The sequence below is a fragment of the Chiloscyllium plagiosum genome, unplaced genomic scaffold, assembly GCF_037043375.1.
Source record: "Chiloscyllium plagiosum isolate Xiang-an unplaced genomic scaffold, Cpla_swu_hap1 HiC_scaffold_27, whole genome shotgun sequence".
NCBI lineage: Eukaryota > Metazoa > Chordata > Chondrichthyes > Orectolobiformes > Hemiscylliidae > Chiloscyllium > Chiloscyllium plagiosum.
The window spans coordinates 78028142-78316499 of record NW_028270165.1 but is presented as its reverse complement, the minus strand read 5'-3'; the positions used below and the strand labels follow the sequence as shown (position 1 = coordinate 78316499).

Below are 288358 nucleotides of genomic sequence, written 5' to 3'. Positions count from 1 at the left end.
TATCCATGCCCCTCATGATTTTACAAACATCTATAAGGTCACCCCTCAGCTTCTGGTGCCCTTGGGAAAACAGCTCCTGCCTATTCAGCTCAAACTCTCAAACCCTGGCAACATCCTTGTAAATATTTTCAGAACTCTTCAGGTTTCCCGACATCCTTCCGATTGGAGCAAGACTAGAATTACACACAATATTCCAAAAGTGACCTAACCAATGTCCTGTGCAGCCACAACATAACCTCCTAACTCTTATACTCAACTAGAGGAAAGTTTTCAAAACCTCCACAAAAAAACAAAGGAAAGAATGGAGGGTCAAACCAAACTTTTGAGGGTCAGCTTGGAAGAATCAACGCCTCAGGGTATAGATCCTTTTGTTACATAATGATCGTTCAATTTTGTGACCAAAATAATGTATTGTTTCAGACAGTACATTTACGTGATGCGATACAATTCCCTGTTCTCAACTTTACCAGGATGTTGCCAGGAATGGTTTGAGTTATAAGGAGAGTCTGGATAGGCTGGGACGTTTTTCCACTGGAGCCAAGGAAATTGAGAGGTGACTTTATAGAGGTTTATAAAATCATAGGGGTATAAATAAGGTGTCTTTTCCCTAAGGTTGACAGGCAGAAGGCTCATAGAATCCTAACAGTGTGGAAACAGGCCCTTCGGCCCAACAAGTCCACACCGACCCACCGAAGAGTAACCTACGCAGACCCATTTCCCAACATTTATCCCTCATTAATTCACGTAACCTACACATCTATGAGCAACTGAGCATTGCGAATTCATCCAATCTGCACATCTTTGGATTGTGGGAAACCAGAGCACCTGGAGGAAAACTACACAGACACGTTGGGCGATGGGGGTGTGGAGAATGTGTAAACTCGACACAGTCACCCACCCCGAGGCTGGAATCGAAGCTGAGCCCCAGGCGCTGAGGCAGCACTGCTAACCACTGAGCCACAGTGCCACCATAGACTGAACCTCTACTATTCTATATCCAACGTAGAATTCCCCCAGCTCAAATAGTTTTTCAGTTTCATATCCGGTATATAAAATAATCGGAAGTTTGCAAAACTCTGCTCCTCTCACCTCCAGTCGGAGAACTCACTCGCTGTTCGAAATTCGCGCCCTGTTTCGGGCCGCTCGAGGCCCCGCCCCCACGCTGTGTCCATCTTCAGGCCACGCCCCACAGTGCCGCGGCAATTAATCCCCGCCCCCGGGCTGCTGTGGACTACAGGTCCCGCCCCCACACCTCCGCAGCCTCAAGGCCCGCCCCGCGGAGCCTCTGCGACGTCTCCCCGCCCCCACGCGGGCCGCTGCCTCCAGGCCCCGCCTCCACGTCGCCACTGCGACGTCTCCCCGCCCCCACGCGGGCCGCTGCCTCCAGGCCCCGCCTCCACGTCGCCACTGCGACGTCTCCCCGCCCCCACGCGGCCGCTGCCTCCAGGCCCCGCCTCCACGTCGCCTCTGCAACGTCTCCCCGCCTCCACGCGGCCGCTGCCTCCAGGCCCCGCCTCCACGGTGCCTCCGCCTTCATGTGGGATGGGACAGAGGGTTTCTCTTTGTTTCGTTACTAGACTCTTAATTTATATTGCATTCAGATTCCACCATCTGCCATGGCAGGTTTTGAACCCAGGTCCCAAGACCATTACCTGGGTGAATAGTCTGGTGACAATATCCCCTGAGCATATTAGCGTATTGTGTTGAGAGGTAGCAAAGGAAGAGCAAGGGACTTCAGCAGCTGCTGAGCTGTTGATATTACACAAGGGAACATCAGCACTCTCAGTAATGGCACATACTGAAGCCAGGGCCTCACATCAGAGGTAAGGCCATGGGGAGTCACAAGGAATAGGAACAGGAGTATGCCATTCGGCCCCTTGAGCCTGCTCCTCCATTCAATAGGATCATGCCTGATCTGACATTCCTCACGGGGTAAAAACAATGACTGCAGATGCTGGAAACCAGATTCTGGATCAGTGGCGCTGGAAGAGCACAGCAGTTCAGGCAGCATCCAACGAGCAGCGAAATCGACGTTTCGGGCAAAAGCCCTTCATCAGGAATAAAGGCAGAGAGCCACGTCCACTTTCCTGCCTTTTCCTTGTAACCGCTGATCCCCGACTGATCATGAATCGATAGTTCCTAGTTTTAAATGCTAATTTTCTAAAACCTGATCGTTTGGTCATTAAGAACTTGAGGGTATTGCCGAAAAAATATATTTGAGGGTGTGCCTGGGGGGCGTATATTTGAGGGGAGGAGTATTTTTGAGGGAGTATCTGGGGTGATATTTGATGGTGGAGTGCATGTGAGGGGGTATGGGAGGGGGGTGATAATTGTGTGACTGTCTTGGAATCAGGTGCAGGGCCCTAGTCTTCAACAAAGTAGCTGAGCAGAAAGTAGATTAGATTACTTACAGTGTGGAAACAGTCCCTTCGGCCCAACAAGTCCACACCGACCCGCAGAAGCGCAACCCACCCATACCCCTACATTTACACCTTTAACCTAACACTTAGGCAATTTAGCATGACCAATTCACCTGACCCGCACATCTTTGTGACTGTGGGAGGAAACCGGAGCACCCGGAGGTAAACCCACGCAGACACGGGGAGAATGTGCAAACTCCACACAGTCAGTTGCCTGAGTCGGGAATTGAACCCGGGTCTCTGGCGCTGTGAGGCAGCAGTGCTAACCACTGTGCCACCGTGCTTTCCAAAGTATCTGCACTCAATTGTTGTGTGGATAAAAGTTTGGTACTGTCTATTGCTGGAATGGGTGGAATTGCTGCTAATTGTACAAAAGTGATATTGGAAATAAAGTATTTAACAACTTGGGTAGTCACAGTATTCTAGGAGAAAGTGAGGACTGCAGATGCTGGAGATCAGAGCTGAAAATGTGTTGCTGGAAAAGCGCAGCAGGTCAGGCAGCATCCAAGGAGCAGGATAATCTCTTCTCATGCCCGAAACGTCGATTCTCCTGCTCCTTGGATGATGCCTGACCTGCTGCGCTTTTCCAGCAACACATTTTCAGCTCTAGTCACAGTATTCATTCCGTCACAATGATCTGTACTTGTACATCTCCATCACATCACCATCCTCAGCCCTAATCTTGGTTGATCTGCTGAAACCAACATCCGTGTCTTGATATCTCCCACCCCAGCAATCTCCTTGCTGTCCTGGCTCACCTTCTATCTCCCATTCTCCATAAATGTAAGGTTCAAACCTCTGCTGCCCTTTGACCTGATTCACTCCAACACGCAGAGGGCGGTGCATGTATGGAATGAGCTGTGAGAGGAAGTGGTGGAAGCTGGTACAATTACAACATTTAAAAGGCATCTGGATGGATACATAAATAGGAAAAGTTTAGAGGGATATAGGCCAAATGCTAGCAAATGGGACGAGGTTATTTTAGGATATCTGGTTGGCATGGACAAGCTGAATTGAAGGTGCTGTTTCCATACTGTACAGCTCTCAGACTCTAATTACCATCCACTCCTCACCCCTGTGCCTGCTGATCCACTTTGCCTCCTGATCTGGTTAGTCTCCATTATAAAATTCATACTTAGTTTAAATATGACCATCCTCCCTAACTACGTGAGCTTGAACTGCCTCACAACCCTGTGGGCAATTCTGATTTCTTTCGCTCCTCAATCTATGGATTTCCACCAACCCCCAACACCACCACCACCATGACAACCACCACTCCCCCACTGAAGGCTGTCCACATTTACTTCCCTCTTGTGTTAAAAAAATTCTGCACTTTGACAAAGTTTTTGGTCACACGCTTTTGAGCATCTTCAGGTTTACTGAACTGATACACTGTAGTCACCAGAGCAGATCAAAGACTAGGAATCCTGCAGCTCACCACCTCACTCCCCAAAGCCTGTCCACATAGTACACGTCAGGAGTGTGATGGATTAATTCCCAACTTGCCTGGATGGGTGCAGCTCCAGCAATACTGAAAAATACTTGAAACCATCCAGAACAAAACAACCCTGCTTGATTGGCACCACATTCACAAGCATTCATTCCCTCCACAACCAATGCTCAATAACAGCTGTGTTTCCCTCCACGCTACTCACCATCATGAGTTTGAAATATATCACAGTTTCTTCACTATCGCTGGGTTAAAATCCTGGAATTCCTTCCATGGAGCATTGTGAATCAACTTACAGCACACATGGACTGTAGAGGTTCAAGAAGACAGCTCACCACAACCGTCTCAAGGACTGCTAGGGATGGTCAATATATATTGGCCCATGAATGAATGTAAAAAGTTCCGATATCATCCTGGAATAAAAAGCAAAATGCTAAGAATACTCTGCAGGTCAGGCAGTATCATTGGAAAGTGAAAACCTGTTGACACTTCAGGTTAATGGGTTTTGGTTAGATTCCCAAATATCTGCAGGATGCTTTTGCTGTTCTAGTATCTACTCGAGTGGCTCATGATATCTCATGAGAGAGTTTATGATATTAACACAGCCATATAAATTGTTGTGGGTCACAATGTGCCCAAGTGAGAAAGAACAAACTACCATCCTTAAATATTCATTTTTAAACCATGGAAATAGAATTAATGTTTGGAAAACACACAACTTGCCATGTATTAAGAAGATCAGAATTAGGAATGGGAGTAGGTAATTAATCGTTGAGATGCTCTGTCTTTCATCACCATCCATGGCTGATCATTTATCTAAATTCTCTCTCCTGCACATTTTTTTTCATGACTTCACCTGATGAAAGGGTTACGTTTCAAGAGCTTGTGATTTCAAGCAAACCTGATTTTTAGATGCCAGTGTTGAACTGGGGTGTACAAAGATAAAAATCACACAACACCAGGCTATAGTTTAATTGGAAGCAGTAGCTTTCGGAGCACTGCACCTTCATCAGGTCGTTGTCAAGTATAAGATCGCAGGACACATAATTTATAGAAAAAATTTACAGTGTGATGTAACTGAAATTATGTATTGAAAAAGACCCCAGATTGTTTAAGTTTCTCATCTTTTAGAATGGGCATGTTGATTTCAGTTCTTTCATATGTAAATCCCAGAACTTCCTTAAAGTTACATTCTCAAGTGGGCTTTAACAATAGGTGCCATGTTGGCCCAGATAGTGCATTGAAGGTGCACTGTGTGATGCTGTCTGTGCCCCAATGTTCAGACAGATTCTAATCCAAAAAAGGATTTACAGAATCTTACATGGATTCATGCAGTTTTTGAACAAAATAGAATGTAATTCTGCAACTACAAATTCACCCCACAAACTTATATGTGAGTGTTTGTGAGGAGGGGGGGAATGTTCTGAGAGAGTGTGAGTGTAAACGGATATAAGTCTGTGAGAGGTTGCGTGTGAATGTGGAAGTGGATGTGTGAGTGTATGACAAAGGGTCTGCATGAGTGTATGGGTCTGTAGCTGTGTCTGTGTGTGCAGTGCAGTGGGGTCACCTGTAGTGTGACATGACAGATTCACCTGCACCTCCACCCACATCATCTACTGCATCCGCTGCAGCCGGTGTGGCCTCCTCTATATTGGGGAGACAGGCCGCCTACTTGCGGAGCGATTCAGAGAGCACCTCTGGGCCACCTGGACGAACCAACCCAACCACCCTGTAGCACAGCATTTCAACTCCCCCTCCCACTCCACCGAGGATATGCAGGTCATTGGACTCATCCACCGCCAAACCACAACAACGCGACGGTCGGAGGAGGAGCGTCTTATCTTCCGACTGGGAACCCTCCAACCACAGGGGTTGAACTTGGACTTCACCAGTTTCTTCATCCCCCTTCCCCCCACCTTGTCTCAGCCGAATCCCTCCAGCCCGGCACCGCCTTCCTGACCTGCAGTCTTCTTCTTGACGTCTCCGCCTCCATCCTACTCCGACCTATCACCCTCACCTTGACCTCTTTCCACCTATCACATTTCCAACGCCCCTCCTCCAAGTCCCTTCTCCCTACCTTTTATCTTCTCCTGCTGAACACTCTCTGCTCATTCCTGAAGAAGGGCCTGTGCCCGAAACGTCGAATCTCCTGTTCCCTGGATGCTGCCTGACCTGCTGCGCTGTTCCAGCAATAAAGTTTCAACTGTGACATGAACCCAAGGTACCGGTTGAGGCCATTCCCATGGATACCGAACTTGGCTTATCAGCCTCTGCTCGCCTACTTTGCATTGTTGCCTGTCCTGATGTCCGCTTGGAGGATCATCACCTGGAGGTCGAGGTCGAATGCCCCGGACCGCTCAAGTGTTCTCGGACTGGGTCTTTTTAAATTTATAATTTCAGTTAAATCACACGGTAACCTTTTGCTATAAATTCCATGTCCTATGATCTTATACTCCACGATCACCTGATGAAGGAGTAGCGCTGAAAAAGCTAGTGCTTCCAAATAATCCTGTCAAATAAACATGTTAGACTGTAATTTCGTGTCGTGTAATTTCTGACTTAAAAACATGACTAAGGATGTTAATACACATCGCTAGAGCAGTCGAATTTGAATCTGGGCTTCAGGGCTCAGAGTTCGAGGGACACTACGACTTTGGCACAAAAACCACTGGAGCAAATAGGTCATTTTCTGTTGAATTATTGGGAATACCTCCCTCCCCAACAGAGGACACTACCATTGTACCCTCAGAGCCCATTATAGTAAATTAAGCCAGCTCCTTTTGAATGAGTGATGTGGAGATGCCGGTGTTGGATTGGGATGGACAAAGTTAAAAATCACACCTTCCTCCTCAACATGGGACTCTACCACGGAACCACTAGAGTCCAGTGTAGTAAATTGAGTCCTCTCCTGTTGAATGGATGAATTTTTTTTAATTTCAAAAATATACTTTATTCATAAAATAATTTGATGGTCTGTACAATTGGTCATGCCATACATATGTAAACATGTACATACAGAGATCAGAATTTATCATTTTTATACAGGTCTGTACATTTTTCAATCATATGCCCATATGATTAGCTGAGGCGTCAGCAGAGCCCAAATGACTGCATGGGTCCCCTGTTCCTGTTGAATGGATGAATGGGAACGGAAAGGGGCGGAGACACTGACGTTTACGTGTACCTCTCCGCCATCTGCGGTCGGTGCGGATTAATCGGAGTGCGACATTCTGGTGCGTGTGTCAACTAATGCCCGTAAAGGCTGGCCGCCATTGGTCAGGTGGAGTAAGGTGCGCTCTGATTGGAGGAGATGCGGATGACGCGCGTCACTGAAGGTGCAGCCGGAAAGAAGAAAAACAAAGATGGCGGCGCGAGGCTGCGGTTTTCTCATCGACTCAGCGGGCGGTTTCTGACGGAGGGAGGGGGGCAGACAGGCACCGTTTACCTCAGAAAATACCTTTAAAATACATTTCAAATTAAAGTCGGAACATTTCAAGCAAAAGTTGTGAAGTAAAGGAGACAGTCCCCGGTGGGGTTTATTGTTTATTTGTGTATAATTCCCGGGGCCCGGGAAGGGGGAGGTGACGGTTACCGGGTGAACGAGAAAACAAATTAAAAATGTCGGCGGTGGAGGAGAGAGAGCCGGCGCCCGCGGCGTCTTCGGCGGCGGCCGGAGCCCAGGAGCTCAACAACCCCCCGGAGCTGGAGGAAGGTCCGAGCTCCAAGAAGCGGGGGGTCCGGCTGGAGGCTGGATTTGCTCAAGGCTTGTATCTATTAACTTATTTAAATGGTACCTACTGTATGGGGCTATGGTTTACATTAAAACCGGAGGGTCCTGTCAGAGTGTTTGTTTATATTGAGCAGTTGTAGTTGGTAAAATACACTCCCTGGAGGAGCACCTTCTATGATGCTGCATTTCTTGCCTTCTGCTCTTCCCCATTTGATTTTATATTCTTTTTGGTCAAATTTAATTTCACATTAATCAGACTTGGTATTCACTGTGTGTTATTAATTAATGTGTTGGGTTATTGTAAAATAAAATTAATGATGTATTTTCATTTCTGATGTCGGAGTTTGACATTGAATGTGCTGGTGTGAATACCAGTCAGTTTTGAAACTAAGTCAAGAACTTGTCCTTTTTAACAAAATGCGTTCACTGATATTGATGGCATTGCCTCCTTTGAGAAGGATGATTCAAGTCCGACCAACAAACCATTTCATGCAGTCACCCAGTTTAATTAAAGTCTTTTAGAAAGTAATTCTGGCTGACTAAGGTTTATACACCCCAAAATACAGTTGGTAACCATGTGTATTCTTACCTTTGTCACTTTGTACTTTTCTCGTGAACCTCTGACAGATGTCAGTAATTTTGTTCACTTTAAAAATAATTAAAGCAATGTTTTTTTTTCTAAATTGCACTTGGTTGGACAAAGTAATGGAAAATGTTCACAAAGGAATCATTACAACTTGGGTTTATATGTAGTCGTTCATGCAGTAAGTCATTTCAAGGCAACACATGGGGATATTATCAAGCAGAGTTTGACACGCAGAGATATTAGGGCAAGAGATGAATGTTTTGAGGAGAGAGGTTTTTGGTCAGAACTTGGGGCCCAGATAGCTGATGGCAGATTACTTCCAACTGTGGAGCTTTGAAAACCAGTGAAAGACATGAGATCAGATTAGAAGATCAGAGAAATCTGAGAGATGTGGGGATGAAGGATGTTGGCGATGAGGTAAGGGCAAGCCTACACAATGATCAGATAATAGTGGTGCGTGTTTTTAAATTATGACCCAAATCAAGACAGCGATGAAGCAACATCCTCAACAGATAAGAAATAACTCCTAATTCAGATTTCCTCCCCTATTCTCTTTCCCAGTTCTTTCAGAAATAAGAAATGTATTTTCCTTTGATGAGAAAATGGTCTGACAGTTTGTGGTGTCTGGAGTGTTATGCCATACACCTTTTAAGAATCCTTTAAATGTGTTTTTCTGATAATGGTGGAGGTGACCAAAAGCAATCATTTCACTCCTGTTCATTGCCCCATTTCTCCTGCTATAAACCATTTTGTCATGTTGTCTGTTACAAGCACTTGGTTTTCTCAATGAAATTTGGCCACTGTAGTGAACAGGATAAATCTTTATCGATGGCAAGCTGTGTTTGCACTAACTGTAATTATCCACCAATATGCTGCCTTTTGTTCCACCAAAAATGGAAACAATGATCTGTGTTTATATTGCATTTAGAATGTACAAAATCATCCCAAAGATCTTCACAATATTATAGTTGACTGAAGCCGTAACAGGAGGCATTGCGTGGCAGTTTGAAGCTAAAGACCTGGCTGGAAAGAATGTGGATTGATGAGGAAAATCAAAACGGCAGAGTCTCTGGCTACATCTAACAATCTGGCTTGATTGCATGAGTAGAAAGTGAGGTCTGCAGATGCTGGATGTATATGAATTACTTGGATAAGTAAAATGAATGTACTATTGCCAAGTTTGCTGAAGAGACATTGATGGGAAGGCAGGTGATGCTGGAGGTCCTGAAGAAGGGCTTATGCCCGAAACGTCGATTCTCCTGTTCCCTGGATGCTGCCTGACCTGCTGCGCTTTATCAGCAACACATTTCCAGCTCTTGATTGCATGAGTGGTGGTTCTTCAAAAGCACCTTCCAAGCCATGACCTCAACCACCAAGAACAGACAAGTATGAACACAGGATTCCGACTGCGGAATATATCGTATTGCTTTTTTGGTATTGACCAAAATGCTGGAACTTGCTCCTCAACATTGTTGCAGACCATATCATATTTGTGAAGCAATTTAAGAGGCAGCTCAGCACCACTTTTTCAAGGACAGTTTGGGAAGAGTTGTTGGCACAGCCAATGATATTCACATTTCATGAAATAGTAAGCAAAGAGCCCAGGGTGTTGGGAGGCTGTATGTTAGCATGGATAGAGGATTGGCTAACCAATGACACGGTTGTGATAAGGGGCATGTTCAGTATGGTAACTAGTGGTGTGCCACAGGGATCAGTGCTGGGGCCAAACTTATTTGCAATATGTATATGAATTACTTGGATAAGTAAAATGAATGTACTATTGCCAAGTTTGCTGAAGAGACATTGATGGGAAGGCAGGTGATGAGAATGACATGAAATATCTGCAGAGGGAAATACACAGGTTAAGCAAATGCGCAAAAGCTTGGCAGATGGGAAAATGAGATAATGCAGTTTGTCAGGAGGTGAAGAGCTGAATATTAAATGGAGAAAGTTGCAGAATAGAGGGATTTGGAAGCCCGCATCTATAAATCCCTTCATCTAATTTGTGAGTAATAGGGAGGCAAATGAGTGGTTGGCCTTTTCAATAGAGTATAAAAGTAGGGAGATTATAGTGAACTATGTAAGGCACTAGTCAGGCCACAACTGAACACTGTGAACAGTTTTGGGCCCTTTACCTAAGAAAACAGAGACTGGCATTTGAGGCATTCCAAAGAAGGTTGCCCAGGATGATATTGGGTATGGGAAGAATGTCTAATGAGGAGAACTGAATAGGTTAGGCCTGTGCTTATTAGACATTAGAAGAATTAGAGATAACCTTGTCGTCACATACAAGGTTCTGAAGAGACTTGACAGACTAGATGTGGAAAAGTGGGTGAGTCTTGAACCAGAGGAAATAACCTCCAGATAAGGCATTGCATGTTTAAGACAGATAGGAATTTCTCCTGAAGGCAGTAAATCTGTGGACTTGTTACTACAGAGGGCTGTTGAGCCTGGGTTGTTCAGTGCATTCAAGGCTGAGAGTTTTTCTAAAATCAGTAAGCAAAGTGAAGATTATGGGGAAATGGTAGGAAAGTGGATTTGATGTTTACCAGAATAATCATGATCTGAGTAAATGGCAGAGTTGATTCAACGGGCTGAATTGAATAGTAAATAGTAATGAGGAAAAGGATACAACTGGCAACTACAGGCCAGTCAGTGTTGGGAAACTTAGAGATTGTAGGGAGTTGGTGGCATTTTGGCATTGTTACTGGATTTAACATTTGGAGTTTGAAAGTGATGCTGCTATGCCCCGAGGCAATTTGAAATCAATGAATTTACAGAGGACCCTCGATTATCTGAATACCAATTATCCGAAAATGGGATTATCCGAAGGAAATCTCGAGGTCCCGATAGAAACATTACATCAAAGCCGTGTTTCCGGCAGTGATCGTGTCTTTTATTTACAGTGATTAAACAGGCACCATCTCCAAATGACTGACCTCCCGCCCTTTCTCTGTATATTCCCACAATTTCCCTGCACGTTTACAGAGGGGTGTACCCTAAATCCTGCCATCCTCCCCAGATATTCTCTCCAATATTGTCCTGTACAGGGCAGACGTGAAAGCTGTCAAAAAGTTGTGTGTAGCTGTGGCTGTGTGCGCGTGCTGTTTGGAGACTTAAGACAGATAGGAATTTCTCCTGAAGGCAGTAAATCTGTGGACTTGTTACTACAGAGGGCTGTTGAGCCTGGGTTGTTCAGTGCATTCAAGGCTGAGACTTACAAGGGCAGCAGTAGCAGTCATGTTGATTTCTAGTCCAGCTGCCGCAGAGAGGGGTTGAGGGAGGATGGGGAGGATGGGGGCGCACGGCAGGTGCAGTGTTGGACTGGTTTGGAGATGGTGTTGGGGGTCTAGGGGCGGTGGTGGGAGGGTGGGTGCAGTGTTGGACGGGTCGCGGGCGGAGTTGGATGGGATTGGGGGCAGTGTTGGTCGGGGGGGGCGTGGTGTTGGTTGGGGATTGGTGTTGGGGCAGGCGCGGTGTTGGGCGGAATGGGGGGCAGTGGGGGGGGGGGGGGGTGGGGGCAGGGGCAGGGAGTGGTTTTGGGTGGGACGGGGCCGGGAAGGGTGATGTTGGGCAGGGGCAGTGCTGGGCGGGGGCAGGGGGCAGTGTTAGATGGGTTTGGGGGCAGGGCCTTGAGCACTGCGTGGTGCTGCAGTCCCCTGAATAGGGAGCAGACTTTAAATACCCAGTGGAAAAGCATTTAATCAATTAACCGAATAATTGATTATCCAAACAAAGCAGTGCCTGCCCATCACGTTCGGATAATCGAGGTTCCCCTGTATCTGGATTATAAAGCTTATCACTGCTTCGGTGATCTTATCAATTGCCATAAGCACCTATCTTGTTCACTGATAACCTTTTTTAAGGAAATAAATCTTTAGTCCTTGCCCAGTTTGGTGAATGTATCACTCTCTTGATCCAAAGTCATGTGGTTGACTCTTAACTGCCCTCTGAAATGGCACTTGGTCTTTTGGGAGACAAAGTGCCACATTCCATGAACGAATAAAGGAAAATATTCAGGAGAAAATTGTCAGTAAAGGGAATACTGAGAGCTAGTGATACTGGTTGAGTAACCCAGAGATCTAGGACTTCTGAGAACAAAAATTCATCTCCCATCATGGCTGCTAGTGGAATTTATGTTCAACTAATAAAAAGATCTGGAAGTGAGAGTTTGTCTCAGTACTGGCAATCCGAAAACCATTATTGCTTAAAACAATGAATCACAGATGTTTGAGCTCAGAAACAAAAGTCACAATTGCTGGGGAAACACAGAAGATCTGGCAGTATCTGTGGAGAGAAAACAGCTAATGTTTTGAATCCAGCCAAGTTTTGAAGGGCCACTGCACTAAAAACAGTAACACTGTCGTCTCTTCATAGATGCTGCCAGAACTGTTCTCCAACCATTATTGATTGTTGTGAAAGTGTCCTTCTCGGGAGGGAAATTTACCATTCAGAACCCTACATGCGTGTGTGCGTGCACACATAACTCCAGACCTACTACAATGTATTTGACACTCAGCTGCCTTCTAGCATGTAGCCAATTGCTCGGTCCAAGGGCCATGAGGGATGGTGAGCAAATGTTGGACGTGTTGGCAACAATCACATCCCACAAAATATTTTCTCATAACTGAAAAAGCTCAGGTTAATGAAGGACAGCCAAACCAAACTACTATGGGAAAGTCATGCCCAACTAACTTGATTAGTTATAAATATTGTTTTAAAATCCTCTTCAGAGAGGTCATTGGTTCCATCACTGCTGGAATACTGCATGCAATTCTGGGTTCTCTACTGCAGGAAGGATGTTGTGAAACTTGAAAGGGTTCACAAAAGATTTACAAGGATGCTGCCAGGGATAGAGGGTTTGAACTACAGGAAGAGGCTGAATAGACTGGGGCCGTTTTCCCTGGAGCTTTGGAGGCTGAGGGGTGACTTTATAGATGTTTATAAAATCATGAGGGGCAAGGATAGGGTAAATAGACAAGATTATGGGTAGACAAGGCAATGAAGAAGGCTTTCGGCAGGCTTGCTTTCATCTGTCAGAACATTGAGTACAGGAGTCGGGATGAATTGTTGCAGCTGTCACAAATTCCACACAACATTACAAGGCGTGACCCTGCCCCCTCTGACTGACCGTCCCTTTGAATATCAGGGGGAAGACACCTCTTTTATTGTGATGATCAGGAAACATGCCATCCTTCAAAAAAGGGCTGTGCTCACGAATATTTGGACAGAGGAAACAAGTTATCATTTGGGTGAAATCAATCTTCTTTCAGAGAGAGGAGGAGCAGGTTTCAGAAGTTCATGGTCCAACTTCTGAAAAGACCTTGTCTGGTTTGCAGTTGTTTCTGGGCTTGTAATATCATACTACAGCGTATTGTATATCTTCAGTAAGAGCGTCTCTACTGCACGATAGAGGTCCATTCAGCAACTTGAGTCCATGTAAACTCTTTGTGGAGGTATGCAGTCTGCCCCATAATCCTGCTGGTTTACAGTTACATATAGATTTATACATATAGATCTTTGGAGATTAAGAGAGGAAAGAATGTTCCACAGAAAGTAGAATTGTGTTCAGATTTTCTATCATGGACTGACTGTGATGACTTTTGCAATCTCTTTTCACAGGAATATTATAAGAGAAGAATTTGGAGGCAGAAATCTCAGACCAAACATCACGTCAAAGTCTGACAGTCACTTGATTCACCAGGATGTGGATATTGATGGCTTTGAAAACAAACGAGAGAAGGTCTACCTGTTTCATTAGGTTCTAAACGTTAGTGTGACTGGAAACTCAGGGTCTCACATATCCACACACTAGAGTAGTGACTGGATAAAGCTTTACAGACTGAATGAAAGTGTTCCAATTATCAGAGGGTTCACCACTAACACGAGACACATGCTGTAAGCATGAGCGAATTTTCTGGTCCAACTGGTTTTGGTTTTCTGAATATTGAACTCAGAGAGACGAGGGTGCCTGCACCATGGAGAAACCATGGAAATGTGGGGAGTGTGGGAACGGTTTCCCTTCCCCCATCTGCACTGGACATTCATCGGCATTTGCACACCAGGCAGCGGCCGTTCACCTGCACTCAGTGCGGGTAAGGCTTCACTCAGTCACACCACCTCCTGGTCCACCAGTGGGTCCACACTGGCGAGAAACCGTTCATCTGCCCCGTGTGTGGGCAGGGCTTCACTCAGTTGCACCACCTGCTGTTGCACCAGCGAATCCACACCAGGGAGAAGCCATTCGACTGCACTGTGTGCGGGATGGGCTTCACCCAGTCGTACCACCTGCTGCTCCACTTCCGCGTCCACACTGGGGAGAAGGCATTCACCTGCTCAGTGTGCGGCAATGGCTTCTGTGATTCTTCCATCCTGCGCAAACACGAGCGCATCCACACCAAGGAGCAGCCGTTCACCTGCTCCATGTGCAGAAAGGACTTCACCCAGTCGTGCAACATGTGGAGACACCAGCAACTTCATAAGTGAGATGGCACTGGGGGAGGGGTTGGATTCTGCTGTTACTGCTGCTGAGAGTCACAACCTGAACTCTGTTTAGTGGGTGAAGTGGGAGCGGTAAGGGGTTCTTTTACGCTGGATTGGCCACGCTCACACCCACTTTACTTTCAGTGGGGGCTGATGCTCTCTGAGCCTGAGAATGCACCTTATCTCTGGAAATGATCTGCAGAAGCAGATGAAGGACATTTTTTATCCTGGATGGAGCATAATGTTTGTCCAACCATTGCAGGTAGATTTGAAATAGACACATTTGTCTCTGTCCCATTGAGTTTCCAGCACAGGGCTAGGCCGGTCAGCTCTGTCAGTGTTTTTGCTCCACCTGAGCCTCCACCTGTCTTCATTGCCCCCCCATTAGCATACGGGTGTTCCCTGCTTTTTGAAAGTCTGCTTTACAACACTTCCTCAGTGGTTAGCACTGCTGTCTCACAGCACTAAGGTCCCAGTTTCGATTCCAGCCTCCAGCGACTGTCTTTATGGAGTTTGCACATTCTCCCCGTGTCTGCGTGGGTTTCCTCCGGGTGCTCCGGTTTCCTCCCACAGTCAAAAGGTGTGCAGGTCAGGTGAATTGGCCATGCTAAATTGCCCGTAGTGCTCGGCGCATTAGTCAGAAGGAAATGGGTCTGGTTGGGTTACTCTTCAGAGGTCAGTGTGCACTGGTTGGGCCAAAGGGCCTGTTTCCACACTGTAGGGAATCTAATATAATCTAAACTTCCCTTTTACAAAAAACCTGCATTAGTACTTATTTTCACTAACCGAAAAAAATCCAAAGAGGATTTTCGCTTTTGAGAAAATGCTTAATATTAATTAATTAATGGTCCTTACTACTTCGCTTTATGCCATTTTGGCTTACGAAACGTTTCATAGGAATGCTGTATTTTTGGATAGTGGGAGAAACCTGCATCAATACAATACAGCACAGTCACAGTCCCTTCTTATTTAGTTTAGGCACCACCCCCAAGCCAATTCTTAATCTTGACTTTGACCCACTATTTATTGCCCATGCGTGGTTTCTATCCCTCTGTTAGCCTCCTGTTCATGTTTCTGTCAAGATGCACCTTAAATAAGACCATTAGTCATAGGAGCGGAAATAAGGCCATTCGGCCCATCGAGTCCACTCTGCCATTCAATCATGGCTGATGGGCATTTCAACTCCACTTACCCGCATTCTCTCCATAGCCCTTAATTCCTTGTGATATCAAGAATTTATCAATTTCTGCCTTGAAGACATTTAGCATCCCAGCCTCCACTGCACTCTGTGGCAATGAATTCCACAGGCCCACCACTCTCTGGCTGAAGAAATGTCTCCGCATTTCTGTTCTGAATTTACCCCCTCTAATTCTAAGCCTGTGTCCACGGGTCCTAGTCTCCTCGCCTAACGGAAACAATTTCCTCGCGTCCACCCTTTCCAAGCCATGTATTATCTTGCAAAGGTGCCTGTTTCTACCACTTGCATTGGCAGTGCGTTCCAGGCACCCAACACCCCCTGTGTGAAAACCCTTCCCCTCCACGTCTCCCCTAGGCTCACCCCCTCTGGCCTTGAATCTGTGACCTCTTGTAGCCTCTGACTATCGTAGAACCCCATTCGGCCTAACAAGTCAACACCAACCCTCTGAAGAGTAACACACACAGACCCATTCCCCTACCCCATTACTCTACATTTACCCCTGACTAATGCACATAACTTACACATTCCTGAACACAATGGGTTAATTTAGCATGGCCAATCCACCCTAACCTGCACATCTTTGTGACTGTGGGAGGTAACCAGAGCACCCGGAGGAAACCCAGACACTGGGTGGAAATATATGCAAACTCCATTTAGACAGTTGCCTTGAGGCTGGAATCGAATCCAGGTCCCTGGCGCTGTGAGGCAGTGATGCTAACCACTGAGCCACCATGCTGCCCCTATCCAGCCAATCTGTGTCTCTCATCAGTTTGTCAAGGTCGCCCTCAGCTTCTGTCTTTTTAGTGAAAACAATCCAAATTTATCCCACCTCTCCTCATTATGAGAGCCCTCCTGACCAGGCAATGTCCTGGTGAATCTTCTCAGCACATTCTCCCAGAGCATCCACATGCTTCCAGTAGTGTGGTGACTGGAACTGCACACAATATTCTGAATGTGGCTGGAAAAAATAGCAATACCATAACATGCCAACGTTTACAGCACGCTTGCCTTCATTGAGTGTGTGCCTTCTTGATCACCGTACCTGCCTGCGTTGCTACTGTCAGGGTTCTGTATGTCCAGATCCCTCAGTATGCCAGTCTACTAAGAGTTCTGCCATTTATCATATAATTTTTGCATTTCCTCCTCTTCTTTTTGCCCTCGTGTCTGTATCCAGCTTCCCCTTAATTGTATTTCCCTCTTTATATTTATTTCCTCCTCCTCAGCCCTCCATGCATCAGAACATGGGAGCTGAAATTAGGCCGTTCAGCCCATTGAGTCTGGTCCACCATTCAATCATGGCTGATAACGCTTTTCAAACCCATCGTACACTTAATCCTTGATTCTCTTGATACTCAAAAAACCTACCTGTCTCTGTCTTAAATATACTGAATGACCTGGCCTCCCTAGCCTTCTGTGGCAGTGAATTCCATAGATTCACCACTCTCTGGCTGAAGAAGTTTCTCCTTACCAAAAGGTCTTCCCTTTATTCTAAGGCTGTGCCCCTTGGCCCTCGTCTCTCCTACCAATGGAAATATCTTCCCACCATCCACTCTGTCCAGGCCGTTCAGTATACTGTAGATTTCAATTAGATACCCCCTCATCCTTCTAAACTCCAAGTATAGACCCACAGTCCTCAAACATTCCTCGTATGTGAAGCTTTTCATTCCTGGGACCATTCTCATAACCCTCTGAACATGCTTCAGGACCAGTAAATCCTTCCTGAAGTATGGGGCCCAAAACCGTGCACAAAACTCCAAATGTGGCCTGACCAGAGCCTCAGAAGTACCATCCCTGCTCAAAGTACATCCATCCTCTCAAAATAGATGCCATTGTTGCATTTGCCTTCCTAACTACTGACTCAGCCTGTAGGTTTACCTTGAGAGAATCCTGGACTAGAACTCCCAAGTCACTTTGCATTTCGATTTTCTGAATTTTCTCCTGATAATTCTTCTGTTCCAAGAGTGACTGTCTGGTGTCAGGGCAGCACCAGAGATTTCCCAACCCATGGATTGTATTAGGGGATACCAAGCGACGTCAGGAACTGCCAGTATCGTAAGAGGAATAGTTATTCCTGGAGGAGTCAGAATGGAATGTGGTGTGATCCTGTAAACTCCAGAACTTTCCTAACTTCATGGGTCAGCAATAACTCTTTCTGGATCAAGAAAGGAAAGGGCCAACGAGAAACTGCGACAAGGCAGTCAAACAAACACCGCGCTAGTTAACCATCCCTGGGAAGGAGGTAAAACAAGCAGTTTCCTGGTACAGACAAGATAACAGTGTTTAATAATGGCGTGACAAAAGGACAATTAAGTCAGTCTGTAGAAGGAAGGCCCGTATGTAAAGGGATTAATTGTAAGACAAGCTCTTTCAAAAAGACAGCTAACCCTCAAGGATAAGAAGGTAAGCTATAGACCCTCCAGAAGTGAGGAGAGGTGGTGTTAGAATCCAAAGACACCTCACACCACAAATTTGAAAACAAGAAACCTCTACCAGAATTTAACTCCAGAACGATGCAGCAGCAGCAGCAGTACTTGGAAGAACACTGCATCGAACTCTAGTCACTTCCAGAGACAGGTACTGTCAGCAGAAACAGAGCTAAATCCCACCATCAATCGGGTGATAGCTAAGGTGGGGATAGGGGGTGAGGCTGAACTTGCTTACTTGAGAGGTTTTAGTTTTGGTTGCTACGTGCAATAACATGTAAATTATTGTTTCAGCAGTTGATTCTCTGTCCTGTTTCTGAGACAGTAGTCAAATTAAGATGATTCACCAGAGCGAGAGGCTGGGATTAATATTGACTCCATTGCATTCAGCAGAACGTCGTCAATACTGTTATAAAGTGAAGGCTGAACCCCTCTCTTCCCCCACCCTAAGATCTCAAACCGAAACACTCAAAGAGGAATGTGTCACCCTATAATCTGTAAAATTAGTGTGAAAAGTGGTGTAACCTGCACTGGTGATAGAAATAAACATAAACATAAAACACTGATTTGAAAAAGCAATTTATTTATCCAAGTGTAACGGTGGAAAACTGAATTGAATGATCATTAAATCGAATAAATCCCTCCTAACCACTGACTATTCTGGAATAAAACAAGATACTTGTAGTATGCCCTAATAAATGAGTCCCACCCACTGAAAAAAAATAGAAATTAGTCTCATGGAATTCAGCCAGGTTATATGTCTTCTGGAATATTCTGTACCACCTGTTGAATATTTTGTCAAAAATGCCATTGTTTTTTTTTTAAATGATGCTTTCTCTTTTCAAAGGTGACTGAGAGAGCCAATTTCTCTTTCTCAAGTTGAGGACTCAATTCTCGCAATGGGAAGTTAGCTCTGTCCAACTGCTCCCTTTTATACCCTTGATGACCTATCATTTTCTTTAACAATCGGATTGGTCCTCCATTGTCAAAACCATCAGATTTAAATTTGGTAGGCAAAGGTTTAAATTGATTGACTAAATTGAAAACTTGTCTTGGCTTGCTAATTGTACGGCCTTTTGATACAAATGTTTCCGTTCAGGTACTTTCTGTTGTTAACAGATACTGGCTAAGGCAACAATCACGGGAAAGGATTTGAGATTTTCTTTCAAACACTTGTACAATGAAAGTGCAGTTCTCCCATATTTTCCCCTGTTTTAGTTTGGGTTTTAGCAAGCAGTCTGTGTAAAGCTGCTGGGGGAAGAAAGGTTCCCCGATTCAACAGACGTTTCTGGCAGACTCTCTCTCTAATATCTCTCCTGTAAGAACTTCTGTTTGAACTGACCGTTTTTTTGCCAAATGGGTGTGTTTATGGGAATGTTGCAAGAAATTGGGTTTTTGTATGGCTGCTATTTTAAATTTTTTTTGCTTGTGTTTCATTCGACCGTTTTCCTGGAAGTCAAGTGGTTTGACCAGTTGCATTGTCCCTGGGATACCTCTACCTAAAACAACTAATGAAGTTAGGGTCTGGGCTACCGCCTTAGAATGTTTTGAGGGGGTCTGGCCTGTTCCATAACACTATACGCCTACAAATTATGCCTCCAGGAAGGTTCAGAAAAGATTCACAAGGACGTTGCCAGGATTGGAGGGTTTGAACTTGCGGCAGAGGCTGAATGAATTGCAGGTATTCTCACTGGAGTGTCAGAGGCTGAGGGGTGACCCTATTGAGGTTTACAAAATTATGCAAGGGGCACGGATAGATTATATAATCAAAATCTTTTCCCCCGGTGGAGGAATCCAAAACCAGAGGTTTCTACTGAGAGGGGAAAAAATTAAAAGGGTGTCTTGTTTTAAAGCCTCCACCACTTCCTTTGGCAGTTCATTCCATACATGCACCACCCTCTGGGTGAAAAAGTTGCCCCTTAGAGGTCCTTTTTAAACTTTGCTCCCTCTAAACCTATGCCCTCTAGGTCTAGACTCCCCTGCCTTAGGGAAAGTCCTTGTCTATTTACCCTATGGACTTTATAAACCTATATAAGGTCAGCCCTCCGTCTCTGACACTCCAGGTAGAATAGCCTTAGTCCATTACAGCCCCCCCCCAATAGCTCAAACCCTCCAATCCTGGCAGCATCCTTGTAAATCTTTTCAGAGCCCTTTCAAATTTCACAACTTGTTACAAACACGTCAACTTTGCTCGTCTGAGGTGGAAGAATTTTCTGCTTGAAGCATTCTGTCCGGAAGAGCCCTCCCCTATGCTGTGACAGAGCCATGGTGACTCTCAAAATCCTGACAAACTCTGTTACCAAAGATTCATTCGGCGAAGCCTCTCAATCGTATCTGTAAATGGACAAAGTGTCTTTAAATAATGAGTCAGGAATAAAGGCTGCATTCATCTTTTATTGTGCAGTTTTACTCCTACATCTCAAATCAGAGCTTATGAGCCCAGTCAGGAGCAGTCTACGGGAGTAAGATTAGATTACTTACAGGCCCTTCGGCCCAACAAGTCCACACGGACCCGCCACACGAACCCACCCAGACCCAATCCCCTACAAAATCATTGCAGCCGGCTTAATACTGCGATGAGGAATATTGCATGTACTGTACTTGTACCTGTGGCATTCATTTGTGGATATCATGTGCATTTTAAAATTAAAAACAGAAAAGTTATCCACACCTCCCCCTTCCCAATCCTTCCTGGATTCACTCCAGTTGCTACAAGTGAATAGATTAGATTAGATTAGATTAGATTACTTAGTGTGGAAACAGGCCCTTTGGCCCAAAAGTGCACACCGACCCTCAGAAAAGCAACCCACCGCGACCCATTCCCCTACACTATGGGGCAATTTGACATGGCCAATTCACCTGACCTGCACATTTTTGGGCTGTGGGAGGAAACCGGAGCACCCGAAGGAAACCCACGTAGACACGGGGAGAATGTGCAAACTCCACACAGACAGTCGCATGAGGCGGGAAATGAACCCGGGTCTCTGACACTGTGAGGCAGCAGTGCTAACCACTGTGCCGCCCCATATCTGGTGTATTGTGTTGGTTGGAGGTGCTGGTGTTGAATCGGTGTGGGACAAGGTCAGAAGTCACACGACACCAGGTTAGAGTCCAACAGCTTTCGGAGTGCTGCTCCTTCGTCAGATGAAGTGATGAAGGAGCAATGCTCCTCAAGTTTGGGATTTCAAATACACCTGTTGGACTGTCACCTGGTGTCATGTGACTTCTGATTTCAATTCTGGGTTCATGTTGAACTTGTCCAACTCTGCTTTTAAACGGTATTGCTTGGAGGGATTCATTTGAAACCTTTCAGGATGTTATTGCAACAAGATTGAACTATTCAAAGTTACTTGGACTGAATTTTAAAACTTACATCAGGATCACTAGTCACGGAGATGTACAGCACAGAAACAGACCCTTTGGTCAAATTCATCCATGCTGGCCAGATATCCTAAATGTAGGGGATTGGTTCTGGGTGGGCAGCACAGTGGCACAGTGGTTAGCACTGCTGCCTCACAGCGCCAGAGACCCGGGTTCAATTCCCGCCTCAGGTGACTGACTGTGTGGAGTTTGCACATTCTCCCCGTGTCTGCGTGGGTTTCCTCCGGGTGCTCCGGTTTCCTCCCACAGTCCAAAAATGTGCAGGTCAGGTGAATTGGCCATGCTAAGTTGCCCGTAGTGTTAGGTAAGGGGTAAATGTAGGGGTATGGGTGGGTTACGCTTCGGCGGGTCGGTGTGGACATGTTGGGCCGAAGGGCCTGTTTCCACATGTAATGTAAGCTAAAAAAAAAATCTAATCTAATAATCTAGTCCCATTTGCCAGCATGTGGCCCATATCTCTCTAAAACCTTCCTATTCATGTCCACCTCCAGATGCCTTTTAAACGTAATTGCACCAGCCTCCACCACTTCCTCTGGCAACTCATTCCATGGACACACCACCCTCCGTGTGAAAACAATACCCATTAGGTTCCTTTTAAATCTTGTCCCCCTCACCCTAAACCTATGCCTTCAAATTCTGGTCTCCCCCAGAGGGAGAAGACCGTGTCCATTTACCCTAACTATGCCCCTCACGATTTTATAAGCCTCAGACAGTCCAGGGAAAACTGCCCCAACTTATTCAGCCTCTCCATGAGGTCAAACCCTCCAAACCCCAGTGGATAGCACTGCTGCCTCAGCTCCAGGGACCCAGGTTCGATTCCAGCCTTGGACGACTATATGTGGAGTTTGTACAAACTCCCCATGTTTGCGTGGGTTTCCTTTGGGTGCTCCAGTTTGGCCATGCTAAATTGACCATACTATATTAGTTAGGGGTAAATATAGGGTCTGGATGGATATTGTTCGGAGGGTTGGCGTAAACTTGCTGGGCTGAAGGGCTATTTCCATACTTTAAGGATTCTAATTCTAACATCCTTGTAAATCTTCTTCAGTCCTGAAGAAGTGTTAATACCTGAAACGCTGACTTCTCCACCTCCTGGTGCTGCCTGGTTTGCTGTGTTCTCCCAGCCTCCTGCTTGCTTACTTTGGATTCCAGCATCTGCAGTTTTTTTTTGTTTCTAATGAGTGGCCTACCTTCTGCTCTTACAGTTTTAGGTTTGTGCAGATCATTTCATTGGGAATGTGCAGTCATGGGCTCAATGAGCAGCAGCACCCACTAGAAGCAAAGTTCAAAGAATCACAGAAACCCTAATGTGGAAACAGGCCCTTCAGCCCAACAAGTCCACATCGACCCTCCTAAGAGTAACCCACCCAGACCAGTTTTCCTGACCTATTCTACATTTATCCCTGACTAATGCACCATACCTACATGTCTCTGAATACTACGGGACAATTTAGATGGGACAATCCACCCAACCGACACGTCTTTGGATTGTCGGAGAAAACTGGAGTATCAGGAGGACACCCATGCAGCCACAATGAGAGAAGATGCAAACTCCACACAATCGCCCTGAGGATGGAATTGAAGTCGGGTCCCTGTCGCCGTGAGGTAGCAGTGCTAATCACTCAGCCACCATGTCACCCCTGAGCCACTGTGGGGTTGAGGGGGTTGTGGGGAGAGTGCAGTCCAGCAGAAGACAACAAAGAGAAAGCCCAACTCTCCCACCACACCCAATGTCAAAACAGGCAGGTGGTTCAGTCCTGGGAGTGACCCACTGCAGCGTCACCGATGGAATCCGAATGTTTAGACCGCTGGTGCCTCCGCACGTTGCTGGACAACATGAACCTCCACCCACACTCAGGACAGGCGAACGCTTCTCCCCGCTGTGGACCTGCTGGTGGGCCAACAGGTTGGAGAAGTGGGTAAAGCCCTTCCTGCACTTTTGGCAGACGAATGGCCTCTCTCTGGTGTGCACCTGCCGATAGGCCATAAGGGAGCAGCCTGAGTAAAGCCTTTCCCACATTCAGGGCAGGAGAAAGGCCTCTCACCAGTGTGGATCTGCCGGTGCACGTGGAGGTGGGTGGAGAGAGCAAAGCACTTCCCGCACTAGGGACAGGAGAACAGTGTGGAACTGCTGTTGCCTCAGCAGGTTGGAGAAGAGAGTAAAGCCCTTTCCACACTCAGGATAGCTGAAGGGCCTGTCCCGTGTGGACCCGCCGATTGGCCAGCACATGAGAGGCCCAGGTGAAGCTCTTCCCGCACTCAGGGTAGGTGAAGGGCCTCTCACCCATGTAGATCTGCTGGTGCCTCAGCAGGTCAGAAGAATTATTGAAGGCCTTCCTGCGCTTGGGGCAGGTGTGCAGTCTCTCCCCCATGTGGACCCGCCGGTGGGCCAGCAGGTGGGAGCAGCAGGTAAATCCCTTCCTGCACTCAGGACAGGAGAACGGCCTCCTCCTGCTGTGACTACGCCGATGAATCTCCAGGTCAGACGGGGTATGGAAGCCTTTCCCACAGTCGCCACACTTCCATGGTTTCTCCACGGGGCAGGATTCCTCAGGTTTCTCCATGGCTGAACCTTCAGCTGCACGCAAATAAGTGTACAGCCCCTCCCTGCCGTGAATTAGTCTTTCCAGGCCGTATAACTGTTTCTGCAACAGTAGGGTCTCTCATCCAGTCCCACTGATGCTGAAAACATACTGAAACAGGAACCAAAAAGCTTTGCTCCTTCTCACAGAATCATAGTTGAAAATCGTTGTGGTCCCGCTGGACTGAGTGTCAGACATCGATGTGAAAATGAGGACTGCAGAGTCAGAGTCAAAGTGCAGCACTGGAAAAGCACAGCAGGTCAGGCAGCATCCGAGGAGCAGGAGAGTTGATGTTTCGATCATAAGCCCTTCACCTGTTGATTTTGAAAAATAAGTCTTCAGATCTTCAAACACTCTAAAGAGATTACAAAAGTCATCACTGTCAGTAGAAATTCAGAACAAGCAATTCTACTTTGTGGGACATTTATTTCTTTTGTTAATCCACAAGATTGAAAGCACCATCCCACATACCCTCTCTGTTCTCACTCCGCTCGAACTAATTCTCCTGAAGGTACTGATTCAGGATCTTACAGGGATAGAAAAGTAAAATACGTCAAGACTGACATCTCTTTGAATTTTGGATAACTCCACCTGAAAGTTAAGACCATAAGAGAATAGGAGTGGAACTAAGGCCATTCGACCAATCGAGTCCTCTTGCCATTCAACCATGGCTGATGGGCATTTCCCCGTGCTCTCCCTGTATCCCTTAATTCCTTGTGAGATTAAGAATTTATTGATTTCTCCCTTGAAGACATTTAATATCCCAGCCTGCACTGCACTCCCTGGCAATGAATTCCACAGGTCCACCACTCTCTGGCTGAAGAAATGTCTCCTCATTTCCATTTTAAATTGAGCCCCTCTAATTCTAAGGCTGTGCCCACTGGTCATCGTATCCCCACCTAACAGAAACAACTTTCCAGCATCCATCCTTTCCAAGCTATGCATTATCTTGTAAGTTTCTATCAGATCTCCCCTCAACCTTCTAAACTTTAATAAATACAATCCTAGGATCCTCAGCCGTTCATTGTATGTTAGGCCTACCATCCGTGTGAATCTCCACTGGACATGCTCCAGTGCCAGTATGTCCTTCCTGAGGTATGGTCCAAATCTGGACACAGTATTCTAAATGGGGCCCAACCAGAGCTTTATAAAATCTCGGAAGCATGCCACTGCTTTTACATTCCAACCCTCTTGAGATAAATGACAACATTATATTTGCTTTCTTAGCCATGGACTCAACCTGCAAGTCAACCTTTAGAGAATCATGTACTAGCTCTCAGAGATCCCTTTGCATTTTGGCTTTATGAATTTTCTCACCATTTAGAGAACAGTCCATGCCAGTGTTCTTTTTTCCAAAGTGCAAGACCTCGCATTTGCTCACATTGAATTTCATCAGCCATTTCTTGGACCACTCTCCTAAATGTCTAAATCTTTCTGTAGCCTCCCCACCTCCTCAGAACTACGTGTCTGTCCACCTAACTTCTTATCATCGGCAAACTTCACCAGAATGGCCCCAGTCCCTTCGTCCAGAATATCCTTCATGACATTGGGATACTGCCGAGAGTCAGCAGGTCTGATGTTGGGAAGCAAAAAAAGTGTGTAAATCCAGGATGAAGCTGCAATGCAGCTTCTTGCGAAACAACCAGTCACAAAATTGTTAACGTGCCTGGGAGTATATCTGGTGATGGGAATGAAACCTCAAGACATTGTCACCAACAACCAGAGAGAAACTCATCATACAGAGGTGGGAAACATTAATGGCAAGCCAGAGTCATAAAAATATACAGCACAGAAAAAGACCCTATGGTCCAATTCGTCCATACTGACCAGATTAGATTAGATTACATTACAGCGTGGAAACAGGCCCTTCGGCCCAACAAGTCCACACTGACCCGCCGAAGCGCAACCCACCCATACCCCTACATTTACCCCTTAGCTAACACTATGGGCAATTTAGCATGGCCAATTCACCTGACCTGCACATCTTTGGACTGTGGGAGGAAACCGGAGCACCCGAAGGAAACCCACGCAGACACGGGGAGAACGTGCAAACTCCACTCCTGAGGGCGGGAATTGAACCCAGGTCTCAGGCGCTGTGAGGCAGCAGTGCTAACCACTGTGCCGCCCACGATATTCTAACCTAATCTAGTCCCATTTGCAGCACTCGACCCATATCCCTCTTAACCCTTCATATTCATATACCCAGCCTTTTAAATGTCATAATTGTATCAGCCTCCACCACTTCATCTGGCAACTCATTCCTTGCACACACCACCCTATGCATGAAAATGTTGTCCTTTAGGTTCCTTTTTAATCATCTCCCCCCGACCCTAAACTATCACCCTCTAATTCTGGTCTACCTTATCCTAGCAAAAATACCTTGTCTATTTACCCTATCCATTCCATTTATGATTTTATAAATGCCTATAAGGTCAGCCCTCGGCCTCGGCATGCTAGGGAAAGCAGCCACAGCCGATGCAGCTCAAACCCTGAAAACATCCTTTTAAATCTTTTCTGAACCCTTTCAGGTTTCACAACATCCTTCCGATTGAATGGAACCCAGAAATGCACACAATATTCCAAAAGTGGCCTAACCAATATCCTGTACAACATTACCTCCCAACTCCAACACTCAGAGGATTGGGAAAGTTTTCAAAACCCACAAGAGACAACTGGGAAAAACGGAGGAACAAACCGATATGTTGAGGGTCAGAATGGAAGCATCAACACCTCGGGTTGGGGGGGTGGGGATGGGGGAAGGAAGCCGAATCTTGGAGCCAATGGGGAGGAAGAAGAGGATGCAAAATCATTGCAGCCGGCTTAATACTGCGATGAGGAATATTGCATGTGCTGTGGCATTCATTTGTGGAAATCAGGTGCATTTTAAAATTAAAAACAGAAAAGTTATCCACACCTCCCCCTTCCCAATCTCAATCCTTCTTGGATTCACTCCAGTTGCTACAAGTGAACAGATTAGATTAGATTACTTACCGTGTGGAAACAGGCCCTTTGGCCCAACAAGTCCACACCAACCCACCGAGACCCATTCTCCTACACTTACCCCTTCACCTAACACTACGGGCAATTTAGCATGGCCAATTCACCTAACCTGCACATTTTTGGACTGTGGGAGGAAACTGGAGCACCCGAAGGAAACCCACGCAGACACGGGGAGAATGTGCAAACTCCACACAGATAGTTGCCTGACGTGGGAATTGAACCCAGGTCTCTGGCACTGTGAGGCAGCAGTGCTAACCACTGTGCCACCGTGCTGCCCGGCATGGACCAGTTTGGGCCGATGGGCCTGTCTCCGTGCTGTAGCACTCTGACTCGTGTCTCTTTGTCGCTCCAACAGTTTGAGTTTTCAGATGTGCATCTCACTTTACCACACTGAATAAAATCCAATCTCATTATTTCACTCTGATGTGGAAGTGCTGGTGTTGGATTGGGCTGGACAAGGTCAGAAGTCAAATGGCACCAGGTTAGAGTCCAACAGGTTTCTTTGAACTCACGAGATTTCGGAGCACTGCTCCTTTGTCAGTGAAGTGACGAAGGAGCAGCATTGAAGAAGGAGCAATGCTTCTAAAGCTTGTGATTTCAAATAAACCTGTTGGTCTGTAAGCTGGTGTTGTGTGACTTCTGATGTCTTCAGCTGGGGTTTGCGTCAAACGTAATGGGATATTTTGTCCAACTCGGCATTTTTAAACAGTATCACTTGGAGGGATTCATTTGAAACCTTTCAAGAGGGGAGTTCAACAAGACTGAACTATTCAAAGTTACTTGGACTCCATTTTAAAACTTACATCAGGGCAGGTAGACATAGAGATGTACAGCACGGAAACACGGAAACAGACCCTTTGGTCCAACTCATCGATGCTGACAAGACATCCTAAATTAATTTGGTCCCATTTGTCAGTATCATCCTTCTAAACCTTCCTGTTCATGTCCGAAACCAGATGCCTTCTAAATGGTAGAGTTGTACCAGTCTCCACTTTCTCTGGGAGCTCATTCCATGCACGCACTACCCTCTGCGTGAAAACATTGCCCCTCTCACCCAGCCAAATAGCCTCTCCCTGCAGCTCAAACCCTCCAACCCCCGGCGACATCCTGGTAAATTGTTTCTGATACAGAAGTCAATGTTTCGGGAAGAATCCTTCTTCAGTCCTGAAGAAGGGTTAATACCTGAAACGCTAACTTCACCTCCTAATGCTACCTGGCTTGCTGCGTTCTCCCAGCCTCCTGCTTGCCTACTTTGGATTCCAGCAACCGCAATTTGTTTTGTTTCTAACAGACGCAATGGGTTGAATGGCCTAATGTCTGCTCCAGTTGTCTTGTGGTCTTAGATTTCTGTGGATTGTTTCAGTGGGAACGTGCAGTCCCAGACTCCGAGTAGCATCGCCCACTGATTAGATTAGATTAGATTACTTACAGTGTGGAAACAGGCCCTTCGGCCCAACAAGTCCACACCGCCCCGCCGAAGCGCAACCCACCCATACCCCTACCCCTACATTTACCCCTAACCTAACACTACGGGCAATTTAGCATGGCCAATTCACCTGACCTGCACATCTTTTGGATTGTGGGAGGAAACCGGAGCACCCGGAGGAAACCCACGCAGACACGGGGAGAACGTGCAAACTCCACACAGTCAGTCGCCTGAGGCGGGAATTGAACCTGGGTCTCTGGCGCTGTGAGGCAGCAGTGCTAACCACTGTGCCACCGTGCCACCCCTGGAAGCAAAGTTCATGGAATCACAGAACCCCTACAGAATGTAAACAGGCCCTTTGGCCCAACAAGGCAACACCAACCCTCCGTAGAGTTACCCACCCAGACCCATTCTCTTAACCCTATTACTCTACATTTATTTGGAGAAAGTGAGGACTGCAGATGCTGGAGATCAGAGTCGAGAGTGCGGTGCTGGAAAAGCACAGCAGATCAGGCAGTTTCCGAGGAGCAGGAGAATCAATGTTTCAGGCATCATTCCTGATGAAGGACTTATGCCCAAAACATCGATTCTCCTGCTCCTCAGATGCTGCCTGACCTGCTATGCTTTTCCAGCACCACACTCTCGACCAGTCTACATTTACCCCTGACAACTGCACCACACCTACACATCCCTGAACACTATGGACAATTTAGCTAGGCTAACTCACCATAACATGTACATCTTTGTATTGTGGGAGCAAACTGGAACACCCGGAGGAAACCCACACAGACATGGCAGGAGAACATGCAAACTCCACACAGACAGTCACCCCAAGAGTAGAATCAAACCCGGGTCCATGGCTCTATGAGGCAGCTGTGCTAACCACTGAGCCACCATGCCGCCCTGAGCCACTGTGGGGTTGCAGTTGGGGGTGCGAGGCGGTGTGCAGTCCAGAAAACTTTTTAAAAAGCCCACCAACTTTCCCACTGCACCCATTGTCAGAGTGGGGCAGAAGGTTTGGTCCACAGTAGCATCACTGGCAGAATCCGATTGTTGGGAGCACTGGTGCCCCCGCTGGGGTCTTCGCAAGTTGCTGGAAAATGTGAAGCTTTTGTTGCTTTCAGGGCAGTAGAACGGCCACTCCCCAGTGTGGACCTGCCGGCGGGTCAGTAGGTAGGAGGAGCAGTTAAAGCGTTTCTCGCACTCTGGGCAGGAGAACGGCTTCTCCCTAGTGTGGACCCACTGGTGCCTCAGCACGTGGGAGGAATTGCTGAAGGCCTTCCCGCACTCGGGACAGCTGAAGGGCCTCTCCCCCGTGTGGACCCACTGATGGGCCACGAGGTTGGAGGAGACCGCAAAGCCCTTTCTGCACACTGAGCAGGAGAATGGCTTCTCCCCGGTGTGGACCCGCCGGTGGGTCAGCAGTTGGGAGGGCTGGGTAAAGCCCTTCCCACACTCAGGGCAGGCAAACGGCCTCTCCCCAGTGTAGACCCACTGGTGTGTCAGCAGGGAGGAGGAACTGCTGAAGCCCTTCCCACATTCAGGGCAGGGGAACGGCTTCTTGCCTGTGTGGACCCACTGGTGCCTCAGCAGGGCAGAGGAATCGCTTCCCATACTCGGGCCAACTGAATGGCCTCTCCCCGGTGTGGACACGCTGGTGCTTCAGCGGGTCGGAGGATTTGCTGAAGGCCTTCCCACAATCAGAGCAGGGGAAGGGCCTCTCCCCGGTGTGGACACGCTGGTGCGCCAGCAAGTGGGAGGAGTGGGTGAAGCTGTTCCCGCACTCGGGGCAGGTGAATGATCTCTCCCCAGTGTGGACCCGCAGTGGTCCAGTAGGTGGGAAGAGCGGATAAAGCCTTTCCCACACTCTGGGCAGGAGAACAGCCTCTCCCTGGTGTGACTGCGCTGATGAATTTCCATGGTAGACGGGACAATGAAGCCTTTCCTGCAGTCGCAACACTTCCACGGTTTCTCCATGGGGCGAGATTCCTCTGGTTTCTCCATGGCCAAAGCTTCAGCTGTTCACAAATGCATGTACAGCCCCTCCCTGCCGTGAATTCCTCTTTCCAGGCCGTATAATTGTTACAGGCTCCACACTCAATGCGCTGCCACAGTAGCGTCTCTCATCCAGCTCCACTGATGCTGAAAATGTACCAAAGAATTTTGCTCCTTCTCACAGAATCGTAGTCAAAAATCGTTACAGTCCCAATGGATTGATTGACTGTCTGTCATTGACATGAAAATGAGGACTGCAGACGCTGGAGAGTCAGTCAAAATGTGTGGTGCTGGAAATACACAGCAGGTCAGGCAGCATCCAAGGAGCAGGAGAGTTGCTGTTTCGGGCATAAGCCCTTCATCTGTTGATTTTGAAACTTGAGTCTACAGATCTTCAAATGCACTGGAAAAAAAGATTATGAAAGTCATCAATGTCAGTCAGGGTAGAAATTCAGAACAAGCAATTCTACTTTATGTGGTACAGTCTTTTCTTTTGTAATTCCATGAACTTGAAAGCACCATTACCCTACTCTGACTGCTCTACATTTACACCTGATTAATGCATCTAACCTACACATCCTGGACACTATGGACAATTTAACATGGCTAATTCACCCAAACCTGCACATCTTTGGATAGTGGGAAGAAACAGGTGCACTGGAAGAAATCCGCCGCAAACACCAGACGGAGAATGTGCAATGTCCACACAGACAACGGCCCCGAGGCTGGAATCGTACCTGGCTCCCTGGTGCCGTGAGGCAGCAGCACTAACCACTGAGACACCGTACCTTCCTTTTCCAGTCCACCACCAAGTCACTCAGCTTGAGCTCAAGCAAAGCACTAAGTTTAATTTTCGCTTCACGCTCACTGAGCTTTCGTCCCGTCCCCACTTCCTCTACAGGAAATGCAAAAAGCTGGGGGATGCCACATAGAATCCCTACAGTGCGGAAAGAGGCCATTTGGCTCAACAAGTACAAGCCAACACTCCGAAGAGCAACCTATCCACACCCATTTCCCTACTCCTATAACTCTCCATTTACCTCCCACTAATATATCTAACCCACACATCTCTGAACACTATGGGGCAATTTAGCATGGCCAATTCACCCTAACCTGCACATCTTTGGACTGTGGGAGGAAACCGGAGCACCTGGATGAAACCCATGCAGCCACGGGGGCAGTGGGGGAAACAATATGCAAACTCCACACAGACAGACAGTCACCTGAAGCTGGATTCAAATCCTTGTCCCTGGTGCTGTGAGGCAGCACTGAGCCACCGTGCAGCCCCTGTGTGCTGAAAGAGATGCAATGTGGAACTTTATTGACTGTACCGCACGGTGGATTGTTGAGTAAGGTCGAGTCTCGAAGGATCTGCAAAGAGGTAGCCAACATTTCGGAGCGCATTGCGACAGATGCTGGAATCCGTCCTGAAAACAACAAATGCTGGAGATCACAGCTGGTCAGGCAGCGTCCACATAGAGAGAGCAAGCTAACATTTCAGGTTCAGGTGACTCTTGGAGATTTATAAAATCTTCCTGGATACAGAGAAGATGAATGTCAGGAGTCGTTTCCCTGGAATGAGGGATTTCAAGACGAGCGGACATATTTTTAAGGTGAGAATAGAAAGATTTAAAAACTAAATAAGGGGCAACATTTTTACACAGAGTGCTTCACGTGTGGAATGAATTTCCAGAGGAAGTGGTAGATGTGCTTACAGTCACAACATTTAAATGACATTTGGATAAGTACATGAATAAAAAATGTTTAGAGGATATTAGGCCAAGCACATGTAGGTGGGACTAGTTTAGTTTGGGATTATGGGAGACATGGACTGGTTGGACCGAAGGATCTGTTTCCGTGCTGTGTGACTGTGACTGGATACAGTGGATGTGGGGAAGATGTTTCCACCAGTAGGAGAAACGAGGACCAGAGGACACAGGCTCAGGGTGAAGGAATGCCCTTCAGAACTGAGATGAGGAGGAATTTCTGCAGCCAGAGGATGGTGACTCTGTGGATCTCATTGCTGTAGAGCGCTGTGGAGGCCAAGTCATTGAGGGCGTTTAAGATAGGGATAGATAGGTCCTTGATTAGTAAGGGAATCAAGGGTTACGAGGAGAAGGCAACAGAATGGGGTTGAGAAACATATTGGCCATGATCGACTGGTGGAGCAGACTCAATGGGCCAAATGGCCTCATTCTGCTCCTGTATATTGTAGTCTTAAAACTGGGCAGATTACTGAAGTGGTTTTCATGAACAATTTCAGAGTCCTGAAGTAAAGCCGTAGAGGTGTACAGCATGGAAACAGACCCTTTAGTCCAACTCGTCCATGCCGACCAGTTATCCTAACCTAATCTCGTCCCATTTGCCAGGACTTGGCCAATATCGCTCTAAACCCTTCCTATTCATATACCCATCCAGATGCCTTTTAAATGCCGTAATTGTACCGTCCTCCATCACTTCCTCTGACACTCGTTCCATACATGCACCACCCTCTGCATGAAACACTTGTCCCTGAGGTCCCTTTTAAAATCTTTCCCCTCTCACTCTAAACCTATGCCCTCTAGTTCTGGACTCCACAACCCAGGGAAAAGACCTTGTCTGTTTATAAAATCATGAGGATTATGGATAGAATAAACGTCTGGAAGGACACAGTCAAGTTCGTGAGACATGATTTCTCACGCACAAAGCCATGCTGACTATCCCTAATCAGTCCTTGCCTTTCCAAATACATGTAAATCCTGTCCCTCAGGATTACCTCCAACAACTTGCCCACTGGCAATGTCAGGCTCACTGGTTGATAGTTCCCTAGCTTTTCCTTACAACCTTTCTTAAATACTGGTACCACATTAGACAACCTCCAGTCTTTCATCACCTCATGTGTTACTATCGATGGTACAAATACCTCAGCAAGGGACCCAGCAATCACTTCTCTAGCTTCCCACAGAGTTCTAGGGTACAACTGATCAGATCCTGGGGATTTATCCACTTGCATGCATTTCAAGACACCCAGCACCACCACCTTTGTAGTATGGACATTTTTACATCTGTCAAGATATCATCATCTGTTTCCACACATTCTATTTCTTTCATGTCCTTCTCTACAGTAAACACTGATACAAAATACTTGTTTATTATCTCCCCCAACTCCTGCGGCTCCACACATAGGCCGTCTTGCTGATCTTTGAGGGGCCCTGTTCTCTCCCTAGTTACCCTTTTCTCAATGTATTTAAAAAACCCTTGGATTGTCCTTAACTCTACTTGTCGAAGCTATCTCATGTTCCCTTTTTGCCCTCCTGAGTTTACTCTTAAGTATACTCCAACTGCCTTTGTACTGTCAGGATTCACTCGATCTCTCCTGTCTTTACTTGTCATATGCTTCCTTCTTTTTCTGAACCAAAAGCTCAATTCCTCGAGTCATTCAGCATTCACTACACCTACCAGCCTCCCCTTTCACCCTAGGTTCTAGATTAGAGTGGTGCTGGAAAAACACAGCAGTTCAGGCAGCATCCGAGGAGCAGGAAAATCGAGTAAAAGCCCTTCATCTAATCTAGAATCTGGTTTCCAGCATCTGCAGTCCTTGTTTTTACCTAGTTTTTCTCCTTTCATCCTAACAGGAATATACTGTCTCTGGACTCTCAGTTTCTCCCATTTTCCAGCCATCCTTTGCCTGCGAACATCTTTCCCAGTTAGCTTTTGAAAGATTTTGCCTTTGAAAGATTTTGCCTAATACCATCAAAGTTAGTCATCCTCCAATTTAGATCTTGTATATACTTTATCATCTCTCTTTTATAGTTCATAGAATTATGGTCACTGGCCCCAAAGTGCTCCACTGACAGCTCAGTCACCTGCCCTGCCTTATTTCCCAAGAGTAGGTCAAGTTTTGCACCTTCACTAGTTAGAACATCCACTTACTGAATCAGAAACTTTTCTTGTACACATTTAAATTCCTCTTCATCTAAATCCTTAACATTATGGCAGTCCCAGTCTATGTTTGGAAAGTTAAAATCCCTGACCACAACCACCCTATTATTATTACAGATAACTGAAATCTCCTTACAAATTTGTTTCTCAATGTCCCTCTGACTATTAGGGGGTCTATAATAAAATCCCAATAAGGTGATTATCCCTTTCTTATTTCTCAGTTCCACCCAAAGAAGCTTCCTGCATGTATTCCCAGGAATATCCTCCCTAAGCACAGTAATATATCCCTTATCAAAAAAGCCACTCTCCCTCCTCTCCTGCCCCCCTTTCTATCCTTCCCTTAGCATGTGTGTTCTGGAACACTAAGCTGTTAGTCCTGTTCATCCTCGAGCCATGTTTCTGTAACTGCCATGATATCTCAGTCCCAAGTTCCTAACCATCATCTACTTTCCCTGTTCGGCCTCTTCTAATTGAAATAAATGCAGTTTAATTTACCAGTCCTACCTTGTTCTCTGCTTTGTTCCTTCCTGCTCTGATTGTTTGACTCAGTCCCATTCCCAACTGGACCAGTCACAGATTGATCTCTTTCCTCACTATTTCTCTGGGTCCCGGCAACCCCTGCTCCCCACCCACCCCCACCTTACTAGTTTAAATCCTCCCAGCAGTTCTCGCAAATCTCCCAGCAATATATTAGTCCCCTTCCAATTCAGGTGCAATCCATCCTTCTTGTACAGGTCTTTTCTACCCCAGAAGAGATTCCAATATTCACATTTTTTGGATCCTTTCTCCCGTGCACCAGTTCCTCAGCCACGCATTCATCTGCCCTGTCCACCTATTCTCACCCTCACTAGGAACATTCCCCATTAACTGGTTAAGTCCTGGATTGCTTTTCTAAAATGCAACACCTCACGTTCGTCTAAATTAAACTCCATCTGCCAATCCTCGGTCCATCAGCCCATTCGATCGATTATAATTTATAGCAAACTCTCTTTCCTCCCTTATTCCCTAAAAGCTGAAAATCTCCATCCCACACACTCTCCTTTCATTCTCATTTTACTGAACCTAATCCCTGCTCTGCCTCATCCTGAAAAGTCTGGTTCATGCTGATTAACAGGCCTACACTCAGGGGGGATTTAATTGAAACATAAGAATGCTGAATGGCTTGAACAGAGTGCATGTTGGGGGAGATGTTTCCACTGGTAGGAGAGATGGGGACTCGGGGTCACAGCCTTCGAGTAAACGGAAGATGTTTTCAAACAAACAGAGATAAGGAGAAACTTCTTCAGCCAGACAGTGGCGAATCTATGAAATTCACTGCCACAGAAAGCTGCAGTAGCCAAGTCACTGAGTATATTTAAGACTGAAACAGATAGGTTCTTGAGTATCAAGCTGGAGAATGGGGTTGAGAAACTTATCAGCCATGATTGAATGGTGGAGCAGACCCACTGGGCGAATTGGCCTAATTTCTGCTCCTGTGTCTTATGGTCTCTTGCTGTCCTGGACACAGAAAATTGGGAGCAAGAGTAGGCCATTTGATCTTTCGAGCCTTCACCAGCATTCAACAGATCATGACTGGATATTAATCTAGGTGGATAAATTGGGGTTTTTGTTTTCACTGGAGCATGGAATGTTGAGAGGTGACCTTACAGAGGATTATAAAATCACGAAAGATAGCGATGTCCTTTCCCTCAGATGTGAGTTTCAAGATTAGGGAGAAAACTTTTAAGGCGAGGGGAGAAAGATTTTAAAAAGACATCAGAAGCACCCTTTTTTAAGAGAGTAGTTTGTGTGTGGAATGAATGTCCAGAGAAAGCCCAGAGGTCAGGTCAGTTTTCCTTTGTGTGAATCCAAGGAAAGCAATGGGACCAGACATTGGACCAGGCCGTGCACTCAGGGCATGTGCAGATCAACTGGCAGAGGTCTTCTCAGACATCTTCAACCTCTCCCTGCAGCAGGCCATTGTCCCTGCCTGTTTCAAGAGGGCCAACATCATCCCTGTGCCTCAGAAGACTCATGTAGTACATCTCAACAACTACCGCCCAGTTGCCCTAACTTCGGTAGTCATGGATTGCTTTGAAAGGCTGGTCATGGCAGTAATCAACTCCAGTCTCCCCACTACTCTTGCTCCAGTCCAATTTGCCTATTTAACAGATACGTAAGAATCCTACTTATTGACTATAGTTCAGGCTTCAACACTATTATCCCCTCGAGACTGATTACCAAATGTAGTGATCTCGGACTAAGCCCCACTCTCTGCAACTGGATCCTCAGTTTCCTGACCCACAGGCCACAATCAGTGAAGACTGGGGACACCATTTGATCCTCACTAACACTTAACACTGGAGCCCTCCAGGGGTGCATACTCAGCTCCCTACTGTACTCACTGTATACCCATGACTACGTCACCAAATACCAGACTAATGCCATTTACATATTCACTGGCACCACCATTGTCGGTCGAATCTCAGATGACAATGAAACAGACTACAGACGGGAGGTGGAAAATCTGGAAAAATGATGTACTGAAAACAAACTAGATCTCAATGCTAGCAAAACCAAGAAACTCGTTATTGACTTTTGGCGGGATGTTACTCATGCCCCCATACACATTAACAGCACAGAGGTGGAATGAGAGGAGAGTGTCAAGCTCCTGGGAGTGGTCATCCACAACAAGCTGTCTTGGATGTATCACTACCTGGTATGGCAACTGTACCATTCAAGATTCGAGACGGTTACAGAGAGTGGTGAACTCAGCCCGGACAATCACAAAGGCCAACATCCCATCTATAGAATCCATCTACCAAGCCTGCTGTCAAGGGAAGGCTGCCAGCATTCTTAAAGATCCATCCCACTCTGGCAATGTTTTTCTACAACCTCTACCATCGGGGAGAATGTACAGAAGCCTGAACACCAGCCAGTTTTGTAACAGTTCCTACCCTACTATTGTTAGAACAATGAATGGACTCTCAAACTCTCAGCATTCACCTGAACCTGTGTTTTTGTTTTTGCCGCTGTTTATCTATTATTTGCTATCTATGCTACTTAACTATGTGATCTGCCTTTTTGATCGCAAGACAACACTTTTCACTGTGCCTCAGTACATGTGACAATAAATAAATTCAAGTCAGTTCAAGTGGTGGATGTATGTCCAGTTAAAAGGCATTTGGATCAGCACATGAATAGGAATGGTTCAGAGGGATATGGGCCAAACACTGGCAGGTGCAACTAGTTTAGTTTGACAACATAGTCAGCATGGACTAGTTAGTGCAGAAACAGACTGTTCTGTCCGTCTGACTGTCTAACTGTTCTATACTGGTCTTAAATCCATTTTCTTGCCTCCCCCCCATAACCATCCACTTCCTTGTTGTCAAAAATTCAAATGAACTCAGCCTTGAATATATTCAATGACCACCTAACTGCAGGAAGGCATCTCCACTTCTGAACTCAATTCCTCTTGCTAATGTACCGCTTGCCTTGCTCATTGCTTGCTGGTATAGAAGGACGCTGAGGCCTGTTTGTACATCAACACATCATTCCTGATGAAGGGCTCGTGCCTGAAACGTCGAACCTCCTGCTTCTCAGATGCTGCCTGAACCTGCTGTGCTTTTCCAGCTCTACACTTTTCGACTCTGATCTCCAGCATGTGCAGTCCTCACTTTCTTCACATCCCAATATATCACCATTTAAGGAATGCGTCTCCTTTCTGCTTTTTTTAAAAACAGCAAACACATTGTGGTACTACATTTGCCAAGTGTTTGCTAATTGAGACACAATCTTGGACCAACTTTTCCAGAGTCTCTCCCCTCGCCGGGATTCACTCCCTTTCCTTTCAATTGCTGCAAAACAAAAATTGAATCCCAGAATGAAAAAAAATGGAAAAGGGGGTGAGAAAAGAAAGTGCCGTACTCACAGATGTTGGACAGAGGAAAGAAGTTGCAGTCTAGGGTGAAGCTCAGTCTTCATTCAGAGAGGAACAACAGCAGTAGCAGCTTCAGAAGCTCATGGTCAAACTTCCGTATTCAGACAATAGCAAGGCTCTGATTGACAAAGGAACCAGGCTCCTTCCGGTCATCCCGAGCTCCCCATTGGCCCATCAAAAGAAGATCGCGGTCCATAATTGCGGACAGCATGGGGCATGCGCAGTTCTTGTTGACACCCGCTGAACATGCGTAATATTTACTGACACCGAGGAGTATGCGCAGTGTGGTCTGTGGAGATGCCGGTGTTGCTGACAAGATTTTGTACCCGAACGTCAATAGTTTAAAAAAAAAGCTGAAGCCATATTTCTTTTTTTAACCTGTAGCTCGACATTTTATTGCGTTTGCATTTTGTGAGACTACTCAACTTTTGTATGTCTTTTCACCAGGGTAGGGGGAGTCCAAAGCTTAGATTTAGGTTGAGATGGGGAAAGATTTAAAAGGGACCTCAGGATCAGAAAAAAAACAGCGTGAAAGTTAATTCGCCTCAACAAATGCCCCCTCTTATGCCCTGAACAAGATAGATTGTTCACAGCCTATTAATCATGAGTAGCAATGATGGCGGGAAACTTGGAAGGGTTCAAAAACGATTTATAAATATGATTTGGAGATGCGGTGTTGGACTGGGGTGTACAAAGTTAAAAATCACACAACGCCAGGTTATAGTCCAACAGGTTTAATTGGAAGCACACTAGCTTTCGGAGCGACACTCCTTCATCCGGTGATCACCGGATGAAGGAGCGTCGCTCCGAAAGCTAGTGTGCTTCCAATTAAACCTGTTGGACTATAACCTGGTGTTGTGTGATTTTTATATTTATAAATATGTTGCAAGGGTTGGAGGGGTTCAGCTGCAGGGAGAAGCTGAATAGGCTGGGGCTGTTTTCCATGTAGCATTGGATGCTGAGGGTTTATAAAACCTTATAGAGATTTATAAAATCATGAGGGGCATTGATAGGTTAAATACACAAGGTCTTTTCGCTGGGGCGGGGGAGTCCAGAACTAGAGGGCATTCATTTTGGGAGAGAGGGAAAAAGATATAAAAAGGACCTAAGGGGCAAATTTTTCACGTAAAGGGTGGTGCATGTATTGAATTAGCTGCCAGAAGAAGTGGTGGAGGCTGGTACAATTACAAAATTTAAAAGGCATTTGGTTGGGTATATGGGCCAAGATTAATTTAATATACCTGGTCAGCATGGACCGACAGGTTTGTTTCCATACTTTACAACTCTATGGTTCTATTTCTGCATAGTCAGAATCAATTTCACAAGACGAGGAATAGGTCATACACAACTTACAGCCCGTCCTCAACTGTGCAAGTTTCAGAAAGATGTCTGCAGCTTTTCTATAAAGTTGAACATGCTTTCATGATGCTTCTGAATATATCATTTTAGCTATTCTCAATTTTAAAGACGAGACTCTGCAAAGGTGCTCAGATGCTCTCTGTCCCTCAAATGTATTTTCACTTTTTTCCTTAATTTGACACATTCATTTAAATACAATTTGCACCCATTAATTGTGTACATGAGGAAAGATTGCTTCTTTCCTCATGTACCCAATTAAAAGAGTAGCATGGAATTGAGCAGCATTTAAGGGATTAGCACATTGATATAAAAAGTACATATATGTTGCTTTATTTTTGTGTATATCTAATATTATTTGCTGTTGTAAAAGTTTAATGGCTAATATGTTTCACCTTCTAATAACATTCTATACTTCTTGTCATCTTTTTCATTAATAGGATAGAAGGAAGTCATTCAGCAACTTAAATGGCTTTCTTTTCTCAAGCGGCCTTGATATTTCATTTTCATGTCCTTGATTCAGCTCCATTTGCAGCATCTTTGACAGCATCTTGTTCCAGGTCATCGTGTATGGAGGAAAGCTTCACTGAAGTGATTCTTAAGGCTGGCTGCATGACAGTTTTCAGGTTTTGGTGCCCTGGATAACATGTGATCAGCAGGCATCTGGCAGTTTGCAGGAATTTGGTGCCTATGCTATGGTCATTTAACAGTACTTATTTTGTTAATTTTTCTGCAGGATATCAAGAGGAAGACATGCAAAAAGAAATCTGAAACCAAGTGTAATATCAACTTCTGACAGAGCCACTTGACTTATTGGAACTTGAACATCAGCAGCCATTTAAATCAAGAAGCAATGTTTGTTTCTGTGTGCTCCAGAGATTTTGGACACTGGTGTGACAGGAAGAACATTGCGGAATAGATACCCAAGTAAGGGAGATTCAGGGCACTGACTGAAAAGCACTTGACCGAATTACTCAGCTTGGGGGATCAAAATCACACCACCAGAAACTGTGAACCTGCTCTGTTTGCAATTGCAGCTGGCCGGCAAACCCAGAGCAACACCAGGAGAACCCAAGCTCAAAAATGAAAAAAACAACTATGGAAACGTGGGGACACTAGGAAAAGATTCCCTTCGCTTTCGGCACTTAAAACCCACAGACGCTTTCACAACGGGGAGAGGCTGTTCATCTGCTCTGTGTGCGTGTAGAGATTCATTGATTCTTCCGCCCAACTGACGCACCAGGGGGTTCATACCAGAGAGAGGCTGTTCACTTGCCCCGAGTGCGGGAAAGGCTTCAGTCAGATGTGCAACCTGTGAATACTCCAGCGGGTCCACTCGGGGAAAGAGGGCATTCACAGCCCTGCATACGGGAAATGGTTTGCTCAGTTAGCTGCCCTGCTGATCCACCAACAGGTCCAAACTAAGGACTGACCATTCACTTGCTTTCAATGTGGGAAAGGATTCATTGACTCCTCCTACCTGCGCAAGCACTGGTGAGTTCATGTGCCATCACAGAGGGATTGAAGTAGCGACAGTCTCGTGCTATTATTGACTGGACGATTAACCCAGTTCTGGGCACTCCCAGGTTCGAATCCCCGCCGTGGCAGCTGGTGAAATTTTAATCCAGTCAGAGGGCTGAAGCTTAGAATCTAACCATGAAATCATTTTCGGGGGAAGACCATCCGATTCACTAATGTCTTTTATAGGGAAGGTAAATGTCATCCTTTACCTGGTCTGCCCCACATATTTGAGCTTCAGATTGATATGACAGGTCGGCACAACACCGAGGGCCGAAGGCCCTGTACTGCGCTGTAATAGACAATAGGTGCAGGAGTAGGCCATTCTGCCCTTCGAGCCAGCACCACCATTCATTTTGATCATGGCTGTTTCTGCCTTATCCCCATAACCCCTGATTCCACTATCCTTAAGAGCGCTATCCAACTCTTTCTTGCAAGTATCCACAGCCTTCTGGGGCAGAGCATTCCATACACCCACCACTCTCTGGGTGAAGATGTTTCTCCTCAACTCTGTTCTAAGTGGCCTACCCTTTATTTTTAAACTGTGTTCTCTGGTTCAGGACTCACCCATCAGCAGAAACATCCGTCCACTCACCGAGCCTGTCCAGGTCACTCTGTATTCTCCTAACATCCTCCTCACATTTCACCCTGCCACCAGCTTTGTGTCATCAGCAAATTTGCTAATATTACTTTTAATACCCTCATCCAAACCATTAATGTACATTGTAAAAAGCTGCGGTCCCAGCACTGATCCCTGCTGCACACCACTTGTCACCACCTGCCATTCGAAAAGGGAGCTGTTTGTCACTACTCTTTGTTTCCTGTCAGCCAACCAATTTTCAATCCATGTCAGTATTTTGCCCTTAATACCATGTGCTCTAATTTTGCTCACTAACCTCCTACGTGGGACTTTATCAAAGGCTTTCTGAAAGTCCAGGTATACTACATCCACTGGATCTCCCTTGTCCATCTTCAGAGTTACATCCTCAAAAAAGTCCAGATTAGTCAAGCATGATTTCCCCTTCATAAATGCATGCTGACTCTGACCTATCCTGTTACTACTATCCAGATGTGTTGTCATTTCGTCCTTTATAATGGACTCCAGCATTTTTCCCCACCACTGAGGTCAGACTAACTGGTCTATAATTCTCTGTTTTCTCTCTCCCTCCTTTCTTAAAAAGTGGGACAACATTAGCCACTCTCCAATCCGCAGGAACTGATCCTGAATCTATAGAACATTGGTAAATGATCACCAATGCATCCACAATTTCTAGAGCCACCTCCTTCAGTACCCTGGGATGTAGACCATCAGGTCCTGTGGACTTATCAGCCTTCAGACCCAACAGTCTCTCCAACACCATTTCCTGCCTAATATAAATTCCCTTCGGTTCAGGTCCTTCAGCCACTATTACATCTGGGAGATTGCTTGTGAACTCCCCAGTGAAAACAGATCTAAAGTCCCAACTCAACTCTTCTGCCATTTCTTTGTTCCTTGTAATAAATTCACCCGTTTCAGTTTTCAAGGGCCCAATTTTAGTCTTAACCATTTTTTTTCTTTTCACATACCTAAAAAAGCCTTTGCTATCCTCCTTTATATTTTTGGCCAGTTTACCTTCGTACCTTATTTTTTCTTTGCGTATTTCCTTTTTTGTTATCCTCTGTTGTTCTTTAAATGCTTCCCAATCCGCCGATTTCCCACTCATCTTTGCTATGTGATACGTTTTCCCTTTTGTCTTTATATGGTCTTTAACTTCCCTCATCAGCCACAGCCACCCCTGCCTCCCCTTAGGATCTTTCTTCCTTTTTGGAATGAACTGATCCTGCATTTTCTCCATTATACCCAGAAATACCTGCCATTGTTGCCATCCCTGCTAGGATATCGCACCATTGAACTTTGGCCAGCTCCTCCCTCGTAGCTCCATAGTTCCCCTTATTCAACTGAAATATTGTCACTTCCAATTCTACCCTCTCCCTTTCAAACTGCAGATTAAAGCTTATTGTATTGTGGTCACTACCTCCTAATGGCTCCTTTACTTTGAGGTCCCTGATCAAATCCAGTTCGTTGCACAACACCAGATCCAGAATTGCTTTCTCCCTGGTAGGCTCCAGCACCAGCTGTTTTAAGAATCCATCTCGGAGGCACTCCACAAACTCCTTTTCTTCGGGTTCTGTACCATCCTGATTCTCCCAGTCTACCTGCATGTTGAAATCCCCCACAACTACTGTAGTAATATCTTTGCAACAGGCCAATTTCAGCTCCTTATTCAACTTACACACTACATCCAGGCTACTGTTTAGCAGCCTGTAGATAACTCCCATTAGGGTCTTTCTACCCTTAGAATTTCTCAGCTCTATCCATATTGACTCTACGTCCCCTGATTCTAGGTCCCCCTGCACAAGGGACTGAATATCATTCCTTACCAACAGGGCCACACCACTCCCTCTGCCAGTCAGTCTGTCCTTACGATAGCACGTATAGCCTTGAATACTCATTTCCCAGGATAACCCCACAACATCGTAACTGCCAATTTCCAAATGAGCTTCAAGCTCATCCACCTTATTTCTAATGCTTCGTGCATTCATATGCAATATTTTTAATTTGTTACTCCCCTCACCCTTCCTATCAATCCCTATTTCACTTGACCTTACGGCATGATCCTTTTTTGAGTTTTCTGCTCCACTGATTCCTTTGTCTTTCTTGACTTTTCTTGTTCTACCTTCCCCTTAACTTCGTTCTTAAACTTCCAGCTTGTCCCCTCCCCCGCTATTTAGTTTAAACGCAGCTGGGTTGCGGTGTCAAACCTACCTGAAGGTAGGCAGAATAGACCTACTTAAATAACCTTCCCAACAGCCTCTGCGCTCCGACGTCACTTCCGCCCAGCTCCCGCCGCTCTCTGCTGCGAGGTAAATATCGCTCACCCACCTTCCCAACAGCCTCTGCGCTCCGACGTCACTTCCGCCCAGCTCCCGCCGCTCTCTGCTGCAAGGTAAATATCGCTCACCCACCTTCCCAACAGCCTCTGCGCCCCGACGTCACGTCCGCCCAGCTCCCGCCGCTCTCTGCTGCGAGGTAAATATCGCTCACCCACCTTCCCAACAGCCTCTGCGCCCCGACGTCACTTCCGCCCAGCTCCCGCCGCTCTCTGCTGCTGTCATGTTCTGTGACTCCAGACCGCGGCGGTGAGTTTGACTCTTGACAGTCCCCTCTCCCGCCGGGCAATAAATGCTGCTCTAACCAGTGACGCCCTAATCCCACAGAGTCATGGGGTTGTACAGCACTGAAACAGATCCTTCGGTCCAACTCGTCCGTACTGACCAGAACTCCTAACCCAATTAGCTAAGATTTGGCCGCGTAAAATCTCCAAGGGGCTTACTACGCATGCTCCTCGGTGTCAGCAAGCACTGCGCATGTTCATTAGTGTTGGCAACTTAGTGCGCATGCGTATCGCTCGACGCGAAAGCGCCGCGCGACTTTCTTTTGATGGACCAATGGAGAATCCTGGAGGACCGGAAGGAGTCTGGTCCTCCTGCCAATTAGAGCCCCGCTATTGTCTAAATGCGGAAGTTGGACCATGAGGTTCTGCACTTGTTACTGTTGTACCTCTCTCTCCGAATGAAGATTGAGCTTTACCCCAGACTGCAACTTCCTTCCTCTATCCAACAACTGTGAGTACAGCACTCTCTTTTCTCACCCCTTTTTCATTCTGGGCTTTAGTTGTTTATTTGCAGCAACTGCATGGAAAGGTAGTGAATCCAGGGAGGGGACAGACTCTGGAAAATTTGGTACAGGTCAGTGTCTCAATCGGCAAACACGTGCCAAATGCAGCACCACAATGAGATGGTTTGTGTGAATGAATACCCTTTGCTGTGGAAAAAAAAGCAGAAAGGCACACTATTTAAATAGTGTTATATTGTCATGTGGAGAAAGTGGGAACTGCAAATACTGGAGATCAGAGCAGAAAAATGTGACGCTGCATTGCACAGTTGGTCAGGCAGCATCCGAGGAGCAGGAGAAACGACATTTCAGGCATAAGCAAGCCCTTCTTCATTCCAGGATATAAATGCTATAGGAAGGATAGAAAGTGAAGGAAGAGAGGAGGGGGAATTGCATTTTTGATAAGGTATAGTATTCCTGCTGTACTCTGGAAAGATATTCCTGAGTACATTCAGGAAGGTGATTTGTGTGGAACTGAGAGATAAGAAAGGGATGATCACCTTATTGAGATTGTATTATAGACCATGTAATAGTCAGCAGGAACTGACGAACAAATTTGTAAAGAGATTTCAGTTATCTGCAAGAATTATAGGGTGGCTATGGTAGGGGATTTTAACTCTTTAAACATAGACTGGGAGTGCCATTGTGTAAAGGGTTTAGGTGGAGAGGGTATTGTTACAAAGGGACTTAAGGGGCAACTTTTTCATGCAGAAGGTGGTGCATGCACGGAAAGAGATGGCAGAGGAAGTGGTGGATGCTGATCCAATTATGACATTTAAAAGACATCTGGATGGATCTGTGAATAGGAAGGGTGATAGGGATGTGGGCCCAATGCTGACCAAATGGGATTAGATTAGGTTAGATATCTGGGCGGCATGGACAAGTAGGACCGAAGGGGCTGTTTCTGTGCTGTATACTCTATAACTCTGGCTAGCCACTAACATTTGCCATGTGTGTTTATATTTAGTTTCTCTCTGGTTGTCGGTGTCAATATTTTGAGGTCTCATTTCAACTATCCCTCCCCATCCCCGGTCCAACCTCCCTATCCCAGATTGACAGCTATGACTTTTGTAATCTCTTTTTAGAGTATTTGAACATCTGAAGACGGAAGTTTCAAAATAAACAGATGAAGGGCTTATGCCTGAAACGTTGACTCTCATGCTCCTTGGATGCTGCGTGACCCGCTGAGCTTTTCCAGTGCCACACTCTCGAATCTGACTCTCCAGCATCTGCAGTCCTCGCTTTCACATCAATGTCTGACAGTCACTCAATGCATCGGGATTGCAACAAGTTTCGACTGTGATTCTGTGAGAAGGAGCAAAGCTTTTTTTTTTCTTTTTTCAGTCCATTTTTGGCATTTATGGGACTGGATGAGAGACCCTCCTGTTGCAGCGCACTGAGTGTGGAGTCTGAAACAGTTATACGGCTTGGGAAGAGGAATCACAGTGGTGAAGGGGCTGTACACATTTGTGTACAGCTGAAGCTTTGGCCATGGAGAAACGTGAGAAATCCCGCCCCGTGGAGAAACCGTGGAAGTGTGGCGACTGCGGGAAAGGCTTCCGTGTCCCGTCTGCCCTGGAGACTCATCGGCGCAGTCACACTGGAGAGAGACCCTTCAGCTGCGCGGAGTGCGGGAATGGCTTCACCCGCTTCTGCAACCTACTGGTCCACTGGCGGGTCCACACTGGGGAGAGGCCATTCAGCTGCCCTGAGTGTGGGAAGAGGTTCACTAGCTCCTCCCACCTGCTGGCCCACCAGCGGATCCACACAGGTGAGAGGCCCTTCCCCTGCCCCGAGTGCGGGAAGGCCTTCAGCGAATCCTCCACCCTCATAAAGCACCGGCGGGTCCACACAGGGGAGAGGCCCTTCAGCTGCCCTGAGTGTGAGAAGGCCTTCAGCTATTCCTCTGACCTGCTGGCCCACCGGCGGATTCACACGGGCGAGAGGCCCTTCAGCTGCCCCGAGTGCGGGAAAGGCTTTACCCAGTCCTCTGCCCTGCTGGGACACCGGCGTGTCCACACTGGGGAGAGGCCGTTCGCCTGCCTTGAGTGCGGGCGGAGGTTCACGGTGTCCTGCAACTTGCGGAAGCACCAGCGGGGGCACCAGCGTTCTCAACAATTGGATTCTGCTGGTGACGCTGCTGTGGATCACCCCCAGGACTGAACCTCCTGCCTGCTCTGACAGTGGGCGCCGTGGTAAAGTTGGTGGGCTTTTTCTTTGTGCTGGACTGCACAAAGGGTGGTGCATGTATAGAATGAGCTGCCAGAGGAAGTGGTGAAGGTTGGTAAAATTACAATATTTAAAAGGCATCTGGGTGGGGACATGAATGGAAAGGGTTTAGAGGGTATGGGCTGAATGCTAGAAAATTAGTATAGATTAATTTAGGATATCTGGTTAGCATGGATGGGTTGGACCGTTGAGTCCAAGTAACTTTGAAAAGTTCAATCTTGTTGAGCTCACATCCTGAAAGATTTCAAATGCTTCCCTCCAAGTGATACTGTTTAAATATGCTGAGTTAAACAAAGTATCTCATCAAGTTCGACACAAACCCAGAGTTGAAGATGTCAGAAGTCACATGCCACCAGGTTACAGTCCACAGTTTAGTTGAAATCCCAAGCTTAAGGAGCATTGTTCCTTCATCACTTCACCTGAGGAAGGAGCAGCACTCTGAAAGCTAGTGAATTCAAATAGACCTGTTGGACTCTCACCTGGTGCCGTGTGACTTCTGACCTTCGATCCAACACCAACACCTCTGCGTCAGAGTTATAGAGTCATAGAGATGTACAGCATGGAAACAGACCCTTTGGTCCAACCCGTCCATGCCGACCAGACATCCCAACCCAATCTAGTCCCACCTGCCAGCACCCGGCCGATATCCCTCCAAACCCTTCCTATTCATATACCCATCCAAATGCCTCTTAAATGTTGCAATTGTACCAGCCTCCTCCACATCCTCTGGCAGCTCATTCCATACACGTACCATCCTCTGCGTGAAAAAGTTGCCCCTTAGGTCTCTTTTGTATCTTTCCCCTCTCACACTAAACCTATGCCCTCTAGTTCTGGACTCCCTGACTTTGCCCATTTATCCTATCCATGCCCCTCATAATTTTGTAAACCTCTATAAGGTCACCCCTCAGCCTCCGACACTCCAGGGAAAACAGCCCCAGCCTGTTCAGCCTCTCCCTGTAGCTCAAATCCTCCAACCCTGGCAACATCCTTGTAAATCTTTTCTGAACCCTTTCAAGTTTCACAACATCTTTCCGATAGGAAGTAGACTAGAATTGCACGCAATATTCCAACAGTGGTCTAACCAATGTCCTGTACAGCTGCAAAATGACCTCTCAACTCTTGTACTTAGTACTCTGACCAATAAAGGAAAATATATGGATATTTTTCAGCATGATTTAGTGAGATGCTCACCTGGAAACTCAAAACTGTCGGAGCAACAAAGAGACCCGGGTCATAGAGTCCTACGGTGTGGAGACAGGCCCTTTGACCCAAACCGGTCCATGCCGACCAAAACATCCATCAACACTAACCCCATTTCCCTGCACTTGGCCCGTATCCTACTAAACCTTTCCTCTCCATGTATTTGTCCAAAAGCCTTTTAAATGTGGTTAATGTACCTGCCTCAATGTACTGGCAGCTCATTCCATACGAATACCACACACGGTGTTTAAAAAAAGTTACCCCTCATGTTCCCTGTTATTCTTTCCCCTCTAACCTTAAACTGATGTCCTCTCGTCCTCAATTCCCCAACTCCAGGAAAAAGACTGAGTGCACACACACTATCCATGCCTCTCATGATCTTGGATACTTCTGTAAGGTCCCCCTCAGTCTCGTATGCTCTAAAGAAAAGTCCTAACTTGTCGGACCTCTCCCTATAACTCAGACCCTTGAGTCCTGGCAATATGCTTGTAAATTTCTTCTGCACTCTTTCCAATTTAATACCATCCCTGTTATAGCAAGGTGACCCAAACTGAACACAATACTCCACGTGTGGCCTCACCAACGTCCTTGAAACTGCAATGTAACTTCCCGACTGTTATACTCAGTGCCCTGACTGATGAAGCTGAAAATGTGTTGCTGGAACAGCGCAGCAGGTCAGGCAGCATTAAGGGAACAGGAGAATCGACGTTTCGGGCATAAGCCCTTCTTCAGGATTCCTGAAGAAGGGCTTATGCCCGAAACGTCGATTCTCCTGTTCTCTGGATGCTGCCTGACCTGCTGCACTGTTCCAGCAACACATTTTCAGCTCTGATCTCCAGCATCTGCAGACCTCACTTTCTCCCCACCCTGACTGATGAAGGCCAGTGTGCCAAAAGCTGCCTTCACTGTCCTGTCTACCTATGTTGTCAGAAATATAGGACTTACTCCAAACTGGATCCACAATCCAGCTGATGGGACAGGAAACTGCTTCCTTTCTCGAGATTAGTCTCCCAGAGAGAGTTTGCTGGCTGACTGATGTACTGAACCTCACAGTCCCCACTGTCCTTAGTTATCTGGAAGGGGTTGTTTTAAAAAATTCTCAAGGTCAGGTTCGTAGGAGAGTAGTCTGACACAGAACAAACGACCAAGAGGCGAGTCTGCTAGAATATGAGCATTTTATTCCCCGCAGCGTCGCCACAACCAGGTCTCATACTTACAACGGGTCTGGCTTATACTCACTCTACATGTTACCGGAACTGGGAGCCGTCAGTTCTCGTAGAGCGGTTGCCAACAACCCACGCTCGGCGGTTAAACGCAACCCCGGAGCAGACTCACCGAACTGGAGACTTTTCCAGCTGATATACTCTTTTCCAGATGTAAACATTCATGTGAACAGCAGAGCAAGGCTAAAAAACACATTCCATTCTGGTTACATACAGATAAGAAGATTCACACGGGGAGGTGTGTAATAAGATTCACACGGGACTAAGCAACACCTCCATTCCGGTTAGATTCACACATGTATTGGGACATAATTTTTAACCGTTTCACCACAGGGGTCCACACACATGTGCCTAAGGTGGAAGCCTTTATCATCTCTTTGGGATTGATCCCCATTCATTTGATGCTATTGAGTCATACAGCCCGGAAACAGACTCTTCGGTCCAACCAGTCCATGATGCCCCACTAAACTAGTGCCTTCTGCATACTCCAGTATCCAGTAGTCTGTATCCAGTAGGAATAGTCATAGAGATGCACAGCACAGAAACAGACCCTTCAATCCAACTTGTCCATGCTGACCAGATATCCCCACCTCATCTCATCCCATTTGCCAGCACTTGGCTCATATCCTCTTTCTATACTTACATACATGAAGATGCCATTTACATGTTGACATTGTACCAGCCTCCACTGCTTTTGCTGGCAGCTCATTCCATACACACACCACCCTCTGCATGAAAAGATTGCTCCTCAGGTCCCTTTTAAAACTTTCTCCTCTCACTTCAAACCTATTCCCTCTCGTTCTGGACTCTTCTTTTTTTTCCCCCCACCTAAAGTCCTTGACTATTTACCCTATCTATACCCCTCATGGTTTTATAGACTTCTATAAGGCAACTGACACCCCAGGGTAAACAACCCCAGCCTATTCAGTCTCTCCCTTTCCCTCCAAACCTTCCCTATTCATGTACTTATCCAAATGTCTTTTAAATGTTGTAATTGTATCCGTGTCCACCACTTCCTCTTGAAGTTCATTCCACACACGAACCACTCTCTGCATAAAAGATTTGATCCACATGTCTGTTTTTCAATCTCTCTCATCTCACTGTAAAAACGTGTCCCCTGGTCTTGAAATCCCCCATCCTCGGGAAGAGACAACTACCATTAACCCTATCTACACCCCTCATGGTTTTATAAACATCGCCTCTCAATCTCCTCTGCTGTAGTGGGAAGGCATCCCAGCCTTCATTCCAATTTGATAATAGTGTCACAGTGAGGATTTTGGCTCTGTGTGTCAAGGATCTCTCAATTCTAAGCCAACACCGTGCTTCTTAAGTTCACCTGATCTTAAAATGAAAGGCACCCTATTCATTTAAAATGTCTGTTTTCTGTGCAAAGTCAGTCCTGGTCGGCAAATTGCCAGTGGTGTCTTATATTCCCATAGGCTACTTGTGACTGGGTCATATGCTCTGTTTTGAGATCTATGAGTAAAAATTCACAATAAAAGATGAATGGAGCCTTTATTCGTGACTCATTATTGAACACACTCTCCATTTACAGATGTGATTGAGAGGCTTCTCCGAATAAATATTTGACTGATAATGGAGTTTGTCAGGATTTTGAGAGTCACTGTGGCTCTGTCACAGCACAGGGGCGGGCTCTTTCAGACAGAATACTTCAAGCAGAAAATTCTCCCACATCAGCCAAGCAAACTCAATGTGTTTGTAACAAATTGTGAAACTTGAAAGGGTTCAAAAAACATTTACAATGATGGTGGAGGGTTAGAGGGAGACGCTGAATAGGCTGGAACTATTTTCCCTGGAACGTTGGTGGCTGAGGGCTAACCTCGAGGTTTATAAAATCCAGAGGGGCTTTGATAGCGTAAATAGGCAATTCTCCTCAAGGTGGGAGAATTTTGAATTAGAAGGCGCAGTTTTAGGGTGAGAGGGGAAAAGTTTAAGAGGGATCTCAAAGTGGTAAGTTTCTCACAGAGGGTAGTGTGTGTACAGGATGTGTCCAGAGGAAGTGTTGGAAGCTGGTACAATTACAACATTAAGATTAGATTAGATTACTTACAGTGTGGAAACAGGCCCTTCGGCCCAACAAGCCCACGCCGAAGCGCAACCCACCCAGACCCATTCTCCTTCATTTACCCCTACACCTAATACTACGGGCAATTTAGCATAGCCAACTCACCTAACCTGCACATTTTTTGGATTGTGCGAGGAAACCGGAGCACCCGGAGGAAACCCACGCAGACACTGGGAGAATGTGCAAACTCCACACAGAACCTGGGTCTCTGGCGCTCTGAGGCAACAGTGCTAACCACTGTGCTGCCTTTGATGCTGTGCATCTCTCCGCACACAAAGAAACTGTCAGTGACATTGCCTCAACCTAACTCTGAGACTGAATGTGGTAATTTTTGTACCGCAAGAAGACAGACCCTCAGAGGAAAGGGGCAGAGACACCTCTCCACCAATCACCAAACCTGCTGTCGGTGTGGCCTAATTGGAGAGCTAAAAATCACACAACACCAGGTTATAATCCAACAGGTTTAATTGGAAGCACACTAGCTTTCGGAGCAACGCTCCTTCATCAGGTGATTGTGGAGGGCTCGATCGTAACCAGGCATGGTACATTGGGGAAACCGAGCAAAGGCTACGACAACGGATGAATGGGCACCGCACAACAATCAACAGACAGCAGGGTTCCCTCCCAGTTGGGGAACACTTCAGTGGTCCAGGACATTTGACCTCGAACCTTCGGGTGACCATCCTCCAAGGTGGACTTCGGGACAGGCAGCAGAGGAAAGTGGCCGAGCAGAGGCTGATAGCTAAGTTCGGTACCCATAGGGAGGGCCTCAACTGGGACCTTGGGTTCATGTCACATTACAGGTGATCACCATTGCACTACACTCACATACACACGGACACAGGTACACACAGCTGCACACACACACCCACACACACCCTTATAGACATACACAATCCCACACATGCACCCCCTCACAGACTTAAGACACTCTGCACTCACTACACACACACACACACATTCTCACACTCACAACCCCCACCCCAGACAGACACAACACACACACACAGACAAAGACTCACATGCACACATATATTTTGTGTGATGAATTTGTACTTGCAGAGTTACATTGCACTTTGCTCAAAAACTGCATACATTCATGTAGAACTCTGAGCTCAAAAACTGCATGAATTTATGTAAAACTCTGTTATCTCACTTTTTAATTAGAATCAATCTAAACATCAGGTCATAGACATAGAACACAGGGGGCTAACACCTTCAACATATTGTCTAGCTATCACATTGTTAACAGCTAACCCGAGAATGCAACTTTAAAAAAAGGGTTTTGTGATTTACACATGAAAGAAGTGAAACTATCACTGTATTCTAACAGATGAAAGGCTTAACAGACAATCAATTCTTCAATGTATAATTTCAGTTACATCACACTAAATTTTTGCTATAAATTCTGTGTTACGATCGAGCCCCCCGCTATCACCTGATGCAGTTGCGTCACTCCGAAAGCTAGTGTGCTTCCAATTAAACCTGTTGGACTATAACCTGGCGTTGTGTGATTTTTAACTTTGTTCACCCCAGTCCAACAGCGGCATCTCTGAATCATAATTGGAGAGCGACATCCACAGGGCGTGTCTATGAACGCCAGCTGCCATTGGTCAGGCGGAGTAAGGTGCGCTCTGATTGGAGGGGGCGCGGATGACGCGCGTCACTGAAGGAGGAGACGGAAAGAAGAAGAAAAACAAAGATGGCGGCGCGAGGCTGCGGTTTTCTCATCGACTCAGCGGGCGGTTTCTGACGGAGGGAGGGGGCAGACAGGCATCGTTTACCTCAGAAAATACCTTTAAAATACATTTCAAATTAAAGTCGGAACTTTTCAAACAAAAGTTGTGAAGAAAAGGAGACAGTCCCCGGTGGGGTTTATTGTTTATTTGTGTATAATTCCCGGGGCCCGGGAAGGGGGAGGTGACGGTTACCGGGTGAACGAGAAAACAAATTAAAAATGTCGGCGGTGGAGGAGAGAGAGCCGGCGCCCGCGGCTTCTTCGGCGGCGGCCGGAGCCCAGGAGCTCAACAACCCCCCGGAGCTGGAGGAAGGTCCGAGCTCCAAGAAGCGGGGGGTCCGGCTCGAGGCTGGATTTGCTCAAGGCTTGTATCTATTAACTTATTTAAATGGTACCTCCTGTATGGGGCTATGGTTTACATTAAAACCGGAGGGTCATGTCAGAGTGTTTGTTTATATTGAGCAGTTGTAGTTGGTAAAATACACTCCGTGGAGGAGCACCTTCTGTGATGCTGCATTTCTTGCCTTCTGCCCTTCCCCTATTTGTTATCTCCCAAATTTAATTTCATATTAATGAGACTTGGTATTCACTGAGTGCTATTAATTTGTTTGTTGGATTATTGTAAGACAAAAATAATGGTGTAATTTCATTTCTGATGTCAGAGTTTGACATTGAATGTGCAGGTGTGAATACCAGTTAGGTTGTGAAAATAAATCAGCAACTTGTAGTTTTTAATAAAAAGAGCAGTTCACCACTATCAATGGCATTGTCTCATTTGAAGGTGATGAGTTAAGCCTGACCAACAAACTGTTTCATGCAGTCACCCAATTTAATTAAAATTTTCTTTAACTTATTTAAAGAAAATAACTCTGGCAGGTGAAGATTTATACAATTTGTTTATAAGATTTATTTATATGTTCACTGCTCTCTATGTGGTCTCTGCCACATTGGGGAGACTGGATACCATCTTGCAGAACAGTTCAGGGAACAGCTCTGGGACACCAAAACTAAACAACCCCACTGCCCTGTGACTGAACACTTTAACTCCCACTCTGTCAAGGACATGCAAGTCCTGGGCCGCCTCCCCCTCCAACTCTAGCTATCTGACGCTTGTAGGAAGAACACTTCATCTTCCACCTTGGGACCAACCAACTTCATGGGATCAATGTAGATTTCACCAGTTTCCTTATTTCCTCCCACTCCCACACCACACACCTTGTCCCAGATCCAACCTTCTAATTCTGCATCGGCCTCTTGAGCTGTCCTACCTGTCCATCTTGCTTACCTATCCATCTTGCTTCCCACCTATTCGCTCCACCCTCCTGTCTTACCTATCATGATCAAGTCCCACCTCCATCTACCTATTTCATTCACACCTGTCCCCCCATCCCCATCCCCAATTATCTCTCAGCCCCCTTGGACCACCCCTCATTTCTGATGAAGAACTTATGCTCTAAACCAAGACTGTGATGAAGCAACGTCCTCAACAAATAAGAAAGAGCTCCCAATTCAGATTTATTTCCCCATACTTTTAGAAATAAGAAATGTGTTTTTCTTCCACTTTGTGCTGTCTGAAGTGTTATGCCACACCACTTCTTTGCCCACCTTTTAAGAATCCTTTCAACTTGTTTTTCTGACAATGGTGGTGGTGACCAATAGCAATCGTTTCACTCCTCCTCAATGCCCCATTTCTCCTCTTATGAACCACTTTGACATGTTGTCTGAGTGTACTTGGTTTTCAAAATGCAGTTTGGCCATTGAAGTGAACAGGATTAATCTTTATCGATCGCTAGCTGTGTTTACACAAACTGTAATTATCCACCGATTTGCTGTCTTTTATTCCACCAAAGCTGGAAACAATGATCTGTATTTATATTGCACTCAGGTGTAGAAAATCATCCCAAGGATTATCACATTATTATAGTTGACTGAAGCCATAACAGGAGGCATTGCGTGGCAATTTGAGGCTAAAAACTTGGCTGGAAAGAATGTAGATTGATGAGAGAAGTCAAAAGACAGAATCTCTGGCCACAGTCTATCAGTCTGGCTTGATTAAGTGGTGGATCTTCAAAAGCATCTTCCAAGCCATCACCTCAACCACCAAGAGCAGGTAAGTGTGAACATTGCATTCCTTTGCTTCTTTGCGTGGGTTTCCTCCGGGTGCTCCGGTTTCCTCCCACAGTCCAAAAATGTGCAGGTTAGGTGAATTGGCCAAGTTAAATTGCCCGTAGTGCTAGGTGAAGGGGTAAATGTAGGGGAATGGGTCTGGGTGGGTTGCACTTCGGCAGGTCGGTGTGGACTTGTTGGACCGAAGGGCCTGTTTCCATACTGTAAGTAATCTAATCTAATCTAAAAGTCCTGGAATTTGCTACTGAACATTATTGTAGACCGCATCATATTTGTGTAGCAATTTGAGGCAGCTCAGCACCACTTTTTCAAGGACTGTTAGGGAAGAGTTGTTAGCAGAGCCATTGATATTCACATTTCATGAAATAATAAGCAAAGAGGATTGGCTAACCAATGATACAATTGGGATAAGTGGCATGTTTAGGATGGCAAATTGTAACTAGTAGTGTGCCACAAGGATCAGTGCTGGGGCCAAAATTATTTACAAAATATATATGAATTCCTTGGATAAGTAAAGTGAATATACTATTGCCAAGATTGCAGAAGAGATGGTTGATGGGAAGGCAGGTGGTGAAGATGACGTGAAATATCTGCTGAGGGAAATAAACAGATTAAGCAAATGAACAAAGCCCTGGCAGATGGAACAGAATGTGGGGAAATGAGGTTGTGCACTTTGGCAGGAGGAAAAGTGTTGAATGTTAAATGGAGAAAGCTGTTGAATAGAGGGATTTGGAAGCTCACCTCAGCCATGATTGAATGGCGGAGTGGACTTGATGGGCCGAATGGCCTTACTTCCACTCCTATGTCTTATGGTCTTATGCATCTCTTCATCCAAGTTCAGTGAGTAATAGGGAAGGTAAATGGGAGGTTTTACTTAAATAGAGTATAAAAGTAGGGAGGTTATAGTGAACCTATGTCAGGCACCAGTCAGGCCACAACTGAACACTGGGAACAGTTTAGGGCCCTTTAAGGAAAGATATACTGGCATTGGAGGCAGTCCAGAGAAGGTTTACCAGGATGATATCAGGGATGGAAAGAATATCATATGAAGAGAAGTGAATAGGTTGGGCCTGTACTTATTAGAAGTTAGAAGATTTAGAGGTAACCTTATTTTCACATAAAAGATTCTGAGGAGGCTTGACGGGCGTGATGTGGAAAAGTTTACCTTTGTGGGTGAGTCTAGCACCAGAGGGAATAACTTGCAAATGAGGGATTGCATGTTGAAGACAGATAGGAATTTTTACTGAGGGCAGTTAGTCTGTGGAACATGTTACTACAGAGTGATGTTGAACCTGGGTTGTTAAGTGCATTCAAGGCTGACAGATTTTTTTTCAACCAGTGAGGGAATTGAGGATTATGGGACAATGGCAGGGAAGTGGAGTTGATGTTTACCAGAGCAAGTGTGATCTGAATAAATGGCAGAGTTGATTCAATGGGCTGAATTGAATATTGAATAGTAAATAATAAAGGGGAAAAGGACACAACAGGCAACTACAGGCAGTGTTGGAAAGTTGGAGATTGTACAGAGTTGGTGGCGTTTTGGCATTGTTACGGGATTTTAAAATCAATTAATATATCTGGAATATAAAGCTTATCACTGCTTTGGTGATCTTAGCAATTGATATAAGGACCTTTCTTGAAAAATGTTGTGCTGGAAAAACACAGCTGACCAGGCAGCATCAGAGGAGCAGGAGAATCAACATTTTGGGTATAAGCCCTTCTTCAGGAATCTTTTAACGGGTGGTGCGGGGTTGTGGGACTATGAGGTTGGAGGCGGTGGATGGGAGATCCCCTGAGGTGATGAGGTTATGGATGGTCTGGGAGATGATGGTTTGGTGGGAGGTGGGGTCATGGTCAAGGGGGCAGTAGGAGGAGGTGTCCGCGAGTTGGCCTCTAGCTTCAGCAGTGTAAAGATCGGTGCGCCAAACTACCACTGCACCTCCTTGTCTGCCAGTTTGATGGTGAGGTTGGGGTTGGAGCAGAGGGAGTGGAGGGCTGCGTGTTGTGAGGGTGAGAGTTTGGAGTGGGTGAGAGGGGTGCACAGGTTGAGGCGGTCAATGTCGCGGCGACAGTTGAATATGAAGAGATTGAGGGTGGGTAAGAGGCCAGCACGGGGCGTCCAGGTGGATGGGGTGTGTTGGAGGCGGGAGAAGGGGTCGTCAGAGGGTGGGCAGGAGTCCTGGTTGAAGAAATAGGCGTGGAGGTGAAGGCAGCGGAAGAAATGCTCTGTCTAGCCACGTGTCGAACTCATTGATCTGGGAGCATAGGGGGATGAAGGTGAGGCCTCTGCTGAGGACTGATCATTCATCCTTAGAGAGGGGGAGGTCTGGAGGGATGGTGAAAACACGGCAGGGCTGGGAGTTAGTCGTGGGGGCGGCGTGGCGTACAGCGTGGTCCTTGAGCAGGTGAGTGACGTCACTGGGGGCGGAAGTTGCTGCGGCAACAGCAACTCCGGGGGCAGAAGTGGCGCATCGGGCAGAAACGGCGCTGGTCCCGGTGGCCGTGTATCTGTTGGCAATGGTCTTCCTGGCGATCGTGGAGGCGGTTGTCTGGGCATCGATCGCGGAGGCTACATGGTTGGTGGTGGCTGTTGTCTGTGCGGCACTGGGGGCGGAAGTGACGTCACCGTTTGCCGCGGCGATGGTGGCTGCAACGGCCAAGTGGGCAATGGCGCCTGAGCGGCTCCGGAGGTCGCGAGAAGGTTCAGGAACGGTCGAGGAATTCGGAGTGTGGGGGTGAGTACGTGAAAGTGTTTTGTACTTACTTTCTTTGATGTTCGATATGGCTCGGAAAAAGCATTTGTTCAGTGTATGAATTCTTCTGAGGTTGAAGAACAGCAGAGGTCCTTTGCAGGTCTGGGAGGCTGTTGTCCTGAGCTTGGGCAGGGCTGACTGCAGGGAGTGTAGGTGGCGGCGCATGGCTGTGAGCGTGGAACGGAGGATCCGGAGGGAGGTCTGTTGCTGGAGGCTTCGGGTTTGTTGCAGGTACTGGTTGTCCTGGTTGAGTCCAAATTGTGTTGGACTCAAATCTGAACGTAGTCCGGAGTCCATGCGGGGTCAGTCGGTTCCGTGGGCAGGTGCTGAGGAAAGAGATCTGGCTGTAGTAGCAAGTTTGTTTCAGGATGTGTCTGAAAGAGCTTCAGGGCAGAGGAGATGGGGGGTGCAGTGAGAGAGGGACTCACTGAGATCCTTGTAGAGGGATGAGGAGAGCTTCTTCAAGGAAGGCATCCTTGCAAGAGGATTCGCAGTAGGTTAAAATCAACTAGGAGAAAGTGAGGATTGCAGATGCTGGAGACCAGAGTTGACAATGCGCAACAGAACCAGAACTTTATTGGGATCAAAGACATTTAAATGACAGGAGACATTGTCCCTGAAACGATCTGAATGTGAGCTGAAAAATTTTCACACTCGAATCGGTTTCTCTGGGGATGCAGTGTCTGCCTCACTGCAGCCTGGTCAGTTCCTCTGCTCCCGTTCAGAGCTGAGTTGTGGGTGACCACATGCTTACCTGGGGTCAAGATGTAAGAGGGTAACGGTGAACTTGGATTGAGGGCATCCTGTGTCATGTCAGTGAGGTCAAGGGTCGCTGCTTTACTCAACTTATAATCGGGGTCAAGGGAATATTGGGCTGGGCTTGTATCAGTTTGAGCTTCAAAGAATTAAATGATCTGATGGAGATGTATGACATTCTGAGAGGACTTAACAATGTGAATGTATGAATCCCTTTGTGCCAGAGACTAGAAATGAGTGGACACAGTTAATAAATAAGTGGCCTCTCATTTAAGATGGGAAAGTTTTGCTTTTCTCTCAAAGGTTCCCGAGTCTTTGAAATTCACTCCCTCATAGAGCAGCACAGGGTGGTGACTCAATGGTTAGCACTGCTGCCTCACAGCATCAGGGACCCAGGTTTGATTCCACCCTCAGCCAATTGTTTGCGAGGTGTTTGCACACTCTCCCCATGTCTGTGTGGGTTTCCTCCTACAGTCCAAATGATGTGCGGATTAGGGTGGATTGGCCATGGGAAATGCAGGGTTACAAGGATAGGGTAGCTGGATGGGATAGTTAGTGTCAACTTGATGGGCTGAATGGCCTACTTGCATGCTGTAGGGATTCTAGAACTGCCTGGAGGCTGTAACTTACCAGATGATACGTGGACACTTTTCGTACACTGCTTTTATTCAAGCCTGCAGAGCCACTTCGGCAATAAACCCCCCCAAATGATCAAGGTCATCTGTTTGATATACCGTTTTTTTATTTTAAGAGCAGCTTATCTATACCAATCAACAGTGTACACTTGTCTTTGGGATATCGACATCCAATTATGATTAGTAGTTCTGGTTATTTTATTTGTCTTACCTAATTGTATTTAACCAACTACAGCATAGTCATAGAGATGTACAGCATGGAAACAGACCCTTCGGTCCAACCCGTCCATGCCGACCAGATATCCCAACCCAATCTCGTCCCACCTGCCAGTGCCTGGCCCATATCCCTCCAACCCCCTTCCTATTCATATACCCATCCAAATGCCTCTTAAATGTTGCAATTGTACCAGCCTCCACCACTTCCTCTGGCAGTTCACTCCATACACATACCACCCTCTGTGTGAAAAAGTTGCCCCTGAGGTCTCTTTTATATCTTTTCCCTCTCACCCTAAACCTATGCCCTCTCGTTCTGGACTCCCCAACCCCAGGAAAAAGACTTTGCCTCTTTACCCTATCCATGCCCCTCATCGTTGCCTAATTACAATTTCTAATGTCTATACAGTACATTTTTTTTGTCATGACTGTTATCTTGAACACTGACTTGTGATCTCTGCATTGTTCTCAAAGTTCCTTATTTGTCCCTACATTGTCAAAGTTTTACTTTGCCGAATGTCTTCCTGGCTTTTTGCAGTTAGCATCCTATATTCTGCTCTTGTCAACATTTTCCCTTCCAAGTCTGTACTGAGAAACTTCAAGAGTGTGGTGAGACTGTGGAACTCACTACCATAGTGAGTGGTTGGGGTGAAAGCAAAGGTAAGCAAGCCAATACAAACGATTGTCATTCTCACCAGATTCACAGCACAATGAAATTAAAACACGCAATGTCCCTCAGAATTTCTCAACTCTTCCTAGTCAGACTTGAAGAACAGATCTTGCACACCAAAAATTATAATTTAAACAAAAATTAACAATTATAAATGCTGCAACTTTACTCAGGCAAAATTAAACAAGATAATCTAATTAATAGCAATGATTTAAGCTCTTTGATCATGCCCCCACCATCTCACAGACAGAGACTTAAGGGGCAAATTAAAAAAGAAAATAAAGAAATGACCAATTCAACCAGTTTCCAACAATCGATTTCCAAGCTTTTGTGCAATTCTTGGACGATGAGTCATTCACATGCACATAACCATTTTTCTAATTTCAGTCACTGCCGAATGCGAATGGTTGTCCCGATGCGTTCAGCTACTTCTTACAGACTGCGACTCATTCCCAGAAAAAGCCAACAGTTCTTTAACTGGACAGAAAAAACTAGAGAGTAGCAGCTTCTGGGCTCAACATGCTGCAGCTCCCACTGGAAGCAAAGTTGGATGGAGGGAAGTCCAGCAGAAAACAAAAATAGCTCACCGACTGTCCCACTGCACCCACTGCCAGAACGGGCGGGAGTTTCAGTCCTGGGGGTGACCCACAACAGCATCACCGGTGTAATCTGATTGTTGGGAGCACTGGTGCCCCCGCAAGTTGCAGGTCAACAAAAACCTTCACCCGCACTAGGGGCTGGCAAATGGCCTCTCAACAGTGTGGATCCGCCAGTGCCTCAGGAGATGGGAAGAATTGCTGAAGGCCTTCCTGCACTTGGGGCAGGTGAACGGTCTCTCACTAGTGTGAACCCGCTGGTGCCTCTGCAGTACATAGGAATTGCTGAAGTTCTTCCCACACTCAGGGCAGGAAAACGGCCTCTCACCGGTGTGACTGCGCCGATGAGTCTCCAGGTTAGGCGGGGCATGGAAGCGGGATTCCTCGGGTTTCTCCATGGCCGAAGCTTCAGCTGCACACAAATGTGTGTGCAGCCGCTGCCGTGAATTCCTCTTTCCAGGCCGTATAACTGTTAAAGGCTTCACACTCAGGGCGCTGCAAAGATAAGGTGTCATCTTGTCCCACTGATGCTGAAAATGTACTGAAACAGGGACCAAAAAGCTTGGCTCCTTCACACAGAATCATAGTCGAAAATTGTTGTGGTCCAGATGGGTTGATTGACCGTCAGACATTGACATGAAAGTGAGGACTGCAGACGCTGGAGAGTCAGAGTCAAAAGGTGCGACGCTGGAAAAGCACAGTGGGTCAGGCAGCATCCGAGGAGCAGGAGAGTCTAAGTTTTGGGCATTAGCCCTTCATCTGTTGATTTTGAAACTTCTGTCTTCAGATCTTCAAATACTCTGTACAAAGAGATTACAAAAGTCATCAGGTTCAGTCTAGGGCAGAAATTCTATTTTCTGCAGAACTTTTTTTTTTGCTTTTGCACAAAAGAAAGCACCATCCTACACTCCCCTGACTGTGATACTTCAGGATCTTCCAGGAACAGAAAAGCCAAACGTCAAGACTGACATCTCTTTGAATTTTGGATAATTCCACCTGAGAGTTAATATCTTTCACGACATTGGAATAATGCTGAGAGTGAGCAGGTCTGATTTTGTGAAGCAAAAACAAAGTGTGTTAGTTCAGGATGAACCTACAATGCAGCTTCTTGAGAAATAACCAGACACAAAATGGTTAATGTCTGGGGTGCAGGATGTGTGTGGTGGAGATGAGACATAAAGGCATTGACACCAATACCAGAGAGAAACGGAATATACAGATATAGCAAGTTGGAGACATAGAGATATACAGCATGGAAACACACCCTTCGCTCCAACTTGTCCATACCGACCACATATCCTAACCGAATCAAGTCCCATTTGCCAGCACTTGGCTGATATCCTTCTATACCCTTCCTATTCATATAACCATCCAGATGCCTTTTAAATGTTGGAATTGTACCAGCCTCCATCACTTCCAGGGGCATCTCATTTCTTATACGCACCACACTCTGAATGCACCTTCGGTCCCTTTTAAATCCCCCTGCCTCCTCACCCCTAACCTTTTCCCCGCTGGGGCAGCACAGTGGCTCAGTGGTTAGCACTGTTGCCTCTCAGCAGCAGGGACCCGGGTTCAATTCCTGCCTTGGGCGACTGTCAGTGTGGAATTTGGACATTTTCCCTGTGTCTGCGTGGGTTTCCTCCAGGTGCTCTGGTTTCCTCTCACAATCCAAAAATGTGCAGGTTCGTTGAATTGGCCATGCTAAATTGCCCGTAGTAAACCTCCACCCACACCACCTCCCTCACCTCCATCCAAGGCTCCAAAGGAGCCTTCCACATCCATCAAAGTTTTACCTGCACATCCACCAATGTCATTTATTATATCCGTTGCTCCCGATGCGGTCTCCTCTACATTGTGGAACTGGATGCCTCCTAGCAGAGCGCTTTAGGGAACATCTCTGGGACACCCGCACCAATCAGTCACACCGCTCTGTGGCCCAACATTTCAACTCCCCCTCCCACTCAGTCGAGGACATGGAGATCCTGGGCCGCCTCCACTGCCGCTCCCTCACCACCTGAAGCCTGGATGAAGAAGGCCTCATCTTCCGCATTGGAACACTTCAACCCCAGGGCGTCAATATGGACTTTACCAGTTTCCTGACTTCCCCACCTCACCCCAGTTCCAAACTTCCAGCTCACCACTATCCCCATGACTTGTCCTACCTGCCTATCTTCCTTTCCACCTATCCATTCCACCCTCCTCTCTGACCTATCAACTTCATCCCCACCTCCATTCACCTATTGTACTCTATGCTACTTTCTCCCCACCCCCACCCTCCTCTCATTTATCTCTCCACCCTGCAGGCACTCTGCCTCTATTCCTGATGAAGGGCTTTTGCCCAAAACATCGAATTTCCTACTCCTCAGGTGCTGCCTGAACTGCTGTGCTTTTCTAGGACTACTCTAATCCAGAATCTGGTTTCCAGCATCTGCAGTCATTGTTTTTACCTAAATTGCCCATAGTATCCAGGGATGTGGAAGTTACGTGCATTAGTCTGGGATAAATGTAGAGTCGTGGAGGAATCGGTCTGGATGGGTTACTCATCAGAGGGTCAGTGTGGACTGTTGGGCCAAAGGGCCTGTTTCCACACTCTAGGGACTCTAAGTAGTTTTGGACTCCCCTATCCCAGGGAATATACCTTGCCTATCATACCCTATCCCCATGCCCTTCATGATATTATAAACATCTGTAAGGTCACCCCTCAGCCTCCAGTGCCCAAGGGAAAACAGCCCCTCCCTACTCAGCTCAAACTCTCCAACCCTGGCAACATCTTTGTAAATATTTTTTGAACCCTTTCAGGTTTCGCAACATCCTTCTGATCGGAGGGAAACCAGAATTACAAACAATATTTCAAAAGTGGCCTAATCAATGTCCTATGCCACCACAACATAACCAACTAACTCCAATACTCAGTTGAAGGATTGGGCAAGTTTTCAAACCCCACAAAAAGCAACCACGAAAGAATGGAAAGACAAATGGAACTTTTGAGGGTCAGCTTAGAAGCATCAATGCCTCGAGGCATAGATCCTTTTGTTACACAATGATTGTTCAATTCTGTGACCAAAATAATTGGATTCGTAATTATACCAGATATTCTCATTATCTCATGCAAGAACCCAGCCAAATTGTTTCAGACAGTACATTTACGTGATTTTATACAATTCCCTATTCCCAGGATGTTGCCAGGAATGGAGGGTTTGAGTTATAAGGAGCCTGGATAGGCTGAGACGATCTTCTATTGGAACTGAGGAAATTGACAGATGACTTTACAGAGGTTTATAAAATCATGGGGGTATAGATAAGGTCTTTTTTCCTTTGGTTGATAGACAGGATGCTCATAGAATCCCTACACTGTGGAAACAGGCCCTTTAGCCTAACAAGTCCACACCGACCCTCCGAAGAGTAACCCACGCAGACCCATTCCCCTGTATTCACCCCTGATTAATTAACCTAACCTACACATCTATGGGCAACTGAGCATGGCAAATTCATCTAATCTGCACATCTTTGGATTGTGGGAGGAAACCAGAGGGTTTTGTTTTGTTTGGTCTCGTTATTAGACTGTTAATTCCAGATTTATATTGAATTCAGATTCCATCATCTGCCGTGGCAGGTTTTGAACCCAGGTCCCCAGACCATTACCTGGGTGAATAGTCTGGCGACAATTCAAGTCGGCCATCGCCTCCACAGAACACATTGGCATATTATGTTTAGAGGTAACAAAGGAGCAAGGGACTTCAGCAGCTGCTGAGCTGTTGATATTACACAAGGGAAAATCAGCATTCTCAGTAATGGCACCTTCTGAAGCCAGGGCCTCACATCAGAGGTAAGGCCATGGGAGTCATCAGGAAAAGGAACAGCAGTCAGCCATTCGACCCCTTGAGCCTGGTCCTCCATTCAATAGGATCATGCCTGACCTGACATCCATGTCCACTTTCTGGCCCTTTCCCTGTATCCGTGGACCCCTGACTGATCGTGAATCTATAGTTCCCAGTTTTAAATGCTAATTTTCTAAAACCTGATCATTTGGTTATGCAGAAATTTGAAGGGCTTATATTGAGGGGAGTATATTTGAGGGGACGTGGGATGAGTATATTTGAAAGGATGAGCAAGGAAGTACATTTGAGAGGGTGCAGGGGGAGTATATTTGAGGGGATGTGGGGAAGTATATTTGAGGAAGCGTCTGCTCTCATTCAGATGGTGGCCTGGGGTCTAGAGAGCAAAGGTCAACATTGGATTGAGAGCTTCCTATGTCATGCCAGTGAGGTAAAGGGTCGCTGATTTACTCAACTTATAAATTGGGGAGAAGGGGATGTTGCGATGGGCTTGTATTAGTTAGAGCTTAGAAGAATTAGATGAGGTGTATGACATCCCGAGAGGACTTAACAATGTGAATGTAATGTCCACACATTTCTAGCTAGAGGCCAGAAATGAGTGGACACAGTTAACAAATAGGTGGCCTCTCATTTAAGAAATGAGAGTTTTGTTTTTCTCTCAAGGGTTCCTGAGTCTTTGAAATTTACTCCTTTAGAGAGTAGCATGGGGTGGTGGCACAGTGGTTAGTAATGCTGCCTGACAGCATCAGGGACAAAGGTTTGATTTCTCCCTTGGCCGACTGTGCAGACTCCACACACACATTCTCCCCGTGTGTGTGGGGGGGTTTCTTCTGGGTGCTCTGGCTTCCTCCCACTGTCCAAAAAATGTGTGTGCTGGGGTGGATTGGCCATGGCAAATGCACAGTTACAGGGATAGGGTAGCAGAGTGGGTCTTGGTGGGACAGTCAGTGTCGACGTCATGGGCTGAATGGCCTGCTTGCATGCTGTAGTGATTCTAGAACTGCCTGGAGCCTGTAATTGACCAGATGACATGTGGACACTTTTCTTACACTGCTTTTATTCAAGGCTGCAGAGCCATTTCCACAAGGCGGCAACAAACTCTCCAATTAAAAGAAAACATCAGTTTTATATACTGTTGTGCTATTTTAAGAGCAGTTTACATATATGGATCAATAGTATACACTTGTTTTATGGTTATCGATATTTGATTATAATTAGTGGTTCTGGTTATTTCGTCTGTCTTACCTTATCATATTCAACCAACTACAGCATCTAGACATTTGCCTAATTACAATATCCAATATCTGCAGAGTACATTTTCTTTTTGTCATGATGGTTATCTTGAACACTGACTTGTGACCTTGTTGCTGTCAGAATGAGCCAAAAATTGATTAACTGGACAAAAAAAACTATAGAGAGTAGCTCCTGGGCTGAACGCAGCAGTGCCCACTGGAAGCAAGGTTGGGGGGGGTGGAGGCAGTCCAGCATAAAATACACTAAGCCCACTGACTCTCCCACTGTCAGGATGGGCAGGAGGTGACCCAAGGCAGCCTATACTCCTATTTGGTTTCATTTTTGTTTTCTCTAAATACATTGATTTCCTTGAATTGGCTTTTGAATGGTAGGTATTCGGGATCCTCACATTTCACCCATCGTTAAAGGTTACAATTTGGGATTAACCTTTCAAAAATCTATATTCTTTATAGTATATTGTAAATCGTATATCTGCATATACTTTCTGTCAACAGAATCTGACTGACCTTTGCTAGGGGAGGAGAGTGCAGCACTTCTACAGTGCCTTGCAAGCTGGTGAGTGGTCCGCACATTTTAGTGGGAACATTGGTTTGGGGGCAATTCTATTGATATGCATCTATTCATAAGAAAAGCAGTGAGTGACAAAGTAGCAGCAGTATTTTTGCATTCAACTTAAAATATATCAGGAAGATAAATAGTGCCATAGAGCAAATGAGATGGACAGTTAATGTGATTCCTATATTTGGAAAGAGAATTGGAACAAATCTATGGAACTATTGATTAATTAACTGAATATTGATGGTGGCAGTAAAGATAATGAAACCTTTACTTAAAAAATGTAATTCATAAACGTCTAGAAACGAAATAGATAATAGGAGTTACCAGCACAGATTTCCAAAAAGAAAGTTGTGCTTGATCAATCGTGTTGTATACTGTGAAGAAGTAACAAACATTAGACAAGAATAATGCAATAGATAGAATATATTTGGATTATTAAAAGGTCAATGTTGAAATATTCATGAATAATATATACAGCATGCAAAGTTGGAAAGAAACAGCAGAATGGACAGCAAGCTCACAACAAAATACATGAAATGAACTCATTAAGATTTGTTGATCTTTAATCTTAAATCCACTTTCCTGCCTTAATGCTGTATTTATTAATTCCTGTACTGTCTCTGTATCCTTTGTTTCACAACACATTTTTTTTCTGACAAAAAGGAATTAAGAAACCATCTGCTTTAGGTTAAGGAAATGCAGAGTTATAAATAATGTAGCCAATGCTAAACTTTTACACTACATTTACATGTGCAGAATTAGAAGGTACAAATATAAAATTAACATGTTTTAAGGATTCTACTTTTGAAAATATTTATTTGCATTGAGGGTTTCAGGGGAAGTGATGCTAATAAAACCTCCTCCAAGTATTATTTTAAATTTGCTACTGTTCTCCTCTAGATCTATCTGAAGTTAATAGGCACATGTGTGCGTAGGTTGCCCCATCCACACAGTAACAATTCCATACACTAAGACCAAAGGCCACTATTGCTACTATGCTGCGCCTGTGCAAATTTAAATACGTATCCAAATGGAAGCGTGGAACTAACTCCACATGAAATCAGCAGATCATGGGTCAGTGAAGGTGAGTGTTCACTGTATTGAAGCCATGTTATCTTTGTTTAGTGAATCAAAACTCAAAATTGCTGGAGAAACTCAACAGGTATGGAACATCTATGGAGATACTCCACAGCCAGAGTTTGTTTTTGTTTCAGATTTCCAGTATCTACAGTTATTCATTTTATTTTTATGTTGATTGAATGCTTTCCACAACTCAAAAACAATGACTCTAAATCAAAGCAATAAAGATGAAAGTGCCTTAAAGGTCTTTCCTCTTACAAATTATGGGAGTTTGTGAAATACAGCTGCAACGAAAGTAGTTAATTGACCCATGTTTGAGGTGAAATCATCTCATGGTATATGATATCAGTTAGTACTTGTCTAGTACCTGCAACACAAATGTTATTGTGGTGCAACTTGCTGAAAGTATGAGTTGACAACACATTGGGAGGCCAATTGAAACCTCAGTGAGTAGTGAACCAACTACTCAATGGAATTTGTGACTGGGAAAAGAACAGGACAACTGAGAAGGAAAATAAGTTGTAATCAGATTATGCACAGAGAGAAATTAAGAAGGGAAGTAAATATTGAATTAAGGGGGAGAAAAAGAGACAGAATGAAAAGAAAAACATTAAAACATTTTAATTTTTTAAAAAATCATGTATTTTTCCAGTCGAATAAATGAAACTTCATTGTTTCTGTTATTAGTTTTAAAGGAATAAGCACTGTTAGTATGAGAATTGACTTTCCGTTGTGAAGTTAATAGGCAATTAATATGCACAAGCCATTTCCAAAATGGCATAACCAGATTCCCAAAATTCTCAACAGCGTATCTAATTACTTAAATTTGCTCACAATGGTGTATGTTGTTTATAGAGCATTATTTTTTCCAGCAAAGTTTAGCTTAAAAAGCCTTACTTTTATATTGTTGAAAAATCATAATCATTTAACACGCTTCTGGAGCAGATGTGGCTTGAATCCGGGTCTCTTGCTCAGAGGGAGGGACACTACCACTGTGCCACAAGACCCCCTTTCAGACACACTGTGGGAGCAGGTGGGACTTAACCATTGCACCTCAAGAGCTCTTAACGTCACATTATAGATTTTTTCATCAACCTGTTTCAAAATGTTATTGCATACCTCTACAATGGGCGAGACTTGAACCCAAACCTCCTAGCTCAAAAGTAGGTACACTACAACAGTGCCTCAAGCACCTTTAAATTTTTCTTTTAAAAGCCATATAAAAACATGATTAGATACAGGACCAAAGTCATGAGCAGTTGTTAATTTGGGCAAGGGAAATTAAGAGTCATAATTAAATAAAAAATCACGGAAGTAATGTATAGAAATCATGTATGTTACTTTGATGTCAGAACATATTTCTTGAAAGAAAAGTCTAATGTTGGCGTCTGTGTAAAGGGTGAATTGAGGGAAGATTAGTCTGGCTCAGTCTAAAACTAAATGTTCATATTTTATATAACTATCTCTAAATGTTTTTCACTGATTAAAGCAATGTTGTTTGATAGAGAGAAAATTGACACAGCTGGTTCAAGAATTAAAGCATTCAGTGATTTGTTCACGAACAAACCTCTTTCAATTAACTTCTACTGTGGGCTATAGTGCCTGATGGCCAACAAAATAAGGGCACCTGGTAAAAAGAGTCACATTTTTTCATCAATATTAAAAGCAAATCACAATTACAAACATTAACTTCATGCGAATTTATTTGCTGTTTTCTTTAATCCAAGACTCCTTAATAATTATCTCCCATGCCCACCATGTTTTCTGAAGATACACTACCTAAACACCATGACTTACACTGCTTTGTGATGGATGAGGAAAATATTTGTAGAAATTTTTGCCATTGGCAAACTCAAGTTGAGTAATGAAGTATGAAAGTCATGGAAATTCATTGTTACATAACCTGACAGCTGGCTTTTTTTAAAAAAATAAGAACACCTATACATAGACATTTACTTCTAATTACTTTTCGCCTATAGTTTTTTCACTGGCATAATGGGAGTGTGTTGACTAATATGCAAGAGATAAATGTTTCAAAAACAAGTTTTGACTCCTCCTGTGAAATGCCTCAAGAAGTAATCCGATATTAAAGCCCTCTTATCAGTGTAGATCATGAAAGGGTTTTAAAATGCCAATCAAAACCTCCATGAGTCCTACAGGTATTCTGTCATTTTCAGTACCACTATTGTAGGAGTGAGTCATGTTTTTATACTGACATTTTTTTAAACATTAAGATTCAAGTCTTAGAATCATAAAGGCAAGTGATGAAAGTTAAAATGTTCTTCACATGCTTAACCTTATGTTGAGTGACTAAAATATTATTCGGTGACGCAGATGACTTCAAATATCCTTGGCTGTTCTTTGAATGTATTTAGATCTTACTAAGTAAAAATACCAGAAAATATCTGAATGTGTGTATTTCCTTCTTGTCTATATCCTTCTACTTCCATCTTCTACTCTCCCTGACTGACCACATTGGAAATAATCTGCTAAAATATTTGGTGGACATGTTCTCTTGTTGGAATATAGCTCCTCTGGCCTAGCAAATGCTACCAAACACTGCCCAATGAAGATACTCCTAAAGGATAGGGACCTAGTATACTCATAGTTAAGAAACCATTGATTAGGAGTTATCGCCCATAGCAAACCACTCTTACCTCTCTTACAACATGATGGCAAAGGCAACAGTGAAATCAGTTGAAAAGACAGACTGCCATGTCAATAGCACTTGACCTCATACCTTTGAAATATTTCAAAATCAACTACAAACAAATTGACTTAAAAATGCAGTAATATTGTTTGGTAGGTGATCAAGAATTACCAAAGTATGGCTCCAGCTATGGATTCTTGACCAACTGAATTCAAAGGATGATGGTGAAAATTTGGAAAAAGAACACAACAAAAGCAAGGATGAGACAAGCTCTAGGCCTGGTCTTCCAAAAAAGTCCCCTCCATTACAGACACTAAATGTAATCATTCATCTTCTTAGCAAAAATTCTACAAATTTCTCATTGACTTAAAGGATAGGGACCTAGTACACTCATAGTTTAGATGCTGCCTGACCTGCTGTGCTTTTTCCAGCGCCACACTTCATCGACTCTGACTTCTCTAGCATCTGCAGTCCTCACTGTCTCCATTGACTTAAAATGAAAATTAGATGATGATAATACAGGAATTCATGTCTGTATGAGTAGCCTGAAAGGTTAGATCACTTTGACTGCCACTAGTACTAATGCATTTTTAATCGACTGGTCTGTGGATGGAATAACGCATCTTTGGAGCAGGTAGGGCTCGAACTCTGGCCTCCCAGCTCAGATGTAGGGACACTACCAGTGCTTCACAAGAGCCCTCTGTCACTAGTACTAATTGCAAACCTCATTGCAACAAACAGTGGTGGTTTGCCACTCCAGGGCTAGTGATACAGAACTCACACAAGCAATTATAGAAATGGCAGATAAGCATGTATTGGTATTTAGTCTCCTTTGATCTGTTTTAACTTATATGAAAATCTACAATGAAACACTCAGATTCTATCATGTCTACCTTGTTGACCTTGTTGCAATCAATACAGATTTGTTTTTTGAGTGTTTTTTGAGTTCCCTGAATGGACCAGATTAACAGCCCCAATCAGGGAGCCTTGGCTGGCAGATATAAATAGGCATGCCAGATATTCTGCTCACTCTGAGAGCTGGCTCTGAGGGAGCTAGATCAGTGTCAAGGACTCTGTGTGTAAATAAAGAGTGACTTGGTGATGAGATACCAGCCCCTGTGGAGTTATTTCAAAGTCCTTACAGTTTGCAAAGATATTTTAAAAGAATGCTAAAATGTCCTTCCTGGCTAGAAGCATATTGATTTTTAATGGGCAGATTTAATGTCAGTTAGTACACTACACAAAAATGCAGAAAATTATAATATTGCTTTAATTGCACAACTTCTCCATTTACAGTGGCAGAGCCTGCGAATTCAGAGAAAGAGGAAATTGATTGGAAGATTTCACGTGGTCCATATCAAAATAAAAAGCCTATGAGTTCAAGAACTCATGATTATCAGGAACCCACCCACACATTTCTATTTTGACTTTTAATGGAAAGAATGTCTATATTAGTTATCCTCAGCCATAAGAAATCTTACAATCATCATGACTATTGGTATAGAAGGTAATGGCTAATTAATGGCAACATATTAGAGGTTGATATTGATAGTTTTGATCCTTATATTTATGACTATTTCTGATACAGAATAAAATTGTCTTTATTCAATAACTTGCACAAAGCCATCAATGCCTTTTGTTCCTTCCAGAAGATGTTTCAATTCTAGGATCTAGGAACAATGTCCCGATTTGAATGGATGCAATTATATATGAATATAAAAGATAAGAATGCGTCATCAGATATGTTTCCATTACACTCCGAAACATTTTTGTGATCCATAGAGCAGAATTTTCCCATCCACACAGTGATGTGGACAACGATGAGTCAGTTGAGAAAATATGATTGGATCAGCAGAAATTAGATTCTCAATGTCGAAGAAACAAGGTCTGTTTCTGCAGCCACATTCTGAACAGTAAGACAAGAATCGCATTAATGAGTGCCAGAAAGCCTATTTACATGCGTTTGCATGCTGTTAGTAGAGCTGGGAAATTATTAAGGAATTAACTAAGAAGCACCAGAGACAAGTAAAAGTCAGAGAATAAAAGAAGGTGACTAAAGTATTGATGTTGACACTCTTCCCCCTTTAGGATGCCTTGCAGCTGCTCAGTGACCCTGACCCTGGCATCAGGGAGGCAACACACCATTCTGCAGTCACATCTGCAGCCACAGAAATGCATGTCTGATTCCTAACAAATGAATCTCCAATCAGCATCACTTCTGCTTTCTTCTTCCTTCCCTCCTGTACAGTCAGGTAACTTGTGGTATCAGAAGATTGGTTCTCTCTGCACTTCCTTGAGGAATCAATGTCCTCATCAGTTTCTAAATGTGGAAAACTGATTTGTGAGCGGCACCCCAGGGGAGTCCTGCACTACCTGCCTGATTCTCTTTGACTGCCTGGTGGTCATCCATTCCATTGTTTCCTCCAGTCCCTTCAGCTGTGGTGTGATCACTTCTTCAAATGTGCTAACCATATACTAAAGTATCAGCACTCTAAGACTACGTTAATGATTGATCACATGTATAATCTTCTCAAATCACGAGAAGGGGAGTAGGGATAACCCTAGTAACTATAGGCCAGTGAGTCTCACTTCTGTTGTGGGCAAAGTCTTAGAGAGAATTGTAAGGGATAGGATTTATGCACATCTGGATAGGAATAATGTGATCAAGGATAGTCAGCATGGTTTTGTGAAGGGCAGGTCGTGCCTCACAAACCTTATTGAATTCTTTGAGAAGGTGACTAAGGAGGCAGACGAGGGTAAAGCAGTAGATGTGTATGTGGATTTTAGTAAGGTGTTTGATAAGGTTCCCCATGGTAGGCTACTGCAAAACATATGGAGGTATGGCACTGAGGGTGAGTTGGAGGTTTGGATTAGGAATTGGTTGGCTGGAAGAAGACAGATGATAGTAGTTGATGGTAAAGGTTCATCTTGGAGTGCAGTTACTAGCGGTGTTCCGCAAGGATCTGTTTTGGGACCATTGCTGTTTGTCATTTTTATAAATGACCTGGAGGAGGGGTTAGAAGGTTGGGTGAGCAAGTTTGCGGATGATACGAAAGTCGGTGGAGTTGTTGACAGTGAGGAAGGATGTGTCAGGTTACAGTGGGATATAGATAAGTTGCAGAGCTGGGCAGAAAGGTGGCAAATGGAGTTCAATGTAGCTAAGTGTGAGGTGATTCACTTTGGTAAGAGTAACAAAAAGATGGGGTACTGGGCTAATGGTCGGATACTTGGTAGTGTGGATGAGCAGAGGGATCCTCGTGTCCATGTACACAGATCTTTGAAAGTTGCCACCCAGGTAAATAGTGCGGTGAAGAAAGCATATGGTGTACTGGCTTTTATTGGTAGAGGAATTGAGTTCCGGAGTACTGAGGTCATGTTGCAGTTGTATAAGACTCTGGTGTGGCCGCATCTGGAGTATTGTGTGCAGTTTTGGTCGCCCTACTATAGGAAGGATGTGGAGGCACTGGAACGGGTGCAGAGGAGGTTTACCAGGATGTTGCCTGGTATGGTAGGAAGATCGTATGAGGAAAGGCTGAGGCACTTGGGCTGTTTTCATTGGAGAAAAGAAGGTTTAGGGGTGATTTGATAGAGGTGTACAAGATGATTAGGGGTTTAGATAGGGTTGACCATGAGAACCTTTTTCCACGTATGGAGTCAGCTATTACGAGGGGGCATAGCTTTAAATTAAGGGGTGGTAGGTATAGGACAGATGTTAGGGGTAGATTCTTTACTCAGCGAGTCATGAGTTCATGGAATGCCCTGCCAGTAGCAGTGGTGGACTCTCCCTCTTTATGGGCATTTAAACGGGCATTGGATAGGCATATGGAGGATAGTGGGCTAGTGTAGGTTAGGTGGGCTTGGATCGGCGCAACATTGAGGGCCAAAGGGCCTGTACTGCGCTGTATTTTTCTATGTTCTATGTTCTAAGGCAGCATCACTGGGGAAATCGGATTGTTGGGAGCACTGGTGCCCCTGCTGGTGTTTCTGCAAGTTGCAGGACGACAAGAACTTCTGCCCACACTCAGGGCAGATGAACGGCCTCTCCCCAATGTGGACCTCCAGTGCCTCAGCAAGACGGATGAGTCAACGAAGCCCTTCCTGCGCTCGGAGCAGGCAAACGGCCGCCTGTCTGTGTGGACCTGCTGGTGGACAATGAGATGGGATGCTTGGGTAAAGCCCTTTCCACATTCGGAGCAGCTGAAGGGCCTCTCCGTGGTATGGAGCCACTGGTGCCTCAGCAGGGCGGAGGAATTGCTGAAAGCTTTCCCACACTCGGGGCAGCTGAAAGGCTGCTCGCCAGAGTGGGCCAGCAGGTGGGAAGAATGGCTGAAGGCCTTTCTGCACTCAGGGCAGGTGAATGGCCTCTTGCCCGTGTGAACCCACTGGTGCCTCTGCAGTGCATTGGAATTGCTGAAAGCCTTCCTGCACTCCTGGGCAGGAGAAGGGCCGCTCGCCTGTATGCACATGCCGATGAGTCAGCAGGATGGAGGCATCGCTGAATGCTTTCCCGCACTCAGAGCAGGAGAATGGCCTCTCTCCCGTATGGACCCACAGGTGGGTCAGCAGGTTGGAAGAATTGCTGAAGGCCTTCCCGCACTCTGGGCAGGAGAACAGCCTCTCCCCGGTGTGACTGCGCCGATGAGTCTCCAGGGCAGGCGGGAAACGGAAGCCTTTCCCACAGTCACCACACTTCCACGGTTTCTCCATGGCCAAAGCTTCAGCCGCACACAAACGTGTGCAACTCCTCTCCACTGTGAATTCCTCTTTCCAGGCTGTGTAACTGTTTCAGGCTCCACACTCAGTGCACTGCAACAGTAGGGCTTCTCATCCAGTCCCACTGATGCTGAAAACATACTCAAACAGGAACCAAAAAGCTTTGCTCCTTCTCGCACAGACATAGTTAAACGTCATTGCCATTCCGATGGACTGAGTGACTGTCAGACATTAACATGAAAGTGAGGACTGCAGATGCTGACAGGGCTACTTCTGCATCGTGATGTCAAAAATGGGAAGAAGGTTCGCGGCGAGTCTGACAGTGGAGTCTGCGCTGTTCCTGCTCTGGACAGTCAGCTGCCTGGCCCATACTGTACCTTCGCTATCCTGAAGCAAAGGGCAGGAGAGTTGCAAATATCTCTTCCCTTCATAGAGTCCTTACCGTGTGGAAGCAGGCCACTCAGCACAACAAGTCCAACCCAACCCTCCGAACGGCAACACACCCAGACCCATTCCCCTACTCCCATTGCTCTACATTTACCCGTGACTAATGCACCTAACATAAACATCCCTGGGCACTATGGGACAATTTAGCATCGCCAAGACACCCCAACCTGCACATTCCTGGACACTATGGGTAATTAGGCACAGCCATTCCACCCTAACCTGCACATCCCTGGACACTATGGTTAATTTAGCATGGCCAACATACGAATAACCAGAACATCCTTGGGCATTGAGTAATTTAGCATGACCTGCGCATCGCTGGACAGTATGGGTAATTTAGCTCGGCTAAGGCCGAGGCTGCCACAAGGTTGGAATTCTCTCCCAGAAATGACAGTTAATGGTGCCCTCACAAAGATGGCCGCCCACCCCAAGACAACATGCGCCTTACCCTCATAAAGATGGCGGCCGGTTGCCGGGCAACCCGAGAGGTCCTTCCCCAGTGAAGTAAACACTGGGGCTGTGGAGCTTTTATTTCTCCCCCTAGGAGTTTATAAACTCCCCAGTCTCTCTCCCTCCCGCGGTTTTCAATCCTACCCTGTCTCACTGTCTCCTCCCCCCAGGGTAGGAGCGAGGTCATAGAATCATAGAGATGTACAGTAGGAAAACAGACCCTTCGGTCCAACCCGTCCATGCCGCCCAGATATCCCAACCCAATCTAGTCCCACCTGCCAGCACCCAGCCCATATCCCTCCAAACCCTTCCTATTCATATACCCATCCAAATGCCTCTTAAATGTTGCAATTGTACCAGCCTCCACGACATCCTCTGGCAGCTCATTCCGTACACGTACCACCCTCTGCGTGAAAAAGTTGCCCCTTCGGTCTCTTTTATATCTTTCCCCTCTTACCCTAAACCTATGCCCTCCAGTTCTGGACTCCCCGACCCCAGAGAAAAGACTTTGCCTATTTATCCAATCCATGCCCCTCATAATTTTGTAAACCTCTATAAGGTCACCCCTCAGCCTCTGACGCTCCAGGGAAAGCAGCTCCAGCCTGTTCAGCCTCTCCCTATAGCTTAGGTCCTCCAACCCTGGCAACATCCTTGTAAATCTTTTCTGAACCCTTTCAAGTTTCACAACATCTTTCTGATAGGAAGGAGACCAGAATTGCACACAATATTCCAACAGTGGCCTAACCCATGTCCTGTTCCGCCACAACATGACCTCCCAACTCCTGTACTCAATACTCTGACCAATAAAGGAAAGCATACCAAACGCCTTCTTCACCATCCTATCTACTTGCGACTACACTTTCAAGGAGCTATGAACTTGCACTCCAAAGTCTCTTTGTTCAGCAACACTCCCTAGGACCTTACCATTCAGTGTATAAGTCATGCTAAGATTTGCTTTCCCAAAATGCAGCACCTCGCATTTATCTGAATTAAACTCCATCTGCCACTTCTCAGCCCATTGGCCCATCTGGTCCAGATCCTGTTGTAATCTGAGGTAACCCTCTTTGCTGTCCACTACACCTCCAATTTTGGTGTCATCTGCAAACTTACTAACTGTACCTCTTATGCTCGCATTCAAATCATTTATGTAAATCACAAAAAGTAGAGGGCCCAGCACCAATCCTTGTGGCACTCCACTGGTCACAGGCCTCCAGTCTGTAAAACAACCCTCCAACACCACCCTCTGTCTTCTACATATGAGCCAGTTCTGTATCCAAATGGCTAGTTCTCCCTGTATTCCATGAGATCTAACCTTGCTAATCAGTCTCCCATGGGGAACCTTGTCGAATGCCTTACTGAAGTCCATATAGATCACATCTACTGCTCTGCCCTCATCAATCTTGTTTGTTACTTCATCAAAAAACTCAATCAAGTTTGTGAGACATGATTTCCCACGCACAAAGCCACGTTGACTATCCGGAATCAGTCCTTGCCTTTCCAAATACATGTACATCCTGTCCCTCAGGATTCCCTCCAACAACTTGCCCACCACCGAGGTCAGGCTCACTGGTCTATAGTTCCCTGGCTTGTCCTTACCACCCTTCTTAAACAGTGGCACCACGTTAGCCAACCTCCAGTCTTCCGGCACTCCACCTGTAACTATCGATGATACAAATATCTCAGCAAGAGGCCCAGCAATCACTTCTCTAGCTTCCCATCTCGGGTACACCTGATCAGGTCCTGGGGATTTATCCACCTTTAACTGTTTCAAGACATCCAGCACTTCCTCCTCTGTAATCTGGTCATTTTTCAAGATGTCACCATCTATTTCCCTACAGTCTATATCTTCCATATCCTTTTCCACAGTAAATACTGATGCAAAATATTCATTTAGTATCTCCCCCATTTTCTGTGGCTTCACACAAAGGCCGCCTTGCTGATCTTTGAGAGGCCCTATTCTCCCTAGTTACCCTTTTGTCCTTAATATATTTGTAAAACCCCTTTGGATTCTCCTTAATTCTATTTGCCAAAGCTATCTCATGTCCCCATTTTGCCCTCCTGATTTCCCTCTTAGGTATACTCCTACTTTCTTTATACTCTTCTAAGGATTCACTCGATCTATCCTATCTGTACCTGACATATGCTTCCTTCTTTTTCTTAACCAAACCCTCAATTTCTTTAGTCATCCAGCATTCCCTATAGCTACCAGCCTTCCCTTTCACCCTGACAGGAATATACTTTCTCTGGATTCTTGCTATCTCATTTCTGAAGGCTTCCCATTTTCCAGCCGTCCCTTTACCTGCGAACATCTGCCTCCAATCAGTTTTTGAAAGTTCTTGCCTAATACCGTCAAAATTGGCCTTTCTCCAATTTAGAATTCAACTTTTAGATCTGATCTATCCTTTTCCATCACTATTTTAAAACGAATAGAATTATGGTCGCTGGCCCCAAAGTGCTCCCCCACTGACACCTCAGTCACCTGCCTTGCCTTATTTCCCAAGAGTAGGTTAAGTTTCACCTTCTCCAGTAGGTACATCCACATAATGAATCAGAAAATTGTCTTGTACACACTTAAGAAATTCCTCTCCATCTAAACCAGTAACACTATGGCAGTCCCTGTCGATGTTTGGAAAGTTAAAATCCCCTCCCATATTATTCTTACAGATAGCTGAGATCTCCTTACAAGTTTGTTTCTCAATTTCCCTCTGACTATTGGGGGGTCTATAATACAATCCCAATAAGGTGATCATCCCTTTCTTATTTCTCAGTTTCACCCAAATAACTTCCCTCGATCTATTTCCAGGAATATCCTCCCTTAGCACAGCTGTAATGCTATCCCTTATCAAAAATGCCACTCCCCCTCCTCTTTTGCCTCACTTTCTTTTCCTTCCTGTAGCACTTGTATCCTGGAGCATTCAGCTGCCGGTCCTGCCCATCCCTGAGCCACGTTTCCGTAATTGCTATGATATCTCAGTCCCATGTTCCTAACCATGCCCTGAGTTCATCTGCCTTCCCTGTTAGGCCCCTTACATTGAAATAAATGCAGTTTAATTTATTAGTCCTGCTTTGTCCCTGCCTGCCTTGTCTGTTTGACTCACATCTGTTCTCAGCTGTACCCGTTTCAGATCGATCTCTTTCCTCACTATCTCCCTGGGTCCCACCCCCATCCCACCTTACTAGTTTAAATCCTCCCGAGCAGTTCTAGCAAATTTCCATGCCAGTATATTAGTCCTCTTCCAATTTAGGTGCAATCCATCCTTCTTGTACAGTCACTTCTACCCCAAAAGAGATTCCAATGATCCAAAAATGTGAATCCTTCTCCCATATACCAGCTCCTCAGCCGTGCATTCATCTGCTGCATCCTCCTAATCCTGCCCTCACTAGCTCGTAGCACTGGGAGTAATCCAGATATTACTACCCTTGAGGTCCTCCTTTTTAAATTTCTACCTAACTCTCTGTAATCTCCCTTCAGAGTCTCAACCTTTTCCCTTCCTATATCGTTGGTTCCAATGTGGACAATGACCTCTTGCTGGTCCCTCTCCCCCTTGAGAACATTCTGCACCCTCTCTGAGACATCCTTGATCCTGGCACCAGGGAAACAACACACCATTCTGCTTTTTCTCTGCTGGCCACAGAAACATCTGTCTGTACCTCTGACTTCAGAATCCCCTAACACAATTGATCTCTTGGAAGCCGACATACTCCGCGTTGCATTAGAGCCAGTCTCAATACCAGAAACTTGGCTGTTCGTGCTACGTTCCCCTGAGAATCCATCACCCCCTACATTTTCCAAAACAGCATTCCTGTCTTGGTCTTGGCACTCGAGCCTGGCAACCTCCCCGGGATGTTTCTGAAACCTCTTTCTGTTCTGAAGAAGGATCACCAGACCTGAAATGTTTTCTCAGATTTCTCTCTTCACGTGCTGCCAAACCTGCTCAGCTTTTCCAGTCGTTTCTGTTTCTGTTCCTTCAGCCGCCGGCACCATTCCTCTCCCACACTCAGTAACATTGCCTCTGTCCCGCTGCGGGACCTGCACTGCACATGTGCCAGCTCACAAGGAGCGATGTCCTGGTGTCTGACATCATTGCAGATGAGGGGGCGCGGATGGGAGGACCTCCAAACAATCGCTGACGATGGGGGCGGGGCGATCGTTTTGCCAGCCCCCAGCCTCCTGAAAGGTGTCTTTAAAAATGTTTCAACGTAATTTTTAAAAAACTTTTCAGCCTGTTGAGAAATGTTATTCTAGACCTCTAGAAGGAGAAAACATGAGGTAACTCTCAAACATAAACAAAGGAATACTAAAAAAAACTTAATAAAAATAGGTAAGGTAACTTACAAAAAAAACCTCACACTAAATATCAAAAAGGATCGAAAAAGGTTCTGTTGTTTATGCTAATTGGGACATAGTCGCTAAGCTAAGTGTGGTACGTTGGAAGATGAAAACTGAGAGTTCATGGGGGAACACTGAAATGGCAGAGATGATCTGAGTTTTTACGTTGGCGGACAACAGAACTATTCCTGTTAGAACGGGCAAGTGAGAGGCTATAGAAAGGGTAGAACTGAAACAATCACCATCGATAGGGAAAAGGTACACAGCAAACTATTAGGATTGAGGACAGACAAGTCCACTGGGCCCGATGGCCTACATCCTCGGGTCCTGAAGGAAGTGGCAGTGGAGGTGATGGATTAATTAGTTACAATATTCCAAAAATCTCCAAACATGCGAAAGGTTAATTGAGTTTATTTAAGACTGAGATATATATGTTCTTGATTGTCAAGGGGATCAAAGGTTACAAGGAGAAAGCTGGAGAATGGAGTTGAGAAACTTATCAGCCATAAGTGAATGGTGGAGCAGACTCGATGGGCTGAGTGGCCTAATTACTGCTCCTGTGTCGTATGATCTCATGGTTCCATTGGATTGGAAAAATGCTAATGTAACACCTGTATTGAAAATGGGAGGGAGGCCATATGTTGGAAATTGCAGTCCAGTTCGTTTAATATTTGTTATAGAGTCATAGAGATATGCAGCACGGAAACAGACCCTTCGGTCCAACTTGTCCACGCCGAGCAGATATCCTAACCTAATCTCGACCCTTTTGCCAACACTTGACACATATCCCTCTAAACCCTTCTTATTCATCTATCCATCCAGATGCCCTTGAAATGCTGTAATTTTACCAGCCTCCACCACTTTCTCTGGCAGCTCATTCCATACAAGCACACTCTCTGCATGAAAAAGTTGCCCCTTAGGTCCCTTTGATATCTTTCCCCTGTCACCCTAAACCTATGCCCTTTAGGTCTGGACTCTCTCACCCATTGAAAAGACCTTGTCTGTTCATCCTAGCCATGCCCCTCATTGTTTTATAAATCTCCAAAAGGTCAACCCTCACCCTCTGAAGCTCCAGGGAAAACAGCCCCAGCCTATTAAGCCTCTCCCAAATCCTCCAGCTCTGAAAACATCAGTGTAAATCTTTTCTGAACCCTTTCACAGGTTATGGGAAGAAGGCAGGAAAATGGGGGTGATGAGCAGTCTTGATCGAATGGCAGAGCAGACTTGATGGGCTGAATGACCTAATTTTGCACCTCTCTTTGTGAACCTTTGAACTCTGGAGCAGGCAGGACTTGAACCCGATCCAGGGTTAGGGTCACTACCTCTGTGCTACAAGCCATCCGTAAAAATATCAAATCCTCCCCGTCAGGGAATTGCACCTCGGTCTCCCGAGTCATAGGTGGGGATACTAACCACTATACTACTGAGGATGCTGGACAGTTGCAAGAAGCTGGCAATAGGGGTGGAGAATGGGTGGGTGTTTCAGGAACTATTATCGACATGAAAGTGTGAATGGCCTCCTTAAGTACTGTAACATTCTAAACCAGTCAATGATCTGACCTGTGCCACGCAAGCACAATCCCTCTGGGAAGTTACCAGAGGTATGCAGGGGCTGTAGGAAGATATCCAATTCCCTGTTTGACCTGGAATGTAATGCCCTCATGCACACCAGGGAGCGGTGATCCACTTCTCCAATGTGGGAAAGGATTCACTGAGTCATTCAAACCCAAATACATCATTGACTTCCTACTGGATAGAAAGGATTAAACTTCTCAGCAACAACCGCTTTAAAAAAAATGTTCCAAATTTGTAGTCATAGCGAGAATCACAGTTTTCCAAACTGTGGGCCAGTACTAGTGATGTTGAGAGACCACGTTTTGAATACATGACTGTCCAGGTAACAATGGTTGCTGTGGGCTCACAGTGATGACTGAAGGGCCGCCCCTTTAGATGCTCAGTTGTTTCTGTTGTTGATGGGATTGACCTCATGGACTGCTCTCTGAAGCCGGATTTAAAAGAAGTTTTGAAATTCATGAGGAAAACCACACCCAGAAAAGTCAGTGAAAAACTCTTCACCATGGTAAAAGCATTGAGAATAAGAACACAAATTTCAAATCCATTACAAGAAAGAAAATGTGATGTGAGAAAGAAATTTCACACAGTGAGTAAATAGATCTGGAAGACATTGCATGGAACAATGGTTGAAGCAGGTTCAGTTAAGGGCATTGGATAATTATTTGATGACAAGCAATGTACCAGTTTCCAAGGAAACGTCAGGAAAATGGCACAAGGTCAGAAAGCTCATTTAGAGAACTGCATGGACACAATGGGCTGAATGGCCTGCTTCTGTGCTTTAATAATTCAGTGGTTCATAATTGCTCATCGGATCTCAGTCAGTTATGAACATCAGGCTAACATCTGCTATTTTGTACGGTCAGTCAGGGAGGATCCGTCAGATCGATGTTGTATAATGATTCATGATTGGGGAACTGCAGGGATTGGGACTAGGACCCCAGGTATTCACAGTATATGTCAATGATTTAGATGAGAAAACTAATTGGAATATGTCACAAATTGCAGATGACACAAAGCTGGGTGAAAGGGTGAGCTGTGAGGAGGATGCAATGTTATTTGGACAGGCTGAGTGAGTGGGTAAATGTATGGCAGGTTCAGGTTAGTGTGGATAAGTGTGACGTTATCCACTTTGGTAGTAAAAATAGAAAAGCAGATTATTTGAATAACTGTAACCTGGGAGATGGGAATGTTCACCAAGAACTAATCCAAGATGGAGGACGGGAAAATGTGTGTCTAAGAGCTGCTCCTTTTTGGAGGTATTTTCAGTGTTGGAGGCGATTTGTTTGAATTCCAGGAGCAGCAATTACTGTTTTATATACTGTTGCATTGTTTTGGAACTTCGGAGTAAAAAAATCAAGTCAATAGTACTTTTGAAAGGGAGAAAGACAGCCGTAGGCAGCGAGCACATGGTCTGAAAGAGAGAGAGAGAAACCTACACTGCTAGCTGACACAGCAGTGAATCTATGTAGTTACTGCCTTTGCTGTTTGAAATCATGTATCTCTGGACATTGGAGTGCGTCTAGGAAAAAATTAACAAACAGCAAAATTCACAACTGGTCTTGGAGGAATCTGTGTGGGAGAGCTCACAGCACAGGGACAGATAAGTGCATAGTTTTTAATGTGTAACCTTGCTGTAAGTCTGCAGTAGTGAATAGAGTGGATTCTTTCCCAATTATATGTTTTGAGATTTTAGAAGCTCACCAGCGGGTCCACAACAGGGAGCGGCCAATCACCTGCTGTCAGTGTGGGAAGGGCATTACCCCCTCCTCCCACCTGTGGAGGCCATTGCAGGGTGATTGAAGGAACGACAGCTGAGTGCCATTATTGACTGGACTATCAACCCAGTTCTGGGGACTCCTCGGGACTCCTGGGTTCGAATCACACTGTGGCAGACGGCAGAATTGGAATTCAGTCAGAAATCTGGAGTTCAGAATCGAATGATAAAACTATTTTCTAGGGAAGAAATACCCCATCAGATTCACTCATGTTAGAGTCTGTCTGTATCCCAATCTTGAGTCAGACGGGTTCTATTTCCATTGTAGAATTTATAACATATTATGTGGATAGACTGCCTGAAGATTTGTGCGTTTTTTGAGCAAAATAGAATGTACTTGCAAATAAAATCCTACAATTGCAAATTCACACCATAGACTGATATATGTGTGTGTGTGCATGAGAGAGTGTGTGTTTCCGTATATGCATACTTGGTAAAGTGTGTGAGTATAAACCTGTGAGAGGCTGTGGGCATATGTCTGAGAGCGAGCATGAGTGTGTGAGTATGTACGAGTGTGTGAGAGAGAGTGTATAATGTCATCTGTAGTGTAACATGAACCCAATGTCCCAGTTGAGGCCACCCTCATGAGGTTCCAAATTTGGCTATCAGCCTCTGCTCAGCCCTAGAAACGTTTTAAGCAGTTACACAACACACATTGGAGAGAGCAGAGTGGGGCTTGTCTTTTGATTTGCAGAAGGTGGGAGGCTCTGGATGCTGTGATCCAGGGCAAACACAGGCTGGAGGACCTTCGGCTCAGAAAGATGCAGCTGGAAGCCGGACTGCAGACACGTTGGGGGAAAAGGGGAAAGTTAACTGGACATTTTATTCTGGGAGATGGTCATTCCTCTCCAGACAGAGCCTTCTGACTGGGTCAGTGAACAGGGTCAGGAGCATGTCATCACAGATCAGACAGATAAAGGGGATCGGAGAGAGGTCTACATGAGCGAGGAGCTAACTGACTGCGTGGTGGAAATAAGAACAATGTTGGGGAGAGACAGTGGTGGTCAGGGACAGAATAATGACAGGGATTGTTACTGTTCTCTGCAGTTGGCAGCAGAAGACCAGATTGCATCAGTGTCTGCCTGGCGCCAGGATTTGGGAACCAGTGTGCTCAGGGCTGCAGAAACAGGAAAAGGGAAGTTGCAGTGGGTATGGTCCAACAATGTCAGGAGGAGAGAGCCTCTGCAGAGGGCTCATGAGAAGTTAGAAGCTACAAAGACACAGCAGAACTTCAAAGCTCTGGTTGGAATGGTGGCTCAGTGGTTAGCACCACTGCTCACAGTGCCAGGGACTTGGGTTCAATTCCACTCTCATGCGGCTCTCTGTGTGGATTTTGGCATGTTCTCACCCTTGTGTCTGCGTGGGTGAACTCTGGGTGCTACAGTTTCCTCCCACATTCTAACCATCTGAAGTTTAGGGTGGATCGGCCATGCTGAAGTATCCAGGGATGTGCAACCTAGGGTGGGTTTACTGTGGGGAACTGCAGGGAAAGTGGGTGGGATGCTGTTTGGAAGATCAGTCTTAAATTTATGGGCTGAATAGCCCGTAGGGATTATATGAATCTACTGTCTTAGCCACGTGTCTATTGAGAAATGATTGCCCCCAAGTCTGCTGTGGATGGAGTGGGTTCCAGTTTATGGGACACTGACACCATTCCTGGGTAAGGTGGGATTTGTGCTGTCACTCCCCCAACCCAGGTCCCCCTCCATTCTCTCTCTCTCCTCACTGTCTGCACTCACCAATCTCTCTGCCCAGCCATTCCCTCTCCCACTCATTTTCTGCCCCCCATTCTCTGGCCCCAAGTCTTTCTCTTCCCCTCCACCCTCTGTCCCCTGTCCATTTTCTCTCTCTTCTCTCCCCTCCTCCACCCTCTGCTCCCCTGTCCATTCTCTCTCTCTCCCCTCTCACCCTCTGCTCCCCTGTCTATTCTGTCTCTCTCCCCCCCCCTACCCTCTGCGCCTCTGTCCATTCTCTCTCTTCCACCCCCCACCCTCTGCTCCCCTGTCCATTCTCTCTCCCTTCTGCCTTCTCCCCATCCTTTCTCGTACCTCGAGCCCTCTTTGATTGCTGTATATAGCCCTTCTCAGGGAAGACATGGGGGTAGAGAAAAAGGGAATGGTGTGGAGTGCAGAGTGTGGGGAGAAAGAGAATGGATGACTCAACCTGGAAGACAGTGGTGCACAAGAAATGGCTGATCTTTAAATTTGAGAACAGCTAAAATGATATATTCGGAAACATTGTTAATGTCTAAAAGCATAATCATTTTTTATAAAAGCTGCAAGTTTCAGGAAGATTTCTGCAGCACTTTTAAAAAAATTGAATGTGCTTTCAGACTTCAGTGATGTTTCTGAATATACCATTTTAGCTATTCTCAATTTTAAAGATCAGCCATTTGTCACCCCTCCTGACTCGCAGGTAGAGTCATCATCATCCATTCTATCTCTCTCTCTCCCTATTCTGAGAAGGACTTGATACAGCGATCAAAGAGGACTTGAGGCTCAAGAAAGGATAAGGGGTGCTGGGGAGAAAAGAGAGAATGGATGGTGGAGGGCAGAGGGTGCCGTGTAGAGGATGGAGGGGCAAAGAGAGAGAATGGGGGCAGAGAATGGGACACCAGAGAATGGTGGAGGGGGGCGAGAGAGAATGGGATGCAGAGCATTGGGGGTAGAGAAAAAGGGAATGGTGTGGAGTGCAGAGTGTGGGGAGAAAGAGAATGGATAAGAGGCAGTGGGCAGGGGGGAAGAGAGAATGGACGGGAGTCAGTGGATGGCAGGAGAATGGACAGAGGGCAGAACGTGGGTGGAGAAAGAGAATAGATGGGGAACAGAGGGATGGAGAGCAGAGGATATGGGGAGAGAGAAAATGCATGGGGAGGCAGAGGACGGGAAGAGGGACTGGACAGTGTGTAGAGGATGGGGGACAGTGTGTAGAGGATGGGGGACAGAGAGAGAGAGGATGGAGGGCCGTGGGTGGTGGGGGAATGGACAGGGGGCACTGTGGGTGGCATGGGGGAATGGACAGGGAGTGCGGTGGGAGGTGGGTGTTAAGGCCAGGGACCACTGTGGTGGTGGGGGAATGGACAGGGGTGCTGTGGGGATCTGTGTGTCTTGGAGGGAGGGGCTGGTGGTGAAAGCAGCCCAGCCACTCCCAGCATCCCCTTCTGTTGGAGACAAATGTTGGAGAGAAAGGAAACTGCCAAGATCAAAAAGGTTGATCAAAGTCAACATTTATCAGATTGTTTTTAGAACAGAGAAATTTTCACTGGAGACACCCATAAGAGTGTCAATTAGTTTTGAAATATTGTTTGTGTGTCTTAATTATTAAGTCATACCTAGCACATGGAAAGATGGCAATGGTCGTTGGAGTTCAGTCATCTCAGCTCCAGGACATCTCTGCAGGAGTTCATAGGGTAGTGTCCGAGGCCCAACCATCTTCATCAATGACCTTCCTCCATCACAAGTTCAGAAGTGTAGGTGTTCGCCACTAATTGCACAATGTTCAGCACGATTCACATATCCTCACAAACTGAACAGTTCAGTTTGAAATGCGACAAAGTCTTAACCATTTCAATGGGCTGATGAGGAGCAAGTAACATGTATGCTACACAAAATGCCAAGCAGTGACTCATCTGCAAAAGAGATAATCTGACCATCAACCTGTGATATCAACAATGTTACTGTCACTAAATAGCCCACAATCAACATCCTTGGGGTTTATGATTGAGCAGAAACTCAACTTGACGAACACAGTGATGAACAAGAGCAGGTCAGAAGCCAGGAATACTGTACTGAGTAACTCACCTCCTGACTCCCCAAAACGTGTTCCATCTTCTACAAGGCACAAGTCAGCAGTGTAATGGAATACTCTTCCATCAGCTTGGATGGGTGCAGCCTCAACAGCATTCCTTTTTCCATCCCGGACAAAGTAGCCTGCTTGATTGGCACCATCTTCACATACATCCACTCCCTCTGCTCCACTGTTCAGAAGCAGTCGTGCGTACTATTTACAAGACGCATTGCAGAAATTCACCAAAGATACTGAGAAAAAACCTTCCAAACCAACAACCACTTACATCTAGAAGGACCAGGATAACAGATACTTGGGAACACAACCTCTTGCAAGTACCCCTCCAAGCCACTCACCATCTTGACTTGGAAATATATTACTGTTCCTTCAGTGTTGCTGGGTCTAATCCTGGAATTCCCTCCCTAAGGACATTGTGGGATATCGTACAGCATGTTGACTGCAATGGTTCAAAAAGGCAGCTCACCACCACCTTCTCAAGGGGAACTAAATGCTGGCCAGCAAGCGACACCATGTATCATGTGTAACTTTTAATAAATTATCGAAAAAGAGTGTTGCAATCTGGATCCCGATCTTTTACTTCACCAATTAGGAGTTGCTGTTTGACAGCTCACATAATTATAGAATCCCTACAGTGTGGGAGCAGGCCATTTGTCCCATCAAATCCACATTGACCCTCCAAACAGCATCCCTTCCAGACTCACAAAAATGTGCACTGCATGTGTGCAGAGAAGGGGATGCTGGGAGTGAGTGGGATGCTTTCACCACCGCCCCCTCCCTCCAAGACCCAAACATCCCCACAGTGCCTCTGTCCATTCCCCACGACCACAGTGGCCCCTGGCCTTAACACCCACCTCCCACCGTGTCCCCTGACTATTCCCCCCTGCCACCCACAGCGCTCCCTGTCCATTCCCCATCCTTTCTCTCTTGCTCTCTCTCTCTCTCGTTCTCTCTCTCTGACCCCCATCCTCTGCACCCCTGTCCAGTCCCTCTTCCCATCCTCTGCCTCCCCATGCATTTTCTCTCTCCCCCACACCCTCTGCTCTCCATCCCTCTGTTCCCCATTTATTCTCTTTTTCCACCCACATTCTGCCCTCTGTCTATTCTCCTGCCATCCACTGATCCCCGTCCATTTTCTCTTTCTCCCTGCCACTGCCCCATCCATTCTCTCTTCCCCCCCATCCACTGCCCCCTATCCATTCTCTCTCCCACACTCTTTCTCTACCCCACAATGCTCTGTCCCCCATTCTTTCTTAGCCCCCTCCACAATTCTCTGCTGCCCCCCATGCTGCCCTGCATGGCTTTCTCTCCCCCCCCCACCCTCTGTCCCCCCAGTCTTTCTCTAACTCACCCTCTGCACCCTGTCCATTTTCTGCTTCTCGACACACCACCTTCTGCCCCACATCTATTCTCTCTCCTTTCTCCCCATCACCCTCACTTCCTTTCTCATGCCTCGAACCTTCTTTGATCACCGTATCAAGCTCTTCTCAGAAGAGAGCGAGAGAGAGAATGGATGGTGTTGACTCAGCTGGGAGTCGGGAGGGGTGACAAATAGCTGATCTTTAAAATTGAGAATAGCTAAAATGATATATTCAGCAACATCATTGAAGTCTGAAAGCACGTTCAATTTTTAAGAACTGCTGAAATCTTCCTGAATCTTGCACTGAAATGTGCGCAGTTAGGCCACAGCTCAGGACAGGCTATATGGGGTGAATAGTCTCTTCGTAGTCTCATGAAATTGGTTCTGACTCTGTTGAAATAATGTCATAGATTTGTAGAGCACAGAAACAAACCCATCGGTCCATGCCAACTAGCTATCCTAAGTTAATCTAGTGACCCATTTGCCAGCATTTGGCCCATATCGCTCTGAATCCTTCCTATTCATATCTCTATCCAGATGTATTTTAAATATTCTAATTGTACCAGCCTCCACCACTTCCTCTGACAGACCATTCTTTACACATACCACCCTCTGTGCGAAACCATGGCCTCTTAGGACCCTCAGAAATCTTGTCCCTCTCACCCTAAACCTGTGCCCTTCAGTTCTGGACTCCACTATCGCCCCCCACATTCATCCGCCAATAGGGGAAAAGACACACGGGTTGAGCAGCCAGACAAAATGCAATAAAATGTCGAGCCACAGGGGAAAAAAAAACTTGTGGCTCTACCCTTTTTTTTTCTCCTATTGGCATTTGGACACTAAATATCTGTCAGTAACACGACCATTCTATGTACGTTTGCAGGTGCCAGCAACGCAGTGCGCATGTCTGCCGGTGTCAGCAAAACACTGGGCATGCTCACCGCTATCCACACAAAAAAACGGAATGATACCTTCTTTTGACGAACCAATAGAGAGCCCTGGAGGACCGGAAGGAGATCGGTCCTCCTGCCAATCAGAGCCACCCCATTGACTGAATGCGGCGGTCTGACCAGGAGCTTCTGAAGCCGCGACTCCTGCACCTCTCTCTCTGAATGAAGATTGTACTTCACCCAGACCGTAAATTCCTTCCTCTGTCTAAGATCTGTGAGTATGGCACTGTATTTTCTCGCCCCCCCCCCCCCCACTTTCCATTTCTTTTTCATTCTGGGGTTCAATTGTTGACTTGCAGAAACTGAGAGCTTAAAAATGTGTTGCTGGAAAAGCGCAGCAAGTCAGACAGCAGCAAAGGAGCAGGAGAATCGACGTTTCGGGCATAAGCCCATTCTCCTGCTACTTTGATGCTGCCTGACCTGCTGCGCTTTTCCAGCAACACAGTTTTAAGCTCTGATCTCCAGCATCTGCAGTCCTCACTTTCTCCTTGCAGAAACTGAGAGGAGAGGGAGTGAATCCGGGAGTGGACAGACTCTGGAAACATTGGTCCAGGTCTGTGTCGCAATGGGCAAAATAGACAGGCAGGAGGCTGGTAGAACACTTCAAGCCAGGCAGCATCAGGAGGAGAAGTCGACGTTTCGGTTTCTTCATGACGGGGGTGTGGGTTTGGGGAGCGATGCAGATAAAGGGTGTGCTGGGGGCAGGGTGGTGAAGTGGGGATAGGTGAAGACAGGTGGGGATAGGTGAAGACAACCTGGTTGTCAGTGGGAGGAATGAATCTGGTTGGTGGCAGGGAGGAGGGCAGGGCTGGGAATGGAGTCAGGGGATGGGAGATTTTGTTTTGAAATTGGAGCACTCAATGTTGAGTCCTCCGGGCTGTAGGCTGTCCAGGTGGAAGATGAAGAATTTGCGGTTTAGTTCATTGTGGCAATGGAGGAGACCTATGATGGTCATGTCAGAAAGGGAGTGAAAAGGGGAATTAAATTGGATGGTGACTGGGAGGTCTGTTTGGCCTCTGTGGACTCAGCTGCGATGCTCAGTGAACCGTTCCCTAAGTTTATACTCTGTCTCCCTGACGTAGAGAAGACCACAATTTGCAAACAGGTGTCAAATGCAGTACCACAATGAGAAGTTATAGCTTTTGCTGTAAAAAAAAAAGCAGGAGGTGTATTGTTTAAATGTTGACATATTGGGATGTGGCGATGCTGGAGATCAGAGTCAAAAGTGTGGTACTGGAAAAGCACAGCATGTCAGGCAGCATCCAAGGAGCAGGAGAGTTGATGTTTCGGGCACAAGCCTTTCATCAGGAATGATGTGTGGATGTACAAAGAGGCCTCAACGTCCTTTGAAACCAGTCAATACCAGTTGTCAGACGATGCAGCAAGCAATCAGCAAGGCAAGTGGTATATTAGCAAGAGAAATTGAATTCAGAAGTGGGGATGTCTTCCTGCAGTTATTAGATTAGATTTTGAATTAGATTACTTACAGTGTGGAAACAGGCCCTTCGGCCCAACAAGTCCACACCGACCCGCCGAAGCGCAACCCACCTATACCCCTACATTTACCCCTTACCTAACACTAAGGGCAATTTAGCATGGCCAATTCACCTGACCTGCACATCTTTGGACTGTGGGAGGAAACCGGAGCACCCGGAGGAAACCCACGCAGACACGGGGAGAACGTGCAAACTCCACACAGTCAGTCGCCTGAGGTCTGCCTCACAGGTCTCTGGCGCTGTGAGGCAGCAGTGCTAACCACTGTGCCACCGTGCCGCCCACAATGGGGACATTGAATATATTCAAGGCTGACTTCATCTGATTTTTGAACAACAAAGAAGTGGATGTTTATGGGGAAAGGCAAGAAAATGGTTTTAAGACCGGTACAGAACAGTTACAGAGTCTTACAGCACAGAAACAGACCCTTCAGTCCATCTAGTCCATGCTGAATAGTCACAAACTAAACTAGTCCCACTTGCCAGTGTTTGGCCCATATCCCTCCGAACCGTTCCGATATATATACTTACCCAAATGTCTTTTAAATGTTGTTACTGTACCTGCATCCACCACTTCCTCTGGACCTTCATTCCGCACACAAACCACTGTGTAAACAAAAAAAGGTGCCCCTCATGCCTTTTTAAAATCTTTCTCCTCTCACCTTCAAATTTGCAGTCATCTCATCTATGCCACGCATGATTTTATAAACCTCTGTAAAATCACCTCTCAACAGATGCTCCAGTGAAAACTTCCCAGCCTATCCACCTCGACATTGGTAGATTCATGTTGAGTCATGATCTTTTGAATACTGGTGCAGGCTTGAAAGGCCAGTATTCAAAAGATCTGACTCTTGCTCCCAAATCACTCAGTCTGTGTCCAGGACAGAAAGAGACCAAAAGACATAGGAGCAGAAGTTAGGCCATTCAGCCTATCGGGTCTGCTCTGCCATTCAATCATGGCTAATAGGTTTCTCAACCCCATTCTCCAACTGTCCCCGTCACCCTCAATCTCCTTGATACCCTAGAACCTATCTATCTCAGTCTTAAATATGCTCAGTGACCTGTCCTCCTCAGCCTTCTGTGGCAGTGAATTCTATATATTCACCACTCTCTGGCTGAAGAAGTTTCTCCTTATCTCTGTTCTGAAAGGTCTTCCCTTTACTCTAAGGCTGTGCCTACTGGTTCTCGTCTCTCCAACTAATGGAAACATCTTCCCAATATTCACTCTGTCCAGGCTGGTCAGGATTCTTTATGTTTCAATTAGAACCCCCTGAGTGTGGCCCTGTTAATCAGCATGAACCAGACCCTTCAGGATTAGGTTCAGCAAAGTGAGAATGGAGGGAGAGTGTGTGGGACAGAGATGTTCAGCTTCAAAGGAATGAGAGAGGAAAGAGAGTTCACTATAAATTAGAATTGATCTGATGGGCCAAGGAGTGGCAGATGGTGTTTAATTTAGAGAAGTGTGTGGTTTGCAGTTTGGTCAAGCAATCCAGGCAAGACTGACACAGTTAAGGGGAGTGTTGCAGAACAAAGAGACCTTGGAGTGCAGGTTCATAGTTACTTGAATGTGGAGTCGCAGGTAGATAGGATAGTGAAGAAGGCTTTTAGTATGCTTTCCTTTATTGGCCAGAGTATTGAGTGTAGGAGTTGGGAGGTCATCTAGTTGCGACTGTACAGGACATTGGTTAGGCCACATTTGGAAGACTGCGTTCACTTCTGGTCTCCCTGTTATAGCAAAGATATAGTGAAACTTTGACTGGGATTGGAAAAGATTAATAAGGCTGTTGCCAGAGTTGGAGGGCTTGAGCTTTAGGAAGAGGCTGAATAGGCTGGGGATATTTTCCCTGGAGCAACGGAGGTTGAGGGGTGACCTTATAGACGTTCATAAGGGGCATGGATAGGGTGAATACCCAAGGTCTTTACCCCAAGGTCGGGGAGTCCAAAACTAGAAGGCATAAGTTTGAGGTGAGAGGGGAATTTTAAAAGGCATCTGGATGGGTACATGAATGTGGACCACATGCAGGCAAATTGGACTAGATTAATTTAGGATATTTGTTTGGCACAGACGAGTTGGATTGAAGGGTCTATTTCCGTGTTGCGTGACTTTAATTGCTGGCTGTGAAAGCAAAAGGGTCGTTGTGAAGACTGGACTTTCAGAGCTGCTTTCAAGGATGTTTTGCCCTGACTGGGAGTAGAAAAGTTTGACTGAAGTGTGTCGGTGTTAATGCCTTGATGTCTCATTTTGCTCCCACCTTTCTGGGGATGCTAACCATTTAATGTCTGGTTGTTCATCAAGAAGCTGAATTGCAGGTTCACCCTGAATTGACACTTTTTTTCTCGCTTTCCAAAATCAGACCTGTTCACGCTCAGCAGGAGCCGAATGTTGTGAAAGATATTAACTTTCAGGTGGAGTTACCCAAAATTCAGTGAGATGTCAGTCTTAACTTTTTTGCTTTTCTGCCCCTGTAAGATCCTGAATCAGCACCTTCAGGAGAATTAGTTAGAGCGGAGGAAGAACAGAACGAGAGAGAGAGAGTGGAATGGTGCTTTCAATTTTGTGGAATAACAAAAGAAACAAATATTTTGCAGATAGTAGAATTGCTTGTTCTGAATTTCTACCCTACACTGTTAGTGATGATTTTTGTAATCTCTTTTTGCAGAGTATCTGAAGACACAAGTTTCAAAATCAACAGATGAAGGCTTTATGCCCAAAATGTCGACTCTCCTGCTCCTCGGATGATGCCTGACCTGCTGTGCTTTTCCAGCACCAGACCTTTCGACACTGACTGTCCAGTAACTGCAGTCCTCACTTTGACATCAATGTCTGACTCAATCCATCGGGACTGCAACAATTTTCGGCCAAAATTCTGTGAGAAGGAGCAAAGCTTTTTGGTTTCTGGTTCAATAGATTTTCAGCATCAGTGGGACTGGATGAGAAACCCTACTGGTGTAGCGCACTGAGTGTGGAGCGTGTAACAGTGATATGGTCTGGAAAGAGGAACTCACGGCAGAGAGGGACTGTACACACGTTTGTGCGCAGCGGAAGCTTTCAGCCATGGAGAAACCTGAGGAATCCCGCCCTGTGGCGAAACCATAGAAGTGTGGCGACTGCGGGAAAGGCTTTCACATCCAGTTTGTCCTGGAGACTCATTGGTGCAGCCACACTGGGGAGAGGCCATTCTCCTGCTCAGGCTGCAGGAAGGTCTTCAGTGGTTCCTCTGCCCTGCTGAAGCACCGGAGTTCCACACTGGGGAGAGGCCCTTCAAATGCCCCGAGTGCGGGAACGCCTTCAGTGATTCCTCCACCCTGCTGAAGCACCAGTGGGTCCACATGGGGGAAGAGGCCGTTCTCGTGTCCCATCTGCGGGAAGGCCTTCAGCAATTCCTCTAACCTGCTAAAGCATTGGTGGGTCCGCACTGGGGAGAGGCCTTTCAGCTGCCTGAGTGTGGGAACGCCTTCAGCAATTCCTCCACCCTGCTGAGGCACCAGTGGTACACACCGGGGAGAGGCCAATCACCCACTCTGTGCGGGAAGGGCTTCACCCGCTCCTCCTACCTGCGGAGCCACCAGCGAGTTCATGTGCCATCGCAGGGGGATTGAAGGAATGATGGCCAAGTGCCATTATCGACTGGACTACCAACCCAAGCGGAATTGGAATTCGGTCAGAAATCTGGAGGTTAAAATCTAACCATGAAACCATTTTTTGGGGGGTTGGGGATACCCCATCTGATTCACTCATGTCCTTTTTAGGGAAGGAAACTGCCATCGTGGGAAAGGATTCACTCAGTTGTCCCAGCTGTATCCTTTACCCGGTCTGGCCCACAGCAGTGTGATTGACTCTTCTCTCTGTCTCCCCCGCCCTGGCAGATGAGTGGGGAGAAACTTACTTGGATACAGGGTGTGGGTTGAAATTGCTGAGTGAGGCAATACTTCCTCCGGGTTAAGGCTGTACCAAGGATCCAAATACAAAGGAACAACTCTGTGGTGACCAATAGTAAAGCAAGTGAGGTGGAGTGGAGGGAGAGTGTGTGCACTTTGACCTTCAACTGTTTAAAAAGTAGCTACTTTTTCTGCACCTTTTTGCTGGGGAGATCTGAAGCTGTAACAAAGTTGGGTCACAATAAAGGTTACCTGAACTTACATCTGCTCAGACTGTCACTGAAAGCTTTGAGCTCCAAGAGGTTTTTGTTTTAAAGCTACTCATCTCTGTCAGCCTCCTGTACTAAGTTTCCAATGTCACGTATCAGGTGGAGCAGTGAATGAGTAGCTAGTATCATTAGAAACCGAAAATTTTTCAGGAGTGCATAGTGCACCGTTTCATCAGCATTGTAAACTTTACTGGCAATGCTGAGAGATGAGAGCTGTGTTCACTAGAAACGATATGGAGGAGCTGGTGTTGGACTGGGATGGATAAAGTTAAAAATCACACAACACCAGGTTATAGTCCAACAGGTTTATTTGGAAGCACTAACTTTCGGAGCAGTGCTCCTTCATCGGGTAGCTGTGGAGCAGGATCAAAAGGCACAGTTCAGCCAAAGTTATATAGCCAAAGTTCAGTGTCATGCAACTGATAGGATATATTGAACAAACCTAGATTGCTGCCAAGAAATTGTACAAATCCGATGACATGATGTAGTACCTGCACTCCTGAAAAATTTACAATTTCTAATAATGCTGGCTACTCATTCACTGCTGCAACCGATACACAACATTGGAAACATAGTACAGGAGGCTGTAAGAAATGAGCACAGCAGGTCAGGCAGCGTCCAAGGAGCAGGAAAATCAACATTGCCTGAAATGTCGATTTTCCTGCTCCTCGGATGCTGCCTGACCTGCTGTGCTTTGCCAGCACCACTCTAATCTCCAGCATCTGCAGTTCTCACTTTCACCTGTAAGAAATGGGCAGTTTTAAAACAAAAACCTGTTGCAGTTCAAAGCTCTCAATGAGAGTCTGAGCTCAGCGTGAAGTTCAGGTAATCTTTATTACGACCCAACCTTGTTACAGCTTCAGAAGCTCCCAGCAGAAAGGTGGAGAAAAAGTAGCAATTTTTAAAAAACAGCTCGAGGTCAAAGTGCACACACCCCCTCCAACCCCTCGCTTTCTTCATTATTGGTCACCACCGAGTTGTCCTTTTGTAATTGGATCCTTGGTACAGCCTTAACAGCCTCACTCAGCGATTTCAACCTGTATCCAAGTAAGGTGGATGGGCAGTATAGGGTCAACCACACTGCTGTGGGTCTGGAGTTATGTGTAGGCCAGACCAGGTAAAGGGTGCAGCTGGGATGGCTGAGTGAATCCTCTCCCACAACGACAGTTTCCTTCCCTAAAAGGAACTGAGTGAATCAGATGGGGGTTTTCTTCCACCCCCACCCCACCGAAAATGGTTTCATCGTTAGATTCTGAACACCAGATTTCGGACCAAATCCAATTCCACCATCAGTCGCGGTGGGAATGGACCCCGGGATCCCCGGAACTGGGTTGACAGTCCAGTTGATAATGGCATTCGGCCGTCGTTCCTTCAATCCCCCTGCAATGGCACATGAACACGCTGGTGGCTCCGCAGGTAGGTAGAGCAGGTGAAGGCCTTCCCGCACTCGGGGCAGCTGAAGGGCCTTTTTCCCCCATGTGGACCCGCCGGTGAGTCGGCAGGTTGGAGGAATTGCTGAAGCCCTTCCCGCAGACAGGGCAAAGGAATGGCCTCTCCCCGGTTTGACTGCGCCGATGAGTCTCCAGCGCAGACGGGAAACTGAAGCCTTTCCCGCAGTTGCCACACTTCCATGGTTTCCCTACTGTGCAGGATTCCTCTGGATTCTCCATGGCCGAAGCTTCAGCCACACACAAACACATGTGGAGCCTCTCCCCACCATGTAATCCTCTTTCCAGGCTCCACACTCAGTGCACTGCAACGGTAGAGTTTCTCATCCAGTCCCACTGATGCCGAAAATGTACTGAAAAGGAATCAAAAAGCTTTGCTCCTTTTCACAGAATCATAGTTGAAAACCGTTGGATTGAGTGACTGTCAGCCATTGACGTCAAAGTGAGGACTGCAGGCGCTGGAGAGTCAGAGTCGAAAAGTACAGCGCTGGAAAAGCACAGCAGGTCAGGCAGCATCCGAGGAGCAGAAGAAACGACATTTTAGGCATAAGCCCTTCATCTGTTGATTTTTGAAACTCCTGTCTTCAGATCTTCAAATACTCTGTAAAAAGAGATTATAAACTTGAAAGGGTTAGAAAAGATTTACAAGGATGTTGCCAGGGTTGGAGGATTTGAGCTATAAGAAGAGGCTGAACAGGCTGGAGCAACGGAAGCTGAGGGGTGACCTTAGGAGATGAGCCAAGTGCTGACAAATGGGACTAGATTAATTTAGGATATCTGGTTGGCATGGACGGGTTGGACAGAAGGGTCTGTTTCCATGCTGTACATCTGTGACTAAATAATAAAAAGTATACTTTGAGAAATAACAAACTATATCCATGTTAACAAAGCTTAGTACACCACATGCTTTACTAACTATTCTCAGCAGGTCCTGTCCCTTCAGTGACTGAGGAACATATACATGCTGGTGCATAGTCTCCTTCACTAGTGTTTACATACTAGCCTCAGCAATTGCACAAGTAACAGCGAGAGTATAAAAAAAACAAGGATTTTTTAAGAGAGAAGGTAAAAAGCAAAAGCAGATGGAAAGTCAGTGTAAAATGTCACTATGACAGGACAGGCCACAGAACGCCCCTGGTGCTCACCTTCCACCCTACCAACCTTCGCATAAACCAAATCATCCGCCGACATTTCCGCCACCTCCAAACACCCCACCACCAGGGATATATTTTCTTCCCTACCCCTTTCCGCCTTCTGCAAAGACCGTTCCCTCCGTGACTACCTGGTCAGGTCCACGCCCCCCTACAACTCACCCTCCCATCCTGGCACCTTCCCCTGCTACCGCAGGAACTGTAAAACCTGCGCCCACACCTCCCTCACCTCTATCTAAGGCCCTAAAAGAGCCTTCCACATCCATCAAAGTTTTACCTGCACATCCACTAATATCATTTATTGTATCCGTTGCTCCCGATGCGGTCTCCTCTACGTTGGGGAGACTGGGCGCCTCCTAGCAGAGTGCTTTAGGGAACATCTCTGGGACACCTGCACCAATCAACCACACCGCGCCGTGGCCCAACATTTCAACTCCCCCTCCCACTCCTGCCGAGGACATGGAGGTCCTGGGCCTCCTCATCTTCCGCCTCAGAACACTTCAACCCCAGGGCATCAATGTGGACTTCAACAGATTCCTCATTTCCCCTTCCCCCACCTCATCCTAGTTCCAAACTTACAGCTCAGCACTGTCCCCATGACTTGTCCGGACTTGTCCTACCTGCCTATCTCCTTTTCCACCTATCCACTCCACCCTCTCCTCCCTGACCTATCACCTTCATCCCCTCCCCCACTCACCTATTGTACTCTATGCTACTTTCTCCCCACCCCCACCCTCCTCTAGCTTATCTCTCCACGCTTCAGGCTCTCTGCCTTTATTCCTGATGAAGGGCGTTTGCCCGAAACGTCGATTTCGCTGCTCCTTGGATGCTGCCTGAACTGCTGTGCTCTTCCAGCACCACTAATCCAGAATCTGGTTTCCAGCATCTGCAGTCATTGTTTTTACTTCTAATTTAGGATATCTGTTCAGCTTGGACAAGTTGGGCCAAAGGGTCTGTTTGTGTGCTGTATGACTCTAGTCATCTTCGGTGGAAGCAGAAGTGTGGTTGTGAAGACTGGACTTTCAGAGCAGCTTTCAAGAATCCTTTGCCCTTACTGGGCACAGAAGTGTTTGACTGAAATGTGTCGGTGTTAATACCTTGATGTCTCATTTTGCTCCCCCCTTACTGGGGACGTTAACCATTTCATGTCTGGTTGTTTCTCAAGAAGCTGCATTGCAGGTTCATCTTGAATTGCATGCTGTTTTTGCTTCCTAAAATCAGGCCTGCTCACGCTCAGCAGTATCCCAGTGTTGTGAAAGATATTAACTTTCAGGTGGAGTTATCCAAAATTCAGACAGATGTCGGTCTTGATGTGTTTGCTTTTCTGCTCCTGTAAGACTCTGAATCAGCACTTTCAGGAGAATGAGAGTGGAATGAAAACAGAGGAGGAGAGAGAGTGGGATGGTGCTTTCAATTTTGTGGAATAACAAAAGGAAAGAATGTTCTGTAGAAAGTAGAATTGCTTGTTCCGAATTTCCACGCTGATCTGTCAGTGATGACTTTTGTAATCTCTTTTTGCAGCATATTTGAAGATCTGAAGAGATGAAGGCCTTATGCCCAAAACATTGACTCTCCTGCTCCTCGGATGCTGCCTGACCTGCTGTGCTTTTCCAGCGCCGCACATTTTGACACTGACTCTCCAGCCTCTGCAGTCCTGATTTTGACATCAATGTCTGACAGTCACTCAATCCATCGGGATCGCAACAACTTTTAACTATGATTCTGTGAGAAGGAGCAAAGATTTTTGGTTCCTGTTTGAGTACATTTTCAGCATCAGTGGGACTGGATGAGAGAGCCTACTGTTGCAGCTCACTGAGTGTGGAGCCTGAAACAGCTTACGGCCTGGAAAGAGGAATTCACAGTAGGGCGTGATGGTGAGGCTCCACCTGCCAAGCCCTATCCCCAAGCTGATGTCACACGGGGGTGAAGTCGCTCGAGTGAGGAAGCGGCGGGAGGGCGGCTGTTAGGAAAATGGCACCGTGAGGTCGGGCAGACACCCGTCACTGGGCACCGCCGCCTTCCTGGTGCAGCTGCTGTGTCACGGCCACACCGGCCGGCTGTACAGCAGGCAGGAGCCGGTGAGCATTCTGGAGGCGGATGGGGTTAAGGGCCTGCTTGGGAACTCGTCGGCCGCCTGGGTGGTGGAGTTCTACTGGTCGTGGGGCGGCCCCTGTGTCAACTATGGGGCCACCTGGAAGGTACTGGGCCCGGGAGGTGAAAGGTGAGGCAGGTTGGGGGGTACGGAGGGGAAGGAATGTGGGGCCTGTCCTGTCATAGTGACATTTTACACTCACTTTCCATCTGCTTTTACTGGCGCTTGTGATTTTCACCCTCACTCTGTTTTTAAAAAAAAAATCATTGTGTTTTTTTACTCTCGCTGTTACTTGTGCAACTACTTAGACTAGTGTGTAAATACCAGTGAAGGAGATTATACACCAGCATGTATGTGTTCCTTGGTCACTGAAGGGGCAGGATCTGCTGAGAATGGTTAGCAAACCATGTGGTGTACTAATTATTGTTAACATGGATATAGTTTGTTATTTGTCAAAGTATACTTTTTACTATTTACAGTCACAGATGTACAGCATGGAAACAGACCCTTGGGTCCAACCCGTCTATGCCAACTAGATATCCTAAATTAATCTGGTCCATTTGTCAGCACTTGGCTCATCTCCCTCTAAACCCTTCTATTCATATACCCATCCACATGCCTTTTAAATGCTGTAATTGTACCACTTCCTCTGGCAGCTCATTCCAGACACTCACCCCACCTCACCACGGCCCTTGGGTACCATTTATATCTTTCTGCTCTCACCCTAAACCAATGCCCTCTAGTTCTGAACTTCACCCTATACTGCAGAAAAGACAAAGTTGAGCAGCCAGACATAATGCAAAAGCAATAAAATGTCGAGCCACATGGCAAAAAAATATTGTGGCTCTACCCTTTTTTCACTCCTATTGGCATTTGGACACTTAAGATCTGTTAAAAACACCAGCAGCACCACAGAGCATATTGTGTCTGCTTCTCAGTGCGGACAAGCAGCGCACATGTTTGCTGATGTCATCAAAACACTGCGCTGTTGGCAGAAAAGGCGACATCGCTTATCTCTGTTCTAAAAGGTCTTCCCTTTACTCTTCAAGCTGTGCCCTCTGGTCCTAATCTCCCCTACCAATGGAAACTTCTTCCCACCGTCATTGCACTGTGGGGATGAAGTCCTACCCTAACCAGACATTTCTGATGGTGGGTGAGACTAGGCCTTAATGTTGGGGAATGTAGCTTTTGGACTGAGATGAGGAGGAACTGCTTTTCCCAGAGGGTAGTGAATCTATGGAATACTCTGCCCAAGGAGGCAGTAGAGGCAGCTTCATTACGTATATTCAAGACACAGTTGGATGGGTTTTTGCCTGGTAGGGGAATTAAGGGATTACTTGTGACAATGCAGGGGGGAGGAGCTGAGACGATGGATAGATCAGCCATGATCTTAATGAATGACGGAGCAGGCTCACTTGTAGCAACTGGAGTGAATCCAGAGAGGGGCAAGAGAAAGGGGTGGGGAGAAATCTGTTCACTTGTAGCAACTGTTGTGAATCCAGGGAGGGAGCAGACTCTGCAAACTCAGGTATGTGTCTTAATTACCCGAGTGAGGCGAGGTGGAAGGACAGGGTGGGACTGTTTTCCCCATCGTGCCAGAGTCTGACGGGTGACGTAAACTTTTATAAAATCACGAGGGGCATGGATAGGGTAAATAGACATGGTGTTTTCCTTTGGAAGGGGGAGTCCAGATTAGAGGCTTAGCGTTGAGAATGTGGTGCTAGAAAAGCACAGCAAGTCAGGAAGCTTCGAGGAGCAGGAAAACCAATGTTTAGGGCAAAATCCCTTCATCTGCAAAGTGTGTGTGTGTGTGTGGTGCATGCTTGGTAAAGTGTGATTGTGATGGAGTATGAGCCTGTGAGAGGGTGAGTGTGTTGGGGTGGGGGGGTATATGTGTGTGTCTGAGAGAGGTATGGATAAAGGCGAGGAGTTGCATTTTGCTAAAATAAAGAAGGGCAAGATTTGTACAGGTAATGGTAAGGCCCTGGGTCATGTTGTGGAACAGAGACCTGGGGGTATTCAGGTTCATTGTTCTTGAAAATTACATCACTGGTAGACGGGGTAGTGAAGAAGGTGTTAAGCACACTTGCTTTCATTGTTCACACTGTTGAGTATAGGAGTTGAGACATCAAGTTGAGGTTGTACAGGATGTTGATGAGGCCACTTTTAGAGTACTGAGTACAGTTCTGGTCACCCTGTAATAGGAAGAATACTAGGAGAGAGGATTCAATAAAGATTTACCAGGACGTTGCCACAGGAGGGTTTGAGTTATAGGGAGAGACTGGAACCTTTTTCATGGGAGCAGAGGAGGTTGAGGGATTATTGAGATTATCATATTGAGATTTGAAAAATCATGAGGGGTGAGGGTAAGGAGAATAGCGAGGAGCATGCACGGTTATGTTGAGCCACAGCAGGGGTGAAACAAAATTGTGGCTCTACCCTTTTTTTTTTTCTCCTATTGGCATTTGGATGGTTGAATCTGTCAGAAACACCAGCATTTCTACAGAGCCTACTGTCACCAAGCACTGCGAATGTTCGCTGGTGTCAGCAAAAAACCATGCATGCTTTTATCTATCCGTAAAAATAGTGCATGAATTTCTTTTGATGTACCAATGAGGATCACTGGAGGACCGGAAGGAGACCCCACTATTGTCTGAATGTGGAAGTTGGACCATATGCTTCTGAAGCTGCTGCTGCTCTTGTCTGTCTGAATGAAGCTTAAGATTCACCCAAGACTGTAACTTCTTTTTTCTGTCCAACATCTGTGAGTACAGCACCCTCTTTTCTCACTCCTTTTTCTATTTTTTTTTCCATGCTGGGATTCAATTGTTGACTTGCAGCAACTGAAAGGAAAGAGAATGAATCCAGAAAGGGGCAGACTCTAGAAAAGCTGGTGCAGGTCTATGTCTCAAACACATGGCAAATGGGGTATCAGTGTGAAGCTATAGCCTTTGCTGTGAAAAGAAAAGCAGAGAGGAGGTGTACTGCAAAGTGGAGAAAGTGAGGACTGCAAATGCTGGAGATCAGAGTCGAAAAGTGTGGTGCTGGAAAAGCACTGCAGGTCAGGCAGCATCTGAGGAGCAGGAGAGTTGACGTTTCAGGCACGAGCCCTTCATCAGGAATGATGTGTGAATGTACAAAGGGACCTCAGCGTCCTCCTACACCAGTCACTGCCAGTTGTCAGACAGGTGCAGCAAGCAATCAGCAAGGCAAGTGGTATATTAGCAAGAGGAATTGAGGTCAGAAGTGGGGATGTCTTCCTGCAGGTGAATATATTCGAGGCTGAGTTCATCTGATTTTTGAAGAACAGAGAAGTGGATGGTTACTGGGGAAGGCAAGAAAATAGTTTTAAGACCATTATAGGCAAGTTAGTCATACAGCACAGAAACAGACCCTTTAGTCCAACTAGTCCATGCTGATTATATTCACAAACTAAACTAGTCCCACCTAGTTTGGCCCAAATCTCTACGAACCTTTCCTATTCAAGTACTTATCCAAACATCTTTTAAACATTGTTACTGTACCTGCATCTACCACTTCCCCTGGACATTCATTCCACACACAAGCCACTCTGCGAAAAAGGTGCTCCTCGTGTCTTTAAAATCGTTCTACTCTCACTTTAAAAGTTTGCTGCTTCATCTTGAAATGACACCTGCCATTCACCTCATCTATATCCCTCATAATTTTTTAACCCTCTCTAAGGTCACCTCTCAGCCCCCATTGCTCCAGTTAAAAAAGTCCCAGCCTCTGCACCTAGATGTAGGGAGATCCATATCCATTTGTGATCTGTTCAATGCTGGTGAAGGCTTGTAAGTGCAAATGGCTGACTCCTACTTCCAATTCTCACTGTGTCCAGGACAGCAAGAAACCATAAGACATAGGAGCAGAAAGTAGGCCATTCAGCCCAATAGGTCTGCTCTTACCATTCAATCGTGGCTGATAAATTTCTGAGCCCCATTCTCCTGCTTTCTCCCCCTAACCCTCAATCCCCTTGATATTCAAGAAGCTAGCTATCGCAGTCTTAAATATCCTCAGTGACCTGGCCTGCGTAGCCTTCTGTCCCAGTGAATTCCATAGATTCACCACCCTCCTTATCTCCATTCTAAAAGGTCTTCCCTTTATTCCAAAGCTGTGGGCCTGTTAATCAGCATGAACCAGACCCGTCAGGGTGATGTGCAGCAGGGATTAGGTTCAGCAAAGTGAGAATGGAGGGAGTGTGTGTGGGATGGATATTTTCACCTTCTAGGGGATAAGAGGAAAGAGAGTTCACTGTAAATTAGAATTGATTGGATGGGCTGATGGGCCAAGGAGTGGCAGATGGAGTTGAATTTGGCGAAATGTGAGATGTTGCATTTTGGTCAAGAAATGCAGGTAGGACTTACAAAGGGGGAATGTTGCCGAAGAAAGAGACCTTGGAGTGCAGGTTCATAGTTTCCTTGAAAGTGGAGTCGCAGGTAGACAGGATAGTGAAGATGATGCTTTCCTCTATTGGTCAGAGCACTGAGTGAAGGAGTTGGGAGGTCATGTTGCGGCTGCACAGGACCTTGGTTCGGCTACTTTTGGAATATTGTGTGTAATTCTGGTCTCCATCCTATGGAAGGATGCTGTGAAACTTGAAAGTGTTTGGAAAAGGTTTATAAGACTGGTGCCAGAGTTGGCGGGTTTGAGCGAGAGGGAGAGGCTGAATAGGCTGGGGCTATTTTCCCTGTAGTGTCGGAGGCTGAGGGGTGACATTATAGAAGTTTATAAGGGTCATGCAGAGGGGAGAATAGCCTAGATCTTTTCCTCAGGTAGGGGATTCCAAAACTAGAGGGCAGAGGTTTGAGCTGAGGACAAAGATTTAAAAGGGACCTGAGGGGCCACTTTTTCCACACAGAGTGCTGCACAAATGGAACGAGCTGACAGAGGAAGTGGTGGAGACTGGTACAATTACAAAATTTAAGTAGCATCTGGATGGATACATGAATAGGAAGGGTTTTGAGGAATACGGGCCACATGCTGGCAAATGGGAATAGATTAATTTCGGATATGTGGTTGGCATGGACAAGTTGGGCCATAGGGTCTGTTTCCATGGTGTAGGACTCTAATTGTCTTCGGTGAAAGCAGAAATGTGGTTGTGAAGACTGGACTTCCAGAGCAGCTTTCAAAGATGTTTTGCCCTTACTGGGACCGGAACAAGTTACAATGAAATCTTTCATTATGAGACAGCAAGCAACAAAGTGAGTACATCCGGGATTTTGGTGGAAAGTGGGAATTCGTTGCACTGTGGGGATGAAGCCCTACCCTATCCAGTCATTTCTAGGCCTCAAGCTTAGGGGGAGTTGGTTTAGGACAGAGATGAGGAGAAGGAAGTGAGAACTGCTGCTTTTACCAGAGAGTAGTGTATCTGCAGAATTCTCTGCCCAAGGAAACAGGCTCCAGTATGCCCCGGTCCTAATTCTTTGCTTGACGTACCCGTGAATGTAAACTTTGAATTGTTTTGGTTAACTGATGCAAATATTTCTCATTTGTCCAATACTATAGTGGCAGCTGCTTCAGTCATTGGGATGGTTTTGATTCATCTACTAAATACATCTACTCTTATTAGACAATATTCATAACAATGTACGCGAGGTGATTCTATAAAAGCAAGTTGTACATAAGTAAAAAGGCTGACCAGGCAAGGAGGTGGTTAACAAACACAGGGCATCCTCTTAGAGTATGCATCTTGTTTGTTTACAAATTAAGCACGATTCATATCTTTTCCTAGCTGCTTTCCGAAAATCTGTGTGCCACCATGTTTGTGAGTGTGTACAATAATGTACATTATCAACTGAAATAGGCAGCAGCAAAGAATGAACACAGTCTAGCAGGGGGTCTCCCACATCTTGGTTTGAGTATCGAGGGAGTACCGTTTTTGCGGTCATTGTTTGTGCACTTCAGCAGGGGCTTCCCCTGTGACTTCAGTACCATACCCAGGTAAATGTACATTTAAACCAGACTTCTAAGTGTTAACCTTTCTGCAAACTTCTGTCAGTGTGTCTCTCTGTAACATTCTCCAACTTTCTTCATATCTCAGTTTGGAGAAAGTGAGGGCTGCAGATGCTGGAGATCAGAGCTGAAAAATGTGTTGTTGGAAAAGCGCAGCAGGTCAGGCAGCATCAAAGGAGCAGGAGAATCGACGTTTTGGGCATAAGCCTGAAGAAGGGCTTATGCCCGAAACATCGATTCTCCTGCTCCTTTGATGCTGGCTGACCTGCTGTGCTTTTCCAGCAACACATTTTTCAGCTGTCATATCTCAGTTTGTCAGCTTTTGTTTATTCCTTCCTTCCAAGGTAATGAAGCACACACTTTCCAGAACAGCCAAAGTTAGTGAGTTGAGCCTCATAAATCCTGGCTGTGACACATAGCTGCTTATGTAAGTTGAGTGTCTCTGCATTCGTCCACAACCCAGGGGAAATACAACAGAGTCTTTTATAGTTGCCCAATGTGTCCTGTATGCCAAATTCATCCAAGTCTGGATATCCTGAAGCGAGCAATTATACTTCGGATTTCTACTACCCAATTAAAAGTAATGCTGGGCACTCGATCAGATCGGGGGATGTTTTTCAAATAAATAATTAAATATTCCCTACAGTGTGGAAACATGCCCTTTGGCTCAACAAGTCCACACCGACCCTTCGACGAGCAACCCACCCAGACCCATTCCCCGACATTCACCCCTGACTAATGCACCTAACACTATGGGGCGATTTAGCATGGCCAATTCACCTGACCTGCATATGGAGATGCCGGTGTTGGACTGGGGTGTACAAAGTTAAAAATCACACAACACCAGGTTATAGTCCAACAGGTTTAATTAGAAGCACACTAGCTTTCAGAGCAACGCTCCATCAGGTGATAGTGGAGGGCTCAATCCTAACACAGAATTTATAACAAAAATTTACAGTGTGATGTAACTGAAATTATACATTCAAAAATTGATTGTCTGTTAAACCTTTCATCTGTCAGAATACAGTGATAGTTTCACTTCTTTCATGTGTAAATCACAAAACCTTTTTTAAAAAGTTGCATTCTCGGGTTAGCTGTTAACAATGGTGATAGCGAGACAATATGTTGAAGGAGTTGGCCCCCTGTGTTCTGTCTATGCCATGATTAGATTGATTCTAATCTAAAAAGTGAGATAATGGAAATTTACATAAATTCATGCAGTTTTTGAGCTCAGAGTTCTACATGAATGTATGCAGTTTTTGAGCAAAGTACAATGTAACCCTGAAAGTACAAATTCACCCCACAAAATATGTGTGCATGTGGGTCTTTGTCTGTCTGTGCGCGTGTGTGTTTGTTTGTTTGGGTTGGTGGTTGTGAGTGTGAGAAAGTGTATGTGTTTGTAGTGAGTGCAGAGTGTTGTGTGTGTGATGTGTGTATGTGTGTGATGTAATGGTGATCACCTGTACTGTGACATGAACCCAAGGTCCCGGTTGGGGCCCTCCCTATGGGTACCGAACTTAGCTATCTGCCTCTGCTCAGCCACTTTTCTCTGCTGCCTGTCCCGCATTCCACCTTGGAGGATGGTCACATACACACGGACACACATAAACACAGACGTGCACACAGACACCCATAGACACACTCCCACACTCTCACATGCACCCCCTCACAGACTTAAGACACTCTGCACACACATACACTTTCTCACACTCACAACCCCCAACCCAAAATGTTTTGTGATTTACACATGAAAAAAGTGAAACTTTCACTGTATTCTAACAGATGAAAGGCTTAACAGACAATCAATTTTTCAATGTATAATTTCAGTTACATCACACTGCAAACTTTTGCTATAAAGTCTGTGTTAGGATCGAGCCCCCCGCTATCACCTGATGAAGGAGCGTCGCTCCGAAAGCTAGTGTGTTTCCAATTAAACCTGTTGGACTACAACCTGGTGTTGTGTGATTTTTAACTTTGCACATCTTTGGACTGTGGGAGGAAATCGGAGCACCCGGATGAAACCCACGCAGACACGGGGAGAATTGCAAACTCCACACAGACAGTCACCTGAGGCGGGAATTGAACCCAAATCACTCCAAAGGTTACTGCTTCCAAAGAAGCTTGTTGGACTACAACCTGGAGTTGTGTGATTTTAAACTTTGTCCAGGTTAAAGTGGATTTCCTATGCTAAATTACCCATAGTGCCCAGGGATGTGCAGATGAGGGTGGATTAGTACATAGAACAGTACAGCACAGAACAGGCCCTTCAGCCCACGATGTTGTGCCGACCACTGATCCTCATGTATGCACCCTCAAATTTCTGTGACCATATGTATGTCGAGGAGTCTCTTAAATTCCCCAATGACCCTGCCTCCACAACTGCTGGCAACGCCTTCCATGTTCTCACAACTCTGTGTAAAGAACCCGCCTCTGACATCCCCGCTATATTTTCCTCCAACCAGCTTAAAACTATGACCTCTCGTGTTAGTCATTTCTGCCCTGGGAAATAGTCTCTGGATATCGACCCTATCTATGCCTTGTATACTTCAATTAGGTCCCCTCTTCTCCTTTTCTCCAATGAAATAAGTCCGAGCTCAGTCAACCTCTCCTTATAAGATAAGCCCTCCAGTCCAGGCAGCATCCTGGTAAACCTCCTCTGAACCCGGTCCAAAGCATCCACATCTTTCTTATAATAGGGCCACCAGAACTGGATGCAGTATTCCCAAGTGTGGTCTAACCAAAGTTTTATAGAGCTGCAACAAGATCTCACAGCTCTTAAACTCAATACCCCTGTTAATGAAAGCCAAAACACCATATGCTTTCTTAACAACCCTGTCCACTTGGGTGGCCATTTTAAGGGATCTATGTACCTGCACCCCAAGATCCCTCTGTTCCTCCACACTACCAAGAATCCTATCCTTAATCCTGTACTCACCTTTCAAATTCGACCTTCAAAATGCATCACCTTGCATTTATCCAGGTTGAACTCCATCTGCCACCTCTCAACCCATCTCTACATCCTGTCAATGTCCCGCTGCAGCCTACAACAGCCTTCTATACTGTCAACGACACCTCCAACCTTTGTGTCATCTGCAAACTTGCTGACCCATCCTTCAATCCCCTCATCCAAGTCATTAATAAAAATTACAAACAATAGAGGCCCAAGGACAGAGCCCTGTGGAACACCACTCACCACAGACTTCCAGGCAGAATATTTTCCTTCTACTACCACTCGCTGTCTTCTGTTGGCCAGCCAATTCTGTATTCAGACAGCTATGTTCCCCTGAATCCCATTCCTCCTGACCTTCTGAATGAGCCTACCATGGGGAACCTTATCAAATGCCTTGCTAAAGTCCATATACACCACATCCACAGCTCGACCCTCATCAACTTTTCTAGTCACATCCTTAAAGAACTTGATAAGGTTTGTGAGGCATGACCTGCCTCTCACAAAGCCGTGTTGACTGCATTTAATCAAGCCATGCTCTTCCAGATGGTCATAAATCCTATCCCTCAGAATCCTTTCTAACACCTTGCAGACGACAGACGTGAGACTTACTGGTCTGTAATTGCCGGGGATTTCCCTATTTCCTTTCTTGAAGAGAGGAATTACATTTGTTTCTCTCCAGTCCTCAGGTACAACTCCAGTGGAGAGCGAGGATGAAAAGATATTCGCAAGTGGTGAAGCAATTGCATTTCTCGTTTCCCAAAGCAGCCGAGGACAAATCTGGTCCAGGCCTGGTGACTTGTCAATCTTAATGTTTGACAAAATTTTCAGCACATCAGCTTCCTCTATCTCTATCCATTTCAGCATGCACACCTGCTCTTCAAAGGTTTCATTCACTACAAAGTTCGTTTCTTTCATAAAGACAGAAGCAAAAAACTCATTTAGGGCTTCCCTTACTTCCTCAGACTCCACACACAAATTCCCTATACTATCCCTGATCGGGCCTCCTCTTTCTTTGACCATTCTCTTATTCCTCACATAAGTGTAAAATGCCTTTGTGTTCTCCCTAATCCGTTCTGCCAAGCCTTTCTCGTGCCCCCTCCTGGCTCTCCTCAGACCATTTTTAAGCTCCTTCCTCGCCTGCCTGTAATCCTGTAGAGCTGAGCTTGACCCTAGCTTCCTCCACCTTACGTAAGCTACCTTTTTCCTTTTGACGAGAAGCTCCACCGCTCTCGTCATCCAAGGTTCCTTTATCTTACCACTTCTTGCCTGTCTCAGAGGGACATATTTATTCATCACTTGCAACAACTGTTCCTTAAACAGTCTCCACATGTCTATAGTGCCTTTACCATGGGACAATTGCTCCCAATCCATGCTTCCTAACTCATGTCTAATCGCATCATAGTTTCCTCTTCCCCAATTAAATATCCTCCCATTTTGCTTAATCCTCTCCTTCTCCATAGCTATGTAGAATGTGAGGCAGTTGTGGTCACTATCACCAAAATGCTCTCCCACCACAAGATCTGATACCTGCCCCGGCTCATTGCCAAGCACCAAGTCTAGAATGGCCTCTCCCCTCGTTGGCCTGTCAACGTACTGAGTTAGGAAACCCTCCTGAACACACCTTACAAAAACAGCTCCATTCAAATCTTCTGCTCGAAGGAGATTCCAATCAATATTGGGAAAGTTAAAGTCACCCATTACAACAACCCTACTACGTCCACACTTTTCCAAAATCTGCCGAGCTATGCTTTCTTCCATCTCCCTGCTGCTACTGGGGGGCCTGTAGTAAACCCCTAAAGAGGTGACTGCTCCCTTGCTGTTCGTAATTTCCACCCATACTGACTCGGTAGGCAGATCTTCCACGACAATGGAAGCTTCTGTAGCAGTGATACCCTCTCAGATTAGTAGTGCTACACCCCCTCCTCCTTTTTCCCCCCTCCTCTTTTTTCCCCCCTCCCTATTCTTTTTAAATGCACTAAACCCTGGAACATCCAGCAACCATTCCTGCCCCTGAGAAACCCATGTCTCTGTTATGGCCACAACATCATAGCGGAGAAAGTGAGGACTGCAGATGCTGGAGATCACAGCTGGAAATGTGTTGCTGGAAAAGCGCAGCAGGTCAGGCAGCATCCTTATGCCCAAAATGTCAATTCTCCTGTTCCCTGGATGCTGCCTGACCTGCTGCACTTTTCCAGCAACACATTTTCAGCACAACATCATAGCACCAGGTACTGATCCATGCTCTTAAGTTCGTCACTTTTATTCCTGATACTCCTTGCGTTAAAGCAAACACACTTTAACTGATACCTTGGTTCCTTGCCAGGAAAATCCTTCCCACTAGCTGGTCTACCTCTTGCTCTTGCCTCATCTGCATCAACTCTCATCTCCGGTATACAGCTCAGGTTCCCACCCCCCTGCCATACTAGTTTAAACCCTCTCGAACTACTCGCGCAAAACTTCCACCCAGGACATTGGTCCCCTTCCAGTTCAGATGCAACCCATCCTTCTTGTACAGGTCTTGTACAGGATTGGCTGTGCTAAAGTATGCATAATGTCCAGGGATGTGCAGGAAAAGTGCCTTAGGGTTACATGTAGAGCAAATGGGGTAGGGGAATGGGTGGGTTACCCTTGGGAGAGTCGGTGAAGCCGAGCGGCCTGCTTCCACACTGTGGGGAATTCTCTGAAGGGAAGGGGTTTTTGGAAAGTGCATTCTCCTACCCTTCTGCCGCAGGGCAACGCATGCGCAGTGTGGGGGCCCGCTGACAATCTTGCCCCGCCCCCTTGACGTCACTTTTCCTCGCCCCGCCTTTCGTTTCTTTAAGACGTCACAACGCGGACGTCGCCCTGTCAGTTTCAAAGTGAATCTCCCTCCCTCTGGGCAACTCCTCATCCTGGTAGGGAGCCAGAGATGGGAGGAGGGGAAATTGTTCACTTGCAGCAACTGGAGTGAACAGACTCCCCAAACTCAGGTATGTGTCTTAATTATCCGGGTGAGGAGGAACAGAAGGATCGACTTTGGGAAGGCGGAGGGGTAGATGGCTTTTCTGTTTTTATTTTTAAAATGCACCCGATTCCCACAAGTAACTGCAACATGCAATATTCCTCATTCCGCCTTGGTTTAACATATTCAGCTTCCTTCCCTCATTCCCACCTCTCTTCTCCCCCCCCCACCCCCGGCTCTAATGTTCAAGCTGACCCTCAAAAGATTGGTTTGTCCCTCCATTCTTTCCTGTTGTCTTTTGTGGGTTTTGAAAACTTTCCCAATCCTCTAAATTTAAGAGTTGGGAAGTTGTGTAGCTGCACCAGACATTGGTTAGGCCACTTTTGGAATATTGTGCAGTTTACAGTGTGGAAACAGGCCCTTCGGCCCAACAAGTCCACACTGACCCACCGAAGCGCAACCCACCCAGAAACCATTCCCCTACATTTAATCCTTCACCTAACACTACAGGCAATTTAGCATGGCCAATTCACCTAACCTGCACATTTTTTTGGAATGGATTGTGGGAGGAAACCCACGCAGACACGGGGAGAATGTGCAAACTCCACACACAGTTGCTTGAGGCGGGAATTGAACCTGGATCTCTGGTGCTGTGAGGCTGCAGTGCTAGCCACCGTGCCGCCCAGTTCTGGCCTCTCTGCTGGAGGAAGTATGTTGTGAAACTTGAAAGGGTTCAGAAAAGATTGACAAGGATATTGTCAGGGTTTGAGCTAAACAGGGTGGGGCTGTTTTCTCTTGAGCACTAGAGGCTGAGGGGTGACCCTACAAACTTTTATAAAATCATGAGGGGCATGCACAGGGTAAATAGATAAGGTCTTTTCCCTCAGTGGGTCATAGGTTCAGGGTGAAGGTGAGATTTAAAAGGAACCTAGGGGCAACTCCAGCAGGTGGTGGGTGCAAGGAATGAGTTGCCAGAGGAAGTGGTGATGGCTGGTACAATTACAACATTTAAAAGGCATCTGGATGAGTATATGAATGGGAAGGGTTTAGAGGGACATGGGCCAAGTGCTGGCAGATGGGACTAGATTGATTTAGGATATCTGGTTGGCATGGACGAGTTGGACTGAAGGGACTATTTCTGTGCTGTATATCTGTGATTCTGGCTTGCCACTAATGTTTGCCACATCTGTATGTTCAGTTTCTCTCTGGTGTTGGAGTTAATGACTTGATGTCTCATTTTGCTCCCCACATCCTGGGGACATTAACCATTTCCTTTCTGGATGTTCTGATGATCCGGGTCATCGGGTTTCTGCGATTGGTCAATAAACACATTTGGAAATAACTTTGTCAATCACGCAAGCAATAGTTTATTCTTTGATACGGCCGGGTCGGTAGACTCTGATCAGCCCAGAAGGATGAGTACTCCGAGACCACCAAAAGAATCAGCCAACTTTTACAGAGTTTGCATAGAGCTTATGTACATTGTTTATAGTCAGACATGGAACATGATCACAAATTCACAACCAATCAGATCCCACGATGTCCTCATCCACTATTGACTTAGTCTATCACAATTTCTTGTAAACAACCTGTTCTTGGAATTGTATTTGTCCTGTCCGGTGGTTAGGGCTAAGCCGTTACTTCTGCGATTAATGGTTAAGTTCACATTGTTACTTCTGCATTTGCCATTTTTTTTCACCAGATTTAAGTCAGTCTGTGGTTTCTTGTTCTGAGTCACCAGTATCTGCCTGACTCAGGTCAGACCAAGTTAGCCAAGCAGAAGCCATTTTGTGCAGCTCCTTCAGCCATTTTGTCCTACCTCCCAGATGCCCACATTCTCATTCCTCTCTTTGATCGCACTGTGATCACTGAAAGGGAAGGCTAATCCAGACAAATGCCCTTCAAGGTGGTCCAGCCATCAACATCCTCTAGAGCAGCACCACCATCTTCGCAGCTCATCTGGTCATATTTATCATTGCCGTCATCAAATGTGGGTGAGCCATCGGATCACAAAAGGAGCATCTTCTGGGGCAAATCTATATCACTAAGGGACCTCATAAGCTTAGCAATTAAACATCTAACAATAGCAATACTGACAAACAGAGGAAAATTATTCTGACATACATAGCTAAATTGATAAGCCAATTGTACCAAGAGCCCGATCCCCAGTTTCCCCAACTGGTCCCTTCCAGGAACACCTTGTACCTTAGTAATATTGTCAGTGAGATTGGGAATGCCCATAATGCATTTATCTTGGACAATAGTGCAGTCTCCGCCTTCCCGGGCTAGTAGATAGTCTAAGGCATATCGATTCTGCATAGAGTAAAGACTCAGATCTGATAATCCCAGTTTAATCTGTTCCAGAGCCTCTTTAGTCTTATTTCCAAAAATGGTCAGGCTGTAAAAGAGGGAATTGCGGTTCTGTTGACATGTCACCCCTGCCGATCCTTCCAACCCCAGGGTACTCTGGATTCCCCAGCCTATTGGGTGTCCTGTATTGTCACCCAGTCCCTTGGGATCCTTCCAGTTGGAGCAAGGTTGGCTGAGACCGACCGCTGCATCCTCCTCAGATGGAGGTTCCATTGACTTGTCCACCGGCCAGGACAAGGTACTGTTGTGGGAACAAGGGCTCCGATAGTGAACATCTTATGGGGAACATCTTTGCCCTCGATAATACAGATGGTGGGGGGGGGGGGGGAAAGAGGAGTGTGTGCACTTTGATCTTGAGTTGTTTAAAAAGCAGCCACTTTTTTTCTGCCTTTTTGCTGGGGGGATCTGAAGCTGTAACAAAGTTGGGTCACAATAAAGGTTACCTGAACTTACTCATTGGAAGCTTTGAGCCCCAAGAGGTTTTTGTTTTAAAGCTGCTCATTTCTTTCAGCCTCCTGCAGTAAGTTTCCAATGTCATGTATCAGATGGAGTAGTGAATGAGTAGCTAGTATCGTTAGAAATTGTAAATCTTTCAGGAGTGCAGAGTGCATTGTTTCATCAGCATTGTAAAGTTTACTGGCAGCACCGGGAGCTGTGGGCTGTGTTCACTAAAAACGATGTGGAGGTGCCAGTGTTGGATTCTGGTGGGTAAAGTTTAAAAATCTGACAACACCAGGTAATAGTCCAATAGATTTTGTTTGGAAACAGCTTTCGGAGCGCTGTTCCTTCATCAGGTGGTTGTGGAGAATAAAATCATGGTCACAATTTATATTCAAAGGAGTCCATTGTCACAGAGCTGTGATACATTAAGCAATTTTAGATTAAGTCTTTCATCTTTTAGAATGGGTTTCTGCTCTTTGGTATGTTATCCCCAGGACGTGTTTTAAATAGCATTCTCAACACTGTAATTTAAATGCAGAGCTTTTCTAACAAAAATGTCAGTCTGACTCAACATTGGGACCCAGACAGAATTCACAGCTATTGTTAGAAACGTTCTGCATTGAAATGACATTTACCACCACCACCCATGGCGCCTCTGTGCATTCTCGCCCACAGTGCCCCCAGTCCATTGCCCTCCATGATCCACAGCATTCTGTCCATTCTATCTCTCCCTCAACATCCACTCCATTCTCTCTCATGCCACCCTCTGCACCCTTGTCCATTTTCTGTCTCTTGTTCCCCTCCCTCAGCCCACTCCTGTCCATTGTCTTTCCCTGCAGCCACCCCCCCCCCCCCCCCCAATAGAAGTCATTTCTCGAACCCTCTTTGATCGCTGTATTAAACTGATGAAGGCAGAGCGAATGGATGCTGACAACTCGACCTGGGAGACAGGAGAGGTGAGAAATGGGTTATATTTAAAATTGAGAATAGGTAAAATAATACATTCAGAAAATCGTTAAAGTCGGAAAGCAAGTTCAATTTTTTAAAAGAGCTGATGAAATCTTTCTGAAACTTGCACTATAATATATGCAGTTCGACCACAGCTCAGGACAGGCTGGAAGGGGTGAATGGCCTATGAAATTGCTTCTGACTATGTAGAAATAGAGTCATAGAGTTGTACAGCATGGAAATAAACCCTTCAGTCCACGCCAACCAGATATCCTAAATTAACCTAGTGACCCATTTGCCAGAATTTGGCCCCTGTCTCTCTCAACCCTTCCTTAATCATATCCCCATCCAGATGCCTTTTAAATGTTGTAATTGTACCAGTCTCCACCACTTCCTCTGGCAGCTCATTCCATACACGCACCACCCTCTGCGTGAAAAGGTTGCCCCCCCCCCCATCTCCACCACCACCACCACCACCACCATCCCTCTCTCCCTCCCAGGATGAAGAGTTGCCCAGAGGGAGGTGGTTTCAGTCTGAAACTCAGAAGATCATTTCTGCACAGTGACATCAACAATGGAGCAAGAGGGTGGGGTGAAGTGTCTGGGAAGGGCAGGGCCATGCTGAAGGCGGGCCCCAATACTGTGCCTGCTGCGCATGGCTAGCCTGCACTGCCTTGCAGAGTTTGCAAAAATCCCTTCCCTTCAGAGAATCTCCACAGTGTGGAAGCGGGTCACTCGGCTCAATGAGTCCACACTGACCCACCAAAGGGTAACTCACCCACACCTGTTCCCCTACCCCTATTGCTCAATATTTACACCTGACTAATACACCTAACGTGCACATCCTTGGGCACTGAGTAATTTAGCACAACCAAACCACCCTAACCTGCACATCCCTGGGTACTATGGGTAATTTAGCATGTTCAATACAATCTCACCTGGACAAAGTTAAAAATCAGACAACACCAGGTTAGAGTCCAACAGGGCTATTTGGAAGGATTTACTATTTGGAGGGCTGTTCCTTCATCAGGTAATTGTGGAGAATAAGATCATAAGGCACAGAATTTATAGAAAAACATGACAGTGTCCTGCAACTGAAATTATATGTTGACAAACCAGGATTGTTGAGTCTTTCATCTTTTAGAATGGGTTGCAGGTATCATTAATGTAAATCCCAGAACTTCCTGTAAGGCACCTTCGTGATAACACAAGACTTTATAACAAACTGTGACATCTTAGCTCAGAAAATGCATTAAAAGAGTGTGGTCAGAGTCTGTCTATATCCCAATTTCGAGTCAGGCTGGTTCTATTTCCAAAGTGTAATTTAAAAACATTACATGGATTGATTGTCTGCAGATTGTGCATTTTTTGAGCAAAGTAGAACGTATCCGCAAATATCATTCGGTCAATACAAATTGACCCCTTTGGACTTGTGTGTGCGCGCACATGCTCATGAAAGAGAAAAAGTCTGTATCAGTGCTGTATATCTTTGTCTATTTGATAACAGATGCTTCATTTCTATTGATGTAAATATTGCTGTAAATCACAGCTGGCTTCTAATGGTTAAATCTAAGGGAGAGAGAATTCAAGTGCGGCACTATCAGAATCCTGGGAGAGCCCCTTTTCTGGTTTACTTCCTAATGAACAAACATTAAACACAAGCACTTATTTATTTCTAATTTTGTTTCATTTTACTTGCTTGGTTTCCTGCTATGACTACACTGTGTCTGGATGGTTGACAGCCTGGGAGATTGTGGGCTGGGTCTCAATGACCTGAATGTTTTATTGTTCTGGAAAGAGTAATGACGGGTCAAAGCTTCAACAAAAATCCAGCAGAGCTCAGAACAGACCGACATCATACTCTGGGAACAGGGAGATCAACAGAGGACAGAAATCAGGACCAGAAATCCAAGCTGACATCATACTACCCTGTGATCAGTGCTTTGATTAGCAGTGCCAACCCTCTACCTTTACCTAGCTTCACATTTGACCAAACCCTCAATATTCAGGATCCAATTTCTGCCATCCTGAAAGCAGATCTCTGCAAGGAGTCTCAGATAATAATTATTCTCTTCAATGTGTGCAGTCAATTCATTCACTTTTTATGATCTTTAAAATCCAGTTTTGATTGCTGGTATGTTTACTTTCCTTGTTCCTTTTTATCATTCTCTGATGTACATTTTCCACATCACTATAGTGCACACCAGCCCTGATTTTGATTCGCTATGTTAAATTGCCCAGAGTGTCCAGGGATGGGCAGGTTAGCTGGGTTAGCCATGGGAAATGCAGGGTTATAGTCTCATACCAACAGAAGTAGGAGTAGGCCATTTGGCCCATCCAGCCTGCTCCACCATTCATTAAGATCTTTACATCGTCTCAGCTCCTCCTCCCTGCATTATCCCAACTACCCTTAATTCCCCGCTCATGCAAAAACCCATCCAACTGTGTCTTGAATATAATGAAGCTGTCTCTACTGCTTCCTTGGACAGAGAATTCCATAGATTCACTACTCTCTGGGAAAAGTAGTTCCTCTCATCTGTGTCCTAAATCCAGTCCCCCAAATCTTTTGGCCTAGTCTAATCCACCAGCAGAAATGACTGCTTTCACTGAAGATGATTAGAGTCCACCAAAATGGAAACAGACCGTTCGGCCCCACTCGTCCGTGCCAACGATATATCCGAAATCAATCTGTCCCCATTTGCCAGCATTTAGCCCATGTCTTCTCAAACCTTCCATTTATGTACACACCCATATGCCTTTTAAATATTGTAATTGTACCGGCCTCCACCACTTTCCCTGGCAGCTCATTCCATACACGCACCACCCTCTGCATCAAAACATTGTCCCTTAGGTCCCTTTTAAATCTTTGTCCTCTCACCTCTAACTCATGCCCTTGAGTTTGGACTCCCCTACCCTGCGGAAAAGACATTGGGTATTCACCCTATCCATGCCCCTTATAAATGTCAATAAGGTTACCCCTCAGACTCTGATGCCTCAGGGAAAATTTCTCTGGCCTATTCAGCTTCTCCCTGTAGTTCAAGCCCTCCAACTCTGGCAACAGTCTTGTAAATCTTTACAACCCCTTTCAAAGTTTCGCAAGTTCGTTCTGACATCAGGGAGACTAGAACCGAATGCAGTATTCCAAAACTGGCCAAAACAAAGTACAGCCACAACATGATGTCCCATCTCGTATACTCAATGCTCTGACCAATAAAGGAAAGCATACCAAACATCATCTTCACTACCCTGTCTACCTGCAACTCCACTTTCAGGGAACTATGGACCTGCACTCAAAGGTCTCTTTGTTCTGTAACACTCCCCTTAACTGTGTCAGTCCTGCCTGGATTGCTTGACCAAAATGCAAACCTGATATTTCTCCAAATTAAACTGCATCTGTCACTGCTCATCCCATCCAATCAATTCTAATTTATACTGAACTCTCTTTCCTCTCATTCCCTAGAAGCTAAAAATCTCCATCCATTGTGGGCGGCACGGTGGCACAGTGGTTAGCACTGCTGCCTCACAGTGCCAGAGACCCGGGTTCAATTCCCGCCTCAGGCGACTGACTGTGTGGAGTTTGCATGTTCTCCCCGTGTCTGCGTGGGTATCCTCCGGGTGCTCCGGTTTCCTCCCACAGTCCAAAGATGTGCGGGTCAGGTGAATTGGCCATGCTAAATTGCCCGTAGTGTTAGGTAAGGGGTAAATGTAGGGGTATGGGTGGGTTGCACTTCGGTGGGGCGGTGTGGACTTGTTGGGCCGAAGGGCCTGTTTCCACACTGTAATGTAATCTAATCTAAAAAATCTAATCTAATCTAATCCCACACTCTCTCCCTCCATTTTCACTTTGCGTGAAAGTGGGAGAATAGGGTTGAGAAACTTATCATCCACAACTGAATGGTCTGAACAGCCTAATTTCTGCTCCTATGTCACATGGTCTCTTGCTGTCCAGGACACAGTGAGGGAATGGGAACAGGATTAGGCCATTTGGTCTTTCGAGCCTGGACCAGCATTGAACAGATCATAACTGGATATGAATCTACCCCCATTTAGATGAATGGGCTGAGACTGTTTCACTGGAAGAAAGTGAGGGCTGTAGATGCTGGAGATCAGAGTCAAGAGTGTGGTGCTGGAAAAGCATAGCAGGTCAGGGAGCATCTGAGGAGCAGGAGAATCTTTTGATTCCTGATGAAGGGCTTATGCCCGAAACATCAATTCTGCTGCTCCTTGGATGCTGCCTGACCTGCTGTGCTTTTCCAGCACTACATTCTCGACACTAATTTAAGATATCTGGTTGGCATGGAGGGTTGGACCAAAGGATCTATTTCTGAGCTGTGGCTGTGGTAGCGAGTCTGCTTGAGGATGTGGCTGAAGAGCTTTAGGGCAGAGGAGAGGACTTAGTGAGTTCCTCTCTCACTGTACCTCCCCGTGATCTTTGTAGAGAGAGGAGGAGAACTCCTAGGTAGGTATACTTGGAAGAGGCTTCGCAGTAAGATTGAAATCAACTCAAAGTGAGGACTGCAGATGCTGGAGATCAGAGTCGAGAGTGTGGTGCTGGAAAAGCACAGTAGGTTCCGCCTAGGAACCCTCCAACCACAAGGGATGAACTCAGATTTCTCCAGTTTCCTCATTTCCCCCCCCCCCACCTTGTCTCAGTCAAATCCATCAAACTCAGCACCACCTTCCTAACCTGCAATCTTCTTCCTGACCTCTCCGCCCAACCCCACTTCGGCCTATCATCCTCACCTTGACCTCCTTACACCTATCGCATTTCCAATGCCCCTCCCCCAAGTCCCTCCTCCCTACCTTTTATCTTAGCCTGCTGGACACACTTTCCTCATTCCTGAAAAAGGGCTTATGCCCGAAACGTCGATTCTCCTGTTTCTTGGATGCTGCCTGACCTGCTGCGCTTTTCCAGCAACACATTTTCAGCTCTGATCTCCAGCATCTGCAGTCCTCTTTTTCATCCGGAGGAAACCCATGCAGACATGGGGAGAATGTGCAAACTCAGACAGTTGCCCGAGGCAGATATCGAACCTGGATCCCTGGCGCTGTGAAGCAGCACTGCTAACCACTGAGCCACCCAGTAAATACTTAAATTGTTTTTACTGGCCAAGCAGAGGCCAATAGCCAAGTTTGGAACCCGTGAGGGTGGTCTCAACCGGGACCTTGGGTGACCACACTATAGGAGAAAGTGAGAACTGCAGTTGCTGGAGATCAGAGCTGAAAATGTGTTGCTGGAAAAGCGCAGCAGGTCAGGCAGCATCCAAGGAGCATGAGAATCGACGTTTTGGGCATGAGCCCTTCTTCAGGAATGAGGAAAGTGGGTGACCACACTATACTTAACACTGTCTCTCACTCTCACACGCACACATACACACCGTCACGCAGGCTTATACTCCATTGTGTTTACACGCTTTATTAAGCATGCACATGCAAACACTCACACACTCTCTCTCTCTCTCTCTCATGCACACACACACAAGCCTATGCGGTGAATTTGCATTTGCAGAATTATTTGCAGATACATTGTGCTATTTGAGCAAAATACAATGTGCAGGCAGTTCATCTATGTAATATTTTATAAATTCCTACTTTGGAAATAGAACAAGTGTGACTCAGGACTGGGATACATACAGAACCTCACACCTTTCTTGCATTGTCTGAGCTGAGATGTCACCTATTTTTATAAAATCTTAAGTCATCGGGAGAATGTGACTTAAAAGTAGTTCTGGGATATACATGATAATGAACCGAAACCTGCAACCCATTCTAAAAGAAGAAAGACTGAACTTGTTCAGGAAATCTTATCAACTGCATGACACTGTAATGTCTTATGATCCTGCTCAACAGCTACCCAATGAAGGAGCAGCGCTCCGAAAGCTAGCGCTTCCAAATAAATCTGTTGGGACTATAACCTTCTATAGATTTTAACTTTATCCACCTCAGTCCAACACCGGCACCTCCATATCGTTTCTAGTGAACACATCCCCCACCTCCCGGTGCTGCCAGTAAACTTTACAATGCCGATAAAACGACACAGTACCTGCACTCCTGAAATATTTGCAATTTCCAACGATACTAGCTACTCATTCACTGCTCCATCTGATACACGACATTGGAAACTTAGTGCAGGAGGCTGAAAGAAATCAACAGGTTTAAAACAAAAACCATTTGAAGCTCAAAGCCTTCAATGAGAGTCTGAGCCCGGCGGTAAGTTCAGGTAACCCTTTATTGTGACCCAACTTTATTACAGCTTCAGATTTCCCCCCAGCAAAAAGGCGTAGAAAAAGTAGCTTTATTTAAAAAAAAAAGCAGCTCAAGGTCAAAGCGCTCACACTTTCCTCCTTAACCTGTAGGAAGTATTGCCTCACTCAGCAATTTCAACGTATACTCTGTATCTAAGTAGGTTTCTCCCTACTCATTTGCTGGGGAGAGATCAGAGGGGCTGGGGGCAGTGTAGAGTCAACCATTGGCCAGACCGGGTAAAGGATGCAGCTGGGGCGACCGAGTGAATCATTTCCCACAACGGCAGTTTCCTTCCCTAAAACTGACGTGAGTGAATCAGATGGGGGTTTTCTCACCACCACCCCTCCCACCCCAACTCCCTGCAAAAATGGCTTCATCATTAGACTCAGAACTCCAGATTACTAACTGAATTCCAATTCCACCACCTGCCGCGGCAGGTTTCAAACCCGGGAGGCCCCGGAACTGGGTTAATACTCCAGTCGATAATGGCACTCAGCCGTCACTCCTTCAATCCCCCTGCTATGGCACGTGAACTTGCTGGTGCCTCTGCAGGTGGGAGAAGCAGGTGAATACCTTACTGCACCTGGGGCAGCTGGAGGGCCTATCCATCATGTGGACCCGCTGGTGTTTTTGAAGTGCGATGGCCTGGGTAAAACATTACCTGCACTCGGGACAACTAAAGGGCCTCTCCTCCGTGTGGGTCCGCTGGTAAGTCTAGACGTTGGAGGCCTGGGAAAAGCCCTTCCCACACTTGGGCATCTGAAGGGCCTCTCCCCGGTGTGGGACCGCGAGTGTCTCAGCCGAGCAGAGGCCTGGGTAAAGCACTTCCCGCATTTGCAGCAGCTGAAGGGCTTCTCCCCCGTGTGGACCCGCCAGTGAATCAGCAGGGCAGAGGCCTGGGTAAAGGCCTTCCTGCACTCGGAGCAGCTAAGGGGCCTCTCCCCTGTGTGGATCCGTCGGTGGGTCAGCAGGGCAGAGGCCTGGGTAAAGGCCTTCCTGCACTCGGAGCAGCTGAAGGGCTTCTCCCCCGTGTGGATCCGTCGGTGGGTCAGCAGGTGGGAGGAATCACTGAAGGCCTTCCTGCACTCGGGGCAGGAGAGTGGCCTCTCCCCCTTGTGGATTCGCTGGTGCCTCAGCAGGGCGAAGGAACTGCTGAAGGCCTTCCCACACTCGGGGCAGCTGAAAGGCCTCTCCCCCGTGTGGACCCGCCTGTGGGTAAGCAGGGCAGACGCCTGGGTAAAGCCCTTCCTGCACTTGGGGCAGCTGAAGGGCCTCTCCCCGGTGTGACTGTGCCGATGAGTCTCCAGAGCAGACGGGGCACGGAAGCCTTTCCCACAGTGGCCACACTTCCACGGTTTCTTCACGGGGCGGGATTCCTCGGGTTTCTCCATGGCCAAAGCTTCAGCCGCACACAAACGTGGGTACTGCCCCTCCCTGCCGTGAATTCCTCTTTCCAGTCTGTATGACTGTTTCAGGCTCCATACTCAGTGCGCTGCAACGTAGGGTCTCTCATCCAGTCCCACTGATACTGAAAACGCACTCGAGCAGGAACCAAACGCTTTGCTCCTTCTCACAGAATCACAATCAAAAATTGTTGCAGTCTCGATTTCCCAGTGTCTCTGTCAGACATTGATGTGAAAGTGAGGACTGCAGATGCTGGAGAGTCAAGAGTTCAAAAGTGTGACGCTGGAAAAGCACTGTAGGTCAGGCAGCATCCGAGGAGCAGAAGAGTCAATGTTTTGGGCATAAGGCCTTCATCTGTTGATTTTGAAATTTCCGTCTTCAGATCTTCAAATACTCTGTAAAAAGAGATTACAAAAGTCATTACACTCAGTGCAGGGTAACAATTCTGAACAAGCAATTCTACTTTCTGCGGAATATACATTTTTTTTTGTTATTCCACAAAATTGAAAGCACCATCCCACTCTCTCTCCCCCTCTGTTCTCACTCCGATCTAATTCTCCTCAAGATGCTGATTCAGGATCTTACAGATGCAACCAACATAGAGATGTACAGCATGGAAACAGACCCTCCGGTCCAACCCGACCCCAGGGAAAAGACTTCGACTATTTATCCTATACATGCCCCGTAATTTTTTAAACCTCTATAAAGGTCACCCCTCAGCCTCCAACGCTCCAGGGAAAACAGCTCCAGTCTGTTCAGCCTCCCCCTATAGCTCAAATCCTCCAACCCTGGCAACATCCTTGTAAATCTTTTCTGAACCCTTTCGAGTTTCACAACATCTTTCCGATAGGAAGGAGACCAGAATTGCATGCAATATTCCAACAGTGGCCTAACCAATGTCCTGTACAGCTGCAACATGACCTCCCAAGAGTTCAAAATTAACGTGAAAGAAGTCTTCAATAAGCATTTGGTACTTAAAGGTTGACAAGGCACTGATGAAATGCATCCAACGATCTTGAAGGAAGGGATGACAGAAATTGTGGAAGCACTAGCCATAATTTATCAATCTCCCATGGACTTGGAGGAGGTGTCAGAAGTCTGGAGAACTGCAAACATTGCAGCCTTGTTTAAGAAAGGTTGTAAAGATAATCTCAGCAATTATAGTGCAGCCAGTTTAAATTTGATGGAGAAGCTTCCAGTAATACTTATTCTGATCAAAATTAGTAGTCACATGGAGAAAGGTGGATTGAGTAGGAAGAGTCTGCATGGGATTTCTGACGGGGACACTGCATTTAACTAACTTGTTGGAGATTTTTGAAGACATTCCAGGCTTGACGAGGATAACACTTCAGCTCTCCTCTTTGTTACCCATCCTAGCTCTCTTGGGGAGCCTGGTACCCCTATAGCCTTGACATTATGCTGAATGGCATGTGTTTGAGGCGATTAAAGCACCAAAGTGTGACTTCAAATTACTTGGCTACATTGGTGTCTCAGTTTTGCTATCCTATCTCTCCCACAACGGCTGACAGAACAGGCTGTGTGCAGGAGTCTGCTAGGCACCACCTTCGTTAATCAAAAGAGAAAGAGCCATTGATCCAGCACCTCAGTAAATCTTGAAATAGTCTTGGTTCCTGTGCACATGTTGGGATGCATGCAAGGAGCTTTGCTTATATTTTGCTTCTGTACTTAGAATTCATAAATTGAAGCCAGCATACGTTTTAAAAATATTCAAGATTAAAAGTACAGAGGAGATCAATATTATACAACAATCCAACAACACCATCCCAAGACAACATGCGCCTGACTCTCACAAAGATGGCGGCCGGTTGCCCGGGCAACCCGAGAGCTCCTTTGCCGGTGAAGTAAACACTGGACCTGTGGGGCTTTTATTCATGGCCTTATGCCTCCCCGAGGTGTCTATAACCTCCCCAGTCTCCCTCCTCCCGCGGTTTCCAAACATAAACAAAGGGATTTTAAAAAATGAATAGAAATAGGTAAAGTAAATTACGAAAAAAGTCTAGCACAAAATATCAAAAAGAACAGCAAAAACATCTATTCGCATGCCAAAGGGAACAGTTGCTAAGGTAAATGTTGGTCCCTTGGAAGGTGAAACAGGTGAGTTAATGGGGGAACACTGAAATGACCAGAGCTGCTAAATCAATACTTTTCCTCAGTTTTCACATTGGAGGCCAGCAGTACCACTCCTACTGAACAGGCAAGTCAGAGGCTATAGAAAGAGTAGAATTTAAACAATCAACATTGATAGGTATATTATTAGGATTGAAGGCAGACAAATCCCCTGGGCCTGATGGCCTACGTCCTAGAGTACTGAAGGAAGTGGAAGTGGAGATAGTGGATTCATTAGTTACAATATTCCAAAATTCCCTGGACATGAGAAAGATTCATTGAGTTTATTTAAGACTGAGATAGGTAGGTTTTTGATTGTCAAGGTGATCAAGGGTTATGGGGAGAAAGCGGGAGAATGGAGTTGAGAAAGTTTTCAGCCATGATTGACTGGTGGAGTAGACTCAATGGGCTGAATGGCTTCATTTCTGCTCCTATATCTGATGATCTTATGATTCCAGTGGATTGGAAAAATGCTAATGTAGTGCCTGTATTCAGAAAGGGAGGGAGGCAATATGTGGGAAATTGCAGACCAGTTAGTTTAGTACCTGTTGTTGGGAAGGTGTTAGGGTCAATTTTCAAGGAAGCAATATCAGGACATTTAGAAAGTCAAAACTATCCATCAGAGTCAGCATGGTTTTATGAAGGGCAAATCAGGTTTGACTACGTTCTTTGAAGATGTAACAAGCGAAGTGGATAATGGGATCCTCAGCTGTAATATATCTGGCCTTCCAGAAGGCATTTGCGAAAGTGCCACACACAAGGTTATTTCACAAGGTTGGATCATATGGGAGTAGGGGGTGATTTATCAGCTTGCATAGCTGTTGGGCAGAAGACAGACAGTCCAAATCAACGGCTTTTTTTCTGGATGGTAAGATCTAACTAGCGAGGTGCCACAAGGTTGGGTCCTTGGACCCCATCTATTTACAATCCACATTAGTGACTTGGATACAAGGACAAAAGACTCTATACCAAATTTGTGAATGACAAAAATAGGCAGGACAGTAAATTGGAATGAGGAAATAAGAACCTTACAAATGGATCTAGATAGTTTAGGAGAGTGGGCCAAAGTGGCAGAAGAAGTTTAAGGTGGACAAGTGTGAGGTCATGCATTTTGGTCAAAAAAACAGGAAAGCGACCTATGGGGAGAGGCTTTGGGGTGCTCTGGTGCAGAGGAATCTGGGTATCCTCATTAATGAGTCACAGAAAACTAGCATGCAGGTACAGTAGATAATAAAGAAAGTGAATACAATGTTGGCTTTTATAGCTAAAGGAACAGAATATAAAAGGTAAGGAAATGTTGCTGCAACTATACATGGCATTGCTGAGGCCACACCTGGAGGATTGTGCCCAGTTTTAAAGCCTTAATTCCCATTATATGGTTATGGTAGGGGATTTAACTTTCCAAACGTAGGTTTGGACTCTCATAGGTTTAAGGGTTTAGATGGAGAGGAATTTAAGTGTGTACAAGAAACTTTTCTGATTCAGTATATGGATGTACCTACTAGAAAAGATGCAAAACTTGACCTACACTTGGGAAATAAGGCAGGGTAGCTGACTGAGGTGTCAGTGCAGGAGCACTTTAGGGCCAGCGACTATAATTCTAATACTTTTAAAATAGTCATGGAAAAGGATAGACCAGATCTAAAAGTTGAAGTTCTAAATTGGAGAAAGGCTCATTTTGACGGTATTAGGCAAGAACTTTCAAAAGCTGACTGGGGGCAGATGTTTGCAGGTAAAGGGACACATGGAAAATGGGGAGCCTTCAGAAATGAGCTAACGAGATTCCAGAGAAAGTATATTCCTGTTAGGCTGAAAGGAAAGCCTGTAAAGTGTAGGGAATGCTGGATGACTAGAGAAATTGAGAGTTTGGTTCAAAAAAACAAGGAAGCATGTATCAGGTATAGACAGGATAGATCGGGTGAATCCTTTATAAGAGTATAAAGGTACAAAGTATAAAGAAGTATACTTAAGATGGAAATCAGGAGGGCAAAAAGGGGACATGAGACAGCTTTGGCAAATAGGGTGAAGGAGAATTGAAAGGGTTTTTACAAATACATTAAGGACAAAAGGGTAAGTAGGGATAGAATAGGGCACCTCAAAAATGAGCAAGGCAGCCAATGTGTGGAACTACAGGAGATGGGGGAAGATACTAAATGAGTATTCTGCATCAATGTTTACTCTGGAGAAGGACATGGAAGATATAGAATGTAGGGAAGGGTCTGTTTCCATGCTGTACATCTCTATGACATCTTGAAAAATTACAGAGGAGATGGTGCTGGATTTCTCGAAACACATAAAGGTGGATGAATCCCAAGGACCAGATCAGGTGTACTTGAGAACTCTATGGGAAGCTAGGGAAGTGATTGCTGGGCCCCTTGCTGAGATATTTGTAGCATTGATAGTCACAGAAGAGGTGCCAAATGACTGGAGGTTGGTTAACGTCGTACCATTATTTTAAAAAGATGGTAAGGAAAAGCCAGGGAATTATAGACCACTGAACCTAACATTGGTGGTGGGCAGGTTGTTGGAGGTAATCCTGAGGGACAGGATTTACATGTATTTGGAAAGGCAAGGACTGATTAGGGAGAGTTAGCATGGCTTTGTGCGTGGGAAATCATACCTCACAAACTTGATTGTTTTGAAGAAGTAACGAAGAGGATTCATGAGGGCAAAGTAGTGGATGTGATCTACATGGATTTCAGTAAGGCGTTTGACAGGGTTCCCCAAAGGAGACTGGTTAGCAAGGTTAGATCTCATGGAATGCAGGGAGAACTAGCCATTTGGATTCAGAACTGGCTCGACGGTAAAAGGTCATGGTGGAGGGTTGTTTTTCAGACTGAAGGCCTGTGACCAGTGGAGTGCCACAAGGATCAGTGCTGGGTCCACTACTCTCCATCATTTATACAAATGATTTGGATGTGAATGTAGGAGGTATAGTTGGTAAGTTTGCAGAGGACACCAAAATTGGAGATGTGGTGGACAGCGAGGAAGGTTACCACAGATTACAATGGGATCTTGATCAGATGGGCGAATGGGCTGAGGAGTGACAGCTGGAGTTTAAATAAATGCAAGGTGCTGCGTTTTGGAAAAACAAATGAGAGCAGGACTTATATACTTAATGGTAAGATCCCAGGGAGTGTTTCTGAACAGAGACCTTGGAGTGCAGGTTCATAGCTCCTTGAAAGTGGAGTCGCAGGTAGATAGGATAGTGAAGAAGTTGTATTGGTATGCTTTTCTTTATTGGTCAGAGTATTGAGTACAGGGGTTGGGAGGTCACGTTGCGGCTATTTTCCCTGGAGCATCGGAGGCTGAGGGGTTACCTTATAGAGGTTTATAAAAGAATGAGGAGAATGGATAGGATAAATAGGCAAAGTCTTTTCCCTGGGGTGGGGCAGTCCAGAACTAGAGGGCAGAGGTTTAGGCTGAGAAGAAACCTAAGGGGCAATGTTTTCATGCAGAAGGTGGTACACATATGGAATGAGCTGTGAGAAGAAGTGGTGGAGGCTAGTACAATTGCAACATTTGAAAGACGTCTGGATGGTGTATGAATAGGAAGAGTATGGAGGGATATGGACTGGGTGCTTGCAAGTGGGACTAGATTGGGGTTGGGATATCTGGTCGGCATGGACGGGTTGGACCGAAGGGTCTGTTTCCGTGCTGTACATCTCTATGACTTACTTTTCAGACACCTTTTTTAAAAGAGCAGTTTGTGTTTGGAATAAATGTCCAGAGGAAGTGGTGGATGCAGGTAGAGTTACAACATTTGAAAGTCATTGGGAAAAGTATATGAATAGGGAAGGTTTAGAGGGATATGGGCCAAACACTGGCAGGTGGGACTAGTTTAGTTTGTGAACATAGTCAGCATGGACTAGGTGCACTGAAGGGTCTATTTCTGTGCTGTATACTCTGTAACTGTTCTGTACTGGTCTTAAAATCACTTTCTTGCCTTCTCCCATAAGCATTCACTTCTTTGTTGTTCAATAATCTGATGAACTGAACCTTGAATATATTCAATGAACCCCCCTAACTGCAGGGAGACATTCCCACTTCTGAATTGAATTCCTCTTGCTAATATACCACTTGCCTTGCTGATTGCTTGCTGCACCTGTCTGACAACTGGCAGTGACTGGTGTAGAAGGACGCTGAGCCCCTTTGTACATCCTGATGAAAGGCCTGTGCCCGAAACATCGACTGTCCTGCTCTTTGGATGCTGCCTGACCTACTGTGTTTTTCCAGCACCACACTTTGGACTCTGATCTCCAGCATCTGCAGTTCTCACTTTCTCCACATCCCGATATATCACCATTTAAACAATGCGGCTCCTTTCTGCTTTTTCTTCACAGCAAAAGCTATAACTTTACATTGTAGTACGGTATTTGCCATGTGTTTGCCAATTGTGGTCCTCTCTAATCAGGGAGACCAAGTGTAAACTTGGGGAATGGTTCGCCAAGCATCGCAGGTGGGTCTGCAGAGGCCGACTGGACCTCGCAGTCACCACCCGTTTTACCCTTCACAAACCTTGCAAAAACCCATTTTAATTCCCCTTCCCACTCCCTTGCTGACATGACCATCTTTGGCCTCCTCCATTGCCGCAAAGAACCAAAGTGCACGTTGGAGGAACAACACCTCGCCTTCCGCCTGGGCAGCATCCAGCCGGGGGGACTCAACGTTGAGTTCTCCAATTTCAAATAAACTCCCTTCCCATCCCCCAACTCCATTCCCAGCCTGTCCTCACGAATCCCCACTTCACCACCCTGTCCCCAGCATCCCCTTTGTCTGCAAACCAACTTTTAATGTTGGACGGAGAAAGAAAGTTGCAGTCTAGAATGAAGCTCAATCTTCATTCCCAAAGAGAGGAGCACCAGCAGCTTCAGAAGCTCATGGTCCAACTTCCGCTTTCAGACAATGCGGTGGCTCTGATTGGCAGGAAGACCAATCTCCTTCCAGCTCTCCAGGGCTGCATATTGGTCCATTCAAAGCAGGTCGCGCGCCTTTTTTTTGGACAGCGATGAGCATATGCGCACTGCATTGCTGACACCAGCAAATACGTGCAGTATACTCTGAGGGTACTGGTTTTACTGACAGACTTTAAGTGTCCAAATGCCAATAGGAAAACAAAGGGTAGAGCCACAATTTTTTTCCCCGTGGCTTGAGATTTTATTGCCTTTGCATTTTCTCTGGCTGCTCAACTTTTGTATGTCTTTTCCTCTTGTTGGGGTGGGGGAAGCGTGGAGTCCAGAACCGGAGGTCATAGGTTTAGGGTGAGAGGGGAAAGATTTCTGAGGGTCCTAAGGAGCAACCTTTTCTCACAGAGGGTGATATGTGTATGGAATGAGCTGCCGGAGGAAGTGGTGGAAGCTGGTACAATTACAATATTTAAAATGCATCTGGATGGGGATATAAATAGGAAGGAATTAAAGGGATATGGGCCAAATGCTGGCAAATGTATCACTAGATTAATTTAGAATATGTGGTCAGCGTGGACCAAAAGGTTTGTTCCTGTGCTCTACAAATCTATGACTCTATTTCGCCATAGTCAGAACCAATTTCATGAGACGAGGAATAGGCCATTCACCCCTTCCAGCCTGTCCTGAGCTGTGGCCTAACTGCGCACATTTCAGTGCAAGTTCCAGGAAGATTTCAGCAGCTCTTAAAAATTGAACATGCTTTCAAACTTTAATGATGTTTCTGAATGTATCATTTTAGCTATTCTCAATTTTAAAGATCAGCCATTTCATCACCATCCTCTCTCGCTCTCTCTCGCTCGCTCGCTCTCGCTCTCTTTCTCTCTCTCGCTCGCTCTCTCTCACTCTTTCTTTCTCTCTCTCTCCCTCCCTCCCTCCTCCTGAGACGAAGAGCTTGATACAATGATCAAAGAAGGCTCCAGGCATGAGAAAGGACAGGGGCTGATGGGGAGAAAAGAGAGAGAATGGATGTGGGTCAGAGGGTGGTGTGTCGAGAAGCAGAAAATGGACAGGGTGCAGAGGATGTGGTTAGAGAAAGACTGGGGGGACAGAGGGTGGTGGTAGGGGGAGAGAAATACCTGTGGGGGAGGGAGCAAAGAGAGAGAATCGGAAGGGGCAGAGAATGGGATGCAGAGCGTTTGGGGTAGAGAGAGAAAATGGATGGGGGACAGTGACTGGGAGAGAATGGACAGGGGGCAGAGGGTGGGTGTAGAGAGAGAATGCATGGGGAGACAAAGGGTGGGAAGAAGGACTGGATGGGTACAAAGAGTGGGGAGAGTGAGAGAGAGAATGGTGCTTGGGTGGTAGGAAGAATGGTCGGGGGCGTTGTGGGCGGCGTGGGGAATGGACAGCGGACGCTATGGATGGGGAGAAATTGACAGGTGGCACTCTGGTTTGGGGGAATGGAGAGGGGGTGCTGTGGGTGACGGGAGTGAATGGACAGGGGAGCTGTGGGTGGCGGGATGGAATGGACAGGAGGCACTGTGGGTGGCAGGGTGGAAAGGCCAGAAGGCGCTGTGGGGGTGGGAAGAATGGACAGGGGGCACTGTGGGAATATTTGTGTCTTGGAGGGAGGGGCTGGTGGTTAAAGCATCCCACCCACTCCCAGCATCCCCTTCTCGACACACGCAGATTTTTGAGTCTGGGTGGGATGCTGTTCTGAGGGTCAGTATGGACTTGATGGGCCAAATAGCCTGCTCCCACACTGTAGGGATGCTATGCTTACCAGAGCTGACAAACCAGCAACTTCTGATTGGTGAAGTAAAAGACCATGAGCCAATCTCTAAGCAGTTTTCCATTTATTCACTTGATTTGCCCTTTCAACATCCCTTGAATTTAAGGTGTTCCATTGTAGTATTTTTCCATGAAAAGCAGAATCTAGTCTCATCTGAGTGCAGAACCAACTCAACTGACTGAACAAGTGTAACAACTCTTCTGTCTGCTCTTTAGATGTGACATCCTCTCCCTCTCTCTCTGTTGACCCAACAGGATTACCAGGGCTGGAAGTACCACTCTCGGAATACGATTGCTGATCTACAGTTTGCTTGAGCTGCTTAACATAAGGATTTAAAAGCTGCTAGCCTGATCTCGCACAAAAACAGACTGCACAGGCACGGGTGAACAGAGGATAAATTTCATTTGGAATACATCACAAAATAACAAGAGGTACCAATCCCACAACTCATGTATTACCCATGGAGGGAGGGGAAGTGAAGTGTTTTACTCTCAGACGTTAGAGGGAAGGACAAAGTTTCAGCCAGTGGGAAGTTAAAATGAAACCCTGTGCTTTTTCCTGTTGTAAAAAAACTCAAACTGCATGGACTTGGGGGAATAAAAAACGAAGAAAAGGGAACTTACAAAGTTTCCAACCCCACAACCCACACACATACAATTCCTACTGTCCCCCATCTGTCTAGGAGTAAACTCTGGAAAGGTAGTGGTGTTGATAGCGGGGAGGATGGTCTCTGGCTACACTTTGATATCGATCAGCTGGTAAATTGGACAGAATGATGAAATTTAATCTGCAGGCGTTCTGGGGAATTTGAATAAGTGAAGGCAGTAAGCAAGAAATAGTAGGTCCCGATAGAGTGTTGAGGAACAATGTGACCTTGCTATCCAAGTCCAGAGATCCCCAAAGGTGTCAGTACAGATAAAAAGAAGGGGGGGGGGGGGGGGGTGGGGGTTGAGGAAGACAGAGATTTATATTTTTTCACACAGAGGGTGGTGCGTGTGTGGAATGAGCTGTCAGAGGAAGTGGTGAAGGCTGGTACATTTAAAAGGCAACTGGATGGGTACACGAATGGGTAGGGTTTAGAAGAATAAGGCAAATGGAATAGATTAATTCAGCACATCTGGTCAGCATGGATGAGTTGGACAGAAGGATCTAGTTTCTGTGCTGAACAACTCTATGACCACCCACTTCATTTTGAAACCTTTCACTGCCACTTGCAACACCCTATTAGGGTTCAGAGAGTTCCAGGTCCTGACACCTCCTTCCTCACGTCTCCTGTGTATTTTACGTCAAAAATACCAGTTGTATGTTACTGGGTTAGTACTTTAAACACACATTCACAGGATATGAGAAAGGAAGGAATTGTAGCTGGAAATCACAAAACAAGATCTGATAGAAACAATCAATTCATTGGCATGGGAATATCATCAGCATTTGAAACTCACATGAATTTTTTATTTCTCTTCTGTCCGGTCTGCTTCGAAAGGTTTCAAACATCAATGAGACTGAAGCACGCAGACCTGAGTGAGAGTGTCCCAGTGAACTGACTGTAGGAAGAGGTTTAACTGGTTACACAGCCTGAAATACCAACACCCCATTCACAGCTGCAGGAGACAGAACACAGTGTGTGTGTGAGTGATCTTTCAACTGATTGTCAAAGCTGGAGAGAGATAAGAATTCCGACGTGATGGAGAAACCATGGAAATGTGGGGACTATGGGAAGGGAATATGAATTGCTGCCCTTGCCTGAATGCCATTAGCGCGGACACACTGGGGAGAGACCTGCTGTGTGTGCGGGAAGGGATTCAGTCAGAATGGCCACTTGCAGTCACACCAGTGTTAATTCATAGCTATGGTTGTTGAAGGTCAGTCATCTCAGCTACAGGACATCTCTGCAGGAGTTCCTTCGGGTAGTGTCTGAGGTCCAACCATATTCAGCTGCTTCATCAATGACATTCCTCCCTCATAATGTCAGAAGTGGAGATGTTTGCCAATAATTACACAATATTGAGCATTATTCAAACTCCTCACATACTGAATCAGTTCAGTTTCAAATACAACAAGATCTTAACAATATTCAATCGGCTGATGAGAGGCAAGTAACATTCATGCCAAGCAATGACTCACCCTGTTTGAGGATGTGGGTGTATTGCACCTTTAAGAGACTTAAAAGCTTGCAGAACTAACTGACATCATCAAGTGTTCTGATTAAGCTAATAATGTAACCTTTGGTCGAAAGGTAGATTAGCTGGGTTGCTTGCAAATAATAAAACAGATTTAAATTAGGCCAATCAGTTTATTTATACTCCCAAAAAATACCAAACTCCAATCAAGGTTGAATTTAGTACTGTATATTGAAAATCTTAAAAGCCAATGACACAATCCAATGCTTTGGGGGCATAAGACCGGGGAAATTTGAACATGTGGGACGAGAACTGCCAAATCAACAACATTTGCAAACTATCTGGAGAATACCACTCTTAAAAGTACCTTTATCAATTCGTGACCTATGAAGCATAATCCCTAAGAAGAAGAAAATAAGACAAAGGAAGATCCAAATAGAAGATTCGACAGCTGGCTGGTTATAAAACGTGGATTATTTTGGTAAAGCTCAATTGGCAGGTTTTATCAGACTAGTATTATAGAAGGGAATGTAAAAGATAGGTTAGAGGAAGGCACTGTAAATAGTTCATAGTTAATTATTCTCTGTTATACCTCATCGGTGTTACTGCCACTAAATACCCCACTATCAACATCCTTGGGGTTTACCATTGAGCAGAAACTCAACTAGACTCACTACATATACACGGTGGCGACAAGAGCAGGTCAGAGGCCAGGAATACTGTGGCAAGTAACTCACCTCCTGACTCCCCAAAATCTGTCCATCTTCTGCAAGGCACAAGTCAGCAGTGCCTTGCATGGGTGGCACTGCTTGGGTGGGTGCAACTTCAACAGCACTCAAAAAGCTTGATACCATCCAGGTCAAAGTAGCCTGCTTGATTGGCACCATATCCACATGCATCCACTCTCTCTGCCAATAACGTATGACCTACAAGATACACTGCAGAAAGTCACCACAGATCCTTCAACAATACCTTCCAAACCAACAACCACTTCCATTTCGAAGGGCCAGGACAGCAGATACCTGCAAGTACCCCCTCCAAACCACTCACCATCTTGACTTGGAATATATTGCTGTTCCTTCAGTCTCGCTGGGTCAAATTCTTGGAATTCCCTCCCTCATGGCATTGTGGGTCACTATATAGCGTGAGGACTGCAGCGGTTCAAGAAGGTAGTTCACCACTACCTTCTTGAGGGGAACTAAATGCTGGCCAGCCAGCAATGCCCATGTACCATGAGTAACTTTTAATAAATTATGGAAACAGATGGTTGGAATCTGCAAACTAAAAACAAATCAGCGTTAAGGAGGGACAGATGGAGGGCATTGCTTGGTCATTATTTGAGGACATATAAAGAGCGATGTATCAACACTGTAAATATAATTTATAGTTAAACAGCTGCAGTATTTCACTCCATGTATAAATCTAAAATCGATTAAAGATTGGTTCCCGGCATGTACTTCACTGACACATGAACAGGAAGGTTAAAGAAGGCAGGTAAAAACAAGGACTGCAGATGCTGGAAACCAGAGTCTTGATTAGAGTAGTGCTGGAAAAGCACAGCAGGTCAGGCAGCATCCGAGGAGCAGGAAGACACTTGCTTTCATTACTTTAATTGAGTGCGGCTGTGTGGTACTGGAGATAGAGGGTAATGGCAGCTGTACCTCCCACAATCCCATGCGCTCCAGACACCACTCTATGGGCCGCAGGCAGTACCAATGAAAGCAGTGAGGGTGGTACAGGTGCGCATGTGTGAGATCGGTGTGGTCCTCGTCTCTTATTTTGATGGACGTGGGGACCAACCAATGGCAAGCCCTAGAGGACCTGCGAGTCCTGGTCTTCCTGCCAATCAGCGCCCTTCTATTGTCTGAGTGCGGACGTTGGACCACGAACTCCTAAAGCTGCTACTGCTCCCCTCTGAATGAAGATTGAGTTTCACCCCAGACTGCAACTTCCTTTCTCTGTCTAAAGTCTGTGAGTACAGCACTTTCTTTTCTCATTTTGGGGTTCAGCAGTTGGTTTGTCGGAGCTGGAGGGAAAGGCAGTCAATCCAGGGGAAGGGACAGATTCTGGAACAGGTTGGTCTAGATCTGTGTTTATTAAAGACATTGACAGGCGTTGTTTCCTTAGCAAGACATACTTATTTGTCTGGCAAAAAGGATGGCCTCTTGGTCCGCTATCAGGACAGATGCGAGAATATTGAATCTGCATGAGAAGCAGGGCGCTGGTCAGGGGTCAGATTCCCTCTGAGGGCTCTTTGTGAGAGCTTGTTGATTTGATTTGATTTGATTTGATTTGATTTGATTTGATTTATTGCCACATGTACCACAGTTAGGTTGGTGGAGTTGTGGATAGCGTGGAGGTCTATTGTAAGTTGCAACGAGATGTTGCCAAGATACCGAACTAGGCTGGTAAGTGGCAGATGGAGTTCAACCTAGAAATGTGTGAAGTCATTCACTTTGGAAGATCGAATTTGAAAGCAGAATAAGGTTAAAGGCAGGATTCTTGGCAATGTGGAGGAATAGAGGGATCTTGAGGTCCATGTCCACAGATCCCTCAAAATTTCCACCAAGTTGAAAAGGTTGTTAAGAAGACATATGGTGTGTTGGCCTTTATGAGCAGGGGGATTGAGCTTAAGAGCTGTGAGGTTATGCTGCAGCTCTACAGAGTCCTGGTTGGACCACACTTTGAACATTTTTACAGTGCGCAAACAGGCCCTTCGGCCCAACAAGTCCACACCGACGCGCAACCGACCCATACCCCTACATTTACCTCTTACCTAACACTACGGGCAATTTAACATGGCCAATTCACCTAACCTGCACATTTTTGGACTGTGGGAGGAAACCGGAGCACCCGGAGGAAACCCACGCAGACACAGGGAGAACGTGCAAACTCCACACAGTCAGTCGCCTGAGGCGGGAATTGAACCCGGGTCTCTGGAGCTGTGAGGCAGCAGTGCTAACCACTGTGCCACCGTGCCGCCCATCTAATTTGTGTTCAGTTCTGGTCACCTCATTAGAGGTAAGATGTGAAAGCTCAGAGAGGGTGCAGAGGAGATTTACCATGATGCTACCTGGACTGGAGGGCATGTCTTGTGAAGAAAGGTTGAGGGAGCTAGGGCTTTTCTCATTGGAGCAAAGAAGGATGAGAGGTGACTTGATAGAGGTGTACAAGATGTTGAGAGGCATAGATAGAGTGGCAGAAATGAGGGGACATATCTTTTAAGGTAATTGGAGGAAGGTTTAGGGGAGATGTCAGAGAGTGGTGGGTGAGTGGAATGCACTGCCAGCGGTGGTGGTAGAGTCAGATATGTTAGGGACATTTAAGCGACTCTTGGATGGGTACATGGAAGTTAGTACAATGGAGGGTATGTCGGTTAGTCTGATCTTAGAGTAGAATAAAAGGCCAGCACAACATCCAGTGCCAAAAGGGATGTATTTTGCTGTGCTATGTTTTATATACCCAAGTTCAGACAAAAGTTTTGTTTTGTGAGCAGTAAAGTCAGACCATAGCAAACAAGGACTTGGAGGTCACATGGTGCTTAGTCACAGTGAGGCATACAGGGTTACAGCTACACAGGAGGTGCACAAAGGCAAGGCCAACATTAAATTTGAAATTGGAGAGCTCCATTCAGCAGTCTAATAATGGCAGGGAAGAAGCTATTCTTGAACCTGTTGGTGCATGTGTTCAAGCTTCTGTATCTTCTGCCTGATGGGAGAGGGTGTAGGAAATCATTACCGGGGTGGGAGGGGACTTTGATGTTGGCAGCCTTTCTGCGGCAACGAGAAGTGTGGATGGATTCCATGGATGGGAGGTTACCTTCCGTGATGGACTGTGTTGTGCACACAACCTTCTGTAGTTTCTTCCGGTCCTGGGCAGAGCTGAATTTCCTAAGCCTCTTGAGGAAGAAAAGATGTTGTTGTGCCTTCTTGACTGTTGCATGAGTAGGTTTAGATATTTAGCCTCTCCTTTCGCATTCTTTCTAACTCCTTTATTTGGTGCAGTCACACAGTCAGTCAGTTTCATACCTTGTGCTAAACGTTTTGAAGGGCTTCTTCAAAAGGATAGTATATTATGAAGGGCAAAGATAGTGTACATATGTAATCTTTAAACTTGATTACATTTTAATGAATAGAACAGCTTATTTGTGGTAAAAATGTGTAAACTTAACAGGCATTATGAAGGGTAAGAGTATAGAGTATTTATTGCATACTAAAACAGGACTGAGTTTGGACGGCTTTGACAAGAAGTCATGTCTGATTAATCTGTTAGGATTCTTTGAGCACGTAAAGAGTAAGTTAGACAAAGGGAGAGCCAGTGGACATGACCGATTTGGATTTCCAGAAGGCCTTTGACAAGGTACCACCCAGGAGGCTGCTAAATAAGATGAATCTCTAGTATTAGATTACATTAGATTCCCTATAGTGTGGAAACAGGCCCTTCAGCCCAACAAGTCCACACCGACCCTCTGAAGAGTAACCCACCCAGTCCCATTTCCCTCTGACTAATGCACTTAACACTGGCCAAGTCACCTGACCTGCACATCATTGGACTGTGGGAGGAAACCCACGCAGTCACCGGGAGAATATGCAAACTCCACACAGACAGTCGCCTGAGGCTGGAATCAAACCTGGGACCCTGGTGCTGTGAAGCAGCAGTGCTAACCACTGAGCCACTGGGGAGAAGGCAGGAGCATGGGGCTGAGAAACATGTCAGAGAAGGTTGAAAAATGATCCTGGGGTTGAAGGGCTTGACATATGAGGGGTGTTTGAGGACTCTGGGTCTGGATGAGGTGGAGTTTAGAAGGGTGGAGGGGGGAGGTTGAGCCTTACAGGAGAGTGAGAGGCCTGGATAGAGTGAGTGTGGAGAAGATGTTTCCACTTGTAGGAGAGATCCAGGACGCAAGTGCACAGCACTCAGAGTGAAGGGAGGGCCCTGAGGTGAGGAATTTCTTCAACCAGACAGTAGTTAATCTGTAACATTCACTGTGGTGGGGGCAGGGGGGAGAGATGAGACTGTGGAGGGCAAGCCACAGTGCTTTTAAGACAGAGATGGATCAGTTTTGTTAGTGAGGGAAATCAATGGTTGATTAGATTAGATTACCTACAACGTGGAAACAGGCCCTTTGGCCTAACAAGTCCACACCGACACTCCGAAGAGTAACCCACCCAGACCCACTTCCCTCTGACGAATGCACCTAACACTACGGGCAATTTAGCATGGCCAATTCACCTGACCTGCACATCTTTGGGCTGTGGGAGGAAACCCACGCAGACACTGGGAGAATATGCAAACTCCACACAGCGTCTGCCTGAGGCTGGAATCGAACCTGGGACCCTGGTGCTGTGAGGCAGCAGTGCTAACCACTGAGGCACCGTGCCACCGTTACGGGGAGAAGGCAGGAGCATGGGGTTGAGAAACATATCAGCCATGATTGGATGATGGCGCAGACCCAATGGGCTGAATGGCCTACTTCTGCTCCTTTTTTATTATGCTTTACTGAAATATGATTGGTTATAATTCACATGCTGCGTCCCCAGGATGGGAAGGAGGTGAGTCTCGGTCTGTCAGTCAGACCCTGCAGGAGATTGGGGAGGGATATTACGTACAGCGGAGTGAGAATGGAGGGGAGATGGTGTGGGATGCTTTTAGTGAATGAGAGATGGCAGAGATGTGCCGGGACTAGAACAGTCTGTTCTGAACTTCTATCCTGCACTTCCTCTGGCAACTCATTCCACACGTGCACCACTGTCTGCGTGAAAATGTTGCCTCTTGGATCCCCTTTAAATCTCACTTTAAAGCTACATTCTCTAGTTTTGGACTCCACTACCCTGGGGAAATTTCAATCTTGTATTTTCTGATGAGAGTCGAGTCGCGGGGCGGTTTCAGGTAACCTGTGTTGCAGCTTCATTTCTCCAGAGCAATAAGGCACACCAAAAGCTTCGGGATGTCTTAACTTAGACAGTTTCAACTTAGAGCACGCGCTCCCCCACCTTGATTGCTATTGGTCAGAGCCGCCCAGTTATCCCTTTTGTAATTGGCTCTCTGGTGGAGCATCTTGTACAGTTTCAGCTGACCTCAATGTATTTCCAATGAAGCTAATTGTTTCACTGAATGACAAAGAAATGGACAGGCTTGTGATCCGGCCCTGGACCTTTTAGATATTTCCCAGACTCTCTTCTCTCCCTCTGAGGCTTTTTCACATTGGTTCTTGTATTCAAGTAACACTTACCAGCTGCACCACGGTAACTGCCAATTCATTGGATAACTGCCTGTCACTTCAGGAACCTTTTAAATTCCTCATTACAGGTGATCCAAAAGGATATTGATGTGGTTACACCTAATGTTGGAATTTTTCAGCTAATACGTTGTTGCTTCCCATATTTACTAGACACCTCTATCTTTATCCTTGGGTGTCTTCTAATGTCATCATTCACCTCACATTCCAATGTCTGCCTAGTTCTGTCTCTGTGATTCATTCCTCATTGTAATGAGTTGGGGGCTGCTTTTATTGTCTGAAACTGATTGGGATCTTTTCCTCTAATGCTTTAAATGATTTTTTTATTTGTGTATAGTTGGATCTGTAACTACTACGGAATCTATATCTATGATTATTTGAAGGATCTTAACTGAAAATTACTCTTACTATTGTATCAGATTGATTAAATGATTCCAGAGACACAACAAATTGGTGTGAAATGTTCTTTTCTGTGTTTTAATGCGTAAACAAATGCAGTTGCACATTCTATCCCAGTCTGTTACCTTGAATCCACAGAGTTACTGTTGTTTTATTTGTCAGGACTATGTTAAGCAAACATTTTTCCCCAAGGTCTCTAACTCCTGTCAGCTATGTTTTGCTACATTAGCCGTGGCTAGCCATCGGTGTCCTGCCCAGTCATGGGCAATTGGAACAGGAAAATACTTGGGCTATTCACCCTATCTGTGCCCCTCATCATTTTATAAACTTCTGGAATTGTCTGAAGACTGGTATCTGTGATGCTGCAGGACCACTGTGAGTACCTCAGCCTGATCTTTTGTGCTGATGTGCTGGGCTCTTCCATCAGTGAGGATGGGGATATTGGTAGGGCTGTCTCCTCCAATGAGTTAGTTAATTGCCCACCACCATTCACAACTGGATTGGGCAGGACTGCAGAGCTTAGATCTGATCCATTGGTTGTATTATTATTCACAATTTATACTGATGATTTGGAGTTGGGGACCATGGGTCACAGGTCAAATTTTGCAGATGACACTAAGATGAGTGGCAGAACAAAGTGTGCAGAGGACTGTGAAACTTTGCAGAGGAACAGAGATATTTTGAAGTCATCCATTTTGATAGGAGTAACAGTAATGAGTTGATGGTGAGAAGTTGTAGCACACTGTTGTGCAGAGGGACATGGGAGTCCTTGTGCATGAATCACCGAGGGTCGGTCTGCAGGTCAAACAGGTGATTAGGAAGACAAATGGAATTTTGTCCTTCATTGCTGAAGGGATTAGGTTTAAAAGCAAGGAACTTGTGTAGGCCATTTGGACCATTAGGTCAACACTGACCCCTCCAAAGTGCGTGCCACACAGACTCCCCAAACCCCCACTCTTCCCCCACCCCACCCCCAAATCCTATCCAGTCATTTCTGCTGGTGGATGAGACTAGGACCTGGGGTATTGACCTCCAGATTAGGGGGAGTAGAATTCGGACAGAGACGAGGAGGAACTGCGTTTCCCAGAGAGTAGTGAATCTGTGGAAGTCTCTGCCCAAGGAAGCAGTACAGGCAGCTTCATTAAGTATATTCAAGACACAGTTGGATGGGATTTTGCATGGAGGGGAATTAAGGGTAGTCGGGATAATGCAGGGAGGAGGAGCAGAGACGACAGATAGATCAGCCATGATCTTAATGAATGGCGGAGCAGGCTGGAAGGGCCAAATGGCCTACCCCTGCTTCTATTACTATGCAACTATAACCCTGCATTTCCCATGGCTAACCCACCTAACCTGCACATCCCTGGACACTATGGGCAATTTCGCTTGGCCAATCCAAATCGAGGCTGGTGAGCAATGTAGTGATGTGGAAAATGACCATCAGAGAATGATAGAAAGGGACAAGGAGGATAAATGTACCAGCAATCAAAACTGGATTCAAAAGATCACAAAACGTGAAACTAAAGACTGTGTCTGAATGTGAGCTGCATTGTCACAAAAGTGAATGAATTGACTGCACACATTGAAGAGAATAATTATGATCTGAGACTCCTTACAGAGACATGGCTTCAGGATGACAAGGATTGGATCCTGAATATCGAGGCAGGAGGTATGTGGCATTCAAGTCGAATGGGAAGCTAGGTAAAGGTAGAGGGTTGGCACTGCTAATCAAAGCACTGATCACAGGGTAGTGTGGTGTCAGCTTGGATTTCAGATCCTGATTTCTCTGTCCTCTGTTGATCTCCCTGTTCCCACAGAGTAAAATGTCATCTGTTCTCACCTCTGCTGGATTTTTCCTGAAACCTTGGCCCCTCTTTTATACCTTCCAGAACAATAAAACATTCAGTCGATCAAGGCCAAACCCCTAGTCTCCCAGCCTGTCAACCATCCAGACAGAGTGTGTTGTCAGAGCAGAGAATAAAACAAGAAAAATGAAACAAAATTAGAAATTAGTGCACAGTTGGTGCTGTGCTTAATGTTTGTTCATTAGGAAGTAACCAAAAATAGGAGTCTCCTAGGATTCTATAGTGCCCTAATTGAAGAATTCTCTCTCCCTTACATCTAAGTATTAGTACCCAGCTATGATTTATAACAATATTTACATCAATGAAAATAAAGCATCTGTTATCAAATAGACATATACAGTACGGAAATAGACCTTTTGATCCAACACATCCATGCTGACAAGATATCCTATGTAAGTAAGTTCCATTTGTCAGCATTTGGCCCACATCCCTCCAAACCCTTCCTGTTCACATACCCATCCAGGTGCCTTTTAAATGTAATTGTAACAGCCACTTCCTCTGGCAGCTCATTCCATGCGCGCACTACCCTCTGTGTGAAAATGTTGACCCTTCGGTCCCTTTTAAATCTGCCCCCCCCTCCCTGTAAACTGATGTCCTCTGTTTTTTACTCCCCCAACCTAGGGAAAAGACCTTGCCTATGTACCCTATCTGTGCCACTCATGATTTTATATATGTCCATAAGGTCACCCCTCAGCCTCTGATGCTCCAGGGGAAACAGCCTCTCCTTATACCACAAACCCTCCAACACTGGCAATATCCTTATCAATCTGTCCTGCACCATTTCAAGTTTCACAATATCCTTCCTACCTGATAGCAGGGAGACCAGAATCGAATGCAATATTCCAAAAGTGTCCTGCTCAGCTGCAACATGACCTCCCAACTCCTATACCCAATGCATTCAATGGGCCAAATTGCTTCTTTCTGCACTGCAGGGATTTTATGATTTTGATTGATGTAAAGTGTTGATGTATGTTGCTTCATATGGTGTAAGTCTGATTATCACTGTTGTACAAGCTGCATGGCTATGGTTTTTCACCATCCAATATAGTAATGGAGTTACATCCTGTATTTCTTGTAATCATTTTTATATAACAGGTCAGCAGGAAGTCATTCAGCAACTTTACTGGCTTTCTTTTCTCAAGCAGCCTTGACATTTCATTATCATGTCCTTGATTCAGCTCAGTTTCCAGCACCTTTTGGAAGCAGCTTGTTCCAGGTCATTGTCACCTAAATGATGGTTTCCTCCATACACACTTAAGGCTATCTTGCTGTGTGAGGGTTTTCAGGTTTCTGTGTGCTGGATAATATGTGATCAGCAGGCATCTGGCAATCTACAAGAATTGCCACCTTTGTTATGTCCATGTAACTGTGCTGACAGTGATCACTTACTTTGTGATTTTTCTTTTTCAGGAAGACGTGCAGAAAGAAATCTGAAACCAAAAGATACATCAATCTCTGACAGAGCCACTTGATTCATTGGGACTTGAATATCAGCAGCCATTCACAGCAAGAAGAAATGTTTACTTTTGTCTGCTTGAGAGATTTTGGACACTGGTGTGGCAGGGAGAATACTGAGACACCCGAGTGAGGGAGATTGTGTGCTGACTGTGAAAAGTGCTTGAAACCAGTTACTCAGCTTGGGGGATCAAAACCTCACCCCTCACAGTGTGGAGAGACTGTGTAACTGTTCTGTTTGTAATTTCAAACCCAGAGGGACACAAGGAAAGCTTCCCCCCCATGGGAAAACCTGGAAATGTGGGGACTGTGAGAAAAGGTTCCCTTCCCTATGATGCTGGAAACCCATACACACGTTCACACTGGGGAGAGGCCATTCACCTGCTCCATGTGCGGACTGGGATTCAGTGAGGTAGGCCATCTGCAGATATGCCTGTGGGTCCATGTGGAAGAGAAGCCGTTCAAGTGCTCAGTGTGCAGGAATGGGTTCACTCCGTCGTCTCCACTGCTGATTCACCAGCGGGTCCACACCGGAGGGAGGCCGTTCACTTGCTCTCTGTGTGGGAAGGGCTTCAGCCGCTCCTCCCACCTGCGGAGGCACCAGCGAGTTCCCGTGCCATCACAGGGGGTTTGAAGGAGCAACGGCCGAGTGCCATTATCAACTGGACTATTAATCCAGTTCCGGGGACTCCTGGGTTCGAATCTCACCGTGGCAGATGGCAGAATTGGAACTCAGTCTGAAATCTGGAGTTCAGAATCTCATGATCAAACTATTTTTGGGGAAAAAACAGCCCTAACTGATTCACTAATGTTTTAAGGAAGGAAACTGTCGTTGTGGGAAAGGATTCATTCAGTCGTCCCTGCAACTGGTCTGGCCTACAAGTGACCCCTGACCCATAGCAGTGCGCTTGAATCTACACTGCCACACACACACACACACACACACACACACACCCCTCATCCCTGCAAATAAGCGGGGAGAATCTTACTTGGAGACAGGGTATGGATTGAAATTGCTGAGTGAGGCAATACTCCCTCCGGGTTAAGGCTGTACCAAGGAACCAATTACAAAGGGACAACTCAGCTGACCAATAGTAAAGGAAGTGGGGTGCAGGGGAGTGTGTGTGCTTTGAGTTTGAGCTGTTTCAAAAAAAAAAGCTACTTTTTGTGCACCTTTTTGCTGGGGAGATCTGAAGCTGTAACAAAGTTGGGTTGCAATAAAAGTTACCTGAACTTACTGTCGGACTCCAACATTGAAAGCCATGAGATCCAACAGGTTTTTGTTTTAAAGCGGCTCATTTCTTTCAGCCTCCAGGGCGAGGTTTCCAATGTTGTATATCAGAAGGAGCAGTCAATGTGTAGCCTGTATTATTACAAATTGTAAATTTTTCAGGACTGCAGGTTCTTCGTTTCATTGGCATTGTAAAGTTTACTGGCAGCAGCTGGAGGTGTGGGCAGTTTTCATTGGAAGCAAAATTAAAAATCTCACAGCACCAGGTTATAACAATAGGGGTCATCTCAGTTCAGATAATGCATTGAAGGTGTGCACATGGAGCGGGTGAATGGCCTCTCCCCAGTGTGAACGTGTGTGGGTTTCCAGCATCATAGGGAAGGGAACCTTTTCTCACAGTCCCCACATTTCCACTTTTAGAAATACAATCAGTCTGACCTAACATTGAAACACAGACAGACTTTATTTCTAAAAGTGGGAGCTACAGAATCTTACAAGGATTTATGCAGTTTTTGAGCAATTCAGAATAGAATGGACTACTGCAAGGAAGTGTCCAAGCAACTGACCAGGAACACTACAGGCCAAAGAGCACACCCGTGAACTAATAACTTTGATCAAGACTTTCAATCCAGTCCTTCAGAGTTCCCAAGTGCCCTCATCCCACATATTCTCACAAAGGTGACTGCTACTGCCTTCCAAAGATACACAAAGCCAACACACCAGGACGTCCCATAGTATCAGGCAATGGGACCCTGTGTGAGAACCTCTCTGGTTATGTTGAAGGCATCTTTAAACCCATTGTACAGGGGTCCCCCAGCTTCTGTCACGACACTACAGATTTCTTCCAGAAACTCAGCACCCACGGACCAGTCGAATCAGGAACATTCTTTGTCACAATGGACGTGTCAGTACTCTACACCAGTATTCCCCACGATGATGGCATCACGGTAACAGCCTCAGTACTCAATACCAACAACTGCCAATCTCTGAGCACTATCCTACAACTCATCTGCTTCATCCTTGACCACAACATTTTCACCTTTAACAACCAGTTCTTCATCCACATACACGGAACAGCCATAGAGACCAAATTTGCACCACAGTATACCAACATTTTCATACACAGGTTTGAACGAGACTTCTTTTCTGCATAGGTACTCCAACCAACACAATACACCAGATCTATTGACGACATTTCTTCCTCTGGACCCATGGCGAGGAATCACTGAAACAGCTACATAGTGATATCAATACGTTTCATCCCAACATCACAATCACCATGGACTTGTCTTTAGTATCTCTCTCATTCTTGGACACGTGCATCCCCATCAAGAATGGGCATCTCAGCACTTCTCTGTACTGCAAACCCATGCATAACCTGACAGTGCTACACTTCTCTAGCTTCCACCTGAAACATGTTAAAACAGCCATCCACTACAGACAAGCCCTTCACATACATACGATCTACTCAGGTGAGGAGGAATGTGACAGACACTCGGAAGTACACAAGCATGCTCTCATAAGAAAGGGGCACAATGCTCAACTCATCAACTGCCAGTTCCAATGTGTAATGACCTCCTTAGGAGACAGGCACGAGCTGCAACCAATATGGTACCCTTTGTTGTCCAGTACTTCTCGGGAGCCAAAAGACTGTCACATTCTTCACAGCCTGCAAAATATTATCGATGACAATGAGCATCTCGCCAAGACCTTCCCTATGCCTCCACGGTGGTACAGTGGTTAGCACTGCTGCATCACAGCGCCGGAGACCCGGGTTCAATTCCCACCTCAAGCGACTGACTGTGTGGAGTTTGCACGTTCTCCCTGTGTCTGCGTGGGTTTCCTCCAGGTGCTCCGGTTTCCTCCCACAGTCCAAAGATGTGCAGGTCAGGTGAATTAGCCATGCTAAATTGCCCATAGTGTTAGGTAAGGGGTATGGGTGGGTTGCGCTTCGGCGGGTCGATGGGGACTTGTTGGGCCAAAGGGCCTGTTTCCACACTGTAATGTAATCTAATCAAAAAAAAATCTAATCTTCTCACCTTCAAACCACCAAACCTTAAATAAATAATTGTTTGCAGCAATCTGCCTGGCCTTCAGGACAACATGATACAACTCTGTCATGGCAGTCACTGCAAAACGTGTCAGAGTTTACCATCATTACACATGGGGATACCACCCACCATGAATGCGGCAGTTACTCATGTGACTCTGCCAACGTTGTTTATCTCATACGCTTGCAGGCACTGATGCGCTGAAGCATGGTATATTGGCAAGACCGAGCAGAGGTGACGGCATCGGATGAATGGACACTGCACAACAATCACCAGGCAGGAGCGTTCACTCCCAATCGGGGACACTTCAGTAGTACGGGACATTCAGCCTCGGACCTTCAGGTGACCATCCTCCAATTCAGGACAGGTAAAAACGCAAAGTGGCCAAGTAGAGGCTGATGGCCAAGTTCGGGTACCCATGGGGATGGCCTCAACCAGTACCTTGGGTTCATGTCACACTACATGTGACCCGACTACATTATACACACTCTCATATATACACACACACACGTGCTCTTCCAGACCAACACATTCATGCAGACTCTCTCTTATACACAAGTGCTCTCTCATATGCTCACACACACCCTCTCACAGACTTCTATCCTATTACACAGACACACACTCACACCTTTCTCCCCCCCCCCACACACAGTTTCCCCTGTGCACGCGTACACACACATACACGTTTGTGGGGTGAATTTGTATCTGCAGTATTACATGTTATTTTGTTCAAAAACTGCATAAATCCACGTAAGATTCTATAACTCCCACTTTAGGAATAGAATCAATCTGACCGAACTTTGGGACACAGACTTTAAGTTCGTACCTTCAATGCATTACTTGAGCTGTTAACCTATTGTTAAAAACTATCTTGAGAATGTAACTTTAAAAAAGTTCTGGGAGTTAAAAAATGTTCTGGGATTTACATATGAAGGAACCGAAACTATCATGGTCATTCTAAAAGACGTAAGCTCAATTTGTTTAACATTACATTCCATGACACTGTAATCCTGTTGCTATAAAGTCTATGTCTAATCATTCTGCTCCACTACCACCCGATGAAGAAACAGCGCTTCGAAAGCTCGTGGTTCCATACAAACCTGTTGGACTATAACCTGGCGTTGTGTGATTTTTACCTTTGAAAATCTGTCAGTCATAACCAGCATCTCCATACTGCGCATGCTCCTCGGTGTCAACAGCCACTGCGCATGCTCCTCGGTGTCAACAGCCACTGCGCATGCTCGCGGGTGTCAGTAAAACACTGCGCATGGCCCTATTACAAGCGACAGCGTCCCAAGACCTTGTTTTGATGGACCAATGGGACGCACTGGAGGACCGGATGGAGATTGGTCCTCCTGCCAATCGCAGCAAACCCATAGTCTGGATGCGGAAGTTTGACCATGAGCTTTTGAAGATGGTGTTGCCCCTCTCTCTGTCTAAATTCAGGTTGAGCTTCACCCCAGACTGCAATTTTCTTCCTCTCTCCAACATCTGTGAGTACAGCACTCTCTTTTCTCAACCCCTTTTCCATTCCGGGGTTCGCTGTTGATTTGCAGGAACGGAAGGGAAACGGAGTGAATCCAGGGAGGGGTCGGACTCATGAAAGTTAGTCCAGGCCTGTGTCTCAATTGAAAAGCACAGGAGAATTGACATTTCGGGCAGGAGACTTTCAACAGGAATGATGTGTGGATGTACAAAAGGCCTCAGCATCCTTCTACACCAGTCAGTGCCAGTTGTCAGACAGGTGCAACAAACAGTGAGCAAGGCAAGTGGTATATTAGCAAGAGGAATTGCGTTGAGAAAGTGGGGATGTCTTCCTGCAGTTAGGGCGTCATTGAATATACCCAAGGCTGAGTTAATCTGATTTTTGAACAACAAAGAAGTGGATGGTTATGGGGGAAGGCATGAAAATGGTTTTAAGACCAATACAGATCAGTTACAAAAACAGACCCTTCAGTCCAACTAGTCCATGCTGATTATGTTCTCAAAATAAACTAGCCCCACCCTGTTTAGCCCATATCCCTCTGAACCTTTCTTGTTGGAGTCAGATGTACAGCACAGAAACAGACCCTTTGGTCCAACTTGTCCATGCCGACCAGTTATTCCAATCTTGTCCTATTTGTCAGCACTTGGCCCATATCCCTCTAAATCCTTCCTAAATCCAGATTCCTTTTAAATGCTGTAATTATACTCGCCTTCACCACTTCCTCTGACTAGTCATTCCATACACACACCACTCTTTGTGTGAAAAAGCTGCCCCATGGGTCCGTTTTATGTCCACCCCCACCCCCACCCCCACCCCCACCCCCACCCCAAACCTATGCCCTCTAGTTCTGGACTCTCCCCATCGCAGGTAGAAGACTTTGTCTATTTACCCAACCATGCCCCTCTGTAAAGTCACCCCTCAGCCTTCGATGCTCCAGGGAAAACAGTGCCAGCCTATGCAGCCTCACATGAGAGCGTAAATCTTTCAAACTTGGCAACATCCTGGTAAATTGTTTTTGATCCCTTTCAAGTTTTACAACATCCTTCTGTTGGGAAGGAGACCAGAGTTGCATACAATATTCCAAACATGGCCTCACCAATGTCCTGCACAGCTGCAACATCACCTCCCAACTCCTTTACTCAATGCTCTAACCAATAAAGGAAAGCATACCAAATGCTGCCTTCACTATCCTATCTATCTGCAACTCTATCTTCAAGGAGCTATGAACCTGCACTTCAAGGTCTCTTTGTTCAACAACACTCCCCAGGACCTTACCATATAGTGTATAGGTCCTACTCTGATTTGTTTTTCCAAAATTCAGCACATCACATTTATCTAAGTTAAATTTCATCATTCATGTACTTATCCAAATATCTTTCAAATGTTTTCACTGTACCTGCATCCACTTCTTCCTCTGGACATTCGTTCCACACACAAATGACGCTCTATGGAAAACAAGTGGTGCCCCTCATGTTTTTTTAAAATCCTTTTCCTCTCTTCAAAATTTAGTCCCTTTTCTTGAATCCCCACCCCAGGGAAAGGATGTCCGCTGTTCACATCTATATACCTCATAATTTTGTCATCCTCTAAAAGGTCACCACTCAACCTCCTCTGCTCCAGTGAGAAAAACCTCCAGCGTATTCACCAAGATGTTAGGTGTATTCATATCCACTTATGATCTGTTCAATGCTGGTGCAGGCTCGAAAGGTTAAATGGCCTACTCCTGCTGCCAATTCTCACACTCCTAGTCCAGGACAGTAAGAGACCATTAAACACAGGAGCAGAAATTAGGCCTTTCAGCCATCGGGACTGCTCCGCCATTAAATCCTGGCTGATAAGTTTCTCAATCCCATTCACCCATTTTCTACCCATAACCCTCGATTCCACATGATACTCAAGAACCTATCTACCTCTGTTTTAAATATATTCAGTGACCTGGCCTCCACTGCCTTCTGTAGCAGTGAATTCCATATGTTCACCACTCTTTGGCTGAAAAGGTTTCTCCTTATACTTGTTCTAAATCACCTTCCCTTTACTCTAAAGCTGTGCCCTCAGGTCCTAATCTCTTCCCCCCACTCCCCCCACTCCCCCCACTCCCCAGGGAGACAGGATAGTGAAGAAGGCATTTGGTACGCTTTCCTTCATTGGTCAGAGCATTGAGTACAGGGTTTGGGAGGTCATGTCATGGCTGCACAGGACATAGGTTGGGCTACTTTTGGAATATTGTGTGCAATTCTGGTCACCCTCCTATGGAAGAATGTTGTGAAACTTGAAAGGGTTCAGAAAAGATTTACAAGGACATTAGCAGAGCTGTAGGGAGAGGCTGAATAGGCCAGAGATAATTTCCCTGGAGCATCGGGACCTGAGGAGTGACCTTATAGAAGTTTATAAGGGGTATGGATAGGGTGAATAGCCAAAATCTTTTCCCCAATGTAGGGGGAGTCAAAAACTAGAGTTTCGTGTGAGAGGGGAAAGATTTAAGATGGACCTGAGGGGCAATGTTTTCACGTACATTTATTGAATGAGCTGCCAGTGGAAGTGGTGGAGACTGCTACAAAATACAACATTTAAAAGGCACCTGGATGGCTATATGAATAGGAAGGATTTAGAGGGATGTGAGTCAAATGCTGGCAAGTGGACTAGTGTAGTTTAGGATATCTGGTCAGCGCAGATGAGTTGGACCGAAGGGATTGTTTCCGTGCTGTATGACTCTAATTGTCATCGGTGAAAGCAGAAGTGTCGTTGTGGAGACTGGCCTTTCAGAGCAGCTTTCAAAGATGTTTTCCCTTCCTGGAGACAGAAGTTACTGTGAGATCTTTCAGTTGTGAGACAGCAACTGAGTGAGTGAGTGAGTACATCCTGGATTTTGGTGGAAAGTGGGAATTCATTGCACTGTGGGGATGAATTGCTTTAAGGTTTACCGGCAGTTAGTAAAGTGTGCTGAGCGGGGAGCTGAGTGTAAGGGTAGGTAGGTATTTTTATTTTAAACTAATTTTTTTCAGCCTCCAACATTTATTTCCAATGCTGTTCATCAGAAGGAGCGGTGGTATCGTTAGAAGCCTTACGAATTTCAGTACTGCAAGTATTGCATTGTTTAATCAGCATTGCAAAGGTTACTGGCAGCAGCGGGAGGTGTGGGCTGTCTTCACTAGAAATTATTAAGAAGTTGGATAACACACATACAAGAGTTGGACTTGTCTTTGGATTGGCAGAAGGTGGGAGGCTTTAGGGCAAACACAACTGCGGTAAATCATAGAAGCCCTACAGTGTGGCAGCAGGCCATTCAGCCCATCGAGTCCATGCTGACCCCTCCGAAAAGCAAACACCCACCACCTTCACTATCCTGTCTACCTGCGACTCCACTGTCAAGAACTATGAACCTGCTATAGAGTCATGCAGCATGGAAACAGACCTTCGGTCTAACCAATCCATGCCGACAATAATCCCAAATTAAACTAGTCTCTCCTGCCTGCTCCTGGCCTGTATCCCTCCAAACATTTCCTATTCATGTACTTAAACAAATGTCTTTTAACTGTACCTGCATCCACCACTTTCTCAGCAAGTCTATTCCACATGTGAACCACCCTCTGTGTAAAATTAGTATTTGAATGGCAAGGATTGAAAGGTTAGAAAAGATTTACAAGGACATTTCCAGGGTTGGAGGGTTTGAGCTACAGGGAGAGGCAGCATAGATTGGGCTGTTTTCCCTGGAGCATTGGAGGCTTATAGAAATTTATAAAATCATGAGGTCTTTTCCCTGGGGTAGGGGAGTCCAGAACTCGAAAGCAGAGGTTGAGGATGAGAGGGGAAAGATTTAAGATTATCTAAGGGGCAACTTTTTCACACAGAGGGTGGTGCATATGTTGAATGAGCTGCCAGAGGGAAGTGGTGGAGACTGGTACAATGACAACATTGAAAAGGCCTCTGGATAGGTGTTTGAATAGGAAGGGTTGTTTTAAAAAATTCTCAAGGTCAGGTTCGTAGGAGAGTAGTCTGACACAGAACAAACGACCAAGAGGCGAGTCTGCTAGAATATGGGCATTTTATTCCCCGCAGCGTCGCCACAACCAACGGGTCTGGCTTATACTCACTCTACATGTTACCGGAACTGGGAGCCGTCAGTTCTCGTAGAGCGGTTGCCAACAACCCACGCTCGGCGGTTAAACGTAACCCCGGAGCAGACTCACCGAACTGGAGACTTTTCCAGCTGATATACTCTTTTCCAGATATAAACATTCATGTGAACAGCAGAGCAAGGCTAAAAAACACATTCCATTCTGGTTACATACAGATAAGAAGATTCACACGGGGAGGTGTGTAATAAGATTCACACGGGACTAAGCAACACCTCCATTCTGGTTAGATTCACACATGTATTGGGACATAATTTTTAACCGTTTCACCACATTCCACTGCTTGGCCCAATACATGTGTTACATTATGATTATTGGGACATAATTTTACACCACATTCCACTGCTTGGCCCAATACATGTGTTACATTATGCTTAATTCAGTTCAATTCGTTTCAGTTAATTTCAGTTCAGTCAATTCAGTGTAGTTCAATTCAGCTCAGTTCAGGTCTGTTCAGTTCAATTCAATTGTGTTCAATTCAGTTCCGTCCATTTCAATTCAATTTAGCTCAGTTCCATTTTGTTCCGTTCAATTTGATTCACTTCAGTTCCACTCAGTTCAGTTCAGTTCAATCCCATTCAATTCTGTTAACTCCGCTTCAGCTTTTTGGACATGCCCACATCCTCCGCTGTACCCCAGGCAAGGGGTTCTTCGGCAGGACTGGGATCCTCTCTCAAACAAACTGCCACGTACATGCCCACATCCATGCCATCCCGGGACGGTTGGGACCTCCACAGTTTGTTCTTCTGGTTTCTTAGTCTTTTTCCAAAACATTGTTCTGTATCAAAATCTCTCCTCAATTGCGATTGATCCTGCCGACTACGCCAAATGTTTTAAAAAATTCTCAAGGTCAGGTTCGTAGGAGAGTAGTCTGACACAGAACAAACGACCAAGAGGCGAGTCTGCTAGAATATGGGCATTTTATTCCCCGCAGCGTCGCCACAACCAACGGGTCTGGCTTATACTCACTCTACATGTTACCGGAACTGGGAGCCGTCAGTTCTCGTAGAGCGGTTGCCAACAACCCACGCTCGGCGGTTAAACGTAACCCCGGAGCAGACTCACCGAACTGGAGACTTTTCCAGCTGATATACTCTTTTCCAGATATAAACATTCATGTGAACAGCAGAGCAAGGCTAAAAAACACATTCCATTCTGGTTACATACAGATAAGAAGATTCACACTGGGAGGTGTGTAATAAGATTCACACGGGGCTAAGCAACACCTCCATTCCGGTTAGATTCACACATGTATTGGGACATAATTTTTAACCGTTTCACCACATTCCACTGCTTGGCCCAATACATGTGTTACATTATGATTATTGGGACATAATTTTACACCACAAGGGTTTAGAGGGACATGGGCCAAGTGCTGGTAAATGCGGCTAGATTAATTTTGGATATTGGGTCGGCATGGGTGAGTTGAACCGAAGGATCTGTTTCCGTGCTGTACATCTCTATGACACTGAGGTTGAATAAGTCCTGATCTGATTTGCATTTCCAAAATACAGCACCTTACATTTATCTGCATTAAACTCCATCTGCCACTTTTCAGCACATTGGCCCATCTGGTCAAGATCCTGTTTTAATCAGAGGTAACCTTCTTCGCTGTCCACTATCCTCCAAATTCGGTGTCATCTGCAAACTTACTAACTATACCCACTATGTTCACATCCAAATCATTTATATAAATGATGAAAAGTAGTGGACTCAGCACCGATCCTTGTGGCACACCACTGGTCACAGGCCTCCAGTCTGAAAAGCAACCATCCACTACCCATCCTCTTTCCTCTACCTTCAAGCCAGTTCTGTATCCAGTTGACTAGTTCTCCCAGTATTTTATGAGATCTTGCTAACAATCTTCCACGCGGAACTTTGTTGAATGCCATATAGATGACACCCACCACTCTGCTTCATCGATCCTCTTTGTTACTTCTTCAAAAAACTCGGTCAAGTTTGTAGATATGATTTCCCATGCACAAAGCTATGCTGACTATCCCTAATCAAACCTTGCCTTTTGAAATACATGGAGATCCTGTTTCACAGGATTCCCCAAACAACTTGCCTATCACCGGTGTCAGGTTCACTGGTCTATAGTTCCCTGGCTTTTCCTTACCACCTTTCTTAAATAGTGGCACCACATGAGCCAACCTCCAGTCTTCCAGAACCGCTCCTGTGACTATTGATGATACAAATATCTCAGCGAGAGGCCCAGCAATCATTTCCCTAGTTTCCCTAGCTCAGGTCTTGGGGATTTATCCACTTTTCTGGTGTTTCAAGACATCCAGCACCACCACCTCTGTAATATGGACATTTTCCAAGATGTCACCATCTATGTCCCTGAATTCTATATCTTCCATAGTAAACACACTGATGCAAAATACTCATTTAGTATCTTCCCCCATCTCCTCTGGCTCCACACATAGGCTGCCTTGCTGATCTTTAAAGGGCTGAAAATGTGTTGCTGGAAAAGCACAGCAGGTCAGGCAGCATCCAAGGAGCAGGAGAATTGACGTTTCGGGCATAAGCCCTTCTTCAGGGCCCTTCTTTAAAGAGCCATATTCTCTTCCTAGTTACCCTTTTGTCCTTAATGTATTTATAAAAACTCTTCTAATTCTCCTTAACCCTATTTGCCAAAGTTATTTCATGACCCCCTTTCACTCCTGATTTCCTTCTTAAGTATACTCCTACTGCCTTTATACTCTTCTAAGGATTTATTTAATTTCTCCTATCCATACTTGTCATATGCTTCCATCTTTTTATGAGCCAAAACCACAATTTTCTCTGGTCGTCCAGTATTCCCTACACCTACCAGCCTTTTCTTTCACCCTAACAGGAATATACTGTCTCTGAACTCTTGTTATCTCATTTCTGAAAACTTCCCATTTTCCAGCCGTCCCTTTACCTGCGAACATTTGCCCCAAATCAGTTTTTGGATGTTCTTGCCTAATACCATCAAAATTAGCCTCCCTCCAATTTAGAACTTCGACTTTTAGACCCTTTGTCATCACTATTTTAAATACAGTACAATTATGGTCACTGACCGCAAAGTGCTCCTGCATTGACACCTCAGTCACCTGCCCTGCCTTATTTCTCAACAGTAGATCAGGTTTTGCATCTTCTGTAGTAGGAACATCCACACAATGACTCGGAAAATTTTCTTGTCCACGCTTAACAAATTCCTCTTGATCTAAACCCTGAACGCTGGCAGTCTCAATCAACGTTTGTAAAGTTAAAATCCCTTACCATGGCCATCCTATTATTCTTACAGATAACTGAAATCTCCTTACAAATTTGTTTCTCAATTTCCTGCTGACTATTAGAGGGCCTATATTATAATCCCATTAAAGTAATTATCCCTTTCTTATTTCTCAGTTCCACCCAAATAACTCCTCTGGATATATTCCTAAGAATATCCTCCCTAAGTACAGCAGTAATACTATCCCTTATCATAACGCCACTCCCCCACCTATCACCTTCATCCCCTCCCCCACTCACCTATTGTACTCTATGCTACTTTCTCCCCACAACCACCCTCCTCTCACTTATCTCTCCACCCTTCAGGCTCTCTGCCTTTATTCCTGATGATGGGCTTTTGCCCGAAACGTCGATTTTACTGTCCCTCTGATGCTGCCTGAACTGCTGTGCTCTTTCAGCACCACTAATCCAGAATCTGGTTTCCAGCATCTGCAGTCATTGTTTTTACCTAGTTTAATTTATCAGTCCTACCTTGTTCTCTGCTTTATTCCTTCCTGCCCTGACTGTTTGACTCACTCCCTTTCCCAACTGTAGGTTGATCTCTTTCCTCACTATTTTCCTGGGACCCATTCCCCAACTTGCTCATTCAGCAACTTTACTGGCTTTCTTTCTGCAAGCAGTCTTGATATTTTATTTTCATTCCTTGTTTCAGCACCTTTGTCGGCAGCTTATTCCAGGTCATTGTCACCTAAATAAAATTTTCCTCCATACACACTTAAGGCCATTTGGCTGCATGAGGGTTTTCAGGCTTCTCTGTCCTGGATAATGTGTGATCAGCAAGCAACTGGCTGCTGATCTACAGGAATTGCCATCAATGCTGTTTATTTAACTGTACTGACAGTGATCACTTATTTTGTGAATTTGTTTTTGCAGGAAGACATGTAAAAAGAAATTTGAAAGCACTTGATACATCAACTTCTGACAGAGCCCCTTGATTCATTGGGACTTGAATATCAGCAACCATTCCAATTGAGAAGAAATGTTTGCTTTTGGCTGCTTGAGAGATTTTGGACACTGGTGCGGCAGGAAAAATACTGAGATAACTGAGTGAGAGAGATTCGGTGCGCTGACTGTGGAGAGTGCTTCAAACCATTTTGTCAGCTTGGGAGATCAAAATCTCCCCGCTCATGGTGGGGAGAGACCGTGTACCCGTTCTGTTTGTAATTTCAAACCCAGACTGACACAAGGAAAGCTCTCCCCATGGGGAAACCGTGGAAATGTGGGGACTGTGGGAAAGGATTCCCTTCCCCTTCGGTGCTGGAAATTCACAGACGTGTTCACACCGGGGAGAGGCCGTTTGTCTGCCACCGTTGCGGGAAAGGATTCATTCAGTTGTCTCAGCTGCAGACACACCAGCGTGTTCACACCGGGGAGAAGCCGTTCACCTGCTCAGTGTGCGGGAAGGGGTTCGCGAATTCTTCCAACCTGAGGGCACACCAGCGGGTCCACACTGGAGAGAAGCCGTACACGTGCTTGGTGTGTGAGAAGGGATTTGCTCATTCATCTGCACTGCTGAGGCACCAGCGGGTCCACACTGGGGAGAGGCCGTTCACTTGTTCAGAGTGCGGGAAGACTTTCCGTCGTACGAGCAACTTGCGGAGGCACGAGCGGGTCCACACGGGGGAGAGGCCCTTCAGGTGCCCCGAGTGCGGGCAGGGGTTCAGTCAGATGAGTGACCTGCGTAATCACGAGCGGATCCACACGGGGGAGAGGCCCTTCACCTGCCCAGAGTGCGGGAAGACCTTCGGTCGTGTCGGTAACCTGCGGATGCACCAGCGGGTCCACACTGGGGAGAGGCCATTCACCTGCACCAAGTGTGAGAAGGCCTTCCGTCATGTGGGCGACCTGCGGAGGCACCAGCGGGTCCACGCTGGGGAGAGGCCATTCACCTGCATTGAGTGTGGGATTAGATTCCAACATGAACGCAACTTACAGAATCACGAGTGGGAGAGGCCATTCACCTGCCCAGAGTGCGAGAAGGGATTCATTGATTCTTCCGGCCTGCTGACCCACCAGCAGGTCCACACGGGGGAAGAGGCCGTTCACCTGCCCAGAGGGTGGGAAGGGATTCAGTCATGTGAGCAATTTACAGCAGTATGAGTGGGTCCATACGGGTGACTGAAGCTGTAATGAGGTTGGGTCGCAATAAAGGTTACCTGAATTCACCATCAGACTTGGACTCTCATTGAGAGCTGAGAGATCCAATGGGTTTTTGCTTGAAAGCTGCTCATTTCTTTCAACCTCCAGCACTAAGTTTCTAATGTCATGTATCAGAAGGAGCAGTAAATGAGTAGCAGAATTGTGAGAAATTATAAATTTTTCAGGAGTGTGGGTTCATTGATTCATCAGCATTGTAAGGTTTATTGGCAGCAGTGGGAGGTGTGGGCTGTATTCACTAGAAACAAAGATTAAAAGTCACACAACACCAGGTTATAGTTCAAAAGGTTTATTTGGAAGCACTAACTTTCGGAGCAGTGCTTCTTCATCGGGTAGCTGTGGGACAGGATCATAACACACAGAATAAAAATTAAAACAGGATCATAACACAGAATTAAAATTAAAACAGGATCATAAACACACAGAATTAAAATTAAAACAGGATCATAAACACACAGAATAAAAATTAAAACAGGATCATAACACACAGAATAAAAATTAAAACAGGATCATAACACAGAATTAAAATTAAAACAGGATCATAAACACAGAATAAAAATTAAAACAGGATCATAACACAGAATTAAAATTAAAACAGGATCATAACACACAGAATAAAAATTAAAACAGGATCATAAACACACAGAATAAAAATTAAAACAGGATCATAACACACAGAATAAAAATTAAAACAGGATCATAACACAGAATTAAAATTAAAACAGGATCATAAACACAGAATAAAAATTAAAACAGGATCATAACACAGAATTAAAATTAAAACAGGATCATAAACACACAGAATTAAAATTAAAACAGGATCATAAACACACAGAATAAAAATTAAAACAGGATCATAACACACAGAATAAAAATTAAAACAGGATCATAACACAGAATTAAAATTAAAACAGGATCATAAACACAGAATAAAAATTAAAACAGGATCATAACACAGAATTAAAATTAAAACAGGATCATAACACACAGAATAAAAATTAAAACAGGATCATAACACAGAATTAAAATTAAAACAGGATCATAAACACAGAATAAAAATTAAAACAGGATCATAACACAGAATTAAAATTAAAACAGGATCATAACACACAGAATAAAAATTAAAACTTAAGTTTTTCATCTCTGCAGATACTGCATTGTTCCATCAGCATTATAAAGGTTACTGCCAGCAGCAGGAGGTGTAGGCTGTGTTCACGAGAAACAAAGTTAAAAATCACACAAACGTTATGGAATATAATCCAGTGTTGTTTGGAAGGACTAGCTTTCGGAGCGCTGCTCCTTCATCAGGTAGCCGTGGAGCGCGATCACAAGACATTGTAATTTTTTGCTACAAATTCTGTGTCATACAACTGAATTGAACAAACCTAGATTGCTGTTAAGTCTTTCATCTTTTAGAATGGGCTGCAGGTTTCAGCTCATTAATAAGTAAATCACAGAACTACTTGTAAGGAATGTTCTCAATGTAACTTAAAGGAGACACATCAGCTCAGACAATGTATTAAAGGTGTGGGGTCAGAGTCTGTCTGTATGCCAATCTTGAGTCAGACTGGTTCTACTTCTAAAGTAGGAATTTATAAAATATTACATGGATTGACTGCATCTGCAAAAATTCTGCAAGTTCTGGCTTGAAGGTAGAAGACAGAGGGTGGTGGTGGTAGGGTGCTTTTCATTCTGGAGGCCTGTGACCAGAATCGGTGCTGGGTGCATTACTTTTCATCATTTATGTAAATAGTTTGGCTGTGAACATAGGTATAGTAAGTTTGCAGATGACATCAAAATTGGAGGTGTAGTGGACAGTGAAGAAGGTTACTTCTGCTTAAGGATAGATAGAGGTTGAGAGGGGCAAGATCTAAAAGGCACCTAAAGGTCAAGGTTTTCACAGAGGGTGGTGTGTGTATGGAATGAGCTGGTAGAGGAAGTGGCTGGTACAATTACATTTAAAAGGCATCTGGGTGGATATGTGAATAGGAAGGACTTGGAGGGATATGGGCAAAATGCTGGAACTAGATCTTGTCAGCTTGGATGTGTTAGATCAAAAGGTCTATTTCCATGAAGTATATCTATGTCTATTTGATAACAGATGCTTTATTTTCATTGATGTAAATATTGTTATAAGTCATACCTGGATACTAATACTTAGAAAAATGAGAGAGAGCATTCTTCAATTAGCGTACCATAAGAATCTGGGAAGACCCCTATTTCTGGAGAGGTGGGGGGGGGGGTGGTCAAGGCTTCAGCAGATTTCCAGTAGAGCTGAGAACAGATGACATCTTTCTCCGTGGGGATAGGGAGATCAACAGAGGGCAGAGAAATCAGGACCTGAAATCCAAACTGACACCAGACTACCCTGTGATCAGTGCTTTAATTGGCAGTGCCAACCCTCTACCTTTACCTAGCTTCCCATTTGACTTGAATGGCATGTACCCCCTAGTCCTGGTCTCACCCACCAGCAGAAATGACTGGATAGGGTAGGGGGGGGGGATCTGTATGGCATGCTCTGAGGAGGAGCTGGTATGGACTTGACTGTCCGAATGGCCGATATAACCTCCCTGCTTTTAAACTCAATCCCTTTAATAATGATGGACAAAATTCCATTTGTCGTCTTAATTACCCATTGCACCTGCAGGGCAACCCTCTGATTCATGCACAAGGATACCCAGGTCCCTCTGCACAGCAGCATGCTGCAACATCTTACCATCAAGTCATTGTCCTTTTTACTGTTTTCCAACAAAAATGGATGACTTCACATTTATTAACATAACTTTCCATCTGCCAGACCTTTGCCCACTCACTCAAAATATCCATGTTCCTCTGCACACTTTGCCACTCAACTTAGTGTCATCTGCAAACTTTGACCTGTGACCTGTCCCCCAACTCCAAATCATCAGTATAAATTGTGAATAATAATACAACCAATGGATCAGATCTAAGCTCTGCAGTCCTGTCCAATCCAGTTGTGAATGGTGGTGGGCAATTAACTAACTCATTGGAGGTGGCGGCTCCATCAATATCCCCATCCTCACTGATGGAAGAGCCCAGCACATCAGCACAAAAGATCAGGCTGAAGCACTCGCAGCAATCTTCAGCCAGAAATGCCAAGTGGATGATCCATCTCAGCCTCTTCCAGTGATCCCCAGCATCACAGATACCAGTCTTCAGACAATTCCAGAAGATTATAAAATGATGAGGGGCACAGATAGGGTGAATAGCCAAGGTCTTTCCCTGTTCTGACTGCCCATGACTGAGCAGGACACAGACAGCTAGCCATGGTTAATGCAGTGGGACATAGCTGACAGGAGTTAGACACCTTGGGGAAAAATGTTTGTTTAATATAATCCTGACAAGTAAAACAGTAATAACTCTTGAATTAATTAATCAATCTGTTCTAATATTTAGGAGTAGGTTTTAGTTAAAATCCTTCAAATAATGATAGAAATAGATTCTTTAGTAGTTACAGATATACCCCCACACAAAAGAAAATTAAAGCATTAGAAGAAAAGATTCCAACCAGTTTCAGATAGTGAAAGCAGCCCTGTATCATTAGAGAGAGGAATGAATCATTGACACAGAAATGAGCAGATATTGGAATGTGAGGTGAATTAACACATTATAAGACACCAAAGAATTAAGATAGAGGTGTCTAGTAAATATGGGAAGCAACAAATTATTAGCTAAAGAATTCTAACAGAAGGTGTAACCATAAATTTGATGGAAATAATCAATATTTGTTTGGATCGCCTGTAATGAGGAATTTAAAAGGTTCCTGAAGCGATGGGCAAGTATCCAATGAATTGGCAGTTAACATGGTGCAGCTGGTAAATGTTACTTGAATACAGGATCCATTGTGGAACAGCTTCAAGGAGGGAGATAAGAGAGTCGGGGAAACATCACAAAGGTCCTGGGGTGGATCACAAGCCTGTCCATCTCTCTGTCGTTCAGTGAAACGATTAGCTTCATTGGAAATACACTGAGGTCAGCTGAAACTGTACAAGATGCTGCACTAGAATCATAGAGGATTTGAGCTGCAGGGAGAGGCTGAATATGCTGGGGCTGTTTTCCCTGGAGCATCAGAGGCTGAGGGGTCACCTCATGGATAGGGTAAATAGACAAGGTCAGCAAGTCCAGAACTACAGGGCATAGGTATAGGGTGAGAGGGGAAAGGGACCCGAGGGGCAACTTTATCAAGCAGAGAGTGGTGAATGTATGGAATGAGCTGCCAGAGGAAGTGATGGAGGCTGATACAACTGCAGCATTTAAAAGACGGGTATATGAATATAGGAAGGGCTTATAGGGATATAGGCTAAGTGCTGGCAAATGGGACTAGATTAGGTTAGGATATTTGGTCAGTATGGATGAGATAGACCAAAGGATCTATTTCTGTACTGTATATCTTTATGACTCGAATTGGAACTAGCTGGATGGGCACCATGGACCAGTTTAGACCGAAGGACCTGGTGGGTCAAACCAGGGCAGGACGTACATGTCAATTGTTAGTGACCTAGAGGTGTAGGTGCATAGTTCTTTAAACGTGGACTCAGAGGTAGACAACAGACAATAGAGAATAGGTGCAGGAGTAGGCCATTCTGCCCTTCGAGCCTGCACCACCATTCAATATGATCATGGCTGATCATCCTTAATCAGTATCCTGTTCCTGCCTTATCTCCATAACCCTTGATTCCACTATCCTTGAGAGCTCTATCCAACTCTTTCTTAAATGAATCCAGAGACTGGGCCTCCACTGCCCTCTGGGGCAGAGCATTCCACACAGCCACCACTCTCTGGGTGAAGAAGTTCCTCCTCATCTCTGTCCTAAATGGTCTACCCCGTATTTTTAAGCTGTGTTCTCTGGTTCGGGACTCACCCATCAGCGGAAACATGTTTCCTGCCTCCAGAGTGTCCAATCCTTTAATAATCTTATATGTCTCAATCAGATCCCCTCTCAGTCTTCTAATCTCAAGGGTATGCAAGCCCAGTCGCTCCAGTCTATCAACATAAGGTAGTCCTGCCATTCCAGGAATTGATCTCGTGAACCTACGCTGCACTCCCTCAATAGCCAGAATGTCTTTCCTCAAATTTGGAGACCAGAACTGCACACAATTCTCCAGGTGTGGTCTCACCAGGGCCCTGTACAGCTGCAGAAGAACCTCTTTGCTTCTATACTCAATCCCTCTTGTTATGAAGGCCAGCATGCTATTAGCCTTCTTCACTACCTGCTGTACCTGCATGCTTACCTTCATTGACTGGTGTACAAGAACACCCAGATCTCTTTGTACTGCCCCTTTACCTAAATTGATTCCATTTAGGTAGTAATCTGCCTTTCTGTTCTTGCCACCAAAGTGGATAACCATACATTTATCCACATTAAACTGTATCTGCCATGCATCTGACCACTCACCTAACCTGTCCAGGTCACCCTGTAATCTCCTAACATCCTGTTCACCCTGCCACCCAGCTTAGTATCATCAGCAAATTTGCTAATGTTATTACTAATACCATCTTCTATATCATTAATATATATTGTAAAAAGCTGCGGTCCCAGCACTGATCCCTGCGGTACCCTACTGGTCACCGCCTGCCACTCCGAAATGGAGCCGTTTATCACTACTCTTTGTTTCCTGTCAGCCAACCAACTTTCAATCCAAGTTAGTACTTTGCCCCCAATACCATGCGCCCTAATTTTGCTCACTAACCTCCTATGTGGGACTTTATCATAAGCTTTCTGAAAGTCCAGGTACACTACATCTACTGGATCTCCCTCATCCAATTTCAGAGTTACATCCTCAAAAAATTCAAGATTAGTCAAGCATGATTTCGCCTTCATAAATCCATGCTGTCATGTTACTACTATCCAGATGTGTTGTAATTTCATCCTTTATAATAGACTCCAGCATCTTTCCCACCACTGAGGTCAGACTAACTGGTCTATAATTTCCTGCTTTCTCTCTCCCACCTTTTTTAAAAAGTGGTACAACATTAGCCACCCTCCAATCCGCAGGAACTGATCCTGAATCTATCAAACTCTGGAAAATAATCACCAACGCATCCACGATTTCCCGAGCCACCTCCTTCAGTACCTGGGATGTAGACCATTAGGCCCCGGAGACTTATCAACCTTCAGACCTAACAGTCTCTCCAACACCAAACCCTGGCAAATATAAATTCCCTTCAGTTCAGGTCCTTCAGCCACTGTTACCTCAGGTAGATTGCTTGTGTCTTCCCCAGTGAACACAGATCTGAAGTACCAATTCAATTCTTCTGCCATTTCTTTGTTCCTCATAATATATTCCCCTGTTTCTGCCTTCAAGGGCCCAATTTTAGTCTTAACCGTTTTTTTGCCTTTCATATACCTAAAAAAGCTTTTACTATCCTCCTTTATATTTTTGGCCAGTTTACCTTCGTACCGCATTTTGTCTCTGCGTATTTCCTTCTTAGTAATTCTCTGTTGTTCCCAGTCCTCCATTTTCCCACTTATCTTTGTTATCTTTCGAAACAAAAAAAAAGCTTGCAGGGGTACAGGGGGCACAGGTGTTGTTCTTAACTTAAAATATCAAATTAAAAATAATAACCATAGGGCAGCACAATGGCTCAGTGGTTAACACTGCTGTCTCACAGCACCAGGGACCAAGTTCAATCCCAGCCTTGGGCAACGTTCGTGTGGAGTGTGAACATTATCCCTGTGTCTGCATCGGTTTCCTCCCACAGTCCAAAGATGTGCAGGTTAGGGTGAATTGGCCATGCTAAAGTACCCATAGTGTTCAGGGATGTGTAGGTTAGGTGGATTGGCCATTCTAAATTACCAATGTCCAGGGATGTGCTAGCTCGGGGCATTAACCATGGGAAATGCAGGGTTGGGGTGGATCTGAGTGGAACGTTCTTCGGAGGGTTGGTGTCGACTTGGTGGACCGAATGGCCTGCTTCCCCATTGTAGGGATTCTATGATTCTAACCTTCTGTCTTGAAATTGAGTCATAGAGGTCTACAGCATGGAAACTATTCCTTTGGCCCAACTTGCCCATGATGCTCAGTTTTCACAATTAATTTAGACCCTTTCCCTGCATTTAGCCCATATCCCTCCATACCCCTCCCATCCATGTATCTGTCTAAATGTTTCTTCAATGACAAAATTGTACTTGCTTCCACCACCACCGCTAATCTATTCCAGACACTCTCCACTCTCTGTGTAAATGTTTGCCCCTCTGCACCCATTTATATCTCTCCTCCACTCACCTGAAACCTACGTCCTCTAATTTTAGACCTCCACATGGGGAAAAAGCTGTTGGCTGTCTACCTTATCTATGCCTCTTGTGATTTTATATAGTGTACCTCTAAAAAATCACCTCCCAGTCCCTGTGCTCCAGGGGAAAAAAAAAGTCCCAGCCTATCCAGCATCTCCTTATAACTCAACTTTCCAGCCCAAGTAGCATCCCAGTAAATCTTTTCTGCATCCTGTCTAGTTTGTAATATCCTTTCTACAGTAGGGTGACTAGAACTGCACGCCGTACGCCTCACCAACATCTTGTACAGCTGCAACAAGACGTCCCAACTCCTATACTTGATGTTCTGACCGATGAAAGTAAGCATGCTGAAAGCCTTCTTCACCTCCCTGTCTACCCATGACTCCACTTTCTAGGAGTTATGAACCTGCACCCCGAGATCTCTTGGTTGGAGACATTGCATGTGAAATAGGTTCAGTGCTATATTAAAGGCAGGAAAGAATAACAAAAATATACTATTAGAGAGCCATAAATTATGTATCGAGATAAGGTACCGAAATAGAGTCGAGACAAGCACCAACTAATAATGTCTACCAATAAGCACCAAATCTATTTTGCATGCAGTATTCAAACCAAGAGATCTAGGTGCAGATTCATAGCTCCTAGAAAGTGCAGTCACAGGTAGACAGAGAAGGCTTTTGATTGGCAGGAGGACCAGGCACCTTCCAGTCCTCCTGGGCTCCCCATTGGTCAATCTCCAGACATGTGCCTCCTTGACCAGGAGACTCACATGTCCGCTGTCTAATGGGAGACAGCCAGTCTGCAAATATGGGGATTGTACCTGAAACAACCCCACAGAGGCGTGTCACCAAGTTACCCTTTATTTACATGCGCAGAAACCTTGACACTGGTCCAGTTTGCTCAGTGAAAAGAACCCCTGACATGCCTGTTTCTGTCAGCCAGGGCTCCCCGATTGGACCAGATTAACAGCCCCAATCAAGGAACTCATATTGTGCGATCCACCTAACTGACCTCATTATAATCACCACAGTACCTAGTAGTACTCTTCACTGAACACTGCAATTACTTTACTTTTCAGTTTAATGACCCAACTCTCTTTTGAATGCCATAACTGAATCTAATTCCAACACACACTCTCGCAGACCATTCCAGAGGTCGAAGCATTTTCAATCATTAATGAATTGTGTTTTGGATCACTCTCAAAAAGATTTTATATGGACTATTGCTTCTAATCATTTGCAGTAATTTCTTCATATTGACAAATGTACAACTTCGTGGGTTTATTCAAATTTTATAACATATTGGGGTAGCACGGTGCTTAGCACTGCTACCTCACAGCGCCAGGGACCTGGGTTCAATTCCAGCCTCAGGTGACCATCTGTGTCGAGTTTGCATGTTCTCCCTGTCTTCATGCGTTTCCTCCCACAGTCCAAAGATGTGCAGGTTGGGTGGACTGACCAGGCTAAAGTTCTCTGTGATGTGTAGACTAGGTGGATGAGCTATGGTAAATGCAGGAGGATGGGGTGATTCCGAGTGGGATGCTCTTTAGCTGGTTGGTGCAGACTCAAAGCGACAAATGGCCTCTTTCGCCCCCAAGAATTTTATGCACCTCTGTCTGATTCTTGCAAATGCTCCTTTCTGAAAGGGACATTTTGCTGTCATGTTCAGTACTGCAGTGTCTATATTTTCCCACATATCTCTAAATTAATTTTGCATGAAATTTTAGCGAGCATTCCCCCTTCCATTCCTTATCAATTTTTCCATTATCTTTACTTATGATCCTTTTCTTTTTATATATTATTGTAGACTAAGTCTAGTTACCATGTCTACCAAAGTATAAGATGAAAATACTTTTTTTCCTGATCCCATACTTAACTATCCCATAAAGCTTGTTAAGAGGAAGGGTGGAATTAAGGAAACTGGTGAAATCTATATTGATCCCATGTGTTGGAGGGTCCCATAATGGAAGATGAAGTGTTCTTCCTCCAGGTGTCAGGTGGCTAGAGTTTGGCGATGGAGGCAGCCCAGGAGGTAAACGGTGCCTGTCTGCCCCCCTCCCTCCGTCAGAAACCGCCCGCTGAGTCGATGAGAAAACCGCAGCCTCGCGCCGCCATCTTTGTTTTTCTTCTTCTTTTCGTCTCCTCCTTCAGTGACGCGCGTCATCCGTGCCCCCATCCAATCAGAGCGGACCTCACTCCATCTGACCAATGGCAGCCGGCTTAGCAGTCGATAGGGGACCCACGACACAGGATCTCGCTCTCCGATTGATCCACACCGACCACAGACTTTGGGATTGGTGAAGAGGTTGGCAAGAGCATCATTGTCTCCGCCCCTTTCTATTCCCATTCATTCATGCAACAGGAGCGAACCTAATTTACTGTAATGGGCCCTCTCGGGACACAGTGGTAGTGTCCCATGTTCAGGAGGAAGGTGCTTCCATTCATTCAACAGAAGAGGACCTATTTACTGCAGAGGTATTTTTGAGGCGCAGTGGTAGTGTCCCTACATCTGAGCCCTGAGGCCCAGGTTTAAATTCCCACTGCTCCAGCGATGTGTAAAACATCCTCAATCAACTCTTTTAATCATAAGTCATAGGACACCAAATTATATTCCAACAGGTTTATTTGAAATCACAAGCTCTTGGAGCGTAGCCCCTTCATCAGGTGAAGTCATGAAAGAAAGTGCAGGAAACAGAATTCAGGTTAATGATGTGGGATATAGGTAAAGCAGTGTTATTTCTGCAATCATAATTGTTTATGCAAGGTAAATGAACTCACACCAGTGTATAATTGTTTCAGCCAAGAGCTGAGTTAACAAGAATGAAAACTATGTGAAGGAAATACATAATTGCTTTTGCATTAGCTAAAATGTGCATACAAGAATGAAATGTGCCTGCAAACAATGGTAGATGTTACAGACAAATAGATAAGGTGCTGTGAGGGGAGGAGGTGTAGGTTTAGCTAGATATGCCTGTACAAACAGTTACAAGCATCTGTTTCCCGCTTTAGCAAAAACAAAACAAGACCACCATCAAAAGGTCATAAGGCTCTGTGTAAATAAAGAATAAAAGGAAATATTGCTCTGGCTAGCATGGAAACAGATGGCAGTGAAGAAGGATAAATATCAATGAGACCACAGAGGGAGGTGGTCACACGGCGTTGTGAGGCCAGAGATAAACATTTTGTCACGGACAAGGACGGATGAGTTCAAGATAAACAGCCAGGTTTAAATTAGAAACAGATGTAAACAGGGGAGGAGCAAAGGGAGGAGGGAAGAGAAACAAATTACATAAATATTGTGTACTCGTTAAATTCAGTGTCTGTGTGTGCCTTGTGGACAGTGGACACCACACCCCTCTTGCAAGAGCGTAATAAACGATACTACTGATTCAGATCTTGTCTTGGACTGAAATTATTGAAGTGAGTGAGCTTCGTTTCTCACAATTGGGGGCTTGTCCAGGATATTTATCCATCGCCGGGGGAAGTGGCTGGCCCTGGACACTGGGAAGACGCGGCCCGTTCCCAATTGAGGAGCGGTCCCGTGTCCCAAATTGGTCCACTCCCTTGGATGACTGGTACGAATCCCACAGGAGAGACATCTGAATCAGACAGTGAAAGGAGGTTGATGGGAAATACGGCAAAAAGAGGCCAGGCAACTCTGTGCACAGACTAAGGTAAGAAAATTGACTTTTAAGTACTGCCTTGGTGGCTGGGATTGAGTTTTAGTAGTTACTAAGGGACTAACAAAGGAAATTAATACGGGCTGTGCCGTGGGTAAGGAAAAAGCCTCCGTGAAAACAAAAGGAAAAAGGCAATGGAAATGGAGGCGGGGTCCCTTACAACATACCTCCAGAAAGTCTATTGGGCAGGATGTTGTGGAATTGGAAAAATAATACTTGTACACGGGAAAAAGATAGGAAAAAGATGATTAAATATTGTTGCTTTGTATGGACTAAGGAATCCATTCTTCGTCACGCCGTCTTCTGGCCGAAGTACGGGTTGGATGAAGACTGGGTTTGTAGATATTTGAATTTATATGTCAATGAAAAACAGCCTTACAGTCAGGAGGGATCAGATTATGCTTCAAGTCGGAAGGGCTAGTAGCTGAAGGGCTACTGAGGGTACACTTTGTAACTAAATCATGGCCAGACATCCAGAAAAATATTCAAAAGATAGAGAGGTGAAGTGAGGAGCACCTAGAGGTGTTGTTGCGGGAAGCTCAGGAAGTGACTGTGAGATACGGTGTGTGTGTGTGTGAGAGAGAGAGAAAGAGCTGTACAGCTGGTAGAAAGTTTAACCCTTTGTGATTTGGTTTGAATGCACATTTGTTTGTTGGTGATTGAGTGTTTGTGCTTTGTTCCCTGGAACTTGAGATCCAGGACCGTTTTGAATCTGATTTCTAGCATTGAAATTTAACATGATTTCTTTTAAGGTTAAGGATTTTACAGTGATTATGAAATAAAATGTTAAGTCCTCTTCTTTTTATAGGTCATGACTGCCTTACTATCAATTTCTAACTAATCTCTTTTATCCTTACATAAAAGCGATTTATGGAGGACAGTTGAAGTTTCAGTTCTATATTAGATTGTAATAAAACAAAATCCTATGGTAAATGTCCGTGCCCTTGGATTCGGCCATTATTCATACATTAGATGTTTTTTTTAACTTGAATAGACAAATCCTTTTAAGGCAGCTCTGATTATTTCACGACCTATAGCATTGTAATTGAGCAATGACTGGTTAGGACTACTTAAGAAACTGATTTTGGATTTAAATTAAGGGACTAAAACTGTGTAATTATAGTGGATTTCAAAGTTGGTAACTTTATGCATTTTACATTTTAAATATTAAATACTGAATAAATGAATTTATAATATATAAATATATATTTACAAGTAAGGTTCCAAAATGTATAGTTAGGAACAGGCTTTAAAGTTAGACAAGCATAACTTGATGAATTGGTATTTAAAGTTATGGGGAGCAAGAAATATTGCAATATTTCTTTAAAAAAAATTTTTTCAAGGTCTAAACAAGACATTGGGTGATGAAGCACGGCCATTAGGTGGCCCTAAAGCTGTTCAGTTGGTTAAATCGAGTCAGCAATTGATCTGGCAATGTAACGTGAGAAGTAGAAACAAAAGGCAAAAATAATAATAGCCACGGTTGATGAGATAATAAAGAAAAGGACAAAATTAAAAGGAGAAAGAAACCGGAATGGTCGTGGAGGAGATGTTAAGGGGTCTGGTGGACAGGAACAATGATCGAAGTGGAAATCCCCACAGGCGGGATGTTATTACTGTGGAAAGACAGGTCACTTTAAGAGAGAGCGTCCAGATCCGAAAAAGGAAGTAAAGGCAGTGCTGTTTATGAACCTTGATGAAAAATAGGGGTGTCAGGAGTTCCTGCCCCCGGGGACCCACCAGGAACCCTTGATAAATTTAAAGGTGGGACTTTATAAAGAGGACATCGTTTTCTTAGTCGATACGGGGGCAGTAAGGTCATCCTTAAAATTTAAGCCCAAGGGAGCGGGAACAAAAAAATTAATTGGATTATGGCGACAGTTTTGTGATGAGAGGCAAGAAGAATCAGTTTTGCGCTTATGACGAGATATTGACACCAAATTGGGAACTGAATTAACTGCAAATAGTGCTATAGAATCTGTTGAGGTTCTTAAAAATGAATGTGCTCGAGCAAACAATTACAGAAACAGAATGAGAAGTCACCAGTGACTGGTAAACAAACAGAACTGCGCGATTACAGTTTTAAAATGTTTTAGTCACTTGTTGCGTTTCCACCCTGAATTACAGATAATGATTTTTATATAATATATAATTAATAATTAATATTTATAATAAATCGATTGTGTTAGCCTGAATCAATATTAATTGGCAGGATCCCTTCACACATTCTCAGTGACCTGTCATATTGATTCATGGTTAATTTAAAACATGACTGCATTAATTCATTGTTAATTAAAAAATGGAAAGCTACATTACTGGCTGATGAGGTAACTAAAGAAGCAGCCCTGAATCCACAGGAAGCGGTGGTTTATTCCTCAATACCTATTGTCCTAGGTCCTTGGGAAGCTCCAATCCCAGAAACTAAAGATTTGTTCTTAAAGAAGTATATACTGGGCTTGTCCTCCTCTTTGTCTTTCCTCAGGAAACAGGGTTTATTGGCACAGACTCTGCCCCTCGAATTCGTTGTTCATCCGATTCGACCAGGAGATTGGGTCTTAGTAAAATCATGGACAGAGACTAAAATGCAACTGGACTGGGAAGGGCCGTGCCAGGCTCTTTTGACTACCGAAACAGTGATAAGAATGGCAGAAAAAGGCTGGACTCACTACACTCGGATCAAAGGGCTAGTGGAATCTCCAGTTGAGGAAGAAGTCTGGACATGAGATACAATTAGATGAAACATTTGGGATTGAAATGAAAGCAAACGGGAAGGATTTCTCGGGCTGTTGTTTTCGAATTAGCGTAGAACAGGGAAAAGGGACAGAACTGTTGGATAATAAGATACAACCTTTTGCCCTTCCCAACAACCCAAAGGTGGTAAAAATTATAGAGTTAAAGGATTTGGAACAGACCATCGAAATAGAAACTGGGTACGGGGATGCAAATGCCTGGGTTGAATGGGTAAAGTATACTGTAAAAAGTCTGAACAAAAGCAATTGCTATGGATGTGCCTCCGGTAGGCCAGTGGCCCAGTTGGTCCCCTTTCCGCTCAGGTGGAAGTGAGACAGGAAGGGCATGAAATGTATGATAGCCCTGTATCAGGATGAGACTGCATGGAATAATAGGAACTGTATCTCCCTATCTCTGATGTTCCCTCACTTGGAGAAGAAAGATTTAAAAGCACCCCCCTACATTTTCAGCCGCAGTTGGAAATCACACGTCGTGTGTGCGTAGACGAGGTACAAATTGGTCCAGAGATTTGGGGGAGCTGAAATTATGTACAGAGATTAAGAATGTCACCGAAACAGAGAAGGGAGGGAACTACTCAGCACTAAAGGTTCCCCGAGCAGATCTGTGGTGGTACTGTGGAGGAAAGATATTGAGACCCACCCTACCTCCGGATTGGAGAGGGATATGTGCAATTGTATAATTGGCAATTCCATTCACCCTGGCATTTGAGAAGGAAAAGATAGTAGGGAAAAAGGGAAGAAGTAAAAGATCATTATTAGACACCTCTTTTGATGACAGGATTTATCTTGATTCGGTAGGAGTTCCTAGGGGAGTACCTGATGAGTTCAAGGCTCGTAACCAGATTGCAGCAGGCTTTGAGTCAGCTCTATTCTGATGGGTAACAATTAATAAAAATGTAGATTGGATAAATTACATTTTCTATAATCAGCAGCAATTTATAAATTATACAAGAGATGCGGTTAAAGGAATATCAGAACAGCTTGATGCGACAAGTAGGATGGCATGGGAAAACAGAATTGTCCTTGATATGATTTTAGCGGAAAAAGGGGGTGTGTGTGTGTGATGTTAGGAGGAAGCTGTTGTATCATTATGCCTAATAACACTGCACCTGATGGTTCAATTACTCGGGCCTGAAGGGGATTGACTACTTTAGCAGAGGAACTGGCTGAGAATTCAGGAGTAGACACATCTCTCACGGGATGGCTTGAATCATGGTTTGGAAAATGGAAGGGGGTGGTGGTCTCCATCCTTACTTCCCTGATAGTAGTAGTCGGGGTATTGGTGGCCATTGGCTGTTGTATCATACCCTGTATACGAGGGCTCACCCAGAGACTGATTGAGACAGCCTTAATGAAACAGATGTCCCTAAAGAGCAATCGGGGAGAAGGGCTCTACCTGTTAAACATGGAGGGAATAAGCGACCTCGGGGAGATTTCCAAAATAAATGAAATTTCGGGAAAGGTGCTGGTCAATTTGGAAGCGACATATAAGAAAAATGCAGAAGATATCAAATGATAATTAAAGAAAAAGGGGGCAGTTGTGGGATATAGGTAAAGCAGTGTTACTTCTGCAACCATTATTACTTATGCAAGGTAAATGAACTCACACCAGTGTATAATTGTTTCAGCCAAGAGCTGAGTCAACAAGAATGAAAACTATGTGAAGGAAATATATAATTGCTTTTGCATACAAATGTGCATACAAGAATGAAATGTGCCTGCAAACAATGGTAGATGTTACAGACAAATAGATAAGGTGCTGTGAGGGGAGGAGGTGTAGGTTTAGCTAGATATGCCTGTACAAACAGTTACAAGCATCTGTTTCCTGCTTTAGCAAAAACAAAACAAGACCACCATCAAAAGGTCATAAGGCTCTGTGTAAATAAAGAATAAAAGGAAATATTGCTCTGGCTAGCATGGAAACAGATGGCAGTGAAGAAGGATAAATATCAATGAGACCACAGAGGGAGGTGGTCACACGGCGTTGTGAGGCCAGAGATAAACATTTTGTCACGGACAAGGACGGATGAGTTCAGAGATAAACAGCCGGGTTTAGATTAGAAACAGATGTAAACAGGGGAGGAGCAAAGGGAGGAGGGAAGAGAAACAAATTACATAAATATTGTGTACTCGTTAAATTCAATGTGTGTGTGTGTGTGCGCTTTGTGGACAGTGGACACCACACCCCTCTTGCAAGAGCGTAATAAACGATACTACTGATTCAGATCTTGTCTTGGACTGAAATTATTGAAGTGAGGGAGCTTCATTTCTCACAATGATGAACTATGGATGGTAATGAAAGACAGAGCATCTTAACGGTCAATTGCACACTTCCACTCCTATTTCTGATCTTCTCAATATATGGCAAGTTGTGTGTTTTCCAAACAATAATCTTATTTCCATGGTTTAAAAATGAATATTAAAGGATGGTCTGTTTGTTCTTTCTCGCTTGGGCACATTATAGCCCACAACAATTTACTGTATATAGCACTGTAAATATCATAAATCCTCTCATGAGATTTCACAGGAGCAGTTCATAAGTGAAATTCGACACTGGGTCACTCAAGTAGAGATTAGAACAGAGAAAGCATCCTGCAGATATTGGGAATCTAACTAAAAGTCATCAATCTGAAGTGTTAACAGGTTTTCACTTTCCAATGATGCTGCTTGACCTGCAGAGTATTCTTAGCATTTTACTTTTTATTCCAGGATGACATGGGAACTTTTTATATTCATTCATGGGCCGATATATTTTGACCTTCCGAGTTGTCCTTGAGAAGGTAGTGGTGAGTTGTCTTCTTGAACCTCTGCAGTCCATGTGCTGTAAGTTGGCCCAGAATGGGGTGGCAGAATGGCTCAGTGGTTAGCACTGCTGCCTCACTGTGCTAGGGGCACCAATTCCATTCCTGCCTCAGGCCACTGTCTGTGTAGAGTTTGCACATTCTCCCCATGTCTGCATGGGTTTCCTCTGGGTGCCCTGGTTTCCTCCCACAATCCAAAAAATGTGCAGGCCAGGTGAATTGGCCATAGTGTTAGGTGCAGTAATCAGAGGTAAATATAGGGTCAGGGAATGGGTCTGGGTGGGTTACTCTTTGGAGGGTCGGTGTGGACTTGTAGGGCCAAATGGCCTATTTCCATACTGTAGGGAATCTGATCAATGCCATTAGGAAGGGAATTCCAGGATTTTGACCCAGCGCCAGTGAAGGAACTGCGATAAATTTCCAAATCAAAATGATGAGTGACTTGGAGAGAAACTTGCAGGTGATGGTATTCCCATGTATCTGTTGCCCTTGTCCTTCTAGCTGGAAGTGCTTGTGGGCTGGAAAGTACTATCTAACAATGCTTAGTGAATTTCTGCAGTGCATCTTATATATAGGACACACTGTTGTTACTGAGCAACAGTTGTGGAGGGAGTGGATGTCTGTGAACGTGGTGCCAGTCGAGCCGGCTGTTTTGACCTGGATGGTGTCAAGTTTCTCTTCAGTGTTGTTGAAGATGCTCCTAACCAGGCAAGTGGGGATTATTCCATCACATTCCTGGCGTGTACCTTGTAGTTGGAGGACAGGCTTTGGGGATTGAGGTGGTGAGCTACATGATTCATAGACACTGGTCTGCTCTTTTGCCGCAGTGTATCAGTTCAGTTTCTAGTCAATGGTAAACCCCAAGATGTTCAAAAGTGTGTGACCAAAAACTTGGTCAAAATGCAGGATTATTGTAACACAACAGGCAAGTAAATTTGGAGAACCTACGGTGGGATAATGGTGGTGATGTTGGTGGTGGTAGTGATGGGGTGGGGCTTGAATCCATAGATTGAGGAGAGTAGGAATTCAGAAATGAGTTGTGAGGCAGATTGAGCTCACAGAGTTTGGGAGGATGACCATATTTAAACCAAGTATGAACTTTGTAATGGAGGCTTGCCAGATCAGGAGCCAAAGTAGATCAGCAGGCATGGGGGGTGAGGAGTGGAGGGTACTTAGAGTCTTAGAACTATATAGCTGATCCAACTGATCCATGTCAACCAGCTATTCTAAAATAATCTAGTCCCATTTGCCAGCATTTGGCCCATGTCCCTCCAAATCCTTCCTATTCATGTTGTAACAGCTTCCACTACATCGAGGGAAGTTATTTTGATTGAACAGGGAAATAAGAAAGGGATGATCACCTGACAGGGATTGTAATAGACCCCTAAGTGTCAGCAAGAAATCGAGAAACAAATTTGTCAGGAGGTTTCAGTTTCTGTGAGAATAATAGGATTGTTACGGTAGAGAATTTTAACTTTCCAAACATAGATTGGGACTGCCATACTGCTCAGGGTTTAGAAGGAGAGGAATCTTTTCTGATTTGGTACGTGGATATTGCTACTAGAGAAGGCGCAAAACTTGACCTACTTTTGGGAAATAAGTCAGGGCAGGTGACTGAGGTGCCAGTGGGGAAGCAGTGTGGGGCCAGCGACGATAATTCTATTGGTTTTAAAATAGTGATGGAAAAGGTTAGACCGGATCTAAAAGCTGAAGTTCTAAATTAGAGGAAGGCTAATTTTGATGGTATCAGGCAAGAACTTTCAAAAGCTAATTGGGGGCAGATATTTGCAGGTAAAGGAATAGTTGGAAAATAGGAAGCCTTCAAAAGTTAGATCGTGAGAGTCCAGAGCCAGTATATTCCTGTCAAGGTAAAAGAAAACGCTGGGCAGGTGTAGGGCATACTGGAGGAGTACAGAAATTAACGTTTTGGTTAACGAATAAAAGGAAGCACATGACAAGTATAGACAGGAGAAATGAAATTAATCCTTAGAGTATACTTAAGGAGGAGTATACTTAAGAGGGAAATCAGGAGGACGAAAAGAGGACATGAGATAGCTTTGGCAAATAGGGTTTTGGAGAATCCAAAGGGTTTTTTATATAAATACATTAAGGACAAAAGGATAACTAGGGAGAGAATAGGGCCCGAAAAATGTGTTGCTGGAAAAGCGCAGCAGGTCGGGCAACATCCAAGGAGTAGGAGAATCGACGTTTCGAGCATAAGCCCTTTTTATGCCCGAAACGTCGATTCTCCTGCTCCTTAGATGCTGCCTGACCTGCTGCGCTTTTCCAGCAACACATTTTTCAGCTCTGATCTCCAGCATCTGCAGTCCTCACTTTCTCCTAGAGAATAGGGCCCCTCAAAGATCTGCAAGGCTAAGTGTGGAGCTGCAGGAGGTGGAGGAGAAATTAAACAAGTATTTTGCATCAGTGTTTACTGTGGAGAAGGACATGGAAGATATAGAATGTGGGTAAGTCCAGAACTAGACAGCATTGGTTCAGGGTGAGAGGGGAAAGTTGAAAAGGGGCAACGTTTTTCATGCAGAGGGTGGTGTGTGTAAGAAATGAGCTGCCAGAGGAAGTGGTGGAGGCTGGTACAATTGCAGCATATAAAAGGTACCTGGATGAATAGGAAGGGTTTAGCAGGATATGTGCCAAATGTGACTAGATTAGGTTAGGATATCTGGTTGGCATGGAGAGTTGGACCAAGTCTGTTTCCATGCTGAACATTTCTATGACTCTATGTCCACACCAACCCTCCGAAGGAGTAATCCACCCACACCCTTTCCCTAACTCTATTTCTCCACATTTACCCCAACTAATGCACCTAACCTGCACACTGTGGGGTAATTTAATCAGTTCACCCTAACCTGCGTATCTTTGGATTATGGGAGGAAACCCACGCAGACATGGGACAACGTGCAAACTTCACACAGACATTCGCCTGAGGATGGAATCAAACCTGTGTCTCTGGCACTGTGTGGTAGCAGTGCTAACCACCAAACCACCGTGCCACCCCTGTATGCTGAAAGAGGTGTGCGGTGGAAACTTAATTGACTGTACTGCACGGTGTTGAGTAAGGTTAAATCTCATGGGGTCTGGGGAGAGCTCACCAACTGGGTAGAAAATTTAGGAATGCATTGCTGCCCCTAGTCTTGAAATCTCTCAGCCAAGGGAAAAGACCCCTGCCATTCACCTTGTTGATACCCCCATACTTTATCAATCTATCTGGTGAAGAGTCATCTGGACTCAAAACGTTAACTTGCTCTCTGCATGGATGTTGCTGACCCACTGTGATCTCCAGCATTTGTTGTTTTCAGGACAGATTCCAGCATCTGCAGCAACACACTCCTAAATGTTCACTGCTCAGTGGTTAGCACTACTGCCTCACAGCACCAGGAACCTGGGCTCAATTCCACCCTCCAGGCGACTGTCTGTGTTAAGTTTGCACATTCTCCCCGTGACTATGTGGGTTTCCTCCCACAGTCCAAAGATGTACAGGTTAGGGTGAATTGGCCATGCTAATGTGAGAAACAAAGCCCACTCACATCAATAATTTCAGTCCGAGACCAAATATCTGAAACAGCAGCATCGTTTTATTTGTATACCTGCAGGTGGGTGTAATGTCTGACGCCTAGAAAGGCATTGACAAATACACACCAAACCCCAATCAATCTGCAATTTATACATTTTAAATTCCCATATTTTTGTCTCATTCCACTATTTGTCTCTGCTTCACTTACATCACTCATTTCCTTAAGACTTATCCCACAACTTCTGTTTATCCTGTCTTGTCCGTGACAAACTCTTATCTCTGACTCCCATTAGGGTGTTTGACGTCAGTCTACCGTAGGTTATTGATTAGGCATATCTTTTCTTCTATCAGCATCTATTTCTATCCAGAGGCCACTTTGACCTCTTTGATTAGGGTTTGTTCCTGTGTCTCCATGCAAGTGGGGAAACAGATGTCTTCCTGTTTGCCCATACATCCACCATTGTTCTGTAATCACGTCTCATGCTAACATATCCTTTCTTTTTGCTGAATATATATTTTCTCATTCCTGTTCTGTATCAGAATTTATAGTTGCAGAAATAACATTAATTCATTTATATCCCACAATTTCCCCTTTTTCTTTTCATTACTATCTGTTATCTTCTGCATTTTTGTCTCCTTTTTTTTTAAACATTGTTCCCAAAATTCGCAAGCATCATTTCAGAGATTTCATCTATCTTAGTCTCACTCATCTCCTTATTATTTAGTTGATAAAGTTCCTCTGTCAAATTTCCCCTCAGGGGCATTCGTTTCATTAAGGCTGTTTCAATCAGCCTCTGGGTGAGCCCTCGTATACAGGGTATGACACAACAGTCAATGGCCACCAATACCCCGACTACTACTATCAGGGAAGTAAGGATGGAAACCACCACCCCCTTTTTCTGCTAAAATCATATCAAGGGCTATTCTGTTTTCCCATGCCAACCTACTTGTCGCATCAAGCTGTTCTGATATTCCTTTAACCGCATCTCTTGTATAATTTATAAACCGCTATTGATTATAGAAAATGTAATTTATCCAATCTACATTTTTATTAATTGTTGCCCACCAAAAGAGAGCTGACTCAAAGCCTGCTGCAATCTGGTTACGAGCCTTGAACTCATCAGGTACTCCCCTAGGGACTCCTACCGAATCAAGATAAATCCTGTCATCGAAAGAAGTATCTAACAGTAATCTCTTACCCCTTCCCTTTTTCCCTACTATCTTTTCCTTCTCAAATGCCAAGGTAAATGGAATTGCCAATTGTACAATTGCACATATCCCTCTCCAATCCGGAGGGAGGGTGGGTCTCAATATTTTGCCTCCACAGTACCACCACAGATCCGCTCGGGGAACCTTTAATGCTGAATAGTTCCCTTCCTTCTCCGTTTCGGTAACATTCTTAATCTCTGTACATAATTTCAGCTCCCCCAAATCTCTCGACCGACTTGTACCTCGCCTGCGCACACACGACGTGTGATTTCCAACTGCGGCGGAAAATGTGGGGGGGACTTTTACATCTTTCTTCTCCAAGGGAGGGAACATCAGAGATAGGGAGGTACAATTCCTATCACTCCATGCAGTCTCATCCTGGTACAGGGCTATCATACATTTCATGCCCTTCCTGTCTCGCTTCCACCCGAGCGGAAAGGGAACCACCTGGGCCCCTGGCCAACCGGAGGCACATGCATAGCAATCGCTCTTGTTCAGACTTTTTACAGTATACTTTACCCATTCAACCCAGGCATTTGCATCCCCGTACCCAGTCTCTATCTCGATGGTCTGTTTCAAGTCTTTTACCTCTATAATTTTTACTACTTTAGGATCATCGGGAGGGGTGAAAGGTTGTATCTCATTACCCAGTAATTCTACCCGTTTTCCCTGTCCTACGCTAATTCGAAAACAACAGCCCACAAACTCCTTCCCATTTGCTTTCATTTCAATCCCAAATGTTTCATTTAATTGTATCTCATAAGTGCCAACCCCCAAAACTGCTTCGTGCCATGTGGTTTTCCTTATCGTTAAATATATGGGGTTACACTTTTTATCGGGACAATTGCATGCTGGTCAGAAGGGGGCCCGGTGTACTGTGACAAGACCATTATACCAGGTACCATCCCCGAGACCATCCCCACAGGACTTAAGATGTATCTCAGAGCTGCGGTATTGTCTCTGATTAGCTACATTCCCACAATTTACTAAGCTACATACATCAGTGTCTATTACTTGTGGATTATCAGACTCAGGAACCATTAATAATACATATGAAAATGATATTTGACAAAATCCTAATACCAAGAGGGCTAGCATCATAACTCTAAGCATTCCCAGTATTCTAATCATTATGCTAAAACACAAAAGTGCTTAATATACAATCTTACAGAAATAATCCCGCGCTCGCGTCGTCACTGTATAGTCAGTTACTCAAAGTCTCTTTAGTCTGAGTTTTAGCGGGTCTTGCGTTGATTCGACTGTCCAGACTTCTTCCTCAACTGGAGGGTCCACTGGCCCTTTGATCCGAGTGTAATGAGTCCAGCCTTTTTCCGCCGTGCTTATTGCCGTTTCGGTAGTCAAAAGAGCCTGGTAGGGCCCTTCCCAGTCTGGCTGCAGCTTAGTCTCTGCCCATGATTTTATTAAGATCCAATCTCCTGGCCGGATGGGATGAACAGCAAATACAAGGGGCGGAGTCTGTGCCAATAGACCCTGTTTTCTGAGGAAAGATAAAGAGGAGGACAAGCCCAGTATATACTTCTTTAAAAACAAATCTTTAGTTTCAGGAATTGGCAATTCTCCCTGCGTTCCCAGATAAGGTAATCCAAATAAGATTTCATAGGGGGATAGTCTCAAATCTTTCCTCCGCCAAGGGACAAGCCCAAAAGGCATCCTTTAAATCTATCACACTAAACCATTTGTGGTCATGAGGGATCTTACTTAATAACGTATAGGGGTTTGGCACCACTGGGTGCCTGATCTGTACTATTCGATTCAATGTTCTCAAATCCTGCACCAATCGATAAGTTCCATCAGATTTCCGCACTGGTAGAATTGGGGTATTATAAGGAGACATACATGGCTCCAACAGTCCATCTCTAATCAGTCCCTCAATTACTGGCTGCAGTCCTCGTTTACCTTCTATGGAAATAGGGTATTGTCGTTCACAGACAACGTCCCCTTTCCGTTTTAAATTCATTAAAAGGGGAGGGATCTGTAGTTTTCCACGATTCCCTTCTCTAGCCCATACTATAGAGTCTATCTCTCTCTCTGCATCCTCTGTCAACATCGCCAGTTGTACAACTAATTCTTTTTCCTGAATTCCAATCTCCAGTCCTAAAAGGATAATTAAGTCTCTCCCTAGTAAGTTGCTTCCTATATCAGGGATATACAGCAGTTCCCCTGTGACCGTATCCTTAGGACCTTCTATCATCATTGGTTCAAATAGTGGAACAGTAAATCCTTCCCCTTTTACCCCTGAAATAAAGAAACAATAATTGACCGTGTCGACATTTCTACTTTCTTTGTTTTAAAATTCAGCGATGACTGTGCTGCCCCCGTATCTACTAGGAAGACTGCCTCCTCCCTACAAGGTCCCACCTTCAAGTTTATCAAGGGTTCCTGGTGGGCCCCCGGGGGCAGGAACCCCTGACACCCCCATTCTTCATCACAATTCATAAGCGGAATTGCCCTTTCTTCCCTTTGTAGATCAGGACACTCCCGCTTAAAATGCCCTATCTTTCCACAATAATAGCATCCTGCCTGTGGAGACTTCCATCTCTGCCCCTGTCGCCCAAACCCTCTATCAAATGCTCCCCCTTGTCCTCTCCCTCTCCCTCTCCCCTTTCCTCTATGTCCTATATGCTGCCTCCTGCTGCTCCGGTTGCTCACTATTGGTTCCATTCTCCCGTTAATTACCTCATCAACCATCATTTTCACCTTCTGTTTTCGTCTCTCATCCTCCCTTTTTACAAACACTTTCTGTGCCTCTCAACAATTCTTCTAATGGTTTTTCGCTCCATCCTTCTATCTTCTGTATCTTTCTCTGTATGTCTGGCCATGCTCTTGTCACAAAATGTACTTTCAACAGACCCTGTGCCACTGGGTCCTCAGGGTTCATTCCAGATTATTTCCGCATTGAGTCCCTTAATCTTTGCAAGAAAGCTGAGGGAGTCTCATCTTTCTCCTGTCTAATTTCAAAGGCTTTAATCAAATTCTGTGACTTCGGAACTGCCTCCCTTATTCCTTTTAGAATCAGGTCTTTCAATTCCTCATTTCTTCTCTATGCTCCGTGTTTTGGTTTTCCCACTGGGGGTCTCTGAGGGGAAACTTCACCTCTCCCTGTCCAGCATCCCCATCTCCAATCGGGTGTTCCCTGTTCCCATATTTTAATGGCAGCTCCTCGTATAAGTCCCCTTTCCTCTCCAGTAAATAGTATATTCAAAATAGACATTAATTCAGCCCAGGTATACAGACTGGGCCCCAAAAATTGATCAATTTGTTCAGACAATCCCACCGGATCCTCAACCAGGACCTCCATTTCCTTTTTAAATGTTCTGACCTCCCCACTGGTGAGGGGGGCACTTACAAACCCAATCTCTTTGTCCCCTATCGGTACCTCCCAAAGGGGATAAGTCGTTACGTTCTTCCCCTTTTTCTTTTTTTTAAAGAAATATTGCAATATTTCTAGCTCCCCATAACTTCAAACACCAATTCATCAATTCATGCTTGACTAACCTTTAAAGCCTGTTCCTAACTTATAAATATATTTATATATATTTACGTTCATTTCTTCAGTATTTAATAATTAAAATGCAAAATGCACACAGTTCCCAATTTTGCAATTCATTGTAATTACCCAGTTTTAGTCCTTTAATTTAGATCCAAAATTAGTTTTCTTAAATAGTCCTGACCAATCATTGCTCAATTACAATACTATAAGTCGTAAAATAATCAGAGCTTGCCTTAAAAGAATTTGTCTACTCAAGTTTTTTTTAAAAAAAACTTCTAATGCATGAACAATGGCTGAATCCAAGGTCACAGATATTAACCATAGAATTTTGCTTTTACTATAATCTAATGTTGAACTGAAACTTCAACTGTCCTCCATAAATCGCTTTTATGTAAAAATAAAAGAGATTAGTTAGAAACTGATAGTAAGGCAGTCATGAGCTGTAAAAAGAACAGGAGTTATCATTCTTTTTTTTCTTCATAATCTCGATAGAATCCTTAACCTTAAAAAAAACATGTTAAGTTTCCATAACAAAAATCAGATTCAAAACAGTCCTGGAACTTAAGCTCCGGGGAATAAAACACAAACATTCAATCACCAACAAACAAATGTTCACTCAAACCAAATCACAAAGGGTTAAACTTCCTACCAGCTGTACAGCTCTTTACATTCTCTCTCTCTCTCTCTCTCTCTCGCACATTGACATATAAATTCAGATATTCACAAACCCAGTCTTCGTCCGATCTGTACTTTGGCCAGAAGACAGCGGGACGAAGAATGGATTCCTTAGTCCATACAAAGCAACAATATTTAATCACCTTTCTCCCTTGTACAAGTATTATTTTGCCAATTTCCACAACATCCTGCCCAAAGGACTTTCCGGAGGAATATTGTAAGGGACCCCGCCTCCATTTCCATTGCCGTTTCCTTACTTTGTTTCCCCGGAGGCTTTTTCCTTACCCACAGCGCAATCCATATTGAGTTCCTTCGTTAGTCCCTTATTAACTACTAAAACTCAATCCCAGCCACCAAGGCAATACTTAAAAGTCAATTTTCTTACCTTGGTCTGTGCACAGAGTTGCCTGGCCCCTTTTGTCACCGTATCTTCTATCGAGCTCCTATCACTGTCTGATTCAGATGTCTCTCTTATAGGATTCACACCAGGAAAAAGTGAGGTCTGCAGATGCTGGAGATCAGAGATGGAAATGTGTTGCTGGAAAAGCGTAGCAGGTCAGGCAGCATCTAGGGAACAGGAGAATCGACGTTTCGGGCATTAGCCCGACGTTTCGGGCATTAGCTCATTCCTGAAGAAGGGCTAATGCCCGAAACGTCGATTCTCCTGTTCCCTAGATGCTGCCTGACCTGCTGCGCTTTTCCAGCAACACATTTCCATCTAGGATTCACACCAGTCACCCAAGGGAGCAGACCAAACCGGGACACGAGACCGCTCCTCAATGGGGAACGGGACGCGTCTTCCCAGTGTCCAAGGCCAGCCACTCCCCCCGGTGATGGAAGAAAATCCTGGACACGAGCCCCCAATTGTGAGAAACAAAGCCCACTCACATCAATAATTTCAGTCCGAGACCAAATATCTGAAACAGCAGCGTCGTTTTATTTGTATACCTGCAGGTGGGTGTAATGTCTGACGCCTAGAAAGGCATTGACAAATACACACCAAACCCCAATCAACTCTGCAATTTATACATTTTAAATTCCCATATTTTTGTCTCATTCCACTATTTGTCTCTGCTTCACTTACGTCACTCATTTCCTTAAGACTTATCCCACAACTTCTGTTTATCCTGTCTTGTCCGTGACAAACTCTTATCTCTGACTCCCATTAGGGTGTTTGACGTCAGTCTATTGTAGGTTATTGATTAGGCATATCTTTTCTTCTATCAGCATCTATTTCTATCCAGAGGCCACTTTGACCTCTTTGATTAGGGTTTGTTCCTGTGTCTCCATGCAAGTGGGGAAACAGATGTCTTCCTGTTTGCCCATACATCCACCATTGTTCTGTAATCACGTCTCATGCTAACATATCCTTTCTTTTTGCTGAATATATATTTTCTCATTCCTGTTCTGTATCAGAATTTATAGTTGCAGAAATAACATTAATTCATTTATATCCCACACTAAATTGCACCATAATGTTCAGGGATGTGTAGGTTAGGTGCATTAGTCAGGTAAAAATAGATTAATAGGGGTAGGGGAATGATCTGAGTGTGTCACTCTTTGAAGGGTCGGTGTGGATGGGCTGAATGGCCGTTTCCACACTTTAGGGACTCTGTATGGCATCCCCCCAGCTCTTTGCATTTCCCATAGAGGCGGCGGGGAGGGGAGGAATAAAGTGTTTTACACGGGAGGAAGGTTGAGTGAGTGAGAAGCGAAAATTGCTTCGCTTGAGCTCAAGCTGAGTGACTTGGTGGGGAGACTGGAAAAGGATGGTACGGTGGCTCAGAGGTTGGCACTGCAGCCTTAGTGCCAGGGACCCGGGTTCGATTCCAGCCTCGGGGCGACTGTCTGTGTGGATATTGTACATTCTCCCCAGTGGTACCTGGGTAGGTTTCCTCCGGCACACCGATGTGTGGGTTAGATGCATTGGGGTGGGTCATCCTTCGGAGGGTCGGTGTGATTTCGATACACTGTAGGGATTCTATGAAAAGAACGGATTGTTGCAAATTCCGCTGACATCTGGTCTGAAGCAGGGCAGCGCAGGCGCAGTGCGAGCGCCCGCCGTCGGCCTAGTCCCGCCCCTGATTGTGATGTCACAATGGGGAAATGGCCCTGTCGGTTTGCGAGAAACTGGGCAATGGGGGGGCGGGTGAAATGTGGTCACTTGTAACAACTGGAGTGGATCCAGGGAGGGAGCAGACTCTACAAACTCAGGTATGTGTCTTAGTTACCCGGGTGAGGGGGAACGGAAGCACTGAGATTTGGAAGGGGGAGGGGTTTTCCGTTTGTATTTTTAAAATGCACCGATTCCCTCAAATAAATGCAACAGGTACAAGTACAGCACATGCAATATTCGTCATTGCTGTTTCAAACCGGCTGCAACGCTTTTGCATCCTCATTCTTCCTCCGCCTTGGCTCTAGGACACTCGGCTTCCTTCCTCCCCCCGGCCCGAGGTGTCTCTGGTTTGTCCCTCCATTCTTTCCCAGTTGCCTTTTGTGGGTTTTGAAAACTTACCAAATCCTCTGATTGAGTACAGGAGTTGGGAAGTTATGTTGTGGCTGTATAGGACATTGGTTCGTCTACTTTTGGAATATTGTGTGCAATTCTGGTGTCCCTGTTATCAGAAGTGACCTGCTGTTGTGAAATTTGAAAGGGTTCAGAAAAGATTTGCCAGGGTTTGAGCTGAATAGGCTGGGGCTGTTTACCCCAGCACACCTTATCGACATTTATAACAACATGACAGGCGCGGATAGGATAAATAGACAAGGTCTTTTCTCTGGGATGTGGGAATCCAGAACTTGAGGGTAATAGGTTTAGAATGAGGGGAGGGGGAGATATAAAAGGGACTGAAGGGGCAACTTCTTAGTGCAGAGGATGGTGTGTGTAAGGAATGAGCTGCTGGAGGAAGTGGTGGTGGTTGGTACAATTAAAACATTTAAAAGGCATCTGAATGGGTATATGAATAGGAAGGGTTGACAGGGATATGGGCCAAGTGCTGGCAAACGGAACTAGGTTAGGTTAGGATATCTGGTCAGCATGGATGAGTTGGACCGAAGCGGCCGTTTCTGTCACGTCTGTATGTTCAGTTTCTCTCTGGTGTCGGCGTCAATGCCTTGATGTGTCATTTTTAGATTAGATTATTAGATTACTTTACAGTGTGGAAACAGGCCCTTTGGCCCAACAAGTCCACACCGACCCGCCAAAGCGCAAACCACCCATACCCCTACATTTATCCCTTACCTAACACTACGGACAATTTAGCATGGCCAATTCACCTGACCTGCACATCTTTGGACTGTGGGAGGAAACCGGAGCACCCGGAGGAAACCCACGCAGACACAGGGAGAATGTGCAAACTCCACACAGTTAGTCGCCTGAGGCGGGAATTGAACCCGGGTCTCTGGCGCTGTGAGGCAGCAGTGCTAACCACTGTGCCACCGTGCTGCCCATTTTGCTCCCCCCATTCCCTGGGACGTAAACCATTTCATGTCTGGTTGCTTCTCAAGAAGCTGTATTGGACATTCATCCTGAATTGGCACGCTTTGCTTTCTTCCCAAAATCAGACCTGCTTAGTCTCATAAATATCCCAATGTTGTGAAAGGTGTTAGCTTTCAAATATGGTTATCCAAAATTTAAAGATGTTTTGACATTTTTACTTTCTCTGCTTCTATAAGATCCTGAATCAGCACCTTCAGGAGAATTAGTTAGAGCGGAGTGAGAACAGAGGGAGAGAGAGTTTTGTGGAATAACAAAAAAAGAGTGTTCCGCAGAATGTAGAGTTGGTTGTTCTGAATTTCCACCCTGGACTGACAGTGATAACTTTTGTAATCTCTTTTTACAGTATTTGAAGGTCTGAAGACAGAGTTTCAAAATGAACAGATTATGCCTGAAAAGTTGACTCTCCTGCTCCTCGAATGCTGCCTGACTTGCTGTGTTTCTCCAGCACCGCACTTTCCAGCGTCTGCAGTCCTCACTTTCACGTCAATGTCTGACAGTCACTCAATCCATTGGGACCGCAACAATTTTCAACTGATTCTGTGAGAAGGAGCAAAGCTTTTTGGTTCCTGTTTCAGTACGTTTTCAGTATCAGTGGGACTGGATAAGAGACCCTCCTGTCGCAGAGCACTGAGTGTGGAGCCTGAAACAGTTATACGGCCTGGAAAGAGGAACTGACGGCAGGAAGGGCCTGTACACACATTTGTGTGCGGCTGAAGCTTCAGCCATGGAGAAACCTGAGGAATCCCGTCCTGTGGAGAAACCGTGGAAGTGTGGCGACTGTGGGAAAGGCTTCCGTGTCCCATCTGCCCTGGAGACCCATCGACGCAGTCACACCGGGGAGAGGCCATTTTCCTGTTCCGAGTGCGGGAAGGGATTTGTTCAGGCCTCCCACCTGCTGGCCCACCAGCGGGTGCACACTGGTGACTGGAGGTCCACCTGCCCTGTGTGCGGAAAGGGCTTTACCCAGGCCTCCCACCTGCTGGCCCACCAGCGAGTCCACACTGGGGAGAGGCCATTCACCTGCTCCGTGTGCGGCAAGGGCTTCGCCCATTCCTCCCATCTTGTGGCCCATCGGCGGGTCCACACAGGGGAGAGGCCATTCTCCTGCTCAGTGTGCGGGAAGGGCTTCAGCCAGGCCTCCCACCTCCAGACACACCGGCGGGTCCACACGGGAGAGAGGCCGTTCTCCTGCCCTGAGTGTGGGAGGGGCTTTGCTCTCTCCTCCCACCTGCTGATCCACCGACGGCTCCACACGGGAGAGAGGCCGTTCGCCTGCCCCGACTGCGGGAAGGCCTTCTGTGATCCATCAGCCCTGCGCACCCACCGGCGTGTCCACACGAGGGAGAGGCCGTTCTCCTGCCCCGACTGCGGGAAGACCTTCAGCCAGTCGTCCACCCTGCTAATCCATCGGCGGGTCCACACCCGGGAGATGCCCTACAGCTGCCCCGAGTGCGGGAAGCGGTTCACCCAGGCCTCCAACCTGGTAGCCCATTGGCGGGTCCATACCGGGGAGAGGCCCTTCAGCTGCCCTGAGTGTGGGAAGGCCTTCAGTGATTCCTCCGCCCTGCTGAGGCACCAGCGGGTCCACACCGGGGAGAGACCCTTCAGCTGTCCTGAGTGTGGCAAAGGCTTCACCCGCTCCTACCACCTGGTGGCCCACCAGCGGGGGCACACCGGCGTGAGGCAGTTCATCTGCTCCAAGTGCGGGAAGGACTTTGTCGACTCATCCGACCTGCTTCGGCACCGGCGGGTGCACACCAGGGAGAGGCCGTTTGCCTGCCCAGAGTGTGGACGGAGGTTCACGTTGTCCTGCAACTTGCGGAGACACCAGCGGGGGCACCAGAGCTCCCAACAATTGGATTCCACTGGCGAAGCTGCTGTGGGTCACCCCCAGGACTGAACCCCTGCCTACTCTATCAGTGGGTGCAGTGGGAGAGTTGCTGGGCTTTTTTTTTTGTTTTCTCCTGGACTGCCCTGTCTTTCCCTCCCACCCCCAACTTTGCTTCCAGTAGCTGCTGCTGCTCGTTGAGACCAGGAGCTACTCACTTTCGTTTCTTCTGTCCAATGAAAGAATTGCTGGATCTTTCTGGGAATGAGTTGCACTCTGTAAGAAATAGCTGAGTATTTCATTCAGCAAGTGACTTTGAAATTAGGTTATGTGCCTAGGAGCATCTCATCATTCCAAGGATTCCACGAAAAGTTGGCAATCATTGTTGGAAATTGTTTGATTGAATTGGTAATTTTTTTTCAATTTAACCCTTTTGCCCTAGTAAAGTTGCAGTATTTATAATTGTTGGTTTTTGTTTAAATTATAATTTCGGTGTGCAAGATCTGTTCTTCTTCAAGTTTGGTTAGGAACAGTTGAGAAATTCTGAGCTACGTTGCATATTTTAATTTCACTGTGTTATGAATCCGGTGATAGTGACACTCAATTGTATTTTATTGCTTCCCCTTGGTTGTAATGCCTTCCACCCCAAGCACTCACTATGGTAGTGAGTTCCACAATCTCATCACACCGAGGTTTCTCATGAAATCCTCAGTACAGACTTGGAAGGGAAAATATTGACATGCGTAGAATATAGGGTGCTAACTGAAAATGCCAGGAAGATGATCGACAAAGTAAAACCGTGACAATGTAGGGACAAATAAGGAACTTTGACAACAATGAGGAGGTCACAAGTCAGTGTTCAAGAGAACGGTCATGACAAAAAAATGTACTCAGTAGACATTGAATATTGTAATTAGGCAAGTGTCTAGGTGCAGTTGGTTGAATGTGGTAAGACAAATTAAATAATCAGAACCACTAATTGATTACTGACATCATAATTACATAAAACAAGAGCATACTGTGGATCGGTATATGTAAACTGCTCTTAAAATAACACAACAGTATATCAAACTGATTGTATTTTATTAATTGGGGAGTTTGTTGCCATCTTGTGGAAATGGCCCTGCAGGCTTGAATAAAAGCAGTGTAAGAAAAGTGTTCACATGTCATCTGGTCAGTTACAGGCTCCAGTTTGAATCCCTACAGCATGCAAGCAGGCCATTCAGCCCATCACGTTGACAATGACTATGCCACCCAGACCTACTCTGCTACCCTATAGCTGTAATTCTGCATTTCTCATGGCCAATCTATCCTCACATCTTTTGGATTGTGCAAGGAAGCCGGAGCATCCAGAGGAAACTCACACAGACAGAGGTGGAGAATGTGCAAACACCGCACAGACAGTCTGCCCGAGGGTGGAATTGAACCCAGGACCCTGATGCTATGAGCTAGCAGTGCTAACCACTGTGACACCACCCCATGCTGCTTTCTAAAGAAGTGAATTTCAAAGACTTGGGAACCCTGAAGAGAAAAACAAAACTTTCCTATCTTAAATGAGAAGCCATCTATGTTAACTGTGTCCACTCATTTCTAATCTCTGGCTGGAAATGAGTGGACATTACATTCGCATTAAGTCCTCTCCGCATGTTATACTTCCTCAGATCATCTGATTCTTCTAAGCTCAAACTGATACAAGCCCAGCCCAACATCCCCTTGTCTCCGATTATAAGTTGAGTAAATCAGCGACACTTGACCTTACCAGCATGACACAGGATGCCCTCAATCTAAGTTGATCTTTACCCTCTAACCTCTTGACCCCAGGCCACCGCATGGTCAGCTGCAACTCAGCCCTGAACGAGAGCAGAGGAACTGACCAGACAGCAGTGAGGTGGACACTGCATCCCCAGAGAAACCGATTCAAATGAGAAAGTTTTCAGCTCACATTCAGATTGTTGCAGGGACAATGTCATTTAAATGTCTTTGCGATCCCAATACAGTTCTGGTTCTGTTGTGCATTGTGTGTATTTTATCTACCTATGTTTCACTACATGATTTTCTGTTCGTCATTCCCATTAGGAGGTGTGAATTCAGTACCAGATACATCAGAAAATTCATGTCTGGTTGCAATATCATTTTAAAACATTGGAATGTGGCAACCATGTAGAAATATAACAAGAGCAACAAATTGAGCAGGTAACAGGTAATGAGCAGGATGGTAATTTGGACCAGAATGCTGAGTCAGCCTGACCCATGGCTGAGAGAGTTCACCCAGATGTTGCAGTTACACCAGTGCAGTTTACTCTTGTGGCTTCCCCAAAAACTTGCCCCTGGTGTAAGATCACTCAACTACCTGAAAAGCAAACTGTTTTTATCTCCATAGCTGCTGCCAGACTTGCTGAGCAATTCCAGCCCTTCTGCTTTGCCCTTTTATGGAATTTGAGCTTCCCTAAATCAGTGTAATGAAGAACTGTGGCTGCTGGAGATCTGAAACACACAAAGGTAGAAATTGCTGGAGAAACACAATAGGACTGGCAACACGTGGGGAGAGAAACGGGGTCAGCATTTTGAGTGCTGTGACCCTTCACAATGTTCTGTACTCAGGACAGGATATTGACTCTGTTTCTTTCTCTTGCTCTCTCCACCAGTGTTGCCAGACTGGCTGACTTTCTCCAGCAATTTCTGTTTTTTGACTCTTTCACAAGGTTGATGTTTGTTACCCATCCCTAATTGCAAGGTGTCTTGCTTGTGCCAGTCAACCACATTGCGCTGGGTCTGGAGTCACATGTAAGCCAGACCAGGTAAGGATGGCAGTTTCTTTCCCTAAGGAACATTGGTGAACCATGTGGGCTTTTATGACAATTGACATCAGTGCCATTGACACCATACTGAGACTAACTTTGTGTTACACATTTACTAATTGAATTATGAAAATTTCATTACTTGTTGTAGTGGGATTTGAACTCGCGTGGATTACTCATCCTGTGACACGACTGCACTGTTGTTTCCCGTCCTTTGCTATTTTATTTTTACATCTTTGTCCTCTGATGGTAAATGGCTTCCCTAAACCTGCCCCTTTGACCAAGTCTTTAGTCACCTGCCTAACCTGTGCTCCGGTCTTGTGATTTTTAAAGGAATTCTGATTATGTTCACGTGAAGCACTTTGAGATAGTGAACTGTACCACAGGTGATATTTGAATGGAGGTTGTATCACTATCTTAACATCTGGATCTAGGGAATCATAATCTAAAAGTATGGGACTGCACATTTAAGACAGAAATGAGGATGATTTCTTTTCTCTCTCTGAGGGTTGTGTGTCTTCAAAAGGCAGTGGATTCAGAATCTTTAAGGCAGAGTCGATAGGTTCTTGCGAACCAAGCAGCTGAAAAGTTGTCGGGGATGTGTAGGAATGTAGAGCTGAGGTTCAAATCAGATCAGCATGACCTTATTGAGTGGTGGGGTAGGCTCGAAGGGCCGAGTGGCCTTCTCCTGTCGCTTGTCTGTCTGTATCAGGCAGTCTGTGTCTCCCCTCTTAGAGCTATGAACTGGGTCGTTCATATCCAATATTGCCCCTTGAATACCAGATGGTCTCCTATTGGGAGCAGGCACATTGTAACAATTGCTTCTTACTCAGTGTTGCTGAGAATCTTCTAAATTAAAAGAAACAGTTTCTGTTATTATTGCATCAATGGAAGTGTTGGTTTGGATAAAATATAGTTAAGTTAGCAGTTGCCATGTTTCCCAGACTTCCATGTTTAAAACCCTTGAATCTGTTTTCTGCCCCTGAAACAGTTCTTACCAAGGTCATGCTTGACATCCTTTAATGGTGACAGGGTGAACATTCTCTTAATCGACATGCGGCCAGCCTTGATCATGGTTAATGACAATACCGACCCTCTCCAACATCACTCTACCCTCTGGGAGTGTCTGCTTTTAGCTGCTTCCATTCTTATTTTGCCAACCGTAGCTGCTGGCATCTATACTGATGATATCCAGCTGTGTCTGAACACCACTTCTCTCCCGACTCCTCTGTCATTCATAATTTACCAATAATTTCCAGCATTGGATGACCAAAACATTCCCCCAGTGAAATATTGTGAAGAGTGAAGCCATTGTTTCAGTCCCCAAGTTTGACCTGACGTGTAACAGTCTGAGCTGAAACTACTCGTTGACCACCTTCCTGTGACATTTAAAACTAGGATTGATAGATTCGTGTTCGTTCGGGGGATCAACGGTTACAGGGAAAGAGCAGGAAAGTGGATGTGGGGAATGTCAGATCAGCCACGATCCTACTGAATGGAGGAGCAGGCTCAATGGCCTTCTCCTGTTCCTATTTCTTATGGTTCCCGTGACCTTACCTCTGATCCAAGGCCCTGGCTTGAGTATGTGCCATTACTGAGAGTGCTGGTTTTCCCTTGTGCAATACCAACAGTGCAGCAGCTGCTGAAATCTCTTGCTCCTTTGTTAGCTCTAAACACAAATACCAATGTAGGGATGACTTCCTGCAGTTAGGATGTCGTTGAATAAAGTCAAAGCTGAGTTCATCTGACTTTTGAACAACAAAGTGGATGGTTGTGGAAGGAGGAAAGAAAATGATTTTAAAACCAGTACAGAACAGTTACAGAGTCATACAGTACAGAAACATATTCTTCAGTCCAATTAGTCAATGCTGACAATATTGACTAGTCCCACTTGCCAGTGTTTGGGCCATATCCCTCTGTGCTTTTCCTATTCATGTACTTATCCAAATGTCTTTTAAACATTATAACTCTACCTGCATCCACCATTTCCTCTGGGCATTCATTCCACACACAACTGTGTTTTAAAAAAAAGTGCTCCACATGCTTTTTAAAATCTTTCTCCTCTCACCTTAATTTTGCTCCCAAATCTTGAAGCGACACCTGCCATTGACCTCATGATTTTATAAACCGCTATAAAGTCACTCCTCAATCTCCTATGTGGGATCGTTGTGGGATCGTGTTCAAATAGCGACCAAAATCAGCGACGTGTGCAACCGCAAGTTGCACAAGTTTGAGATGGTGATAGATTCGCGAAATACCGTCCTTACAGCAGCCTCTTTACACACAGTTCTTACAGAGATTAACACTCCGTCACTATGGTGTTCCATTGTTTTATCTATTGTACACAAACGCTGGCTGCTACTCCCGATAGGATTGAGATTGTCTGTGTGGTCTGCTTGCAGAATTAAGAGGTGACAGTCCTTTTGTCTTTTAAGTTAGTAAATGTCAGTAAAAATACTAGGCCTGTATGCCCCAAATAAGTTGGTCATTGTACCTGCACTGAATGAAAGAATAAAGGATATTAAACTGCTTCCCGCAGCTGGGTTGTGAGACGTGTTTAGTATTTGCCGGCGTGAGTTTCACTCATTCCTGCAATTTCATGGAAGCGCAGTCTCGATAGTCAGTTTCTTAAAGGGTTAGTGGCTGCGAGTCAGGGAAACTGTTTGATGCTCTGTATCTGTGCAGGTCCCGAGAGGTGGCTGGTAAGGACTGATTAATATAATTTTTCATGGAGACAAGATGGCAGGGGGTGTTATTGTTCTGAATATGTTACTGCGTAGAGTTAGCTTTTGTTGTAGAAATAAGCCTAAACAACGCTTGTAACAAGAGCTGTTAAGGGTTGAAGGTGTGAAAAAGCAGGAATGACTTGAAAGGTGTTTTAATTCAGTCTATCTTGTAATTGTTTTAGATTAGATTACATTACAGTGTGGAAACAGGCCCTTCGGCCCAACAAGTCCACACCGACCCGCCAAAGCGTAACCCACCCATTCCCCTACATTTACCCCTTCACCTAACACTACGGGCAATTTAGCATGGCCAATTCACCTGACCTGCACATCTTTGGACTGTGGGAGGAAACTGGAGCACCCGGGGGAAACCCACGCAGACACGGGGAGAACGTGCAAACTCCACACAGTCAGTCGCCTGAGGCGGGAATTGAACCCGGGTCTCTGGCACTGGGAGGCAGAAGTGCTAACCACTGTGCCACCGTGCCGCCCAGTAATAGTAAAATAGACTGCAAAACCGCGGTTTTCTGAATGAATGAAGCAGCATAATAGGAAGGAGTTATGAATGAATCAAACGGGAATGCAGTATTATTAGATATAGGGCACTTGTGAGCAGGTTAGAAAAGACTTATGAATGAGTAAATAGAAAGCGTTTGTGAGTGGGTTAGTAAAGAGACCACTTTATAATACAACATCTCACACCATGTTATCGTCCTCACAGCCTCATGGAAAGGGAAAAATCAGAGCCAATCTTTACACAGGGTAGATTTCTTCACATGTATGCACCTCCCAACTCTACTGCATGTTTCAAATCAGTAAGTGTGTCTTAAAATAGGTGTTCAATTCACCAGGGAATGTTATGCCCCCTTGAATACTAATAGAAGTCACACCCACAAAGCATTCAAACGTTCTCTGGATCGGTGCCACCTTTGTGTGTGGCTGCATCAAGCTGTGCGTGGATCCCCGGTACGCAAACACCGAGTGTAACTACGTACTGAGGTTCTACCTGTTCCCGGTGTTGCAAAGGATGGGCCTGGCCTTGCAGCCGCGGAATACTGAGTAGTTGGACCGTTCCGTATCACCTGACCTTCGTGGAGAAGTTTATGAAGAAAAACACTATTGATCACAAGTCCATCAGGAAATGGTCAGCACGTAATGTCCTTGAGACCCTTCGGGAAAAGGAGAGGGCGGATCCTATTGAGCAGTTCCCTGAGCAGACTGTCAAAGTCATTTGGCAGAATGCTTCATCGCCAGAACTTTCCAACAAGCACCAAGACATGGCTTGGCTGGTGGTGAGAAGGGCTCTGCCTGTGAGATCCTTTATGCATGCCCAGACTCTCTCCCGCACTGCACGCTGCCCTCGAAGCGACTGCGGGTGGGGGGAGGGAAACGAGACTGTCACACACGTCCTTCTGGAATGTGCCTATGCAGAGGAAGTCTGGAGAGGAATGCAGTGGTGTTTGTCGAGGTTTGTCCCAAGCAGCTCCGTGAAGCGAGACTCCGTGCTCTACGGTCTGTTCCCCGGGACGCACACCGAGATGAACATCAACTGTGCCTGGAGGATCATCAACTCGGTGAAGGACGCTCTCTGGGTGGTCCGAAACCTGCTGATCTTCCAGCTGAAGGAGTTGACCCCAACTGAGTGTTGCAGACTGGCACATTCCAAGGTCCAGGACTATGTGTTGAGGGACGCGCTGAAGGTTGGGGCAGCTGCCGCCAAGGCGCGGTGGGGAAGGACCACCGTTAACGTCTGCCTGCCTAATAAGAACAGGGGGCCCACGCAGTCTTTTGGGCTCTGCTGACGCCTCAGCTAAATATATGGACATATGATTGATAAACGTACAGACCTGTATATACAAATGATAAATTCTGATCTCTGTAAATGTTTATGTATGTATGGCATGACCAACTGTACAGACCATCAAATTATTTTATGAATAAAGTATATTTTTGAAATTTAAAAAAAAATGACTGGATTGGTGTCTGAACAGATGGGATGACTGACTGAATACCTTCCTGCAGACGGAGCAGGTGAACGGTCTCTCCCCAGTGTGGACAGGCTGGTGTCTCTGCAGGGAAGACCAATCAATAAATCCCTTCCCGCACACAGAGCAGGTGAATGGCCTCTCCCTGGTGTGGACCTGCTCAGTCACTTGAAAGAAAACTCGATTTAAATTTAAGGCCATACATGCTATTCTGCTAAGTTACTCCAATTAATTGGTAATTTTTTTGTTTATAAATGTGAAAACTTAGTGTATAGTTCTTCCAGTTAATCACTGGGTATTCAAATTTCTCTTCAGAACTAAAGATCATAACAAAACTGGGTGTCACTGTGGGATTTTAAATCTGTAGGGTGTGCTTAGTAAAGTTTGAATGAATAATATTTCAAAGTGAATTTTATCATGTTAAGTACCAAGACTTTCTGGAGAGGAAAGATTTGCCCACAAAATAAGTGTTGGTTCTGTAGAAAATGAGTCTGGGGACTCAATAACAGAGAATAAAGAGATGGCAGATGAATTGAAAAGAGCTTGAATGTCTTTACTAGAGAGGATACAAGAAACACCCTGGTACTAGCTGTAAATCAGGAATTGAAAGGGAGGGAGGAACTGAAGAAAATTACAATTACCAGGGAAGTAGTACTGAGTAAACTGTTGGAACTACGGGTTGACAAGTCCCAGGTACCCGAAGGATTTCATCCTAGAATCTTACAGAAAAACTGGCTAGTGAAATAGTTAATGCATTGGTTTTAATTTTCCAAATTTTCCAAACCACATTAGTTTCAGGGAAGGTTTCTTTAGATTGGAAAACTGCTTTCTTCAAAAATGGAGACCAAGAACAGGAAACTGTTTACCTATGTCATAGGGAAAATGTTCAAAGCTATTATTAAAGATGTTATGACAGGGCACTTGTACAAGTTCAAGGTAATCAGGCAGTGTGAATGTGTTTTTGTCAATGGGAAATAATGTTTTGAAGAACGGCCTCTCCCCACTGCGACTGAGCTATTGAATCTCCAGTACCGACAGGGAATGGAATCCCTTCCCACAGTCTCCACATTTCCACGACTTCTCCGCAGTTCTAGTGTCCTTTTGGCTCTCTGTTTCCGATTAACAATTGAAACTGTAATCACACTCAGGAAGCATGTGCGAATACTGTAATGATTCTTCAGTCTGAGTAACTGGTTACAGCTCCTTCCCACAGTCAGCTCACTGGGACACTCTCAACAAGAGGAAAAAAACATACAAACGTTGAGCAACGAGACAAAATGCAAAGGCAATAAAATGTCGAACCACTGGGGAAAAAATTGTGGCTCTGCCCCTTTTATTTCCTTTTGGCATTTGGACTCTTAAAATTTGTCAGTAACACCATCCACACGTAGAGCATACTGCGCATGTTTGCCGGTGTCAGCAAAGCCGTGCGCATGCCCGCCGGTGTCAGCAAAACACTGGGCGTGCTCATCACTGTCCGTGAAAAAAAGGGGCGCGACCTTTGCTTGATTGACCAATACAGAGTTCTGGAGGACCGGAGGGAGTCTGGTCCTCCTGCCAATCACAGCCGCTCCATTGTCTGAATGCGGACGTTGGTCCATGAGCTTTTGAAGCTGCTACTCCTGTTCCTCTCTCTGAATAAAGATTGAGCTTGACCCAGACGGCAAATTCCTTCCTCTGTCTAAGATCTGTGAGTACGGCACTCTCTTTTCCATTTTGGGATTCAATTATTGACTTGCAGCAATTGAAAGGAAAGGGAGTGAATCCGGGAGGGGACAGACTCTGGAAACGTTGGTGCAGGTCTGTGTCTCAATTGGCAAAATAAACAGGCAGGAGACTTGAAGAACACAACAAGCCAGGCAGCATCAGGAGGTGGAGAAGTCGACATTTCGGGTGTAATCCTTCTTCAGGACTGGGGCCTGGTGTAGGGGGAGATGCAGATAAAGGGGATGCAAAGGGCAGTATGGTGAAGTGTGGATAAGTGAAGGCAGGCCGAGATCTGGTTGGTGGCATGGACTAGTGGAAATGAGCGGTCCAGGGTTGGGAGGTTATTTGGGTTGGGTTGGGAGGTTATTTGAAAGTGGAGATAACAATGTTGAGTCCTCCGAGCTGTAGCTCGCCCAGGCAGAGGATGAAGTGTTTTTTTTAGATTACTTTACAGTGTGGAAACGGGCCCTTCGGCCCGCCGAAGCGCAACCCACCCATACCCCTACATTTACCCCTTACCTGACACTAGGGTCAATTTAGCCTGGCCAATTCACCTAACCTGCACATTTTTTGGACTGTGGGAGGAAACCGGAACACCGGAAACCCACGCAGACACGGGGAGAACGTGCAAACTCCACACAGTCAGGGTCTCTGGCGCTGTGAGGCAGCAGTGCTAACCACTGTGCCGCCGTGCCGCCCTCCAATTTGCGGTTTGGTTCGTTGTGACAATGGAGGAGGCCAAAGATGGTCTTGCCAGAAAGAGAATGGGAAGGGGAATTAAAATGGGTGGTGACTGTGAGGTCCGTTCAGCCTCTGCCGATCCAGCTGCTATGCTCAGCGAATCGTTCCCCAAGTTTACGCTTGGTCTCCCCTATGTACAGAAGACCACAATTTGCAAACACGTGGCAAACGTGAAGCTTTAGCATTTGCTGTGGAAAAAAAAAAGCAGAAAGGAGGTGTATTATTTAAATGGTGACGTATTGGGATGTGGAGAAAGTGAGAATTGCAGATACTGGAGATCAGAGTCAAAAGGTGTGGTATTGGAAAAGCACAGCAGGTTAGGCAGCATCCAAGGAGCAGAAGAGTCAACATTTTGGGCACGGGCCCTTCTTCAGGAATGATGTGTGGATGTATAGAGGGACCTCAGCATCCTTTCTACACCAGTCAATGCCAGTTGTCAGACAGGTGCAGCAAGCAATCAGCAAGGCAAGTGGTATATTAGCAAGAGAAGTTGAGATCAGAAGTGGGGATGTCTTTCTGCAGTTAGGGGGTCGTTGAATATATTCAAGCCAGTGTTCATCTGGTTTTTGAACAGCAAAGCCTTATGGGGGAAGGCAAGAAAATGATTTTAAGACCAGTCTAGAACAGTTATAGTGTCAGACAGCACAGAAACAGACCCTTCAGTCCAACTGATCCATGCTGAATATATTCACAAATTCAACTGATCCCACCTAGTGTGTGGCCCATATCCCTCTGAACCTTTCCTATTCATGTACTTATCCAAATGTCTTTTAAATGTTGTTTCTGTACCTGCATCCACCACTTCCTCTGGATATTCATTCCACACCAACTATTCTCTGTGTAAAAAATAAAGGTGTCCCTCATGCCTTTTTAAAATCTTTCTCCTCTCTCCTTCAAATTTGCTACCCCCACCCTAGGTAAAGGATACCCGGTGGTCACCTCATCGATGTCCCTCATGATTTTATACACCTCTGTAAGGTCACCTCTCAACCTCCTGTGCTCCAGTGAAAAAGTCCCAGTCTATCCACCAAGAAGTTGGTTAATATCCCGTTATGATTTGTTCAATGCCGGTGCAAGCTCAAAAGACCAAATGACCTACTCCTGCTCCCAATTCTCTCACTGTGTCCAGGACAACAAGAGATCATAAGACATAGGAGCAGAAATTTGGCAATTCATCCCATCAGCTGTCATAGAGTCATAGACATGTACAGCATGGAAACAAACCCTTCGGTCCAACCCATCCATGCCGACCAGCTATCCCAACCCAACCTAGTCCCACCTGCCAGCACCTGGCCCATATCCCTCCAAACCCTTCCTATTCATATACCCATCCAAATGCCTCTTAAATGTTGCAATTGTACCAGCCTCCACCACATCCTCTGGCAGCTCATTCCATACATATACCACCCTCTATGTGAAAAGGTTGCCTCTTCAGTCTCTTTTATATCTTTCCCCTCTCATCCTAAATCTATGCCCTCTAGTTCTAGACCCTGACCCCAGGGAAAAGACTTCATCTCTTTATCCTATCCATACCCCTCATAATTTTGTAAACCTCTATAAGGCCACCCCTCAGCCTCTGACGCTCCAGGGAAAATAGACCCAGCCTGTTCAACCACTCCCTATAGCTTAAATCCTCCAACCCTGACAACATCCTTGTAAATCTTTTCTGAAACCTTTCAAATTTCATAACATCCTGCCGATAGGAAGGAGACCAGAATTGCATGCAATATTCCAACTGTGGTCTAACCAATGTCCTGTATAGCTGCAACATGACCTCCCAACTCCTGTACCCAATACTCTGACCAATAAATGAAAGCACCAAAGCCCTTCTTCACTATCCTATCTGCCTGCAACTCCACTTTCAAGGAGCTATGAACCTGCACTCCAAGGTCTCTTTGTTCAGCAACACTCCCTAAGACCTTACCATTAAGTGTATAAGTCCTGCTAAGATTTGCTTTCCCAAAATGCAGCACCTCGCATTTATCTGAATTAAACTCCATCTGCCATTCTCAGCCCATCGGCCCATCTGGTCAAGATCCTGTTGTAATCTGAGGTAACCCTCTTCGCTGTCCACTACACCTCCAATTTTGGTGTCATCTGCAAACTTACTAACTGTACCTCTTATGCTCGCATCCAAATCATTTATGTAAATGACAAAAAGTAGAGGGCCCAGCACCGATCCTTGTGGCACTCCACTGGTCACAGGCCTCCAGTCTGAAAAACAACCCTCCACCACCACCCTCTGTCTTCTACCTTTGAGCCAGTTCTGTATCCAAATGGCTAGTTCTCCCTGTATTCCATGTGATCTAACCTTGCTAATCAGTCTACCATGGAGAACCTTGTCGAACACCTTACTGAAGTCCTTATAGATCACATCTACTGCTCTGCCTTCATCAATCCTCTTTGTAACTTCTTCAAAATCTCAATCAAGTTTGTGAGACATGATTTCCCATGCACAAAGTCATGTTGACTATCCCTAATCAGCCTTTGCTTTTCCAAATACATGTACATCCTGTCTCTCAGGATTTCCCTCCAACAACTTGCCCACCACCGAGGTCAGGCTCACTGGTCTATAGTTCCCTGGCTTGTCCTTACCACCCTTCTTAAACAGTGGCACCATGTTTGCCAACCTCCCGTCTTCCGGCACTCCACCTGTGACTATCGATGATACAAATATCTCAGCAAGAGGCCCAGCAATCACTTCTCCCTTAGATGTAACTGTTAATGCTGTTGGGACAAAGTAACTCGTGTGCCAAATCGTTTAAAGCAAAGTAGTCAGGAGAAGAGACCTTGAGCTATTAACTAGCTTTATTCATTAATATGGGGAAGCCTATTTTGTTCAAAACAAAGTCTGACATATTCCAATGAAATACAGAGTGTTACAAGTTTTATGGTAAAACACAAGCCCAGTCTCCATTAATTATGCAACTGAGGGGCAGTCGTAAAGTTCACAAACATTGTCCAGACCTACATTTCTTAATGTCTACAAAACTGAATGTTATCTCATACTGCAGGTTTGGCTAGGCTCGAATTGCTGATAAGGAACAGAGAGAAACAATACATCGTTCTGAAGCAGCACAGTCTAATGGCCTGAGGAGCAGAGACAGCCTGCAACTGCAAGGTCAGGCTATCAAAACAGAATTCCTTAACCAGGGTTCGGACAGCATTATGTTAGCAGGCTACATTTTACTGCAAACATAGCTTTGTGACAAAATAACTTCCACGCAGTTTTGTGTCAACTTTGGTCAAATTCTCCCACATTCCCTCTTTTTTTTTATTTAAAAAAAGGAGATTGAGGGTGTCAGCAAAGGTGGATTATATACCCAGAGCCAGGGGGATTGTCAGCGGGTGGTGGTTGGAGATCGGACAGATAGTGCCCGGGTTCAGTAAGGACAGGGGCAGATGGCTCCAGGGATTGGGAATCATCATCAGGGAAAATCTCAGCATCTGGGAGATTGCTGGAGAGGAGGGCCACAACAGTGAACTGAACTGAGCACTGTCTGTGGGGTGACTTTGATTTTCAGTCGAGCAGTTCCAAAGGCAGGGGAAAGGAAGCTGCAAGTCGGTCAAATTCTATAAGGGCTTGCTTGGTGTGAGTTTGGGATGGATGGGGATATGGGCACATACCCAGCAGCAAGAGTGGTTGACCTGTGTGTGAGAAATGCCACTCACTCTTCAATAATTTCAGTCTGAGTCAAATTATAAGAATGGGTGTCCTATAAGTAGTCACCACCATCAAAAGGTTACATCGCAAATTATACAGTTCAGCTGAGTCTCTCAGTACTCCTCTTTTACCTTATTGGCTTACCATGCAAAGCGACAAACCTATCACAAGTTACTCACTTCACTCCTCCTCTGTTTACTTCTTCCACTACTCTAAGCCTGTCGCCCCCTTACTCTTGTTTGTTTCTTGCCTTATTTGGCCTATCCAATTCCTTGTTGTGACAAATTCCAGGTGTTAGCTTGACCGTTTTACCACATCCCTCTGTGGTCTGTTGTTAGCGTGCACGACTTCTGCATTAAGGCTTCTGCTAAAGCAGCTTTTCCTCCCTGGTAGCCCACACTGAATCTTATGACCGTTGATTGTGGTTTCTGCAGCACTGAGCCTTACATTTTCACAAACCTATTTTCCACAATTTTTCTGTAGAAGCAACACTTATATTTTTCACAAACATATTTTCCACATGTGTAAAAGAAAAGTATTAAACTGTAACTCCCGTTTACTAGAGGTTATCAGGCCCAATCAAACATAGTTCATGAAAGAAAGATGAGTGCAGTGAAAGGCAGATCGATCAAATTAAACACTCTTCAGCTTTTTTTCTGCTCGCTGCTTTCTGAAAATCTGGGTGCCACCAGTTTGTAACAGAGTATTAACCATTCCCTCTTTGCTCAAGTGTGTACAATAATGCGTATAATCATCTAAAATAGGCATCAGAAAGAACGAACACAAACATCAGGGGTCACCCACATTTTGGTTTGGGTGTGGAGGGAGTACCGTATTTGAGGCCATAGTTTGCGCTGTTTTTCAGGGGCTTCCCCTGTGATTTCAGCCCCATCCCCAGGCAAATGTGCATTCAAACCAGATTATGAAGTGTTAGCCTTGCTGCAGGCGCTGAGTCAGTCTCTCTCTCTGCCTGCGCGCTCCCCCTCCCTGTCTGCGCGCCCCCTCCCTCTCTGCCTGCCTGCTCGCGCCTCTCTCCCTGCCTGCGCGCGCCTCTCCCCCTGCCTGCGCGCGCCTCTCCCCCTCTCTCTGCCTGCCTGCGCGCGCCTCTCCCCCTCTCTCTGCCTGCCTGCGCGCGCCTCTCTCCCTCTCTCTCTGCCTGTCTGCGCGCGCCTCTCTCCCTCTCTCTCTGCCTGTCTGCGCCTCTCTCTCTCTCTCTCTCTCTGCCTGCCTGCGCGCGCCTCTCTCCCTCTCTCTCTGCCTGCCTGCGCGCGCCTCTCTCCCTCTCTCTCTGCCTGCCTGCGCGCGCCTCTCTGTCTTCTCTCTTATTTTGGACTGACAAAAGCAGCAACCACCCTCTATATTTCATCTCTCAAAGGATATCGGCCGGTGACCTGGCAGGACCAGGGTATCTCCTGCCTGACTCGCCAACTGTGGAGGATGGAAATAAAGTCCCATGCAAGGAAAGAATTTGTTTATCAGGGAGCAGTACAGCTGCAAGGCCAACCGTCTCCGCTGAGCCTGGGAAACATAAACTTTAGCAAGTAGGCACTAAGATGAGATTCAAAATAGTTTCCAGGCTTTAATATGTGACAAAATGGCTGATCCAAATCTAATAATTCTCCCACATCATCCCAGGGAATAAAACAAGAAAATTGTGAGAAACAAAACTCGCATATTAATAAATTTCAGTCCGAGTCAAATTCTGAAGCAGCGAATTCTATTGATACGTACTTGCAAGAACGGGTGTCTAATGAGTAAGCACCCGGACCTGAGGGTTACATTCTGATTTATGCTGTTCAGCTGCGTCTCTCAGTCCTCCCCTTTCACCCCATAGGCTACGCGCTACAGCAAAAGTAACCAATCACAAGCTCTAGCTTCTCTCTGCCTCTGTTTACTTCTCCCATTACTCTAAGCCTGTCGCCCCTTACTCTTTTTTTATCTCGTTCCTCATGTGTGACTATCCTGGCATAGTTTGCTGTCTTCATGCAGCAGAGAACGGCGGGTGCTGGGCGGAAGTGAAGTCAGAGCGCAAAGCCAGTCGGCAAGGTAAGTGATTGTTATTTGAGTGGGACATCGCACAGGGCTGTGGTAATAGGGGATTCCATAGTGAGAGGAACTGACTGGGGTTTTTGTGGCAGCAGGCGGGACTTAAGGATGGTGTGTTGCCTTCCTGGTGCCAGGGTTAAAGACATCACAGGCAGAGTGCATGAAATCCTCAAGGACGAAGGTGACGAGCCAGAGGTGGTGGTACATGTCGGCACAAATGATGTTGGGGAGAAGAGGAGGAACATATTACAGAGGGACTTTGGAGAACTAGGAAAAAGACTGAAAAGCAGGACATCCAGGGTGGTTATCTCCGGTTTGCTACCAGTTCCTCGAGCTGGTGAGGCCAGAAACAGGGAGATAATGGACTTGAACGTGTGGCTGGGGAACTGGTGCAGGAAGCAAGGATTTAAATTCTGAAGGTTGATAAGTCTCCGGGGCCTGATGGTCTCCATCCCAGGGTACTGAAGGAGGTGGCTCGAGAAATCGTGGATGCGTTGGTGATTATTTTCCAGAGTTCAATAGATTCAAGATCAGTTCCTGCGGATTGGAGGGTTGCTAAGAAACTTTTTAAGAAAGGTGGGAGAGAGAAAGCAGGAAATTATAGACTAGTTAGTCTGACCTCAGTGGTGGGAAAGATGCTGGAGTCTATTATAAAGGATGAAATTACGACACATCTGGATAGTAGTAACAGGATAGGTCAGAGTCGGCATGGATTTATGAAGGGGAAATCATGCTTGACTAATCGTCTGGAATTTTTTGAGGATGTAACTCTGAAGATGGACGAGGGAGATCCAGTAGATGTAGTGTACCTGGACTTTCAGAAAGCTTTTGATAAAGTCCCACATAGGAGGTTAGTGAGCAAAATTAGGGCACATGGTATTGGGGGCAAAGTACTAACTTGGATTGACAGTTGGTTGGCTGACAGGAAACAAAGAGTAGTGATAAACGGCTCCATTTCGGAATGGCAGGCAGTGACCAGTGGGGTACCGCAGGGATCAGTGCTGGGACCGCAGCTTTTTACAATATATATTAATGATATAGAAGATGGTATTAGTAATAACATTAGTAAATTTGCTGATGATACTAAGCTGGGTGGCAGGGTGAAATGTGAGGAGGATGTTAGGAGATTACAGGGTGACCTGGACAGGTTAGGTGAGTGGTCAGATGCATGGCAGATGCAGTTTAATGTGGATAAATGTATGGTTATCCACTTTGGTGGCAAGAACAGGAAGGCAGATTACTACCTAAATGGAATCAATTTAGGTAAAAGGGCAGTACAAAGAGATCTGGGTGTTCTTGTACACCAGTCAATGAAGGTAAGCATGCAGGTACAGCAGGTAGTGAAGAAGGTTAATAGCTTCTGGCCTTCATAACAAAAGGGATTGAGTATAGAAGCAAAGAGGTTCTTCTGCAGCTGTACAGGGCCCTGATGAGACCACACCTGGAGAATTGTGTGCAGTTCTGGTCTCCAAATTTGAGGAAAGACATTCTGGCTATTGAGGGAGTGCAGCATAGGTTCATGAGGTCAACTCCTGGAGTGGCGGGACTACCTTACGCTGATAGACTGGAGCGACTGGGCTTGTGTACCCTTGAGTTTAGAAGACTGAGAAGGGATCTGATTGAGACATATAAGATTATTAAAGGATCGGACACTCTGGAGGCAGGAAAAATGTTTCCGCTGATGGGTGAGTGCCGAGCAAGAGAACACAGCTTAAAAATACGGGGTAGACCATTTAGGACAGAGATGAGGAGAAACGTCTTCACCCAGAGAGTGGTGGCTGTGTGGAATGCTCTGCCCTAGAGGGCAGTGGAGGCCCAGTCTCTGGATTCATTTAAGAAAGAGTTGGATAGAGCTCTCAAGGATAAAACCATGTTGACTATCCCCAATCAGTCCTTGCCTTTCCAAAGACGTGTATGTCCTGTCCCTCAGGATTCCCTCCAACCACTTGACCACCACCGAGGTCAGGCTCACCGGTCTATATTTCCCTGGCTTGTCTTTACCGCCCTTGATAAACAGCGGCATCACGTTTGCCAACCTCCAGTCTTCCGGCACCTCACCTGTGACTATCGATGATACAAATATCTCAGCAAGAGGCCCAGCAATCACTTCTCTGGCTTCCCACAGAGTTCTCGGGTACACCTGATCAGGTCCTGGGGGTTTATCCACCTTTACCCGTTTCAAGACATCCAGCACTTCCTCCCCTGTAATCTGGACATTTTGCAAGATGTCACCATCTATTTCCCTACAGTCTATATCTTCCATATCCTTTTCCATAGTAAATACTGATGCAAAATATTCATTTAGTATTTCCCCCATTTTCTGTGAATCCACACAAAGGCCGCCTTGCTGATCTTTGAGGGACCCTATTCTCTCCCTAGTTACCTTTTTGTCTTTAATATATTTGTAAAAACCCTTTGGATTCTCCTTAATTCTATTTGCCAAAGCTATCTCATGTCCCCTTTTTTCCCTCCTGATTTCCCTCTTAAGTATACTCCTACTTCACTCGATCTATTCTGTCTATACCTGACATATGCTTTTTTTTAACCAAACCCTCAATTTCCTTAGTCATCCAGCATTCCCTTTATCTACCAGCCTTTCCTTTCACCCTGACAGGAATATACTTTCTCTTGACTCTCATTATCTCATTTCTGAAGGCTTCCCATTTTCCAGCCGTCCCTTTACCTGCGAACATCTGCCTCCAATCAGTTTTTGAAAGTTCTTGCCTAATACCGTCAAAATTGGCCTTTCTCCAATTTAGAGCTTCAACTTTTAGATCTGGTCTATCCTTTTCCATCACTATTTTAAAACGAATAGAATTATGGTCACTGTCCCCAAAGTGCTCCCCCACTGCCACTTCAGTTACCTGCCCTGCCTTATTTCCCAAGAGTAGGTCAAGTTTTGCATCTTCTCTAGTAGGTACATCCACATCCTGAATCAGAAAGTTGTCTTGTACGCACTTAAGAAATTCCTCTCCATCTAAACCTTTAACACTATGGCAGTCCCAGTCTATGTTTGGAAAGTTAAAATCCCCTACCATAACTACCCTATTATTCTTACAGATAGCTTAGATTTGTGGGCGGCATGATGGCACAGTGCCTCACTGCTGCCTCACAGCGCCAGAGACCCGGGTTCAATTCCCGCCTCAGGCGACTCTCTGTGTGGAGTTTGCACGTTCTCCCCTTGTCTGTGTGGGTTTCCTCCAGGTGCTCCGGTTTCCTCCCACAATCCAAAAATGTGCAGGTTAGGTGAATTGGCCATGCTAATTTGCTCGTAGTGTTAGGTGTAGGGGAATGGGTCTGGGTGGGTTGCGCTTCGGCGGGTTGGTGTGGACTTGTTGGGGCGAAGGGCCTGTTTCCACACTCTAAGTAAGTAAGTAATCTCCTTACAAGTTTGTTTCTCAATTTCCCTCTGACTATTAGAGGGTCTATAATACAATCCCAATAAAGTGATCATCCCTTTCTTATTTCTCAGTTCCACCCAAATAACTTCCCTGGATGTACCTCCGGGAATATCCTCCCTCAGCACAGCTGTAATGCTTTCCTTTATCAAAAATACCACCCCGCCTCCTTTCTTGCCTCCCTTTCTATCCTTCCTGTAGCACTTGTATCCTGGAACATTAAGCTGCCAGTCCTGCCCATCCCTGAGCCATGTTTCTGTAATTGCTATTATCTCGAGAAGGTGGCATACAAGAAGTTCAGGGGTTACATTGTAATGATACTTGCAACCCATTCAAAACGGTGAAACACTTAACGATTCAGGTTTGTTCAATATACCATTTCAATGGCAGGACGCTGAAATGTTTTGCTATAAATTCTATGCCTTATGATACTTGATCTTGGGTGGTACAGTGTGCCTCACAGCGCCAGAGACCTGGGTTCAAATCCCGCCTCAGGCAATTGTCTGTGTGGAGTTTGCACATTCTCCCCGTGTCTGCGTGGGTTTCCTCTGGGTGCTCCGGTTTCCTCCCACAGTCCAAAAACGTGCAGGTTAGATGAATTGGCCATGCTAAATTGCCCGTAGTGCTAGGTGAAGGGGTAAATGTAGGGGAATGGGTCTGGGTGGGTTGCTCTTCAGAGGGTTGGTGTGAACTTGTTGGGCCGAAGTAAGTAATCTAATTATACTCCACAACCACCTTATGAAGAAGCAGCTTCCAGAAGTCACTGCTTCCAAAAAGCCTGTGGGACTACCACCTGGTGGTGTGTGATTTTAAACTTTTGTGCAGGTTAGGGTGGATTGGCCATGCTAAATTATGCATGATGTGCAGGTAAGGTGCATTACTCAGGGTTAAATGTAGAGCAATGGTGGTAGGGGATGGGTGGGTAACCCTTTGGAGGGTCGGTGTGCACTTGTGGGGCCGAAGGGAAGAGGTTTTTGAAAAGTGTATTCTGCGCGCCTTGCGCTGCAGCGCATGCAAGTGCGGGCCCCGTTGACAGTGTCGCCCCGCCCCCTTTACCATCACTTCGTTTCGCCTCGCCCCTCATTTCTTTGTTGACGCCACAACGCAGAGGTGGCCATGTCAGTTTCAAAGTGAATCTCCCTCCCTCAGGGCAAATCTTCATAGAGTCATAGAGATGTACAGCATGGAAACAGACCCGTCGGTACAACCCGTCCCTGCCGACCAGATATCCCAACCCACTCTAGTCCCACCTGCCAGCACCTGGCCCATATCCCTCCAAACCCTCCCTATTCATATACCTATCCGAATGCCTTTTAAATGTTGCAATTGTACCAGCCTCCACCACTTCCTCTAGCAGCTCATTCGACACACGTACCACTCTATGTGTGAAAAAGTTGCCCCTGAGGCCTCTTTTATATCTTTGCCCTCTCACCCTACACCTATGCCCTCTAGTTCTGGACTCCCTGACCCCAGGGAAAATACTTTGTCTAATTATTTTATCCATTCCCCTCATGATTTTGTAAACTTCTATAAGGTCACCCCTCAACCTCCAATGCTCCAGGGAAAACAGTCCGAGTGTGTTCAGCCTCTCCCTATAGCTCAAATCCTCCAACACTGGCAACATCCTTGTAAACCTTTTCTGAACTCTTTCAAGTTTCACAACATCTTTCCGATAGGAAGGAGACCAGAGGCCATGCTAAATTGCCCGTAGTGTTTGGTGAAGGGGTAAATGTAGGGGAATGGGTTTCGTTGGGTTGCGCTTCGGCGGGTCGGTGTGGACTTGTTGGACTGAACGGCCTGTTTCCACGCTGTAAGTAATCTAATCTAATCTAATCTAAACTGCACGCAATATTCCAACAGTGGCCTAACCAATGTCCTGTACAGCTGCAATATGACCTCCCAACTCCTGTACTCAATACTCTGACCAATAAAGGAAAGCATATCAAACGCCTTCTTCACTATCCTATCTACCTGCGACTCCACTTTCAAGGAGCTATGAACCTGCACTCCAAGGTCTCTTAGTTCAACAAAATTCCCTTGGACCTTACCATGAGTATTGCTTTCCCAAAATGCAGCACCTCGCATTTATCTGAATTAAACTCCATCTGCCACTTCTCAGCCTATTGGCCCATCTGGTCAAGATCCTGTTGTAATCTGAGGTAACCTTCTTCACTGTCCACTACACCTCCAATTTTGGTGTCATCTGCAAACCTACTAACTGTACCTCTTATGCTCGCATCCAAATCATTTATGTACATGACAAAAAGTAGAGGACCCAGCACCGATCCTTGTGGCACTCCACTGGTCACAGGCCTCCAGTCTGTAAAACAGCCCTCCACCACCACCCTCTGTCTTCTACCTTTGAGCCAGTTCTGTATCCAAAGGGCTAGTTCTTCCTGTATTCCATGAGAGGTTGGGAAGGGGGAGGGTAAGATACCTTTTCTGTTTTTATTTTTAAAATGCACCCAATTCCCACAAGTAAATGCAACAGGTGCAAGTACAGCACATGCAATATTCTTCTTTGCAGCTTCACGCCGGCTTTGCATCCTCTGTTCTTCCTCATCCTTGGTTCCAAATGAGACTAGATTGTTTTAGTACATCTGGTTGGCATGAACGAGTTGGACTGAACGGACTGTTTCTCTGCTGTGCATTTCTGTGACTCTGTCTTGCTACCAATGTTTGCCACGTCTGTATTTCATTTTCTCTCTGGTGTTAATGCCTTGATGTTTCATTTTGCTCCCCACATCTTGGGGACATTAACCATTTCCAGTCTGGTTGTTCTGATGATCCGGGTTTCTGGGATTGGTCAATAAGCACACCTGGAAATGACTTTGTCAATCACACAAGCAATTGTTTATTCTTTGGTACGGCCAGGTCGGTAGACTGTGATCAGCCCAGAAGTATGAGTACTCCTCGAGTGCCAAAAGAATAGGACGACTTAGAGTTTACATAGAGCTTATGTATATTGTTTATAGTCAGGCATGGAGTATGATCACATAGTAACAATCAATTAGATTTCCTGAGGTCCTCATGCTCTTTTGACTTGGCCTATCACAATTTCTTGTAAACAACCTGTTCTTGAAATCGTATTTGTCCTGCCTGGTGGATAGGCTTAAACCGTAACTTCTGCGATTAATGGTTAGGGTCATATTGTTACTTCTGCGTTTGCAATTTTTTCACCGGATTTACGTCAGTCTGTAGTTTCTTGTTTATTCTGAGTATCAGCATGACTCAGTTCAGACCACTTTAGCCAAGCAGAAGCCATTTTGTGCAGCTCCTTCAGCCATTTTTTCCCATCTCCCAGATGCCCACATCCTCATTCCCCCCTTTGATCGCACCGCGATCACTAAAAGGAAAGGCTGATCCAAACGAATGCCCTTCAAGGTGTTCCAGCCATCAACATCCTCTAGTGTGGCACCACCATCTTCGCCGCTCACCTGGTCATTGCCATCAACACATGCGGGTGAGCCATCAAATCTATATCACTAAGGGAGCTCATATGCTTTGCAATTAAACACCAACAATAGCAATACCGACATACAGAGGAAAATTATTCTGATATACATAGTTAAATTGATAAGCCAATTGTACCAAGAGCCTGATGCCCAGTTTCCCCAACTGGTCCCTTCAAGGAACACCTGGTTCTCATCTTGTTTCTTAGTAAAATTGCAAGTGCGATTGGGAATGCCCATAATGCATTTATGTTGGAAAGTAGCACAGACCCCCGCCTTCCCAGGCTAGTATATAGTCTAAGGCATACTGATTCTGCATAGAGTAAAGACAAAGGTCTGATAATCCCAGGCTAATCAGTTCCAGAGCCTCTTTAGTCTTATTTCCTAGAATGGTTAGGCTGCAAAAGAGGTAACTGCAGTTCTTTTGACTTCTCACCCCTGCCGATCCTCCCAAACTCAGGGTACTCAGGATTCCCCAGCCTATTGAGTGTCCTGGATTGTTACTCAGTCCGTTGGGATCCTTCCAATTGGAGCAAGGTCAGCTGAGACAGCCCGCTGCATCCTCCTCAGATGAAGGTCCCATCGACTTGTCCACTGGTCTGTTCAAGGTACTGTTGTGGGAGCAAAGGCTCTGATAGTGACCTTATGAAGAACATCTTTGCCATCAAGGACAAGGAAATTGGTAGCTTTACCTTGACTGAAGAAATAGTAGCCTGGTTAGGTGTATAATAGGGAGGATTTGTTAAAATAGTTAACTGAAATATTACAGCAGGGGTGTCTGGTCAGGTCTACAAGAGTAAAGGGGACTCACTTGAGCACCATAAAAAAAATTGGCAAAGTGACTGTTGAGCGCTCGCACTGTATGGTAGACAAAGGTCGTCTGAATTCTGTTCCCATTAGGCTCTCCCTTAGCTCTGTTGCACATGGTCTTGGCGACAGTATCAGATTCTGAAAAGAGAAAAGACTTATAAATGTGCTCGGGAAGGGTTCCGTTCCAGGTCTGTACATGGAGATGGGCATAGTTACTTATGCCGCGTACGGCCTGTTGTACCCCAGCCAGTGGCATGCAGGAGGTATAAGGCCCCTTTTGTCTTACACGTGTGGGTGAGACAAGTCTCAAATAGGTGGGAGATGTTATGTGGAACATGAAGAATTGCACACTCATAGCCAGTTTCATTAAAGTAATTCTCATATGACCCTGCAGTAGAGTTAAAAGACTTCAGCAAACATGTGGCAGGAGGGCTAACACAGTACTGGAAAGTGATATTTCTCTTCGGAGGGTCGGCTGTAGGAAGTCTGATGAATAGATTGGGATTGGGACTGAGGACAGGGCAAGTAAGTTATCTACCAATAGAGAAGAGTAACATACTACTGACTCTGGGGTGAAGAGCATTCTGTGGGCCTGTATAAATAAGTTTTTTGTGAATTGAGGAGTTTCCCCTATCAGGCTTCCCTTTTCTCAAGTTGGCCTGTCCTGCAAAAAGGGATGGTGTTCCCAGGCTTCCTTCAAACATTTACCATAATAACGGGGTTGATCATTTTTATCCTCACTAGGCTTGCGTCTGCAGGTAAAATCAAAAAGACAGGTTCAGTAACGACAAGGTAACTCTCACTGATTTCTTCTGTCTAGATAGACCAAACGTTTCTAATGTAAGAGTCCATTGCAATTATCAGTCTTCATCACGTTCCAAATGCCGAAGACGTCTGGTCCGGTGCACTGGACTACATCTCCTCGGCATAGGTGGTGGATAATCTCAGATCATTCCAGATTGCATCGATGCTTAGTGGCTTTCCCCATCGTGGTGTCGTACATGATCAAATAGGTCAGTAGGTAGGCGATCCCCCACATGTCCCTCCTCTTAGCTCAGGTATCTGTAATAAGAATAGCATTAGAACAACAGCAAAATTCAAAAACCCAAATGGAGAGGATTCCCTCGGTTTCCAGTATTCTCTCCTCCTCATGCCCCTTTTGATTGGTGTGGCCAGTCAATTTACAATGATGCAGGTGGACACATATCAAGCGCCCAGTGATTTTGACCGCCGTAGGGGCGGGAAGTAAAACCTGGTAGGGGCCATCCCAACGAGGTTGGAGACCTTTGAGAGAAAGGCATGCATAATGTTGGTTAGAGCAAATTCATAACCAATCATTGCTTTGGTCATATGGTGGAAATGGACCAAGGAGTGAGCCAAATCGTTCCAAGGGGTAAGGAGCGGGCAACTGTCGTGTCTCACCTACAGGCGTGAGTCACATCTGGAATAAGGCCACAGGGAGTAGCATAACTAATGCATCCGTTAGAATACAGAAATGGCTTGATACGATAAGGAAGTACTAGCTGCTATGACCGTTAGAGTATAGAAGTAGCTCGATAAGATAAGGAAATGTTAACCACACTGGCTGGCTCTCAGTGCAGGTGCAGTGGCACTGTATCACAAGACAAAAGTGACCTAACCATTATGACCTAAGTTGTTTAGCAGTTAATATAATTGGATCGAGTAACTGTCAATAGAGTGATATCATGTATTGATTGGTAATTGTCTGAATATATGATGTGATCATGACCTATGTTCTCCTTTAAGAAAAGTGTACAAGTGTCTCTGTATTAAGCCATATGTGTGCAGTTCTTCTGAGGAATTTGGAAGTACATAACTCCTGTGTTTCTGGGTGCTCTGCACCCGGCCGCATGAAGAAATAAAGAGTGAAGTCTAAAACAGCCAGACTGAATTTGAGGGTTCATTGATCAATTGCGGAACTGAGACCCCACCAGGGGTCCAGATGTTCACTTGCAAATTCAGTTATGTGTTTTAATTACCTGGGTGAGAAGGGATGGAAGGATATAGATTGGGATGGGGATGGGGTAGATATCTTTTCTGTTTTTATTTTATCTTTTCTATCCTGGACTGACAGTGATGACCTTTGTAATCTCTTTTCACAGAGTATTTGAAGATGTGAAGACAAAAGTTTCAAAATCAACAGGTGGAGGGCTGAGGCCCGGAATATCGACTGTCCTGGTCCTCGGATGCTGCCTGACCTGCTGTGCTTTTCCAGCGCCGCACTTTTTGATTCTAACTCTCCTTTGACGTCAATGTCTGACAGTCACTCATTCCATCGGGACACCAACAAGCTTACACTGTGGTTGTGTGAGAAGGAGCAAAGCTTTTTGTTTCCTGTTTGAGTACGTTTTCAGCATCAGTGGGACTGGATGAGAGACCCTAATGTTGCAGCGCACTGAGTGTGGAGCCTGAAACAATTATACGGCCTGGAAAGAGGAACTGACGGCAGAGAGGGGCTGTACACTCATTTGTGTGCGGCTGAAGCTTCAGCCATGGAGAAGCCCGAGGAATCCCGCCCTCTGGAGAAACCGTGGAATTGTGGCGACTGCGGGAAAGGCTTCTGTGCCCCATCTGTCCTGGAGATACATCGGCGCAGTCACACCGGGGAGAGGCCGTTCCCCTGCCCCGAGTGTGGGAAGGGCTGTTACCAGGCCTCCGCCCTGCTGACCCACCGACGGATCCACACGGGAGAGAGGCCCTTCAGCTGCCCCGAGTGCGGGAAGGCCTTCCACCATTCCTCCTCCCTGCTGACGCATCAGCGGGTCCACACTGGAGAGAGGCCGTACACCTGCTCAGAGTGTGGGAAGAGGTTCAGTCAGGTGAGCCACTTACGAAAACACGAGCAGCTCCACTCCGGGGAGAGGCCCTTCGGCTGCCCCGAGTGCAGAAAGGCCTTCCGCGATTCATCTGCCCTGCTGAGGCACCAGCGGGTCCACACGGGGGAGAGACCCTTCAGCTGCCCTGAGTGTGGGAAGGCCTTCCGTGATTCCTCCTCCCTGCTGAGGCATCGGCGGGTCCACACGGGGGAGAGGCCGTACACCTGCTTCGAGTGTGGGAAGAGGTTCAGTCGGGTGAGCCACCTGCGAAAACACGAGCAGCTCCATCCCGGGGTGAGGCCCTTCAGTTGCCCCGAGTGTGGGAAGGCCTTCCGCGATTCCTCTACCCTGCTGAGGCACCAACGGGTCCACACAGGGGAGAGGCCCTTCAGCTGCCCCGAGTGCGGGAAGGGCTGCACCCAGGCCTCGGACCTGCTGAAGCACCGGCTGGTCCATACGGGGGCGAGGCCCTTCAGCTGCCCTGAATGCGGGAAGGCCTTTCGCCATTCCTCTGCCCTGCTGAGGCACCAGCGGGTCCACACGGGGGAGAGGCCCTTCAGCTGCCCCAAGTGCATGAAGGCCTTCAGCGATTCCTCCTCCCTGTTCAGGCACCAGCGGGTCCACACGAAGGAGAGGCCCTTCAGCTGCCCCAAGTGTGGGAAGGCCTTCAGCGATTCCTCCTCCCTGCTGACACATCAGCGGGTCCACACGGGGGAGAGGCCATTCTCCTGCTCAGAGTGTGGGAGGCGGTTCAGTCAGGTGAGCCACCTGCGAAAACACGAGCAGCTCCACTCTGGGGGGGGTTCTTCAGGTGTCCCGAGTGCGGGAAGGGGTTCACTTGCTCGGTGAAGCAGCTGACCCACTGGTCGGTTCACACGGGGAGCTATTCGCCAGATTTCAGTTTGAGAAAGGCTTCACACGCTGCTCCCACCTGTAGAGGTACCAGTTCACATAGGGTCAAGTGTTGTGCAGGTTAGGGTGGACTGGCCATGCTAAATTACCCATAGTGCACAGGAATGTGCAGGTTAGGTGTATTAGTCAGGGGTAAGTGTAGAGCACTAGGGGTAGGGGAATAGGTGTGGGTGGGTAACCCTTCGGAAGGTCAGTGTGGACTCGTTAGGCCGAATGGCCTCTCTCCACACTGTGGGGATTCTCTGATTGTAAAGGATTTTTGGAAACCATACAGGGCAGTGCGGGCCAGTGGCCGCTTACCATTTGGAGCAAGCGCAGTGCGGCAGCATGTTTTGGGCCTTGCTCCATTGATGACGTCACAATGCGGAAGTGTCCCTGTCAAGTTTGAGTGGAACTGCCTCCCTCTGGGCAACTCTTCATCCTGGGAGGGAGAGGCAAAATCAATTTTTGTTTAAGGTGGGTGTGGCGACTCCAGAACTAGATGGCATATGTTTCGGGTGAGAGGGGAAAGATATATTGGGCGGCACGGTGGCACAGTGGTTAGCACTGCTGCCTCACAGCGCCAGAGACCCGGGTTCATTTCCCGCCTCAGGCGGGAAACTGTGTGGAGTTTGTACGTTCTCCCCGTGTCTGCATGGGTTTCCTCCGGGTGCTCCGGTTTCCTCCCACAGTCCAAAGATGTGCAGGGTCAGGTGAATTGGCCATACTAAATTGCCTGTAGTGTTAGGTAAGGGGTAAATGTAGGGGTATGGGTGGGTTTCGCTTCGGCGGGTCGGTGTGGACTTGTTGGGCCGAAGGGCCTGTTTCCACACTGTAATCTAATCTAATCTAACTCAGGGGCAACCTTTTCACGCAATGAAGGTAAAGCTCTGCCTTTAGATTACATTCTTGAGATTTGATATTTAAAAGGAATTCTGGGATTAACATACCAAAGAACAGAAACCCATTCTAAAAGATGAAAGATTTAATCTAAAATTGTTCAAGGTATGACATCTCCATGACACTGGACTCGTTTAGCTATAAATTCTGTGATCATGACCTTATTCTCCACAACCACTGATGAAGGAGCAGCGGTCTGAACATGAGTGCTTCCACATAAACCTGTTGGACGATAATCTGGTGGTGTGTGGTTTTTAACTTTGTCCAGGATAGGGTGGATTGGCCGTGCTAAATTACCCATGGGGTTCTCAATCTGCATGTACCCTGTGAAGCCCCTTTCAGAATTTTACTGGCTTCAATAAGATCACTTCTGGTTTTTAGTTCATAGAAGCATGCAACACAGAAACAGACCCTTCGGTCCAACTCATCCATGCTGACCAGGATTCTGAAACTAAACTAGTCCCCGCTTTCCTGCGTTTGGCCCATATCCCTCTTAAAGCTTTCTATAGGTATGTGAGGAATAAAAGGATAACTAAGGTAGGAATATGGCCAGTCAAAGACAGAATTGGGAAGTTGTGTGTGGACCATGTGGAGATCGGAGAGGTGTTAACGAATATTTCTCATCGGTCTTCACTCAGGAAAAGGAGAATATTGTACAGGAGAATGAGATACGAGATATTAGACCAGAAAGGATTGGTGTTAGTATGGAGGAGGTGCTATCAATTCTCGAAGGAGTGAAAGTAGACAAGTCCCCTGGGCTGGATGGGATTTATCCGAGGATTCTCTGGGAAGCAAAGGAGGAGATGGCAGGGCCTTTGGCTTTGATCTTCGAGTCATCATTGTCTACAGGTTTAGTACCAGAGGAATGGAGGTGTGCAAATGTTGTGCCCTCGTTCAAGAAGGGCAGTAGAGATGACCCAGGTAATTATAGACTAGTGAGCCTTACGTCTGTTGTAGGGAAACTTTTGGCAAGGATTATAAGAGATAGGATTTAGAATCATCTAGCAAGCAACAATTTGATTTCGGATAGTCAACATGGTTTTGTCAAAGGCAGGTCATGTCTCACAAACTTCATGTGCATGTGGTTATGGCAGTTGACGTGGTGTACATGGACCTCAGTAAAGCCTTTGATAGGGTTCCACGTGGTAGGCTGTTGGAGAAAATGCAGAGGCATGGGATTGGGGGTGATTTAGCAGTTTAGATTAGAAACTGGCTTTCTGAAAGAAGGCAGCGAGTGGTGCTTGATGGAAAATATTAAGCCTGGAGTCCAGTTACTAGTGGTGTGCCACAAAGATCTGTTTTGTGACCACTGCTGTTTGTCATTTTTATAAATGACTTAGACGTAAGTGGATGGGTTAGTAAGTTTGCAGTTGACACTAAAGTTGGTGGAGCAGTGAACAGTGTGGAAGCATGTTACAGGTTGCAGGGGGACTTAGATAATCTGTAGAATTGGGCTGAGAAGTAGCAAATGGAGTTGAATGCAGCTAAATGTGAGGTGATTCACTTTGGGAAGAACAACAGGAAGGCAAAATACTGGGTCAATGGAAAGATTCTTGATAGTGTGAATCTTGGAGTCCATGTACATAGATCCCTGAAGGTTACCACACAGGTTGAAAGTGCTGTTAAGAAGGCATATGGTGTGCTAGGTTTTGTTGGTGGAGAGATTGAGTTCCGGAGCCATAACATCATGCTGCAACTATACAAAACGCTAGTGTGGCCGCACTTGGAATATTGTGTACAGTTCCAGTCACCCCATTACAGAATGTGGAAGCATTGGAAAAGGAGCAGAGATTTACCAGGATGTTGACTAGACTGGAGCGAAGGTCTTAAGACAGAGAGACTTGGGTCTGTTCTCATTGGAAAGAAGGCAGCTGAGAGGAATAGATAGAGTGGACAAGTGAAAGTTTTTTCCTAGGATGATGACGTCAGCTTCTACAAGGGGCATAACTACAAATTGAGGGGTGATAGATGTAAGACCAATGTCAGAGACAATTTATTTACTCAGAGTGGTAAGGGTGTGGAATGCCCTGCCTGACAATTCAGCCACATTAAGGAGATTTACACAATCCTTGCATAAGAACATAGACGATGGGGTAATGTAGGGGGATGAGCTTAGATTAGTTCAAGGCCAGCATAACATTGAGGGCTGAAGGCCTGTTCTGCACTGTATAGTTCTATGATTCAAGATTGAGATACAGACAGACCCCATACCTTTCACGCATTGTCTGGGCTGAGATGTCACCTATTTTTATAAAACCTAAAGTCATCTCGAGAATGTGACTAAAAAGATGTTCTAGGATTTTCATATTAATGAACCAAAACCTGCAACCCATTCTAAAACATGGAAGACTTAACAGCAATCTAGGTTTGTTCAATAAAGCATAGCAATTGCATGACACTGAACTTTTGCTATAAATTCTGCCTCATGATCCTGCCATACAGCTACCCGATGAAGGAGCAGCGCTCTGAAAGCTAGTGCTTCCAAATAAACCTGTTGGACTATAATCTGGTGTAGTGTGATTCTTAACTTTGTCCACACAGCCCACACCTCCCAGTGCTGCCAGGAACAACATAGTATCTGCACTCGCGAAAAATTTACAATTTCTAAGAATACTAGCTCCTCATTCACTGCTCCGTCTGATACACAACATTGGAAACTTAGTGCAGGAGGCTGAAAGAAATGAGCAGCTTTAAAACAAAAACCTCTTGGAGCTGAAAGCCTTCAATGAGAGCCTGAGCCCAGCGGTAAGTTCTATTGTGACCCACCTTTGTTACAGCTTCAGATAACCCCAGCAAAAAGGCAGAGAAAAAGTAGCTTTTCTTAAAAAATAGCCCAAGGTCAAAGCACACACACTCCCCCTCCCCTTCCTTACTTTTGGTCAGCACCGAGTTGTCCCTTTGTAATTGGATGCTTGGTACAGCCTGAACCCATAAGAAGTATTGCCTCACTCAGCAATTTCAACCTATACCCTGTATCCAAATAAGTTTCTCACTTAGACAATAGGTGCAGGAGTAGGCTATTCAGCCCTTCAAGCCTGCACCACCATTCAATATAATCATGGCTGATCATTCCTAATCAGTATCCTGTTCCTGCCTTATCTCCATAACCCTTGATTCCACTATCTTTGAGAGCTCTATCCAACTCTTTCTTAAATGAATCCAGAGAGTGGGCCTCCACTGCCCTCTGGGGCAGAGCATTCCACACAGCCACCTGGGTGAAGAAGTTTCTCCTGAGTCTGTCCTAAATGATCTACCCCGTATTTTTAAGCTGTGTCCTCTGGTTTGGCACTCACCCATCTGTGGAAATATGTTTCCTACTGTCAGAGTGTCCAATCCTTTCATAATCTTATACGTCTCAATCAGATCCCCTGTCAGTCTTCGAAACTCAAGGGTATACAAGCCCAGTCGCTTCAGTCTTTCAGTGTAAGGTAATCCTGCCATTCCAGGAATTGACCTCTTGAATCTACGCTGCACTCCCTCAATAGCCAGAATGTCTTTTCTCAAATTTGGAGACCAGAACTGCACACAGTACTCCAGGTGTGGTCTCACCAGGGCCCTGTACAGCTGCAGAAGCACCTCTTTGCTTCTATACTCAATTCCTCTTGTTATGAAGGCCAGCATGCTATTAGCCTTCTTCACTACCTGCTGTACCTGCATGCTTGCCTTCATTGACTGGAGTTCTGTGGCTCTGGAGTCACATGTAGGCCAGACCGGGTAAAGGTTGCAACTGAGAGAATCCTTTCCCACAATAGCCGTTCCGTTTCCTTCCCTAAAAAGGACATGAGTGAATCAGATGAGGGTTTCTCCACTCGACCCCACCCCAGCCCGAAAATGGTTTTATCGTTAGATTCTGAGTTCCATATTTCTGACCAAATTCCAATTCCACCATCTGCTGTGGCAGGATTCAAACCCGGGAGTCCACAGAACTGGGTTGGTAGTCCAGTTGATAATGGTACTCGGCCATTGTTCCTTCAACCCCCCTGTGATGGCACATGAACTCACTGGTGGCTCCGCAGGAGGGAGGAGCGGGTGAAGCCCTTCCCGCACTGAAAGCAGGTGAAGGGCCACTCCCCGGTGTGACCCCATTGGTACTTCAGCAGGGCGGAGGAATAACTGAAGGCCTTCCCACATTCGGGGCAGCTGAAGGGCCTCTCCCCAGTGTGGATGCGCCAATGAGTCTCCATGGCAGATGGGACACGAAAGCCTTTCCCGCAGTCGCCACACTTCCATGGTTTCTCCACGGGGCGGAATTCCTCTGGTTTCTCTATCCTGCACACATCACATGTAGAGCCCCTCTCTGTCGTGAATTCCTCTTTCCAGGCTGTATAACTGTACCAGGCTCCACGCTCAGTGCGCTGCATAGTCAGGTCTCTCATCCAGTCCCACTGATACTGAAAACGCACACAAACAGGAACCAAAAAGCTTTGCTCCTTTTCACAGAATCATAGTCGAAAATTGTTCCGGTCCCGATGGATTGAGTGACTGTCAGACATTAATGTCAAAGTGAGGACAGCAGTTACTGGACGGTCAGTGTTGAAAGGTCCGGCGCTGGAAAAGCACAGCAGGTCAGGCAGCATCTGAGGAGCAGGAGATCAATGTTTCATGGATAAGCCCTTCATCTGTTGATTTTGAAACTTCCATCTTCAGATCTTCAAATAATCAGTAAAAATAGATTACAAAAGTCATCACTGGCAGTGCAAGATAGAAATTCAGAACAAGCAATTCTACTTTCTGCAGAATATTATTTTCTTTTGTTATTTCACAAAATTGAAAGCACCATCACACTCTTTAGATTACTTACAGTGTGGAAACAGGCCCTTCAGCCCAACAAGTCCACACCAACCCATCCAGACCCATTCCCCTACATTTACCCCTTCACCTAACACTATATACAATTTAGCATGGCCAATTCACCTAACTGTCACATTTTTGGACTGTGGGAGGAAACCCACGCAGACATGACTCCACACAGTCAGTGTCTGAGGTGGGAATTGAACCCGCTATGAGGCAGCAGTGCTAACCACTGTGCCACCGTGCCGCCCACTCTCTCCCTCTGTTCTTATTCCACTCTAACTAATTCTCCTGAAGGTGCTAATTCAGAATCTTACAGGGGCAGAAAAGCAAAAATGTCATGAATGACATCTCTCTGTATTTTGGATAACTCCACCTGAAAGTTAATATCTTTCACAACACTGGAATACTGCTGAGAGTCAGCAAGTCTGATTGTGGGAAGCAAAATAAAAAACAATGAGTTTGCAATAACCCCTTCCCTTCAGAGAATCGCCACAGTATGGAAGCAGGCCACTCGGCCCAACGAGTCCACACCGACCCTCCAAAGGGTAACGAGTCCACACCCAATACCCTACCCCTATTGCTCCACATTTACCCCTGACTAATGCACCTAACCTGTACATCCCTGGGCACTGTGGGTAACTTAGCACTGTCAATCCCCCCCAATCTGGACGAAGTTAAAAAATCACACAACACCAGGTTAGAGTCCAACAGATTTATTTGGAAGGACCAGCGTTCGGAGTACTTCTTCATCAGTTGGTTGTGGAGAATAAGATCATAAGGCACAGAATTTTTAGAAAAACATTAGTGCCCTGCCACTGAAACGATATATTGAACAAACCTGGACTGTTAAGTCTTCCATCTTTCAGAATGGGTTGCAACTATCATTAATATGTAAATCCGAGAAATTCTTGTTGGTCACCTTCTCGAGATAATGCAAGGTTTTATAGCAAAAGGTGACATCTCAGCTCAGACAATGCATTAACGGTGTATGGTCAGGTCAAATTCTGGGGTCTAGATTAGAGTGGTGCTGGAAAAGCACAGCAGATCAGGCAGCATCCGAGGAGCAGTAAAATCGACATTTCAGGAATACAGGCAGAGTGCCTGAAGGGTGGAGAGATAAATGGGAGAAAGTAGCATAGAGTACAATAGGCGAGTCAGGGAGGGGAGAAAGGTGAGAGGTCGGGAGCGGGGGTAGGGTGGAGTGGATAGGTGGAAAAGAAGATAGGCAGGTAGGACAAGTCATGGCGACAGTGCTGAGCTGGAAGTTTGGAACTGGGGTGAGATGGGGGAAGGGGAAATGAGGAAACTGTTGAAGTCCACATTGATGCCCTGGGGTTAAAGTGGTCTGAGGCGGAAGATGAGGCATTCTTCCTCCAGGCGTCTGGTGGTGAGGGAGCAGCGGTGAAGGAGGCCCAGGACCTCCATGTCTTTGGCAGAGTGGGAGGGGGAGTTGAAATTTTGGGCCACAGGTTGATTGGTTCGGGTGTCCCAGAGATGTTTCCGAAAGCGCTCTACTAGGAGGCGTCCAGTCTCCCAAATGTAGAGGAGACCACATCGGGAGCAACGGATACAATAAATGATATTAAAAAATTTGATGAATGTGGAAGTCTCCTTTAGGGCCTTGGATGGAGGTGAGGGAGGTGGTGTGGGCGCAGGTTTTGCAATTCCTGCAGTGGCAGGGAAAGGTGCCAGGGTGGGTTGTAGGGGGGGGGCATAGACCTGACCAGGTAATCATGGAGAGAAAGGTCTTTGCGGAAGACGGAAAGGGATGGGGAATGAAATGTATCCCTGGTGGTGGGGTCCGTTTGGAGGTGGCAGAAATGTCAGCGGATGATTTGGTTTATGCGAAGGTTGGTAGGGTGGAAGGTGAGCACCAGGGGCGTTCTGTCCTTGTTACGGTTGGAAGGGTGGGGTCTGAGGGTGGAGGTGCAGGATGTGGACGAGATGCGTTGGAGGGCATGTTTCACCACGTGGGAAGGGAAATTGCGGTCTCTAAAGTAGGAGCCATCTGGTGTGTTCTGTGGTGGAACTGGTCCTCCTGGGAGCAGATACGGCAGAGGAATTGGGAATATGGCATTTTTGCAGGAGGTAGGGTGGGAAGAGGTGTAATCCAGGTAGCTGTGGGGGTCGGTGGGTTTGTAAAAAATGTCAGTGTCAAGTCGGACATCATTAATGGAGATGGAGAGATCCAGGAAGAGGAGGGAGGTGTCAGAAATGATCCAGGTAAATTTAAGGTCAGGGTGGAATGTGTTGGTGAAGTTAATGAATTAGCTGAAAATATGTTGCTGGAAAAGCGCAGCAGGTCAGGCAGCATCCAAGGAACAGGAGAATCGACGTTTCGGGCATAAGCCCTTCTTTAGGAATCACATGCCCGAAATGTCGATTCTCCTGTTCCTTGGATGCTGCCTGATCTGCTGCGCTTTTCCAGCAACACGTTTTCAGCTCTGATCTCCAGCATCTGCAGTCCTCACTTTCTCCTCCAAGTTAATGAATTACTCAACCTCCTCGCGGCAGTACAAGGTGGCGCCAATGCAGTCATCAATGTAGCGGAGGAAGGGGTGGGGAGTGGTGCCGGTGTAATTACAGAAAATGGACTGTTCTATGTAGCCAAAGAGACAGGCATAGCTGGGGCCCATGGCTACCCCTTTGGTCTGGCGAGGTCAAATTCTGTCTGTATCCCAATCTTGAGTTAGACTGGTTTTATATCCAAAGTAGAATTTACAAAATATTACATGGATTGACTGCCTGCATTTTTTGAGCAAAATAGAATGTATCTGCAAATATAATTCTGCAAATTCAAATTCACCCCCATGGACTTATATGTGTGTATGTGCACGACAGAGAAAAAAGTCTATTTCTGTGCTGTATATTAAAATCAGTGCGGGTAAAAAGCACAAGCCCCAGTAAAAGCAGATGGAAAGTGAGTGTAAAATGTCACTATGACAGGACAGGCCCCACATTCCTTCCCCTCCGTCCCCCCCCCCACAACCTGCCTCACCTTTCACCTCCCGGGCCCAGTACCTTCCAGGTGGCCCCATAGTTGACACAGGGGCCGCCCCACGACCAGTAGAACTCCACCACCCAGGCGGCCGACGAGTTCCCAAGCAGGCCCTTAACCCCATCCGCCTCCAGAATGCTCACCGGCTCCTGCCTGCTGTACAGCCGGCCGGTGTGGCCGTGACACAGCAGCTGCGCCAGGAAGGCGGCGGTGCCCAGTGACGGGTGTCTGCACCGGGCCGCACGGCGCCATTTTCCTAACGGCCGCCGCTCTCCCGCTCGAGCGACCTCTCCTCCCAACCGCCTTCGCCCCCGCGTGACGTCAACACAGGTATGGGCGGGGCCGGGGAGCCTCACCGTCACCAAGCGACAGCCACCTCGCGCTACAACTGCTCATTCACAAAAACAAACTCTCCTGTCTCGCTCTGGGGGGACACTGCCATGTTTCCAGGAGCCCTGTCTACATTGGGAAAGCTCACGGCTCAATTTAAACAGATATTCCGACATAATAACGGAACGTCGTCATATCTAAAGGGGGGAAATCTGCATTTTAAAGGGCATGGACATCTTAACGGGCTATTTCTGCAAATAAAGAGATTTAAATGGACAAGATTATATTTCAAACGGATGCGGGCATTCAAAGGAATATCTTAATATGTAAAGTGATGATCCGGAGATGCCGGTGTTGGACTGGGGTGTGCAAAGTTAAAAATCACACAACACCAGGTTATAGTCCAACAGGTTTAATTGGAAACACACTAGCTTTCGGAGCGACGCTCCTTCATCAGGTGATAGTGGGGGGCTCGATCCTAACACAGAATTTATAGCAAAAATTTGCAGTGTGATGTAACTGAAATTATACATTGAAGAATTGATCGTCTGTTAAGCCTTTCATCTGTTAGAATACAGTGATAGTTTCACTTCTTTCATGTGTAAATCACAAAACCCTTTTTTTAAGTTGCATTCTCGGGTTAGCTGTTAACAATGGTGATAGCTAGACAATATGTTGAAGGTGTTAGCCCCCTGTGTTCTCTGACTATGACCTGATGTTTAGATTGATTCCAATCTAAAAAGTGAGATAACAGAGTTTTACATAAATTCATGCAGTTTTTGAGCTCAGAGAATGTATGTGGTTTTTGAGCAAAGTGCAATGTAACTCTGAAAGTACCAAAAAAATTTCACCACACAAAATATATGTGTGCATGTGGGTCTTTGTCTGTCTGTGTGTGTGTCTGTCAGGGGGTTGTCAGTGTGAGAAAGTGTGTGTGTGTGTGTAGTGAGTGCAGAGTGTCTTAAGTCTGTGAGGGGGTGCATGTGTGGGAGTCTGTGTGTCTATAAGGGTGTGTGTGGGTGCCTGTGTGTGCGTCTGTCTGTATCTGTGTCCGTGTGTATGTGAGAGTGTGTGTGTGTAGGAATATCTGTGTGTGTAGTGCAATGGTGATCGCCTGTAATATGACATGAACCCAAGGTCCTGGTTGAGGCCCTCCCTATGGGTACCGAATGTAGCTATCAGCCTCTGCTCGGCCACTTTCCTCTGCTGCCTGTCCGGAAGTCCACCTTGGAGGATGGTCACCCGAAGATCCGAGGCTGAATGTCCTGGATCACTGAAGTGTTCCCCAACTAGGAGGGAACCCTCCTGTCTGTTGATTGTTGTGCGGTGCCCATTCATCCGTTGTCGTAGCCTTTGCTCGGTTTCCCCAATTTACCATGCCTCCGGGCATCCCTGCCTGCAACGTATAAGATAGACAATGTTGGCTGACCTTGGGTTCATGTCACATTACAGGTGATCACCATTGCAACACACACACACACACACAGATATTCCTACACACACACACACACACGGACACAGGTACACACAGACGCGCACACAGACATCCACACACACCCTTATAGACACACACACTCACACATGCACCCCTTCACAGACTTAAGACACTCTGCACTCACTACACACACACACACACACACACACTTTCTCACACTCACAACGCCCACCCCAGACAGACATACACACACAGACAGACAAAGACCCACATGCACACATATATTTTGTGTGGTGAATTTGTACTTGCAGAGTTACATTGCACTTTGCTCAAAAACTGTATACATTCATGTAGAACTCTGAGCTCAAAAACTGCATGAATTTATGTAAAACTCTGTTATCTCATTTTTTTAGATTAGAATCAATTTAAACATCAGGTCATAGACAGAGAACACAGGGGGCTAACACCTGTCTTCCTGCAGTTTTGGGGACATTGAATATATTCAAGGCTGACTTCATCTGATTTTCTTAACATGAAAGAAGTGAATGTTAATGGGGAAAGGCAAGAAAATGGTTTTAAGATTGGTACAGAACAGTTAGTCATACAGCACAGAAACTAGTCTATACTGACTATATTCACAAACTAAACTAATCCCATCTGCCAGTGTTTGGCCCATATCCCTCTGAACCTTTCCTATTCATGTACTTATCCAAATGTCTTTTAAATGTTTTTACTGTACCTGCATCCTCTGGACCTCCATTCCACACACAAAAGAAAACAGTGCGCCTCATGCCTTTTTAAAATCTTTCTCCTCTTACCTTCAAATTTGCTGCCTAATCTTGAAGCCCCCATCCTAGGGAAAAGATACACAGCTATGCTCCTCATAAACCTCTGTAAGATCACCTTTTAACCTCCTGTGCTCCAATGAAAAAGTCCCAGCCTATCCACCTAGACATTGGTAGATTCATATGGAGTTATGATCTGTTGAATTCTGGTGCAGGCTTGAAAGGCCAAATGGCTGACTCTTGCTCCCAATTCTCACCATCTGTGTCCAGGACAGCAAGAGACCATAAGACATAGGAGCAGGCCATTCAGCCTGCTCCGCCATTCAAACATGGCTGATACGTTTCTCAACCCAATTCTCTCCCACTCTGTCCCCGTAATCCTCGATCTCCTTGATACTCTAGAACCTATCTATCTCAGTCTTAAATATCCTCTATGATCTGCCCTCTACAGCCTTCTGTGGCAGTGAATTCCATAGTTTCACTACTCTCTGGCTGAAGAGGTTTTTCCTTATCTCCGTTCTGAAAGGTCTTCCCTTTACTCCAAGGATGTGCCCACTGGTTCTAGTCTCTCCAACCAATTCAAACATCTTTCCAACGTCCACTCTGTCCAGGCTAGTCAGGATTCTGTATCTTTCAATTAGAACTCCCCTGAGTTTATATTGAACAAATCTAGATTGCTGTTAAGTCTTTCACCTTTTAGAATGGGTTGCAGGTTTCAGTTCATTAATATGTAAATCCAGAACATCTTTTCACTCACTTCTCAAGATGACTTAAGGTTTCATTAAAAAAAAGTGACATCTCAGCTCAGACAATGCATGAAAGGTGTGGGGTTTGAGTCTGTCAGTATCCCAATCTTGAATCAGACTGGTTCTATTTCCAAAGTAGGAATTTATAAAATATTACATGGATTGACTGCCTGCAGCCTGTGCACTTTTGGAGCAAAATTGAATGTATCTGCAAATATAATTCTGCCAATACAAATTCACCCCATAGACATGTGTGTGTGAGATTGTGTGTGTGATTGTGTGCATGTGAGTTTGTGCGTGAGAGTGTGCATGTTGGTAAATTGAGTGTGATGGAATATAAGCTGAAAATGTGTTGCTGGAAAAGCGCAGCAGGTCAGGCAGCATCCAAGGAACAGGAGAATCGACGTTTCGGGCATAAGCCCTTCTTCAGGAATGAGGAATCCTCATTCCTGAAGAAGGGCTTATGCCCGAAACGTCGATTCTCCTGTTCCTTGGATGCTGCCTGACCTGCTGCGCTTTTCCAGCAACACATTTTCAGCTCTGATCTCCAGCATCTGCAGTCCTCACTTTCTCCTCTGTGATGGAATATAAGCCTATGAGAGTGCTGGGGGATGTATGTGTGTATGAGAGAGGTATGAATAAAAGCGAGGGGTTGCGTTTTGCTGAAACAAGGAAGTGCAAGACTTGTACAATTAATGGTAGGACCTTGGGTCGTAATGTAAAACAGTGAGACGTGGCCGGGGGGGTTTAGGTATATAGTTGAAAGATGTCCAAAGATGTGCAGGTCAGGTGAATTGGCCATGCTAAATTGCCCATAGTGTTAGGTGCATTAGTCAGAGAGTGGGTTACTCTTCAGAGAGTTGGTATGGGCTGGCTGCGCCAAAGGGCCTGTTTCTACACTGTAGGGAATCTAACCCAGTTCTTTGAAAGTTGCATCAGTTGTAGACATGGTGGTTAAGAAGTCCTTTAACACCATTGCCTTCACTGTTCACATCGTTGAGTATAGGAGTTTGGACATCCTGTTGAGGCTGTACAGGATGTTGTGGTGAGGACACTTTCTGGGTACTGAGTACGGTTCTGGTGGCCCTGTAATAGGAAGAATTCTATTAAGAGGGTTCGGTAAAGATTTACCAGGACGTTGCCAGGACTGGAGGGTTTGAGTTATAAGGAGAGCCTGGGACTTTTTTCACAGGAGGATGAGGGGTGACCTCATTGGGACTTATAAAATCACGAGGAGTGGAGGTAAGGTGAATAGCAAAGGGGGAGCTCGAAACTAGGGGCATTTGTTTTAAGGTGAGAGGAAAGAGATTTAAAAAGAACCTGAGGGGCAATGTTTTGACAGAGGGTGGTTTGTGTGTGGAATGAACCTGCTGAGGAAGTGGTAGATGCAGGGACAGTTGCAGTGTTTAAATTATGTTTGGATGGGTACATGAATAGAAAGGTTTAAGAGGGATATGGGCCAAATGCAGGCAAGTGGCATTAGTTTAGTTTGAGAATCTGGGTCGGTCTAGATTAGTTGGACCAAAGGGGGTTGACAGGATAGATGCAGATCAGATGCTCCATTGGTGGGATTCTGACTCCTCCACCCCCACAATGTGCAAGCAGGCCATTCAGCCCATCTATTCCACAATGGCCCTCCAAAGAGCATCCCACCCATACCCACCCCTTTACTCCTTATTTCCCATTGCCAATCCACCCTAACCTGCACATCCCTGGTCACTATGGGTAATACAGTACAGCCAATCCACCCTAACCTACACCCTTATCTATAAATTAGCTTCTCCAGAATGTAATTTAAATGCAGAGCTTTTCTAAGAAAAATATCAGTCTGACTCAACATTGGGACACAGAGTCTCTTAAAGGGATATTTCTGCTTATAAATAGGGCAACGTCTCTTCGAAATATAGATTCATTTAGATATGACTGCGTCACTTTACATATTAAGATAATCCTTTGAATGCCCGCATCCGTTTGAAATATAACCTTGTCCGTTTAATTCTCTTTATTTGCAGAAATAGCCCGTTAAAATATCCATGCCCTTTAAAATGCAGATTTCCCCCTTTAGATATGACAAGGTATCGTTATATGTCAGAATATGTGTTTAAATTGAGCCGTGAGCTTTCCCAATGTAGACAGGGCTCCTGGAAACGTGGCAGTGTCCCCCCTGCAGCTGCAGAGCGAGACAGGAGAGTTTGTTTTTGTGAATGAGCAGTTGTCGCGCGAGGTGGCTGTTGCTTGGTGACGGTGAGGCTCCCCCGGCCCCGCCCATCCCCCGTGCAGACGTCACGCGGGGGCGAAGGCGGTTGGGAGGAGAAGTCGCTCGAGCGGGGAAGCGGCGGGAGGGCGGCCGTTAGGAAAATGGCGCCGTGAGGCCCGGGGCAGACACCCGTCACTGGGCACCGCCGCCTTCCTGGCGCAGCTGCTGTGTCACGGCCACACCGGCCGGCTGTACAGCAGGCAGGAGCCGGTGAGCATTCTGGAGGCGGATGGGGTTAAGGGCCTGTTTGGGAACTCGTCGGCCGCCTGGGTGGTGGAGTTCTACTGGTCGTGGGGCGGCCCCTGTGTCAACTATGGGGCCACCTGGAAGGTACTGGGCCCGGGAGGTGAAAGGTGAGGCAGGTTGTGGGGGGGACGGAGGGGAAGGAATGTGGGGCCTGTCCTGTCATAGTGACATTTTACACTCACTTTCCATCTGCTTTTACTGGCGCTTGTGCTTTTTACCATCACTGTTTTTTAATCCTTTTTCCCCTTAATGTTACTTGTGCAATTGCTTACGCTGTGTGTAAGGAGATTATGCACCAGCATGTATATGTTCCTCAGATATTGAAAGGGCATGACCTATTTTGAGTGGTTAGTAAAGCATGTGGTATACTAAGCCCTGTTAACATGGGTCTAGTTTGTTATTTGTCAAAGTATACTCTATTATTTAGAGTCAGAGATGTACAGCACTGAAACAGGCCCTTTGATCCTATCCATTCATGCTGTCCAGATATCCTAAATTAATCTAGTCCTAATTGCCAGCTCTTGAATCATATTCCTCTAAACCCTTATGATTCATATACCCATCCAGATGCCTTTTAAATGCTGTAATTGTACCAGACTCCATCACTTTCTCTGGCAGATCATTCCATACATGCTCCACCCCATGCTCTGCATGGAAAAGTTGCCCCTTAAGTACCTCTTATATCTTTCCACTCTCACCCTATGCTGTTCTGAGCTTCACCCCAGCACTGGGGAAAAGACATAACAATGTTGAAACAGACAAATGCAAAAGCAATAAAATGTCAAGCTCTATGGCATTCTCTGATTGGCATTTAGACACTTAAAAGCAGTCAATAACACCAGCATGGCTACAGAGCAATTGTGTATGCTCCTCTGTGTCAACAAGAAGGGTGTGCATGTTTGCTGGTGTCACCAAAATATGGCACACGTTCCTTGTTGGCAGAAAAGGGGTGAGACCTACTTTTGATGGACCAATAAAGAGGACTGGAGGACCTGCCAGTCATCCTGCCAGTCAGAGCTTCCTTATTGTCTGAATGTGGAAAGTGGGCCATGAGCTTCTGAAGTCTATCTCTCTATCAAGATTGAGCTTCTCCTCCTTCCTCTGTCCAACATCCGAGAGTATGGCACTCTTTCCTCACCCCTTTTCCATTTATGTTTCATTCTGGGGTTCAATTGTTGACTTGGAGCAACTGAAAGGAAAAAGATTGAATCCAGGAAGGGTCAGGCACGGGGAAAAGTTGGTCCAGGTCTGTGTCTCAATTGGCAAAATAGACAGGCAGGAGGCTGGAAAAACGCAGCAACCCGGCAGCATCAGGGGGTGGTGAAATTGGTGTTTTGGGTGTAACCCTTCTTCAGGACTGTGCGTGGGTATGGGCGGGGAGGCTGCAGAACAAGGGTATGTCAGGGGCAGAGTGCTGAAGTGGGGCTAGATGGAGACAGGTGGAGGGTATGGCCTGGTTGGTCATTGGGAGGAAGGAATCTGGTTGGTGGTAGGGAGGTTATTTGAATTTGGAGAACTCTACGTTGAGTCCTCTGGGCTGTTCGGCTGCTTGGGCGGAAGATGAGATGTTTCTCCAATTTGCGGTTTGGTTCATTATGGCAATTGAGGACACCTAAGGATGGTCATGTCAGAAAGGGAGTGGGAAAAGGAATTAAAATGTGTGGTGACCGGGATGTCTGGTCAGGCTCTGCTGACCGGCTGCGATGCTCAGTGAACTGTTCCCCAGATTTATGCTCTATCTCCCCAATGTAGAGAAGACCAGTGACAAACACATGGCAAATACAGTACCACAATGTGAAGTTATGGCTTTTGCTGTGAAAAAAAGCAGAAAGGAGGTGTATTGTTTAAATTGTGATATATTGGGATGTGGAAAAAGTGAGGACTGGACATCAGAATCAAAACGTGTGGTGCTGGAAAAGCACAGCAGGTCAAACAGCATCCGAGGAGCAGGAGAGTCAACATTTCTGGCATGGGCCCTTCTTCAGGAATAGTGTGTGGATGTACAAAGGGACCTCAGCGTCCTTCTACACCAGTCACTGCCAGTTGTCAGACAGGTGCAGCTAGAAATCAGCAAGGCAAGTGGTATATTAACAAGAGGAATTGAGGTCTGAAGTGCAGATGTCTTCCTGCAGTTGAATATATTCTGCAGTTGTCATTGAATATATTCAAGGCTGAGTTCATTGGATTTTTGACCAACAAAGAAGTAGATGGTTATGGGGGAAAGGCAAGAACATGGTTTTAAGACCAGTATAGAACAGAACAGTTAGTGTCAGACAGCACAGAAACAGACCCTGCAGTCCAACTGGTACAAGTTGACTGTGTTCTCAAACTAAACCAGTCCCACCTGCCTGTGTTTGGCTCATATTCCTCTGAACCTTTCCTATTCATGTACTTATCCAAATGTCTTTTAAATGTTACTGTCCCTGCATCCACCACTTCCTCTAGATATTCATTCCACACGTGAACCACTCTCTGTATAAAAAAAGTAACCTTCAAGTCTTTTTTTAAAAATCGTTCTCCACTCATGATCAAAATTGGCTCCCTAATCTTGAAATCCCCACCCTAGGGGAAAGACACCCGCCGTTCACCTCATCTCTCCCCTCATGATTTTATAAACCTTAGTAAGGTCACCTCTCAACCTCCTATGCTCCAGTGAAAAAGTCCCAAGTTGTCCACCTAGATATCCAGTCATGATCTGTTCAGTGCTGTTCCCAATTCTCTCCTCCTGTGTCCAGGACAGCATCAGACATAGGAGCAGAAATTTGGCCATTCAGCCCACCCGGTCTGCTCATACCATTCAGTCATGACTGATCAATTTCACAACCCTATTCTTGCAGTTTCAGCAAAGTAAAGACGGAGGGAGAGAGTGTGGGCAATGGAGATTTTCAGCTTCTAGGGAATAACAGAGGAAAGAAAGTTTGCTATAAATTAGAACTGATTGGATCAGCTGATGAGCCGAGGAGTAGCAGATGGAGTTTAATTTGGAGAAATCCGAGGTTTGCGTTTTAGTCAAGCAATCCAGGCAGGACTGACACAGTTAAGGGAAGTAGGTAAAAACAATGACTGCAGATGCTGGAAGAGCACAGCAGTTCAGGCAGCATCCGAGGAGCAGTAAAATCGACGTTTTAGGCAAAAGCCCTTTATCAGGAATACAGTTAAGGGATGTGTTGCAGAACCAGAAGACCTTGGAGTGCAGGTTCATAGTTCCTTGAAAGTGGAGTCTCGGGTTAACAGAATAGTGAAGGTGGCGTTTGGTATGCTTTCCTTCGTTGGTCAGAACATCGGGTATAGGAGTTGGGATGTCATGTTATGACTGTCCATTGGTTGGGCCACTTTTGGAATAATGCGTTCAGTTCTGGTCTCCTTGGTTTAGGAAAAAGCTTGTGAAATTTTGAAGGGGGTTGGAAAAAATTGACAAAGCTGTTGCCAGAGTTGGAGGGTTTGAACTACAGGGAGAGGCTGAATAGACCAGGGATATTTTCCCTAAAGCATCGGAGGTTGAGGGGTAATCTTATAGGCTTTAATAAGGGGTGTGGATAGGGTGAATATCCAAGGTCTTTTGCCTCGTGTAGGGGAGTCCAGTACTAGAGGGCATATGTTTGTGGTAAGAGGGGAATGATATAAAAGAGACCTGAGGGAAAACTTTATCACAGACAGGGTGGTGCATGTATGGATTGAGCTGCCAGAGGAAGTGGTGGAGGCTGGTACAATTACAACATTTTAAAACGCATCTGAATGGGGATATGAATGAGAAGGATTTAGAGGGGTATGGGCCAAATGATGGCGAATGGGACTTGATTAATTTATGATATCTGTCCGGTTTGGCCGAGTTGGGCCAAAGGGTATGACTCTAATCTTCTTCGGTGAAAGCAGAGGTGTGGTTGTAAAGAGTGGACTTTCAGAGTAGCTTTTAAGGGTGTTTTTTTCAGGCCCTTCGGCCCAACAAGTCCACACCAACCCGCCAAAGCATAACCCACCCAGAGACCCTTCCGTCCAACTTGTCCATGCTGACCAGGATACCTAAACTAAACTAGTCCCACTTGCATGCGTTTGGCCCATATACCTCAACTTTCTATTCATGTACCCATCCAAATGTTGTTTAAATATTGTAACTGTACCTGCATCTTCTACCACCTCAGGAGGTCCATTCTAAACACAAACCACCCTCTGTGTCAAAACAGTGTTGTGCGGGTTCAGTTGAATTCGCCAAGCTAAATTACCCATTGCGTCCAGGGGTGTGCAGGTTGGGGTGGACTGACCATGCTAAATTACCCATAGCGCCCAGGGGTGTACAGGTTAGGTGTATCATTCAGGGGTGAATGTAGATCAATAGGGGAATGGGTGTACTCTTCGGAGGGTTTGCATGGACTCGCTAATGGTAGGGCCCTGGGTCCTGATGTAGAACAGAGACATGAGGGGATTTAGGGATATAGTTCTTTCAAAGTTGCATCACTGGTAGACTGGTGGTTAAGAAGGCTTTTAGCACCATTGCCTTAATTGTTCACACCGTTGAGTATAGGAGTTGGGACATCATGTTGAAGTTGTACAGGGTGTTGGTGAGGCCACTTTCAGAGTACTGATTACATTTCTGGTGGCCCTGTAATAGGAAGATTGCTGACAATGTGGAAGTAGGCCATTCGACCTATCGAGCCCACACTGGCCCTCCGAAGAGCATCCCACCCTCTTACCCTGTATTTCCCGTGGTTATTCCACCCTAACCTGCACATCCCTAGGGATTATTGATAATTTAGCATGGTTAATCCCCCTAACCTGTACAAAGTTTAAAAATCGCACAACACCAGGTTTGAGTCCAACAGGTTTGTTCAGAAGCAGTAGCTTTCGGAGCGCTACTCCTTCATCAGGTGGTTGTGGAGAATAAGGCCATGATCACACAATTTATAGCCAAACAAATCCAGTGTCATGGAGATCTGATACATTAAACCATTTAGAGAGAAATCTTTCATATTTTGAAATGGGTTTCTGTTCTTTGGTATGTTAATCCCAGAACCTGTTTTTAAGTAACTTTCTCAAGAATGTAATTTAAATGCAGAGCTTTTCTAACAAAAATGTCAGACTGACTCGACATTGGGACCCAGACAGAATTCACACCTGTTGATGGATAGGCTGAGACTTTTTTCACTGGGGTATTGGAAGTTGAGAGGTGAAGGTGTAGAGTGTGTCCTTAGCAAGTTTGCAGATGACACTCAGATTGGTGGAGTAGCAGATTATAGATTGGAGAGTTGGGAAGAGAAATGGCAGATGGAGTTCAATCCAGACAAATGCGAGTGATGCATTTGTGAAGATGCAATTCAAGAGTGAACTATACTGTAAATGGAAAAGTCCTGGTGAAAATTGATGTACAGAGAGATCAGGGTGTCTATTGTTCTCTGAAGGTGGCATCGCATGTCAGAGTGGTCAAGGTGGCATACAGCATACTTTCCATCATCTGACAGAGTACAAGAGTTGGCAGGTCATGTTAAAGTTATTTAAGATTTTGTTCAGCCGTATTTGGAATACTGCGTACAATTCCGGTCTCCAGATTTCCAGAAGGATGTGAATACTTTGGAGAGGGTGCAGAGGAGGTTCACCAGGATGTTGCCTGATATGGAGAGCGCGTGCTATGAGGAGAGGTTGAGGAGATTAGGATTATTTTCATTGGAAATGAGGTTGAGGGGGATGAATGAGGCCTACAAAACCATGAGAGGTGTAGACAGGGGTGAATAGGAAGAATTTTTTTTCCCAGAGGAGAAGACTTAATTCCTAAGGGTCATGAGTTCAAAGTGAGAGGGGAAAGGTTTGAGGGCGATATACATGGAAAGTTCTTTATGCAGAGGGTGGTGGGTGCCTCAAATGCATCTCCAGCGGAGGTGGTAGGGGCAGGAATGATAGCGTCATTTAAGATGTATCTATACAGAATGGGCAGGGAGCAAAGGGATACAGATCCTTAGAAAATAGCCGGCAAGTTTAGATGGAGGATCTGGATCAGCATAGCCTTGGAGGGCTGAAGGGCCTGTTCCTGTGCTGTAAGGGTCTTTGTTCTCTTTACAGCGATTTACAAAACCATGAGAGGCATAGATAAGAGAGCAAATTAAGGTGAGAGGAGAAAGATTTTAAAAAGACATGAGCACCTTTTTGTTTAAAGAGAGTGGTTTGCGTGTGGAATGAATGCCCATAGGAAATGGTGGATGCATGTACAGTAACAATGTTTAAAAGGCATTTGGATGAGTACATAAATAGAATAAGTTCTGAGGTATATGGGCCAAACACTGGCAGGTGGGGCTAGTTTAGTTTGTGAATATAGTCAACATGGACTAGTTGGACTGAAGGGTCTGTTTCTGTGCTGTCTGACTCTGTAACGTCTGTACTGGTCTTAAAATTATTTTCTTGCTTTCCCCCATAAACATCCATTTTGTTGTTCAAAAATCAGATGAACTCAGCCTTGAATATATTCAATGACCCCCTAACTGCAGGAAGACATCCCCATTTCTGAACTCAATACCTCTTGCTAATATACCACTTGCCTTGCTGATTGCTTGCTGCATCTGTCTGACAACTGGCAGTGACTGGTGTAGAAGGACGCTGAGGCCCCTTTGTACGTCCATGCATCATTCCTGATGAAGGGGTCGTGCCCAAAACGTCGACTCTCCTGCTTCTCAGATGCTACCTGACCTCCTGTGCTTCTTTAATGCCACACTTTTCGACTCTGATCTTCAGCATCTGCAGTCCATACTTTCTCCACATCCCATTTAAACAATTCACCTCCTTTTGATAGTTTATTTTAACACAACAAAGGCCATAACTTCACATTGTGGTATTGCATTTGCCATTTGTTTGCCAATTGAGACACAGATGTGGACCAACGTTTCCCGACTCTGTCCCCTCCCTGGATTCACATGCTTTCTTTTCAGTTGCTGCAAGTCAACAATTGAAGCCCAGAATGAAAAGAAGAAATGGAAAAACGGGTGAGAAAAGAGAATGCCATACTCACGATGGTGGTTAGAGGAAGGAAGTTGCAGTCTGGGTTGAAGCTCGATCTTCATTCAGAGAGAGAGAGAGAGAGAGAGGAGCAGCAGCTTCAAAAACTCATGGTCCACCTTCTGCAGTCTGACAGTAGGGGGGCTTTGATTGGCAGGAGGACCAGTCCCCTTGCAGTCCTCCCTGGCTTCCCATTGGTCCATTTGAAGAAGCTGGAAATGTGTTGCTGGAAAAGCGCAGCAGGTCAGGCAGCATCCAGGGAACAGGAGAATCGACGTTTCGGGCATAAGCCCTTCTTCAGGAATCGGGGCTTATGCCCGAAACGTCGATTCTCCTGTTCCCTGGATGCTGCCTGACTTGCTGCGCTTTTCCAGCAACACATTTCCAGCTCTGATCTCCAGCATCTGCAGACCTCACTTTCTCCTCCATTTGAAGAAGGATGAGGAGAAACTCTTCACCCAGAGAGTGGTGGCTGTGTGGAATGTGGAGGCCCAGTCTCTGGATTCATTTAAGAAAGAGTTGGATAGAGCTCTCAAGGATAGTGGAATCAAGGGTTATGGAGATAAGGCAGGAACTGGATACTGATTAAGGATGATCAGCCTTGATCATATTGAATGGTGGTGCACGCTCGAAGGGCAGAATGGCCTATTCCTGCACCTATTGTCTATTGATTCGCGCCGTTTCTGCAGACAGCGAAGAGCATGTGACACCGGTGAACGTGCGCAGTAGGCACTATGGAGATGCTGCTCCCGACGGATATGAAGTGTCCAAATGCCACAATTCACCCCCCCCCCCCCCACCTTTCGCTTGACATAACTGTGAATGCTCCTCACTATTTTTGATGTTCACCTTACCTATACCCCTCATGATTTTATAAATCTCAATGAGGTCACCCCTCAACCTCCTGTGCTCCAGAGTCCCAGCCTCTGCTTATAACTCAAACCCTCCAGTCCTGGCAACATCCTGGTAAATCTTTACTGAACCCCCTCCAATAGAATTCTTCCTGTTATAGGACCACCAGAATCGTTCTCCGTATTCTAAAAGTGGCCTCACCAACATCCTGTACAACCTCAACATGATGTCCCAACTCCTTTACTCAACAGTGTGAACAATTAAGGTAAGTGTGCTGAATGCCTCCTTAACCAACCTCACAACCAATGATGCAACTTTCAATGAACTATGTACCTGAACCAACTCCCACACCATATCTCTCTGTTCTACAATATAACCCATTAACTGTACCAGTCCTGCCCTTCCTTATTTTAGCAAAATGCAACTCCTTGCTTTTATCTACTGTATACCTCTCTTATACACCCGCGCTCTCTCTCAGACACACACACACACCCCCAGCACACTACCCTCTCACAGGCTTACATTCCATCACATATTTTTTGTGCAAAAATATGCAGGCAGTCAATCCATGTACTGTTTTATAAATTCCTATTTTGGAAATAGAACCAGTGAGATTTAAGGTTGGGATACTGACAGATTCAAACCTCACACCTTTCACGCATTGTCTGAGCTGAGATGTCACCTGTTTTTAAAAAAAACCTTAAGTCATCTCGAGAATTTGACTTAATAGTCGTTTTGGGATTTACACATTAATGAACTAAAACCTGCAACCTGTTCTAAAAGATGAAAGTCTTAACTTAATCTAGGTTTGTTCAATATATCCTCTCAGTTGCATCCTCTCAGTGATCTTTTGCTATAAATTCTGTTGTCTTATGATCCTGCTCCACAGCTACCCAATGAAGGGGCAGCGCTCCGAAAGCTAGTGCTTCCAGGTAAGCCTGTTGGTCTATAACCTGGTGTGTGATTTTTAACTTTGTCCAACCTTGTCCAACACCGGCACCTCCACATTGTTTCTAGTGAAGACAGCACACACCTCCCAGTGCTGCCAGTAAACTTTATAATGCTGATGAAACTATGCAGTACCTGCACTCCTGAAAAGTTTACAATTTCTAGCAAAACTAGCTACTCATTCACTTCTCAATCTGATACATGATTTTGGAAACTTAGTGCAGGAGGTTTAAAGAAATAAGCAACTTTAAAACAAAAACCTCTTGGAGCTCAAAGCTTTCAATGAGAGTCTGAGGCGAACCGTAAGTTCAGGTAACCTTTATTGTGACCCAACTTTGTTACAGCTTCAGATTCCACCCCCCCCCCCCCCCAGCAAAATGGCATAGAAAAAGTAGCTGATTTTTTTTTCTTTAAAACAACTCAAGGTCAAAGCGCCGACACTCCAGCCCCCTCCACTCACCACCTGGGAGGCAGTGTAGAGTCAACCACATGCTATGTGTCTGGAGTCACGTGCAGGCCATACCAGGTTAAGGCTGGGACGACTGAATGAATCCTTTCCCACAACAGCAGTTTCCTTCACTAAAAAGGGCATGACTAAATCAGATGGGGGTTTTCTCCCACCACACCACCCCCCGAAAATGGTTTCATCGTTAGATTCGGAACTCCAGATGGCTGACCAAATTCCAATTCCGCCATCTACCATGGTGGGATTCAAACCCGGGAGTCCCTGGAACTGGTTTGATAGTCCAGTTGATTATTGGCACTCTGCCGTCCCTCCTTCAGTCCCCTTGTGATGGCACGTGAACCAGCAGGTGGGAGGGCTGGGTAAAGCCTTTCCTGCACTCAGAGCAACTCAAGGGCCTCTCCCCGGTGTGGACCTGCTCGTGGGTCAGGAGGGCAGAAGAACTGCTGAAGATCTCCCCGCACTTGGGGCAGCTGAAGGGCCTATTACCCCCCCCCTTCACCGTGTCGATCCGCCTGTGGGTCAGCAGGTGAGATGAATTGCTGAAGCCCTTCTCGCACTTGGGGCAGAATGGCCTCTCCCCAGTGTGACTCCGATGAGTCTCCAGGACAGATGGGGCTCAGAAGCCTTTCCTGCAGTCACTACACTTCCACGGTTTCTCCACGGGGCAGGATTCCTTGGGTTTCTCCATGGCTGAAGCTTCAGTCGCATACAAACACATGTAGAGCCCCTCTCCGCCGTGAATTCCTCTTTCCAGGCCGTATCACTGTTTCAGGCTCCACACTCGATGCACTGCAACAGTAAGGTCCCACTGATGCTGAAAATATACTCAAACAGGAGCCAAAAAGCTTTGCTTCTTCTCACAGAATCATAGACGAAAATCCTTGCTGTCCCAGTGGTTTGAGTTGCTCTCAGACATTGATTCAAAGTGAGGACTGCAGACACTGGAGAGTCAGAGTCAAAAAGTGCAGTGCTGGAAATGCACAGCAGGTCAGGCAGCATCTGAGGAGCAGGCGAGTCAATGTTTCGGGCCTCAACATCTCTTGATTTTGAAACTTCTGTCTTCAGATCTTCAAATACTCTGTAAAAAGAGACTATAAAAGTCATCACTGTCCGTCCAGGGTAGAAAAGAAAATGTAAAGTAAAAACATAAAACTTCACCTCCTTCCCAATCTCTATCCTTCTATCCCTCCTCACCCAGGTAATTAAGACACATACCTGAGTTTGCAGAGTCTGCTCCCTCCCTGGATTCACTCTAGTTGCTTCAAGTAAACAGACTTCATCCCACCTTTCCCCTGCTCTCTCCATCCCAGGATGAAGAGTTGCCAAAAGGGAGCGAGCTTCACTCCGACATTGTTGACGTCACAATGGCCCTGTCAATGTCACGGGGAGGAACATGGGCAGGGCTCAGCCAACAGCAGGCACCAGCACTACGCCTGCTCCGGTCGGCTGGCCCGCACTATGCCTGTGCTGCCTTGTACAGTTTGCAATAATCTCTTCCCCTTCAGAGAATCCCCACAGTATGGAAGCAGGCCACTCGGCGCAAAGACTCCACACCGACGCTCTGAACGGTAATCCACCCATGCCCATTCCCCTACACCTATTGCTCTACAATTACCCCGACTAATACACCTAACCTGCACATCCATGGGCACTATGGGTAATTTCGTATGGTCAATCGCCCCTAACCTGGACAAAGTTAAAAATCTCACAACACCAGGTTAAAGTCCAACAGTGTATTTGGAAACAGTAGCATTCAGAGCACTGCCTCTTCATCAGGTGGTTGTGGAGAAGAAGGTCATAAGGCACAGAGTTTATATAAAAACATTACAATGTCCTGCCACTGAAATGACATATTGAACAAATCTGGGATTGTTAAGTCTTTCACTTTTTAGAATGGTTTGCAGCTTTCATTAATATGTAAATCCCAGAACTTCCTGGAAGGGACCTTTGAGAAAGCTTAAGGTTTTCATAACAAAAGGTGACATGTCAGTTCAGACAAAGCATTAAAGGTATAAGGTCAGAGTCTGTCTGTTTCCCAATCTTGAGTCAGACTGGTTCTATTATCAAAGTGGAATTTACAAAATATTATAAGTATTGACTGCCTGCAGATTGTGCATGTTTTTGAGGAAAATAGAATGTATCTGCAAACGTCATGCTGCAAGTACAAATTCACCCCCATGGACTTGTATGTGTACAAGAGTTAGAGAAAAAGTCTATTTCCGTATTGTATATCTCTGTTTGTTTATTTGATAACAGATGCTTTATTTCTGTTGGTGTAAATGTTGGGGTAAATTATAGGTGGGTACTAAGTAGTTAGATGTAAGGAGGAGAGAATTCCTCAAGTAGGACACTATACGAATCCTGGGAGACCCCTATTTCTGGTTTACTTCCTAATGAACAAACATTGAGCATGAGCACCTATTTATTTCTAATTTGGTTTCATTTTTCTTCGATTCCCTGCTATAACTACATTCTCTGTCTGATCGGTTGACAGGCTGGGAGATTGTTGGTTGGGTTTTGATTAACTGAATGTTTTATTGTTCTGGAAGATGTAAAAGAGGGGTCAAAGTTTCAGCAGAAATCCAGCAGAGCTGAGAACAGACCGACATGTTATCTGTGGGAACAGGGAGATCAACAGAAGACAGAGAAATCAGGACCTGAAATCCAAGCTGACACCAGACTACCCTGTGATTAGTGCTTTGATTAGCAGTGCCAACCCTCTACCCTTATCGAGTTTCCCATTTGACTATTCCCTTGATATTCAGGATCAAATCCTTGTCATGCTGAAGCCATGTCTCTCTAAGGAGTCTTCGATCATAATTATTCTCTTCAATGTGTGCAGTCAATTCATTCACTTTTGTTACAGTGCAGCACATATTCAGATACGCCATTTTTAGTTTCAATTGTTGTCATCTTTGGAATCCAGTTTTGATTGCTTGGACATTTACTCTCCTTGTCCCTTTCTATTGTTTTCTGAGCACTTTCCACGTCATGACATTGCTCACTGGCCTTGATTTGGGTTAGCCATGCTATTGCCCATAGTGTCCAGGAATGTGCAGGTCAGGGTGGATAGGCAATGCTGAATTGTCCCATAGTGCCCAGGGATGTGCAGGTTAGGGTGGATAGGCAATGCTGAATTGTCCCATAGTGCCCAGGGATGTGCAGGTTAGGTGCATTAGGCAGGAGTAATTGTGGAGCAATAACTGTAGGGGAATGGGTGTGTTAACCTTCAGGGGGTCAGTGTAGACTTGTTGGGCCGAATGGCCTGCTTCCACACTGTGGGGATTTTCTGAAAGGAAGAGATTTCTGCAAACTGTGCAGAGTGAATCTCCCTCCCTCTGGGAAATTCTTCATCCTGGGTGGGAAGGGAGTGGGGAAGGAAATCTGTTTACTTGTAGCAACCAGAGTGAATCCAGGGAGGGAGCCGACTCCGCAAACTAAGATATGTAAAAACAAGGACTGCAGATGCTGGAAACCAGAGTCTAGATTAGAGTGGTATTGGAAAAGCACAGCAGGTCAGGCAGCATCTGAGGAGCAGGAAAATCAATGTTTCGGGCAAAAGCCCTTCAAGATGTGTGTCTTAATTGCAGGGTGAGGAGGGACAGCAGGCTCGGGTGGGGCTGTTTTCTCTAACGCCAGAGACTGAGGGTGACCTTAGAGATTTTAAATCATGAAAAGAAAGGACCAGGTAAATAGACAAGGTATTTTCCCTGGGATGGGGGAGTCCAGAATTAGAGGGTAATAGGTTTAGGGTGAGAGTGGGGGTGTGGAGATTTGAGACCAAAGGAGTACCTTTTTCATGGAGAGGGTGGTGCGGGGTATGGAATGAGCTGCCAGAGGAAGTGGTGGTAGCTGGTACAATTATAGCATTTAAAAGGCATCTAGATGGGTGTATGAATAGGAAGGGATCAGAGGGGTAGGGGCCAATTGATGGCAAATGGGATGACAGTAATTTCGGATATCTGGATGGAGTTGGGCTGAAGGGTATGTTTCCATGCTGTATGACTTTAATCGTATTTGGTGAAAGCAGAAGTGTGAAGACTGGACCTTCAGAGCAGCTTTCAAAGTGTTTTGCCCTGACTGGGAGTAGAAGAGTTTGACCAAAGTGTCTGTTTCTAGGCTGTACATCTCTGACTCTGGCCTTCCATTAATATTTGCCACGTCTGTATGTTCAGTTTCTCTCTGGTGTCGGTGTTAATGCCTTGATGTCTCATTTTGGTCCCCCCTACTGGGGGACGTTAACCATTTTGTGTCTGGTTGTTCCTCAAGAAGCTGCATGACAGGTTCACCCTGAATTGACACAGTTTATTTTGCTTCCCAAAATCAGATTTGCTCACTCAGCAGTATCCCAATGTTGTGAAATATATTAACTTTCATGTGGAATTATCCAAAATTCAAAGAGATGTCAGTCTTGACGTTTTTGCTTTTCTGCCCCTGTAAGATCCTGAATCAGCACCTTCAGGAGAATTAGTTAGAGCAGAATGAGAAAAGAGAGGGGGAGAGAGAGTGGGATGGTGCATTCAGTTTTGTGGAATAACGAAAGAAAAGTATGTTCCACACAAAGTAGAAACTTGTTCTGAATTTCTCCCCTGGACTGACAGTGATGACTTTTGTAATCTCTTTTTCCAGAGTAATTGAAAATCTGAAGTCCAAAGTTTCAAAAACCACAGATGAAGGGCTTCCGCCTGAAGCATCGACTCTCCTCTCCTGCTCCTCAGATGCTGTCTGACCTGTATTTTTCCAGCTCCACACTTTTCGACTCTGACTCTCCAACGTCTGCAGTCCTCACTCTCACTGTCACTTGATCCATTGGGACCACAACAATTTTCGACTGTCCTTCTGTGAGAAGGAGCAAAGCTTTTTGGTTCCTGTTTGAGTACGTTTTCAGTATCAGTGGGATTAGATGAGAAACCCTACTGTTGCAGTTCACTGAGTGTGGAGTCTGAAACAGTTATACGGCCTGGAAAGAGGAATTCACTGCAGGGAGGGACTCTACACGTGTTTATTTGTTGCTGAAACCTCGGCCATGGAGAAACCCGAGGAATCCCGCGCCGTGGAGAAACCGTGGAAGTGTGGTGACTGTGGGAAAGGCTTCCGTGCCCCGTCTGATCTGGAGACTCATCGGCGGAGTCACACCGGGGAGAGGCCATTCTCCTGCACTGAGTGTGGGAAGGCCTTCAGCGATTCCTCCACCCTGCTGAGGCACAGGCGGGTCCACACAGGGGAAAGGCCGTTCAGCTGCCCCGAGTGCAGGAAGGCCTTCAGCAATTCCACTGACCTGTTGACCCACCAGCGGGTCCATACGGGGGAGAGGCCATACAGCTGCCCTGAGTGCAAGAAGACCTTCAGCAATTCTTCCACCCTGCTGACTCATCGGCGGGTCCACTCTGGCGAACGGCCCTTCATCTGCCCCGAGTGCGGAAAGGGCTTTACTCAGGCCTCTGCCCTGCTGACCCACCAGCGGCTCCACACAGGGGAGAAACCGTTAACCTGCCCTGAGTGCGGGAAGGCCTTCAGCAATTCCTCCGACAGGCTGAAGCACCAGCGGGTCCACACGGGGGAGAGGCCCTTCAGCTGCCCCGAGTGCAGGAAGGCATTCAGCAATTCCTCCAATCTCCAGACCCACCAGCGGGTCCACACAGGGGAGAGGCCCTTCATCTGCCCCGAGTGTGGGAAGGGCTTTACGCAGGCCTCCAGCCTCCAGATCCACTGGCGGGTCCACGTAGGGGAGAGGCCCTTCAGCTGTCCAGAGTGCGGGAAAGCCTTCAGCCATTCCTCCAACCTGCTGGCCCACCAGCGAGTCCACACTGGGGAGAGGCCGTTCATCTGCTCTCAATGCGGGAAGGGCTTCACTCGCTCCTCCCACCTGCAGAGGCACCAGCGAGTTCATGCCCCAACGCAGGGGGATTGAAGGAGCGAAGGCCCAGTGCCATTATTGACTGGACTATCAACCCAGTTCTGGGGAGACTCTGGTTCGAATCCCACCATGGCAGATGACTGAATTGGGATTCGGGCAGAAATCTGGAGTCAGAATCGAACAATGAAACCATTTTTGGTGTTGGGGTGGGAGAAAACCCTACCTGATTCACTCCTGCCCTTTTGTGGAAAGGAAACTGCCGTTGTGGGAAAGGATTTACTCAGCCATCCCAGCTGTATCCTTTACCTGGTCTGGCCTACACGTGATTCCAGACCCACAACAGTGTGGTTGTCTCTACACTGTGCTCCTCTTCCCTCCCCCACTCCCCACCCTGGCAGTTGAGTGGAAGAAACTTGGAGACAGGGTGTGGATCTAATTTGCTAAGTGAGGTAATACTTCCTATGGATTAAGGATGTACTAAGGATCCAATTAAAAGGGGACAACTCTGTGCTGACCAATAATGAAAAAAGGTTTGGTGGCGGGGGAGGGGGTCGCACTGGTTGTTGGTAAGGGGACTGTGTGTGCTCAACTTTTGGTTGTTTAAAAGATATCAACTATTTTTTTCTATGCCTTTTTCCTTGGTGGGGGAGATCTGAAGCTGTAACAACGTTGGGTCACAATAAAGGTTACCTGAACTTAGCGCTATGTTCAGACTCTCATTGAAAGCTTTGAGCTCCAAGAGGTTTTTGTTTTAAAGCTGCTCATTTCTTTCGGTCTTCGGCACTAAGTTTCCAATGTTATGTATCAGATGGAGCAGTGAATAAGTAGCTGGTATTATTAGAACTTGTAAATTTTTTCAGGAGAGCAGGTACTGCGTCATTTCATTGGCATTGTAAAGTTTACTGGTAGCAGTAAGTGTATTCACTAGAAACAATGTTGGACTGGGGTGGGCAAAGTTAAAAACCACACATCAGGTTATAATCCAACAGGTTTATTTGGAATCATTACCTTTTTGGAGCACCACTCCTTCATCAGGTGTTTGTTCAGAATAAGGTTATTCTCACAGAATTTATAGCCAAAGGTGTCCAGTGTCATGGAGATGTGATTCAGTAAACAAATTTAGATCAAATCTTTCATCTTTTAGAATGAGTTTCTGTTATTTGGTAGATTAATCCCAGAACTACTTGTAATTTAAATGCAAAGCTTTTCTAACAGGAATGTCATTCTGACTGGACATTGGGACCCAGACAGAATTCACACCTATTGTTAGAAAAGCTCTGCATTTAAATTACATTCTGAATTGGTTGATCTGCAACATTGAGAATAGCTACAATGATAGAGACATTGTTAAAGTCTGAAAGCATCGTTAAAGTTTAAAAGAGCTTTTGAAATCTTTCTGAAACTTGTATTGAAATCTGCGCAGTTAGGCCACAACTCAGGACAGGCTGTAAGGGATGAATGGCCTTTTCCTAGTCTTGTGAAATTGGTTCCATCTATGTAGAAATAGAGCGAAGGAGTTGTAGAGTCCAGGCCAACCAGAGATCCTAAATTAATCTAGTGACCCATTTGCCAGCACTTGGCCCTCTTAATCCTTCCTGTTCATGTTTCCATTTAGATGCATTTTAAATGTTGTAATTGTACCAGTCTCTGCCTCTTCCTTCGGCAGCTCATTCTATACACGTACCATCATATGTGTGAAAAGGTTGCCCCTTATGTCCCTCATAAATCTTTCTCCTCTCACCCTAAACCTATGCCCTCTAGTTCTGGACTCCCCCTCACCCCACCTTGGAGATAAGACATACAAAAGTTGAGCAGCCAGACAAAATGCAAAAGGAATAAAATGTCGAGCTGCAGGAGCAATACAAAATTGCGACTCTACCCTTTTTAACTCCTTTTGGCATTTGGACACTTAAAATCTGTCAGTGACACCATCCCCACAGGGTATACTGCACATGCTCCTCGGTGTCAACAAGCACTGCGCATAATTGCCCGTGTCAGCAAAAGACTGCGCATACTCGTTGCCCGCAGAAGAGGTGGGCGATTTTCTTCTGATGGACCAATAGGAACTCCTGGAGGACCACAAGGAGGATTGGTCCTCCTGCCAATCAGAGGCCCCCTATTGACTGAATGTGGAAGTTGGACCATGAGCTTCAGAACCTGCTGCTGTTGCTCCTCTCTCTGAAAGAAGATTGAACTTTAGCCCAGTCTGCAACTTCCTTCCTCTGTCCAACATCTGAGAGTACGGCACTCTTCTTGCCCCTTTTTCCATTTATTTTTCATTTTGGGGTTTAATTATTGACTTGCAGTAACTGAAAGGAGAGGGAGTGAATCCGGGGCGAGGGGATGGGAGGACAGACTGGAAAAGTTTGTCCAGCTCTGTGTTTCCATTGGCAAAATAGACAGGCTGGAGGCTGGAAGAACACAGTGAGCCAGGCAGTCTTAGGAGGTGGAGAAGTCGACGTTTTGGCTCTAAGCTGCCTTCAGGACTGGGAGTTGGTGCAGGGGGAGCTGCAGAACAAGGGTGTGATGGGGGCAGGATGGTGATTAGGTTAGATTAGATTACATTACAGTGTGGAAACAGGCCCTTCGGCCCAACAAGTCCAAACCGACCCGCCGAAGCGCAACACACCCAGACCTTCACCTTCACCTAACACTACGGGCAATTTAGCATGGCCACTTCACCTGACCTGCACATCTTTGGACTGTGGGAGGAAACTGGAGCACCCAGAGGAAACCCACGCAGACACGGGGAGAACGTGCAAACTCCACACAGTCAGTCGCCTGAGGCGGGAATTGAACCCGGGTCTCCGGCACTGAGGCAGCAGTGCTAACCACTGTGCCACCGTCCCGCCCACTAAGTGGGGATTGGTGAAGACAGGTAGACTGTATGACCTAATATAGCTTTTAGCTTTGACAGTTAGATTAGAAATGTCAGCTCTTTTCTCTCCTTACAGATGCTGCCAGACCTGCTGAGGTTTTCCAACATTTCTCTTTTGGTAGACAGTATGACCTGGTTGGTCAATGGGAGGAATGAATCTGGTTGGTGGCAGGGGGAGTGGAAGGGAAGGGGAGGGGCCGTGACAGGAGGTTACTTGAAATTGGAGAACTCAATGTTGAGTCCTCTGGGCTGTAGGCTACCCAGGCGGAATAGGTGTTATTCCTCCAATTTGTGGTTTGGTTTGTTGTGGCAATGGAGGAGGCCAAAGATGGTCATGTTAGAAAGGGAGTGGGAAGGAGAATTAAAATGGGTGGTGACTGGGAGGTCTGGTTGGCCTCTGCGGACCCAGCTGCAAGGCTTGGCAAACCGTTACCCAAGTTTACGCTCAGTCTGACGGAGGTAGAGGAGACCACAATTGGCAAACACATGGCCTTTGCTTAAGTATAGCCTTTGTTGTGAAAGAAGAAGCAGAAAGGGGTTGCATTGTTTCTACGGTAATATATTGGAATGTGGAGAAAGTGAGAACTGCAGATGCTGGAGATCAGAGTCGAAAAGTGTGGCACTGGAAAAGTGCAGCAGGTCAGGCAGTATTCGAGGAGCAGGATAGTTGACGTTTAAGTTAAGAGCCCTTCATCAGGAATGATGTATGGATGTACAAAGGGCCCTCAATGTCCTTCTACATGAGTCAATGCCAGTTTCAGACCTGTGCAGCAAGCAATCAGCATGTAAAGTGGTATAAAGGGTATTGGCAAGAGGAATTGAGTTCAGAAGTGGGGATGTCTTCCTGCAGTTAAGGTGTCATTGAATATATTCAAGGCTGAGGTCATCAGATTTTTGAACAACAAAGAAGTGGATGTTTATGGGAGAAGGAAACAAAATGCTTTTAAGACTGTTATAGAGTCATACAGCTCAGAAACAGACCTGTCAGTCCAACTTGTCCATGCTGACCATATTCAAAAACCAAACTAGTCCCACCTAGTTTGGCCTATATCCCTCCAAACCTTTCCTATTCATGTACTTATCCAAGTGTATTTTAAACATTCTAACTGTACGTGCATTCTCCACTTCCTCTGGACATTTGTTCCACCCACACACCACTCTCCAAAAAAGAAGCCCCTCATATTTTTTTAAATCTTTCTCCTCTCATGTTAAGAATTGGCTCCCTAATCTTGAAACCCCTAGCCAAAGGAAACAGCACCTGCTATTCACCTCACCTATACCCCTCATGATTTTGTAAACCTCTAAGGTCACCTCAGTCTCCTATGCTCCAGTGAAAAACGTCCTAGCCTAGCCATCTAAATGTTGGTATATTTGTATCCAGTTATTGATGCGTTCAATGCTGGTGCAGGCTGGAAATACTGAATGGCCTACTCCTGCTCCCAATTCTCACATTCTGTGTCCAGGACAGCAAGAGACCATAAAACATAGGAGCAAAAATTGGGCCATTCAGCCCATCAGGTCCGCTCATACCATTCAAATGTGGCTGATACATTTCTCAACCCCATTCTCCTGCTTTCTCCCTATAACCCTCAATCCATTTGATACTCCAGAATTGTCTCCCTCAGTCTGAAATATTGTCAGTGATCTGGCCTCCACAGCTTTCTGTGGCAATGAATTTCATCGATTTCCCCACTCTCTGGCTGAAGATGTTTCTCCTTAGTTCCATTTTAACAGGTATTCACTTCACTCTAAGGCTGTGCCCTCGGTACCTAGTCTCTCCTACCAGTGGAGATATCTTCCCAACGTTCAGGCTGTCCAGGCTGTTCAGTATTCTGTGTGTTTCAATTAGATTTCCCCCTGAGTGTGGGCCTGTTAATCAGCATGAACCAGACCCTTCAGGATGAGGTACAGTAGGGTTTAGGTTCAGCAAAGTGAGAATTGGGGAAGTGTGTGGGAGGGAGATTATCAGTTTCTAGAAAAGTGAGAAAAAGGAGAGTTCACTATAAATTAGAATTTATCAGCTGGCCAATAGGCTGGGAAGTGCCAGATGGAATTTAACTCAGAAATTTGTGCTGTTGCATTTTAGACAAGCAATCCAGGCAGGACTTGCTCAGTTAAGGCAAGTGTTGCAGAACAAAGACATCTTGGAGTGCAGGTTCATAGTTACTTGAAAGTGGAGTCTCTGGTAGACTAGTGAAGAAAGCATTTGGTATGCTTTTCCTTTTTGGTAAGAGCATTGAGTATAGGAGTTGACAGGTCATGTTGCGGTTATGTCACTTTTGGAATACAGCATTCAGTTCTGGTCTGCCTGATATAGGAAAGATGTTGTGGAGCTTTGAAAGGGGTTGGAAAAGATTTCCAAGGCTATTGCCAGAGTTGGAGGTTTTGAACTACATTGAGCGGCTGAATAGGCCAGTGAAGTTTTCCCTGGAGCATCGGAGGCTGAGGGGTGACGTTAAAGAAGTTTATAATGAGCATTAATCTTTTCCCTAGGGTAGGGGAGTCCAGAACTAGAGGGCATATGTTTGAGGTCAGAGGGGAATGATTTAAAAGGGACCTGAGGGGCAAATATTTTGAGCAGAGTGGTGCATGTATGGAACAAGCTGCCAGAGGAAGTGGTGGAGGCAGGTACAATTACAACATTTAAAAGACATCTGGATATGTACATGAATAGGAAGGGTTTAGAGGAATATAGGCCATATGCTGGCAAATGGGACTGGATTGATTTCGGATATCTGATCGATATGGACGAGTTGGGCTCAAGGGTCTGTTTGCATGCTGTTTGACTCTATCATCTTCGGTGAAAGCAAAGTGTGGTTGTGAAGACTGGATTTATAGAGCAGCTTTCAAAGGTGGTTTGCCCTTACTAGGAGCAGAAGACGTTACAGTGAAATATTTCATTTGGGAGACAGCAACTGAGTCAGTGATTACATCTGGGATTTTGGTGGAAAGTGGGAATTCATACCCTATTCAGTCATTTCTGCTGGCAGATGAGACTAGGTTTCCAGCATCTGCAGTCATTGTTTTTACCTAGTCGATTTTAACCCCACTGTGAATCCTCTTGCAAGGATGCCTGCCTTGAAGGAGTTTTCCTCCTCGCTCTCTACAAGAATCTCGGAGTCCATCTCCCACTGCAACTCTATGCTACTTTCTCCCCACCCCAAGCCTCTCCACCCTGCAGGCATTCTGCCTCTATTCCCGATGAAGGGCTTTTGCCCAAAACATCCATTTTATTTTTGTTTTTGTTTTTTTTTCCCCTGCTCCTCGGATGCTGCCTGAACTGCTGTGCTTTTCCAGCACCACTCTAATCTAGAATCTGGTTTCCAGCATCTGCAATCATTGTTTTTACCTTCAAAATTAGGGGGAGTAGATTTAGGACAGAGATGAGGAGGATCTCTCTCTGTGAGAATCTCTGCCCAAAAAAGCAATAGAGGCAGCTTCATTGAGTACATGCACGACATAGTTGCATGGGTTTTTGCGTGGTAAGGGAACTAAGGGTAGTTGGGATAACGGTGGGAGGAGGAGCTGGGACAATGGATAGATCAGCTATGATCTAAATGAATGGTGGAGCAGGCTGGGTGGGCCAAATTGCTTTCTCCTGCTTCTATTACTATGAAACTATAACCCTGCATTTCCCATTGGCTAATCCACCTAACCTGCACATCCCTGGACACTATGTGCAAATTAGCATGGCCAATCCAAATCAAGGCCGGTGAGTCATGTAGGGATGTGGAAAATGAAAATCAGAGAATGATAGAAAGGGACAAGGAGAGTAAATGTATCAGCAATAAAAACTGGATTCTGAAGATCACAAAAATTGAAACTAAAAAGGGTGTGCCTGAATGTGTGCCACATTGTAACAAAAGTGAATGAATTGACTGCGCACATTGAATAAAATAAGTACAATCTGAGACTCTTTACAAAGACATGGCTTCAGGATGACAATGATTGGATCCTGAATATCGAGGGGCTAGTTAAATGGGAAGCTAGGTAAAGGTAGAGGGTTGGCACTGCTAATCAAAGCACTGATCACAGGGTAGTGTGGTGTCAGCTCGGATTTCAGGTTCTAATTTCTCTGTCCTCTGTTGAACTCCCTGTTCCCAGAATAAGATGTCGGTCTATTCTCAGCTTTGTTGGATTTCTGCTGCTGCGCAGACACCTTCTGGAGAATAAAACATTGTTAATCAAGACCCAACCCACGATCTCCCAGCCTGTCAACCGATCAGACACAGTGTAGTTATAGCAGGGAATCAAACAAGAAAAATGAAACCAAATTAAAAATAAATAGATGCTTGTACTTAATCTCTGTTCATTTGGAAGTAAACCAGAAATGGGGGTCTCCCAGGATTCTTATAGTTCCCTACTTGAGGAATTCTCTCTCCCTTAGAGTAATAGAGATGTACAGCATGGAAACAGACCCTTCGGTCCAACCCGTCCAGGCTGACCAGATATCCCAACCCAATCTAGTCCCATCTGCCAGCACCCGCCCATATCCCTCCAAACTCTTCCTATTCATATACCCATCCAAATGCCTCTTAAATGTTGCAATTGTACCAGCATCCACCACATCCTCTGGCAGCTCATTCCATACACATACCACCCTCTGCCTGAAAACGTTGTCCCTTACATTTCTTTTATATCTTTCCCCTCTCACCCTAAACCTATGCCCTCTAGTTCTGGACTCCCCGCCCCCAGGGAAAAGACTTTCTGATAGGAAGGAGACCAGAATTGCACGCAATATTCCAACAGTGGCCTAACCAATGTCCTGTACAGCCGCAACATGACCTCCCAACTCCTGTACTCAATACTCTGACCAATAAAGGAAAGCATACCAAACGCTGCCTTCACTATCCTATCTACCTGTGACTCCACTTTCAAGGAGCTATGAAGCTGCACTCCAAGGTCTCTCTTTTTCAGCAACACTCCCTAGGACCTTACCATTAAGTGTATAAGTCCTGCTAAGATTTGCTTTCCCAAAATGTAGCACCTCGCATTTATCTGAATTAAACTCCATCTGCCACTTCTCAGCCCATTGGCCCATCTGGTCCAGATCCTGTTGCAATCTGAGGTAATTTAGGTATGACTGCGTCACTTTACATATTAAGATATCCCTTTGAATGTTCCCACATCCCTGTGAAATGTAATCTTGTCCATTTAAATCTTTTTCTTTGCAGAAATAGTCCGTTAAAATGTCCATGTCCCTTTAAAATGCAGATTTCCCCCTTTAGATATGATGACATGTTATATATAGGAATATCTGTTTAAATTGAGCCGTGAGCTTTCCCAATGTGGACAGGGCTCCTTGAAACGTGGCAGTGACCCCCTGCAGCTGCAGAGCGAGACAGGAGAGTTTGTTTTTGTGAATGAGCAGTTGTAGCGCGAGGTGGCTGTTGCTCGGTGACGGTGAGGCTCCCCCGGCCCCGCCCATCCCCCCGTGCAGACGTCACGCGGGGGTGAAGGCGGTTGGGAGGAGAAGTCGCTCGAGGGGGGAAGCGGCGGCCGTTAGGAAAATGGCGGCATGCGGCCGGGGCAGACACCCGTCACTGGGCACCGCCGCCTTCCTGGCGCAGCTGCTGTGCCATGGCCACACCGCCCGGCTGTACAGCAGGCAGGAGCCGGTGAGCTTTCTGGAGGCGGATGGGGTTAAGGGCCTGTTTGGGAACTCGTCGGCCGCCTGGGTGGTGGAGTTCTACTGGTCGTGGGGCGGCCCCTGTGTCAACTATGGGACCACCTGGAAGGTACTGGGCCCGGGAGGTGAAAGGTGAGGCAGGTTGTGGGGGGGACGGACGGAGGGGAAGGAATGTGGGGCCTGTCCTGTCATAGTGACATTTTTTTTTTACAGTGAAAGACATAAGGCGCGGTGAAGTTGACCTTTCGGACTTGTTCAGGACTGGAGGTGGGAGCTGCAGATAAAGGGGGTGCCAGGGGCAGGGTGGTGAAGTGGGGATAGGTGAATATAGAAAGAGGGTACGACCTGGTTGCTCAATGGGAGGAATGAATCTAGTTGGTGGCAGGGATGAGTGATGGGAGGGGGAGGGGAGGATATTTGAAATTGTTTGGACCTCAATGTTGAGTCCTCCAGGCTGTAGGCTGCCCAGGTGGAAGATGAGGTGTTGTTCCTCCAATTTTTGTTTTGGTTCATTGTGGCAATGGAGGAGGCCAAAGATGGTCATGTCAGAAAGGGAGTGAAAAGGGAATTAAAATGGGTGATGACTGGGAGGCCTGGTTGGCCTCAGCGAACCGTTCTCCAAGTTTACACTTGGTTTCCCCAATGTAGAGATGACCATAATTGGCAAACGCATGCCAAGTGCAGTACCACAATGTGAAGTCATAGCCTTTTGTGTGAAAACAAACAGAACGGAAGTCTATTGTTTAAATGGTGATATATTCGGCTGTAGAGAAAGTGAGAACTGGAGATCAGGATCATAAAGTGTGGTGCTGGAAAAGCACAGCAGCCGAGGAGCATGAGCCCTTCAGGAATGATATGTAGATGTACAAAGGGGCCTCAGCAGCCTTCTACACAGTTAATGCCAGTTGTCAGACAGTTGCAGCAAGCAATCTGCAAGGCAAGTTGTATATTAGCAAGAGGAATTGAGTTCAGAAGTGTGGTTATCTTCCTGCAGTTACGGGGGGTAATTGAATAATATTCAAGGCTGAGTTCATCTGATTTTTGAATAACAGAGAAATGGATGGTTATTGGGGGTTGGCCAGAAAATGGTTTTTGGACCAGTACAGAACAGTTACAGAGTCAGCCAGCACAGAAACAGACCCTTCAGTCCAACTAGTCCAAGTTGACTCTGTTCTCAAACTAAACTAGTCCCACCTGCCAGTATTTGGCCCATTTCCTATACATGTACTTGTCCAAATGTCTTTTAAATGTTGTAACTGGACCTGCATTCACCACTTCCTCTGAACATTCATTCCATACATGAACCACTCTGTATAAATACAAATGGTCCCCTCAAGTCTTTTTAAAATCTTTCTCCACTCATGTTCAAAATTTCCTCCCTAACCTTGAAACCATCAGGGGAAACAACACCTGCAGTTCACCTCATCTATCCTCCTCATGATTTTATAAATCGCTGGAAGGTCACCTCTTAACCGCCTACGCTCCACTGAAAAAGGCCCAGCCTATCCACTTAGATATAGGTAGATTCATATCCAGTTATGATCTGTTCAATGCTGGGGCAGGTTCGAAAGATCAAATGGCCTACTCCTGCTCCCAATTCCCTCCCTCTGTGTCCAGGACAGCAAGTGACCATAAAACATAGGAGCAGAAATTAGGCCATTCAGCCCATCAGGTCTGCTCATACCACACAATTGTGGCTGATAAGTTTCAGCAAAGTGAAAACGGAAGGAGAGAAAATGTGGGATGGAGATTTTCAGCTTCCAGGGAGTAAAAGAAGAAAGAGTTCTCTCTAAATTAAAATTGATCAGATGGGCTGAGGAGTGGCAGATGGAGTTTAATTTAGAGCAATGTCAGGTTTGCATTTTGGTCAGGACTGACACAGTTAAGGGGAGTGTTGCAGCACAAGGAGTCCTTTAGAGTGCAGGTTCATAGTTCCTTGAAAGTGGAGTTGCAGGTGGAAACGATAATGAAGAAGGCATTTGGTATGCTTTCTTTTATTGGTCAGAGCATTGAGTGTAGGAGTTGGGACTTCATGTTGTGGCAGAATATTGGTTAGGCCACTATTGGAATACTGCGTTCTGTTCTGGTCTCCCTGATATAGGAAAGAACTTGTAAAACTTTGCAGGCGGTTGGAAAAAGATTTGCAAGGTTGTTGCCAGAGTTGGACTACAGGGAGAGGCTGAATAGGCCATGGAAACATTCCCTGAAGCATCGGAGGCTGAGGGGTAACCTTATAGCCATTTATCATGGGCATGGATAGGGTGAATACCCAAGGTCTTTTCCCCAGGTTAGTGGAGTCCAAACTAGAGGGCATATGTTTGAGGTGAGAGGGGGATGATTTACAAGGGACCTGAGGGGAAACCTTTTCACGCAGAGAGTGGTGCATGTGTGGAAAAGCTGCCAGAGGAAGTGGTAGAGGCTGGTATAATGACATTTAAAAGGCATCTAGATGGGTACGTGAATAGGAAGGGTTCAGAGAGATATGGGCCACATGCTGGCAAATGGGACTAGATTAATTTCTGGTCGGTATGGACGAGTTGGAACGAAGGGTCTGTTTCTGTGCTGTATGACTCTAGTTGTCTTCGGTGAAAGTAGAAGAGTAGTTGTGAAGACTGGACTTTCAGCGCAGCTTTCAAAGATGTTTTGCCCTTACTGAGAGCAGAAGACATTACAATGAAATCTTGCATTTATGAGTCAGCGATTGATTGAGTGAGTACATACAGGATTTTGGTGCAAAGTGGGAATTCATTGCATGTGGGATGAACCCCTACCCTATCCAGTCATTTCTGCTGGTGGACGAGACCAGGCCTCAAGTTTAGGGGGAGTAGATTTAGGACAGAGATGAGGAGGAACTGCTCATCCTGGAGGGTAGTGAATCTGTGGAACTTTCTGCCCAAGGATACAGGAGAGAGAGAGACAGCTTCATTAAGTATATTCAGAACACAGTTGGATTGGATTTTGCCTGCTTGGGGAGTTAAGAGTAGTTGGGACAATGCAGAGGATGAACTGAGACAATGGATAGATCAGCCATGATCCTAATGAATGACTTTTACACTGAAACTATAATTCTGCATTTACCATGGCTCACCCACCTAACCTGGACACTATGGGCAATTTAACATGGCTAATCCAAGTCATGGGCAGTGAGTAATGTAGTGATGTGGAAAGTGAACATCAGAGAATGATAGAAAGGGACGAGAAGAGTAAATGTACCAGCACTCAAAACTGGATTCTAAAGATCACAAAAATTGAAACTAAAAACGGTGTCTGAACGTGTGCTGCATTGTAACAAAAGTGAATGAATTGACTGCACACACTGAAGAGAATAATTATGATCTGAGACTCGTTAGAGGTATGGCTTCAGGATTACAAGGATTGGATCCTCAATATCAAGAGGGTAGTCAAATGGGAAGCTAGGTAATTTAAGGTGAAGGGTGGAAGGTATAGGAGGGATGTCAGGGGTAGGTTCTTTACCCAGACAGTGGGGGCATGGAATCCGCTGCCTGTGGGAGTGGCAGAGTCAGAATCATTGGTGACCTTTAAGCGGCAATTGGATAGGTATATGGATAGGTGCTCGGCACAACATCGTGGGCCGAAGGGCCTGTTCTGTGCTGTATTGTTCTATGTTCTATAGGTAAAGGTAGAGGTCTGGCACTGCTAATCAAAGCACTGATCACCTCGTAGTCTGGTGTCAGCTCATATTTCAGCTCCTGATTTCTGGGAACAGGGAGATGAACAGAGGACAAAGATGTCAGTGTGTTCTTGGCTCTGCTGGATTTCTGCTGAAGCTTTAACCCCCCCCAACTAAACCTTCCAAAACAATGAAACATTCAATCAATCACGGCCCAACCCACAGTCTCCCAGCTTGTCAACCAACCAGACATGTAGTCATAGCAGGGAATTGTCAAAAATATAGAAACAAAATTAGAAATAAATAGGTGCTTGTGCTTAATGTTTGTTCATTAGGAAGTAAACCAGAAATAGGGGTCCCCATGAACTCTTGATAGTGCCCTACACAACTTCCACCTCTGCCCTGTACAGGACAATGTTAGAGAGAATATCTGGGCAAGATGGGGTTTAGGGTTCACTCCTATGTAGAACTCCAGGGAAAGTGTAGGAAGAGGGTCGGCGGTCAGTCATTTAGAGACAGTTGTGAGTGTGTTGCTGGAAGAGCACAATTAGTCAGGCAACATTCCTGATGAAGGATTCTGGCCTGAAATGTCGATTTTCCTGCTCCTCAGATGCTGCCTGACCCACTTTTTCCAGCACTACACTCTCAACTCTGATCTCCAGCATCTGCAGACCTCTGTTTCCCATTTGGAGACAGTGCCTGGGCTCTCATCGATGTGCAGGACTGTTCTCAGCAGCATTTCAATGAGCCGAGATAGTTTTTAATTAGTGTAAACAAAAGGCGTGATCAGGGTTGAAACAGGTCTTTGATGTAATGTTTTTATTGGGACCTCGAGATCTCCTTCGGATAATCCGATATCCAAATCTCAATTATCTGAATAATCAAGGTTCCTCTGTATACAGCACAGAAATAGAATTTTTCTCTTTCTCATCCATGCGTGTGCACATACACACACGTCATGAGGGTGAATTTGTATTTGCAGATACATTCTATTTTGCTCAAAAAATGCACAATCTGTAGACAGGCAATACAGGTAATATTTTGTAAATTTCACTTTGGAAATAGAACCAGTCTGACTCAAGATTGGGATACAGAGATTCTGACCTCACACCTTTAATGCATTGTCTGAGCTGAGATGTCACCTTTTATTATAAAACCTTAAGTTATCTCAAGGAGGTGACTTCCAAGTACTTCTGGGATTTACATATTAATGATATCTGCAACCCATTCTAAAAGATGGAACAATCCAGGTTTGTTCAATAGATCATTTCAGTGGCAGGACACTATAATGTTTTGCAATAAATTCTGTGCCTCATGATCTTAAACTCCACAAATACCCAATGAAGGAGCAGCGCTCTGAAAGATAGTGCTTCCAAATAAACGTGTTGGACTACAACCTGTTGTTGTGTGATGTTTAACTTTGTCCACCCTGCCCCAAATCTTATTTCGTTTGTTCTGAATGGCATCAGGGTTCTTGACTGGTTGGAATGTACTCATCTCAGCAATTGCAAAGTATTCCATCATAACCAGCCTTGTGCAACATAGACAGTCGACAAGGGAGTCCAACGATGGGTTACTCACCACAGAACACTGACCCACTACTGTGGTTATAAGACAAGATTTTTTTGTATGGCTGTTCGGGAGATATGGTGGTGCTAAGATAACATTTAGTGGGCTAATAATCCAGACCCTCAGGCTGACACATTGAAGGTTGGGCTAAAATCCGACCAAAACAGTTAGAAGAATTTCAATTCCATTAATAAAGTCAAATTATAGCCTCAGGAGCAGTTTAAATTATAATTTAAACAAAAATTAACAATTATGAATACTACAACTTTATTAGGGTAAAGTTAAACAAAATAGCTTAATTAATAGCAATAATTTAAGCCCTTTGAAGAGGCCGACAGGGAGCAAAGATGGGGTGGTGGGGGGGATAGATGTGAGGGAGAGACCGTCCAGTCCCGCAGAAACCAAATAAAAGCCCACATACTGTCATAACAGGCAAGGGTTCAGTCCTGGGAGTGACCCACAGCAGCGTCACCAGGGGGATCTGATTGTTTGGAGCACTGATGCCCCCGCTGGTGCCTCCGCAAGTTGCTGGAACACGCAAACCTGCGCCCACATTCTGCGCAGGGGAAGGGCCTTTCCCCAGTGTGAACCCGCTGGTGCTTCAGCAGGTCAGAGGAATCACTGAATGCTTTTCCACACTCAGGGCAGCTGAAGGGCCTCTCCCTGGTGTGGATCCGCCAATGGGTCTGCAGGGTGCCAGCTTGGGTAAAGTCCTTCCCACATTCGGGACAGCTGAAGGGCCTCTCCCCGCTGTGGATCCGCCGATGGGTCAGCAGGTGGGAGGACTGGGTAAAGCCCTCCCCGCACTCAGGGCAACTGAAGGGCCTCTCCCCCGTGTGGACCCGCCGATGGATCAGTAGGTTGGAGGCCTGGGTAAAACCCTTCCTGCACTCGGGGCAGCTAAAGGGCCTCTCCCCGGTGTGGACCCGCCGGTGGGTCAGCAGTCTGGAGGCATAGGTAAAGCCCTTCCCGCACTCGGGGCAGCTGAAGGGTCTCTCCCCAGCGTGGACCTGCCGGTGGGCCAGCAGGTCGGAGAAACAGCTGCAGGCTTTCCTACACTCTGGACAGCTGAATGGCCTCTCCCCATTGTGGACCCGCCGGTGCCTCAGGAGGGAGGAGGAATTGGTGAAGGTCTTCCTGCACTCGGGGCAGCTGAAGGGCCTCTCCCCGGTGTGGAGCCGCCGGTGGGCCAGCAGGGTGGAGGTCCGCGTAAAGCCCTTGCCACACTCTGGGCAGCTGAAGGGCCTCTCCCCTGTGTGGACCTGCTGGTGCTTCAGCAGGGTGGAGGAACTGCTGAATGCTTTTCCGCACTCAGGGCATGGAAACGGCCTCTCCCCTGTATGAACCCGCCGGTGAGTCTGGAGGTTGGAGGAATCACTGAAGGCCTTCCCGCACTCAGGGCAGGAGAATGGTCTCTCCCCGCTGTGACTGCGACGATGAATTTCCAGGGCAGACGGGACACAGAAACCTTTCCCGCAGTCGCCACATTTCCACGGTTTCTCCACAAGGCGGGATCCTTCGGGTTTCTCCATGGCCGAAGCTTCAGCTGCACACAAACGCGTGTAGAGCTCCTCCTTGCCGTGAATTCCACTTTCCACACACTATAACTGTTTCAGGCTCCACACTCAGTGCGCTGCAACAGTAGGGTCTCTCATCCAGTCTCACTGATGCTCAAAACATACTCAAACAGGAACCAAAGGGCTTTGCTCCTTCTTACAGAATCATAGTTGGAAATCGTTACTGTCCCAATGGATTGAGTGACTGTCAGACATTGACGTGAAAGTGAGGACTGCAGACGCTGGACAGTCAGAGTCGAAAAGTGCGGCGCTGCAAAAGCACAGCAGGTCAGGCAGCATCTGAGGAGGAGAGTCAGTGTTTCAGGCATAAGCCCTTCACCTATTGATTTTGAAACTTCAATCTTTAAATCTTTAAATAATCTGTAAAAAGCGATTACAAAAGTCATCACTGTCAGAACAGGGTAGAAATTCAGAACAAGTAATCCTACTTTCTGCGGAACATTCTTTTCTCTTGTTAGTCCACAAAATTGAAAGCACCATCCCACTATCTCTCTCCCCCTCTTGGCCCACGTCCCTTTCAACCCTTCCTATTCATATACCCATCCAGATGCCTTTTAAATGTTTAGATTTTACCAGCCTCCACCACTTCCACTGGCAGCTCATTCCTTACACGCACCACCCTCTGAATGAAAGAGTTGCCCCTTAGGTCCCTTTTAAATCTCCACCCCCACCCAAAACCTATTACCGTGTAATTCTGGACTCCCCCCAACCGAGGGAAAAGACCTTGTCCATTTACCTTATCCATGTCCCTCACGATTTTATGGAAGTCTATAAAAGGTCATCGTTAGTTTCTGACACTTGAAGGAAAATGGCCACACCTTATTCAGCTCAAATCCTGACAACATTGTTGTAAATCTTTTCTGAACCCTTTCAAGTTCAGACAACATCCTTCCTATAGGAGAGAGACCAGAATTGCACACAATTTTCCAAATGTGGATGAACCAATGTCCTGTACAGGTACAACATAACCTCCCAAATCCTGTACTCAGAGGATTGGGAAAGTTTTCAAAACCCAGAAAAGACAACTGGAAAGAATGGAGGGACTAACTGACCTTTTGAGACTCAGCTTGGAGGTATCAACACCTCTGGGAGAATAGGGGAAGGAAGCCAAATGTGCTGGAGCCAAGGCGGAGGAAGAACAGAGGATACAAAGCTGGTTTGAAGCTGCAATGAGGAATAGTGCACGTGCTGTACTTGTACCTGTTGCATTTACTTGTGGGAATTGGGTGCATTTTGAAACGGAAAACAGGAACGGTATCTACCCCTCCACCCTCCCAATTGTACCAGCCACCACCACTTCCTTTGGCAGTTTGTTCCATGCACGCACCACCCTCTGCGTGAAGAGGTTGTCCCTCAGGTCCCTTGTAAACCATGCCCCTCTCACCTCAAACATATGCTGTCTAGTTTTGGACTCCCCTACCCTGGGGAAAAGACCTTGGGTGTTCATCCTATCCATGTCTCTTACAAAGATCTATACGGTCACCACTCAGCCTCTGATGCTACAGAGAAATTATCCCTGGCCTATTCAGCCTCAAACCATCCAACTCTGGGAACAGCGTTAAAATTTTTTTTTACGACTACTTTCAAAGTTTCACAAAATCTTTCCTATACCAGGGAGGTCAGAGCTGAACGCAATATTTGAAAACTGGCCTAACAAATGTTCTCTACAGCTGCAACATGATCTCCCAACTCCTGTAATGAATGCTCAGACCAATAAAGGGCAGCATGTGAAACACCTTCTTCACTATCCTGTCTACCTGAGACACCACTTTCAAGGAACTATGAACCTGCACTCCAAGGTCTCTTTGTTCTGCAACACTCCCCTTAACTGTGTCAGTCCTGCCCGTATTACTTGACCAAAACATACCACCTCACATTTCTCTAAATTAAACTCCATCTCCCACTCCTCAGCCCATTGGTCCATCTTGATCAATTCTAATTTATAGGTAACTCTCCTTTCTTACTCCCTCAAAGCTGAAAATCTCCATCCCACACACTCTCCCTCCATTTTCACTTTGCTGAACCTAATCCCTGCTGTACCTTATCCAGAAGGGTCTGGCTCATGCTGATTAACAGGCCCACACTGAGAGGAGATGGAATTGATACATACAGAATACTGAACAGCCTGGACAGAGTGGATGTTGGGAAGATGATTCTATTAGTAGAAGAGACGAGGACTCAAGGGCACAGCCTTAGATTAAAGGGAAGACCTTTTAGAATGGAGATGAGGAGAAATATCTTCACCCAGAGAGCAGTGAATTTATGGAATTCATTGCCATAGAAGGCTGTGGAAGTCAGGTTGCCGAGGATATTTAAGACTGAGACAGATGGGTTCTTGAGTATCAAGGGGATTGAGGTTTAGGGGGAGAAAGAGGGAAAAGAGGTCTGAGAAACTTATCAGCCATGATTGAATGATATAAGCAGATCTGATGGGTTGAATGGTCTAATTTCTGCTTCTACGTCTTATGGTCTCTTGCTGTACTGGACACAGAGGGTGAGCATTGGAAGCAGGAGTAAACAATTTGGAGTTTGGAGCATGCCCCAGCATTGAATAGATCATGGCTGCATATGAACATCCCATACCTAGGTGAATAGGCTGGGACATTTTCACTGGAGTGTAGGAGGTTCAGAGGTACCTTTATAGAGGTTTATAAAATCATGAGGGGGATAGATAAGGTGAATGGCGGGTATTCTTTCCCGAGGGTGGGGGTTTCAAGATTTGGGAGAAAATTTTGAACGTGAATAGAGAAAGATTTAAGAGACTGGAGGAGGACTTTTTTTTTTAAGAAAGAGTGATTTGTGTGTGGAATGTCCAGAGGAAGTGGTGCATGCAGGAATAGTTACAAAGTTTAAAAGATGTTTGAGTAAGTACATGGATAGGAAAGGTTCAGAGGAAAGGTTCAGGTCCAAACACTGGCAGTGGGACTAGTTTAGTTTGTGAACATAGTCAGCATGGACTAGTTGGACTAAAAAGTGTCTGTTTCTGTGCTGTGTGACTCTGTAACTGTTCTGTACTGATCTTAAAGCCATTTTCTTGCCTTCCCCCAGAACCATCCACTTCTTTGTTGTTCAACAATCAGACGAACTCAGCTTTGAATATATTCAGTGAGACATCCCCACTTCTGAACTCAATTCCTCTTGCTATTACACCACTTGCCTTGCTGATTGTTTGCTGCACCTGTCTGACAAACTGGCATTGACTGATGTAAAAGGACTCTGAGGCCCTTTTATACATCCACAAATCATTCCTGATGAAGGGCTCATGCCCGAAATGTCGACTCTCCTGTTCCTTTGATGCTACCTTGCCTGCTGTGCTTTTCCAACACTACACTTTTTGACTCTAATCTCCAGCATCTGCAGTCCTCACTTTCTCCACATCCCAATATATCACAATTTAAACAATACACCTCCTTTCTGTTTTTCATTCCACAGCAAAGGTTATAACTTCACATTGTGGTCTTCTCTCCATCGGGAAGACTGAGTGTAAACTGGGTAATGGCTCACCAAACATTGCAGCTGGGTTCGCAGAGGCCGACTAGATTTTCCAGTCACTACCCATTTTAATTCCCCTTCCACTCCCTTCCTGACATGACCATCTTTGGCCTCCTCCATTGCCACAATGAACCAAACCGCAAGTTGGAGGAACAACACTTCACCTTCCGCCTGGGCAGCCTACAGCCCAGAAGACTCAACGTTGAGTTCTCCAATTTCAAAAAAAACTCCTTTCCCACAACCACCCCATGAAGGAGCGACGCTCCGGAATCTAGTGCTTCCAATTAAACCTGTTGGACTATAACCTGGTGTGCTATTTGTAACTTCGTACACCCCAGTCCAACACCGGCATCTCTAAATCCCTTCCCATCCCATCCCCCGACTCCATTCCCAGCCCATCCCCCTCCCTTTCACTCCTCCCTGGCATCAACCAGATTCCACCCTCCCATTGACCAACCAGGTCGTACCCTCAGTACCTGTCTTCACCCATCCCCACTTAACCACCCTGCCCCCGGCACCCCCTTTATCTGCAGCTCGCCTTACACACTCTCCCCCCGCGCCGTGAAGACTTTTCCAGAGTCTGTCCCCTCCCTGGATTCACTCCCTTTCCTTTCAAGTCAACAATTGGACCCCAGAATGAAAAATAAATGGAAAAGGGGACGAGTTAAGAGAGTGCAGTACTCACAGATCTTGCACAGTGGAAAGAATTTGTAGTCTGGGTGAAGCTCAAACTTCAGAGAGAGAAAGAGAGGAGCAAGAACAGCAGCTTCAGCAATTCATGGTCCAACTTCCGCACTCAGACAATGGAGTGGCTCTGGGGGAGGACCAGTCTCCTTCCGGTCCTCCAGGGCCCCCTACTGGTCAATGAAAAGACGATCGCGCGCCTTTTTTTTGCAGACAGCGCTGCGCATGCCCAATGTTTTGCTGACACTGGCGAGCGTGCGCAGTATGCTCTATCGGGATGCTGGTGTTGCTGACAGATTTTAAGTGTCCAAATGTCAATAGGAAAAAAAAGGCTAGAGCCACAATTTTTTTCCCTGTGGCTCGATAGTTTTTTCCTTTTGCATTTTGTCTGGCTGCTCAACTTTTGTATGTCTTTTCTCCTTGTTGAGTGGGTGGGCGGCATGGCGGGAAGACCAGAACTGGAGGGCATAGGTTTAGGGTGAGAGAGGAAAGATTTCTGAGGGTCCTTAGGGGCAAGTGTATGGAATGAGCTGCCAAAGGAAGTGGTGGAGGCTGGTACAATTACAATATTTAAAATGCATCTGAATGGGGATATGAATAGGAAGATTCAGACGGATATGGACTAAATGCTGGCAAATGGGTCACTAGATTAATTAGGATATCTGATCGGTGTGGACAGAAGTTTGTTTCTGTGTTCTACAACTCTATGACTCAATTTTTACATAATCAGAACCAATTTTATGAGACTAGGAATAGGCCATTCACCCTTTCCAGCCTGTCCTGAGCTGTGGCCTATCTATGCATATTTCTGCAAGGTTCAGGAAGATTTCAGCAGCTCATTTAAAAAATTTAACATGCTTTCAGACTTTAACGATGTTTCTGAATATATCATTTTAGCTAGTCTCATTTTTAAAGATCAGACGTTTGTCACCACTCCCGATTCCCAGTTTAGTCATCACCATGCATTGTCTCTCTCCCTTCTGAGAAGGGCTTGATACAGCAATCAAAGAGGGCTCGAGGCATGAGAAAGACCAGGGATGTGGTGCACTGGGGAGAAAAGAGAGAGAATGCATACGGAGCAGAAAATGGATGCGAGGTAGAGAAACAGAAAATGGACAGGGGTAGAGGGTGTGCTTAGAGAAAGACTGGGGTGGGGGGGAACAGAGGGTGGGGAGAAGAGGAGGACGACTTGCAGGCAGAGGGTGTGGGTGGCAGAGAATGGGGCATCAGAGATTGGGGGAGGGGGCCGAGAGAGAGAGAGAATGAGGGGCAGAGGGAGATAATAGGGTGCAGAGTGTGGGGAGAGAGAGAGAGAGAGAATGGACAGGGGACAGAGAATGGGTGGAGAGAAAGAATAGATGGGGGACAGATGGAGAGCAGAGGGTGTGGGGGGGAGAGGGAGAAATGCATGAGGAGGCAGAGGGTGGGAAGAGGGACTGGACAGAGATGCAGAGGATGGGGGGGGAGAGAAAGAGAGAAAATGGACGGGGCTGCTGTGGGTGGTGGGTGGAATGGATGGGGGCACTGTGGGTGGGGAGAAATCAGATGGCGCTATGGGTTGCGAGGAATGTATGGATGGGGCACTTTGGGTGGCGGTGGTGGAATGAATAGGGGGAAGCTGTGGTTGGGGGTGGGGAATGGACGGTGGTGCTGTGGGTGAATGGGCGGGGGCACTGTGGGTGGTGGACGGAATGGGATGTTTGTGTCTTGGAGGTAGGGGCTGGTGGTGAAAGCATCCCAGCCACTCCCAGCATCTCCTTCTCTACACACATGCAGTGGAAAGTTTTGAGTCTGGGTGGGATGCTGTTCGGAGGGTCAGTGTGGACTCAATGGGCCGAATGGCCTGCTCCCACACTGTGGGGATCCTATGATTACAAGAGCTGTAAAACCAGCAACTTCTAATTGGTGAAGTAAAAGACTAGGAACTAATCTTTAAGCAGTTTTCCATTTATTCACTCGATTTGCTCTTTCAACATTACTTGAATTTAAGGTGTTCCATTGTAGTGTTTAATTATGATCCATGAGAAGCAGCATCCAGTCTCATCTGAGTGCAGAACCAACTCAACTGACTGAACAAGCGTAACAACTCTTCTGTCTACTCTTTAGATGTGACATCCTCTCCCTCTCTCTCTGTTGACCCAACAGGACCCAACTTACTGTCCAAGTTGTTACGCATGGGCGGCACGGTGGCACAGTGGTTAGCACTGCTGCCTCACAGCGCCTAAGACCCGGGTTCAATTCCTGCCTCAGGCGACTGACTGTGTGGAGTTTGCACGTTCTCCCCGTGTCTGCGTGGGTTTCCTCCAGGTGCTCCGGTTTCCTCCCAGAGTCCAAAGATGTGCAGGTCAGGTGAATTGGCCATGCTAAATTGCCCGAAGTGTTAGGTAAGGGGTAACTGTAGGGGCATGGGTGGCTTGCGTTTCGGCGGGTCGGTGTGGACTTGTTGGGCCGAAGGGCCTGTTTCCACGCTGTAATGTAATCTAATCTAATCTAGGATTACCAGAGCTGGAAGTACTACTCTCGAAATATGATTGGCTGATCTACAGTTTGTTTGTGCTGCATAGCATAAAGATTTAAAAGCTGCTAGCCTGATCTCGCACAAAGCACAACAGACTGTTCACCCGTGGCTGTGCAGAGGAGAAATTTCACAAAATAACAACACTTACCAGTCCCACTACACTGTGTTACCCATAGGGGAGGGGGAGGGGAAGTACAGTGTTTTACTCTCAGGCGTTGGAGGGGAGGACACAGTTTCAGGCAGTGTGTGCAGTTAAAATTAAACCCTGTGCTTTTTTTGTCTTAAAAAATTCAAACTGCATTGACTTGGGGGAATAAAAAAATGAAGAAAAGGGAGCTCAGAAAGTGTCCTCCCCCCACCTGACACACACACTCACACACAATTCCCACTGCTCAACCAGAGACACTGCTCCCCCCAAGTCCAGGAGTAAATGCTGTAAAGGTGGTGTTGATAGTGAGGAGGATGGTCTCCAGCTACACTCTGAGATCGATTAGCTGGTAAGTGGGGCCAAGCGATGGAATTTAATCTCCGGGCATTCTGGGAAATTTAATAAGGAAGGAAATACCCAATAAATAGTAGGTTCCTACAGAGTGCTGAGCAACAAAGGGACCTTACTGTCCAAGTCCAGGGATTCCCAAAGGTGTCAGTACAGGTAAAACAGTGGGGAGGCGGGAGGTGAGGAAGGCATAGATTTGTACATTTTCACACAGAGGGTGACGCGTGTGTGGAATGAGCTGCTAGAAGAAGTAGTGGAGGCTGGTACAACTACAACATTTAAGAGGCATCTGTATGTGTATGTGAATGGGTAGGGTTTAGAGGGATATGGGCCACATGCTGGCAAATGGGGTAGATTAATTTAGGATATCTGGTCAGCATGGACGAGATGGACTGAAGGTATAGTTTCTGTACAACTCTCTGATTCTGTACAACTCTCTGACCATCCACTTCATTTTGAAATATTTTCACTGCTACCGTGGGCGGCACGGTGGCACAGTGGTTAGCACTGCTGCCTCACAGCGCCAGAGACCCGGGTTCAATTCCCGCCTCAGGCGACTCTCTGTGTGGAGTTTGCACATTCTCCCCGTGTCTGCGTGAGTTTCCTCCGGTTTCCTCCCACAATCCAAAAATGTGCAGGTTAGGTGAATTGACCATGCTAAATTGGCCGTAGTGTTAGGTAAAGAGGTAAATGTAGGAGTATGGGTCTGGGTGGTATACGCTTCAGCGGGTCGGTGTGGACTTGTTGGGCCGAAGGGCCTGTTTCCACACTGTAAGTAATCTTGCAACACCCTGTCAGAAAGCTCCAGGTCCTGACACCTCCTTCCTCACGTCTCCTGTGTATTTTAAATCAATAATACCTATGGTATGTTACTGGGTTAGTACTTTAAACACACAGACACATACAATATAATCAGAATTTCTATTCAGTACAGACAGTGATGACTTCTTTGAACTTTGTTTACAGGGTATCAGAAGGGGAGGATCTGCAGACCAGAAATCTCGGAAGAAATTCCATAACAAGATCTGACAGGGTCACTCAATATCATTGGGGGTTTGAATCTGGAAGGAGAAATCTATTCTACCTACTTCAAAAGGTACTGGACATCAGTATGACTAGATAGACAGGAACACAACAGTGAACTGAGCTTTAACCGTTACACAGACTGTGAGAGAGTGTATCAGATTAGATTAGATTCCCTACAGTGTGGAAACAGACCCTTTGGCCAAACAAGTCCACACCGACCCTCCAAAGAGTAATCCTTTTCCCTCTGACTAATGCACCTAACACTACGGGCAATTTAGCATGGCCAAATCACTTGGCCTGTACATCTTTGGACTGTGGGAGGAAACCGGAGCACTCAGAGGAAACCCACACAGACATGGGGAGAATGTGCAAACACCACACAGACAGTTGCCCGAGGCTGGAATCAGACCTGGGACCCTGGCGCTGTGTGGCAGCAGTGCTAACCACTGAGCCACCATGCCACCCATTAGTGAGCTGACTATGGGAAGGAACTTTAACTAGTTACACAGACTGAGAGAGAGAGAGCTGGGGCTATTTTCTTTACCCTGGAGCATCAGAGTCTGAGGGGTGACCTTATCGAGGTTTATAAAGTCATGAGGGACATGGATAGGGCGGATAACCTAAGTCTTTTTCCCCAGAGTGGGGGAGTAGAAAACTAGAAGACATAGGTTTAAGGTGAGAAGGGCAAGATTTAAAAGGGACTTAAGGCAAAACGTTTCATGCAGAAGGTGGTGCATGTATGGAATGAGCTGCCAGATGAAGTGGTGGAGGTGGATACAATTACAAAATTTAAAAGGTGTCTGGGTGAATACTTCAGGTTTAGAGGGATATGGGGCAAATGCTGGAACTTGGGACTGGGTCAGATTGAGACATCTGCTCAGCATGGATGGTCTGTTTCCATGCAGTGTGACTCTATAAGTCTATAGCTCTATGACTGAAACCAATCTTTTTACTAATAATCTTGCTGCTGGTTTTTTTTTAGTGCACCCAGTTTCAGGAGATTTGTGTTGGTAAAAGTGGCATATGCCCCCTATTCTGGGAATTCTGGAAAATATAAAGGGGCTGTTAAAAGTATTTTAATTTTGGGAATACTGGGTCTTGTGAAAGCAAGGCATTTTCAGAGAAATTCTCCACAACTGGCGGACTAGTTTTCCCATGGAATGTTACACAGATATTAAAAATGTTACATTCTGTAAAACATTTTCCTGAAAAATGGAGTAGAATTCAACTTGCTAATGTGAAACAAATGTTGGAGAGAAAGGAAACTGCCAAGATCAAAAAGGTTGATGAAAGTCAACACTCGTCAGATAGTTTTTCTGTTCTAGACACATTCACTGGAGACACCAGAAGAGGGGCATCTCATACCTCGTCCTTCAATTAGTTTTGAAATATTGTTTGTGTATCTTAATTGTTAAGTCGTACCGAGTACATAGAAAGATGGCTGTGGTTGTTGGAGGTCAGTCATCTCTGGTCCAGGATGTGTCTACAGGAGTTCATAGGATAGTGTCCAAGGCCCAATCATCTTCATCAACGACCTTCATCCATCACAATAACTCATCTCCAAAAGAGATAATCTGACCACTGGCCCGTGATATTCAACAGTTTTACGGTCACTAAATATCCCACTATCAACATGCTTGGGGTTTACCATTGATCAGAAACTCAACTGGACTAACCACATATACAGAATGGCTACAAGAGCATGTTACAGACCAGGAATGCTGTAGCGAGTAACTCACCTCTTCCTCACTCTCCCCTGCTCCCCCCCAACCACCCATTGTTCTGACAAACGGGGAGACCAATCTTTGGTCAACCCTGGAGGACCGGAAGAAGACTGGTCCTCCTGCCAATCAGAGCCCCCCATGCAGAAGATGGACCCTGAGCTTCTGAAGCTGTTGCTGCTCCTGTCTCTCTCTGAATGAAGATTGAGCTTCATCCCAGACTGCAACTTCCTTCCTCTGTCTAACAACTGTGAGGACAACACTCTCCTTTCTCACCCTCCCCTCCTTTTCCATTTCTTTTCTCATCCTGGGGTTCAATTGTTGATTTGTCGGAGCTGGAGGGAAAGCAAGTCAATCCAAGGAAAGGTACAGACTCTGGAAACGGTTGCTCTCGATCTGTGTTTATTAATGACATTGACAGGCTTTGTTTCCTCAGCTTGACACATTTATTTGTCTGGCAAAAAGGATGACTTCTTGATCTGCCATCAGGACAGATGCGAGAATATTGAATCTGCATGAGAAACAGGGTGCTGGTCAGGGGTCAGATTCCCTCTAAGAGCTCTTTGTAAGAGCTTGTTGATTTGATTTATTGCCACATGTACCACATTCAGTTGGTGGAGTTGTGGATAGTGTGGAGGGCTGTTGTAGTTTGCAACGAGACATTGACAAGATGCAGAACTGGGCTGATGGAGTTCAACGTGGAAAGGTGTGAAGTCATCCACTTTGGAAGGTTGAATTTGAATCCAGAGGACGGGGTTAAAGGCAGGATTCTTGGCAGTGTGGAGGAACAGAGGGATGTTGGGGTCCATGTCTGCAGATCCCACAAAGTTGCCATGCAAGTTGATAAGGTTGTTAAGAAGGCGTAGGGTGTGTTTGCTTTCATTTGCAGGGGGACTCGGTTTAAGAGCCTATTCTGTAGCTCTATGTTAGACCACACTTGGAATATTCTGTTCAGTTCTGGTTGCCTCATTGTAGGAAGGATGTGGAATCTTAGAGAGGGTGCAGAGGAGATTTACTAGGGCCCTGCCTGGGCTGGAGGGCATGTCTTATGAAGAAAGGTTGAGGGAGTTAGGGCTTTTCTCATTGAAGCGAAGAAGGGTGAGAGTTGTCTTGATAGAGATATACAGATGTTGAGAAGCATAGATAGAATGGATAGCCTTGCCAGAAATGCCTATTATGAGGGGGCATAGTTTTATGATATTTGGAGGAAGGTTTAGGGGAGATGTCAGGATAGGTTCTTTACTCAGTTAGTGGTGGGTGCATGGAATGCACTGTCAGCAGAGGTAGTGGAGTCACATACATTAGGGTCATTTTAAGCAACTCTTGGATAGGCACATGAAACCTGTCAGTTAGTCTGATCTTAGAGTAGGATAAAAGGCCAGCACTACATCAAGTGCCAAAGAGCCTGTACTGTTCTTTGTACGTAAGTACAGTCAAACGTTTCGATTTGTGAGCAGGACAGTCAGATCCTAGAAAACAAGGACATGCAGGTCATACTGTGCTTAGACAGAACGAGGTACACAGGGTTACGACCGCACAGGAGATGCACAAAAGCAAGGTCAACATTAGTTTTCAAATTTTAGAGCTCCATTCAGCAGTCTAATAATGGCAGGGAAGAAGCTATTCTTGAACCTGTTGGTGTTTGTGTTCAAGCTTCTGTATCTTCTTCCTGACAGAAGAGGGTATAGGAGATCATTACCGGGGTGGGAGGGGACTTTGATGATGTTGCCAGCTTTTCCATGACAATGAGAAATGAAGGTGGATTCCATGGATGGGAGGTCGGCTTCCATGATGGACTGTGCTGCACCAGTGATGCACCTAAATACAATGCTTTCTGTGGTGCATCTGTAAATGTTGGTGAGGGCCCTTATAGACATGCTGAATTTCTTAAGCCCCCTGAGGAAGAAAAGGTGTTGTTGTGCCTTCTTGACCATTGCATGGGTAGATATTTCGCCAGGAGAAAGTGAGGTCTGCAGATGCTGGAGATCAGAGATGGAAATGTGTTGCTGGAAAAGCGCAGCAGGTCAGGCAGCATCCAAGGAACAGGAGAATCGACGTTTCGGGCATTAGCCCTTCTTATTTCGCCACTCCTTTCTCATTCTTTCTAACGTCTTTATTTGATGCAGTCACACAGTCAGTTTCATACCTTGTGCTAATACTTTTGAAAGGACTTCTTCAGAAGGATAAAATGTGTCGAGGGGCAAAGACAGTGTACGTATTAAATATTTAAACTTGATTATATTTTACTGAACAGAACAGCTTATAAATGGTAAAATGGGTAAACTTAACAGGCATTATGAAGGGTGAGAGTGTGCAGTATTTCGAGGTGCATGGTAAAACAGGACTGAGTCTGCACGACTTTGACAAGAGGAGGTCATGTCTGACAAATCTATTTGGATTCTTTGAGCAGGTAATGGGTACGTTAGGCAAAAGGAGAGCCAGTGGACATGAGCGGTTTAGATTTCCAGAAGGCCTTTGACAAGGTGCTTTTCAGGAGGCTGCTAAATAAGAGTCCCTGGTGTTTGGGGTAAGGTACTGGCACGGACAGAGGATTGGCTGATTCTCAGGAGGCAGAGATTTGGCACAAAGGGTCTTTTTCAGGATGGGGCAGGTGGAGTTCCGGAAGGGGTCCATGCTGGGAAGGCTTGGACAGGCCAGGAGAATGGCCAGAGAAGGGGCAGATGGAATTCAATGTGGTAGAGTCTGAGGTTATGCATTTTGTGGGAAGACCAGAAGCAGAGACTATTTTCAAAATGGGAAAGGCTTCGGAAATGTGAAACACAGAAGGACTTGGGAGTCCCAGCTCAGGATTGACAGATGACACTAAGGTCGGTGGAGTTGTGGATAGTGACGAAGGATGTTGTAGGTTACAGAGAGACATAGATAAGCTGCATCATCTCAGCTCTTCCTCCCTGCATTGTCCCAACCATGCAAAAATCCATCCAACTGTGTCTTGAATATACTTAATGAAGCTGCCTCTACAACTTCCTCAGGCAGAGAATTCAATAGATTCACTAGTTTCCAGGAAAATCAGTTCCTCCTCATCTCTGTCCTAAATCTACTCCCCCTAATCTTGAGGCCTAGTCTAATCCACCAGAAATGACTGGATAGAGTAGTGCTTCATCCCCACAGTGCAATGAATTCCCACTTTCCACCAAAATCCTGGATGTACTCACTCAGTTGCTGTCTCACAAATTAAAGATTTCATTGCAACTTATTCTGCTTCCAGTAAGGGCAAAACACCTTGGAAAGCTGCTCTCAAAGTCCGGTGTTCACAGCCACACTTCTGCTTTCACCGAAGACGATAGAGTCATCCAGCGTGGAAACAAACCGTTGCGTCCAACTCGTCGTGCTGACCAGATATCCCAAATTAATAGAGTTCCTTTTGTCAGCATTTAGCCCATATCCCTCTCTTCATGTACCCATCCAGGTGCCTTTTAAATGTTGTCATTGTACCTGCCTCCACCACTTCCTTTGGCAGCTCTTTCCAGACATGCAACACCCTCTGTATGAAAAGGTTGCCTCTCAGGTCCCTTTCCCTCCTTAAACCTGTGCCTCTCTCGCTCTGGACTCCCGTACCCTGTGGAAAAGACCTTAGGTATTCAGCCTATCCATGCCCCTTATAAACTTCAATAAGGTTGTTAAAGTACAGATTTGAGACGGCCCTGGGAATCCCTTGTGAACTGAACCTGTAAGCCTCTCTTGGTTTGTCCCGGAGATCGTACTCTTTGGAAGTCTGAAATAAAAAAAACCTCTTACAGACAGTTTATTTTAATTTTAGTCACTTAAAGCATAACACTGTTACTGAGAAGCTAAACTAACTGGGTTCTAATAACCCAGGAGAGTAGGATATCAGCTGTTCAAGACCCCTGGCAGGCTACTCTGCTGTACTGTCTCAAACAGGCTTCATTTATACAAAAAGTTTACAAAAAGCACTGCATGTTCTTAATTAGACAGATAACAGTAAAAGACAATAATTCATAAGGAAGAAAAGTGAATTGACAGATCTGTGCGCACTGTGATCACTCCTACAGACCTTGAGCTATCCGTCAGGTGGGAAAAACAAATCCAGCCGAGTTAGGTATCTGCTGGTGAGATAAATTCCTATAAAGTAGTACCAGTCTAAATTAAGTGGGAGATGTCATAAGGTAACCTTGCATAGCTCACATATCTAGGTAAAAACAATGACTGCAGATGCTGGAAACCAGATTCTGGATTAGTGGTGCTGGAAGAGCACAGCAGTTCAGGCAGCATCCAAGGAGCTTTGAAATCGACGTTTTGGGCAAAAGCCCTTCATCAGGAATAAAAGCAATTAAAAGCAATTTATTCCTGATGAAGGGCGTTTGCCCGAAACGTCGATTTTACTGCTCCTCGCTCACATATCTGATACACTGGTTTTACAAAATGGCTTCTTAGCAAGGAGGGCAAACATTTGACCATAAAATGACTTGCTGACAGATTGTGTCAGAATCTCTTCAATGTTAGGTTTAGAACAATTTTAAGTTGGGAGCAGACTCTTGCTTTTTATCTTAAGCCCTGAATCATTTTGTACCTGAGGCTGAAATGTTCCCGTAAAGTTGCATTTAAACTGATTCATTAGTCTCAAATTAAACATGCTTTCTTTTCAGGGTTGTGATTCAAATTCAAATAAGACATAAGATCTGATTAGTTAGAATTGACAGTGGGGCAGTCTGTGAAGTTTTAGAGTGGTGTGCAAGAACAGCAAGTAAGTTAAAGCTTCATCAATATTACCTTTTACAGAGTTTGCATTTCATAACCAGTAATGGCTACTCAAAATTATCAAAGTCTCGAACATACAATTAAATTCAATCCATAGCAAGTAAGCACAAAGAGTTAATTTTCTACTGGCTTCAGCAGTCCCAGCGATAAAATGGTCTCTCTGTCTCTCTCTCTCTTTCTCTCTGTGTCCTTTTGAACTCTCAAGTCAGGGACTTGTAACAGAAAAGATGTTTTTCCCTCTGTGTCTGCCTAGCTTGCAAGGGGTAATAAGAATCTGTTATAATTGATAGGATCTGACCGTCAATTACAAGGCTTTCGATAGTACCGAGTTTCATTTCAGGGTCAGAATCAAACACTGTCGTGAATTTCACAAGGGAACAGCCGTGAATGTTATCACTCGGTGTCCTGTTTACACAGATTCACTGATGTTAAGGCAAGTGTTCTTAATTGCCTTCGAGCATCCTGTTATCACTTGGTGAGAACAGATGTTTTTATCTTCTGCATAACATGGGTACCCCCTTTTTTTTCCCGGAGCCTCCTTGCCTGTCTATTTTTTAGTGTGCAGCAAATGTGTCCTATAATTCAACATTACATTTTAGTCTAAACGTTTAAAGGACAAGTTTTAAGGCTACAGACTTGCTCAGCCTCGTCTCAACCACCAGCAGAAATGACTGGATAGGGTAGGGCTTCATCTCCACAGTGCAATGAATTCCCACTTTCTACCAAAATCCCAGATGTACTCACTCACTCAGTTGCTGTCTCACGAAGGAAACGTTTCATTGTAATTTCTGCTTGCAGGAAGGGCAAAACAGGAAGCTGCTCTGAAAGTCCAGTCTTCACAACTACACTTCTGCTTTCACCGAAGACGATTAGAGTCATGCAGCACGGAAACAAAATTCACATAATTTTGTAAAAATCTAACTACTATGTACTAACTAAAAAAAAAGAAAAAATGTTAATTCTAAAGTTAACTAACCTTTTAATGACTTTGTTGGTGACTGCTTTTTGTAGGAAAGCATTTGAATATTTGGTTGCAGCATGGAGGTCTACAGTTTTAGCTGATCCTCTAGATTGGTATCCGTCATTAGTGACCTTAAGGGCGTCTTGATTTTGATTAAATAGGAGAATGTAGATTCACTGCAATAAGTGGTTGAAAAGCAAGAAAGCATTTTTCGTGCATGTTACCAAAGGCATGGGTATTCTATTGCATTTTTCCAAATTTCAATCGGATCTTTCTTAGCATCAAATAAGTACTTTAGAATGTCATCTTCTGAAAGATCAATCTGTAGTTCTTTAGGAGCCTTGGAGACATCAACCAGGTGAGATTGAAATGCTAATTTGAGTGTGATGTCATGATTCTCAAAGTCAGAGAACCTTTCATTGCATTCTCCAATTAATAAGTCTATAACAGCTGCGTATTCTTCAAATGATTTGCAAGAATCCTCCTGTTCATCAATGACCTTTGCTAACTGGGAAAAATGTTCATCCGAAAATAAAATAAATGTTGATACGGTTAGACTGTGTAACTATTCTCAAATTTCACTTCAAATGGAAAGCCACGTGCACTGTTGTCATAAGTTGATAAACACTGGTGTACTGGATACCCACAGGCTCTCGCCAACCAGCCTTGGGCAGTAATGGCACCAGTCAGGCGGGGAAGATAACGTACGACACACACACACAGACAGACAAAGACCCACATGCACACATATATATTGTGTGTGGTGAATTTTTTTGATACAAAGTTACATTGCACTTTGCTCAAAAACCACATAGATTCATGTCGAACTCTGAGCTCAAAAACTGCATGAATTTATGTAAAACTCTGTTATTTCACTTTTTAGATTGGAATCAATCTAAACATCAGGTCATAGACAGAGAACACAGGGGGCTAACACCTTCAACACATTGTCTAGCTATCACCATTGTTAACAGCTAACCTGAGAATGCAACTTTAAAAAAAAGGGTTTTGTGATTTACACATGAAAGAAGTGAAACTATGACTGTATTCTAACAGATGAAAGGCTTAACAGACAATCAATTCTTCAATGTATAATTTCAGTTACATCACACTGCAAATTTTTGCTATAAATTCTGTGTTACGATCGAGCCCTCCACAATCACCTGATGAAGGAGCGTCGCTCCGAAAGCTAGTGCTTCCAATTAAACCTGTTGGACAATAACCTGGTGTTGTGTGATTTTTAACTTGGTACATTCTACAGTTGCATTATAACTAAATCATGAGCATAGCAGGTGTCGAAATAGCCCTTGTGACTTACCAAATTTTTAATTGCCCCGGTCAGTCTGTGAGGGTTATTTCGTTGAATTTTCTTTTACTCTCTAGTATTTTAAATACATTCATTTTAAGATTAAAATAAAAATAATAAAGGACGAAAAAAACATAAAAGATTTGTTCTGCAAAATTTGGATTCATTCAAAAGGCCACACACAATGGCTTAGAAGGCCGCAGGTTCTAAACCCTTCCTATTCATGGACCCATCCAGATGCTATTTAAATGTGATCATTGTGCTAGTCTCCACCACTTCCTTTGGCAGCTCGTTCCATCACGCACCACTGTCTGTGTGAAAACGTTGCCCCTCAGGTCCCTTTCCCCTTAAACCTCTGCCCCTCTAGTTCGGACTCCCCTACCCTGGGAAAAAGACTTTGGGTATTCACCCGATTCATGCCCCTTTACACTTCAATAAAGTCACCTCTCAGCCTCCCGATGCTCCAGGGAAAATTATCCCTGGCCTATATGCCTTTCCTTGTAGCTCAAACCCTCCAAATCTGGTAACCGCCTTGTAAATCTTTTCTGAGCACTTTCAAGATTTCACAACATTCTTCTATAGGACAGAGACCAGAATTACATGCAACTTTCCAAAAATGGGCTAACCAATGTATTGTACAGCCACAACATGATATCCCAACTCCTTTACTCAATGCTCTGATCAATGAAGGAAAGCATAGGAAATGCCTTCTTCACTGGCCTATCTACCTGCGACTCCACTTTCAAGGAACTATGAACCTGCACTCCAATGTCTCTTTGTTCTGCAACACACCCCTGAAGTGTGTTGGTCATGTTTGGATTGCTGGATCAAAATTCAAGCCTCACATATCTCTAAATTATACTCCATCTGCCAGTCCTCGGCCCATTGGTCCATCCAATCAATTCTAATTGATAGTGAACTCTTTTTCCTCTCTTATTCGCTGGAAGCTGAAAATCTCCATCTGACACACTCCCCCTCCATTCTCACTTTGTTGAACATAATCCCTGTTGTACCTCATCCTGAAGGGTCTGGTTCATGCTAATTAACAGGCCACACTCAGAGAGGATCTAACTAAAACATACAGAATCCTGAACGGCCTGGACTGAGTGGACATTGGGAAGATGTTTCCATTGGTCGGAGAGACTAGGACCCGAGGGCACAGCCTTAGAATAAAGGGAAGACCTTTCAGAACAGAGATAAGGAGGAATTTCAGCCAGAGAGTGGTGAATCCATGGAATCCATTGCCAACAAATGCTGTGCAAGCCAGATCACTGAGGATATTAAAGACTGAGCTGGATAGGTTCTTGAGTATCAAGGAGATTGAGGGTTACAGGGACCTGATGGGCTGAAGGGTCTAATTTCTGCTCCTATGTCTTATGGTCTCTTGCTGTCCTGGACACAGTGGGAGAATTGGGAGCAGGAGTAGGTCATTTGGTCTTTCAAGCCTGCACCAGCATTGAACAGATCATAAATGGATATGAATATACTTACATCCAGGTGGATGGCTGAGACTTTTTCACTGGAGCACAGGAGGTTGAGAGGTGACCTGAAACAAGTTTAAAAAACCATGAGGAGTATAAATGAGGTGAATGGCAGGTGCTGTTTCCTTAGGGTGGGGGTTTAAAGATTAGGGAGCAAATTCTTAAGATGAGAGGAGAAAGATTTTTAAAAGATTTCAAATGTATTTTAAAAAAAAGACATGAGGAGCATTTTGTTTTTGAGAGTGGTTTGTGTGTGGAATGAACATCCAGAGGAAATGGTGGATGCAGGTATGGTTACAATGACATTTGGAGAATTACATGTATATGAAAGATTTAGAAGGACATGGGCCAAAAACTGGCAGGTGGGACAAGTTTAGTTTGAGAACTAGTCAGCATGGACTAGTTGGACTGAAGGGTGTGTTTCTGTGCTGTCTGACTCCAGCTGTTCTAAATTGGTCTTAAAACTATTTTCTTGCTTTCACCCATAAACTCCACTTTCAAGGAACTATGAACATGCATTCCAAGGTCTCTTTCTTCTGCAACATTCCCCTCAACTGTGTCAGTCCTGCCTGGATTGCTTGACCAAAATACAAGCCTCACATTTCTCTAAATTAAACTCCATCTACCACTCTTTAGCCTATCACCACATCTGATCAATTCTAATTTAAAGTGAATCTCCATCCCACACTCTCCCTCCATTCTTACTTTGCTGAACCTAATCCCTGCTGTACCTCATCCTGAAGGGTCTGGTTCATGCTGATTAAAAGGCCCACACTCAGGGGGATCTAATTGAAACATACAGAATACTGAATGGCCTGAACAGAGTGAAAGTTAGGAAGATGTTTCCGTTCAAAGGAGAGACTAGAACCAGTGGGCACAGCCTGAGAGTAGATTAGATTAGATTCCCTACAGTGTGGAAACAGGCCCTTTGGCCTAACTAGTCCACACCGACCCTCCGAAGAGTAACCCACCCATTCCCCCATATTTACACCTATGGGCAATTTAGCGTGATCAATTCACCTAACTTGCACATCTTTGGTCTGTGGGAGGAAACCAGAGCACCCAGAGGAAACTCATGCAGACATAGGGAGATTGTGCAGAATCCACATAAACAGTCGCCTGAGTAAAGGGAAGACCTTTTAGATTGGAGATAAGGAGAAACTTCTTCAGCCAGAGAGCAGTGAATCTGTGGAATTCATTGTCACAGAAGGCTGTGGAGTCAGTGAGGATATTTAAGACTGAGATGGAGACGTTCTTGAGTATCAAGGGGATCGAGGGTTACAGGGAGAAAGTGGGAGGATGGGGTTGAGAAATGATGGAACAGACCTGATGGGCTGAATGGCCTAATTTCTGCTCCTATGTCTTATGGTCTCTTGCTGTCCTGGACACAGTCAGAGAATTGGGAGCAGGAGTAGGCCATTTGGTCTTTCAAGCCTGCACCAGCATTGAACAGATCATAACTGAATACATCTAGGTGGATAGTCTGAGACTTTTTCATTGAAGGAGGTTGAGAGGTGGCCTTGCAGAGGTTTATAAAATCATGAGGCACAGAGAGGCATGCTTTTTCTGGAACCCTACGGGAGTTTTCTGATCACAGCATCATGCAGTACAGAAAAGGCCCTTTGGCCCATCAAATGTGTACCACCAAAATATTGCCACTTACACTAGATTCATAGAGCTGTACAGCATGGAACCAGACCCTTTGGTGTCCAAAACTAGGGTGCATAGGTTTAAGGTGAGAAGGGAAGGGGGGTCTAAGGGGTAACCTTTTCACGCAGAAGGTAATGCATGTATGGAATGAGCTACCGGAGGGAGTGGTTGAGACTGGTACAATTACAACATTTCAAAGTCATTTGGATGGATACATGAGAGATATATGGTACAAATTCTGGCAAATAGGATGAGATTAATTTCAAATTAATCAGCGTGGCCATGTTGGAAGAAAGGTCAGTTTCCGTGCTCTCCAGCTCAATGGTGGGGACATAACCTGTGTCCACATTCCCCCCACCACCCTGCCACTTGTTCCTGGGCTCTGAGTACACAACATCATTGAGTCACCCAGATCCTGACAATTTCCAAATAGCTCCGGGCATTTCTCACAAGCACCACTTGGATTGTCAGCCACCATCAGTAACTTTAGTTGTCCTTCTTGTCCAACCTTCAGCACTGGGCGAGCATTTTCTGTACCCGTTGTGGGATCGTGTTCAAATAGTGACCAAAATCAGTGAGTGAAAAAAATAGCCTCTTTATTCAGCAACCGCAAGTTGCAAAAGTTTGAGGTGGTGATGGAATCCCGAAATACCATCCTTACAGCAGCCTCTTTACACACAGTTCTTACAGAGATTAACATTCTGTCACTATGATGTTCCATTGTTTTATCTATTATACACAAACGCTGGCTGCTACTCCCGATAGGATTGAGATTGTGTGATCTGCATGCAGAATTAAGAGGTGCTAGTCCTTTAGTCTTTTAAGCTCGCAAATGTTAGTAAAAATACTAGGCCTGTATGCTCTAAATAAGTTGGACATTGTACCTGCACTGAATAAAAGAATAAAGGATATTAAACTGCTTACTGCAGCTGGGTTGTGAGATTTGTTTAGTATTTGCCAGCATGAGTTTCATTCATTCCTGCAATTTCATGGAAGCGCAGTTTCGATAGTCAGTTTCTTAAAGGGGACAGTGGCTGCGAGTCAGGGAAACTGTGACAGATGGTTGGTAAGGGATAGTTAATATTGTAATCTTTCATGGAGACAAGTTGGCAGTGGATGGTATTGTTCTGAATATGTTACTATGTTGACAGTTATCCAGAAGTAGCTTTGGATGTAGAAATAAGCCTAAACACTGCTTATAGCAAGAGCCGGTAAGGGTTGAAGGTGTGAAAAAGCAGGAATGATTTGAAAAGGGTGTTTTAATTTAGTCTTACTTCTAATAGTAAAATATACTGCAAAACCGCGGTTTTATGAATGAATGAATGAATGAAGCTGCAATATAAGGAAGGGGTTATGAATGAATGAAACGGGAATGCAGTATTATTAGATATAGAGCTCTTGTGAGCAGGTTAGAAAAGACTTATGAATGAGTAAATAGAAAGTGGGTTAGTAAAGAGACTATAATACAATATTTCACACCATGTTATCATCCTGGCAGCCTCATGGAGAAGGGAGAAACTGGAGCCAATCTTTACACAGGGTAGATTTCTTCACAGAGCCAAGCATGACACATATACAGCTCCCAACTCCACTGCATGTTCCAAATTAGTAATCTATCTTAAATAGATGCTCAACTCACCAATGAATGTAGTCCCTCTCGAATACTAATAGAAGTTACACCCACAAAGAATCCAAAGGTTCTCTTCTCAGTGTGACTGGATTGGTGTCTGAACAGATGGCATGACTGACTGAATCCCTTCCCACAGACAGAGCGGGTGAACAGTCTCTCCCCGGTGTGGACAGGCTGGTGCCTCTGCAGGGAAGGCCAATCAATGAACCCCTTCCTGCACACGAAGCAGGTGAACGGTCTCTCCCCAGTGTGACGGCGGTGATGGCTTTCAAGCAAGGATGGGAATTTGAATTCTTTCCTACTGTCCCCACATTTCCACGGTTTCTCCATCATGTGGAAATCCCCACTTCTCTCAGGCTTTGACAATTCGTTGAAAGACCACTCACACATGTAACGTGTTCTGTCTCTCACTGCTGCGAATGGGGTGTTGCTATTTCAGGCTGCATAGCCAGTTAAAGGTCTTCCCACAGTTGGTTCACTGGGACACTCTCATTGAGGTCTGCGTGCTTCAGTCTCATTGATGTTTGAAACCTTTCAAAACAGACAGGACAGAAGAGAAATAAAAAATCTTGTGAGATTCAAAGGCTGATGATATTCCCATGCCAATGAAATGATTGTCTCTATCACACCTTGTTTTGATATTTCTGGCTGCAATTCCTTCCCTTCTCATATCCAGATTACATAAGCCATCACTGTGTACACAGGATAGAAATTCCAAACAGACAATTCTGCTTCCAGTGGAATATTCTTTCTTCTCACCTTTCCCCCCAAAACGTGAATCTCAATGCCACAGTCTCCCTCCATTCTCACTCTGCTGTAGTTATTACTACACGTGCTCTCAATTCTCCTAAAAATGCTGAAAAATGTCGACTGATGGATCTATGCTCGCGTCTTCCTGCCCTGGACACAGGTTGCGACACATTGGACCAGGAGTGAGCCATTCAGCTCCTGCAGTTTGCTCTGCTGTTCCATAAGATCATGTCTGTGCTGCTTTGGCCTTCACTCCATTTCCTGCTGTTCTCCATAACCTTTCATACCCCTGTCACTCAAAATTCTCTTCAATTTAGCCTTGAATACATTCCGTGGGCCAGTCTCCATTACTCACTGTGGGGCAGCATTCCACAAACTAACAAGAGAGAATAAATTCCTCATTTCTACCTGAAATGGGAGACTCCTTGTTTGTAATCTTGTCAGCGAGTTCTGGATTCTCTGACAAGGAAGTATTTTGTCCAAATCTGTCCTGACAAGCCCCCCCCCCTCAGAATTCTATTGGTTCAAATAAGGTCACCTCTCATTCTTCTAAACTCAGTGACTGAAGACCCAATCTGCCAAAAGGAAAGGCTGGGACCGTTTTCACTGGAGATTGAGAAGGTACCTGATAGAAGTTTATAAAATAATAAGGGGTATAGATACAGTTGTTGGTAGCTGTCTCTTGCCTAGAATGGCCCGTTTCAAGGCTCATTTCGAAGGTGAGAGGAGACTTAACAAAGTCTACTGGGAAATTTCTTTTTAAAAAAAGGGTGGTTCACGAACAAAGTGAACTTCCTGAGGAAGAAGTGGATGTAGGGACAATCCCAATGTTTAAAAGACATTTGGATGGGGAAGTGGTTACGAAAGGATTGGTGGGTATGGGCCAGGAGCAGGCAGGTGGGGCCGAGTTAGTTTAGGATCATGTTCAGCATGGACTGGTTGGATTAATGTCTGTTTCCATGGTGTATAACTATGATTCTACAAGTGTACAACCAAGCAGCTAGTGAAAATGTGCAGTCCTGTTAAATGCTAACCATCTCCTGGTTAGCATATATACATATATACTTCCACTTATGCTGTTATTGAAGGGGCTGGTAAGTGGGCAGAGTTCCATAGAGATGTCCAGCATGGAAACAGGCTCTTCTGTCTAACTCGTTCATGCTGATCAGTTATTTTGATAAATTGCGTCCCATTTGCAAGCACTTGGCACAAATCCCTCTAAACCCTTCCTAATTCATACACCCACCCAAATGCCTTTTAAATGTTCCAGCCTCCACTACTTCCTCTGGCAGATCATTCCATAGAGAGTTCATTCATCAGTCTAACAAAGGCAGAGAAGAAACTCTTTCTGAACCTGTTGGTGCATGATTCAAGATTCTGTATCTTCTGCCTGACCAAAGAGGTTGTAAGAGATCATTACCAGGGTGGGAGGGCACTTTGATGATGGCAGCCTTCTTGCAGCAATGGGATGTGCAGATGGAGACCATAGATGAGAAGTTGGCTTCTGTGATGGTCTGGGCTGTGCATAAAACCTGTAGTTTCTTCCGGTCCTGGGCAGAGCAGTTGCCGTACCAGGCCATTACGCACCCAGGGGCGGCACGGTGGCACAGTGGTTAGCACTGCTGCCTCACAGCGCCAAAGACCCGGGTTCAATTCCTGCCTCAGGCGACTGACTGTGTGGAGTTTGCACATTCTCCCCGTGTCTGCGTGGGTTTCCTCCGGGTGCTCCGGTTTCCTCCCACAGTCCAAAGATGTGCGGGTCAGGTGAATTGGCCATACTAAATTGCTGGAAATGTGTTGCTGGAAAAGCGCAGCAGGTCAGGCAGCATCCAGGGAACAGGAGAATCGACGTTTCGGGCATAAGCCCTTCTTCAGGAATCCAGGGAACAGGAGAATCGACTTTTCGGGCATAAGCCCTTCTTCAGGAAGGCTTATGCCCGAAACGTCGATTCTCCTGTTCCCTGGATGCTGCCTGACCTGCTGCGCTTTTCCAGCAACACATTTCCAGCTCTGATCTCCAGCATCTGCAGACCTCACTTTCTCCTCATACTAAATTGCCCGTAGTGTTAGGTAAGGGTTAAATGTAGGGGTATGGGTGGTTTACGGGTCGGTGTGGACTTGTTGGGCTGAAGGGCCTGTTTCCACACTGTAAAGTAATCTAATCTAATCTAAAGTACAGATAGAATACTTTCTGTGGCACATCTGTAAAAGTTGGTGAGGGTAGTTATGGACATGCTGAATTTCATAAACCTCCTGAGGGAAAGAGGTGTTGTTGTACTTTCTTGACTGAGATTGTTTCCATCGTTATTCCAGATGGTGAGAACACTCAAACAACCTATTGTGGAGTTTGCATTGCTGTCAGAAAGCAGTTTGTGTTCAGCAGCAGCGTAGTCACTCAGGCACTTGGTGCTGTGAGACTAGAGGACTATGAGAAACCAGGGTGTTTCCAACCAACATTCAAACTGATAGTATAAACCTTTGAAGTTTCAAATGAAAACTGGAAGTTCACTTAGCCAAAAGTTAATGGAGGCATCCTGATAAAATGACCAGGAATACTTGGAATCCTGAGAAGGATTCAAGTGAATCCTAGAGAGATGTTGCATCCCTTTGACTATTCCCAGAAAGTGAATGAAATATCAAGATTCATGCAAAGATTTGTGGGAACTCTTGCAGGGAAGTAAAGAAAATTAAATTTACATTTAAGGCCATATATGCTATTCTGCTAAGTTACTCGTATTAATTTTGTCTTTGCTTAAAAACGTGAAAAATTAAAGAACAGTTCTTCGAGTTAATCACTGGGTATTCAAATTTCTCCTCAGAATTAATGATCATAACAAAACTGGTTGTCAATGTGGGATGTTGAATCTGTAGTGTGTGCTTGGTAATGTTTTAATGAACAATATTTCAAAGTGAATTTTATCATGTTAAGTACTAAAGTTTTCTGGAGAGGAAAGATTTGCCCTTGTGTGTTTTGCAACACTTAACCAAGATCAGTTCTATAGAATAAGCGGACAATTTGATGCTAACAGTTGAGAGCTGGGGCAAAACATCAGAAATAATGCAGGCAGGAGCAGAGCAATTAGGGTTAGAAAGTTAGCCAAAAATATAAAACAGATTGGAAAGTTTTGTCAGCTTTTTTAACAGTGTTTGTTCTGTAGAAAATGAGTCTGGGGATTCAATAACAGAGGATAAAGAGATGGGCAGATGAATTGAAAAGAGCTTGAATCTGTCTTCACTAGAGAGGATACAAGTAACACCCTGGAACTAGCTGTAAATCAGGATTTGAAAGGGAGGGAGGAACTGAAGAAAATTACAATTACCAGGGAAGTAGTACTGAGTAAACTATTGGAACTACGGGTTGACAAGTCCCAGGTGCCCGAAGGATTTCATTCTAGATTCTTAAAGAAAAACTGGCTAGTGAAATAGTTAATGCATTGGTTTTAATTTTCCATGTCTCATTAGTTTCAGGGAAGGTTCCTTTACATTGGTAAACTCCTTTCTTCAAAAAGGGAGACAGAACAGGAAACTGCAGACCACTTGTCTTAACATATGTCATAGGGAAAATGTTGAAAGCTATAATTAAAGATGTTATGACAGGGCACTTGGTATAAGTTCAAGGTAATCAGGCAGTGTGAATGTGTTTTTGTCAATAGGAAATAATGTAATAATTTTTTGAAGAACTGCCTCTCCCCACTCTCCAGTGCTGACAGGGAATGAAATCTCTTCCCTCAGTCCCCACATTTCCACAACATCTCTAGTTCTGGTGTCCTTTTGGCTCTGTGTTTCTGATGAACAATTGAAAGTTTGACCACAGTCAGAAAACCTGTACAGTCACCCTCTACTGCGAATAGTTTAATGTTTCTTCAGTCTGTGTAACTGGTTAAAGCTCTTTCCCACAGTCAGCTCACTAGGACACTCTCTTTCCCAACAAGGGGAAAGGTCACACAAAAGTTGAGCAGCCAGACAAAATGCAAAAGCAATAAAATGTCGAGGCACAGGGAAGAAAATTGTGGCTATACTCTTTTTTTCTCCTATCCACGTTTAGACATTTAAAATCTGTCAGTAATATCAATATCCTAAAGAACATACTGCGCATGTTTGCCGGTGTCAGCAATGCAGTGCGAATGCCCGTCGGTGTCAGCAAAACACTAGGCATGCTCTTCGCTGTCCGCAAAAAAAGGCGCGAGACCTTCTTTTGATGAGCGATTAGGGAAGCCTGGAGGACCGGAAGGTGACTGGTCCACCTGCTAGTCAGAGCCCCCTTAGTGTCTGAATGCGGAAGTTGGACATGAGCTTCTGAAG

The 288358-nt window shown here is 45.5% G+C and overlaps 4 protein-coding genes and 1 long non-coding RNA gene across 21 annotated transcripts; 2 read left to right on the top strand and 3 right to left on the bottom strand.

Annotated features, from left to right (window-relative positions):
- Positions 1-24484: 24484 nt before the first annotated feature.
- On the bottom strand, positions 24485-32143 carry LOC122543565 (uncharacterized). The gene is made up of 3 exons (XR_006310101.2): positions 31898-32143; positions 29407-31077; positions 24485-24608 (listed from the first exon to the last, which is right to left on the bottom strand). It is a non-coding gene; the product is annotated as an uncharacterized LOC122543565 (long non-coding RNA).
- Positions 32144-39909: 7766 nt separating this feature from the next.
- LOC148144624 (uncharacterized) lies at positions 39910-49219 on the top strand. Of its 2 annotated transcripts, none has more exons than XM_087974993.1 (2): positions 39910-41364; positions 46189-49219. In XM_087974993.1, the coding sequence occupies exon 2, from the start codon at positions 46595-46597 to the stop codon at positions 47264-47266; it is 672 nt and encodes a 223-aa protein (XP_087831119.1). In that variant the 5' UTR covers positions 39910-41364; positions 46189-46594; the 3' UTR covers positions 47267-49219. The 2 variants fall into 2 exon arrangements, with proteins under 2 accessions (XP_087831119.1, XP_087831118.1); XM_087974992.1 differs by lacking the exon at positions 39910-41364 and adding an exon at positions 44472-45054.
- Positions 49220-100228: 51009 nt separating this feature from the next.
- Positions 100229-278364, top strand: LOC122543549 (uncharacterized). 12 transcript variants are annotated; one of them, XM_087974953.1, is made up of 6 exons: positions 186473-186560; positions 188189-189513; positions 215618-216052; positions 216137-216591; positions 244580-244599; positions 245577-247016. In XM_087974953.1, exons 2-6 carry the CDS (start codon positions 188570-188572, stop codon positions 246369-246371), a joined length of 2649 nt encoding a protein of 882 aa, XP_087831079.1. In that variant the 5' UTR covers positions 186473-186560; positions 188189-188569; the 3' UTR covers positions 246372-247016. The 12 variants fall into 12 exon arrangements, 10 of the variants coding, with proteins under 10 accessions (XP_087831077.1, XP_087831073.1, XP_087831079.1 ...); XR_015751530.1 differs by lacking the exons at positions 186473-186560; positions 188189-189513; positions 215618-216052; ... (1 more) ...; positions 244580-244599; positions 245577-247016 and adding exons at positions 231052-231183; positions 269758-269887; positions 277077-278364; XM_043682358.2 differs by lacking the exons at positions 186473-186560; positions 188189-189513; positions 215618-216052; positions 216137-216591; positions 244580-244599 and adding exons at positions 231191-231326; positions 239207-239311 and having other exon boundaries at positions 245090-247016.
- Positions 178991-186349, bottom strand: LOC148144623 (uncharacterized). Of its 2 annotated transcripts, none has more exons than XM_087974981.1 (2): positions 186229-186349; positions 178991-181658 (listed from the first exon to the last, which is right to left on the bottom strand). In XM_087974981.1, exon 2 carries the CDS (start codon positions 180884-180886, stop codon positions 179960-179962), a length of 927 nt encoding a protein of 308 aa, XP_087831107.1. In that variant the 5' UTR covers positions 180887-181658; positions 186229-186349; the 3' UTR covers positions 178991-179959. The 2 variants fall into 2 exon arrangements, with proteins under 2 accessions (XP_087831107.1, XP_087831106.1); XM_087974980.1 differs by lacking the exon at positions 186229-186349 and adding an exon at positions 184732-184908.
- LOC148144622 (uncharacterized) lies at positions 240372-277351 on the bottom strand. Of its 4 annotated transcripts, XM_087974966.1 has the most exons (4): positions 277255-277351; positions 277023-277128; positions 274715-275274; positions 260239-261961 (listed from the first exon to the last, which is right to left on the bottom strand). In XM_087974966.1, the coding sequence occupies exon 4, from the start codon at positions 261554-261556 to the stop codon at positions 260465-260467; it is 1092 nt and encodes a 363-aa protein (XP_087831092.1). In that variant the 5' UTR covers positions 261557-261961; positions 274715-275274; positions 277023-277128; positions 277255-277351; the 3' UTR covers positions 260239-260464. The 4 variants fall into 4 exon arrangements, 3 of the variants coding, with proteins under 3 accessions (XP_087831092.1, XP_087831093.1, XP_087831091.1); XM_087974967.1 differs by lacking the exons at positions 274715-275274; positions 277023-277128; positions 277255-277351 and adding exons at positions 262654-262765; positions 265779-265831; XR_015751532.1 differs by lacking the exons at positions 260239-261961; positions 274715-275274; positions 277023-277128; positions 277255-277351 and adding exons at positions 240372-241538; positions 265779-266854.
- Positions 278365-288358: the final 9994 nt, after the last annotated feature.

Excerpts from the sequence above, each read along its gene's own strand:
- LOC148144624 (XM_087974993.1), top strand. The coding sequence starts at position 46,595 with ATGGAGAAACGTGAGAAATCCCGCCCCGTGGAGAAACCGTGGAAGTGT.
- LOC148144623 (XM_087974981.1), bottom strand. The coding sequence starts at position 180,886 with ATGAAAGCAAATGGGAAGGAGTTTGTGGGCTGTTGTTTTCGAATTAGC.
- LOC122543549 (XM_087974953.1), top strand. The coding sequence starts at position 188,570 with ATGGAGAAACCTGAGGAATCCCGTCCTGTGGAGAAACCGTGGAAGTGT. Across the intron at positions 189,514-215,617 it reads CTGGTGGCCCACCAGCGGGG|TCACACCGGGGAGAGGCCGT; the intron begins GCACACCGGCGT and ends ACATCGGCGCAG. Across the intron at positions 216,053-216,136 it reads CGGGTCCACACGGGGGAGAG|GCCCTTCAGTTGCCCCGAGT; the intron begins GCCGTACACCTG and ends TCCCGGGGTGAG.
- LOC148144622 (XM_087974966.1), bottom strand. The coding sequence starts at position 261,556 with ATGGAGAAACCCGAAGGATCCCGCCTTGTGGAGAAACCGTGGAAATGT.